The 243,793-nt window shown below is 43.2% G+C and overlaps 2 protein-coding genes and 1 long non-coding RNA gene across 11 annotated transcripts; 2 read left to right on the top strand and 1 right to left on the bottom strand.

The window, feature by feature from the left end:
• Positions 1 to 54,572: 54,572 nt before the first annotated feature.
• On the top strand, positions 54,573 to 215,202 carry RASGEF1C (RasGEF domain family member 1C). Of its 4 annotated transcripts, XM_053298751.1 has the most exons (17): positions 85,290 to 85,367; positions 144,907 to 145,092; positions 149,106 to 149,228; positions 153,205 to 153,342; positions 158,788 to 159,012; positions 160,419 to 160,631; positions 172,629 to 172,703; positions 180,388 to 180,483; positions 182,715 to 182,817; positions 182,929 to 183,008; positions 185,159 to 185,254; positions 192,232 to 192,327; positions 196,550 to 196,673; positions 199,253 to 199,325; positions 200,731 to 201,870; positions 204,902 to 209,288; positions 209,329 to 215,202. In XM_053298751.1, the coding sequence occupies exons 1-15, from the start codon at positions 85,365 to 85,367 to the stop codon at positions 200,753 to 200,755; spliced, it is 1,656 nt and encodes a 551-aa protein (XP_053154726.1). In that variant the 5' UTR covers positions 85,290 to 85,364; the 3' UTR covers positions 200,756 to 201,870; positions 204,902 to 209,288; positions 209,329 to 215,202. The 4 variants fall into 4 exon arrangements, with proteins under 4 accessions (XP_053154728.1, XP_053154729.1, XP_053154726.1 ...); XM_053298753.1 differs by lacking the exon at positions 85,290 to 85,367 and adding an exon at positions 54,573 to 54,961 and having other exon boundaries at positions 204,902 to 215,202; XM_053298752.1 differs by lacking the exon at positions 204,902 to 209,288 and having other exon boundaries at positions 212,068 to 215,202.
• LOC128345983 (uncharacterized) lies at positions 173,097 to 178,054 on the bottom strand. Its single transcript, XR_008316726.1, has 3 exons — positions 177,828 to 178,054; positions 174,191 to 174,326; positions 173,097 to 173,233 (listed from the first exon to the last, which is right to left on the bottom strand). It is a non-coding gene; the product is annotated as an uncharacterized LOC128345983 (long non-coding RNA).
• A 9,331-nt stretch (positions 215,203 to 224,533) lies between the features above and the next one.
• On the top strand, positions 224,534 to 243,227 carry LOC128346852 (dual specificity protein kinase CLK4). Of its 6 annotated transcripts, none has more exons than XM_053300591.1 (13): positions 224,552 to 224,716; positions 229,899 to 230,044; positions 232,285 to 232,504; positions 233,641 to 233,731; positions 234,094 to 234,160; positions 236,330 to 236,446; positions 236,539 to 236,705; positions 236,797 to 236,891; positions 237,792 to 237,921; positions 238,422 to 238,504; positions 239,003 to 239,082; positions 242,709 to 242,796; positions 242,876 to 243,227. In XM_053300591.1, exons 2-13 carry the CDS (start codon positions 229,899 to 229,901, stop codon positions 243,011 to 243,013), a joined length of 1,422 nt encoding a protein of 473 aa, XP_053156566.1. In that variant the 5' UTR covers positions 224,552 to 224,716; the 3' UTR covers positions 243,014 to 243,227. The 6 variants fall into 6 exon arrangements, with proteins under 6 accessions (XP_053156568.1, XP_053156566.1, XP_053156565.1 ...); XM_053300590.1 differs by having other exon boundaries at positions 224,553 to 224,854; XM_053300592.1 differs by having other exon boundaries at positions 224,555 to 224,854; positions 232,288 to 232,504.
• The last annotated feature ends 566 nt before the right edge of the window (positions 243,228 to 243,793 follow it).

Here is a 243,793-nt window from a genome sequence, read left to right on the forward strand (position 1 = left end):
CAGGGTGTTATCAGCATCCTGATGACATCCAAATCTTTTTCTCCATGTCAGCATCATCAGGAGAAGGCATAACCTCCCTAAATGCCTTCCTGGAAGCAGTGATGGGCTGGATGAGAGGTAACAAGCTGAGGCTGAATTCAAATAAGATGGAGGTACTTATTGTGCGGGGTCGGAACTCAGGAGATGATTTTGATCTGCCTGTTCTGGAGGCTGCTTTTGTACATAGTCCAGAAACTGCAGTTAGTCCAGAATGCGGCAGCCAGGTTGATCTCTGGGTCATCTCGGATAGACCATATCACTCCTATCTTAAAAGATCTACATTGGTTGTTGATAGGTTTCCAGGCATAATACAAGGTTTTGGTTATCCTCTCTAATAAAAGCCTTGGTGTCCGTCCGTGGACGGACACCAAGGGGTGCGTTCGTGCCTCCCTGGGCTGTTCTGGGAATGCGCAAAGCGCATGCCCAGAACAAAGAAAGGGAGACACGACCACGGCAAACAGGTGGCCATGATGGCCGAGAGAAGGCGAAGCGGCGGGCCAAGAAGAAGCGGCGGCCGCTGCCGCCGCCGGCCAGGGGGAGGAACAGCAGCAGACCGAGCGGCGGCCAGGAGCGGCAGCAGAGACCACGAGCGGCAGCAGAGGGCTCTTAAGCCCAGCCGCCAGGGGTACCGGAGCTGGACAAACGGCTCTGCGGGGTGGCTGTCTCGGGATGAGCAGCCGGCGGCAGCAGCAGCACCCAGACTCCAGAGGACGGGCAGGGAGGGAGGGAAAGATGGAGGAGAGAGCCTGCCGGGTGGGCGGGAAAGGAAGGCGAGTGCCAGAACTCTCCCCTACTAGCGCCCGTTATTTAAACGGGCTTAAAAATACTTGTAACCTATAAAACCCTAAACAGTTTGGGCTCTGGGTATTTAAGAGAACACCACACCGTGCATTGAGATCATCTGGAGAGGTTCGTCTGCAGTTGCCACCAGCTCGTCTGGTGGCTACTCAAGGATGGGCCCTCTCCGTTGCTGCCCCAAGGCTTTGGAACACACTTCCTGCTGAAATAAGAGCCTCCCCATCTCTTACAACTTTTAAAAAGGCAGTCAAGATGCATTTGTTCACCCAGGCTTGACTTGCATTTTGGGCAGCATACAAATGTGTTAGATAGATAGATAGATAGATAGATAGATAGATAGATAGATTTACATAATATGTAAATTAGGCACCCGGATTTGGAAAGCTAGAATATGGCAAACTTAGACATGTGGATTATGCTCCCACACGAGCTGCACTGTGCCTAGCAGCACGGTGTTCAGGAGGCTGTGGGAATGCAACCAGGCCTCCAGAAATCCTTCAATGCACCACACAAAGACTGTGGTGCATTGGGGAAGTCCCCAGCAAGCCGGGTACTCTAGGCACTTGGCTCTGTGTCTGCTTGAGCTGCCTGCGGCCCACAACTGGGAATTGAGGGAGAAGGGCACACTCCAACACAATCCCAGCACTTCACATGAGCAGCCCTACTCCAGTAGGGCTGAGCAAGCCTGTGTAGGGCTGCTCATGTGAAAAGCCTTATTCTCTCCCTTTGACTTGCTCACTGCTCATTCACCTTATTATACCTGATCACCTTCTCATTTGCTATAGTGGTAGGCTGCTTTGCCCTGAGCAAATGGGAGGACACTTCATTTCCTCAGGAAGAATTCAAGCATCAACAGCACAAGTATGGATGCGCAGAACGTTTTGCATGTTTCGAGCTTGAAAGAGAACACCCTTTCAATAAAGAGTCTGTTTCAAGCTCGGAGCAGAACAGCCCCTGTTTCGTTTGAAATGTTTTGAAATTCTGAGCGCCATTTTCGAGGTTGGTTTTCCCCTTGCTGACTAGTTTTCTAGCACTAGCTTCTGATTGGGTTGCAATCTCCTTGCTTCTTGGTTGGCTTGATATACAAATCAAGTGTTGTCATGGGCAACTGTGCCTCCATTGGCTGTGGGGATACAAAAGGAGGCAATTTCAAAATGTATTCAAAGGAACTGGGAGGCAGAGAGACTACAGCTCTTATAACTCTCGAGGAGGAAACATAGAGACAGAAGGAAAGTAGGTATGATTTTGTGATTTTCTTTTCTCAGCACTGAGTATAATATGCTGTGCTATTGCTGCTATAACTATCTGGTTTTGCTAGATCTCAGATTGACAAAGGCAGAACTGGGTTGCCAGCCTTGAACCTTCCTTGAGTTGTGGTTTGTTTTGTTTGTGAGATAGTGTTGTGATGAGAAATGTACAGTGGCAGGGGTGTGTGTGTGTGTGTGTGTGTGCATAATATTTCTTGGTGACTGCTGTGATAAGCTCCATGTCTGGCCTTGAGACTAACTTGTGCGTCTGCTCTACAATCAGCATTGCCCATTGTATTCAGTCAAAATGTGGCTGAAATTGTTCTAGTTGAGTTATGGCTATGCTTGCTGCTTAGGGACAGCAGCCATCAACTTGCATCAATATCTGCCTTATGCAATTTTCCTCCCTGCTCAGTTCTCTCCTTATGTCCCATTGAAATTCAGACAAATAATCATTACTAACTAAAGTTCCTTTACGGCAGAAAATACTAACTTGTCTAATTGATCTCAATGGTGCTTCATTTCATAGGCTACAACTTATTCTTTTTTTTTTTAAGCGCAAATTTTGTTGTTGTTTCTGTTGCAAGCATCCTGATAATGTGCCTGGGACCTAGGGAGCTTAACCAATTTAAGTCTGCATAACTCCTCCTGCCTTCCATTTTAAGATTATTTTATATGGCACACCTTTGTGCTCTGTCTTCTTCCACTCTAGTAGCATTCTTTCCCTCTACCTCTCATTTTTTTGCTTTGCTGTCTAGCATTATGAGGAGTTCTGGAGAACTAATAAACATGTGGCTCAAACCTTTGTGTCCTTTTGGTTGGTCCTAACAAAGGCATTACCAGACTCTGGTAATGTGGGCACAGTAACTTGTTATTAGTAAGATGTAGAGGCATTTTAAAAAGATGTTTGATAACAGTATGATGAAACTTGAAACATAATTATACACTATGAAATTAAGACCAACCCCTTAGGGCCTTACAAGCCAAAACATTATTGTGAAGCAAGGTGGGGCAGAGCTGTCAAATGCAAAAAATTCCACATTCTAAGGCTCATTTCATAATAGTTATGGCTTTCGTTCACATTGTGGAATGTTTTCTTCTTTCTACTTTATTGACATTTTACACCTGTAAAGTATGTAGAATGGAAATCAATTGGAGAAATGCAAAAAGGCTTTTCTTGGGGACGTACAGTATGTTCAACAAGAAATGTGTATCAAAGGTGGAACTCAAAAACATCTAGTCATTCATTTACCTCGAAGCCATCATGAAAAAAAGATAGGAAATCTGAAGCAGTAATTTACAGTTGATGTTCCTTTGTGGTAGCAACACTTGCCCAACTTGACAAACAGTGGATAGGTGAGAGAAGCACATGTCACCTGAAACCAAGATAAAGTGGTTTAGATCACTTGTGATTTTGGTCATCCATTGTGGAAATGAAGTCTGAATGTTATCAGCAATAAGAAAACAATTTTAGCTTGTGAATTATATAAATGGCCCAGACCAAACTGCAAAAGTAAAAATAACAAATAACACATCACTGTAAGAGTGTACTCTCTCTCTCTATATATACACACACACACACACACACACACACACGGTCTCTGGCAAGGCATTTCATTGCAATGCAGGGTCACTAAATATGCAATTTTTTTTAACCATTGAGCCATATTGTACATTCTGAAAGCATCAGACATGGTTCCAAACCACACGTGCATTCTTCTGGAAACCAGCTTGAGACTGTTCTCACACACAGGCAAAACTGGTTTAGGGAAGCCCAGCCCTGTTTCACCTGCATGTGAGAACCACCGGGAGCAGCACGGCTATTGGCAGCAGCGCAGCGGCAACCCCACAAGGGAGCCATAGCTGTAAGCCAAGGTTAAGGGCATAAACGCACCATTAGCCCAGGCTAACTGTTCGTATGTCAGTGCTGTGCAACTCCATGTGGCACCCACACACCAGCAGCCTCCTAACCAGCATCAACAAACTCCCATTGTACTTCCAAACAAACTGCATTTGCACGGTGCATTATGGGAGTTGTGGGGGCATCCCAGCCCCAAAACTCTCTGCAGCTTCAGAAGCCGGCAATGATCACCTGCCCAGCAATGAGGAGAGGATCATCTGCAGGGCAGGTAAGCTTTGGGGGGGTTTCCTTCCCTCGCCCCTTGGAGCCCTTCTCATGGATCATGAGAAAGGGCTCAATGTCTATTTCCACAATAGAAGACTTTACCCAAATGATCCCTTGGAACAGAGAAGGTCTGGAACAGAATCTGAGGCTGAAACTCACAGAACTGTCAGAAACTCACAGAGCTATCAGGTTAAAACTGACAGAAAGTACCAAATAATCTAAGAGAATCCCTAAGCAAGCTGGAGAGAATAAGAGAACACCAAGAAAGTGGCACAGAATAGCACATAAAAACCAAATGTCCAAAAATGATGCACACCAATGTTAAAACTACCCATTAAGTTGACTCCTGCAATTGTTTCCTCCCTGCTTTTTCTTTTAAATTAACATGGTCCAAGAAATGATCAGAAGATAGGGAGAAGCTTTTTAAAATTACTTTCCCTGCTGATCATTTTCAGCTTAAAAGGACACTCTTGGAGCTGCTTTGGACCCTAACCTTGTTTCAACAGAATTTAGAAAAAGAAGGGGGGGAAACACCTTGGGGAAGGGCAATTTTGAGCAAAACAAATGATGGGATAAGGATGTGTGAACCGGATCAAGGTTGAGCCTGTTTGCCATCAAACTGGGCCTGCTTGAGGGTTCACCTTGAGCCAGTCTGGGCCCAGTGCAGCTCGACCTTGAGCCAAACCCCCCAGGCCAGCTCGGAGCCAGTCCAGGGGTCGAAATGTTTTTTAAAAAAATTATAACTCACCACCAGGTCCGGGGTAATGTGGCCGCCTCTGGGGGGTGCTGCCATGGCCATGGGGAGGTAGTCTCTGAAGCTTCCCCCTCCCTCCACCAGCCTCCCCCCTTTTCAGGCCTTTCCAGCCCTCTCCCGTCTCTTTGCAGCCATTTTGAAGGCCACCGGGCATATGCGGCAGCCTTCAAAATGGCCACTGCAAGATGGGAGAGGGCAGAAAGGCCCGAAAATTGGCCAGACTGGCCTGGAAAAGACCAGGGGAGGCCGGCAGGGGAGAGGGAAGCTTCAGAGACACCCCAACGGCCACACACACCGTAGGATGCAAAATTACCCTGGGCCCAACAGTGAATTATTTCGAACCCCGGATCGGCTCGAACTCAAGCCGAACCAGGAGAAAGGTTTGGAGGTGCGCAAAACCGAACATGCCCAGTCCAGTTCGAATCCGGTCAGGCAAGCCAGTTTGTGCACATTCCTATGATGGGATGGAAAGGGTTAAGCAGCCTATCTCCAACTATCCTTCCTCCCTGCAGATTCAGCTTGGAGCTTCCATTTGGTTAAAACACTGAAGAAATAATCAAATATCTTCACATAATGTGTAGCATATGTAAGCAATGTTTTTGGATTATTTTGTACAGTACTGACATTTTAGTTTTGCTTATTCGATTTATTGCCAAATAAATACAATTTCCTATTCCATAACATGCACTTTGACCCTAATAAAATAACCTGAATTATGTACATAGTTTTGGCTTCTGAATCTAACTATTGCCAGGTCTTTAACAGACTCATTTTTCGTTTTAGTTGCATAATAATCTCTATCATGGTTTCCTCTTGCTCACTACAAAGTCCTGCTATGTTATGTCTAGACTCTTAAATGTAAGAGGCAATTATTTCCCCACTGCAATCCATTTCAAGTTCTACCAGTGGATAAAGTACACAGCAAAGATCATGTGAGTGCAAGAGAAAGTGATCCATAAACTATTTATACTTACTCTGTATATGCCACTCTCTCACTTTAGTAGTGACTTTGGAGTTAACAAAGCTCAAAGAGCAATTGTGCAGGTTGGAAAAATAAGTCACCCCACCAATCACTTGGAAAGTGTGATAATATAATGTGCTTAGTTTTGATTTCACACTCTGCACTGATTATCATCAGCTGTATTTGAGTTCTGTTTACAGTTTAACTATTTAACTGAGAAACCCAATTATTATTATACAACTGGAGTGATTTATTTCCGTCATAAATTTTCACTTAGGAGAAAGATATCCCTCCTAAAGTGGGGGGAAACCCAATGAGGGCAAATCCATATTAAGCTTGAGGAGGTGGTGACACTCATGCAGCATCTCCAAGGCGATGATAAAAAGAAGAAGAAGAAGTTAGGAGAGCGTTCCTAACCTCGTTTTGGAGGGAGGCTCCACAAGTGGGTTTGCCACCACAGTGCCACTGAGATCGGGCTCAATCCTGATGGTTTACACGGGTGTGCAAAACCGGACTGGGCTCCTTTAGCCGGGTTTTGCACGCACATGAGAATAGCCTCGTGGTGTACAGAGAGGCAAGTGCAGACTGTTTTGCAGTGCTCTTGCTGCTGGCTGTTCACCCAGGCCTATTCCAAGACTGCAATACAAGAAACTAAAGGCCCATTCAAAAGCCGGCCAGGATCAAGGAAATGATTAACCAAAAACACCACAGTGGGCAATGAAACCACTAGTGCAGCAGGCAAGATGGGAAATGCTGGCCCTCTTTGCTCTCCATTCAGAGTGAGAGCAATTGAGAGCTTAGTCTAGCCTCAATGACATCACCACATAGCTCATCTGATTTAAATAAATAGCATCACAATTCTTTCTTCTTCCTCCTGACAAACATTTCACACTCCTTTGGCAAAAGAAATCACCAAAAGGGGGAGCTTTTCAGCAGGCATGAAAACCTTTGATAAGCCTGCCTTTCATTTTGGTCATCCCAAATTTTGTTGCAAGCTCTTCCCACCAGCCTTGTTCAGTCGTCAAATGAAGGTGTTCTTGCAATCTCCAGAAACAAAATGGAGGTCAGTTCCCTTGCTTTCCTAACATGAAAGAAAAGAAAAACAGTGTGTGTTAATTAAATGTGTCTCATAATAGCGGTGCTTTAATTGCTTCTCTGTCTTTCTTGGTATTAATCCAATTCCCTTTGGTCTCCAAGTTTAGCCTCATACTAATTGGGTTACTGCCTCATGATGAACCAGTGGAGTAATTAATTTTATCACCTTTAAACCTTTTAACAGTCAGTTAGTGAATAAAACTTGGATACTCAGAGGAGCATAAGAGAATTTATGCTTCTGATTCTCAACATAGGCAGGTCCAAAACAATATTTCACTGGTCCAGGAAAAGTTCACTAGATGGACTGTGCTTATCCAAACTGTTAGATAGTAAATATAAATTGGGGAGGTGGGGTAGTAAATGGCAAAGAAGGCAAGCTTTATCTTCATACAACTTTATTGATTTGGAGACAAAATTGTAAACTGAGTCACCGACGATCACGCTATACAGGAAAATGGCACTATAAGATGCTGAAAGGCATCATCTCATAATGCATGGGAGATGGCAATGGTAAACGCCTCCTGTATTCTACCAAAGACGACCACAGGGCCCTGTGGTCACCAGGAGTCGACACCCACTCGACAGCACACTTTTGACAGCATACTGTTCTCCTGTATGTACTGCATTTTTCTATAATGCAAATTAGGGGAACAGTGAGATTTTACTCTGTCTTCTGGCCTAGTCAATCCATCTACTTAGGTATCCAAAAGAAAACTGCATGTCCCATAGTAATTATATTTGCCTATGGAGTCCCAGTTCATATTTCTGAGAAACATTGGTTCAACACAATTAGTTTAATTGTAAACTACCATGAGAAACTTGGTTTTGGCAGTATAAAAATGTAAATAAATAAATAAAGGGGATGGGGGTTAACTTGGCACATAATAAGCCTTTATCCAGAATTCTGATATTCATGATTTCCCCCCTTTATCAGACCATACAGGAAGCACACGTTTTTCCTCAGAGCTGAGACAATGATATCTGACAATGACAACTCACTTAGAACAAGGAAGTTGTCCCTGACCAAAGGACACATACAAGTGATAAGGTAGATGTTTCATACCAAAGGTAGAGGAGTAATACTGGACTAGAAGTTTCCCAGCTGGCAATGAATGCTTTCTCAGACGCGCATGTGTGTGTGTCTCAATCCTGTTCAAACAGCACTGCCAAGACATGCTTTGTACTCTTATTACCCATAAAACTTGCAATAAGCAATGGTGACAAAGGCTTATTTTGCTTCAAGCAGTTGTCAGATAAACTTGGCGTGCACCCTTAAATACCAGAGCTTTTGCTGTATCTTTGAAAAAGTCAATTTAGAGGCCACTTTAGGCACTGTTACATTTAAGAAGGCTGGCTGCAAAAGAATAATGTGTATTCTTTCTAAAGAATAGCTTTTTTCTGCAGTAAAGGCTCTTGATTTAGTCATTACTGCATGATTAGTGTATGTCCTTGGGTTTCAACATTTCAAGACCAAACTACAAGTTATGTGTGAGGCTCACGATTGGATCTCAATGTTTTCTTTTCTAATGAAATGTAGCCATGAGGGGAGGGGATGCTATGCAGATATCTGTATTTTCTCCCCATGGCAAACAGCAGCTAGGGGTTACTATTTTCGTTAGGAAAATGAAGTGGAGGTTAAGGGATAAACACTTCTTTCACTCTGCTGCTCCTATCAAACTGGCAGCCCTTTTTGGCTTCATTTCATTAAAAAAAAAGTCCAGCAATCCAATCACTGATCCCCCATGTAGTGTCGACATTGAATCTCAGTTTTCAAGATTTAAGGAAACCTGCTCCTTGAAATAATTAGAAGCCTGGGAAAGGGAAGGAAGAAATTTATGCTCTTATGTATGCCCAGGAGCGATGTGTTTTAATTGTGCTTTTTGTTCCTCTGCAGCTCATGTATTATTATTTGGGTTGGGGGGCGGAGGGCTGTAGCTATTGGGTGGAGCTTCTGCAGATCCCAAATATATCAATAAAGAGCAAATGTGTTTTGTATCAATAAAGAGCAAATAAAGAGCCTGTGGGTTCCCTCCATTTTTCCTGCTACCAACACAAAAATTCAATACCTCTTAAGGTGCCAAATCAAATAGAAGCTGCTCACTATAAAATGCAGATAGGAAATGAGAAAGTAGTTCCCAGCCAAGGGAGTGCAATTGTCAGGGACTAAATGAGGTGTGAGATGCATTTACAGAATCAAGCAGGGGCGTAGCAAGGTTGGAGTGGGCCCAGAGACAAGATTTTAAAATGGGCCACCTTCTCACTGCATATAAACACACACACACACACACACACACACATATATCCTATGTGCCACAACAGAACATCATCCTAAATTCTTTTTTAAATTTTTGTATCGTGGACAATGCAAGTCATTTAATAGTACTAGAGAAAGACATGCTGTTCTGGTAGCTCCAGGTCTTAACACTCACATCCATTTTGGAGGATGAATACAACTGAAGGAAGCCCAGGCGGGTGCGCGGCTGGGGGAGTCAGACTTGCCTGGGGGGGGGCAAGGCAGTGGGCCAGCAGACAACTATCTCCCAGTGCCCTATTATAGTTACGCCCCTGGAATCAAGTTTAGGAATGAAGCACATTGAAGTAGCAGGAAAAATTAGACCAAGTCCAGGCCACAGCCAAAGCAGCTGGGGTACATAAGGTCGAAGGCAGAGAGGAGAAGAGAGCTGCTGCACTGCTTGATCCCAAGGAATTCTGTCTGCCCAACTGCAGATCTGCCACACTGAAGGCAACAGTTCCTTCCCTACTGCAGAAGACAGTGTTGAGAAGCATCTGCAGCTTATTCTCATGTAAAGTCCCCAAAACAAGCGTTTATGGCCCATCATAAGAACATAAGAACAGCCCTGCTGGATCAGGCTCAAGGCCCATCTAGTCCAGCATCCTGTTTCGCACAGTGGCCCACCAGATGCCGCTGGAAGCCACAGGCAGGAGTTGAGGGCGTGCCCTCTCTCCTGCCATTACTCCCCTGCAACTGGTACTCAGAGGCACACCCTTGAGGCTGGAGGTGGCCCACAGCCCTCTGACTAGTAGGCATTGATAGACCTCTCCTCCATGAAGTCATCCAGACCCCATCTCTCCTCCATGAAGTCATCCAAACTCGTCACATTGTGCTAGTTAAGGGAAAGCCAATTAGAGGAGGAAGAAGAGGAGGAGAGATCCAGGCAAGGCCAAAAGGCTGATGATAAACATAATTTTTGCCAACTTTAAAAGGTTCAGCTGTGGTCAACCAGAATATAAATACGAGCAGGCACTAATTTAGCACACGTGCGCGCGCACACACATACAAGCCCCATTCAGATGTGTGTTTTTTAAGCCCTGCTGTAGCCCTGTGCAGCCAGTGAAGTAGCTGCAAATCCAGATGTGCAGGCACTCTCCATGACAGCCCCCATGGCCATGCCCACCCCAACAGCCAGAGAAGCCGAGAAGTACCAGCGCTCATCCCTGAGCGTCCCCCCTCCATTATATCCCTGACCATGGGACAAATGGGTCAGAAGTCCCAACCTGTCTATCATCGCTCCCTACTTCTCCCTACAGCAATGTTTGTGCAAACAGGGAAGTGCCCTCTCTGTGATGGTGGATGCTTCTGTGATTGCAGGGCTGGGGTAATCCAGTTTTGCAATCATGAGTGCCCACCATCACTTCCCTGTTCTCCTTATTGACAGGTTGGGGCAGGGCTTCTGAGCCATTTGTGGCTCTGTACACTGGCACTTTAAAACACACACACACACACATCTGAATGGGGCTACACTGTCAACATGCTTTGTATGTCAGTCACATGGGTTATTTTGCAACTGGGAAGAGTAATATATTCAGTCAGTCTTACAGGTTTATTTGATAACCCCTGCTAACTTGGCAAAGAGGCACCTTTTTACGTGGTGATTCTCTTCATTTAGCAGGGAGAGAGTAACTGGCCCTATCCAACCCCAGCACAGTATTTCCAGTGACTGTTGCTGGTGTCTATCTAGATTGTGAGCCCTTTGGGGACAGGGATCCATCTTATTTATTTACTATTTCTCTGTGTAAACTGCCCTGAGCCATTTTTGGAAGGGCGGTATAGAAATTGAATAAATAATATTTAATTAAAGCATTCTCTGTGATGTGCACATTCTTCTGCATTACAGTAGTGTGTTGACCTGAGAATTGAGCAAAGGAGAAAAGACCCTTTCCAGAATGATGCCATCATTGATGGCATGCAGATTGATTGATGAAGGAAGCTGGTCTTGTGGTAGCAAGCATGAATTATCCCCTTTGCTAAGCAGGGGCCACCCTGGTTTGTACAGGAATGACTACATGTATGAGCACTGTAAGATATTCCCCTTAGGGGATGGGAAGCAGAAGGCAATGCCTTCTGCTTGCATGCAAAAGGTTCCAAGTTCCCTCTCTGGCTTCTCCAAGATAGGGCTGATGAGAGAGATTCCTGCCTGAAACCTTGGTGAAGCCGCTGCCAGTCTGAGTAGACAATACTGAGCTAGATGAACCAATGGTCTGACTTGGTATAAGGCAGCTTCCTATGTTCCATCACTAGGCAGACTCCCATTCCTGTACAAGGATAATTCTTCTGTTAGGAAAATCAACTCACATCTCATTTGGCAAGGTTTCCATAACTTAGCGTTAAAAATTAATCTAACCAATTAAACTGTCCCATGTCAGAGTAATACACCTTGAATATCTTGCAAATGTTCCCACTTCAATAAAAATTCTACTTGTACTAGTAAATAAGGCTTGCATTCTATAAGCATAGAAACAAACTTGTAACTTCCCACAACCAAAAGCTACTTCATGGATGTGGTGAAATACTACACACTCCATTCTGTACACCACTAGCTTCCTCTGCCAATTCAACCCCTTCATCCAAGGTTTTCTGAGAAGTGTGAAGTTCCATATCCTGCAGTCCATAAAAGGCTTCTCTGTTGTCATGCTAGTAGCTATTAATTAGCAGCATTCACCATGATATTTAGGGATGAACATGTAACCAGTGTGTGGCCAGTTCAGTTTGAATTCCAACAGAATTCAAACCAGTCCAGTCTCACTGCCGAAATGGACTGAAACAGTTTGGGGCAATGCTTGTATCTGCTGAGGATTCTACTGAGGATTCCCTAAGCGTGTGTGTGCGGGGGGACTTACCTTCCCAGCAGTGGTGGGACAGCAGCAGGCTCCTCTAAACCCACCGCCAGCATATCCCTAATGCAATTCAGGAAGCATGCAAATAGCTGTTTTCTTTTTTCCTTTTTTTAATTAATTCTGTGCATCTAACTGCAAACAGTTCTGATGCTTCAGAGATTCCGTAAGTGAGGACCAAGCAATAAAACATATATAGCTTGTTCTTAAGTATTTTTTCATATAGCTGCAATTCTTATAGCATGAAATACAAGCAGCAAGTGGGGGATCCACAAGCTCCTCCCTGCCCACCTGCCTAGTTTTTTTCCTGGAGCAACCATACTGTTTGCACTTTTTTTTTCTTTACTGGGGTACCTCCCTTATGAACCCCATGCCAGTCTGACTCCTTTTTTTCAGCTGTGGCCAATGTGATAGTGCACCTTGCAATGCCCAACCAACACTTCCAAGTGTTGCCAAGAAGGGAAAGTCCAAGGAAGTCCATCGCTATATTGATGGAAGTCCATCAATGGCAGTTGTTTCATTGCCATTGCAAAACAACTGAGGAGAGAGAGAACCTCACAGTTCTAGTGTAGGTGCACTGACAGAAGCCTGTAGCCTTTTGCATAGGACAGTAGTGTCATCACAGCAGTACAGGCTGCAATAAGCTTCTGAACAAACAAACAAAACCTGCTGTACCTCTGCCACAAAGAGTGAGCCCAATTCCCTCTTCATTGCCAGTTGTGGCAAAGCACACCAGTTCTTCAGCTCCTGGTGAGCAGTGACAGACAGGCAATGCACACACAGTGGTGCACCTAGGTAAAACTGGCACCCAGACAGGCCCCACTGCAAGGCCCCCCCCCGCATTTTGGTGGAGGCCTCCTGCCGCCACCCCTCACCTGCCCCGCCACTGCCCCGCCGTGCCAAAATGTCAAAAATTTCCTTATAGCCACCAATGTGCAAGGTTGGGAAGTGGCAGGGGTGGTGTGCGGAGCGGTGGCTGGGCCAGCCTGTCTGACTCACTGGTCCTTGCAAACTGAAAGGCGCTCCAGTGCACCTGTACAGAAAGGAAAGCAAGTTGCAAGGACCGCTGGGCCAGACAGGCAGGCCCAGCAGTCGCTCCACCCACTGCCACTACTGCCAAGGGGAGGAGGGAGGCCAGCTTGGCTCACCACCACCCCACCCCACACCCTAGAGCATGTGTTTGGAGCAAAGAATTTGGCTTACGTGTCATCTCCAATTTGTCTTAAATATCCTTGAGGAGGCTCAAATTATTTATCCTTTAAAAAAAAAAAAGACTGACTCCATTCAGTTATCCCTGCTAACTTGGCAAAGAGGTACCTTTTTAACATGGTGATTCTCTTTAATTGGCAGAAGGAGAATAACTGGCCCTATCTACCCACAGAACAGTACCTCCACTTACTATTGCAGTGTCTATCTTACGTTTCATTTTAGATTGTGAGCCCTTTGGGGACAGGGATCCATCTTATTTATTTCTTATTTCTCTGTGTAAAGTGCCCTGAGCCATTTTTGGAAGGGCAGTATAGAAATCAAATGAATGAATAACAACAACAACAACTAGCTGGGCCAGGTGCAGAGCATCTGCACCTCTGATGGCCCGCCCAGACCACTTCTCTCCCACCCCACCGCTTCACCCGGCCATGGTTTCTGGCCAGCTTTCCAGCCAGCTTGTCCCCATCTCCTGCCCACTGCTTCCTCCTCATCCTGGCAGCCGGGCCAGGCCCACCACCAGCTCCTCATCCTGGCGGCCATTTTCTCTCCGTCTCCGTCACTAGTCCAGCAACTGCTCGTGAACGCTCGCAGGAGCTGCCACACATGGGATTAGTGATGGGTACATGTAGGAGAAATATATATAGAGATAATAGCCTGGACTTAAGAACAGCTCTGCTGGGATCAGGCCCAAGGCCCATCCAGTCCAGCATCCTGTTTTACACAATGGCCCACCAGATGCCTCTGAGAAGCCCATAGGCTAGAGGCATACCCTCTCTCCTGCTGTTATTCCCCTGAAACTAGTATTTAGGGATCCTCCCTCTGAGGCTGGAGGTAGACTATAGCCCTCAGACTAGTAGCCATTGATAGACCTGATATATAAGCCATTATAATAAGCCATTATAAGCCATTGAGAGACTTGCAGGAGCACAGTAATTGTTCATTGTATAAATTTTAAGGAGCCTTATTAACCTACACGGCAGAGCTGAAAGCACAGAAGGAAATAAAAATGAAGTACGTTTCCCAGAGGAACACAGGAGCTCAAGTTAGCGCTTTACTCTAGCCTAGATCAATGTAACGCCTTTTAAAGTTTGTGTGCTAGATGCTTATCTCAGTTCCAGGTATATAATTTCCTTTGTATTAAAGGCAGCTAAACATGACTGGGATCCCAATCTGGCCCCATAAAAAGAAGGGGGGCAATGCCCCCATTCTATAGATGAAATAACTCAAATGACTAATGAAGCAGGAGCCCTTCCCTGTGTACCTGCAAAGTACGCCTAGCAACTGGTCCAGCTTGTTCACATTTTCACCTTTTTCAGCAACATCAAAACTGTTCCAAGAAACATCCTCTTCAGGCCAGTGGGGTAGCCTGACAACTCTAATTAAACATGATGACAAAATAGGAGGCCTTCTGTGTAACTGCAGGAGCTACACCACCTGCTTGTAATTAAGCTGCCAAAACATTAGATATGAAATGACATAGAGATTAAAAAATATATATTAAGCCCTGCTCAGTCGGAGCCTGTCCATCCTCACATAATTAACATCAGCAAAAGGGCATACCATTGCATTTCTGACTGGTGTAACTATTTAACCTTGCAGCACTTGAACACGATACCAGGCTACGTCCTGGAACAGAAATGCCTGCCTGACAGAAATGTAGAGCAGAGCACTCTGATGCAGCATGCTGGTTAGCCAGTGTTCCAGAGCACAGGGAAGAAACACTGGGTACAGCGATTGCCTCTACAGATTGATGCTGTACCCCAAAACAGCCAGGGGATGTAGCTAAGGAGCACACTGGTGCAGAAAGCTCTATCCAGATCCCAGTCAGCACAATCCCAGTTGCCCTGTATCTGGGTAACTGTATGGAGTTTGAATAATATCTGAAGAATGGGCACTGTACGAACAAGATCCCAGAAAGTGACACTGTGCCCTAACTGGCTAAATATTCCCCAAAACCTAGCAGCTCACAATGACCTCTGACTAAGAGTTTTCTCTCTCGTGAAGATTCCATGGCTTAAAGTGCTACACACATATTATCCTGGCAGAAAAGCAATAGGATGAATACTGATTATTGGTCCTGCCTGTACTAATGCTTCCTGTTACCTGTCACTGAACGCTGGTAGCTGTAGCTCTGTCTCAGAAATCTCAGTGTCCGTTGTGGGCAGGACATCTATTTGCCTTGGAAGTTATATATGTTCTAATTCACCCTGGTTTGGGCATATAAGAGAAAACAAGAGCAAAGAGATTGCTTTCTGCAGTAATCATGAAGAGGGAGAGGAAGGCTTAAAATCCCATCTGACTCAGCTCTTGCAACCCTAGGAATCAATGAAGGGTGATTTTACTGAAGTAGCAGTGCTTATTAGAACACCTTTGGTCATAAGGGCACTTTCCAGCTTAGCCACTTAACAGCAGCCAAATGCTTCTGTCCAGGCAAATCGCATTCAAAATGCAAATAGCAAAGTGCCCAGTAGGGGGAACAGTCTCGCAAAAACTAACAACCCAAAAAAACCCAGCAACTTTTTTAGGCCAGATATACGATGTTATAGCACTATATAGCAGCGATTAAATTCAAAACAAGGCACTGGAAAAATGAACATCACCCTGCTGTCAGCGTAGGGACTGCAGTGTCGCAACATAGGAAGAGTGGAAACAGGTCAGCTCAGGAACCCCAGCAATGCTCATGTGTCATGTACCTCCTCACTGTAGTACCAGCAGGTATACACATCATTATACTTAATTCTCTTAGCCAGACACCAGCTATGAGTAGGGATGTGGCAAGGCTAGGTGTGCCGGCAAGGGAGGCACCTGATTGGCTGGGTGCCGGTTGGCTGCTGTTCGCCAGACTCATGGCAGTGAGGATGAGAAGCAGGTGAGGCGGTGGTGGGCCTGGCCACGGCGGCGAGGAGATGGCCGCAGTGGGCCTGGCCGCGGTGGGCCTGGCCGCAGCGGTGGGGAGATGGCCATGGTGGCAGGGAGATGGCAGCGGTGGCCTGGCCACGGTGGGGAGGCAGCGGCGGGGGCAGGCCTGGCCGCAGCAGGGAAGCAGCAGCAGTGGGCCGGCTGCCAGGGTGAGGAGGCCGCGGCAGAAGGAGAGGGGACAGGCTGGCTTGAAAGCCGGCCAGAAACGGGGAAGGGAGCGGGCCGGGCGCCCGGGGGAAGAGGGCACAGACATTCCGCGCCGAGTCTGCTAGTTTACTCAGATTTTACTATTGAAATGTTTCCTAAGCCTGTCACATTAGATAATCAGTTATCCCACCTAGCAGAATTCCATCTGAAACCTGGGACTCCAATTCCAAATTGGACCAGATCTGCCTATTTCCAGTAACCATAAAGGATTTGTGTAGGAGCGTTAGATCTCCACATTTGCTTCCTGTATCCATGAAGGATGATGTAAAAGAAGCAATCTCACACTGCTCAACTGCAGTAAAGAACAGGGCAATTGATTTTTCAGAACTCCTGTTGCTTTCTGGATTGCTGAGTAGTTAATGTGCACGTAATCTGTTAAACAAAATTAAAGCTGTAAAGGTCTGGATCTTCAGTAATCAAACTAGCCATGGCTGAGTTCAGATGTGAAGCTTTTGATCCAAGGAAATTAACAGCTCATTGAGCCAGGCTTTAAGCTGCTCGCCTGACAGACATCTGCTCTTCAGTTTCCCTTGCTGCCTTGAAAAGACGGGTAAAGATCTGACCAGTCTTTAGGCAAACTCTGCTCTTTGTCTTCATGAAAAGGGGTAACAGCATGCCCCTTTTGCTCCCCCTATTATAGCACTTACAGCAATAGCACTTACATTTATATACCACTTTACAGCCGGAGCTCTCTAAGCGGTTTACAATGATTTAGCATATTGCCCCCAACATTCTGGGTACTCATTTTACCGACCTCGGAAGGATGGAAGGCTGAGTCAACCTTGAGCCTCTGGTCAGGATCGAACTTGCAACCTTCTGGTTACAGGGCGGCAGTTTTACCACTGCACCACCAGGGGCTGTGGCAAAGAAACACCATTGTGTTTCTTTCTCTCTTCTCTAATGTAGCAGACCAAGATATAATGCTAGAGGAAATTCACTCTGAAAATAAACTGCCTTCTTCAAACTTAATAGTAATCTCTAAGCATCCCAGAACAGTTTTTCAATTTATCAGACACATTACTTCTCCCCAGCTCCCTTACTACAAATATTAATTCAGTTGTGTTATAAACTTTAATGGATTTTCTAAATAAAAGTCAAAGAGCTATGGTCTAGTGAAAGACAGGTGAAGAAAAAGAGGTTCCCCAGTGTCTTAGAAATTCTTCAGCAACAGTAGGTGGTAAAAGTTATAGAAAGCCTTGTTAACAGAGGTAACATAGGACAGAAGTGCTCTGAGAACAAGGAAATGTTGTGACCAAAATATGCAGATGAGCAATAGTTATATTCACACTATTAACTGCACAATATAAAGTCCTAATCAAAAACCTAAAATTTCTAGCCCCTACGTATAGTGGAGTCCATCCTTCCCCTTTAAGTTTCATTGCAGTCTTAAGATTAGCTGAGATTGCCTCATTAATTATGCTACCCATTCACCACATCTACCTGACAAAAGGTACATAGAAAGGAGTTCTCAGTGGCTGCCCCACAACTGCAGAAATACCTTTTCTTGAAGAGTCACCAGTATCAACATCAGATGGTCCAGCTAAAATGTCAATTGTTGCATCAGCATTTGCCCTGGTGTAATCCAGCTGGGTTCCAATGCTCTCAGCAGCAAGGTCTAAAGCCCATGTACTGTAGTGGTTAAAGCATTGGACTAGGACCATGAAAATCACTGGGTGACTGGGCCAGTCACTCATCTCTTAACCTAACCTATCTCCCAGGGTTGTTGCGAGGATAAACATAACCATGGACACCACTCTGAGCTCCTCCGAGGAAGAGTGGGATATAAATATAATAAATAAATCCAGTTGGGATCCAGTGCTTTCAGCAGCAAGGTCAAAAGCACAATAAGAGCATTAGAAAACGATAGTTGATATAGTAGCAATGACAACCAATCCCTCAGAGACTCTGGCAATAACTCTGTCACCCACTAATCAGAATGTTACTCAGCGATGATGCCACCACATTGGTCATATATTAAGCAATGTGCACCAACAATACAGAAATGTGGACAACATTTAATAATCCATTCCATATCTGCTCCCACCCAAAAGAGATAAGCAGCCTGCCAGGTTGAGGTTGTAGTGCCTCTGCCATAGCCAATTTGCATCTTGCAAATTAAACCTACATGCTTCCATGTAGGTTCCAGCTCTTTTTCCACCTGCCTGGTACTTTTTAAGAGCACAGGAGCCTTGGAAGGAAAAGGGTGGCAGATCTAGATATGAATAGTTGGCTTTGCAGTGGTTGCTGCTGCTGCACCTCATTTGTAGCCTGCTTGGTACTGGGTGGGGAATATTCTTGCCTTTGTGAAATGCTGGAGATACAAGAGAAACATGAGGAGAGAGTCACATAATAATAATAGTTCTTTTAATAATTAACATAATGTTGCTAGAGCAATACTCACCCATCCAGTGGACGAAGTAGCTGTAGAACAATTATTGCCATTCTGCTGCCCTGGCCTCTGGCTCTGATCCTGCAAGGAAGTCGGAAGTGTTTGGTCACCAGTGCCAATGGGTGGGGTGTTTGGTGTTCAACAGTGCTCTCCATTCTTTTCCCCAGTGCTTGAGAATTTGTTGGCAACATAAATCCTCTTCTAGATAGTGCTAACTTACCACGTGTCCTCTTTGTGAAAAGACTGTTTTTACTTGTGGAATGGAGGGAAGGCTGTTTTAGCCAACACACAATTCCCTCATATTCCATGAGAAGGGGAGCAGCCAACCCTGGATTAATGGGCATGTATCTATATTATTATTTCTCCAAGACGGGCTGGGCCATGCATGGCAACATGGTAGGAAGGAGGCAATTGGCTGTTCTCCAAGACGGGCCATGCGTGGCGACATGGTGGGAAGGAGGCGATTGGCTGAGTTTGCACGCAGAAGCACCTGATTGGGCAGTGGGGATTCCATATGCAGAGTATGCAAGTAGAAGCACCTGATTGGGCAGTGGGGATTCCATATGCAGATAGGGAGAAGGAGCCTGTGAGAGTAGAAGCACCATGGTGATTGGGCAGTGGGGATTCCCTATGCAGATAAGGAGGAGGGGCCTGTGATGGTTAAGGTCAGTTGGAATGCAGCTGTCACTGGTCTGAAGATGTTCTGGATATAAAAGGATAGCAGGCAGGGGTCTGCAAAAAGACAGGTCCTGAGGGAGGAAAGAGCCCCTTCAGGAGAAGGAGGCAGCTGTTGTGTAAATGAACAAAATCTGTTAACTCAGGGAGGAAGGAAGAAAAAACATGAAGGGAGGGGGAAGAAAGAGTGGAGAAGAGCTAGTGGAGGAGAGAGAAAGAGAAAAAGAAGGGAGAGGGAAAAGAGCACTGCCAACAACCCACATAACCCTACCTTGCTCCTCTGCAATGCCAGGTCAGTCCAAAATAAATCAGAACTCATCCGTAATTTGATCATGGATAAAGGGGCCGACCTGGTGTGTATTACTAAGACTTGGTGGGGGGAGGCTAGTGGCCCAGTCTGGTCCCAGCTTCTTCCTCCAGGATATTCTGTAGAGGAGCGGGTGAGGGGATGTGGTCGGGGAGGTGGAGTGGCTGTGGTCTATAAGGATAACATCTCCCTTACCAGGGTCCCTGTTAGGGTATCGGACCATATTGAAGGTGTGTGCTTGAGTAAGGGGACCAGGGATAGATTGGGACTTATGTTGGTGTACCGATCACCCCGCTGCGCAACGGAATCCCTTACTGAGCTCATGGACTTGGTCGTGGAACTTGCGTTGGAGTCTCACAGACTTTTGGTGCTGCAGGACTTCAATGTTCATTTAGGGACCAATTTGTCTGGGGCAGCTCAGGAGTTCATAGCGGCCATGACAACTATGGGCCTATCCCAAGTGGTCTCTGGACTGACGCACACTGCAGGTCACATGCTTGATCTGGTCTTTTACTCTGATCAGGGTGGTGTTCCGTGGGTGGGGACTCCTACGATCTCCCCGTTGTCATGGACAGACCACAATCTGGTTAAGGTCGGACTTACAGCCACTTCCCACCTCTGCAGGGGTGAGGGGCCTATTAGAATAGTCTGCCCGAAGAGGTTATTGGATCCGGTAGGATTCCAAGAAGCCTTGGAGGGATTTAATGTTGGCTCTGCCGGTGATCCTGTTGATGCTCTGGTGGAGAATTGGAACAACTTGCTCATCACAGCAGTAGACACGATTGCTCCTAAGCGTCCCCTCCAACTTGCTTCAAAATTGGCCCCTTGGTATACGGAAGATCTACGGGGGCTGAAGTGGCAAGGTAGGCAGCTGAAGCACAAGTGGGAAAAGACTCGACTTGAATCTGACAGATTATGTCATAGAGCACACTTAAAGATCTATGCTCAGGCAATACATGCGGCAAAGAAGCGGTTCTTTTCTCCCTGTATTGCTTCTGCGAACTCGCATCCAGCAGAGCTGTTCACGGTTGTGAGGGGACTAGTATCTGCCCCCACTCCCTTGAACCAGAATTTGGAGTCATCAGTTATCTGCTGTGATGTGTTTAAAAAATTTTTAGCAGATAAAATCTCTCAGATTTGGGCCGACTTAGATGGAGACCCCACAATTAATTTGATGTCTGAATTGGAGGTGTCCAACAACTCCTCTTATGTGGTTCGACTGGATCGGTTTCAGTTTGTGATGCCTGAGGATGTGGACGAGCTGCTTGGAGCAGTGAGGCCTACCACTTGTTCTCCTGACCCTTGTCCAACATGGCTTGTTCTATCTAGCAGGGAGGCTGGTGGAAATCATAAATGCTTCTCTGAGGGAAGTCAGGATGCCTCCTTGTCTCAAAGAGGCAATCATTAGACCCCTTTTAAAGAAGCCTACATTAGATCCCACAGAGTTGAACATCTATAAGCCTGTCTCCAACCTCCAGTAGCTGGGCATGGTAACTGAGAGGGTCGTGGCCTCTCAGCTCCAGGCGGTTTTGGAGGAAACTGATTATCTAGACTCATTTCAAACTGGCTTCCGGGTGGGCTATGGGGTGGAAACTGCCTTGGTCGGCCTGATGGATGATCTCCAGATGGGAATTGACAGAAGAAGTGTGACTCTGTTGGTCCTTTTGGACCTCTCGGCAGCTTTCAATACTATCAACCATAGTATCCTTCTGGAACATCTGAGGGGGTTGGGGGTGGGAGGCACTGTTTTACAGTGGTTTCTCTCCTACCTATCGGACAGATTCCAGAAGGTGTAGATCGGAGATTGTTGCTCTTCAAAATATGAGCTTAAGTATGGTGTCCCTCAAGGCTCCGTACTCTCTCCAATGCTTTTCAACATCTACATGAAACCGCTGGGAGAGATCATCAGGGGATTTGGAGCGAGATGTTATCAGTATGCTGATGACACCCAGATCTATTTCTCCATGTCAACTTCTTCAGGAGATGGCATATCTTCCCTAAATGCCTGCCTAGAGCCAGGAATGGGCTGGACGAGGGAGAATAAACTGAAGCTGAATCTAGATAAGACGGAGGTACTTATTGTGCAGGGTCAGAACTCCAGAGATGATTTTGACCTACCTGTTCTAGATGGGGTCACACTTCCCCAAAAGGATCAGGCCCACAGTCTGGGAGTACTTCTGGATCAACGTCTCTCCCTGGTTTCTCAGGTTGAGGCAGTGGCCAGGGGTGCTTTCTATCAGCTCCAGCTGATACGCCAGCTGCGCCTGTTTCTTGAGATCAACGACCTCAAAGCAGTGTTACATCTGTTGGTAACCTCCAGACTGGACTTCTGTAATGCGCTCTATGTGGGGCTACCTTTGTACATAGTCTGGAAACTTCAGTTGGTTCAGAATGCGGCAGCCAGGTTGGTCTCCAGGCCATCTCGGAGAGACCACATTACTCCTTTGTTGATGGAGTTACACTGGCTGCCAATAGGTTTCCAGGCAAAATACAAAGTGCTAGTTATAACTTATAAAGTCCTAAACGGCTTAGGCCCTGGGTATTTAAGAGAATGCCTTCTTCGTTATGTGCCCCACCGCCCATTGAGGTCACTTGAGGAGGTCCATCTCCAGTTACCGCCAGTTCGTCTGATGGCCACATGGAGACGGGCCTTCTCGATCGCTTCCCCGAGATTGTGGAATGTGCTCCCTGCTGAGATGCGATCCTCTCCATCCCTGACTATTTTTAAAAAACATCTGAAGACCCACCTCTTCACCCAAGCTTTTTCAGCTTTTTAAATTTGTAGTTTTAATTTTATACTGTTTTAATTTTATACTGTTTTTAAATTGTTAAACTGTTTTAACCTTTTATATTTGTTTTGTTTTTATGTTGTTAACCACCCAGAGATGGAAGTTTGGGTGGTATAAAAGTTACATAAACAAACAAACATACAAACAAATAAATATGCAACCAGGGCAGATCCTGCTTAGCTAAGGGGACAAGTTGTGCTTGCTGCCACAAGACCAGCTCTCCTCCTGAGTCACATCTGGAGTCCTGAGGCAAAGTACCTATAAGAGGTCTGGAAATATGCATTATCCATTTGAATTCCTCCTGATTTATGCAAAGTGCTCCCTTTGTGCTTTGTTGCAGGCAGCTCTTGTCAGGATCATGCTATAAATCACCATCCTTTTCTGATAATACCATAAGAGCCAGTTCTTCTAATAGTCAAGGACTGGTGCCTTTACACTTCAATAGCATACCTCTGAGACCATGGCCAATTTCTTTCCAGCTAAGTCCAACCTTATGTATTGTTTCTTCCAGTTTTCCTACTCAACCCAAACCACTATTATCCTAATTCCTGACATTAAAAAAAAAAGAATATTCCAAAATCTGTCCAAAAAGTTCCAAAACAGCTTAGAATGTATAAAAATGGATCTCTTTTGCATAATTTATTTCAACCACAGAAGTGGAACTTTCTAAACTATAAAACTGAGTATTGTGAAGTGTGAAATTACAGACCTGATCCCATCTGAAAACTAAATGGGCAACCCAAAGATCTGCAGATTTTTTTTAACTCCATCTGTCCAGTGTATTTGGAAGTTGTTTAAAAGTTTAAATGCATTCTAACAGCACTTTACTGAATTTCTTTATTATTATTTTTAAAAATGAGTGAGTCCAAGAATTAAACAAATAAGATCCTTAGTCAGAATTGGAGAAGTATTTGATCTGAGGAGGTTCAGTGTTTTCCCAAGACTAAAGTACACACTGCTGAGAATATTAAGTGGAGATTACATTTTCTTTGACCAACTGCTAATTATGACAAGGCACTCCCAACCTGTTTGGTTTTCCCTATACAAAAGATCCAAAGGTGCATTGATTAAGTCTTTCAGATTCAGCTGATAAGAGAAGGGGGGAAAGTCACGCTAATTCAAATATGCTTCATTTTCTATAAAAATGGTCACAACATTTTTATTACAGAAAATTATGATGGAATACAAATTACCAAGAGGAATATTACTACTACTAAGGATATTTATATATCACTCTTCAACCAAAGTTCACAAAGCAGTTTACATAGAAAAATAAATACATAAATAAGATGGCCCCCTATCCGCAAAGGGCTCACAGTCTAAAAAGAAACATAACGCAGATACCAGCAACAGCCACTGGAGGCATGCTGTGCTGGGGTTGGAGAGTTCCAGTTGCTCTCCCCCTGCTAAATATAAGAGAAACACCATTGTGAAGATGTCTCTTTGCTCAGTTAGTAGGGGTACAATTATTGTGAAAAATAATTCTTGAATGCATAATAGTGCATTCCAGAAGAAATAATAATTAACTAGCCGACCCCGCACAGAGCATCTGTGTGCTCTTTGGGGCCGGCGGTTACCCCTCCCCCACACCTTCTGCCCCAGTCTCTGCTTCCTAACCACAGCTGGCCCGTGCTGGGCCCAGCCGCCTCTGCTCCTCACCACCACTTCTGCCCTCCCCCCCCCTTTCTTTCCCTCCTCCTGGGCCTTGCCTCTGCAGCCGGGCTGGGCCTGCCGCTGCCTCTGGCCTCTGCGGCTGGCCCGCTGCCGCCACGGCAACCAATCCTCCTGGGTGTGCCTCAGCCAATCAGGCGCTTCCACGGCCCAGCCAATCAGCTCGGCGCTGGGATGCACATTCCAAAGCACACCCAGGAGAATTAATAATATAGATAAAGATTAACTGCTGCAAAAGGAATGAGAAGGGACTTCCCTGTCCTAAAAAGGCTCACAGTCAGAGGTAAACTGAGGGACTGGCTGTCATTGGCTGTCGGAAGCATGCAGTGCACACAGAAGCGATTACCCTTGTGCATTATGTCACACACAGCGGGGTGTGACCAGAGCCCTGGAGAGCCTGCACAAGTCTTCTAGAGCAGGGATTATCAACATTGGGTCTTCTAGAGCAGGGATTATCAACATTTTGGACTTCAACTCCCATAATCCCCAGCCCCAGGGGCCTTTGGTTGGGGATTCCGGGAGTTGAAGTCCAATAACATCTGAGAACCCAGTGTTGAGAATCCTTGCTCTAGAGCTCATTCTCACTCGAGGGGGAGAGAGGGAAATACGTGCACCCGGCTAGCAAATGTTGGCTGGGAATGAGCTCTGGAGGGTTCGCATTGCCTTTCTGGGACTCTGGCAGGCTTGGACTGGCCCACAGGGCAACAGGGCGTATTCCCAGTGCGTCCCAACCACGGGGTGCCGCTGCGCCCCAACTCCCACCCTTAATTACCCATTCTACTCAAAACCTGGCACCCTCCCCACATACATTCCACTGCCCTCTCAGTGCCTCCAGTCCAGCCCCTGGCTCTGGTCATGCTCCAAGAGGCGTGGCTGGAGCCCCAGAAGAGCTGTGCAAGCCCTCCGGAGCTCATTTCCCAGCTGGGTTCATTGCTGGGTGCACTTGTCCATTTCCCCCCTCATGGAGAGAACGAACGCTATTATAGCTCCTGCTCACAGTCTACAAGAAACACAAGGGAGACTCCAGCAATAGTCACTGGGAGGGACACAATGCTTGGGTAAACAGGAACAATTTCTCTCCCCCTGTTAAATATATAGGGGTAATTTCTCTCCCCCTTTAAAAGGTGCCACTTTGCCAGTCATATCTCGTCCTGGCTCCAAAGGAGGATGTGGCTGGGAGGCACTGACTGAAGATCAGATAGATGATGGTCAGAGGCAGCAGTGTGCTTAACATGGGCTGGGGTTTCTGGGCCCTGCTGACAAGCCCAGAATTCATTTCTGGAGCTTGAAACCCTCAGTAGTAGAAAAGGATTTGGTTAAAAACAAAAACAAAAACACCCGAGATTCTGAAGAATTTCACACATCTCTCCACCACTCCAAGGGTCCCTCCTACCTCTGTGGGTCCATGACTAAAGACTGTCCACAAGCCCATGGACACACACCCAGGCTGCTAAGCTAACCCTCTTAAGGTTTATGGATTGTCCCTATTTCAAAATCTCCAGCATAATTAGTACAATATTTTGGATGGAGGTTTTTGTTTTTGTTTTTAATCATGAATTATTTCCAACAACAAATGAAATAGAACAAACCAGAATTGTATTTTAAAAAGGCTTGTGAAGGCAGCAAAGATGGGAAAGACGCATTCAAAAGTAACAAACATTATTTGTTTTGATGAGATATAAGGTGTAGTGCTTTGTTTGTCATAGCCACTTACTGTGTAAGATGAAATAAAGCTATAATGACCCTTGGGCATCAGTGACCTGTTTCCCAGCTCCATGCTTATTAACCAAAGTTATGTAAATAAATACTTTTGGTTATAATGTGGTTCAAATGAAGTTAGCCCTTTGTGTCTCATTTTGTCCCAGACAAATGCACAGACATTACGGATGAGGTGGTTACACCAGAAAGTGGGTGGGCAGTCATGGATCAAACATATTCACACCTTTGCAGGGGCGAGGGGCCCATTAGAATAGTCCACCCGAAGAGGTTATTGGATCCAGTAAGATTCCAAGAAGCCTTGGAGGGATTCAGTGTTGGATTTGCTGGTGATCCTGTTGATGCCCTGGTTGAGAACTGGAACAATTTGCTCACTAGGGCAGTAGACACGATTGCTCCCAAGCGTCCCCTTCGACCCGCTTCATATTTAGCCCCTTGGTATACAGAAGGCCTACGGGGGCTGAAGCGGCAAGGTAGGCGACTGGAGCACAGGTGGAGGAAGACTCGACTCAAATCCAACAGATTGTGACATAGAGCACATCTAAAGATCTATGCTCAGGCAATACGTGAGGCAAAGAGGCGGTTCTTTTCTGCCCATATTGCCTCTGTGAGTTCACATCTAGTGGAGTTGTTCAGGGTTGTGAGGGAACTAGTATCTGCCCCACGCCCTTAAACCAGAATTTGGAGTCATCAGTTACCCGCTGTGATGTGTTTAAAGAGTTTTTCGCAGATAAAATCTCTCAGATTCGGGCGACTTAGATGGAGACCACAATTAATCTGATATCTGAACTGGAGGTGCCCAACAACTCCTCTTGTGTGATTCGACTGGATCGGTTTCAGTCTGTGACTCCTGAGGATGTGGACAAGATGCTTGGAGTGGTGAGGCTACCACTTGTTCTCTTGACCCTTGTCCAACATGGCTTGTTCGTTCTAGCAGGGAGGTTGTTGTAGACAGCCTGGTGGATATCATAAATGCTTCTCTGAGGGAGGGCAGGATGCCTCCCTCTTAATGAGGCAATCATTAGACCTCTTCTAAAGATGCCTGAATTAGATCCCTCAGAGATGAGCAATTATAGGCCTGTTTCCAACCTCCCATGGTGGGGCAAGGTAATTGAGAGCATGGTGGCCTCTCAGCTCCAGGCACTCTTGGAGGAAACTGATTATCTAGACCCATTTCAAACTGGTTTTCTGGCGGGCTATGGGGTGAAGACTGCCTTGGTCGGCCTGATGGATGATCTCCAATTGGCAATTGACACAGGAAGTGTGACTCTGTTGGTCCTTTTGGATTTCTTGGCGGCTTTTGATACTATCGACCATAGTACCCTTCTGGAACATCTGAGGGGGTTGGGGGTGGGAGGCACTGTTTTACAGTGGTTCCGCTCCTACCTCTCAGATAGATTCCAGATGGTGTCGATTTGGGACTGTTGCTCTTCAAAATCTGAGCTTAAGTGTGGTGTACCTCAAGGCTCCGTACTTTCTCCAATGCTTTTTAATATCTACATGAAACCGCTGGGAGAGATCATCAGGGGATTTGGAGCGGGGTGTTACCAGTACGCTGATGACACCCAGATCTACTTCTCCATATCAACTTCTTCAGGAGCTGGCATATCCTCCCTAAATGCCTGCCTGGGGAAGCAGTAATGGGCTGGATGAGGGAGAATAAACTGAAGCTGAATCCAGATAAGATGGAGGTCATTGTGCGGGGTCTAGAGACAATTTTGATCCGCCTGTTCTAGATGGGGTCACACTTCCCCAAAAGGAACAGGTTTGCAGTCTGGGAGTGCTTCTGGATTCACATCTCTCCCTGGTTCCTCAGGTTGAGGCGGTGGCCAGGGGTGCTTTCTATCAGCTCAGGCTGATACGCTAGCTGCGCCTGTTTCTTGAGATCAATGACCTCCAAACAGTGGTACATCTGTTGGTAACCTCCAGACTTGACTTTTGTAATGTGCTCTATGTGGGGCTGGCTTTGTACATAGTCTGGAAACTTCAGTTGGTTGAGAACGCGGCAGCCAGGCTGGTCTCTGGGTCATCTCGGAGAGACCATGTTACTCCTTTACTGATGGAGTTACACTGGCTGCCAATAGGTTTCTGGCCAAAATGCAAAGTGCTAGTTATAACTTATAAAGCCCTAAACGGCGTAGGCCCTGGGTATTTAAGAGAGTGTCTTCTTCACTATGAGCCCCACTGCCCATTGAGATCATCTGAGGAGGTCTGTCTCCAGATACCGCCAACTCGTTTGTTGGCTACACAGAGATGGGCCTTCTCAGCTGCTGACCCGAGATTGTGGAATGCACTCCCTATTGAGATACAATCCTCCCCATCTCTGGCAATTTTCAAAAAACACCTGAAAACCCATCTTTTCGCCCAAGCTTTCTCAGCTTCCTAATATTTTGGGGTTTTAATTTCTGGTTATTTTTAAATTGTTAAATTTTTTAAGCTTTTGTATATGTTTTAAACTGGTTTTATGTTATTGTAAACTGCCTAGAGACAGAAGTTTGGGGCGATATACAAATTTGATAAATAAATAAAATAAATAAATATGTTTAGGACACTAATGACTCCCATATTACAGATGAGCAAATTCTGGGCTCAGGGATGTCTCATGACTTTCATGCAGTCATTTAGCTCAGAACTGGTCCAATGGTCAGAAAGGTGATAATTAACTAAATTAAGAAAATAAACTGGTAATTTGTCCCCTCTATCTTTGGGCAGCATACAACAAGCATTTCTGCTGGAAAGACATAAGCATGTTTTGGGAACTGGCATTAAAGGTTGTTCGAAAGACATGTATCCCTGCTGCTTTCACAACTACCTACTCATGTCAGCACCTCACTCTATTACTAGAAAACCCAGCTGGTGGCCTGTGTGTGTTCTACATGAGTTATTTGTCTGGGCAAGCTGTTTTGCAATTAGTCACTAAGTCACAACTTCTGTTTCTGCACAAGTAATTTGTTTTGCCAGTTGTGGATGAACTTCATAATTAACTTGGCCAGCCAACTGACTGTCTGCACAATTAACCAAACATTTGTAGCTGAAGTTTGAGCCCAAGTTTAATAGCCTTAATAGTTTTAAAAGTGCAAGTAAAAGCTATTTAAAAAGAGTTACCTATGAGTCTGACTTTCTTTCTGCATCACCCATCTATGTCTAAGCTTGACTACCATGGCATTTCTTGCAAACGGTTTGTTTTTGTTTTTTTGCCCATCTTTTTGTCTCTTTCTAAAGTGGGATGAGCTGGTATTGCAAGGAAGCAGATTTTGGCTAGATATCAGGAGGAATTTCCTAACTATAAGGATTATTTATTTATTTATTCAATTTCTATACTGCCCTTCCAAAAATGGCTCAGGGTGGTTTACACAGAGAAATAATAAATATATAATATGGATCTTGTTTTACTTGTTTGGAAGTGTACAAACAGAGTCTGAATGGCATCCATAAGGGATACTGTACCAGATTTCTGTAATGGACAGGGAGTTGAACTAGAAGAGCTCTAAGGTCCCTTGCACTCTGAAGAATAACATTTGTACTTGGTGGTGGGCCTGCCTGAACAGGATATTTCACAATTTGGCACCACAACTGAAAAGGTTCTGTTGTTTGTGAATACCTGACACACCTCAGCTGAGGGGAGAATCTGGAGCAGAACCTCAGATATAGAAAAAAGCCTCTGATTTCTCACAAATTTTCATGCACAAATTATTTTCTGCACCCATATATGCCCATATGGGTGCAGATCCACATTCAAATTCAAAGGAATTATGTGCACAATGAGAAAACTGTGGATTGAAGCTGGTTTAGGGAGAAACTGGAAATAACCCAGTCATAATACATAATTACATGATTGACATAATATATGTTATTCTAGTAAATGCAGTTTCAGTTTTGCAAGTGTAAATGCATGTTCCTAGCTGCTAGCAAGCAGAGCCGCCTCAGAACATGGCGTCCTTGTGCCAACTCCCAAATGCCACAGGGGCTTACACCATGTGTGCCTGCCCTGACTCCCAGAGTAATTGGCAGCAACCAGGTGGGTGGACCACTTTGGCAGTAGATATAAGTTTGTTTTCTTATCACTGGCTCCTCTAGTGGCCATGAACCAGTAATAGCAATAACAGCATTCTAGCTCCTGCCTACCATATTTTCCCCACATAATGGTCCATGTAGTGTTGCACATCCTCACTTTATGAGCAATGCTATATGGGGAATTGTGGAAGAGGGGCAGAATAGGGCACATGGTAGCCAGCTAGAATGCTTTTGTGGTTATTATGTATATAACTATTACCTCTGAAAGAAAAGAAACCCATGTCCAGCACAACACCCACCACCAAAGTACTGGAAAGGGTGCTCACCCAGGTAGGAAAGGGACCATAAGAGGGCATCTTGCCAAGGATGCTTCAAACTGGGAGCCAGTCCTGCTAAGCCTGAATTAATGATGGAACTCTCACAGTTGAACATTCTTTCCCCCTGAGGAGCTTCACTTGTTCTGCTGGAATGTTGGCCTCTGTTATAAAGTCAGCCCCAGTGTCCTAATCTTGGGAATAATCTCTCCATACGCACAGTGTCTCTTCAGTGGACAGTGGAGGGATGAGTTTTGGAGAATGTCACAGCAGTGGCAGGGCTTCCAAGCACACTACAGTTTCCCCATTGTATTATGCCCAAAATAGGCTTATGAAGCCCCACATTTTGAGTGAGAGAGTTATACTGTGGTAGAATACCCGTTAGTAAACAGTGGTCTGGATTCTCCCATTGTATTGTAGTAATTAATTATAATTGGGATGGCAACATTTTGCACGAAGAGAGTTATCCTGTTTTACACCGATGTCATCAATCCCCAGGGTAGTATATTTGCTAATATGCTATATCTTTTGCCTCTATTCTTTGTCAACATGTCTGTTTTCCTTGAAACTGTGAACTTCCTAAGACAAGAAACAAGGTCTTTCTTTTCTGGAATGCATCTCACACATTTACTACCAAGCACATAATAGCACAGGCATTGGATTTATGATCACGTTGACATAGAATAATGTGCACTGAAAGGTTTGCATTTTTGTTGTTTGTCTTTCCTCTTTAATGCTCCTTTTCATTTAAGGCTTAACTAGATTCAATTTGGTGCTGTCCAGATGCCCCCTGACTTTTATGGTTTCCATTTAATGTTTGTATCTAATCAACTCTTGGTGTTTCATCATATCTAACTGGATACGGTATACTTTTTATGACTTAAAAGAGAAAAGCCCACTCTTGATCCCCAAATGTAGCTCAAGTTTGATTTCCACCAACAGTTTTCTCAAGTTTGCCAGAGAGGTTGAAAATTCTTTCATTTCTGGAACTTTTTGGTCTTTATATCCTTTGTATTTTATTGTTCGTGCTATTTCCCAATGCTCTTACTGTTTGGTGTAAAAGCAAATACTGAGTATGTTCCCCTCTCTCCACTTGCAGAATTCCTTGTATTTCTTTGCCTCAATAACAATATGTTATTGCTACTCTTTCTATCTCTCTAAGTATCTATAAATCCTAAAAAGTTTATCTTATTGTTGGTAGTTCATATCCATAGAAGGTTTTATTTTTCTCTCCCCCATCTTATCTTTTCCCAGCCCCATCTTATCTGTGCCTTTTCCTCTGGGCATGTCAGTAATACGTTGCCACTTAGAGACAGGATGATTTGTCAACACTGAATACTTCCACTCTGTCCCCTAACACCTCCAGCCCTTCAAAAATCTTCATGCCCACTAGTGGCCACTAATGTAATGATTTCAAAGGCCAAAGGGGGTCATGCACAGAACAATAAAATTTGTTAGCTCTCCAGAAGGAAAGGAAATGTTATGGAAATAGGAAACAAAATATATTGCTTTGTATGATAAGGAAAAGGACAGAATACCTTTAATACTTGGATTTGGGGGCAGGGGGCAACACAATGCACAGGGTCCTGACTCCTAGTGGACAGGTCCACATCATGCATCACCAAAAGATAACATGCAAAAAAGAGGGCATTAATCACCAAAAAGAGAACAAAAGAGGACACTAATTTACATAAAATCTGCATTCATTAATTTAGCCATATGGGTATACATTTAGAAATAAACGTTTTTGCTTGTATCTCCACAACTCTTTCTCTCCTCCATTTCTCCACACATAATTTTTCCACATACCTCAACCTTCCCTTTACCAGCTGCCTCTCCAGCCTTTTCATTTCACAATACCTATATTTTCCACCTTTCCCCCACTCTTCCTCTCCACCATTGCTCCCAAAATAATTCTCCCTCCCCTCTTAAACTGCTTTTCCAACTTCTCCCCCCATCTATTCTCCATCCCAATCCACCCATCCACCCAGCCCATCATAGCTCCACTCACATAGGGCACATGGTGCTTCCTATAGGCTGTGGGTGTGCTGGTGCTGGCTGAGGGAGAGAGCAGTCAAGCTCCATAGCCTGGGGCTGCCCGGCCCGGCTCCCACCAGATTCAACTGACTCAGGCAGCAGCAACTTAGCCCAGGGTCAGCAAGCCAGCTGGGCCTACTGAAGGACAGTACAATGTGGTAGTCTTCTAATTTTTTCTTGTGATCACTGCAATGTCCCTCAGGCTCACAAACACATTTCATCTTCTCTACTGCTGGCTACTTGCTGCATCCCTGTCTGATTTGAAGCATCAGCCAGCACCAGGTGAGCTCCTTGGCACTGAGGAGCTTCCCCTCCAGCTTCCCCATTGGATGATGTTGCTACTAGGTAGCCGGTAAGGGGATAACCAAAAGCTGCTCATAAAGTAGCAAGAGTGCCGCTGCCACTGTACATCACAATTACCAGCTTCCCTCAAATTCCAGACATAGATGCCCACTGGACAAATTCCAGACAGCACCTCAAAATAGAGGACTGACTGGTAAAATAGAGGACAACTGACAAATGGCTCTCTGGTGTTTCAGCCACACTAGGAAAACTTAGAAGAGATTAAAAGGGAAGCCTTAAGGAATGGCAAAATTGATGTGATTCCATAGGCAGGCAGACTGCAGTGTACTGTTCAGAATAGGGCACAACATACTGTATAGGCCAACTTCCTAACCAACACCAAGTGTGTGCAGTGAAAAGAAACATGCATGAAGTGAATGAACTCTCTTTTCGGAAGCATGGGTGTGTGCCCATCTCCCATTCCCCTGAAGTACTCTATGCAATGCACAAGTACATGCCTGAGGGCTACACAACTCTCAGGGACATAATTGCTCATTACAAAGAGCATCACACCACTGCAGTTGTGAAATTCTGGTGTTGATGCACCAGCACTCTTGTGCAACTGTGTGAACACTGCTCTTATGTGCATGCAGCAGCTGACAATACCCACTATACCCAGTGGTGCTGACAATACCCACAAGATGCTGCACAGTATGTCAGCTAATGTATGTTGAAACCTTGAACAGAGATGTTCTCTATCAAGATTTTCTGTGATGAAGGGTATGTTTCTTACACACATCTTTCCTCTCTCCTCCTTTTCTCTCTGCTCCACAGTCCTTGGCAAGGAAGGAAGAAAGGAAGGAAGGATATGTAGTGATGCAAGCATCATATCAGCTATCTGTAATGCAAATAAGCATATTTAACATGGTTTATTTTAAAACCACAATTTGGGTTTCTTTACCACTATACTGCAGGTTTTTTAATTGATTGATTGATTGATTGATTTGCTGAAAAGTGCACCAGTCACAGTCATAGATCATCTAACTTTCATCCACAGAGTGAAGAACTGCTCGTAGATACATAGAACATTTTGCTCCTGGTATTGACTAAAATTTAATACGGTGTACTCCTCTTATAATTGATGGCATAAGCATATACCTGTTCCATTGTATGCTGTCACCAACAGTTGCCAGTTTTTCACCAGTATCAGCAGCTGTCACCATGCAAGTAGCCTATTCTATATGAAAACTGAATGGCTGACAAAGCCTTTTGGTGGATGGGGTTGGGTGGGACAGGAAGAGTCACTTATCTGGAGGCCAGGCTGCCGGTGGAGAGCCAGTAATGTCCTAGGTTTAGCTCTGCTTTTGTTCTTGGCATGCTTAATATGAAATGTTCTTTCTTTGGCATCACTGAGGAAATAAGGCAAACCTTTGTGTTCCTCCTCTACAGAGCTTGTCCTTACAACATCTTAAAGTCTGAGTCGCTGCTTCCATATGGCTGCTTTCCATACTGTTTTGCCAATAAATATAACAGGGTTCTTCACACCTGAATGGATTATCTCCAAAGGAGAATTGACAGCGGCAGTGTGACTCTGTTGGTCCTTTTGGCTCTCTCAGTAGTTTTTGATATCATCGACCTTCTGGATCGCCTGTGAGGACTGGATGTAGGGGGCACTGCTTTGCAGTGGTTCCGCTCATACTTCCCGGGCAGATTTCAGAAGGTGTTACTTGTAGACTGCTGCTCTACGAAGCGAGAGCTTTTGTATGGTGTCCCTCAGTTGTCTCCAATGCTTTTTAATATCTTCATGAAACCACTGGGAAAGATCATCATGGGATTTGGTGCAGGTTGTTATCAGTACACTGACAACACTCAAATCTACTTCTCCATGTCAGCTTTATCAGGCAATGGCATAACTTCCTTAAATGCCTGCCTTCAGGCAGTAATAGGATGGATGAGGGATAACGAACTGTCTGAATCCAGACAAGATGGAAGTGCTCACTGTAGAAAGCTGCAGTTCAGGAAATGGGATAGATCTGCCTGTTCTGGATGGGGTTACACCACCCCAGAAGGAACAGATTTGCAGTTTGAGAGTACTTCTGGACCCAACCCTCTCTCTGATACCTCAGGTGGAGGCGGTGGCCAGGAGTGCTTTCTATCAGCTTCAGCTGGTTCACCAACTGCACCCTTTCCTGGAGATGAGTGGCCTTAAGACAGTGGTGCACATGCTGGTAACCTCCAGTCTTGACTACTGTAATGCTCTCTATGTGGGGCTGCCTTTGTACATAGTCCAACAACTGCAATTGGTGCAGAATGCTGCTGCCAGATTGGTCTCCGGGACATCCCATAGAGACCACATTACTCCAATTCTAAAAGATTTACACTGGCTATCAATAGGTTTCTGGGAAAAATACAAAGTGCTGGTTATCACCTATAAACCCCTTAATGGTTCGGACCCACAGTATTTAAGGAGAGGAGAGCTGGTCTTGTCGTAGCAAGCATGACTTGTCCCCTTAGCTAAGCAGGGTCCACCCTGGTTTCATTTGAATGGGAGACTAGAAGTGTGAGCACTGTAAGGTATTTCCTGCAGGGGATGGAGCCGCTCTGGGAAGAGCAGAAGGTTTCAAGTTCCCTCCCTGGCTTCTCCAAGATAGGGCTGAGCAAGATTACTGCCTGCAACCTTGGAGAAGCCACTGCCAGTCTGTGAAGACAATACTGAGCTACATAGACCAATGGTCTGACTCAGTATATGGCAGCTTCCCAGGGGCGTAGCAAGGTTGGAGTGGGCCCAGAGACAAGATTTTAAAATGGGCCCCCCCTGCTGTTCTAGTAGCTACAGGTCTTAACACTCAAATCAATTTCGGAGGATGAATACATCTGAAGGAAGCCTGGGTGGGTGTGCGGCTGGGGGAGTCAGTCATGTGACTTGCCTCTGGGCCCCCCCCCAAGGCAGTGGGCCCCCAGACAACTGTCTCCCCCTGCCCTATTATAGTTACGCCCCTGCAGCTTCCTATATTCCTATATTCCTAAAAGAACGCCTCATTCATTATGAACCCACCTCCTAGTAAGATCTTCACAGGAGTTTTGTCTGAGGGTGCCTCCAGCTTGTCTGGTGATGACTCAAAATGTGTATTCTCTGTGGTTGCCCTGGGACTTTGGAATGCACTTCCAGCTGAGATTAAAGGTGCTTCATCCCTGTTGACATTCAGGAAACAATTGCAGATATATCTCTTCAGCCAAGCTTTGGTTTTTATGGATATTTTAATCTAGTTTTATGCTTTAACTGTTAAATTCTTGGTTTGTTTTCATTCTTGGTTTGTTTTCTGCTGCAAACTGCCTAGAGACTTCAGTAGTGGGTGGTATACACATTTATTAAATGATGAATGAATGAATGAATGAATGAATTCTCCCTCATCTCAGGTATCATTCCAAGTGGTTCCACTATAAGCAGAGGTGCACAATAAGCAATTATTAAAGCCTCTCTTAATTTTGACTCCCTTAACTATGAACATGTGTCAGCAACAGAATCTGGGATCAAGACAGCAGCAACATAGGATAACCTGACATAGAAATCAAGCTAGGTGAAGTGTCAGAATTTTATTTGAACTGGACCTGCACTGTACTATACATGACGATCTGCTTGGATATACAAAGAATCTGGCAACTACAAACAGTGGTCAACATGATGCGCAACTGTCCCATCACCAGATGACTCTGCACCAGGGCTGCTGTAAACTCATAAGCAGCCCCGATGCTGGTGAGACTGAGTGGCTGTGCAAGTAGTGCTACCACAGTTTCCCCACAGTAAAATCTAGCAGTTAGAACACAAAGTTTTCCGGCAATGGGACAGCTGCACATCATGTTGGTGAGTGAACCTATATCAGTGATCTACAGATGAACACCAATCAATCAATCAATATTTATTACGGTCTTTGACCACCATGACGTAGATTACATTAGAACACCTGTTGTTCCACCAGTCACCCATATTCTCCTAGTGGGTAGGAACAAATTGATTTTAGTTGATTCACGAGGAGAGGAAACTTCTAGTAATGCACATACTGCTCACATATTTTCTGCAGTCTCCATCTCCCTTCCAGAATGGGCAGCATGCCATTCTGGAACTTTCATCAAATGAATGAGGAGGGAAAGGATTTGGCTTCTTGCCTCTGTTCATTGCCCTGGATTGGCCTATCAGCCTCTCTGGTTGCTGAGCACTGGCCAAGAAAGGAAACTTGTCAGATGTATAAGCATTCCACTGCTGTGTCTATACCTCGGAGTATTCTGCTACAGCAGACCCCTGTGTCTCTACATCCAACACCACTCACAGCAGAAAACCTTATTTCTCTTTGCATCTCTGTGCAGCAGCTCCTGGTTTTGTGCACTTTAAAAAAATTGACTTTGACGCTATCTGTTATATCAAATCATAAGTGTGAAATTAATGTTTATGTCATCTCAACCATTTCCCCCTTTGAATGGAATAGAGCCCACAATACTCAACATCACGCACACACCACTCCAGGATTCATGCCAACAAATCAAAATGTCAGGTTCTCTGGAGCTTGACTAACAAGGCATTCTTTCTTAGTGGCATATTAGTCATTCCCTTAGAATCCCAGGCACCCTTGAACTGCAGTTTACTGAACAGAATTTATACTTGTTTACTGTTAAATACTTTTGTGATCTCTCTCTTCCTATTCCATACAGCTTCTGGTTCTACTCTATAGTTATTTTTCTCCTTTCCACTGAAGATAAAACCATTGTAATGGGTTATTTACCTCGCTTTGGTTTCAGTGACCCACATGATGCATAGCATTGTGCCTTCTATAATGCTGCACCCTGAGCTGTTGCAGACTCCTAAGCAGTCCTGCCACTGGTGCTCTGAACAAGTGGTTGTGAAAGCCGTGCTGCTGCCATTCCCCACCCCAAAGTCACATATTATAGGGGCTTAACTATGTGCATCATGTGGGCCGACATGGCCTACATACATTGCCAGCCTCAGGGTTTGGCATGATTGGGAGCTGCCGTGGACTCTGGCCCCCCAGGTGGGCCCTGTTGACACCCCCCCCCAACAATGTCTGTGCCCATAAACTGTGTTTGGTAATGGTGTAATGACCCCTTTGGCTCATTATTATTCCATTGTTGCCATCTCTCCCATCCATTCTGCCAAGTTAAGCCTACCACAACCTTAGGGGGGGACCAGGTAGGAAGGGTACAGGAAGGGCAGGTAGCTAGAGTCCCTTGACACCTGGGCCCAGCCCTGCCTACATATGTCTATTGGAAGTATTTCCTGCATTCACAGGAAATATCCAAAGCCAATATCCAAAGCCAATATCCAAAAATATCCAAATATGTGGCCAATATCCAAATAAGTGGCCAATATCCAAAGCAACAAACCTCTGATGGAGCAAACAAATTTTATTTATTTACTTACTTACTTACTTATCAAATTTGTACACCACCCCAAACTTTCGTCTCTTTGTACTTATGCTAGAAGTTAAATTGCACTAAATATCGATATATCGGATTTGCAGAATTGCACTACAGCAGTAACAAACATCCCTATTAAAACAAATGAGGCATGCTGCAGCTGTGCAAATTTTCTACAACCACAAGGATGATTGCAGTAGCACAACAATAGTGCAATTGGAGTGCAAGCTCCAGACATAGCAAGAACAGTTTTGTGCTAGTGCAGCATCCTTCCGCTCGTTACTCTAGATGTCAACCATTGGCTGCAGGATAACAAGTTAAATGGATCTGAGATCATTCTTATTTAACTATTTATTTTTCTGTTCTAAATGGGAGATTTAAAACATGTCCTTCTGTCAGTGATGGATAATTAAAGGCAACAGAGTCTTTTTTAAAAAATGTACAACCATTCACTTCATGTAATTGATTATTTATTTCTAAGTAATCTTGGTTGCCTAGATTGTTAGCTTTGAAAAAAAAGGCTAGCTCTGTTAGCTTTTTAAGCTTCTGCCAAAGATGACTTCTGAGAAACATCCATGTTAGCACAATCTCACCAATATATAACTGCTAATAAAATATATCATCTTACTGACTTTTGATTTCTCATTCTGTGATAGGAATAATACTATACAACAACTGCCAAAGATTTGTGACTACTGAACTCCACCATACACTACTGCTAAATATTTATTTAGTGCTAAAACTGTGCTAAGAAAGAGATAAGTACTCTAATCTGGTGAGCCCTTCTGGGCATAGGGACTCATGGTACATAGCTTCAGTGTTGACAACAACATGACAATGACATGAGAGCCAGTGTGGTGTAGTGGTTAGAGTGCTGGACTAGGACTGGAGAGACCCGAGTTCAAATCCCCATTCAGCCATGATACTTGCTGGGTGACTCTGGGCCAGTCAAGTCTCTCTCAGCCTAACCTACTTCACAGGGTTGTTGTGAGGAGAAACCTAAGTATGTAGTACACCGCTCTGGGCTCCTTGGAGGAAGAGTGGGATATAAATGTAAATAATAATAATAATTTCCATTCACATCAGTGGGAAGAAGCTCCCAATGTTTTCTTCCCAATGTTATTTGTGGTTGGATTTGAGATTATGAAAACAATGGAAGCAACTGAATGAATAACATCCATTCATTGAAATGGGGGCTGTAATGTTGTATCTCTAATGGAATGCAAAGAATAAAGTGTTCAAATGTGGAAAGCCTCACCCTAAAAACATGCTCAGACATAATGCATGGGCCAGACACTATCTTTCAACTTATTTAATGGGACTATTGTGAGGATAAATTAGAGATGAATTGTAAAGGGCCTTCTCAGTTGCTGCCCCGAGATTGTGGAATGCACTCCCTACTGAAATATGATCCTCCCCATCTCTGACTTAAAAAAAAAAAAACCCATTTGAAAACCCTCTTGCCTTTTCAGCTTTTTTAATTTTTAGGTTTTAATCTGTCTTTGACTTTTAAATTGTTTAAATTGTTTTAAGTTTTGTGTATGTTTTTAACTTGTTTTATGTTATTGTTAACCTCCCAGAGATGAAAGTTTGGGGCGGTGTACAAATTAGATAGATAGATAGATAGATAGATAGATAGATAGAGCACTTGGTGTGTTAAAAAATGCTGTAAAAATGACCATGATGCCATTTCCCATTGAAACTGATGTCAGAAGTGCAGCATTAATACTGAATGAATTGTCCCCTATTATTCAGAATTGTCCCCTATAAGAAAGTTAGAAAAGTATCTTGGAACTTAGAGAAGAGACAATGCCTGTAAAAAAACCTGTTACACAGCATGTTGCCTTCAGTGAGACATGTTGTTTGTGAGAAAAGAATTGCATCTACTCAGCCTTTCCTTGACTTAGTAACTAATTCAGTTATTACAGCCACTTTGAGTTAGATCCAGCTGTACTAGGAAAGATTCTTCAACACTTGGATATTAATCATGCAATGTTGTTAGAACTTACCAACTGATATGGATTATATTGCTCTCATCACTCCCACATGATTAAGACACAGATTCCAGAATTTAACATCGAACCTGAGAAAGAGGTCTGTGAAACTTGAAAAGCTTGCTCACTGTTTTGTGGTTTTTAGTTAGTCCTAATACAGTGCTGTTGTCCTGTTTAGAATTAATCATGTTTGTCTTCATCTTTGCAGCCAAGGACAATCAGGGAATAGCTAGACAAGACAGCAGGAAATCATGTTTGGAGATCTCCCTATATACAGAAAGTGTGTGTGTGGCGGGGTGTAAATGCAGGTACAAAGGGAATTTGGACTGGGACCATGACAGTGTAAGCGTGTGTGTGTGTTGTGGCGGGGGAGGCATTAACCCTTTCCCCTTGATGATCTGGAAATTGACAGGGGCAGTGTACCTAATTTCTTGGATCTCTCAGTGGCTTTCGATACCATTGACCATTGTATCCTTTTGCATCGCCTAGGGGGTTGGGAGTGTGAGGCACTGCTTTGCAATGGTTCCACTTCTGTCTCTCAGATAGATTCCAGATGGTGTGGCTTATGGATTGTTTCTCCTTAAAATGGGAGCTACTGCATGGTGTACCTCAGCGGGGCTCCATTTTCTCTCCAGTGCTGTCTTAACATCTACATAAAACCATTGGGAGAAATACTCAGGAGATTTAGGGCAGGGTATTACCAGCATTACCAGACACCCAAATCCTTTTCTTCATGTCAGCTACATCAGAAAATGGCATAACTACCCCATATGCTTGCCTGCAGGCTGTAATGGGCTGGATATGGGACAGCAAATTGAACCTGAATCCTAACAAGATGGAGGTGCTTAATGTAAGAGATGGTAATTCTGGAGATGTGATAGATCTCTTTTCTGAATGGGATTACACTCCATTCAAAAGATCAAATCCATAGTTTGGAAGTACTTCTTGACCCACGCCTCTCCCTGGTTTTTCTATCCAGTATCTTTTATGTTTTGTTTAGAACTTTGTCCCACTGAGGATCCTATAGAGAGTTGTGGGGGTCAGGGGTGGAGTCAGAAAGAAAACAGGAGGGAAAGGAGAAGGAGAAAATTGAGTTGTTCTGAATAAACTCTTAGTTAAATCTATATAAGATCACTTTGTGTTTGTGAGGGAAGCAGCTATAAAATGGGAGGAGACCTGGTCTTGTTGTAGCAAGCATGATGTGTCCCCTTTGCTAAGCAGGGTCCACCCTGGTTTCATATGAATGGGAGACTAAATGTGTGAGCCCTGCAAGATATTCCCCTTAGGGGATAGAGCCACTCTGAGAAGAGCATCAAAGTTCCAAGTTCCTTCATAGGCATCTCCAAGAGAGATTCCTACCTGCAACCTTGGGAGAAGCTGCTGCCAGTCTATGTAGACCAGAGATTCTCAACGTTGGGTCCCCAGATGTTATTGGACCAGCTCCCATAATCCCCAGCCCCAGTGGCCTTTGGTTGGGGATTTTGGGAGTTGAAGTCCAATAATATCTGAGGACCCAACATTGAGAATCCCTGGTGTTCAGAATCCCACTGAATCCCACTGAGCTAGATGGACCAATGGTCTGACTCGGTTTGTTTGTTTGTTTGTTTGTTTGTTTGTTTGTTTGATTGATTGATTGATATACCACCCCTCCAAAAATGGCTCAGGGTGGTTTACAACAAATAAAAACAATATGGCAGCTTCCTATGTCTATGTTCCTAAGTATTTGGTGATGAGATTTTGAATCAGCTAAATGTGTGAGCCTCCAAAGCTTGCGAATGTGAATATAACTGCACCTTCAGTTCATTGCATTACTGGGCCTACATTCCTGAACTGCTTTCTACTCTTGTTGCTGCTGATTGTTTCTCCAGCTTCCTGAGCTGCATAACCCCTGAAGGTACTTTATCCTTATCAGTCCTGGACTCTGTTATTTACTGGATGCCCACTGCAGCATGCCTCAGATGCCACCACCACCTTTTTTCTTGTCCACCCCAGCATAACCTGCTCTTCCCTGGAAACAATGGAGGTCCTATCTCTGCAATTACGTCCTCACTATACAGACCGCAGATTTAATTCCAGCAAAGCAGAAGGCTATATTGCTTCATTGCCTGGAACTTGAAGTCCAAATAATATATAAACATTTGCCCTTTCCTGCCAACTTGGAAGGGGATGCCAATTCTTATGAAGCTGCTCTTCAAGCCTCATATGATCATTTCAACTCTACTTTGATCATATCAACCCTACTTTGAATGTGATTGCTGAACATTACAAGTTCTATTCTAGATCCCAACTGCCTGGTGAATCTATCAATCACTGAGCCGGATTTCATGATCAGTGAGACCCGGTTTAGAAGGGTGAGCGGGGAGAGCGGGCTAAGCCCGCTCTTCCTGCACACGAGCACAGAGGGAGCCCTGGGCAGCTGGATTGGCTGCCCACACGATTGCCGGCTCCGTGATGGAGCCAGTAGGGGCTGGGGGGAGCGGGGGCCAATCCCTGCACATGAGCACAGCAGGAGCCCTGGGCAGCCGGATTGGCTGCCCACACGATTGCCGGCTCCATGACGGAGCTGGCAGGTTCTGGGGGGAGCGGGGGCCATTCAGCCCCCGGAAGCTCCAGCATGCCCTGCATGAGCGCGCAGGGCATGCTGGCGAGAGCTCCAGAGCCGGGAGGCGGCTTTTCACCTCCCCTCCAGGGGTCTCCTCATGAGTAGCCATGGTGCGGAGCTGTGCCGTGGCTACTCACTATTTTTAAAAAAACGGGTTTGCAGAGCGCTTGCTCCACAAACCCGATTGGGGGCATACTTGAGTGGGTTACCCGCTCTAGAACCACCTGTCTCGCAGCTGGGCCCGGTGGTTCTCACGATTGCAGAAAATCGGGCTAGCAGAGGCTAGCCCGGTTTTCTGCAATCATGAGAATAGCCTCATTATGTTGCAGCATTGCATGCCTTAAGTGTAACCTGTGAGTTTGCCAACTTTACTGATCCAAACTGCATGAAAAACTGCTACTGGAAAAGAAACATACCTTGGATAAAGTTATAGAGATGGCTAGGATGGTGGAAAATACTCTTCACTGTGCCAAATCACTCTCTTTGGTACCCCAAACCCAGCCTCCTGAAATCCAGGCTGTTCAGTCTAAATCTTTCCAACCCCAGTCTTCTTGTATGGGACTGCCCCAGAAAGTTGCAGCAAAGGAAAAGAAGCACTACCAATGCTACCAATATGGATACTCTGCCTACAAAGCTGAATATGGTTTGGGTGCTGTCTTGACTCAGCAAAAAGGGGACAGGGAAGTTAGAGTTGTTTTTGCTTGCAGAGAGCTTATTGCATCCAAGAAGATGTATTCTGTCATTGAAAAAGAAGCTCTAGCATGTTTCTGGGCAGTGAGGCACATCAGGACTTACTTGGGGCAGAAAATTCACTTTAAGGTCAGACCGTAAACCCTTATCTGCTTTATTTACTACTCAGAGTGAGATCAAGTTGAGCAATCTCAAGAATAGCTAAATGGAACACTAGATTTATGGACTTTGATTTCCAGGTGGAATATCTTCCAGGCCTTTGGAATGCAACTGCAGATTGTTTATCTTGACTTCCACTTCCAGGCCAAGAGGAGATCCCAGACGAAAAGGATGAAAGTTTCATTCACTCATTGAGTGATCACATCTTTTGAATAGAAAGTGGCCCTCAGCGTTGACCAAGTGCTTACAGAACTTAAACTTTACATAACTAATGGCTAACCATGCAAAAACAAGGTACCTGAATATCTTCATCCTTACATGCACATAGTGAGTGAGCTACTGCTTCTCAATTAGCTGGTGCTCAGGATTGATCCGGTAGTGCCGGCTCCCTTACAAACAAAAGTGATCAAAATTGCCCACGAAGGTCACCTGGGCATAAGCTTGACTAAAAGGCAAATTAGATAACGTTTTTGGCCAGGTATGGACAAATATATTGAAGATATAATCAGGCACTGTATGGCTTGTGCTGCATCTGACAAATCACAAAAAGATTTTTGCCACTCTCTTGACTCCAGTAGAATATCCCAATGGTCCCTGGGGAAAACTTGCTCTGGATATAATAGATAACCAACCCACAAAACAAAGATTTGTTTTAGTGATGGTAGATTACTATTCCAAGTGGCCAGAAGTTTCATTTGCTAACAACATTACTACAAACAAGGTGATCCAGTTCATGGCTGCAGGTTTTATGAGATAAGGTCTTCCTAAAGAACTGGTGACTGACAATGGGACACAGCTTACCTCATTTGAAATGGAGCAATACTTGCATAACCATGGGATAAAACACAAGACTATTTCCTTGTACCATCCTTGAGGGACTGTCTTAGTGGAAAGAATGAACAGATTAGTGAAAGGAAGTTTACAACTGGCTTCTACACAACAACAACCCTGGAAAGAGGCAATCTGTGAAACCCTATTTGCTTACTGAGCATTCCACTACAGGAAAATCACCATTTGAACTGCTGAGAGAATGCAACGCTACCACCAAACTTACCCAGTGGCAACACCTGATAGGGCTCTCCATGCCATCTCACCCTGACATGGTGAGATGGCATGGAGGGACAGTGTCCCCCCTTAGGGGGACAGTGTTTCCTCTAACAGGGATTCCCAGATGTTGTTGATTACAACTCCCAGAATGCCCAGCTGCAATGGCTTTTGCTGGGGGATTTTGGGAGTTGTAGTCAACAGTATCTGGGAATCCCTGTTAGGGGACACTGGTGGGGGACTTTGTTCAAGTAAGATTGCCTTATAAAGTGAGAAAGGGATGTTCCTGATATTCTGGACCACAACAAATAATCAAAATCCAAGGAGATTCTGTCATATTGGATGATGGAAAGAAATTGAACAGTTTGAGACTTTCCAGCATGCATACTATGAGAAAAAAGGGAAGGGAGTCTGGTCTTGGGAGAGGGACTGGAGAGGACTTTGATCTTACCTCCAGTTTTGGCTTCACAAAGGAGGCTGATGAAAGTTACCTACCGGAAAGAAAATCACTAACAGCTTCTTTTCCACAGAATCCAAGCATTAGAAGAAGTGTGTGCGACAGGAGACCACCTAAAAGACTTCAAGACTTTGTTACTGGATTTTAAATCAATTTAATTCTGATTGTTATAAAGGAGAGGGATGTATTTTATTATATCCATTATCTTTTATGTTTTGGTTAGAAGTTTATCCCGATGGGGATCCTGTAGAGAATGTGGGGGTGGGGGGAGGCAGTGAGTCAGAGAGGGGAAGGGAGGGGAAGGAGAAAGAGAAAATGGAGTTGTTTTTGAATAAACTTCCCTCACAAACACAAAGTGATCTATATAAGATCACTTTGTGTTTGTGAGGGAAGCAACTACTGCCATGAATGCCTCCTATCAGCTCCAGCTGTGACAATTTCTGGGTTAAAATGACCTCAAAACAGTGGTGAATATGAACATGCTGGTCACCTCTAGGCTTGTCTACTGCAATGCACTCCATGTAGGACTCAGGGCTGCCTTTGTATGTAATCCAGAAACTTCAGTTAATACACAGTTCAGCAGCCAGGCTGATCTTGAAGAAGCCATGTTATACCAGTTCTAAAAATATTGCACTGGCTGTCAGTAAGATTCCAGGCAAAATACAAAGTGCTGATAATTATCTTAGACAGACAGACAGACAGATTACAGCCCTGAATGGCTTTCACTTGGAGCATTTAAGAGAGCACCTCCTTCTGTATAGATCCCACCTCTTGTTAAGATCATCTAAAGAAGTCTGTCTACAGATGCTGCCAGGTCAGTTAGTGGCTACCCATAGTCTGTCCTTTTTGATAGCTGCTCCTGAACTTTGGAATGCATTCACTGCCAAGATGAGAGGACTGATTTCTTTGCCTGTCTTCTGGAGAGCCCTGAAGACAAATTTATTTATCATCACATCTGGCTGTACTTAACTGATTGTTTAGATTTTGGTTGTGTTTTAAATTTATTAATTTAAAGGGTTTTTTAATCATAATTGCTTTTTATTTGGATACCACCTGGAGATAAAGTGTTGGCAATAGAGAAATGTAATAATAAATAAATGCTAATTGGACTCAGAATTTAAATGCAAAGCCAAATTTGATGTACTCATTTAGAATTTAATATTGTTTACCTCCAAGTACTTCATCACTGCTGCAAGAACATTTGCACCTGTCCAAAGAAGAATGGATGTTTGTACAGAACGTTTAATGATAGATGACTGCTTAACAGGCTGTCCAATTAACAGCTTCACTGAAGTTTCTTATCAGCAAATTAGATTACTAGTGTAAAAAAAAATCTCTTCTGCCTTATCACTGCCATTCAAACTGCAAAATGAGCTATACACTTGTTACTATCACCATGCAACTGTCTGCCTAGCAGAAAAGACAAAACTATCCATACTGGTATCCAGTGAAATGTGATTATTTCACAGATTTGTCCATTTTTATTCAAGCAGGAATAAATTCTTTCCTAGGGCAAATCTCACAATCAGTGGAGTTAATGTCAGCAAGGATGTGGTTCACCTCAGTGCTAATCTGCAGGGTTTCTTTAACTTTTAAAAATGGTAAACTTACCTACCACCTGCACCTGGCATCCTGTGTGCCTGGTGATGTTCAACCCACCATCTTGTGTGATGGGTGCCCTGCCCTTGCCACATGGATGTCGGGCACCCTCCCCACAGGATGCTGGGTTGGCTGCCACTGAGGCACATAGGGTGCTGGGTGCTGGAGGTGGGCATGTTTGCTGGTTTTTAAAGTGATATTCTGCCACCCTCATTCCCCACCCCCAGGTCAGGATTCACCAGTCGCTACTGCTTCATTGGGAGAGCCATTTCCCGCTTCCGCTGACTGCTGTGCTGTGCCTTTCTCAGTGGCTAATTGAGCTCCAGAACCATCTTGAAAGGTGCATATAAAGAGCTGGGAAGTGTAGTTCTTCCCAGTACTTTCTCTATAATTCTATTTGCTAAGCCCACTGACTCTGGGGAAAGTGCAGCACTGCACGGTAGGAACAGATATGATAAAGGTGTATACAATTATTCATGGAGTAGAGAGAGTAGACAGAGAGAAATTTTTCTTCCACAACATTAGAACCAGGGGTTGTCCCATGAAACTGAAGGCTGGGAATTTTAGGACCAACAAAAGGATCAACTTTTTCATACATCACATAATTAATCTATGGGGTTCTCTGCCATGGAATTCTCTGCCATGGGATGGGATGGCCACTAGCTTGGATGGCTTTAAAAGGGACAGACAAATTCACAGAGGACAGGTCTATCAATGACTACTAGTCAGCCTCAGAGGCAAGATACTTCTAAATACCAGTTGTAGGGGAGCAACAGCAAGAGAGAGAGCATGCCCTCATTTCTTGCCTGTGGGCTTCTCAGAGGCAGCTGGTGGGCCACTGTGTGAAACAGGATGCTGGACTGCATGGGTCTTGGGCCTGATCCAGCAGGACTCTTCTTGTGTTATGTGTTTGATTAATCTATCTTCCATTAATTTATTTAATATTTTTCAAAACCTGTTTATTATTATTATTATTCCATTTTTCCTGAGAATTATTTTGTCCAGTATAATGATACACTGTGTTTAAAAAGAAATCTCCTTTTATATCTGTTACTCATTAATTTCATTGGTCATTTCTTAATTATTCTATTTAAGCCTTTGCAGCTATTCCTAATTTTATCTACTTCCCAGTTCCCAAGCTGGATGTGCTCTGTCAAGCCAGAAGAACTAAAGCTTCATTTTGTATTATAATGTTCTATTTCAATGAAACACACCCCATACATTCCAGCGGGTGGTGATAATACAAATTCTTTCCACAGAAACATTGCTCTGGAGAGTAGGGCAATGAAAGCCCTTTAGGCTATGGTCTGTATTTCTTGTAACTATCCTGACTGAAGACTTTTGTTGAGTGGCCTGAGAAGCAGCTTGTTATTTTCATCTTTCTCAACTGTGCCAGTGTTCAAGTCCAAAAAGAAAATAGAAACGTCTCTGTGAAGATAAGATTCATCCTAGATAAGGAATCTTACTAGCAAGGATAAAAATAGTCAGCAATTTAAAAAGACAACAGTCTGTCTGGTGGTCTTGCTGTCAGCAACTTCTGCTTTTATTTGTGATGGGACCTTTTTTGTGAAACCCATCCTTGTTACATTATAGCAATATATTGTGTAATTGCTTGCACAATTTAGAATTTGGAAGTTCACCTTACACCTATAGATGTTCACACCTTTAGAAGTTCACACTTTGGCTGAAAACTGGCATTAAAGGCATTCTTCCTTGTAATTCCCCCCTCTAGTTTTTGTTCCTTTCTAGGCATGTTCTAGCACTTCCTCCTCAGTTTCTTAATCAAAACTAACCCTATTCATATATTACATTGTATGTGTGTACGGATATTTGTACTCATGTAGATGTTTTTTAATGAAAGACAAAAACATAATTAAACATAATTAAACATAATGCATTCATTTTACACATGAACCTGGGTACAGACCACCTCATATGCAGGATACAGAGAGGACGTATGTATGCTGTATGTGTGAATAACTGTATTCACATACAGATCTGTACATGTGTACACAGATTGTATGTGCATTAAACATAATGTGTGAATTGAGTAACTATTGCTTAGATTATCTGAACATTTTTCCTGATTGTGTTTATTCATCTAAATCAGGCCTGCTCAACTTCGGCCCTCCTGCAGATGTTGGCCTACAATTCCCATAATCCCTGGCTATTGGCTGCTGTGGCTGAGCCTAAGTTGAGCAGGCCTGATCTATTGAATTCATCAAAATACTAGATACTTTGGACATACTGAGGAATGATATACATATGGGGTTTTTTTCCCCTTTTTTTTAAAAAGGTATGATGACAGTAACAAAGTATATGAATATCTGAAATCAAATACAATTGCCTCCCTTCATAACCCAATCTGTATTCCTTCCCTCAGTCATCCAGTTTGCAATTCAGTGTTTTCCCCTCTTGGATCTCCTGTCAATTTGATGTTGTAGAAGAGACAGCAGAGTCTTTCAGGTGCTAGATTCATTAAACTAGTAATGTCAGTTTATTCCTTTTCTCTATGGGGACAGAGGCAGCAGTGCTGGGGGCAGCAGTGGCACATAATGCCAAGAGCCAGTACTCTAAGCACTGCACCATGAGCAGCAAAGAAGCAACATGCAGGAGAGTTAGCTAGGGAAGAGATGGTGGAGGGGAAGGCAGGGCTGGGCTGACGGAACCTTGTCACACACCTAGAGATGTAAGTATGTCAGCAATGTGGCATAGGAATTGGACTGGGTGGGTTCTGCCACTCCCTGCCACTTCATGTGATCGAGAGGTGTGGTTGTGCTTTTGGCCCCTTGAAGCAAGCACAGCAAGCTCCAACACTGGTTCTTAGTTTCCCTAGACTGAGCAGCCCTCCCTCCCACCCATTTCAGGGCAGGGAATCCGCTTGCCATGTGGGGGCCAAGTAGGAATTTTGAGGGTCACACCTGATTGGCCATGGTGTGGCCTTTTTTCACCAACTTCTCACTGAAGTTGGTTTAGGATGGTCACCTCTTGATTGGTCATTTGCCGATGAGTGTGGTTTAGTTTAAATGTATTAATCAGTATTTGACTGGAGGGCCATTTCAGGTGAGTAGGCAAGCCAAGGAACAGCCCAGGTCATCTCAAATGTCAATGTCACCCCAAGTATCCTGCTCATGGAAGTACTTGCCATCATGCTTACAGCCTTCACTGCTTCAGACAACGGCTGTAAACACTTCTAAGCATGAGTTTCTCTGGAGGGGGATAGAGGAAGGATGGTAGTCAGCCGAGGTGGGATGGGACTTCCCTCTTAGGATGGTGTACATGAGTACACTGTCCTTTCTAGTAATGTCTGAATAAGGCTATTGTGTTAAGGGAGATGGTATACGGACTAGCAGAACTGCAGAGCTCCCTTTCTATGTGCAGACTTAAGTCCCCCATTGAAATGAATGAGGGTACCTGCTCATGTCAAACGTGTGCATTGGGGCACACATTGGCAATAGACTGAGGCAACGGTATTAAAGTTTCATAAGGATCCTTCTAGGGAAAAGAAAAACCATTTCTCCAAACTACTCTAAGTGTAAACAAGGCAGTTGCAAGAAAAACATTAATTGCAGATGGATTTTCTCATTTGGCCATATCAACAATATAAGGCAATGCATACAGAATGCTTTTCTGGGAAAAACATAAGAAAATTTTCTGGATGAGCAAGTGGGCATAGCAAATACAATGGAAATTGTATATGTATTTAACAGTAAATCACACAAAAGCGGCGTGGGGGGATCTTCCACTGGTGGATTTGCTGTCAAAATCCTTGATGGAGAAGCATGCTGTTAAGAAGCCTTGCTTCACAGTTTGATGCCTGAATTGCAATTAGCACATCCTGCATCTCAAGATTCAGGAACTGCTTCTGTTCCCTCTAAATAGCTGTCTCCTTCCTTGATGCTGCTGAGCATGGCGACTTCCTTCCTTGCCACCCAGTTCAGAGGTAAATTCAAAGCCTATTGCCCAGCAAACTGATAAGGTAAAAAAGCCCATTTATACCTAAAGAACTGTACCCATGCCCACTTCAAGGATGAGTTCAAGCCAGCAATATTTGTAAGACATCTTAAGCCAGCTAGGGGAAAATATGTAGAAAACACAATGCTCTGTAGTGTCAGGGAAGAAGACAGCTATTTAGAGGAGAACAGAAATAAGTACCAGTGCTCTTGAGTCTTGTGATGCAGGAGATGCTAATTGCAATGCAGGCATCAAACAGTGAACCATTTTGACAGGCCTGTTTCAGACAAACACTGAGCAGCATGGAGGCCACATAAGACTGAATCCAAATGGTGATGCATGGTTTAAAACAGCACATCATGTGTATTGGATGCTGTCACATAGCTTTCCACACACTGTTGTAAACTATGAACAGGAATATTTTGCAGTGGTGTGAAGAAAACCATACTATGGCAGAGGCAGATTGCTGTAACAAGAGTCATGCGTGTCTGAATGGTTCTCTGTATGAAGCAGATCACAATTGTGTTTCCAAATGTGAAAACGTTTTTGAAGCATAGTATCTTATAATCACACACAGACACACACACCACATAAGCCTGGCATTATAATTGTGGCATTATTGTAGATAGTGTGATTAATATATTTGCCAACTAGATCTTAATGTATTCAGCTACAAACTTATGTATGAAAAAAGGAAGGGATATATTCCATCTAGTTGTCCCATTATATAATTATACAAATATATAATTTGGTATATATATATAATTTGCACCTAGCCATGAAGGATGACTGTCTCAAAGTAAATTAAAAACACAGGATGATAAATCTAGGCCAGATTTTAAACTGGCATATCAGAAAATGTTGAGATAGAATAATGAAGTTACTGCATGAATCTCAGAACTGAAATTAAGTACAGTACGTTCCTTTCAGGTGATGTGCTCTGTAAGAAACATAAATTATTGAAAAGTGGAATTGTTACATTTATATGATGAATATGAAGGTTGATATGGAAGTGGACAAAACAGGAAAGATTTTTAAAGTTCTGTTGCTCCTTTCCTTCTTCCTTCACTTTCCTTTTAAAAACATAAGAGATGCCCCAATTGATCACACCAGAATCCATGCAGTCTAGCATTCTGTTCCAATAGAGGACAATCAGATGGGTCTAGAAAGCTCTTAGGCAGGGCTTGAGACCAAAAGTCCTCCCTCAGTTTCTGTGTGTCCATCATCTGGCATTAGAAGAACACTGCCTTTGAATATTGAAATGCCATTTAGCTATCATGGCTAATGGCTATTGATAGACTTATCCTCCATTATATTGTCTAACCATTTTTACTGTCCATCATTACATCCTGTGGTAGTTAATTCCATAAGTTAATAATGAATTGTGTAAAGTACTTTATTTTGTTTGTTCTGACTCCTAATCCTACTGCTAATCAACTTGAGTAGCCCCGTTATTGTATAATGAACAAAAGAATGAAAAAAATCTGTATAAAACATATTTTAAAACATATCTGTAAAAATACAGATTTAAATAAAACATATTTATTATTTTTTTTAAAAGAGAGAGACGGTCTGTCTCCACTTTCCATAACTATAAACCTCTTTCATGTCCTGGCTTAGTTGAGCTTTCCCCCCCTGCAGTAAACTGGATAGGAGAGCTGGTCTTAGGAGAGGAGAGCTGGTCTTGTGGTAGCAAGCATGACTTGTCCCCATAGCTAAGCAGGGTCTGCCCTGGTAGCATCTGAATGGGAGACTTGATGTGTGAGCACTGCAAGATATTCCCCACAGGGGATGAAGCCACTCTGGGAAGAGCAGAAGGTTTCAAGTTCCCTCCCTGGCTTCTCCAAGATAGGGCTGAGAGAGATTCCTGCCTGCAACCTTGGAGAAGCCGCTGCCAGTCTGTGAAGACAATACTGAGCTAGATAGACCAATGGTCTGACTCAGTATATGGCAGTTTCCTATGTTCCTATCTTTCCTATGTTCCTAAACTGCACAAACTCCTTAGCTTTTCCTCACAGTAAAAATGCTCCAAACCCTTGATCATTTTAGTTACACTTCTCTGCACCTTTTCCAATGCTACAATTATTATTATTATTGGAGAGGGAACTGTATGCTCAGAACTGTACGATCAGCAGAATTCCAAATGCAGTTGCACCATACATTTATTGCAATTTTTGCTGCTATCAGTACATTTAATGACAGCTCTTTATCCGATTATTGCATTTTTCCTTTCATACATCTTAATAAAATAATGGTGCATGCTCCAGACATTACTAACAATGTTTTCTATTTCTTTCAATATTTTCCCAATACATTTTGATTGCTAAACAGGATAATCAAATACATTAAACACCAGCATTGTTCTCATGTCTCCAACATTTTCAGTTAAGTGTATACTTTTTCCTCTGCATATATGGTCCCCTATACAATTGATGACAAATTTTTTTAAAAAACATTTCCCTATAAATGTACACATAAAAGGAATGTGTACCTACAACAAAGGCTCAATAAAGACATTGAAGGTTTGGAGGATCCGGATGTGTATGCTCCCTCGTCTCCCTTTCCTACACACCAGTTTGCTCCTGCCTCTCCTGGTCTGCCTAACCATATTTTCGCAGTGATGTCCAAATCAGGCAAACTGTGGTTAGTGATATTCTTAGCACTAACTATAGTTTTCCTGATTCAGACATTGCAGCAAACTATAATTAGACAAACTAGGAAAGAAAGGAGGAAATTGGTATAATGGGAGAGGAGCCAGAATACTAATGTGATGTCTGAAGTGTATTTCTCCCCACTTTTAAAGGTTTTTAAGCTGCTATGGGGCTCTCTCTTGTTTTTGCTGCAACAGACTTACACAGTTGCCCATCTGTAACTTGAGCAATCTAGATCTTCTCTTTTTTTTTTCCAAATTAGAAGTCCCTAGTATCATCCTCTTGCCAAACACAATGATCCAGAGGGTGCAAATAAAGTTATATGACCAGGACCATCGCCACAGGCTCTTGTGGGGGAGATTGGCCTCTTCTTGGATATTCCAGCCACCTCCCTGGATTTTAAGTTCTTTTAGTTTTCTTTTCTTTTTTTAAAAAGAAAATGTCTGTAACGTTTTACTTATGAAGATGAATTGCTCAGTAAGAAGCAAACTTGCTCCCATGGCCACACATTCTGGCAATAAATGAAAAGGCACTAGGATAACTGACAAGCACTAAGCGCTTTTTTAAAGTGTTTCTAAAATTAAAAATTTTTTATTATTATTATTATTATTATTATTATTATTATTATTATTATTATTGGATTAATATAAAAATAATTTTCAATATAGTAGGCTATTTGTATTTAAGTTCTGGTTGTTCTGTATTGATTCTCTCTCTCTCTTTCACTCACACACACACACACTCATTCACTCCTTAGGTCTCCTTTCAACAAAATGTTTGGTGCCAGATCTCTATTTTCTGTCACCCATTTCCCAGGATGCCTTATTCATGCTCCTTCACTTTTCAGGTGCATTTCCTTGCCCCTTCCGTTGTTTCTTTTATTACGTGTATTTCTTCATAACCATGGGGAGTCAGTCCAGTCTAGTGAAGAACCTGGGCAACAGGGCTCTTTTCTGCTCTTCCTCCTTCCCCAAGGAAAGCAACCAGTAGCTGCACACACAGACCTCGAGCAAGATGGCTCTTCTCTCTCCTAATTGTGTACACGAAAGTCTGCGAGAGGCGTTTTAGGGAACCATCCAGTCAGTGCCCTAAAGGCAAGAGCTGGCTCAAATGCAGCCACCGTGTAAATGGGGCAAAGGGAGGGAGGAGGCGGCAGACTGCGATAGGAGAACAGGGACATCACTACTTTGTGCGGCTGCCGCTGCTGCACCTGCCTGCTCGGAGAGCGGCCTCCTCCCCTATTGGCTGCCTGCGGCTGCTGGGCTCCAACTCAACACGTGTCCTGAGCAAGCCGCGCGCTCCGTTTCGGTTCAGCTGAGGGGTGTTTTTTGTTTTTTTGTTTTAAGGCGGGAGGGGGCCATTCCGATCCTTCCCATATGCACGGCGCGTGCGCGCTGCCGCTAGGCGGCGCTGTGCGCTCCTTCGCGGTGCGCTCGGCTTAGAGCTTCTCAGCCTGGCGAGGTGCGGCACAAGTCGGGGAACACAGCCTCTTGCAGCAACGGCAATAGCGCGGATGCAAACTGGACGAGGCGGGGGGCGCTTGAGGAGAAGAACAGAGCTTCTGGGCACCTGGCGGGGCGGGAGAGCGGTATCTGAGGTGGATTGTGCGGCGCGCAGAGCTGCCAAGGATTTACCCCAGACCTGGGACTTATTCGCGAGCTCGGTGTGGCTTGGAACGGGGGAGTGATGAGTGCGTAGCTCTGGTGAGTACAGGCACGTTCTCGCCGCCTTGTCTAGCCTTTGACTTCTTCCAGCTTCTTATGCTGTAGCGTAGACCGGAGGTGGGTGACCCTAGGATGGGTGGTGTGTGCGCGCGCTTCTTAAAGCCGAAGGTGTGCTGCCAAGCGCGCACGCACGACGTCCCTGCCCTCCTCACGCGCTTCTTATTTATCATCATTATCATTCTAGGCAATGCCATTTTAAAACTGTTGCCAAACATCTGTATACTTTCCTGTTAGCGGCTCCCTCGTAAGGGATGTTTACTGAAGGGGTGTTGCGTTGGCTTCGCGGCTGGACTCCTTTTGGGATGGGCGGCAGAGCCACTTGCCTGGCTTCCGTAGCGGCGGCACCTTGCTTGCAGTGGCTGAACGAGGAGCCATTGGCGTGGGCAGAGATAGCCTGGGCAAGGGCTGGTGGCAGCCAATCAACGCTGGCGCCGAATTGCATCAGGACCCCGAGATGTGCTCCGCGAGGCGACAAGCGAGGGAGGGCGGGCGACCGCGAAGCGCCGGCCTCAGCGAGCCTCCCGCCTGCCTTGATTTCACGGCCAACTTTTAATTGAATGAATGCACTTGTCCATCGATTGGTGCTGCAGCCCGAAGTGGATTAGCAGAAGCGTGCCAACGAGGGGTGCTCTGCGTTTAGGGTTGGCTTGAGAGTGGTGATGGTGAGCAACCTGAGATTGATGAGCCTGACCTCCTGCGTTTTCTCAGGGAAAGGTGATGGGAACCCCCTTCGAACTGCATGGGACTGGAAAATCTGTAATGTTTATTGAATTAAGTTAAGCCAAAGGAGGAAATCAATCTCCAAGTTGCTGAACTAGGCTGCTACTCTTATTGCTGTGTAGAATTAAAAGTTGCAAATTGCCTTCCTCACCTCACCTCATGAAGGACTGTCATTTGTTTTTGAAGTACCGGCTTTTAATATAGTCTATCATTACGCTCATGTATTTCAAAATACCACAGTTCCATCCATCAGACCAGATAATCTTGCAGTCGCCTAGTGATCCTTAGTTCTGAAATGCTGGTCTGCCAAACCTTTAACTTGGTTCTGTGCTCTCTTACTTGGGAGTAGGTTTCACTATGTTCAGCATGGCTTGCTCCCAAGTAAGTGTGCATAGCCTTGTGGCCTTATTATGTTGTTTACTATCACATATTCATCTTTCTTTAATTCTCTAACACCAGTTTCTGTAATCGCGTAATGTGGAAGTAAGCACAATGAAGTCACAGGGACCTGCTTTCAGTTATGTGAGTCACAAGTGTTAGTAGTGAAATAGGCAAATCCAAGGGCTTGTGCTAGGAGGAAAATGAGGCCGCAACAAAAATGCAGATTAAATGACATTTTAAAGGATTACAACTGGGTATGGGCCACAGTGATATCTGCCTTGTTCATGTCTACAGGACCCTTTTTAATTGAAGCATCAGGAGAGCAACTAGTAACTTTGCCATGATTTCTGTTGTAAATCCTAATTGTAGCAGTTTATACTTCAGCTTTGAAACATTTGTTTCAAACTGATTCATGACATAATATCAGTTCAGGGTAGTCTTTGCGAAACAAAATCTGATGTAAATTGACCTAGCTGTTGTCAGGAAACACGAGACAGCAAAATATGTATTTCTAACAATGACATTTTGCAATACCTTAATCTAGATTATAGAGTACAGTCTACTCACAAATGACATTTTTGAGAGAATTTCTTCAAAATATCAGCACATCTGGATTCTGAAAACAAGTCCCTGGGGATGTGTTTACAAATTCTCTAGCCTTTGTTTATAAACTTAGTATGCATATCAATATGAATTATTTTTGTCCATAAATTCATAACTGAGTCAGATGGACTATGAATGCACAATTATCTGAGATAATCAATATGAACACATCCACAGCTATAGTAATTAACACCACAAAAGACCAATTGTTAGACATTATTCCAGCAGATTAGCTTAATTCTATGCTTTGCAGATACATCTAGGAATAAGATGTATGGTATGAAGGAACTAGCATTGCAGCAGAAATTTGTGTAGCAACAGAGGTGCTCAGATGCAGTGTCCCTGACCCTATTCTTCATCCTCTCTCTCTGTCTCTCTCTTATTAGCCTTTGTTAGCTTGAGCAATTTGTGCTAATGTTATACAGTTATTGCAGAATTATATGCAGATAAACATAAGCACAGAAGTCACTAACAATTTTATAAAGTTTTTTTTTTTAAAAAACTGAGCTTCCTATCTACCTACCTACCTACCTACCTACCTACCTACCATAAGAATATTTACATTTGGGGGCAGAAGTTTGCTCATATTGGACAGCACTTAGGCAATGCTGTCAGATGCATTAGGTTAAACCTTGCTTTCTGATGCCAATGTGAACTAATGGAGTTGATTTCTTTTAAAATACAATATGTTAAATATATTTACGTCCATGTCACTCCAAGTGTCATTTGACCCCTTATCCAGTGGCATAGCGAGGATGCCAGCAACTCTTGTTCAGGCTGCTGCTGGCGGCCCCCGCCTCCCCAGCCACGCCCCCGCATCTGACGTCAGACGTCCGACAGGTAGGCTGGGAGCTCAGTGCTGGCTGAAGCTGAAACCTTTCAGAAACAGAACTACGCGGTTCTGGTTTTGAGAGGTTTCAGCCAGCACTGAGCTCCCAGCCTGGCCAGGAATGCCTATCCCTGCCTTTGAAAGCAGGGAGAAGCCATCCCAGCCATCTGAGAGCCCAGTGCTTGGCAAATGTTACTTCAAAATGGGGGGCGCAGCCCCGTTTACTGTCATTGCCACACCCCCTGCATCTGGTGTCAGACGCAGGGGCATGGCTGGGTCACCAGGCATGGCCCCTAGGACGTGGCAGCCTGGGTTCTTCAAACCTGTTCACACAATGGACACTACACCCCTGCACTTATTGTTAAATTTTTATACTATTTACAGGTGAAACTCGGAAAATTAGAATATCGTGCAAAAGTCCATTAATTTCAGTAATGCAAATTAAAAGGTGAAACTGATATATGAGACAGACGCATTACATACAAAGCGAGATAAGTCAAGCCTTAATTTGTTATAATTGTGATGATCATGGCGTACAGCTCATGAAAACCCCAAATCCACAATCTCAGAAAATTAAAATATTACATGGAACCAATAAGACAAGGATTGAAGAATAGAACAATATCGGACCTCTGAAAAGTATACAGTGTACTGTGCTTGATTGGCCAGCAAACTCGCCTGACCTGACCCCATAGAGAATCTATGGGGCATTGCCAAGAGAAGGATGAGAGACATGAGACCAAACAATGCAGAATTGCTGAAGGCCGCTAATGAAGCATCCTGGTCTTCCATAATACCTCATCAGTGCCACAGGCTGATAGCATCCATGCCACGCCGCATTGAGGCAGTAATTGCTGCAAAAGGGGCCCAAACCAAGTACTGAATACATATGCATGCTTATACTTTTCAGAGGTCCGATATTGTTCTATTCTTCAATCCTTGTCTTCTTGGTTCCATGTAATATTCTAATTTTCTGAGACTGTGGATTTGGGGTTTTCATGAGCTGTACGCCATGATCATCACAATTATAACAAATTAAGGCTTGACTTATCTCACTTTGCATGTAATGCGTCTGTCTCATATATCAGTTTCACCTTTTAATTTGCATTACTGAAATTAATGGACTTTTGCACGAAATTCTAATTTTCCGAGTTTCACCTGTATACCATCTTTCATTAAAACAATCTCGAGGTGGTTAACAATGTTAAAACAATATAAAACTATAAAACAGTTACACAATAAAGATATTTAATTGGAATATAAAAATACAAATTTAATTAAAAGTTCAAAAAGCATACACAATAGAACCATAAAATGCAGAGCAGCAGCAACACAAACAACAATCCTAAAAAAGCCAGGTTTTCACTTGCTTTCTAAAAACTGTGATGGAGACTGAGGAGTGGACGCCCATCAGAGCATTCCAAAATGTGGGGGCCATGACTGAGAAGGCCCTATACTGCGTGCATGACAGCCAAGCCTCCCTCATTTTCAGTATGCAGAGCCCCCACTGATGACCTTGTCAAGCAGACAGAAACCCATGGGAGCAGGCAGTCCCTCAGGTATCCAGGGTCCAAACCTTTAAAACCCTTAAAGCTCAAAACAAGCATCTTGAATTGGACCCGGAAACAAATGGGAAGCCAATGTAGCTCTTTAAAATTGGGTGTAATCTGATGCCAGTGGGCAACTTCAGATAAAATCCTAGCTGCCGCATTTTGTACTAGCTGCAGTTTCTGAATATTCTTCAAGGGCAGCCCCATGTAGAGCATGTTACAGCAATCCTGCCATGATGTGACTAAGACATGGGTAACTGTGACCAGATCTGCCTTCTCGAGAAAGGGAGGCAGCTGGCACACTAGCTGAAATTGTGCAAAGGCACCCCTGACCACCGCCTCCACCTGAGCTTCCAAAAGCAGTGCCAGGTCCAGCAATACTACCAAGATGCTCACCTGTGCTTTCAGTGGGAGTGCAACTCCATTCAGAACTGGTTGAATCCCTTGATCCTGATTGACTCTCCTACTGACCAACATCACCTCCATCTTGCCCGGATTCAGTCTAGGTTTATTAGCCCACATCCAACCAATCACTGCCTCCAGCCCCCAATTCAGAACATCCACTGCCTCCCTATAATCAAGTGATAATGAGAGAGAGCTGAGTGTCATCTGCATATTGCTGACAACTCAGTCCAAGGCCCCAGTTGACCTCTCCCAGTAGTTTCATGTAGATGAAACAGCATGGGAGACAAAACCAAACCCTGCAGGACCACCCAGTACAATGGCCAAGGAGCTGAGCAATAGTCCTCCAGCACCATCTTCTGGACCCTCCCCACCAAGAAAGGACTGAAGTCACTCCAAAGGAGTACCTCCAATCCCTATACTCGAGAGGTGGTCCAAAAGGATACCATGATCAGTGGTACTGAATGCTGTTGAAAGGTCCAACCAGTGGTCCCTCTAATCTTTTTCATCACTGTGCAGAATGAATTTTATTCTGGGTGGCAGTATCAAGGCAGCGTTTGTGCACATGCATTCAGAGTGGAGCCTTCATGATTCAACCTGAGCAGGATCTAAAATGAACTGAGCGGACATCCAAAAACTTGTGAGGGCGCACACGTGCGCATGCCTTAGAAGGAACAGTGGGTCCAACAGGGGCACACTCCCCCTATCAAGCTCCTGGCGTAGGTCATCTGGTTACTTATGTTACCATAGCTGTATTTACAGGCTCTGTGATGACTTTACCATGAGAAATGCCCTACACTTCACATATCACCCAGTGATAGTTGGTTAGCTTAACTGTCTTTACTTAGAAAATAGAGAACCATTACTAATTCCAAGCATCCATTGAAACCCATGGTAAATGGTGGGTAGTCTGAATAATCCTGAGACACAGCGTGAGATTAAATACTTTGGCTCTCCCAGGACAGAAATTGCTGGTTCTGCATACTCCTTGTGGAATTTATCCACAGGTATTCCTCTGGATTCTCCACATGAGAATCTCATTTGTAGAACATAAAATACCTTGTCAATGTAGTCTTTTATGAAATGTGTGCATAATACAAAAAGGGTACAATCAAATGTGATCTACACGTAACTTGACAGCCTATACATTTATAAGAACCTGTGCAGGTAAGCATATATCTCTTTAGGATCTGCAAACACAAAAAAGCACTGTGGTGCTTACTGCAAGACAATTGAATAGTTCCCTAGATAAGGTGCAGGTAGAGTGAAAATGGTGCAAACAAGGCATAATTATTCCAGGAATAATAAAGGAAATGTATGGGTGAGTGCAACAGAAGAGAAACAACTGCCAGAGGAGTAAAAATCTAAAGAAATTACTCTCTTCCACCAGAGTGATTTCTTCAGATTATTAATCCATTGGAAGCTACTTCATATTTCATGTTATGTGTTTTACCTAATGTATAATCAGGGGCATAACTATAATAGGGCAAGGAGAGACAGTTGTCTGGGGGCCCACTGCCTTGGGGGCCCCCCAGAGGCAAGTCACATGACTGACTCCCCCAGCCACGCACCCGTCTGGGCTTCCTTCAGTTGTATTCATCCTCCGAAATTGATGTGAGTGTTAAGACCTGGAGCTACCAGAACAGCATGTCTTCCTCTAGTACCATTAAATGACTTGCATCGTCCACAATTTACAAAACCTTTGGTGGGCCACCTTTCCTGAAATCCATACCTGTTTTTTGTGTTAAAGGCAGGACTTGCCAAGAAGCATCTGAGGTGAGGTCTACTGCCATTGACTTTTGATGGGAGAGACTAAATGTTTGCCTCTCCCATCAGTCTCTAACTGATTGTAACTGTTCACAGTCCTGCTCTGGCTTGAAACTGCAGGTTTGGGGATAGCCATTTTCTGATTATGATTTCTGGACTTTGAAAATGTACAATATCTTCTGGCAAGTATAATGTAGTGCAGGTCCTGTCAAGGCTCCACCAATGACATAGATTTGGTCAGCTTGCTTAATCTTATTCTAATGCTGTCATTAATGTTTCTATATGTAGGTTTTCGTCTTTTAAACTAGACAATTTGTTGGCACTATTACGGTTCTGGCGCAATGCTGGAACCATGAGCGGCTAGAGAGGGGGTGAGTGACACACACTGCTGGGGTGGGACTGGCTACTGGTTTTTGGCACTGTAAGCAGGAGTGCTGCTTGGATTAATAACATGTGGAGAGAGCTAATATGCTTGCTTCTTGTGGACGAGTTAGTTTTCCACATATTTTAATCCTCAAATCGCATATTACCAACATGCTTTACAGCAGGTTTGAGAAGAAGGTATTGTCTTGGGGAATTTAAGAGACAAAGAATAGGTCTAAGCCCCTCAACTCCGAGTGACTACCTGGCTTGAACCCCTTCCATTTGGAATAGAGTACAGCCACATAGCCGTCCACTGAAGAGTCCTCTAGGTTACTTCTAATTATTGATTTTAGTTACTAGGTGTTTGGTACCACAACACAACTATGGTGAGGTAAAGGACAGCTCCTTAAGATCCGTACCTTGATTTGAGGTTGCCTTGCCTTCATAAAGAATCATTGCGTAAAGAAGGCAGTTACTAGGGTAGACAAACGGTACATCATGACCTTCCTCTCCCCAGCCCCTCTCCAGCCTGGCTTTTGTGTGTGCTTGTCAACTGGATTACCAAATGCCATGACGGTTATGTACTTGTCCATATCTGATGGTGCTAGTGGCCAGTGGGATGGACACACACCTGTTTCATAGACATTTTGCCTGGTGACATTGACAGTCAAATTTTAGGAAGATCATGATTTCAGTGCAGTAGCATTGAGATCCTGGTTACCTTCCCATATGTGTAAGCTGAGCTCCTCCTCTTTATCATGGCTGGATATGTGGTCCATAAAACAACCAGGAGGCATGAATGGTTCAATCTGCCAACTCTCTTTCCCTGCTGTAAGCATGCTGTTATTGTAATCTTTATTCTGATGCAGCTTTATTCCAGTTCTTCATTATGGGTTAGATATGCTACCAATGGGGCCCTAACTGATTCTATCCCCTCTACTCGAGGGGTCAGACAGGGCTGCGTCTTGGCCCTGACATTGCTTAATCTCTATATTAATGATTTGGCTCCATTTCTGGAGAGTGTGGATTCCCATGCCCTGAAGCTGGCTAACAAACGAGTGCCCATTTTACTCTATGCCGATGATGCAGCTGTGCTATCTCAGTCCAGATTAGGTCTGCAAAGACTCTTGCGCGCTTTTGCCGGCTACTGTAATGATAACAAACTAACAGTTAACTACAAAAAAACAAAGGTCCTGGTTTTCTCTAAATCCAGGAAATTATATAATTGGGTAATAAATCAGAACCACATTGAGCAGGTTTACAACTATAAATATTTAGGCATATTATTTCAATATAATCTAAATTGGAAAACCCACAGGCTGTCTTCAATTCATAAAGCCTGCAATACTCTTAGTGCCTTTTTGCGATTTTATTACTCTAAAGGGGGCCAGTTTGTTCCCATGGCACTCCAGGTATTTCGTGCTAAGACTGTGGCCCAACTACTTTTTGGAGTCCCGCTATGGATCCAGGGAGTAACAGCTGAACTGGAGAGAGTACAGTCTATTTTTCTAAGAGCAATCTTTGCAGTGCTTAGGTGCGTGCCTTATTCTGCTCTATGCTTGGAATCTGGGTCTTTCTCTATTGTCTGTAAAGCCTGGGAGCTTATTTTGCTAGATGGAGTAAACTCTGTTCAGAGATTCAGGAATTTTCTTTTTTCCAATATTTATGGGTGGATTCGTATCCCAACCCTTGGCTAACTTATGTAAATAATAAAATTATGCAACTGGGCCTTTCTCCTTCAGAACTCCTTACTTGGGAATATAATAAAGTGAAGGAAATATTTTTTCTCCGGTTGCACGATATTGAACGGCAGGACCTTATGTCTTCGGCCAATAGGACTTGCTTCCCTTTACATTTTGGGATTTTGCCACCTTGGAGAGATAGAGGTGCTATTTACTTAACAACGCTGCATTTTTCTAAATTTCGGGTTTCATTTGCTGCCCTCTTCTCTTTTGGAACGGAGGTTTGCTAAAGATCAACCTGCTACAGTTTTCTGCCCTTGTGGCGTTGGCCTCCTGGAAACTGTCACCCATGTATTGCTATATTGCTTTTTATATCGGGATGCTAGAGAAGAACTTATTTCCCCTCTGTTACTCAAATTTCCTGGAAGGTGTGAACTCTTTTATACATATTACTTTCTCGCGGATTCAAGCCCCAGGATTACAACAATTGTAGCTAAATTTTTCTACATTGTCATCAGGTTAAGGTCCCTATTAAGTGCTTAATTGCGAGAGCTGTTAATTGTTTTTAAGTAATTTATTATGAGTGATTGTATTCTGTTTTATTGTGTTTTAGCATTGTTTATTGATCGTTGTATTGAGTATATTTGTTACTCCTATTTCTGCTGGCTAATGGCCGTAATAAAATTGATGATGATGATAATTGATGATGGTAATCTTTATCCCCCCTTTTTCTTTTGCCACCTTTGGGTATAACAAATTGAGCAGCTTGTAGTCTTGTCTTTGCAGAAACTTTAGTAGTCTTCTCTGGGCCTTGACTTAGGAGGTTCCCTTGGAGAAACTAAGGATTTTGCTCTATTTAGTCCTTATCCCCAAGAATTTTGGCAGAAGAAGGTGTCATTTAGACCAGAATAATACTAACTGTCAAAATATGGTTGTGCATTATAATATTTATTAGCTGATCTGGAAAAAGAGAACCCTAAGACTCATATCTCCTTTTGAGTTTACACTAAGTGAGTTCACATGATTGCTACCAGGTCAGAAGGCTGGGAATCTCCAGTTCCTGGTGAACATGTACTCCTGACAGGCATGTAGTGTGAGCTGCCAACTACCAATTGCTGCACCAGGTTACTGAGATTCTACCAAGATTATCCACCCAATTTATAATCTTGGTTACAGAAGTCAGGTGAATCTCAGGTGAATCTCAGTAACCTAGTGCAGGAACCGGTGGTTGGTGGCTTATCACAAGATAAGCCTACTGGGAGTGTGTGCTTGCCAGAAACCAGAAGTTTCCAGTTTATATTGCCTTGGCAGTGATTATGCAAACCCATTGTGTGATGCAGGATGATCAGGTGTACTCTGGTTTATTAGTGATGTGATGTGGAGATTTTTAAAACACCATATTTTATTATTCCATAAAATGTGATTTCCTTAATGGTTGGCTGATGAAAAGGTTTTGAGTCATGCTGAATGAAATTCAGAAAATATAAATGTCCAGAGGGTTTTTTTAAAGGCCCTTAGGAATAATTAAACAGTCTTACTTAAAGTTTTGGGTCATTCACTCTGTTGATTGATATTCATTCTTTTCAGATCAATGGTTGTGCGTTCAGATTACAGAATTCCACAGATTCCATAATCTCACAGATTCCATAATCTGCACACACATTACATTACCAGCCGGTTGTTACCTCAGCTTTCACATGGCTGCACGACTCACACCAGTCATGTGGGCGGTAGGAAGCTTACAGTGTTGCTTCAAGAGAATGGTGAGAAGGATATTCAGTTTGGAGCTTATCTAGACACTGGCCACAAGAAAATCCAAAGGGAAGCTCTTGCATGGAGGGATTGTATGTGGAACCCTCAAGTAACTGTAACTCAGTACGGAGAGGAGAGCTGGTCTTGTGGTAGCAAGCATGGCTTGCCCCCTTAGCTAAGCAGGGTTCACCCTGGGTTGTTGTGAAAGAGAAACTCAAGTATGTAGTACACCGCTCTGGGCTCCTTGGAGGAAGAGCGGGATATAAATGTAATAATAATAATAATAATAATAATAATATGAATGGGAGACTTGATGTGTGAGCACTGTAAGATATTCCCCTTAGGGGATGGAGCCACTCTGGGAAGAGCAGAAGGTTCCAAGTTCCCTCTCTGGCATCTCCAAGATAGGGCTGAGAGAGATTCCTACCTGCAACCTTGGAGAAGCCACTACCAGTCTGTGTAGACAATACTGAGCTAGATGGGACAATGATCTGACTCTGTATATAGCAGCTTCCTATGTTCCTTCCTAAAGTGGGGGGAAGGACTCTGTGCAGCTGATTGCTAGATGCTCAGCCCTATAATTTAGGAGATTAAAAGGAGCAGGAAGAAGGGGCATACAGTGCAATTCTAAGCACCTGTGCACAGAAGCCCCACTGAATTCAATGAGATCTTCTCCCAGGTAAGTCTACATGGCATTACAGAAAATGCCTGGCTGGTAAGTTGAATCTCATTGTGGCAGCAGTAACCTATGCTGCCTCACTGATGATGAGGAGCATGAAAGTCAGAAGTAGGTTGCAGCTCTTGAAACAAGAGATCTGCTAACAGGGCAAAACTTGGTCTGAGTCTGCATCATAGCCCAGCAAGACACCTTGCACACATATGCTCTAATGAAGTTTTAAAAAGACAGGTGGAGAGGAGAAAAGAATGGCCTACCCCCAGCCAGACAATGAGGCTCTTCTCATGGTCATACAAAATTGGGCTAAGGGAGCCTAGCCCAATTTTGTATTTCTGTGAGATCCACCAGGCTTGCAGCTGAGCCCGGTCTCACCAAAGTGGGTGACCAGCTGGAATGCCCCTCCCCTTAGCTGAGGTTAGCGGATCGAGAACTCCACAAACCTGGGCTTTTTGATCATGTGTTGCAGCAGTGTGAGTGCGTGCCACAGCAACTCACGAGTAGACTGCTGACCGGGAGGCTTAAAAGCAGCCTCCTGCCTCAGGGGTCTCTCCAGCATGCCCTGCACACTCACGCAGAGCATGCTGGAGCTTCCGGGGTCCGTGTGGCCCCCGATCCCCCCCAACCCCCTGCGGCTCCATAACGGAGCCGGGAGTCATGCTGGTGGCCGATCCAGCTGCCCAGGGCAGCCTCCCTGCTCGCCTGCAAGGAGAGCAGGCTAAGCCCGCTCTCCCTGCTAACCCTCTCGAGGCAGGTCTCACTGATCATGAGACCTGCCTCAATGTTTTGTTTGTTTCTAGTTGGTTGACAATCCTAGCCTGAAGAGAAGCAGAAAGCCCAGACTCCAGATCCTTAAGAGTGAGCAAATTCTTCCCATCTAATCAGTTTAGTTGATAATTTGGACCCACCAATCCCTTTAAACTACATGAAGCCCACCTAGGCCTCTTTGGAAGGGCAGAGAGTGTGCTTCCCTTGGAAAAGGTAGAAAATTGCCTGGCACTATGTGTGCTGGTCAGTTTTCTAGGTCCCTGTGCCTGCCTCCCTCAGATATTTGAAAGGGCTGGACAGACAGGAGCCTTGGGAATTGATAAGAAGTTATTAGAAATGCTGGTTTGTTCGTCCTGGAAATCTGAAACCCAGAAAATGGAAATCTGAAACTGCCAACCAGGGATCTCTGGTTGGTGGTGTGCCATCCCAACATTCTCCTGAGTTTGACAACCCAAGTTCAAATCCAAGATTACTGATCTGGGTGAATGTCAGGTTGGTGTGCTGCCAACTACAAATGGCTGACTTTTTCCAGATTCTCATGTGCACACTGCTACAATCTTGGATTTCCAGTTACCCATTATTGCTTTGATTGTGAGAACTGACCCATAGTTTATTACTCAACTTTCTGATGAAGCACAGCACAGACAGAAAATATTTCAATTTAAAACAAAAACCAAAAAAACCCCCACCAATCTATATCTTAGAATGGGAAGGAACCACATTCCAACAGTCCAGCCTGCTCAGTGGCCCACCCTCCCACCTAAAGGTAGGACCATCTGCCTACCAGCATCCCTAGAGACCATATAATCCAGACCACACTTCATGTGACAAGCAGAAAGCAGAGGCATCAGTGGTTCATGGTACAGTCCTGTCTTCCATCCAGCAGATATTCCAGGCAGTGTCTCCAAACAGAGGGAGTCTATGGGCCAGCAGTCATCTGCCTCAGGACCCCACGTTCCCAAAATTAAATGCAAGTCCATAACCCAATCCAGGAAAGAGTAGCTTTTTGCTCACCTTAAATGCCTGCCTTTGCTCCATGAGACTCACAGTGTTCAAGTGAGTAACCTAAATCCACAGCTCTGTCATCTTATCAACTCTCCAGAAGAGAGAATGTACCCCTAAGTCATCCAGTAGTGCCTGAGTACAAAACCTCAGGCCTAGGCTCTCTAGCCCTCAGCTATGAGGGGTTTGGGTTCCTCTGACACTGCTGCAGTAATATCTTGAGAGATCTCATTGGGACCTCCCCCCATGCCTTCTGTCCATTGCTGGATGACTCTTTCTCTAGGTTATTGTCATTCAAAGTTTGTTCTGCATCCATAGACTCTCATTCCAACCGAAATAGAATATAGGGCCATCTGTTTGAGAAGAGGCAACCCACTCTTCCGTTTAAATGTTTAAAACCATGTGCATATGGTTGTACATCTAAAAGCATAAGCTTTTGGGGGGGGCGGGGGCAGGGTCTTGTAAGGTTCTAAGTAGGCATTTTCAAGTTTTCACGTGGTCCATGAGATGCCAGTCTGCTCCTCTCCACAAATAACTATACAGGGCCAGTTGTTACAGTATGACCTCCATGGGGGAAGCAAATGGAAAGCCAGTCCCATGTGCTGAGCAGCTCAGAGGTGCAGCTAGGTAATTTTTGACCCTGGGTTTAAGACCCTCCCCACCCCCAGCACTTCACCACAAACCCACAGATCTGGGCCAGAGTGCATTTGCAAATAAATAAATAGACTACACAAGCCCCAATGGATTCACATAGCTTCTTTACCATTCACAAATTAACTGGGACACAACATGCGTCCAAACACAAAACCATTTAGACATATAGTGCATTCGTAAGGGAAACAAATTTCCCTTACGAAAATGTGTTCCACAACACTGCAGACCTTTTGGTTGACAAACCAAATTGAGCATAGTGCATTTGTCTAAAAAATTATTTGTTTATGTAACAGTTAGTTCCACTTTCACTAGATGTGAAATACTTTATGGATAGAGATAACTCTTCCTGGCAGTTTTATTGCAGTAGGGGAAAATTCATTTTAAAAAATCACCGAATTGACCAATATCCTTGTAATAAAAAGTCCTGCCATCTTGGACCGCATGTGTACCCAGTTTCAGCACTCTGCGCCTAGCCATTCTGGAAATGCAAAGTTGGGACATGTTGCTTTTTTTATGAAGGCAAAGGCCAGATTCCTTCACATGGGGTGGAATGATGATCCAAGGAGGGCTTCCGTTCCAGCTCTTTTCATAATTTTCTGCCATGAAACAAGGCACTTAAAAGGACCTGAACTTTTTTGAATGGTTTTTAAAAATTCAAAAAATCATTAAAATACACAGAGTTCTGATAACCTGTTCTACATCTGTGCCAAATTTCATAACTGTAGACCAAGCCATTTTTGAAATATAAAAGGGACCCTCTTTTCCCTTGGAGAAAATCATGGGGCCCTTTAAGAGAGTAGGCACACAGTCCTGGGCCCCCAGGTCGGAGCCTAACAGTACCCCTGGAGCAGCTCTTCCCTATACCATGTCAAGCCCTCCAAGCAGAATCCTTTCAAGTGGCATCCCGTGTGGCAGAGTGCACGGGACCGTTGGGTTTGAGTGCAGGAGGAGTTTCATGTTTTAGCATGGAAGCTCTTCAAATGTTTTCCCATATGGTAGCTGTAATTTAGGAAAATGTCATAACCCTCAAAGCACACGCAAACCAGAATGGCAGTCTGCAATACAGCAAATTGCTGCTGTAAGGGAAAGCCAAAGCAAACAACCCAAACTCAAGATCTCCAGCTGTCAGACCAGCTCCTGCCAAGTAAGGAGGGTAGCGAAGCAAGGCAAAGAGCTGAGTGAGGCAAAGGAGGATCATCTGTGGCAAGAATCAAACTGCTGAGCCTTGGTTAATTGACCACAGACCTGGCTTGTAAGCTCTTATAGGGTTCAAGTCTTGTCACATGGCTAGGCTACGGCCTATTAATTGTTCAGGTAACTCTTGTGGGATTGGCTGATCTTTTCACCACTTCCTGCTTTGGAGCTGTATGGGCCATATCCCTGCCTGATAATATCCACAACATTCTGTGTTCAAGAGGACCTGGTGCTGATGTGAGTGCTCACCCTGCCCAAGTGGAACAGGGGAAAACTTCATTTCTAATGCCTGATGCAGTGATAACCAATTAGGCTCTTGAGCATCGAGAATATCCATTCACTGGAACTCCATGCTACCCATCGGCCCACTCATTGTGGCAGTTCCTGATCTTCTGGAAGAAAGGAATAATGCCTTCACATGAACAAGAGAATTTCCCTTATTTTACTTCTAGGAGCCTTTCAGCCAACCCTTCACTGTCATTTCATCAACATGAAGCCTGCTCTGTTGAGGCCAGAAACACTTTTACACCTGGATGTTTATGGACTAGACTACTCCTGGGACTTGGCTTGGGCAGCTTAACTATGTCAACGCTCAGTCTCAGTTTCCTCTTCTGGATAATGGGAGTGATGAAGGGTGTTCTGAAATCTGATTACTGTGCACAGCATTTTAAGGATCAAAAGCTTTGCATGTTAATTAATGGGAGGGGATTCCTCGTGCAAGCAGAGTTAATTGAAAATATTCGTGAAATACTCTTTTGGTTATAACTTGAAATACTGGTTCCTGCATCTGACTTCTTCCTGATGATTGGTGGGAGCTCTGATTTTGACTAGTTTTCATTAAATTATTTGTAGTTTTAACTACAAGTGTCTATGCTTTTGTTGCCTAATCTGAGAGTTCTAGGGACCAGGGGTGAAGCAAGGTTGGAACATAGGAACATAGGAAAATGCCATATACTGAGTCAGACCATTGGTCTATCTAGGTCAGTATTGTCTTCACAGACCGGCAGCGGCTTCTCCAAGGTTGTAGGCAGGAATCTCTCTCAGCCCTATCTTGGAGAAGCCAGGGAGGGAACTTGAAACCTTCTGCTCTTCCTCGAGCGGCTTCATCCCCTGAGGGGTATATCTTGCAGTGCTCACACATCAAGTCTCCCATTCAGATGCAACCAGGGCAGACCCTGCTTAGCTACGGGGACAAGTCATGCTTGCTACCACAAGACCAGCTCTCCTGAGGCAAAATGTGAAGATGGGCCTTTCCCCTTGCAACTTCTTCTTCAGAGAAGAGTGAGGGGGAGAGCAAAGAGCTTTTGTTGAAAAGGTACATAAATATCTGTCCGTTCTTCACACCAGCCAGTTTGTTCTGTCACTCAGCCAGCTACCCCCTCCCTCCTTCAAGGCTGCAGGGACATTTGATCCTCTTTGTTCAATTTTAGCTATGTCCCTAACAGGGACTGTGCAGCCTCATCATAGCAGAGGCAAATCCTTTGTCTCGAAGATTACTTTGTCCAATATTCTTAGTGCAATATGATGCACCGTTAAGAGTGGTTATATAGTACTGGGGCTTATCTTCTAGGACAGTAGTGGTCCTCAGAGTTTCTGAAAGAAGTAGGAACAGTTGCCTCAGGATACTGGAGTGCCTTCCTGGTCCCCCTCTTAGACTGTGTCTTCACTGTATCAGGCATCAGAGTGCTGGTGACCAATGAGGAAGCATTTATTTTTCCCCAGTGAAGTTACTGTCAATTGCTTTGCTTCAGTAACTGTGAAGTTACCTGCTGAAGACTTTGTCAAAGAATTGGAGGGGTAGGAAAAAGGGTTATGACAAAATTTGAGCATCTCATTATGCTGAAGAATTGCTGCTGCCATTATTTAAAACAAAATTCTGTTGCTGCAGATAAGTACATCTAGTTTTCTGTTAGGATAGGAAGAAGTACAGAAACTTCGGGACTAGGCTGAGATGAAAAGCTAATTCTCCCAGAGCATTAAGGGTGAAATTGGATGGGCAAATATGTTGGCCCAACCCCATGTTTTCCAACATAACAGGAATATGGGGGGTGGAAGCTTTTGCTGAAAGGGCAAGAAGGAAAGGTGTTTAATCTCTTGCACAACTTCTGCTAATGTATCCTGAGGCATTCGCCCCCCCCCCAAAAAAACCCAATTTGTATCTGATTTTGGAACCCAGCTGTGGGGGTGGGGCAGGACTTAACTGCTGGGGTGGAATCACTTGCTGGAAGAATTGGTGGGTATAGGAAGGACTAAGCACCATCTTATTAATTTATTATTGTTTTTCTATGTAAGCTGCTTTGGGAACTTTTGTTGAAAAGCAGTACGTAAATATTTGTTCGTTCTTCACATCAGCCAGTGTTCTTCACACCAACGTAACATTTCCCTCATAATATCCATTTCCATCCCAAGTCCACACTTTTAGACCCCTGTTCCCTATCTGGGACCCCTCCTACCATGTATTGTATTTTGTATTTTATAGTGTAAGTTGTTTGTTTTGTTTTGTGCATTTTAATTGGATATTTGCATTATTGTGAGCTAACCAGAAAACAATTTGTTATGGGGCAACTAAAAAGACCAAAATAATCCCAGTGGTAATTGGCGCCCTAGGTGCAATTCCAAAAAAACTTGAAGAGCACCTCAACACCATAGGGGGCACAGAAATCACCACCAGCCAATTACAAAAAGCAACTTTACTGGGAACAGCCTATATTCTGTGACGATATCTATAATAACAGCAACAACATTGATAATAAAATTCAGCCATCCCAGGTCCTTGGGAAGGACTCGATGTCTGGATAAAACAAACCAGTCAATAACACCTGTCTGTGTAAATAAAGAATAATAAAAATATTTTTTCTGCCACAACCTTACAATTTCAATTTGTAGATCTTTGTATTTTGTTGTTTTTTCTGTTTCTTTTTCTTCTATTCTGCTATCCCCTGGTATTGCTATGTCGATTATTTTGACTTGTTTTTCGTTCTTCTTGACTACAGTTATATCTGGTGTATTGTATGGCAGATGTTTGTCTATTCGTAGTTAGAAGTCCCATAATATTTTTTCATCTTCATTTTCTACCACTTTTTCAATTTTATGGTCCCACCAATCTTTGGCTACAGGTAGCTTGTATTTTTTGCAGATGTTCCAGTGTGTCATCCCTGCTACCTTGTCATGCCTTTGTTTGTAGTCAGTCTGTGCGATCTTTTTACAACAGCTGATTAGGTGGTCCACGATTTCATCTGCTTCTTTACAAAGGTGGCACTTGCTGTTTGTTGTTTTTTCCACTTTTGCTCTTATTGCATTTGTTCTTAGTACCTGTTCTTGTGCAGCCAGTATTAAACCCTCTGTTTCTTTCTTCAAGTTGCCATTCTTAAGCCATTGCCAGGTCTTGGTGACGTCTGATTTTCCACTTATATTGTGCAAATATTGACCATGCAGTGGCTTATTTTTCTATTTTTCTGCTCGGTTCTTGACTTGTTCTTTCTTGTAGGCCTGCTTGGTTTCATTGGTGTTGAATAGTTTCTCATTATTGACCATTTGAAGTGCATCTTCTTCACTGTCCTTGATATATTCTTCAAGGCCTCTTTTCTCCTCCTCTACTGTTCGATGGACTTGCAGCATTCCTCTTCCACCTGAGCTGCGAGGGAGGTATAGCCTATCGACATCACTGCGGGGGTGCAGAGCATGATTGATGGTCATTATTTTCCTGTTCTTATGATCTAGCGTCTCTAGCTCTGCCTGGATCCAGTCTATTATCCCTGCAGTGTATCTGATAATAGGTATAGCCCAGGTGTTGATGGCTTATATGGTGTTCCCGCCATTGAGTTTGGACTTGAGGATTTTTCTAACTCTCCTGATGTATTCACTTCCAATTTTTCTTTTAACTTCAGTGTGTCGTTGTTGTTGTTACATGTAGGCATTCTTCCTCTTTGAAGCAGAGTGGAGACCCACATTTGAGAATAGGTTTCTCTAAATATGATGAAAATCCCCATCCAAATTCCCTCCACTATCCATCTAAATTATTGTGAGACCGAGGGCCTAGCCCTCTTGGGTTCATCTTTTCACTGCGTGCAGCAATGGTCCCTCTAATTTTTTTCATCTCTGTGCAGGTTGAGTTTTGTTCTGGGTGGCAGTATCAAGGCACTGTGTACGCACTTGCATTCAGAGTGGGGCCTTCCTAATTCAACCTGAGCAGGATCTAAAATGAACTGAGCGGAAATAAGAAAACCTGTGAGCGCAAGCACGTGTGCATGCCTTAGAGGGAATAGTGGTATGCAGCCACTGCCAGTTTAAGCCACCCAATTCACTTGAAATGTAGCTGCATTGCACCTCTGTATTTTGCCTATCCCCTCCTTGCTCTTTTTCTAACTTACCTATTTCTCTGACTTTTTGTTTCCACATGTCTGTTAAGCCCCACATCTGTCTCAGAGACCATCCTCATGTAGCGTTGCCCTGTTAAGCAGCTAGTTTAACAGCAAGGAGATCTGCTAGCAGTAGCGTCTTTTAAACCCAATGGCCATTCCATTGATTTCATTGAACAATACTGAATGTACTGCTTTTCTGTGTTCTATACAGGTGAAACTCTGAAAATTAGAATATCGTGCAAAAGTCCATTAATTTCAGTAATGCAAATTAAAAGGTGAAACTGATATATGAGACAGATGCATTACATGCAAAGCGAGATAAGTCAAGCCTTAATTTGTTATAATTGTGATGATCATGGCGTACAGCTCATGAAAACCCCAAATCCACAATCTCAGAAAATTAGAATATTACATGGAACCAAGAAGACAAGGATTGAAGAATAGAACAATATCGGACCTCTGAAAAGTATAAGCATGCATATGTATTCAGTACTTGGTTTGGGCCCCTTTTGCAGCAATTACTGCCTCAGTGCGGCGTGGCATGGATGCTATCAGCCTGTGGCACTGATGAGGTGTTATGGAAGACCAGGATGCTTCATTAGCGGCCTTCAGCTCTTCTGCATTGTTTGGTCTCATGTCTCTCATCCTTCTCTTGGCAATGCCCCATAGATTCTCTATGGGGTCAGGTCAGGCGAGTTTGCTGGCCAATCAAGCACAGTACACTGTATACTTTTCAGAGGTCCGATATTGTTCTATTCTTCAATCCTTGTCTTCTTGGTTCCATGTAATATTCTAATTTTCTGAGATTGTGGATTTGGGGTTTTCATGAGCTGTACGCCATGATCATCACAATTATAACAAATTAAGGCTTGACATCTCGCTTTGCATGTAATGCGTCTGTCTCATATATCAGTTTCACCTTTTAATTTGCATTACTGAAATTAATGGACTTTTGCACGATATTCTAATTTTCCGAGTTTCACCTGTATGTAAGCAAGTTTAGTCTATTGCTAATTGGGATGGCATTTGGAGACTGTTTGCAAACTACAGCAGCTTTATTGTTAATACTGCTGGGAATGGTATGGAACATAACTCACCAGTATTGGAAGAGTTTTACTGGCTTCCAATTTGTTTCTAAGTGCTGGTTTGGTAAAATTTGCTGCTGGACTGAATCAGTTAATTGTTTTTATCTGTCATTGATTTTGTGCAGGTTTTACATAATATCTGTTAGCTTTAACAGCTATTTATGCCTCTTTGTACTTGACAGGCAGAATAGGCTCTTTTAATTCATTAAATCTTCCTGTCTCCCTGAATCACTGTCTCAGTGATTCTAGCCAGTGAAGATCAAGCCTCATCTTTCCAGTGCAGCTCCATCTTGGATTCTGTTTCTTGGACCTGTTGAGCCAAATGATACACTGAGACAGTTCTCATGAGCAGCCAAGCCCAGGCTTCAGCAGCCCCTAGGTTTGGCTGCCTGTGAGAACCGCCAAGATCCACACAGATCCCGGTGCTGCTGCAGTGCTAAACCTAGCACCTCAGCCTGGCTCATAGTTGAGGTTAAGGGCGCAAGTGCTCCCTGATCGTGTGTCAGCGTGAGCTGCTTTGTGTTAGGCACACAGTGACCGTGCTAAGCACTGATACAGAGACAGGCACCTAGAGCACCCGTCCCCTGGGGAAAATCCCCCAGTGCACTGTGCTCAGTGCACAGTCGTCTGTGGGATTCCCAGAGGCCGCCACAATGAGTCCCAGCCTCAGAGCAATCTGTGCTGTTCCACAATGCACAGAGTAGCAGGGATCGTGCCACCAGGCTAACAAGGATCATCTAGGGGGAAGGCAAGGTTTGGGAAACCTTCCCCCCCACACACACACACCACCACCATCTGCCCTGTAGGTGTGTGAATAGCCTCATCATATTGAATGCCTAATTTGAGCCTTTAAAAAAAGAAAATTAAATAGCAGCTGTGGTGAGGGCCCAAGCAAGATCAGGACTGCTGCTCCTGGGGAGAGGATAACTAACCCTCTCCCCATGGTCTCAACCAAAACCGTGCCCCTGAAGCTGCCATTGGGCTTGGGAGGGATGGCATCAATGGAAGCCTTCCTCCCAAGGCAAATAGCAGCTCCAGGGGCATTATTTGTGTAATACCATGGTGTGGCAGGAATTGATTAATTCTCCTCCCCCCACATACTTCATTCCTAATCAGACTCTCCATCAGCTGCTGCTTAACTTAAAACAAGTTAAATAGAGTTAAATTATGCTCTATTGGAGCATAATTTGGAGCCAAATTATGCATTTACTAGAATGTGTAGTTTGGCTCTTAGAGTGTGATGTAACCTTAGTAAGTGGCTTGTATAGAGACTGTTGCCAAATAACAAGAGCTGTTTTGCTATCCTGTTCCAAAGCAATAATGCCTGCATTAGTTCCATCTTTAATTTTGTAATTGCTTGCTTGGAGAAGTGTGCAAGTTCTGTTTACAGCTGTACAGAACTGACAGTGGGGCAGTCTTAGGAGCTATAAGATTCTGTGGCATGGCAATGGTTCTTTGTACTTCCACATTGCACCCATTAATTACTGACTGGCACTACGTCAAGACTCTTCTTTCCACCTTGCACTGGGGAACACAAGGCCATGAAGGCTAGCTGTGTGCAGCACTGTGCTTTTAGAGATGATGGTGCAGGTGACCCTCATGGCAGTGAAAGACTGTATTTAATGGATATTCACTCAGCCATATCTTCCCTCTGATCTCAACAGTGCCCTGAGGTGCTGCATTCTGTCCTTAGAAAGGTGTGTGGAAAATGGGAGGCACTGGAGCCGGCAGAATCTGTTCCCTGCAAAGGGGGGAATTGTTGTGTTGGGCTTCCTCCATTGGTTTAAGTCTAGCTGGCACTGACTAGCATTTGCACACAACTGTCATATATGTGTGTGTGTATATATATGCCCACACACTGATTAGGTATACCACAATGTGTGAGCCTAATTTGAATCTTAAAATTAGCTAGGAGACAAATCATAGTTGTTTCAAATTTCTGACATTTAAATGTCATTTGTGACTCAGATTCTTCCTTTCCTGCCTGGTTTTGTTTTGCTATGTTTCAGCACATGCCCAAGTGTTTATAAATAGAGATTGGCTACAATTTAAATGTAGAAATATTCACTGGGTAATTATCTTGCACTGCTTATATCTGCATTTAACAAAGCAAAACATGGCCTCCTGATAATCGTGAAAAGAGTGTGCTTGCTTTTTGGTCACTGGCAAAAGCAGCAACTGGGAGGTGGGGTGTCTGAGGGGAAAAAAAAAGGCTAGCAGGGAAGACTGAAGCAGTCCCCACACTTGCTGTCACTTGCTCCCAACTGCCACTGCTGTGCAGCTTTGGTAATCTCTTCTGGGCTATTACTCCTGATCACCTTGCTCATCTCCCAGTCTGCCATTTGGACTAGAAGGCCTTCTTGTGATGTCTAACAGTGCCTCCATACCTTGCAGGTGTCCAACATGCTAAATCTGAGTCTCTGATGCCTTGAAGCAGAGTTATACCCTCTGTACATTATTACTAAGGTGCTTAACGCATTGAGACCTGCTACCGTACTAGACAATAATCCTTCCCAATATGTTCTTCTAATTGACATGGAATATGCATGCCCACAAGTGCCTTTGCTGCATATTTCCTCTGGGAACAATCCATGGCAAAACGTTGAGATTATGAATTGTGACAGGAGCCAGGAGGAAGCTGATCTGTAGGATGAGAGTTGCTGTCACCACTGCATTTTGTGTTGTAAGGGGTGATAGTTATGGGCTGAATGCATTTCTGACCTATCTAAAAATACTCAGACTGTGACTTTCCAAAGAGTCTAATTTGACTTTTAAACCAAGATAATGCCTTTGTTGCCATTTACACATTTTATGGCTCATTTTCTTATCAAATAATCTATGGACTTGTCCTTGCTTATATGGCATCAAGTAGTATACAGTACAAGTGTATACACTTTCCACTTTTGAAAAATAACTTTCTAGTCCTCACAATTGCCAAGACAAATGTGAATACGTGATGGCCGCAAAGTTTTTGGTGTTACTTTATAAAATACCCTACTTTAATACATTTACTTTCATATAAAAATTATAGCGCTACACTGACTTATGCACTCATTATTTCAGATATCATGTTGATGCAAGAACAGTCATTCACAGATATGTTTGATGGTAAAAATGGTCACTCAGATGTTCCCTGATTGAAATAATGGTGAAGTCTAGTAATATTGGAGGAGAGAAGTCAGTCTTCCCACATAATGAGGCTGTTCTCACACACAGCCTAACGCAGGCTAGGGAAGCTCAGCCTGGGTTAGGCTGTGCATGAGGACCACTGTGATCAGACCCGATCCCGGCAGGGCAGTGCCACCTAGCTCTGCTTTGATACCCGGCTCTTAGCCAGGGTTAAGGCCTCAAGTGGGCCCTTAACCTGGGCTCCGGGATCGTGTGTTCGCTGGGGCTACATTCAGCCATACAAAGGGGGAATCTTGGGAGAATCCCCCAATGCATCACTCATGTTGTGTGGTGCATTGTGGGATATCTGGAGGCTGGGATGTGCCATTCTGGTCTCCGGAGCTTCACCCACCCACCACCCCACCTGGTTGTGTGATTGACCTCAATATTTAGCTATTTCTATACACAGGCAGAGAAAAATGCATATAGTTAAAATAATGTTAGATAGTTTGGAGTGAGGAGATGTTCTCTAATTAAAATAAAGTGTCAGTAAAATGACACTTGTTCTGAGATGCAGATGGTATTTGGAAGGTGACAAATAAATTCCATTTGAGTGCAAGTGGGAACATAACTGCTTTACAGTAAAATATAATGGAACATCTTGAACTTGTAAAATATTTTAGACACATATATATGTTTATAGAAATTATGAAACAGAACATCTAACGGTAACACACACATGCACATGTGAGATCATTCCCCAACAAACCACCATCTTTGAATCCATGTGGATAATGGGTTGAGACAGTTGAGGTAATCTTACAGTAAAGCTGCATAGTCCCTTCCTTAACATAACAAACAGAGGTCCCTTGCAAGATAGTAGCCATATATTGACAACAGGATTTGAAGAAAGATGGGAACATGAAATGTTGGGGAGGGGCAGAGAGGGAGAGAAGGCTTCAGAAAGTGCTGGGATTGGCTGGGGAATCTTGGCCAATGTCTAGCAGCTGTCGTGGAAGCTGTGAAGAATAGGTAAGGTGCTACCCTGCAGGACAGGACAGTGGAATTACCATCACTGACGGTTGAGAATAGAGCTGCAGAGATGGTTTAGTGATAATTATGAGATGTCCCACCACCAACATGACTGGAGATGAAGCCTGATGGTTCCTGCAACTGGCAGCTTTTACCTCTTCTCCAGTTGGAAGTGTGCCCTATACAGCTTGGAAAGGCCCTCCGCCAGGTAGCACTCTCAGCTGCTATCTTTTGAGCTATAGCCACTGGCTACACCCTACTTGAGCAGCTTGTAGAACTGCTGCCAGTACATAAAGTACTCTTTGTAAGCTCATGCCATCAGACAACATGGAAGTAATCTTTGGGTTGCTCATCCCTACCCTATGAACTCACTTTAATACACCTTTACAGGTCCATATGGAACCTTATTTGAGTTTCTTGTGTCACTTGAACTCTGCTGATTTGGTTTTTGCTGTATTGCCCTCAGCCATCTGCAGTGGTGGCACTACAAATAGCAGCTTCCTACTTGGTCATGCTGCCATTCACTGTGGCATGACCAGTAAGTAAGGCAGCTGGGCCCTACTTCTAGGACCCCTTGTTTGAGAGCCCTGGCTTCTTAATACAGCTTGTGGCCCAAATCTAACCCACCAGTTTTATATCATACATGCAAATAATGTGCTTATTCACTGAGCTGTGGCCCCTCCAACAATTAGAGGTAGAGGCAGATACCTCTACTCCCAAAGTACAATGTTATTTGAAGCAACAGCCAACTGTTCTGTAGTGAACTGCATTCAGTTCTGCCTTCTGCAGACAAGCAGAAAAACACATGGAGGTCTGGGGTATGGCCGGTAAACTCCACTGCCCATTGGTTTGTGGCTACTAGCTAGCATGCTCCCAGTTTCCCCTCTTTCCATGTTAATGGAACTCAGGGAGCTAACATTTGAAGAGAGCTCTTATTATCAGCCAGTTTCCAACATTCTATTCTTTTCTCCCAACATTCTATGCCACACAATTGTGTGACCACGAAATTGATCTCAAGGACAAGGCTATGCAAATGACATAAGGGATGGCTTGGTTTTCCCAGACAGTTTTATGAGGCAAGGTACAAGAACTGGAATTTGGAGCATGGTTGAGAGTAGGCAAAAACTTTGCACACCAGACCCTAGGATGATCTGATCAAGAGTAGTCCCAAATAGTGTCCCTGAGTGTATATCTTCAATTTTTGCTATGTAACAGAATAGCTGTACTCCATTCCTATGGTGGGGAAAAAATTAAGTTATGTACTTTATTCTACATTTCGATGGGAGCAAAACCTACCCAAGACCCTGAATGGCTTGGCCATCACAGAGAGGGGCCCCGTAATGGAGAGCAATGCCCCTCTTACTCTTTCCTGAAGGCTGCTTCAGAGTTGCAAGGAAGAAGCAGTAGGGTTCTGATTCTTCCCTTCTCTGCAGGAGGCTACACAACCTAACATTATCTCATCAGTGGTAACCGCTTTGCCCCTCTAGTAGCCACCCCTTCCTTCAATGCCCAGCTCAAAGATCCCCTCTCCCAAGTGGTCCACATTGTAGGGAGCTTGGAGGGGGGTGGTATCTCTCACCATGACAGTTGAAAGAGACCAATGCTGCCCTCCAAGTCCTCTGACGAGTGTTTGGCTGAGCTGGTAACTCCCATATGGACCTGTGCTGCCTTGCAGTGTCCTCCACTGAGAGGATCTGGCTGCCCTCCTCAGTAGTGGACATTGGTAACCTACTGAACCAACTCACAGGACATCACTGCCTGAATGTCTAGTGAGCTCAACTTTGCTACTGACAAAATTGACTATTGTCAAAAAATAGTTTGTCATGATCCATTCTTTGTTAAACTGGAAAATGCTTTTTTAAAAGGTTTGTCTTAGAAGCAAAAGCAGAAGGAATTTGGCTACAAATAATCTAGGATTCCTGTGACAATGTTTGCAGAGTGGCTACTTTGAGCTAAAAGAGGTACAGATGACAAAACACTTTGTTAATACACTTAATAACACCTACGTTGAGAATTACTTTCAGCTATTCATTCAACAGTTCCCCCAGACATTGTCTGGTGATCTTGTTGTAATGCTGGAGCCTTTTATCACTGCTGGCAGCTCCGCTCTGACTGCACATGTTATTTCAGTATGACATCCTGCTATGAAAAGAACTAAAATAATAAATTAATGCATAGAATGAGTTCTAAATGCAGCCTTGTGTGTGTTTGTATTCCAGAAAGGCCATACACTTTGTAGATATGCTGTGATTTTGAATAAACAGTGATTCTGAAATCGACAAAACTTAGCCTGTAACATATGAGGAGTCTGCAAGCCGGCTTGTTTTGATCTGCGCTCATCTGGTTCGGAGTTGACGTGGACTGGCCTTGGCTGGTCCAAATTCAAACTGAGCCGGTTCAGAACTCTAATGGTAAAGGCGAATCTGATGAGGATCCTCCTTTACCAGTAAAGGTGGCTGTCCTAAGGGTAGAGGGGGTGGGAAGGAAATAAATAGCTACTACAAGCGGGGTGGAGCCACTATTGTGTAAACGGGTTCAAAGAACCTGGGCTGCCGATGAAAAAGGATGCCGAAGCCCACAGGGGGCCATGGCTCAGGCATCTGGGAGAGTCTTGAGCAAACTCTTCCCCCACCCATGCCCAGGCTCTGGAGAGCTCCAAGCAAGCACTCTCCTGTTCATTTCAGGCAGCATTTGCTGCCTGACAGCCTTTATTTCCCTTTCTCACCCTCCAGCGAGGGAAAGAAAGAGAAATATATGCTGTCAGGCAGCAAGCACTGCCTGAAATGGATGGGAGAGAGCTTGCTCAGGCTATCTCTAGGCCAAGCCATACCCCCTTTGCGTTTGATGTTGCTGGAGGGAGAGAAAGGGAAATAAAGGTTGTCAGGCAGCAAATTCTGCCTGAAATGGATGGGGGGAGAGCTCACTCAGGCTCTCTGGAGCCATGCCCCTGTGCACGTGATGTCACGTGCATGGGTCCATCACTAGAGCAGCCGCCGGGCACTCTCTGTGTGTGCGAAGGTCACTAAAATGGCCTCCACATGTGTGCAGAGGCCCAAACAGGGCAGAGGAAGGCCTGCTCCAGGCCACTGGCAGACCTGCCTACTTGGGGGATGCCAGCAGGGGTGGGGAGAGCTGCCCCGTTGCTGAGGCAGCTGCTGGCAGCACTTGTAAGTAATTATTTACTTCCCTCCACTGCCTTTACACTTAGGACAGCCCCCCCCCATCCCTTTACTGGTAAAGGGGAATCCTTGCCAGATTCCCCTTTACCAGTAGAGCTCCAAGCTGGTCAAAGCAGCTCAGTTTGAACTTGAACTGGGTCTGACTTGACTGGGGCCAAAACCAAACTGGGTCAGGTCGGCCCTAATTTGGTCCAGATTTGAGCCAAGCCAACAAATCTGGTTTTGTGCACATCCCTATAATGTATTTGTATTAGCCCACATAGAGACTTAATTATCAAATCTGGGTCATGATGTTTCATCCAGAATAGTACATAAAATAGATTCATGCATTCTGTCATTTTTCACTGTGATAATTAACACAGAGTTATAACTTTGCTGTCTCTCCCTATCAGAGCAAAATCATGGGGTTTTTTTTTATAGGTAGGTACTGATAGTTCATTTCAGTGCAATTAATGTTTTGGAGCTGCATCAAATCTGTTATGTTGTATACCCACCACAAGTAAGTGTTGTTCAGCCCTGCACAGCACTGACATCCACCTGTCCCATAGAAGAATCTGATACAGTTTTGGTGCAGTGAGCCATATGAGCACAGTTGCAGGGGGAGGATCAACAAATGGTTTTGTCCTGTGTCCTACTATCCCAGGAATAATTTCTCATGCTTCCATTTCAGCAGAATTGTTCAAAGTGGCAAATATTTTGCAGCAAAAGCCTGCAAATCCTGAACTTGCTGCATTCATAAACTACTGTGAGACTTTATTTTACCCTTAGGATAACCTTAAATAAAGAGCATTCCTATGGTCCCAGAACCTCTGATGACTACACACACTGGTGTAACTTAGTCAAGATACAGTCCCAGAACAAGATGGAAGGAGAAAACAAGGGTATTAGAAACCCCTGGAAAGGTGCAACTTAACCACTTCAGCATCCATGGCAATTCTGCCAGTTGCAAGGTGTTATCTCATCAGTGCCATCCCCTGCCATGGGCCAAGCATGGAAAGAGCCAGTCTACTCCAGGCAATGAGAAGACATCAATTTATCACCACATCACACCAAACACACAGCCTGCCTGACACAAAGATACCATAGCACCTTCTATAGCATTGTTGTGTCAGATGAGCTGGGTGAGTAAGTTGGCATGACATGGCAGCAAGAGAGCTGACTCAGAAAGCTTCCAGACTCCACGACCCAGGGGTTCAAATCTCCCTTATACCATACTCACTCTCTCTCTCTCTCTCTCTCTCTCTCTCTCTCTCTCTCTCTCTCTCTCACACACACACACACACACACACACACACACACACACACACACACCCTACATTTTGCAGAACACAAAGAGGGAGATGCAGGCTAAGTCTGAATCCTGTCCTCCTTTGTGGCAGAGTTGGACAGGGGAGGTAAACAGGATGTGATGGAGTGTGTGGTGTTCTATATTGATTTCAGTGATTACCTTTTGACTTACACTGACTTCAGAGACATGTACTGTAACCTGAGGACATTGCTGTAGTCTGGAGTGAGTATAAGATTTAATGGACATCTGCTTTTCCCCATTCTGCCTAAGACATGCTGCCATCTCCATTCATTTTTGGCCTTTGCATTGGCTGGATTGCACTGATGTTAGAGCTACACCAGAGTAACTCTAGTACTCTGTTGTACTTTGCCCCAGTGTAACTCTGGAACTCTCAAAACACACTGGTGCAGGTTACAGCAGTGGTCTGCCTGGCTGGTCCAGACTACCTTTTATAAAGCAGAGCACTGAACCCTTAGCCTTGTCATTTATGAATCACATTAACAAGCCCTATCAGAAATATTCATGCTCCCCTTCCTTGGTGAAGAAAGACACCTTAAAAATGTGATTAGTATTAATATATCACTATCTTGTTGACACACGGGCGGTAAAACAGCCGTGTTTCACCCTTGTCTGAATGTTAAAATCTGTAATGCGGGCAATGCAATCTGCCTTCTTTTTCGTCTTAAGTATGGAGACAGAGGCCAAAGATCAGGGCCTGCACAGCCCGTGGAGCCACCCAAATCCTATTTAGTCTGTCCTGGGTAGTGTGGTTGCCCAGCGGAGCATGATGATGCTTAATTTGCAGGTTGGGGGGCCTCCAATGGCCTTTAGGTCCTCCTGGCTCCAAAATTACCTTGGTGCACCTCTGTATGGAAAGAAATCTGTGCGACAAACTTGGGTGGGTTATTACATTCCAAGACAATGCAAACTATTTCTCTGTCAATCTATCTGTGTTACTGAGTTCTACTATGAGCTCCTAAGCCTTCACTCATAAAATGGTTGGGGCTGCTAATGTAGAATATAACAAGGTAACGTCTTCCAAATTGGCAGTCCCAAACATTTTTATTGACTTATCCCAAACAGATAAATCGTACTTGCTATCCAGCCTGTTAAATGGATGTTGAGGCCTTTTAGATCTGAAGGAACCCTGTCCTAGGGTTGCTACATTTCCCCTATAAGAGTCTTTGTGCCTTTAACAGCTGCATGACAGTTGGCGATTCAGCAGGTGCAGCATTTCCCATCACTATGTGTCTCCATGCCAGGAAAAATGGTGGAGGGTTAATTTCATTAGTTCATGGAGCTATTAAATGCAAACGCTGGTAACCTTGCACTGGCAATGGAAAACTTACCATTGGCTATATCCAGGAACCCAGGCATGCACACTTTCTCAAACACAATCCTGGTCTACTGCCTAATTTAAAAGCCTTTTAAAACAATCCCTATTGATTCACTGAAGTGGGAAATCCCCCTTGGGCCAGATCATGCCTGTAGAAAAATTATAAATGATAGATGAAGTCTACAGGAGAGTCAGAAGAAACACAGGGCAACACCATGTTAACAAAGAGTTTAAGTGGATTGCAGGAGAATCGGCTGCAATGATGATTGACTCCTTTGAATGGCTTTCCAATGTGACTGTGACCTGACAGCAGGAGACCTGCCTGATAATGACTGGGTACACAGAAAGAAAGAAGCTTCTGGTGCCTGGACAGCCAAACAGCCCCCTGCTCTGCTTTTAAAGCCAGGGCCAGCAGCTCCCTGGGAACATTACCTACCTGTGAAGGAGCCATCCATGGGTGCCAGAGCACAGTGGAGGCTGGAGATGGGCCTCCTACCCTTGCCTTCCTCTTCCCCGCCTAGAAGAGGAGGAAGGGTGGGAATGGGAGGAAGGACTGCTGGTAGCCAGGCTGAAGTAGAGAAAAGGCATCCTGGGCAGCAGCCCAAGGGGACCAAGGAGGAGTCTGCTGACGTTCCCTGTGAAGTGAACAGAGAATGGTGAGGCATTTTCCTAATGGTGTGAGGGAACATCTGAAGGGTGCCAATCAGATGCAGCTGAAGAAGCGAAAAAGGATCCAGTCCTTAAAGGGATGGAGTCCCAGAGCAGGGAGGCAAAGTAACCACCCTGTGGGACTGTACATTTCAACAAATGTTTAAAAGTATCTGCATATACAGTACCTGGTGTTTGTCTTTTTGCTGCCATGTGCTCCCAGCCAACATCTCAAGCCTGTTTGAGACCCCTTGAGAGGTGGGACTCAGATACCACAGTGAACTTACCCCAAACCTAGGTTCCAATCAATGTAACGTATTTCAAAAACCTTTTTGTATCTTCATTGTTCTAGCAATAATGCTGAATGTTACTTGTTAACTCAGGTTAACTCAGAGCTCCCCCTTGGAGCATTTGCTGAACTGTGTTTGTTGTTCCCTGATGGGCTATGGATTATACTGCATCCAACCACTCGGATATGCTAGGAAAAACCAGTCAAGAAACACACGTTAAGAAGAGGATCCTAACTGCCCCCTCCTTTCAGGCTATCTCAAGTTACAAGTTAGAGAGAAATAGCAAATATCCAAAACTTCTGGTAAAATGAGTCAACTGAGTATTATTTAGGGGATTGCATAGAGAATGCTTCAATGTCTCTCCTGAATTCTTAATTTTTTGTTTTTGTTGACCAAGAGAGGACTTATGTTGGTCTTACCATCAAGTCTCAAGAAGGTGGTATCTTGCCCTCCCTTAAAGGAGGCATCCAGCCTGATCCTCCCTAGCAGATCTTATTAACCATGAAGGGCAAGGGTCTAGAGCATATGATGTCACCCTCATGCTACCCAGGATCTTGTCCATTTCCTCAGGCTTAACTAACTGAAGCAAATCCATCACAACTGGACTGGCAGCTGGTGCTTAAGGCAAGGCTTCTGGTACTGCCAAAGCCCTGGAGTTCACGTCAACAGTGATGTGAATGATTCTGTCTACAAAGTGGCATGCACCCTAGCCACATGGGCAGTTGATGGTTCCTGCCCCTGGGGAGGGGGGGGGATGCATGAAGCAATGAATTTGCCACAGGCAACTGCTCTGCTGGCCTGCACTGAGCAGATGCTATGGAGGTGGAGAAAAACAGGTTCTTCATTGCCAGCACTACCACATAGTGCTGTGGTAAATAATATGGGATCTAGCCTATAAAATGGGCTCTAGCCAGTTTTCAGATTCTTCATGAGTCTAGCTCTCATCAGAATTGTTTCATTGCCTTAAACTTCAAGGAAAATTGGGACATGAATGAGCTCCACCAAGTCTGAGAGGGCATTTTGGAGTGACTGTATCAATAGCCCAGGCTGTCACCACATTCTAGAACAGGGCTCCACAACTTTGGCCCTCCAGCTGCTGGACTACAGTTCCCATCATCACTGAGTATTGGTCCTTGTGACTGAGGATGATGGGAGTTGTAGTCTAGCAACAGCTGAATGGCTGAAGTTGTGGAGCTTTGTTCTAGAAATTCACCAGAGCCTACATAGTTGCCAGTTCTGCACATTGGAAGCTCTTCAAAGACTGTCTGGAAACTGAGTAGAACCGTAAGCCTCAGAGGGTGGACAATTCTAATTGGTCCACCATCTCTATAGAGCCTGGCTGAAGCAGGAAAACTAAACCCTACCAGATGATGATCTGTCCTATCTTGAAGGCCACCTTCAGGGACAACTACTCAAAATTTTGAGAATGCCTAACTGGACATCTGGAAAGGGGAATGGATTCATGATGACCCAACTCCCCCTCCAGGCTAGATAATTACAGGCCTGTTTCAACCTCCCCTTTTAAAACAAGGTGATTGAGCATGTGGTGGCTATGGAGAACTGTGCATGATATGGATTTAGACCCTTTTCAATCTCGCTTCCATCCTGGGTTTGGGACTGAAACCGCCTTGGTCACCCTGGTAGATGATCTACCCTAGTAACTAGATTGGGGAGTTCTACTGTATCTCAGCAACATTCAATACTATCAACCATAGTATCCTTCTGGACTGCCTCTTGGGTATGGGGACTGGGGCCACTGTTTTGGAGTGGCTGCAGCCCTTTCTTGGAGGGACCAGAAAGTAGTGCTTGGGTACTTCAGGTCAACCCCTTATGGCTTATAGAGTCCCAAAGGGTTCAGTTTTGTTTCCCATGCATTTTAACTACATGATCCTTCTAGGTGAGGTTGTCAGAAGATTTGGACTGAAGTGTCATTAATATGTGGATGACTTTCAGCTCTTCCCACATTGTCATCCTAGGGAAGTAGTGGCTGTTCTGAACCAAGGGCTGAAGGCAGAGGAGATGGGTTGGATGTGGGCTAGTAAACTGAGATTGAATCTAGACAAGACAGAGGTGCTTTTGGTCAGTAGGGGAGCCAATCAGGATGAGAAGATTTAACCAGCTCTTGATGGAGTTGCACTCACCTTGGAAGATCAGATGAGAAGTCTGTGAGTACCCAGCTCTGCTTTTGGGTGCCTGAGTAGAGATGGTGGCCTGACATGCCTTTGCACAGCTTCAGCAAATGTGCCAGCTGTGACCCTTTCTAGAGAGAGAGCACTGCCCTGGCTGCCTGTTTGTTTCCAGATCCAGTTCAAGGTGCTGGTTATCAGCTTTAAAGGCCTTAAACAGTTTAGGGTCTGAATACCTGAAGGATCACCTGTTTCTGAATGGTTCTGCCCACCCAAGAAGGCCATCAGAGAGGGCTCTGCTCCATGTACTGACGTTCAGAGAAGCACAATGGACATGTATATGGAACAGGGCCTTCTCTGTTATTGTCCCCAGACTTTGGAATGCTCTCCTGGTGCATGCCTGTTCCCTGACTTATCTTGCTGCTTTTAAGAAGCAAGTAAAGACCTTGCTGTTTGTTCAGGTCTTTGCCTCTTAAAGGGCAAAAACGTTCTTTGTTTACCCAAGGGGCACATAGAATTACAACTGTGCTGGCTAGATTCTATTTTTTCAAGGGAATTTAATATCCCCTGCTAACTGGGAATATTAGTTAGCAGGGGAGTTAGCATCCCCTGCTAACTGGGCAAAGAGGCACCTTTTACAGTGGTGATTCTCTTTATTTAGCAGGGGGAGAGTAACTGGCCCTATCCACCCCCAGCACAGTACTTCCAGGGACTGTTGCTGGTGTGTGTCTTAAGTTTCTTTTTAGAATGTGAGCCCTTTGGAGACAGGGAGCCATCTTATTTATTTATTATTTCTCTGTGTAAACCTCCCTGAGCCATTTTGGAAGGGTGGTATAGAAATCGAATTAATAATAATAATAATATGTACCTGCAGCAGTGAAAGTTTTCCAGTGTAAGTAACAACTCAATTGATATATGGTGCCCAAATCTGTATACATCCTAATTTTCTGGAGGTGGTAGAGTCCAAGTTTCTTAGCCCCATTCTTGATGTTCCAGAGTTGAAACTGGGTTAATTCCAATGGAAGACCACATTTGGTTGCTTATTTTGAATTATTGGCTTAAATTTACAACCCTTCTTGTCGGGCTGTTCTCACTTTAACAGATAGCCTCTCCTCCAGATGGGAAAATGCAGTGGAGAAGAAATTTGGGTGTTATGGCCTCCTGCTTTCAGATTTGGCTCATTTAGGCCTTTTTAAGGCCGAAGAATTAATTTGCAAGCACTTTTGGGATATCACGCTTCAAAAGGACAGAGTGAAAATTACACACTGCATGATTGTAGGAAATTCTAGACCAATCTTATTCCCGGCTAATTATCTGTAGAAACTTACTTCCCCTAGGTTCTTACATCCATTTAGTCTGGCCCGTTTTAAACGTGCTACCTTTGGTGGGAAGATTGCACCATATTTTAATTTATACATACATACATACATACATACATATACATACATATATATTCCACGCTTCCTCCAAGTCACCCAGAGCGGTGTACCCCACAACAACCCTGTGAGGTAGGTTAGGCTGAGAGATATGTGACTAGCCCAGAGCCACCCTGTAAGTTTCATGGCTGAATGGGGGTTTGAATTCAGGGTCCTAGTCCAACACTTTCTGGTCCTAGTCCAACACTCTAACCACTATGCCACACTGGTTCTCTTCCCAACGGCTCTGCTCCTGCAATTCAGGCATGATTGAGTCAGTGGAGCATGTATTACTTTACTGTGTATTTTATAAAGATATATGTTCTCTTCTTATTGGTCCAATTTTGTTACACTATCCAGGCAGGCTAGTTGACTTTTATGTAAAATCTCCTTCTTTCTGATTCTGATGCTGAGATTACCTATTGTGTGGCTAAATTCTGTGCTATTGCCTGCAATATTAGGAAACAAGTGGTTAACCCTTATGTCATGTAAGGTATATGTGTTATTGTGGTGGTGAGTTGGTAGTCCTAGTATTATTAAGTATTATTCATTATTATTTAGTATTGGAGTAATTCAACAGTTACAGGGAGTACAACTTAATTGTAATTGCTGGCTGATTGTGGACCATAATAGATGATGATGATGATGATGATCTCTGCTCTTTTGCTGCTCTGTCTCTGTATTTTTTTTGTTTGTACTGTTGATTTGCTGCCACTTAATGGTGCATTGGGGAAGTAACTTGCCTAGGGAGCAAGAGGTTGCTGGTTTGAATCCCCGCTGATATGTTTCCCAGACTATGGGAAACACCTATATCAGGCAGCAGGGATAAATGAAGATGCTGAATGTCATCATCTCATACTATGTGGGAGATGGCGATGGTAAACCCCTCCTGTATTCTACCAAAAGAAAACCACAGGGCTCTGTGGTTGCCAGGAGTTGACACCAACTCGACAACATGTGATTTCATGGATTTTACTGTTGTATTTTAATCTTCTAAATTGCCTTGGGATAAATTTATGAAGATAATATAGAAATCTAACGAAACATAAATAAAATATCCAGTATCAGATCTAATATTAAAATATGGAGTTGTTTGCCATGGATATCCATTGACTTCTACTTAAAATCAAGGTGTACTCTGTATTCAGAGTATATTGTTTCTAACTGCAATGGATTATTTGCGATAAGATCTAGTTTAGCTTGGGAAGCCTTTGCTGCAGTCAGACCTTCACATTTCTGCCGTTTGATGTGAACTCCTACGTGATGAAAAACTAAAGTAGCTTGTTTCCATGTGTTTCCCTCACTGCTGTTAGAGTAGCTTCAGATTAATCATCAGATGGCTAGTCTGTAAAGTCACTGCCCAATCAAGAGAGAGCAAAGCTCTGATGTTAATAAGGTATAAGCATTGTTCCTTCTATAATTATCTAGATAACTATGCTAATGTTGAAGTCATGTCACTCATTTTTGCCCCTTGGCTTCCATTAATAGTTTCCAGGTCACTCCCACTTTCCTCATTTTCTGCTAAATAATGCTGCTTCTTTGTCGTGGTCTCTGTGCCCTACACAAATGGGTTTTGTGCCTGCCCCGAAACCACACTGGGAATTCTCCAAGCCTCTCCTTCCCTCAAGGTTTGTTTTTTTTTTGTCGGGAGCCCCTCCCCTTCGATGGTATGTGGATGTATCAGCTTTTTCTCTTTCAGTTTTTCTTTGTCCACTGACAGATTGACTTTACTGGAAACACTCTGAGCTTCAACAAACAGAGAGAAAAGAAAAAGGGTTTCCCCTCTTTACTTCCCTTTTTATTCACCTCTCTCACTTTCCACTATCTTTTGTTGGTCCTCTTTCTTCCTTTCCAATTTTGCTTTTTGATTTCTTTCACACATACACCCCATCCCAGACAGAGAGGATGGGGAAATCTTCCTTTTTTTGGCCTAAGGCCAGTAAAGTCACATTTGATAAGTGTTCCAGGTGTGGGGCCAGACTCCCAACGACAACTGACATAGCCACTTCCTTTTGCCTTGGTGAGGCCCACAAGGTCGACACATGCACTCACGGTTTAAAGTTCACCAAACAGATGTGCAAAAACAGAACCTCTCACTTATGCTCCTGGTTGTGGGAGCAAGCCCTAGAATCCTCTCAAGCATGCTCTGTACCTGCTGCCATGCAATGCTCAGTGGAGGAAACTTCTGGGCACCCTCAGTCCTCAGCTTCAGATTCTCTCTCTCCACACTGATCATTGTCTTCACCTCAGACACCCTGTTCCTGGGCCCGTCCCATGAACCTATTGCTCCACTTGATTCCACATCAGTACCGCATGCCTTGGTACCAATGGCTCATGCCACAGCACAAAAGAGGAAGTTACAGGAGGCTTCAGTCCTGACTGCCCCAGCAGCTGTTATTAAGAAAAAGAAGAAGAGGATACCATGCCCCAGTACCTCAGAAACTAACCAACCAGGCAACTCCCACAGGCACTAACGTCCTCAAAATCTCCAAAAAGCAACTGGAGTCAGATGAACCCATGGCTCCACCTAAGCCTAAGAAAAAGAAGAAGCCCATAGGCTCCACTAAACAACCTCCTTAGCTTGTCACCCACACATTGCTTCCACTAGCAATGACCTCTAGCAAGACCTAGGAAACTACCCCTTTGACCTGTAGTGGCCTACTTTGGTACACTCTATCCCAGACTTACATTTGGACATGGAGGCACCCATTTAAGATCCTGAACAACCACATACAGAACCTCAGGAACCATACTACCCACCTTCGGATGTGGAAGGAGTGCACTCTGATCCTGAAAGCCACTCTGAAACTGAGGAGCTCCCTCTCGAAGAACCCCACTCTGAAAATTAGGATCTCCACTCAGACAAGGACAGTTAGCACTCCAGAACCGAGGAACCCTATTCGGAACTGAAGCGTCACTTCTACTAATGACCCTCTAGACCTTACCGCCTGGATATAGTTGTAGGGCAGGGCTACTATCGAGACCAATACTACTCCAATTGGGACAGATGCCCAATCTTGGAAGGTTTACATGACAAGGATTTGTACCAACACTCATACAAACCCGATTGGTACAACTGAGACTGACACCGACCTATGGACCCCTACAGGACATCAAGAGCAGACTCTACAGAGTGGTACCAAGACACTGTTCCACATTGACATCTTCATTCTGACCCATGGAGCGATCCATACCGACAGTCGTCTCGCTCCCGCTCTCTGGACGTACATCACCATCCTCGGTCGTCCCTCAAACGACTAAAAGACAAGCTCCTAAAAAACCTCCTCAGGAGCCTCCAAGGGACTTGTCCCTCCCGCACAAATGCACAAGAAGAGCATCCAGATGTGTGCAGGCTGCACACACAGATGTGTGCAGCATCCAGATGTGTCCAACCAGATGTGTGCAGGCTGCGCCTCACAGCGTGAAGGATATGGACTCCTTTCTGCAGGAACTCCAACAGTTCTTCACAGCGGCCCAAACAGTGAAACAGTGAAATCAAAATGGAAACGCTTTCTTGCCTTCCTGAGAACACAGAAAATAGACATCCTAGCTTTGACCTTCAAGGACCTATGTGCTTAGGTTCTGTACCTGAAGAAATCGTGCCTAAAGATTCTTCACTGAAAGTTTACCTAGCAGCCATTGTGGCTCATTCCCCAACTGGTGACCTTTGTGATTTCAGCATCCCACCATTAAGTGATTTTCTAAAGGGGTAACACACCTTATACCCAGAAGCCCCAGTCATGGTGCCAACATGGGACCTCTCCTTGGTCCTTTCCTGTTTGATGCCCCCCCACCCTTGACCCCCTAGTAACCACTGCTGACAACCTGTTGTCTTGAAAAGTAGTCTTCTTGGTCACCATTACTACAGTGTATAGAATCAGTGAACTCAAGAGCACCCAGGGTAGACCCCCCCCATCTCATTTTCTACAAAGACAAGGTGATCCTACACTCAGAGGTTGCCTTCCTTCTTAAGGTGGTATCCTCTTTCCACCATTCTCAACCACTCACCTTACCGGTGTTTGTTTATTTTCATTTAACATATACCGCGTAAAACGTATGTCTCTGGACAACAATAGCCCACATGTTTCTGAGATTGTTTAGGAACAAACTTCCTTAGCACAGAATGTATATGTCACTTTAACTTTAACTTCAGCATCTTACTGTTATGTTAAAAGTTAAATACTAGAATGTGTGTACCATATTTACCTGATTAAAAGACAACTCCAAAAGGACAGGGACTCTGAATGTAACATGACCCCCTAATTTCTACCATCAAAGAACTTGGGTGTGGGGACTAATCAGGTAAAGAAGGTGAACTCAGAAAGAAGGAAGCTCATTCATAACTTCATTGCTGGAAAGGACTTGAAGGACCCAAACAGGAACTGGGTAGGGCAATAATCCGAATATTGACTTGGTGCAAGGTCCAAGTAATATAGGAACACAACAACTTCATAGCTAAGAGATCTCAGTGCTGTTTTGGAATATATCTTTTATAAAATATATTTAAATCTTTTTGGCTCTGATCATATGGGCCTCTCGTCTGCAGGGGCGTAGCAAGGTTGGAGTGGGCCCAGAGACAAGATTTTAAAATGCCCCCCCCTCACTGAAGCTCAGCTCATGAGGTAAAGAAATCTTAAATGAGGCTGAACAGTGGTAACAAAAAGCATAGCGTTATATATATACTATTTTAAAAGGTTTTGTAAATTGTGGATGATGCAAGTCATTGAATGGTCCTAGAGAAAGACATGCTGTTCTGGTAGCTCCAGGTCTCAACACTCACATCCATTTCAGAGGATGAATACAACTGAAGGAAGCCCAGGTGGGTGCGTGGCTGAGAGAGTCAGTCATGTGATTTGTCTCTGGGGGGGGCCCCCAAGGCAGTGGGCCCCCAGAAAACTGTCTCCCCTTGCCCTATTATAGTTACGCCCCTGCTCGTCTGTATGAGTTCTTTGATGCAAGAACTTTCAAAACTAGACTGGCTGACCATAATAAAAACATCCATTTAACTTTTGACCTACTATTACTGAACCAATCAGAGTTTGTCATCAATGTATGGTAGCCCACCAGAATCTTGATAAGCCATCTTTTTTGTTACCTCCTGGGCAACAAGGAGATTGTCAAGCACCTGGCAGTTCATAATGTGACTAGTGAGCAGCATTCAGAGTGGTAAGTCTAAAGTTATGCAGGCCTGATGTTACATCATAATTTGAGAAAGCTTAAATTCCTTTTCATAGTTTTCAGCTTGAACATTCTCTGAAATGTCTTCCTTTGATCCTGAGCTGGCAATTATATTAGCACTATAGCAGTAGAAAGAACAATCTGGAGAAGTTTGTCCTGCACATGTATTGGCTTGCTGAACGCCTCAGAAAACTAATTTTAACTTCCTATGTATTAACATGCACAGCAGGTAATAAACTTTCTTTCCCCACCCAAAAAGTCCTGTAATTATTCCCCAAATATCACATCTATTAAAGGTACCATTTCCGTTTAATGGACTCTTGAGATTCTCTGACACAGCACATAAAAATTATATTTACTATCTGTAGATTGTGTTTTTGGAGGCAAAAACTATGTTTTCCTTCAACTCTGTCTTTTGTGCTTAGGCACTAGTGCTTGAGGCAGAGCATTTCATGAAAGATTTATGTAAAGCCAGGGCTGTCCTCTGAGGCGGGGAGAGAAAGTTGTGCTGCAGCATGCTAATGTAGACTGGAGGTGAAGGGTTTTGTTCAACATGCATACTATAGCACAGGTTGGCACAGGCCAAGATTTCATTTCAGAGGAGAAAACCTATGCCACCCCCTCCACTGGCATGTCATAATCATAAAGACATTCACATTCTGTATTACAGATCAGGATTAAAAATGCCTGCAACATTTGTGCATTCCTAAATATGAGGACTCCGTTGTATGCTAGCAGATACTGAAACACAAAAATGCATCGGATGCAACAATTCACAATAAAAAAAGTGTGTGTGTGTGTGTGTGAGAGAGAGAAAGAGAGAAAGAGAGAGAGAGAGAGAGAGAGAGAGAGAGAGAGAGAGAGAGAGAGAGAGAGAGGGAGAGACTGTCTGTGCAAAATGGATCCAGATACTAATCTGGATCCTGAGAAGGTGTGTACTAAATGGTACTCAGCATCCTTCAAACAGTTATATTTGAATGATAATGACTTGTTGGGTGGGGGGAAGTTTCAGCTTTCTCAAATAAAAGTATTCTCTTCCCTTTTGGTGGCTACATGGTGTCCATGGCTCCATTCTTGGTGGAACTGCCTTTTTCTTTCTGTTAACTCATGTCCCAACTAAATGTGACAGCTATGACTGGATCTCCCATGTGTTTTAAGAAACTGAATAGCAGTCCCAAGAATAAGAAGGTGGTTAGGATCCACAACACTGGGAAAGGATGACAGCCCTTTCCTCATGCCCATAAAAATCACTCACATACACACACTATTCCAAACCAGGTCATCCATTCCCCTGCTTTGGATTTTTCCAGCTTGGGTTGCAGTCCAAACCAGAGAAGAACTCTCCTCTCCCATCCACTGATTTAACTGGCTGTGGCTGCTGCAGCTGTGGTGGTGGTAGTGGGAGGGAAGGGGAATATCTCTCTTGTCCCCCTTCCTTGAACTACAGTGATTCTACAGCAGCATTCTGGCACCAGGTGCACTGAGAAATGTAGTTCTTGGAGGTGCCTGGTAAGCACTCTGGGGAAATTATGGGCTGGTTCACGTTATTGTTTGGAGGGCTGCAGGGCCCCAGCCATGATTGAGATTGTGGTGGAGCACACAATCCCTGTTGCCCCTGGGGCCCATAACTGTTCCTCTCCCCACAATCAGATTCTTTGGCAGCTCTGTCTGGCTGCTGCAGACCACCCACCATTCTAGCTGCATCCACCCCTTGTGCCAGAGTGGACAGCCACAGCAGCTCCAAGTGCACTCAGCCACACTTGGCAGCCCCTGGAATGCTTTGGAGCTGCTTGGACCACCCAGGGGGGAGTAGAGGAGCTGCCAAAACAAGTGGTGGCTTCACTAACCCCTTCTCTGTCATGGGGTGATCACCCAGATTGTGACCCAGCTGACCCCCAGATCACTCCAGCAGGCACACTGAAAGGGGCCATCATGGACAGGCAGGCTGTCTAGTTGTTGGACAGCCCTGTCTGAACCCTAGGCTTGAGTTAGGCAAATCCATGGACCCCAGAGCATCCTGGACAACACCATCTACAGTGTCTGCTGCCATGCCAGGGGCACTACCAGCATCCAGGATGGGCAGGCATGCCCTGGGAGGTGAGGGCATGGAACGACTATTCCATGCAGCTTGCCAATGTTGTGAGTTAGACTGTTGCACGGAGTCAAGGGGACAGCATCTCCCTTGGGGACCCAATGCTCTCTGGCTGGGTTAGCAAGAAGGAGCATGCCCACACTTATTTTTCTTCCACTTTATTGGTGCCATGCCCGGCACTGTGGCAAGGAGGACACTTTTTGAAAGGTGAAGACATCTTCTAATGGTGAATAATAGTACTAAAAGGGGGGGGGACCCCTTCAGACCAAGAGTACTTTTGGGGAAAGGGTGTCCAGGAGCCTCCAGTGCAACTCTTCCCATCCCCATCTCTCCCACTTTCCATGTTGCACAAGTGCGCACACACACACATCCCCCTTGTCCCCCCAAATGGGCATCAGCATCCCACACCACTGGTCCCCCAGACAATAGAGCTGGCTGATGTCACATGAGAGACCAGGTCTCCCTGTCAGTAGCTGTCAATGGATTGTAGGGTTGCTGGGTATGGTATGCTGTGCTATAGCTTGAAGGGGTGGGAGTGTGGGCAGTGAGACAGGAGTAGGTGGGCATTCCAGGTGAGTGTGATGTATGCTGCCAGGCAGAGTGTGGTCAGGGCAGCATGCTGGCATCCACTCTGTCCACTCTTGTGGTAGCAAGCATCAATTGTCCCCTTTGCTAAGCAAAGTCCACCCTGGTTTGCATCTGAATGGTAGACATGTGTGAGCACTGTAAGATATTCCCCTCACGGGATGGGGCCACGTTGGGAAGAACATCTGCTGCAGAAGGTTCCAAGTTCACTCCCTGGTAACTCCAAGATAGGGCTGAGAGAGACTCCTGCCTGCAGGCTTTGAGAAGCTGCTGCCAGTCTGTGTAGACAGTACTGAGCTAGATGGACCAATGGTCTGACTTGGTATAAGACAGCTTTCTATGTTCCTAGGGATGTCTATGGTGGTCATGCAGGTAACCAGGATAGGTAAAAGGCATAGGTTCACATGATCAGTGGATCATGGTTTGAGACATCTCAAGATCCTCACCCTGCTTCAGATCCTAAATGACCATGCTGGGATAACCAAAATTCAGGCACAATCCCTATGATTGTGAGAACCTACCCTATATTTCCCCACAGTCAGGAAAACCGTTCTAAAATTGCCATCCTGGTCCAAATACCAGGATGACGGAGGTAGAAGAAAATAAGAGGGAAAGAGAGAGGACAAGGGACCTCCTTCGTTCCCTGGTATTACTGATGTTGCTATTGAAGCAGCCACTGTCACCAATGCTTCTGTGCAGTGAAGTAGGAAGATGGGGAGGGGGGTTCATATGGTTGTGGGCTCACAGAGGTTTGGGGGAAAGGATTCAGATCCTTTTGTGTTACCAGTGACACTGTCATGGGCACAATGAGGTCTCAAGTGGAATTAACCAAGCTATTTCCCAATTTTCTAGAAACTAGCTTGACTTACTGAGCCTAGTTCTAAAATGAATTGGGGGATGGGTCACCCCCTTAGTAGTGGAAAGATATAAGGGACACATAGAACATCTGTGTAAATGTGAGTGCTGATCCATATTTTTACACAAACCTTAAAATATTAAAATGTATGGAGAATGGAAACTAGATATGAATAGCAAGGGATTCCATGTAATAGTCTGTAGTTTCAATGGGGATTCTACTCTGAAGAGAATTTGGGCTTTATGGGAGAAACTCAGCCAAGCCAGAAACAGTTTGCTTAAGAGATATAGCAGAATTCTCTTAAAACTGTAATTCTTCTCTACAAAGAGGGAAATACCTACTTCAGCCCTTTGTCAGCATCAGATAGCCACAGGGGTCTCAGAGCTGTCACTGCTTCTTCAGCAGTGAGCGTGGGCTGCAGTCAGTTATGATGTACTATGGGTGATTCATCAACAAGGAGCAGGGGCAAGTTCTGATAAACACAACCACCAAGCCAATGCCTGGAGCTCATGGTTTAGCCATGTTAAGTCAATGTTTTCCAGCAGCTTCAAACGACAAAAAATACCAAGGGTCTCGGGTATGGATCCAAACTGGCCTGAGCGGCTCAGCTGTGCTTTATCCGGCATATTTTTTTTATTTAATTAATTTCTATAACGCCTGGCTCCAAAGGCTCTAGGCAGTTCACAAAAATAAATACAATAAAGACAAAATAAAACAAACTGTTAAAACAACTATTTAAAACATTCAAAGATTACAAAAAGTCAGACTTTAAAAATGTGCCTTAAGGATTCTTTTAAAGGCTGGTAAAGATGTTAAAACACAAACGTCTGCATTTAGGATACTGTTATATGATACTATATTTATGATACTATGTATTTATAATACTGTTTTGAGGAAATTAGATTGAGAAATATCGAGCATTTTCTAAGTACTTCAGTACGATGTATTACTCCACATGTTTTATAGGGCTATCTGGGTTAACCAAGATGCCTGTTAAAGTAAACAAATAAAGTTCAGCAACTGAAGGCCAAGGGATACTGTCTGCCCTGCTCCCAGTTGCCCACTGAAAGGTAACAACATGTATAGGAAAGTGTAGCAATGGGTGGGTGGGGGGATTTGGGCCTTGAGCCTCGATCCTAACTGCATTCACGAAGTGACTCTCCATGAGACCTAGTTCTAAGCAGGGGCAGAAACCCTAGTGGGAGGAATTGTTCTGAGCAAGGGAGTTAACATTAAATTTCATATACAATATTTACTTGCCTATCCATATAAGAATTCATTCGTCCCCATGGAATCCGGCTGTCATATGTCCCTGTATCGCTGAGGCAGACTATTGGTAGCCCATCAACATATAAAGTTGTCAAAAGCTGAATTTAAGAGCCTCCTATGCCATTAACAATATGGTGGCTGGGAAATGTGGCAACTGTTCCCCGAGTTAATCACTGTGATAGCCATCCAATCAATGTGTTTCTTCTACAGCTTTTGAAGGCATAGGAACTTCTGTTGGGCTAGGAAGTGTCAGATCTGCTTGGTATCTGCACTGCAGCCTGTTCTCTTGTGTGCTAAATCAAAAGGTCAAACCACACACCAGGAGGAGCCCATCTTATTTATTTATTTTTTAAATAAAATTCCAGGTGTGCATGGAGGGGGAGGTTTAAAACGAAGACACAGTCCTGATAAAAATTACTCCCCTCCTCCACATCCTAGGGTCCTATTGATCCTGGGAAGAAAGTCCCCAAAGGCATTTCTGTCACTTGTGGTTTCATCTGAAGTCACATCAACATTTTAGTACGGTGTGATGTAAGTTACTGAATGTGAAATCAAGATGACTTATCTTGACTGGTCCAGCAGATCACTCCACAGCTTTCTGAAAGTGCTTAACCACTGTGGTGAACCAGTGATATACCTGCTGGCATAGGAAATTGATTCTTTGCCTATCAAAGATGTGGCTATAGGCAAGTGACATATTAAAGAAGCTAGAACGGAAACTGCCGGCATGTACTACTGAGGCATTAGTGTTGTATAGGCATGGGAATATAATGTAATAAATAATTTATAAATGTAAAATTCCTTTTTAAAAATATTTGCATTGGTTTTGCTCAATGCACAAGGGTTATGGTTACTTCTCTAGCACACTTTTTAACAGAGCTATTAGACTGGAGGCTGAAACCCAATTCACTTAATCTATATCAATCTGTAAGCTATAAATCAGATGTGCTTCATATTTTGTACACTCACTTGTTGAACAATAATGAAAGCAAATGCACCCAAGTGTGACAGAAGTCAATGAAGTCTAAATCAATACACCTGGAGCAACCAAATGTTTAACAAAAGAATGTAAACAACCTAGCCCTTTTTGAAGAGTCTGTTATTGTCACATATAGCTTGCCAGGAGTACTGTACTCCAGATCCAGGTTGTGGGTAGGAATGATCACAAGTACCAGGTTCTTTCAGAATCTGATTTAGACAGCTCCGTGCAGAAGGCAAAACAATAGCAAGTCCAGAGTTATTGGTACAGAAAGCAGCTAAACAGGCAAGGCCGAGAAGTAGCATTCAGGCTAAATATACCAGGTTCAGTGTAAGGAAAGAGTCTGTGAGTAGGTCATGGATTAGATTTTGGGAAATTTGGAGGGCTTTGGGGACCCAGGAATGGCAGGTGTGCAGCAGTACTCTAACCCCTGTGCCAGTCACAGTCTCTAGAGGATTATTTCATAATGGGATATGAGAGTGCCTTTAATGGTTGTGTTCTCATCATGCTGCCCTTTGGGATCACTTAAAAGGCAAACATTTGCCACCTTAAATTGAAGTCCTGGGAAGTTCCTGTTCAGCAGACCCATCTGACCCTTTCCAACATCCTTGCAGCCCCAAGAATGCAACCCAGTGACTCCATAACCTCCCATCAGGGCTCCAAATCAGACACACCCTAAAATGGGATACCTCTTGGAGCAGTCCCCTGCTCCCAGCAAGGGCTATATCGCTGGCGTGCCTCTCCAGCTGCAGCTCTGAGCAGATCTTTTATGAGGTCAGAGCAGGAAGGCCTGCTGAGAGCTGAAGGGTTTATTCATGCCTATCATGGCCATGGCCCGGTAAGGAAAGTTTTAATTAATGTATTTTGCTCCTCGGAGCTGGATGGGAGTGCCAGAAGCACTGTTTACCTGCGTGTGCAGCACAGGGAGTTTTCCATGCATGGAAGCCTTCACATCTAGAGTAATAGAATGGGTAAGGTTTTGGACAGTGCCCAAGATTTTTATTATGTGAAACTATGGCTCTAGGACTATGGATTTAATGAAACTATTTTCTTCCAATTAAGCAATTCATTTACTATGCAACTCTAAACTCATTCTGACATGTTTTGGTGGTTGCCGTTAGGGAGAAAATATTTTTAAATGTTTTCCACATTAGCTTGCATTATTAGAGTATCCAAGTAATACCACTGGTATCTCTGCAAATTTGTAAAACACCAATATTTTCTAAAGAAGAAAATAAGAATTTCAGTTGTTTATGCTTGAAGGCCACATTCTTAATAAATTGCATAATCCTTACAAAGCAGAATTATCTCACTGGAAGGATTCAAAGATACAGCATAGCCAATATAGCATAAATGTATTTCATCAGTTGTCTGAATGTGTGAAGCAATGTGTGAAGCAAGCGCTGATAGGCCAGGCCTTCAGAATAGCTAACAAATGCCATATTGGCTTGCCAGGTTGAGCATATTTACACATTTCATATTCAAAGAATGTCTGGCAGTCATGTGTACTAGGGAAGTGCAATAAGGATGTGCAAACCGGCTTGACCTGGAAGCCCAACCGGGCCTGGTTCGATTCAGCTTGACCTTGACTGAACCCCGCAGGCCGACTAAATAAAAAAATTTTTACAGGCAACTTATGGTCTGGCAGCCTCCATGGAGGGGTGCTGCCACAGCTGCTGGCGGGGTCTCCAATGGATCCCGCTCCCCCTGCCAGCCTCCCCCTTTCTATTTTTATGGCCATTTGGGGGCCATTTTCAGGCCTTTTCGGCCCTCTCCCTGCTCACAGTGGCCATTTTGAAGGGAGACGTGCATATGCACTGGTCATTTGCGTACCTGGGTCATGATGGGTAGTCCCCTAGTGTGCATAGAACCAGTTTAGGCAGTTCAGTTTGAATTAGAAAAGAATTTGAACCAAACCGCCAGTTCGCGAGCTGTTCAGTTGAACTGGCGAGCAGTCTGGTCCCTTCAGTAGTACTGGTTCAACCCGGTGTGAGGGGCTCTTCTTGTAAAGGGGAATCCTGCCACTAAAAGGGTTCTAAAGGAGGCCAGGGGGATGGGTCAGAGGGCACCTTACTGGCTTAGCAGCGGCAGCACAGTGGCAGCTCCCTTAATCTAGCAGGGTTTCCATCCCCCCAAGCATAGTGGTGATGATGTCATCCATCCCAATTCATAGTGGTGATGATGTCATCCATCCCACCCCACATGAATGCTTGAGGCACAAGTGGGAGCCGATTTGAATTAAATTTGCTACAGCTGTAGGGACACATAGGGACATCTCAACAGCATAGTTTATGATGATGTCATCCACCCCAGTTCAAAATGGCAGACGTGCATGTTTACAGATGGAGTGGGCTAACTTGTGAGGATGGTAATTATAAATTAAGATTATAGTGAAATGAAAGTAGGTGGATTAGTTCTTACCAGAACAACTTGTCTCTCTTTAGGATGACCATGTTTAAAGAAGTCCAGGGGCTGCTTATTTTGAGCAGTGTATCTGAGAGGGGATTTTGACAGGGGCTAGGTATGTGCACAGAACGGGTGGGGCTGGTTCAAAGGCAGGAGGGTCAGACCTTAAGGGCGGGGGAAGGTGCACTTAACCCTCCCTCTGCTTTTCCCTCGCTGACACTCAGTTTTTGTAAAGTCCTTTAGGGTGGCAGCATACCTCCCTGCTGCCCCATCCCCTCTTCGGCCAGAAATGGCCAGAAGTACCTGGCGAGCGTGCACGCCTGGCGCGCGTGCGCGCACACACACACATACACCAGGTACTGAAGCAGCAAGTTTGCACTTTCGGGAATTGTTCTGGATCTAGATCTATTCAGGTAGCAGCCATGCCCATGCGTTATTTTTACCAACTTTGTCTTACTGCAACCTTCCTGGGGAAACCGCACCCTTTCCTGGAGAAGTAGGTAAGAAGCTGGCTTCAAGTATCCATGTTTTTGTAACTTCCAGAATAGATTACTGTAGTACTGCCCTTGAAAACTCACTGGAAGCTTCTGTTGGTTCAGAATGCAGTTACGAGGATTTTGACTGGAGCCATTTGATCAGGTAATATTACATGGATCCTCTTCCACCATCACTGATTACCACTCTTTCTAGGCTCAGTTAAGGGAGCTGTGTTTGACCTTAAAGTCCTGTACTAGCTGAGACAGAATATCTCAAGGATCACTTCACGCCATAGGAGTCCATAGAAGTGTTCCTTCTAAGGCATGTGCATGTGTGTGCACACACAGGTCTTTTGATGTCTGCTCAGTTGATTTTAGATCCCACTCAGGTTAAATCAGGAAGGCCCCATTCTGCATGCACGTGCACACATGCTGCCTTGATAATGCTGCCCAGAACAAAACTTCTGTGCACTGATGAAAAGAATTAGAGGGAACGCTGTAGGCGTCTGCCTGAATACTCTGTTCCACATCAGAAGACCTCCTTTGGGTCTTTCCGCAATTGGATATAGGGTGGATGAGTGGGTGGATATGGAGGAGAGGGCCTTTTTAGTCATCCAATAAAGATCTGGAACATTCTCCCAATTTATCCCTTCATTGCCTGCTTTAGCTGGTCAGGGAGCTTCCTCAGACCTGTCATTGACCAAGATCTTTTAAAAAAATACTGCTGGTGGTTTGATTATTTTAATCTGCTGATTGTTGTTGTTGGTTTTGTTATTGTTATATATAGCATAACAGTCATACAGTATAGGGATGGTCCAGTTTGGTTAGAATCTGGACCGTACCTGGACTGGACTGGGCCAGTTTAGTTCGGAATCCCAAACCGGTTCGGTTTGGTCTTAGGGGTGGGGGGGTTCACAAACATTTTAAACAATAAAATAAAATAAAATAAATTTACTTGCCCCCTCCGGGGAAGTTGTTGGAGGCAGTGGAGGGGGTGTCCACGGAGGTTCCCCCTCCCCCCGCTGGCCTCCCTTGATGCCCATGCCGGCGCTGGGGGCCTTCCCCTTCCAGCGCGGTGGCCATTTTGTAGTCTGCCATGCCTGTGCAATTAGCTTCTGCATGACCCAAGCGACACAGAGGCCAACTGTGCCGGCGTGGTGGCTTCCAAAACAGCCGCTGCACCGGGGGGGGGGAGGCTCGAATGGACCAAAGGGCAAACCGGCCGGTATGGGCATCAAGGGAGGCTGATGCGGGGACCTCCACAGACCCCCTGCCATGTCCAACAACTCTCCCGGAGGGGGCAAGCAATTTTTTTAAAAAATATATGCAAACGCCCCAAACAGTCGGGGGGTGTTCGGTCTGGGGTCGGACCAAACTGGATGGTTTGCTTCGTCCCTGAACAGTGGAACCGGTCCGCACATCCCTAATGCAATATCTGTTACTGTTACAGTAATATAACAGTAACTAATATAGTATTATTGGTCTTAAGATATATTATTGTTTTATATCATTTATTGGTATTATGATATTATTAAGTTTGCAAATGCAAGCTGCTCTGAATACTTCTATAGAAAAGTGGGGTACAATTTAATTAGTATTAATGTTTATGCTCAATTCTGGGATATATTTTGGGGCAAACAAAGCCTGTACAACAGGGACAGGCTACACTTGAACCAAGATGGAACCAGACTGCTGCTGCTTAAAATCAAAAAGGCCGCAGAGCAGCTTTTAAAATGATACCTGAGGAATAGCCAACAGGAGTTGGGCAGTATCTGGTTCAGCAAATGCCATGTCAGAAACCTCCGAGCCAAGATGGGCGAGCTGGAGTGCTTGATTGTTAATGAAGAAATAAACATAGTGGGCATAACAGAAACATGGTAGAACAGTGAGAACCAGTGGGATACTGTTATCTCCGGATATAAACTCTATAGAAAGGACAGGGAGGAACACCATGGAGGTGGAGTAGCACCGTATGTTAAAGAAGGGATAGAATCTAACAAGCTAGAAAACCTAGGAGGACCGGAGAGAAACCCTGTGGGGGGTTACAAGGACTGAAAGGAAATATGCTGCTGAAGATGTGCTATCGCTCTCCAGATCAAAACGCTGACAGTGACTGGGAGTTGCAGCAGGAAATCAGGGAGGTGTCAAGGAGAGGCAAGGCAGTAATAATGGGTGACTTCAATTATCCACACATAGACTGGGTAAATTCCCAATCAGGTAATGACAAAGAGGTCAGATTTCTAGATACGCTGAACGACTGTGCCCTAGAACAGTTGGTCATGGAACCAACCAGAGAGAAGGCAACCTTGGACTTAATCCTGAGTGGTACCCAGGATCTGGTGTGTGATGTCAGTGTCATCGACCCTTTCGGGAACAGTGACCATAGTGCAATCAAATTCAGCATATATGAAGTCACACAGACACTTTGAATTTCAGAAGAGGAAATGTCTCTAAAATGAGGAGTTTGGTGAAAAGAAAACTGAAAGGGAAAACCAGGAGTCACTTCACTCCAGAATTCATGGAGTTTATTTAAAACCACAATACTAAAAGCCCAGTTAGATTGTATACCCCAAAGGAGGAAAGGTACCACTAAGTCCAGGAGGATGCCAGCATGGCTAACAGGTAAAGTCAAGGAAGTTATAAAGGGGAAGAAGACTTATTTCAGAAATTGGAAGGACTGCCCAAATGAAGAGAACAGAAAGGAACACAAACTCTGACAAAAGAAATACAAGGTGACAATAAGGGAGGCGAAAAGAGAGTTTGAGGAACATTAAGCTAAAAGCATTAAGGGGATTAACAAAATGTTCTTTAAATACATTAGAAGCAGGAAATCTGCCAGGGAGGTGGTTGGACTGTTAGACAATGAGGGAGTGGAAGGGGTTATTGAGGTTATAGAAGTTGCAGAGAAGCTAAATGCGTCCATCTTCATGGCAGAGGATACTGAGCGTATACCTGTTCCTGAACCAGGCTTTTCAGAGATGGAGGCTAAAGAACTGAGTCAGATAGCAGTGACAAGAGATGATGTTCTAAACTGTCTGAAAAAATTAAAAACTAGCAAATCGCCAGGGCCAGATGGCATCCATTCAAGAGTCCTCAAAGAACTCAAATGTGAAATTGCCGGCCTCCTTGCTAAAATATATAACTTATCCCTGCAATCAGTCTATGTACCAAAGGACTGGAAAGTGGCCAATGTAACACCAGTTTTCAAAAAGGGATCCAGGGGCAATCTGGGAAATTACAGGCCAGTTAGCTTAACGTCCGTTCCAGGTAAATTGATGGAAAGCATCCTCAAGGATAAAATTGTAAAGCACATAGAAGAACAGACCCTGCTGGGAGAGAACTAGTGTGGCTTCTGCAAAGGTAAACCTTGCCTCACGAATTTTTTTGAGTTCTGCCAGGGAGGTGGTCAACAAGTCAACAAGAGTGTCAACAAGTGTGTGGATAAAGATGATGCAGTTGACATAGTATACTTGGACTTCCAAAAAGCTTTGACAAAGTTCCTCATCAAAGACTCTTGAGGAAACTTAGCAGTCATGGGATAAGGGGACAAGTACATGTGTGGATTGCTAACTGGTTGAAGGACAGGAAACAGAGGGTAGGTATAAACTGAGAGTTTTCACAATGGAGGGAAGTAAGAAGTGAGGTCCTCCAGGGATCTGTACTGGGATCGGTGCTTTTTAATTTATTCATAAATGATCTAGAAGTTGGGGTAGGCCGTGAGTGGCCAAATTTGCAGATGACCACGAATTCTTTCTGGTAGTGAAATACAAAACAGATTGTGAGGAGCTCCAAAAAGGATCTCTCCAAACTGGGTGAGTGGATGACAAAATGGCAAATGCAGTTCAATGTTGGCAAGTGTAAAGTGATGCATATTGAGACAAAAAGCCCCAACTTCACATATACGTTGATGGGATCCGAGTTGTCGGTAACTGACCAGGGCGGACATCTTGGGGTCATGGTGGAGAACTCGTTGAAAGTGTCAACTCAATGTGCAGCAGCTGTGAAAAAGGCCAATTCCATGCTAGGGATCATTAGGAAGGGGATTGAAAATAAACCTGCTAATACAAAACTATGGTGTGGCCACACTTGGAGTACTGCATACAATTCTGGTCCTAAGGAAGGAAATTGTTGAACTGGAAAAGGTGCAAAAGAGGGCAACCAAGATGATCAGGGACCTAGAGCACCTTCTTTATGAGGCAAGGCTACAATACATGGGGCTTTTTAGTTTAGTCTCCCTTCTGTAACTGTCATAAATAGACTTACTGCTGGTACAGTTGTACTCTGATATTTGTATCTATCTATCTATCTATCTATTTATATACCACTTTTCCAAAATGGCTCAGTGAAGGCCATTACTTCAGGAAGCCTTTTGCGCGTGCACGCAACGTGCACATGCGCAAAAGGCTTCCTGAAGCCTTTTGCAGCTGAGTGGGGGAAGGAGCAGCAGGGAGGGATCCTGCCGCCCCAGTTGCTGACTAAAATATGTGTGCCGGAGGGGGGAAAGTGGCAGGAGGGGTAATTACACCTTTCCCCCACCCTTAAAGGAACCCTCACCCCAGTCCGCCCAAACCCCAAACCGCCCATGTCCAGACTGGTCTGGAGGCCTGTAGAATGGCCTCCGGACCTGTCCGTGCACATCACTAGTGCGATACAGGGCTGCATTCAGTAAGAGGTGAACCCCAGAACATCATCCTTCCACAGATATTGCTGGGGCCTGCCTTGAGCTTTTTTTTAAGACAGTGAGCCTTTTGAGGACAGGGTACATTTTTCTTCTTCTCCTCCTTTTCTTATGTCAACTGCTTTGATAACTTTGTTGTTGCTGCTGCTGCTGTAAAACATTATAAACACTTCTAATAGTAGTAAGGTGTCAAGACAAATAACTTGGGTCAAGGCAGCCTCCATCAACGTATCTTGCTCCTTGGGAAATCTCCAGGGAGCCCAGAATTAGCAAAGATGAGACTTGAGTAACTACTGAAGTGGCCCCTCAGTTGCTCCCGGAAGAGGCAGGCCAGGGAGGCACCTAGGAGCCAAGCACAAAAGGACTGACTGTTGCTTAGCACCAGTCTTCTCAAGCAGGAGGAGGTGGGAAGCTCCATGGCTCTTGCTGGACAGCTCCCTGTGTCCATCTGCAATCTCTCAGTATCCATTCCAGGTAACTGGGAAGCTTTACCTTACCAGACCTGCACAACATAAGGCCCGGGGGCTGGATTTGGCCCACAGGAACTGTTTTACTGGCCCTCAGGTATCCTGAAGCAACACAGGAGCTGGAAACTGCTTTATAGCACCATCCTATGCATGTTTTCCCAGAAATATGTCCCAGGGTGTACCCAGTGAAGCTTACTCCCATGTAAGCATGCCTAGGATTGCAACCTGAAAGCAATGACAATTTAGGGAGAGGGAGGACTTGGCATTTGTTTGGGGCTGGCATGCACTCCAGGGGACCCACTGATTGAGCAGGAACAGGACCCATTTTCTGGCCACTGTCCTTTTTTAAAACTATGAGTCCATTGACAGGGGGAATAGATCCACAAGTAACTAATAATATTTTAAATTTTAATGTAATAATGGGCTAAAAATTTACCTCGGCCCCTGCTCACCAAGTTGTGGGTGGTTCTGGCCCACTAGGGTATTTGTGTTGTGCAGCCTTGGCCGCTTATTCCCTTTTAGCCCCTGTGACTTCTGTATCTTGCGAGAGACCCAACAATACTCTGTATTGTCTGCCTGGAACTACTCCCATTGTACCATCTCATGGAAAGATGCCAACAGCCCTGCATGCTGCTTATTTCATATCCCCGCCCTCCCAGAATTACTGTCTAGGAGATCCAAGCCTGAAAAAAGCAAAAAACCTCCAGGTTGTAGTTATGTGCTTAGCAGGGCTGTATTCTATGAGCACTGTGCTATATGATCTTCCTTTCAGCCCTGAAGTGTTTGGCTGAGAAGGATGCTATCACATGCCACTTCCAGAATGTAGTGTTCTCCCTGCCATCTGCACACCGGCTGGATTATGAATACGAGACTGCTAGGTCCTGCTCTAGAGATGGAACCTGTGTAGGGGAAGAATGGCAGTTCCTTCCTCAAATAGCAGAGCAAAACCAGTTTGGTGAGAAAGCAGCAAAGCAGGAGGTCTTGAGACAGTTCTTTAGTATTGAAGAACTACAAGGATCTATGTAAAGAAAATGTTACAAACAAATGTGGAAAAGCCTGCAGGTTAATTTCGGCTGTAGGTCATGGCTAAAGAGAGAGACCAAAACAAACAGCCATCTCTGGAGACAAAATGGAGGCTAACCTTGGAAAAACAAGTGGGGGGGAGAGTTCAGCACTTTTATCTATGACCCTAACCCCCCCCCCCACCCTCACAGTGCTCAATATGAGACATTGCAGCTGAGAGCTGATACTGCCAGGATCCTAACTCCAACACTCCATCTCATCGGCTCATGCTGCTGTCTATAATCCCCAACTTCTCTCTCAAGGTTTTGAAACAATCCCTAGGCAACAGCTTAAGTTAGTACATCTGCTACCATTTGTACACTTGTACAGTACATCAATTTTACTAGTCCCTTTTCTTGTGCATCCCACACATAATGATATTTTGTTTCAGTGTGTTTTGTTCTAAATTTAATTTTCTTCATTTGTGAGATCTGGATGCAGCTTTGATTATCTTTGAACATCTCAGTGGGTTTTGGTTCGTCGATGTTGAAATCTGATATTAGCTTGTGCAGCCACACCACCTCTTGACATTTTTGAGTGGCAGATACATGTTCTGCCTCAGTAGATGAGAGAGAAACTATTGATTGCTTGCAGCTATGTGAGCTGACTGCTCCACCACCATAAAAGAATACATAACCACTGGTTGACTTCCAGTCTGTTTGATCCTTAGCCCAGTCTGCATCCATATAACCTACTAATTTGGGTCCACTACTAGCAGACAACTTTAATTTTAGATGGACTGTCCCTTTTTGGTACCTGCCTAGTCCCTTTACCACAGTCCAGTCATCTTTGTGGGGTGTGCTTATTTTCCTACTCAAGATTTCCACAGATGCAACTATATCCAGTCTTGTTATCATAGCTACATATAAAAGTTTTTCGATCACTATCCTGTACTCACTGTTATCTGGTAGAAGTTAACTCTCCTCCTTGTGTTTTAGGTAACCTGTTTCCATAGATATTATTCGTTTCTTTGGCCTCTGTAAGTCCCAAATACTCTAGTAAATCATTTATTTTCTGTTTTTGGTTAAGCAAATAGCTTCCATCCTTTTCTCTGTCTATGTGTATCCCAAGATAGTATGAAATAGGCCCAAGTTCTTTTACTCCTATCTCACTATTCAGATGCTTTATTATTTCAAGACTATCCTCTCTATTTTCATAACATATTATCAGATCATCAACACAAGTAAGTATATAGGTCTATCTGTTGTCTTTGAGCCTCGAGTACAAGCAAGGGTCAGCCTTTTCTTGGATAAATCCCTCACTGACTAGCAACTGGTTTAATTTGACATTCCAGGCTCTTGCAGCCTGCTTTAGTCCATGAATACTTTTCTGCAGCTTACATACAAGTTTTTCTTTACCAGGTTCCTGGAGGCTGCTCCATATAAATATCTTCTTTGATGTCTCCATGAAGAAATGCAGTTTTCATTTCTATGTGATCCATTTCCATTTTCTTTGCTGCTGTAATGCTTAGGAGTGTCCTTACTGAAGTGTGTTTTACAACAAGCAAAGAGCTCGTCATAACCTTCCCCATATATTTGCAAGGATTCCTTTGCCACCAGTCTCACTTTGTAATGCTGCACATCTCCTTCTGCATTTTGCTTAATTTTAAAAATCCATTTGCACCCCACAGTCTTTCTTCCCTCTGGTAGCTCTGTGAGTGTCCATGTGTTATTTTTGTTCAATGATTCCATTTCTTTTTTCGCAGCTTCCTTCCAGTTTTGTGCTTCAGTTGCAGGTAAGTTACCAATTTCTTTCCTCATGCTTGGTTTTTGAAACTTTTCTCCCTTTGCAATGTAGGTATGTTTCTTAGGTGAAACTCCTTTATTTTGTCATGTTGAATGCTGCACCCTTTGTTCATTATCAGCATCCTGTTCTGCTGAATCACTGCCAGTCACCGTAAAACTCACAGTGATCCTTCCTTTTGGCCACACTGCCTTGATTCTTTCTCCAACTGAAAATTGAGCTCTAAGTTTGGTAATTCACTAGTGGTTGGTTTTTCATTTTCACTGAAGTATGTTACATTGCATATTTTAATTGTTTCTGTGGCAAGGTCTAAAATCCTATATCCTTTACATCCTATGGAATAGTCAACAAATATTCCTTCTTCAGTTCTACAATTGAGTTTGGTTCTTTTGGCTTTGGGTATATAGGTGTATGCCTTAGATCTAAACACTCTTATATGACTCAAAGTGGGCTTGTTGCCATGCCATAAGCATGCATCTCATCATTTCCATAAGAGAACGGTTCTTTCTTTCTGCCACTCCATTTTGCTCCGGAGTATAAGGAACAGTCTTTTGGTATTCAATGCCGTCCTCCTTTAGGAATCTTATGACATCACTAGTATTTTTAAGCCCGTTATGATAACGGGCGCTAGCTTTCTCTCACGCCTTTTAGGGTTGTTGTTGTTTTTTAAACTTTTCTGAGGCTGGGACCGAGGGTGGAGCGGAGGCCTTAGAAAGCCTTTTAAAAAATGCAGCCGCAGCTGACGCCGCTGACCTACCACCCTCCCTCCCAACTGCCGAGTCCACCTTACCCTGGCCCGTGTCAGTCGGGCGAAGATAATCCTTAATTTCAGAGGCAGAGAGGAGCTTACAAATAGAGCTCCTCTCTGTGCAAAGGCTGTGCCGGAACTGGCAGCATGGACGTAAAGGACGCAGTAGGCGTCCTTTGCGCCCCAAACGCCATTTCGGGAAGAGGCTTTGCACAGAGAGGAGCTCTGCTTGCAAGCTCCTCTCTGCCTCTGAATTTAAGGTCTATCTGCGACCAACTGACACGGGCCGGGGTAAGGTGGGCTCGGCAGTTGGGAGGGAGAGTGGTAGGTTGGTGGCGTTGGCCGCGGCAGCATTTTTTCCTCCCTCCCGCCCGGCTCCGACGGTGGCGCCAGGCCTCGGCGGCGGCTCTGCCACCACCTCGGCCGGCTTCCCCCGCCGCCTCTTCCCCCCGCCCAGCTTCGGCGGTGCATCCAGGCCTCGGCCGCACCGCATCCTCTGGGCGAGGCGGCAGCTCCGCCACCACCTCGTCCGGCTTCCCCGTCCTCTCTTTTGTTTTCTGGAGGCCGCCATTGCCCTTGGCTTTTCCGGGGCGACCACCTCTGGGCGTCTCGTCCTGCCTCGGCCAGTCTCCCCCTCCCCCGCATTCCCGGCTTCTTCGGGGCAGCCGTTTCTGGCCGCCCAAGATGGTCGCCGTGTCCTGCTGTTTGTGCCTCCCTTGCTTTGTTCTGGGCATGCACTGCGTGCATGCCCAGAACAGGCAGGCACAAACGCGCGCTTGGTGTCCGTCCACGGACGGACACAAAGCGTTTTATTAGAGAGGATTCCCAGTGTATTTGCCACCATTGTCAGTGCAGAGGATCTGTGGCTTTCTCCAAAACTTGTTACTCACTCTTGCAACATATTCTTTTAGTCTTTCTAGTACTTGTTCCTTTTCACTTAACAGGTAATGTATATGTGCATCTAGAATAGTCATAAATGAAAGTAATAACATATTAACTTGTGTAGGTCCACAAACATCACTGTGACTCAGATCCAAAGGATGCTGTGTTTCTCTTTCTTTGAGTGGATGAAAAGCAGGCCATATTGTCTTTGCTCTTATAAAGCATGTATACTTTGATTCAGTGCTGCAGGGTGCTATTTTTAGACCCTTTACCAAATCCATCTTTTCAGCCTGACATATCATTTTGGCATCTCTATGGCCTAACCTTCTGTGCCACAAATTCAGACATCCTTTGTGTGTGCATTCTTTCACAGTTTTGGCCTTTTCAGTCACACATTCTACTTCAAACAATCCATTTTCTTGTAAAACTGCTTTCATAAACAAATCCTGTTTATGAGTAATGAAACAGTCTCTTCCTTTAAATTTTACTTCGTAGGTCCTTTCTGTAGCATATTTTACAGACATCAGACTTATTTGTAGAATAGGCACATACAAAGCTTCTTCAATGGTTTCTCCTTTCTCCGGTTTGCAGAGCAACTATGCAGATCCTTTACTTTTTGCATACATCAGTTTTCCATTTGCCAAGTTTGTTTGTTTGTTTGTTTAATACATTTCTATACCTTCCAAAATGCAAGTTCTCTGGGTGGTTTACAAAACAATAAAAACAGCCAATAAAAGATTAAAACATTTCAACAATTAAAATTAAAAAGTTAAAACTATTAAAACACAATTAAAACACTATCTAATTAAAAGCCTGGGTGAACAAATGCATCTTGACTGCCCTTGTAAGAGATGGGGAGGCTCTTATTTCACCATGAGGAGTCTCTTATTTCAGCAGGAAGTGTGTTCCAAAACCTTGAGGTAGCAATGGAGAAGGCCCAAAATATAGGGATTTTGCAACTTGTATCCAGACTGTGCCTAGTAAATATAGATTTGTAGTCACCTGTATCGGTCAGCAGCAATATAGGAAAGTGCTGGAGGCAGATGCTCACTTCGGTGAGCAACGGCAAAAGGCATCAGCTCATACTGCATGGGAGGAAGGCACTGGTAAACCACTCTTGTATTCTACCAAGAAAACCACATGGCTCTGTGGTCACCAGGAGTCGACACCAACTCAATGGCACAGTCTTTCCCTTCCTTTATCTAGGTCTATAAATCTTAATACCCACCAGTGGTCATTATGAGATATTGCAGCTGAGAGCTGATGCTGCCAGGATCCTAGCGTCAACAGCCTGCATCTTTAAATGCTCGAAGACAATGAGCAAATAGCACATACTGGTCCTTTTACCTACTTTATCTACTGCTGCTTCTATGTGTTTTTACTTATTTATAGTTTTTATGCTTGTATTTTATAGTTTTTAAATTAGATTTTTTTTTTTAGCTTAATATTTTAATTGTCATTTTTGTTGTATGTTTTTAATTTTTGTAAACTGCCTTGGGGTTGTTTTTAATGAAAGGCGGTATAGAAATTCAACAATAAATACATAAATAAATAAAAAGAGGGAACCCAACTTATAGCCTCTGAAATGCAGCCCTATTCATCAGTTGTTTTTCTGTGGAAAACTTTGGCAGATACTTAATCCTCCTTTCTTGATGTATTAAGAAATACTTTGGAAACTTAGCAGTTGCTCATCTGTGGCGTAGTATTTTCCAGAAAACCAAAGATTTAACAGATTTATAAAGTAGGACTTAAAAGTGAAGCTAGTTGATAATTTGTTTTGCTTATGACAACTGCATATCACAAACAGTACCAGTTCCTTTAAGGAACACAGAGAGGTGGAGAAAAGCCAGCCAGTTGTACCCAGGATTCTATGGGCTATTAAGAGAATCTCTGGTAACAGTTAAATCCTAGATTCCTGCAGCTTGCACACTCCCACTTTCCGACCGTGTGAACATGGGGAAAGTGGGCAATGTCAGGCTGGCACTGCGCCAACCCAACATCTACCCAGGACCAGCGGCCGGAGTTCAGATCTAAGATTCACTATCCCAGATAGAAAGGGATGTGCCCAAACCGATTCAGCCCCTCCTTGGGGAAGCTCCGAACCAGCTCAATTGCCTGCATCTGAACACGTTTGGCAGAGTGGTTGCTTTAAAAAGCGGGTAAGCAGGTCCTTTGCTGCTTCTCTGCCAGCCCACTGCATTTCTGGGCATGGCACTCGCATTTTAAAAGGCCACGCTCCAAAAGGCCCAACATCTACCAAGGATCAGCAACCAAAGTTCAGCTCTAACATTCACTAGCGCATGCGCAGTGGCCATGTGTGTGCCGATGCTGTGCTCAGGCTTCTGGGAGCAGCACTGCAGCCCTGTGTGGCCTTTTGAAATGTGAGCACCATGTCCAGAAAAGTGGTGGAGTGGCAGAGAAGCAGGTAAGGACCTGCTTACCTGCTTTTTAAAGGAACTGGCCCCCGCCCCACATATGACTGCCTGAACCAGTTTGGGCACATCCCTACTGGTAGATGTCAGGTTGGCACTACACTAACCCGCCATCACTGATTTTCCTGATTTTCACATGACTGGAAATCAGGAGCACGTGTGCCACAATATTTGACAGTTACTGGAGATGCTTTCAGTTTGGTGAACGTTAATCCACCAATGCAGTGGTACCATTTAAGGAAGAGGGCAGTCTGCTCAACCCAGTGTGCTGAATATGCATCCCCAAAGCCCCAATCCCTTCAATTCAAAAGTAATGGGCAATCACTAACATTGGTAAAGCTATTATGAGGCATAGCAAGAAAAATAATTTCCATGTCTGCTCTTAAAATACACTGTTTCTCTGCAATATAACACTGATTACACCCAAGAAAGGGTCTTTTCCCTTACTGAGCCTTGTGTCTTCCCCAGCTGAAATCCCTACTGTACTCTGAAAAGATGTCTCAATCTCCTGCCAACCCTGTTTTAGTGTGGCCAGAACCTAAGGGGTATACTCGTGAGTCAAATGGGCTGTAACCCAAAATTTGGCTTTTAAAAAGCCAAATCTGGCAACAGCCAGGCTGTTAGCCTTGTACCCAGTGCCACTAATAGTGCTTTCAGGTTTTCAAAGACAAATGCCTGACTACAAGACTCTTTGGGAAGGAAAGTTTTCCATCCAGTCTGGAAGCATGTATAAATGGCCTTTTGAATTCTTCTAACTCTATAATTCTGTAATTCTACAACAAACCATAAAATATGAAAAGAACAACTAACACTAAGACTTGGCAGAATCTCCAGTGAGCAGCATTGACTTGCAAGTGATAAGGCAACAAAGCTACTTAAAATTCACATCTGTTCTTTTAAAGTTTCAGCTTCAGTGATTTGAAATGAGTATAGCTGTAGGCTTACCATACAAAATTTCTCAAGCTCTTATTTAAAATTTAAATTTAAAGTCACGCTGCATTTGTCAGGTTTGTAAGAAGTTGCCACTGTTTTCCATTTGTGTATATACTTTGATCTGTCTGTAATCCAGTGGTTTCTGAATTCTTTAAAAGCTGTGTCACAATCTCATAGGGTTAGGGGATGCTTAAAACTATGTTTGTGCTCAAATGGCTATAGGCCAAATGACAATGAGGCTGTTCACATGAGCAGCCCTACCTGGGTAGCCCTGAATAGGGCTGCTCGTGTGAAGCACCGGAATCGCGGCTGATACTGGTGCTTCCTTCCCAGGTAGCACAGGATTTTTATCTGCCCCCTTACCCAGATGCAGGGTTGTGTGTATGCTCAGGCTGCACACTGCCCGGGCAGACATAGAGCTGAGTGCCCAGAGCACCCAGCTAGAGGAGGAATCCCTCATAGCACTGCGCTCCTTGCACTGTGCATTTAGGGATACCTGGAGGCCAGGCTTCATTTTCCCAACCTCCGGAGATCTGCACTGCTCAAAGCAGCATGGATACTGTGGGCACTTGTGCCACACAGAGGATGACTGATTGGCTGGTGGCGAAGGTAGGTTCAACACTACCTTCTCCTCCGCTCACCCTCCCCACCCCAGTAGTGGTTGTGAGAATGACCTTAATGACCCTTACTACTTTTCTTTTTTCTTTTTTCTTTAAAAAAAATGTAGTTCTATCTTGATAGCAGAATAATAACTGATCCTGTGAATGTTTCGGGCATGGTGGGGGAGTGGTCAAGTCATTCCAGTTCTATTTAAAATTTATAATTTCTGTTTTGGTTTTCTTTAGAGACTGAAGACATCTTTTTTGGTATTAGCAAAGTCATTATGACTTTGTAACCCTAGAATAAGGATTGGCAACCTGTAGCTGAGGCTCCCTCTCTCCAGCTGCTACTTCCATTGTTTCTTGCTTACATGATTCTTGAACCAGTGTAGGAGAAGCAGAAAACAGGGCACCAATTTTCAGTGTCCCAAATTGGTCAAACATCTTTAGGAATATTCAAAATGGCTTGTTTCGAGTTTGAAACATTTCGCCAGAGGTGTATCTAGGGAAAATAGCGCCTAGGGCAAGCACTGAAATTGCACCCCCCGTCCAAACATCTGACACCCATCTTTCAGATACCTTTACCATAATATCAGCTCAAAAATACAAGTCAAGCTCGTTAATCTTTTAATATTTCAAAAACTATTTAGCAGTGGATGTAGCCAGACCAAAAAATGCTGGAAAACTACAAATTTCAGTATGCTGGGACTCATGAAATACCCAAATACTATGTGAGGTGTACTTGGGAAACTAAACAGAAATGCCTGTCTAATTCTCTACTATCATGCATTGTAGCATCACCATTACATAAGTTTTAAAAATAAATGGAGAATTTGGCTTTTCCCAGATACTCTGAAAATAATTAAAAGATATGCAGAGTAAACTGTGTCACTGCTTGGAATATATTCTAGTATTTCAGAAAGACAGTTAAAATGAGAGAAAGAGAGCAAGCAACTTCCTGTGGGCCTTAATACTAAGGAGTTCATACTGATTCAAAGACAAACTCATCATTAATAGCCATATTATTAAGACATCACATTTAACTCACATCACAAGAAGCAAAGTAAGAGCAAATGAATACAATCCTAGCTCATAAGCTTCAGCTCAGTATCCATAAGCCAATTCTCTGAACATAGTGTCAAATTAAATATGCGTACAGTGACTTATATTAATTTTTTAAAATTACCTGTAGCCCCTTTGGGGGGCATCCTAAAGGCTGTGGGGGGAGGGTCTGCACAGGTTCCCCCTCCCCCCGCCGGCCTCTTAATTCACTGCCGCAGCCCATCCCAGGCTGATTTTTGGGCTGTTTGGGCCTGCAAAGATCAGCGTGGTGGCCATTTGGGAGGCTGCCACACATGCTCAAATGGCCTCTGTGAGCCTGGCAAGGCCTAGGGCCTTGCAGGAACCATATGAGCATGTAAGGCGGCCATTTTTAAAAATAATTATGTTTTCAAAAATGGTTGCCAAAAACAAAATGGCCACTGCACATGCTCAAATGGCTTCTGTGAGGCCTGGCATGGCCTAGGGCCTCATAGAGGCCATTTAAGCATGCATGGTGGCCATTTTGTTTTCGGTGGCCTTTTAAAAAATGTCTTTCATTTTAAAAAATGGCGCCCCGCTTCAAGTGGCGCCCAGGGCACGTGCCCTGCCTGCCCCATCCTAGATACACCCCTGCATTTTGCACATCCCTAATGTGGAGTAAGGCCTGCAAAAGTGACCTAAGTGGTCAGGCAGGATCATGTGGGAGAAGGCAGGACTTTGAAACACGTCCCATGTTACTATTGTTAGCCATTTAGGAGCTTTCCTTTGAAAATCAAAAGGTAGCCCTCTGTCCATGTGTTTTTATGTTTCATCATGGTTTTCCTCAGGAAAACCATTTCACGCCACCTCCTGTGGCCTAAACTATATGCTCTGTGGTATCGAACCGCCAGCTTGGACAGCTTAGGGCTTGATCTCATACATTATCTCATTAGGGTAATGCATGTATCAACCTGCTATGGTACAGATTACCAAGGTGTTCTTTCCATTTTAAGACATCCACAGAAGTCCTTTCTGTTTCTTCATTTACACGTGAAAGTATTTTTGCCTATTATCATACACTCATCTGTTCAGATCTCTTATAAATCAATTTCATAGAATTTGTTATCACCGCTGTGCATTTTAAAGTGTTTCTGCTCTGATTAGATGATACTTAATATTATTAATGTGGTTCAATTAACTATAGTGGCAAGTTGATTGGCTGCCTCTGGCTGTGCTTGTGCTGCTGTTGATTGGTTATAAATATTTATACATTATAAAAGATGCATTATCTCCTTCCACCTATACCTTTATTTATTAACTGAAACCCCTTTGGCATTTATGCAAACTGCTATGCCTTTTCCCAAAAACATTTTAGCATCTGTTGAGTGTGTCCTCGCATATGCATGTATACACAGCGTTCTCAGTAGTGGTTTGTGCGTTGACATGAATTCCAGATTAGTGCAGGCGATTTATTATTTCTTAAGACTCTCTGACAGATATGATGAAGGCAGTTTCCAAATACCTGCTCTGTTCTTTGACATGGAGACAGGTAACAGGAGGTGCTAATAAATGGAAGAGCTTGTGAGTGAAGTATTGTGACATGCAGCTTTCTGCACAAGCTGCAGAATGGTGACAGTATCGTGAAACTGTGAAAAGTAATCAACAGGGACTGAAAGTTGCACACCCCGATTGTTTGGTATAGGGTCTCTCTTTTTCTTCTCTGCCCAAATAAATTGTGGAAATGTTTGCTTGGCCAATGAGGATTTGATGTTAGTCTTATCAGGGCTATGTTTAATCCAAGATGACAGGAGTGTGAGGTCTCAAGCTGCATTCCCCCCCACCCCCCGCCGTTCAGTTTATTCAATGGCAATCATAATTCCAAAATCATCTTGTGGACTTGGCCTTTATTCAGATAAGCACTGACATGTCAGGATTAATACCAAGCTGGCAAGGCAGTAGTTGTGATTTCACCATGCTGTTCTGATGCTGTTGGAATTCCACTTCTTTCAGTGAATTTTCTTCTGACTGGCCAATATATTGGCCACTACAACTGCCACTATATTTCTGGCAGTTACCAGTCTTTTTAAAAAGGTTTGGGTTGAAAGAGGGCCTCACCGTCTTCAAGATACAGACCAAGATGAAGACTGCAGTCATAAGCATACTTTGTTAGCCCCCCGCCCCCAGCATGTAATTTCTAGTGACATTAGTGGGATTCTACAGTTCAGGTCTGGCAAAAATGTAGGCTTTCTATTTTCTTTGGACATGTTCTCATGCTCAGTTCAATGTGAGTTGAAGGAGGGATCTAGGATCCCCAAACTGCATGTGCTCCTGCAGCACATGTCATAAAAACCTGGTGTTTTTTGGGGGGGAAACATCTGGATCTGCCATGGTGGCAGATTCAGACCCCTGGTAAAATTCCAGGTCCTCGCAACACATGCCATGAAAGCGCATGTGGCTTGGAGATCCCAGATTCCCGTCTCAGCTCACACCATCATGATCATGAGAATGTACCCTTAGCAGAGGCACACTTATCACCAGACTTTGGGTCCTCTGCAGCGGGGGGAGCCTCCAAACATCCCCCCTGGGGGCCTGTCCTCCATGGCAGTGTGTCATGTGTGCTGCCACCTCTCCAGAACTGTGTGGCCTGCTTGCTCCGGCACGGTGCAACTCAAGTTGAGCAACCATGTGCTCACGGGGCCCTCCAGCCACCCAACAACTGGAGTAGAGCTGGCAGGGGGCCTCTGGCAGTGGCAACTCAGCGGGGGCTTCTGGTGGCAGCCATGTGCTGGGTGGGGGGCCCTCCAGAACAGCACTCAACAATGTGCTTGAGTGGGGGGCCTTCCACGGCATGGTGGCCATGTGCTTGTAGGAGCCTCCAGCAGCGATGGCCATAATGTGCTGGAGGGGGGGCGTGTTCCGGCAGCAGCAACTCAAGCAAGCTCCAGCTTGCGGCAGCCATGTGCTTGGGGGGGGTCAGCGGGGGGGCCCCTCCGTGGCATGTTTTAAGTTCACCCTGAGAAGGCTGCCTTACTCTAGCCTGCCCTCCTGCCTGCCCCATGTCTGTCTCTTTTTGGGTGGGGGTGGGGCTGCTTTCCTGCCTGCTAGCCTCCCAGCCGAGCTCCAATCAAAGCTGCTCTACTTGACCGGCACAGACAATCTGCGCCCAACAGACACAGACCACGAGGAAGGCAGGCGAGAAGGAGTGCTGTGCTGTGCAGGGGAGGCCTGGAGACCGGCTGGACTCTGGAGCTGCTGCTGCTGCGGCATACATGCAGTCTCTCTGCTATGATCTGCTGGCTGGCTTGGTTTGAGTTGATTGAGTAGTGGCACATACAGAGGCTGCACAAGCACAGCAGCAGGTAGAGGCTCCCCTCCCTTACTTCCAGAGACCACAGTGGGCAGCAACGAGAGAGACCAGTGACTGAGCCCAAGCGGTAAAATCTTTGAGTCCCCTCCCCTCTATTATTCTCCCCTCTTCTCTCCTGCTTGTCTGTTATGCTGTGTGGGCTGCAGTCTTGGAGTTTTTACACACACACACACACACACACACACACACACACACACACACCGTGAGGGGGGGTGAACTGAGAGAGATTAGGAGCCCAGTGAGTTTTGTGTCTGAATGGGGATTTGAACTTGGGTCTTCCCTTCCTGGTCCTAGTCCAACAGCTAGTAAAATCATCGAGTCTCTCCACTTCATCTATGTTATCCTCAACTCTCCTGCTGTTGTCTGTTTTGCTGTGGTGGCTGTGTGAGTTGGGGTCTTTTACAACCCCACCCCTGTGGGGTTGGGCTGAGAGAGATTTCATGGTGAAATCTCACTGGTGAAGCCCAGTGAGTTTCATGGCTGAATGGGGATTTGAACTTAGGTCTTCCCTTCCTGGTCCTAGTCCAACAGCCAGTAAAATCATTGAATCTTTTCTAGTGTTCCCTCTAACAGGGATTCCCAGATGTTGTTCACTACAACTCCCAGCATCCCCAGCTGCAATGGTCTTTGGCTGGGGATTATGGGAGTTTTAGTCAACAACATCTGGGAGTTCCTGTTAGAGGGAACACTGGTCTCTCCATTCCATCTACATTATCTTCAACTCTTCTGTTGTCTGTTATGCTATGGTGGCTGTGTGGACTGGGGTCTTGGAGTTTTTACACTGAATAATGTGTTATTAATCGGATTTTTAAAAGCCACAATATTCTAATGAGCTGAATGTGCAAGCAGAGGAAAGTGGTCATATCACCTCTGAGAAGAAGCCCAGAGGTTTCATGGCTGTTTTTATCCTCACAGGGGTTCGGCTGAGAGAGATTATAGGAGCCCAGTGACTTTCATGGTGGAATGGGGATTTGAACATGGGTCTTCCTGGTCCTAGTCCAACACTCCCCAATATACTCCAAGGTATTACATGTATTCTAGAGGATAATATTACCTATTGGTCACAGAGGAGCTTTTGTATTCAGCTCTGTAAGGGCTTCTGGAGCGATCCTTTCCATTATAACATTATAACTTGTACATCTTTACATTCATGCAAATCTAGTTGCTTAAATATTGGATCCTTTAGAGAGGAGGGGAGTGGGGAAAGAAACATGTGGGATGGAATATATTAAGTTGCATGTTGACATGTTTCTGTTAATTCATATTTACATAAATATACTTTTTGTATTCTTACATTTTTGTGAGTTCAGTTGCTGTTTGTGCCCTCAAGAATCCACTCGTTTAAAAATACTGTGTGTGACATGGCGCGTGTGTGTGTGTGTATGTGTGTGTGTAGGATGATGATTAACTTGCAGCAGTGGGGCTCCAAAGGTCCTTAGGTGATGATGCTTAACTTGTGGTGGAGGAACCTCCAAAGGCCTTTAGGTTCAGGCTCCAAAATCACTTAGTTGTGCCCCTGACCCTTAGGTTTCACTTCTGGTCTTTCAGGCTCTGGAGAAAGGAGAACTGAACTGCTTCCCTTATCCCTCCCATGGGGACAGGCCCTTACATGTGGAGCACGTGATCCTCCAGATATCTTGGTCCCAAGCTGAAGAGCCTTCAAGGGCAGCCTCAAATACAGTGTGTTATAGTAATCCAAACAAGATGTAACGAGGTCACAGCTGCCACCTGAATTTCCACGTACAAAGCCAGTTCCAGATGTTCTATTATTTCTCCTGGCCTTCAACAAGGGGAGGATCATGTATGGACTGGGGTGCTGGTGGTAGGATCTCAAAGTGGTGCACCTAACAGACAGGCTCCAACAGCTTACATCCTGTGCCACCAGTGCTCCTTTTTTTCTGCAAGCCTTGAAGGCTGAGCTTTGAGATTCAAGTTGCTCTTCTCCTCCTCAAGGGGGTACATATAAGAGAAACCCATGTCTTCAACCCCCCCCCCCATGTAGGAAAGCAGCTTGTGGATGACAGTGAGGTGATTCTCACGACTGTGGGAAAGCGGGCTAAGGGAACGGAGTGGCTCCTGACAGCGTGGCTCCTGACAGCAAGCCTTGGTAAGTACCCCCCCCCCTTTAAACGAGGCTAGAAGAGTGGGCACTCAGCTAACCCTGTCTAGTTGATGGTGAGGAGGAGGCTACAACAAGCTTCCTGGCCTTGGCGGTCTCCCTGGGATGCCCTGCGCACTGGGTGGCCCCTGATCCCCGCCACCCCTACCAGTTCCGTGACGGAGCTGGTGATCGTGTGGGTGGCTGATCTGGCCTCCCAGGGATGGCTCCCTGCTTGTGTGTGGGGTCACGCACTCCCTGCTCACCACCTCGAGGCGCTTCACTTTGCTCGTGTGAAGCGCCTCAGTGATTTTGAGTGGACAAATGGCTGGCAAATGAGGTTTAGGCAGCATCTTCCCCTCATTGATCCTCCACACTCTCAAACTTTCAGCTAAACTTTCCCAGCCTCCAGAACTATCTGTGGCTGCTTTTCGTTGAAAAAATGATGGGAAATAGAATAATATGTAACCATGTACTCTGGCCCTAAGGCTTCCTACTAACAAAGCTGGCTTTGAAAGTGTTGGGGCCTGAGCAAGTGCAACTAGATTGGTCTCACAAGCAAGAGGCCATGATAAAACTTAATTTGGGTTATCATGATGTTGCTTCACAAGGATTGCCTTCCATGCATCCAAATTCTAATCAGTAGCAGCATTTTAAGATCAAACAATCTGGCCACCCTACTTCTTATACAAGGAAGCTGTTCACACGAGCAGCCCTATACAGGCTTGGGCAGTCCTGTCTGGGTAGGGATGCTCATGTGAAGCGCCAGGATCCAGGCCAATCCTGGTGCTGCTTCCCCAGCTAGCCTGAGATTTTTACCTGGCCTTTTACCCAGGTCGCCAATGGTGTGTCTGCTCGGGCTGCAAGCACCTGACATGAGGGGAAATCCCTCAATGCGCTATGCTCCTCGTGTGGTGCATTTAGGGATATCTGAAGTCCCGGCTAAACTTTCCCAGCATCCAGAACTCTGCACTCCTGGGACAGCAATGATTGTGTGGGCGTGAAAGCTGCACTTCCCACACATGGATCATATTCGTCTGTGGGAAAGGTAAGCTCGATCTTGCCTCCTCCCCCCACCCCAAACCCTCCTCCCTGCCAGCCGAAAATGGTCATGAGAACAACCTTAAGATGTTTTATTATTGCTGGTGTTAACAGAACTTTATTTTCTTTATGTTTAAAATGTCGGGATAATAGTTTAAAGGCCCAGAAGAAGTGTTGCCTGGATGGAATCTTAATTGAATTGGCCATAAAGCTTCCTGTTTCTGATTTATATTCTGCTTATGAGTCTCTCTCAAGTTCATGCTAATCAGTAATTCATTTTTCCCTATCAAACAAAACTTACAGACAGGAGTATTAAAAAAAGCATTCTGCCAGGAAGGTGACCTTGCTCTCACAAACAGCATGTTGGTAATTGATTTTAATGGAACAGTGTTATCTATGCATTGGGCGTCTTTCAGGGCATAAAGATTGGCAGATTTTTAAAAAATTATTGAGTAGTCAGCAAGTGTTTTGATCATTAAATATTTCTGAAAAACTACAAGTATTATTATTTTATTGCATTCTTACTGAAGATAATGTACAGTACTCAGCTAGAAATAATATATATCTGTTAAGACTCAGTTAAAGTAATCTAGAAGTGCCCATTTAATTTAAATCATTTGACCTGACCTTGGTTCAGAAATGAACCGATAATAAAATTCTAGTGCATTTTATATCCTAATGTAAAAGGTCTGTAGGACAACTAGATGCAATAGGATTTCTGTAACTTTGAAATTGGTTGTAAAATAAAAGCAATTTTTGGCAGGTGCAGCTTTTCATGTTATAGTGTTATAAGAGTAAGAAGAACAGCACCTGTTTCTTTGACACAATTGCAAGACCTATAGGAGACTAGTTAGGGTGGACAATTATTGAATAATAAAATTCTGGTCCCTGAGCCTAGGAATCGAACTTGGTTGGGAACAAGGAGGGTCAAAAGGTAGAAGTCTGTCTATTTTTTGACAGAGCCCACCGAAAACTGATGTTCATCTAAAGTGTATCACTGTTCCGCATACTCACAGTTACCCTGACAGCTAGCAATTCATTCTAATGCAATGCAGATTTCAACTGTGATGACCCCGGATCAGCCCACCCACCCCCGCTGCCAACTGGAGGATGAGGTGGATATTCAGGGAATAAGACAGGGTGGGAAGGCTCTGTGACCTAAATTGCGGGTGTCCCACACCCCGGGACATGCCACACCAAGAAAACCAGGGGAGGATATGCCTAAAAGAATGGAGAATAAAAATTTCTTTAAATACATTAGAAGCAGGAAGCCTGCCAGGGAGGTATTTCGACCATTAAATGACAAGGGAGCAAAAGGGATGCTTTAGAAGAATATGGGAATTACAGAGAATTTGAATGAATTCTTTGCATAAGTCTTCACTACAAAGGATACAGAGCATATACCCATTCCTGAATTGAGGAGGGAGTCTGAGGAACTTCGTCAAATATTGATGACAAGATATTATGTTCCAAGACATATTGAAAAAGTAACAAATAACTGATGTTGGACAGCATCCAGCCAAGAGTGTTTAAATTTTTAAAAATCAAATGTGAAAATGCTGATCATCTAGCAGAACATTCCCCTAAAATCAGGCCCTGTGCTAGAAAGTTGCCAGTGTAGCACCATTCTTAAAGAAGGGATGCAAGGGAATTGCAGAAAATTACAGGCTGGTTAGCTTTCCAGCCTGGTAAATTGATGGAAAGCATAATTAAATTTTTAAACATGTAGAAGAACAAGCCTTGCTGAAGGAGAATCAGCATGGCTTCTGCAAAGGAAGTCTTGCCTCACTGACCTTTTAGACTTCTTTAGTGTGTCAACAGGCATGTGGATAGAGGTGATCCAACTGACGTAGTTTACTTAAACTTACAAAAAGCTTTTGTCAAAGTCCCTCATCACAGGCTATTGAGTAAACATAGCAGTCATGGAACAGAGAGACAGGTCCACCTGTTAGAGTTGTGCAGTTGACAGATATAAACTGACAGAGTTGTGCAGTCCAGATACCTGGTCTGACAGATACCTGTTGGGCATTTTTGGTGAGAGTTTTGCCGTGACAAGGAGCCTCCCAACAGTTAAAACCTTTAGGCAAACCCCTGCTGTCATGTCAGAATTCTGTGGACATCCAACATGTCTGACAATGCCTTGCCATCTTCTCTACCTTCCTTTACATGGGACTCAGTGAGGGCAGAAGACAGTGTGCATGGCAACCTCTTCACTCTATAGGGAGCACTCAGGCAGTTGTCTTCCCTTCTGCAGCTTTGGTTTGAAAGGCATCTTCCCCCAGCCTCTAAATTCATTTTTAGGTCTCCAAGTGGCATGGGTGTCTCTTGAATTCATATCTGAAGCTGCAGACATGGTCTTGGGGAAAAGACAAATCCCAGGGCCACCCATGCCACTCAGGGACCTAAAAAGGAATTAGGAGGAGGCATGGTGCTCCCTATGGAGTGAAGAGGATATTGTACAGTCTGAGTACTGCCCCCACATAGTCCAGGTAAAGGAGGGAGAGGAGGGAGAGAGGACAGGGTATGGGGAAGGGAGGGTTCCAACAGTCATGTTGATTCTCTTACTAATTCCGACACAGGACACAGCATTGGGAGAGCCCAACATGGCCCCTCCCAGTAGTCTCATTGCTGGCATGGTCGGCATCCAACATTCTGGATCACGCATATGCCTACCATTTATGGATTGGTTACTGGTTAAAGAGCAGGAAATGGGGTAGGAACAAATGAACAATTTACACAATAGAGAGAAGTGGGCTCCCCCAAGGATCTGTACTGAGAATAGTGCCTTTTAATTTGTTCTTAAATGTTCTAGAAATTGGGATAAGCAGGTGACCAAATGTGCAGATGAGACTAAACTGTTCAGCATGTTCAGATTCAAAACTGGTTGTATGGAGCTGCAAAAGAATCTTTCCAAGCTTGGGCTGTGGATAACAAAATGGTAAATCCAACTCCCGGCAGTCTTGAATGAAACTGATTATCTAGACCCATTTCAGACTGGTTTTCGGCGTGGGTGGGGTCGGGGGTGGAGACTGCCCTGGTCGGCCTAATGGATTATCTCCAATTGGGAATTGACAGAGGAAGTGTGACTCTGTTGATCCTTTTGGACCTCTTGGTGGCTTTCAATACTATTGACCATAGTATCCTTCTGGAGTGTCTGAGGGAGTTGTGGGTGGGAGGCACTGCTTTGCAGTAGTTCCAATCTTACCTCTCGGGCAGATTCCAGATGGTGTTTCTCAGGGACTGTTGTTCTTCAAAATCTAAACTTTTGTATGCTGTCCCTCAGGGCTCCGTATTGTCTCTGATGTTGCTTAACATCTACATGAAACTGTTGGGAGAGATCAGGAGATTTTGGTGCAGGGTGCTATCAGTATGCTGATAACACCCAAATCTATTTCTCCATGTCAACATCATTGGGAGAAGGCATAACCTCCCTAGATGCCTGCCTGGAGACAGTGATGGGCTGGATGATAGGTAACAGGCTGAGGCTGAATTCAAATAAGACGGAGGTTCTTATTGTGTGGGGTCAGAACTCAGGAGATGATTTTGATCTGCCAGTTCTGGATGGGGTCAGACTTCCCCAGAAGGAACAGTTACACAGTCTGGGGGTGCTTCTGGACACAAACCTCTCCCTGGTGTCCCAGGTTGAGGCAGTGGCCAGAAGTGCCTTTTATCAGCTTCGGCTGATATGCCAGCTGTGTCCATTTCTTGAGATAGACGACCTCAAAACAGTGGTACATATGCTGGTGACCTCTAGGCTGGATTACTGCAAAGCACTCTGTGTGGGGCTGCCTTTGTATGTAGTCCAGAAACTGCAGTTGGTCCAGAATGCGTAGGCAGGTTGGTCTCTGGGTCATCTCGGAGAGACCATATCACTCCTATCTTAAAAGATCTACACTGGTTGCCAGTAAGTTTCTGGGCAAAGTTCAAGGTTTGGGTTATAACCTATAAAGCCCTAAACAGCTTGGGCTCTGGGTATTGAAGAGAACGTCTTCTTTGCTATGAACCACACCGCCCATTGAGATCATCAGAAGAGGTTTGTCTGCAGTTGCCACTGGCTCGTGTGGTGGCTACTTAGGGACGAGCCTTCCCCATTGCTTCCCCGAGGCTTTGGAACACGCTCCCTGTTGAAATAAGAGCCTCCCTATATCTTACAACTTTTAATAAGGCAGTCAAGACACATTTGTTCACCCAGGCTTTTAATTAGATACTGTTTTAATTATGTTTTAAATAGTTCTAACGTTTTAAATTTTAAATTGTTGTAATGTTTTAATCTTTGTATCTGTTGTTTTTATTGTTTTGTTGTAAACCGCCCAGAGTTTTGGGCAGTATACAAATGTGTTAAATAAAAATAAATAACAGGGGTGCCTTTGCACGGCTTCGGCTAGTGTGCCAGCTGCATCCCTTTCTCGAGAAGGCAGATCTGGCCACAGTTACCTATGCCCAGGGGCGTATCTAGGGGTAGGGCAGGCAGGGCACGTGCCCCGGACGCCACTTGAAGGGGGGGCGCCATTTTGTAAAAAAATTTTTACAAAAAAATGGCTGCCAAAAACAAAATGGCCACAGTGAATGCTCAAATGGCCTCTGTGAGGCTCTAGGTCATGCCAGGCGTTGCAGAGGCCATTTGAGCATGCACGGTGGCCATTTTGTTTTCAGTGGCCTTTTTTTTAAAAAAAAGATTATTTTTAAAAACGACCACTGCACTTGCTCAAATGGTCCCTGCGAGGCCCTAGAGGCCAGCGGGGTGAGGGGGAATCTTTGCAAAAAAAACCACCCCAGCCTTTAGGAAGCCCCCCAAAGGGGCTACGGGTAAAAATAATAATAATAAAAATATAATATAAGACACTGTACACATATTCAGATTGGCACTATGTACAGAGAATCAGGGCTTGTGAATACTGAGCTGACGCTTAAGAGCTAGGATTGTATTCATTTGCTCTTACTTTGCTTCTTGTGATAAGTGAGTTAAATGTGATGTCTTGCTAATATGGCTATTAATGGTGAGTTTGTCTTTGAATCAGTGTGAAACCCTTAACATTAAGGCCCACTGGGAGTTTCTTGCTCTCTTTCTCTCATTTTAACTGTCTTTCTGAAAGACTAGAATATATTCCAAGCAGTGACACAGTTTACTCTGCATATCCTTTAATTATTTACAGAGTATCTGGGAAAAGTCAGATTTTCCATTGATTTTTAAAACTTATGTAATAGTGGTGCTACAATGCATAGTAGAGAATTAGACAGGCACTTCCATTTAGTTTTCCAAGTACACCTCCACATAGTATTTGGATATTTCATTAGCTCCAGCATACTGAAATTTGTAGTTTTCCAGCATTTTTTGGTCTGGCTACATCCACTGCTAAATAGTTCTTGAAATATTAAAAGTTTAACGAGTTTGGCTTGTATTCTTGAGCTGATATTATGGTAAAGTTATCTGAAAGATGGGTGTCAGATGCTTGGACAGGGGGCGCAATTTCAGTGTTTGCCCTAGGCGCTATTTTCCCTAGATACGCCTCTGCCTATGCCCTAGTCACGTCACGGATGGATTACTACAATGTGCTCTACGTGGGGCTGCCCTTAAAGAATATCTGGAAACTGCAGCTTGTACAAAATGCGGCAGCTAGGGTTCTATCTGGAGTTGCCCAGTGTGATCACATCACACCTCTTTTGAAAGAGCTGCACTGGTTACCAGTGTGTTTCTGGGTCCAATTCAAGGTGCTGGTTTTGACCTTTAAAGCCCTTAACGCTTTGGGCCCGAGGGACCTGAGGGACCGCCTGCTCCCAAGGGTTTCTGCCCGCTTGATGAGATCATCTGAGGGGGCTCTGCTCCGGATGCCAACAATGAGGGAGACTCGGTTGTCATGCACGCGGGACAGGGCCTTCTCTGTTGCTGTCCTCAGGCTTTGGAATGCTCTCCCAGTGGCCATTCGCTCCTCAGAATCCACCACAATTTTTAGAAAGCTGGTTAAATCTTGGCTTTTTATCCAGGCCTTTACATGATTGTTTTATTGCTGCTTCTGTGTGTTTTTATCCATGTATAGTTTAATATAGTTTTAGTTTTAATATAGTTTTTATATAGTTTTTATATAGTTTTAATATAGTTTTATATAGTTTTAATATAGTTTTAATATAGTTTTATATAGTATAAAAATATCTAATCAATGTACAGCCGCTGTTAAAAATGCAAATTCCTAATAATAGGGATTATTAGATTATTATTAAGATAATAGGGATTTCTAATAATCCTTAATAATAGGGATTATTAGAAAGTGGGTTGAAACCAGCTAGTATTATAATGCCATTGTACAAGTGTGTGGTATTTGAATTTGAAATACTGGCCAATATTCAGCACAGTATAATGCTGGTGTTAAGGACCTGTTCTGCATGTGGAAGGCAGCCGCATTGGTACTGTGCAAGAGCACTCTTCTGCAAATACTTAAAACAGCCTGTATGCAATGGAAACAGTGGAAGTAGTGCTGCTCTGCTGAGCATGGACTGGTTTAAGTACTTGCACAAGAGTGCTACTGCACAACATTGCCAGGGCTGCTTATCATGGGCACAGCAGTCATAGCAAGTCCCTAACATTGGTTTTATGCTGTGCTGAATGTCAACTGCTGTGTACAGTTCTGGTCGCCACATCTCAAAAAGAATATTATAGATAAGTGGTACAGAAAAGGACAACCAAAATGAACAGGGTTTATGATGAAAGGCTACAGTGTTTAGGGCCTTTAGTTTATATTAAAAAAGGTGGCTAAGCAGAGACATGATACAAGTTTATAAAACTATGCATGGTGTAGAGAGATAGAGAGGTTTTTCTCCCTCTTTCACAAGGTTAAAACCAGGGATCATCCAATGAAACTGATTAGGAGAAAATTTAGGATAGACAAAAGTGCATCATTAATCTATAGAATTTGTTGCCACAGGATGTGGTAATAGCGGTGGTTCTCTGGCAGCTAGCCCACCTAAAAAACCCTTCCAGTAACCCAGGTTAGCAGAGTGAGCACTCCACTAACCCGAGTTTTCAGGTTAGTGGAGTGCTCACTCAACTAACAGGGGTTACTGGGAGGGTTTTTGGGTTGTGAGTTTTCGGGTCTCCCCAGCATGCCCCGTGCACTCGTGTGGGACATGCTGGGACTTCTGGAACCCAGGCGGCCCCTGATCCCTTCCACCCCTACCGGCTCTGTGACGGAGCCGGTAAGTCATGTGGGTGGGCAATCCGGCCGCCCAGGTGAGCACTCTGCTCGTGTGCATGTGTAGCCTGCTATTAAAGAATGGACATTTAGAAGGCTTTCTAGAAAACATTAACCTTTTTAAATATTGTGAGCCCATCTGGGACAGGAAAGTATGTTATGAAACCTTCTGCATGCAGAACCTTTTTTTGTTGAAAAACTGTATAGAAATCTTTCAATAACTAGCCAAAGGATGTTTGAAATGATGGCAGAATGACAGGGAGCAGGTGTTTTTTTTTATTGTGTCCCCTTTCTTCCTCTGTGTGTGTTTTTAGTCTCCTCCTCCCCCGTCTTTCTCTCTCCTTGTACCTGGAGAAGTCTTTTCCTCTTCTAGACCTCATCCATTCCCTCTTTTCCTTCTTCACAATATCTCCCTGCTTCTCCCTCCTTCTCCCCAGCCCTCTGTATCTTCCAGAGTTTTCTTACAATTCCTTCTGCTGTTCTTTCCAGCCCCTCTTTCCCAGCACTTCTTGCTCACCTGCATTCTCTTTGCATTGCCCTCCATCGCACTGCCCCACTCCTTTGTCTCTTCTCTTTCTCCATACTGTTGTTCAGCCCTCAGCCCTCTCCTCTTCCCCTTCTCCAGGTACCTTTTCTGCCCAAACACAGAACATTTGCCATGAGTACATTCCGAGAGCTATTGCTCTACTGAAAACAATGGCACTTTATTTAAGATGCTCATTGAGACTGAGATGCTCATTGGCATGGAATGCCTGCCAGTTCTGAATTGTCTAAATTCTTCAATGTCCTGGTCAAAGCTGAGAATCTCTACTCCAAAATAGTGGGCCAGTGGTGAAGAATGCAAACTGCATGCAAATCCTCCCTGTGATATGGATTGCTGGGTCACCCTAACTCTCATGACAGAAAAGATCTCTCCATAAGTACAGCATTTGTCTCTGCAGACAAACACTGTAACTGTGGGGAGCAGCAATGGGGGAGGGTTTCAGAGTGTGCCAATGTGGGGTTGGGGCTTGCAGATACACTCTCGGGGATGCTGTATACAAGTACAGCCCCCACCCACCCAACCGGGCCAAGATTCCATAATGCCTGAACAGGACTCTAGTCTCAAAGCAAACTGGTAAAAATGGCCACTGGAAAGCTGTGAGGAATAAGCAGGAAGAAGTCCCTCTGTTCACAGAGTATTACTGAAAAGTATGTTTTTATCCCTTTGTTCACCTTCCTTTGTGATTCATATGCATTAATACATTGTGTATTTTGATTATGATGCTTGTTTAAGCATCTTATGGTTTTCATTGCGATTGACAGGATGATGTTTGTACAATCTGACAACTTCAGAGGCTGTAAATTGGATGTTTTATGGCCTGTTGGAAAGGTGAAAAGAAAGCAACATCTGTCACCAGCATCAAATACATAATAATTTTCTAAACACTATCCGCACATGCTGGAAAGCCATTTATAGCAACCGCTCTGACAAGCTGCAAGAGTATGGATGACATAGCTTAGTCGTTTTTGTTTCCAAAAATATTGGTAAACATTCTTTCCATAAGAAGAAAGCAAGAAAGAAATCAGAATTTTAAAACTGATTGCCTTTAGAATGCTCCTTGCAAAAATTAGTAGTTTAAAATGCAGGAAACATGTGTGTGAAGTACATTTTGTAGAAAACAGCCTATAACATTGCAAACCCATTGCAGCTGTCTGAACTGCAATAATTATCTTATTTGTAGTTTCTGGTTCTCTAGTTACTCCTAAATATGCATGTCCCATTAATATTGGCATTAATATTAGTTCTGAACTTAGGCATTCGAGATCTAAGCACCCGAGTTGGGTTGTGGTCCCTTTTTGCTGCTGCAGCCACCGCCAAAGTAGTATCTCATACAAAGCAAGTTAAATTTTTTGCACCAATAGTGGGCTCCACATAGATGCCAAATTCTCACCATTCTTCTTCCTTAAAAAGGGAGATAATCTGGCATCCAGGTGCAACACCCACACGATGTGGGATGTTACCTCCATGGAGGAGGGGAGTGTGCCTGCTTCTCTGTTGAACATCAACTCTTACCAGCAGATAAGTTACTGAACTGGGCCTTAGATTGCCAGGGTCATTCCATGAAACTTAATGCTGGGACATTTATTCCTTTTTCTGGTCCTACTTTTTCACACAGTGCATATTTAATGTATGGAATTCTCTTCCATGGCGTGTGGTGTTGGCCACTAGCATGGATGGCTTTAAAAGGGGCTTAGAAAAATTCGTGGAGGACAGGTCTATCAATGGCTACTAATCTGGTGGCTATAGGCCACCTCCAGCCTCAGATAAAAGATGGTTCTGAATACCAGTTGCAGGGGAGCAACAGCAAGAGAGAGATCATGCCCTCACCTCTTGCCTGTGGGCTTCTCAGAAGCATCTGGTGGGCCACTGTGTGAAACAGGATGCTGGACTAGATATACCTTGGGCCTGATCCAGCAGGGCTGTTCTTATGTTCTTAAGACTATTTATTCCCATTAAAATTGGTGTAAATAATTGTGCTTTAGTTCTGCCATGTGCAAGTGTTTCTTGTCATTGTAAAATATGAGATTTCAGCAGTGGTCACAGACATGGCAATTACACTGAAAAGATCCACAAAAATGGAACATGACCACTTATTTCTCATTCGTACAGCTGAAAGGAGGGTTCACACAGTAGCACTTGCTTTCAATTTTCCTAGCCAAGTATCAGCCTAGATTATTTCTTATTGTAGATGTTACGACTGCCTGATGCTCTTAAATTCCATATGCAGATAAGGTATTTACGCCATCATAGTTGGGCTTTCATTCATGCTTCAACTGCAAATAATCTGACAGCAATTAATCACTGACTGTATCAGATATCTTAGATAGGCAAATTGATTTTTAAAAATAGAAGAGGCTTCATATTCATGCTCTTCCAAACTGTTCTGCAAATTGTTGTATGAGACATCAGTAACACAGTATACAAATAAACAGAAGCAGCTGTTTTGCTCTTAGCAATAATTCACTGTAAGTTTAGAGTAAAAGGACACATGTTTTGGGGAAATGGAATGAAAGACACAAAAAAGAGTGCTAGCAGGGACCAAGAAGTCACAATTCAAGGAAGGAACGGATGAAAAAAAAGAAATGTATTTATATATTTTATTGTTAAATTTGTATACTGCCTTTCATTAAAACAATCCCAAGGTGGTTCACAAAGAAAAATTAAAACAAGACTATAAAAATTACACAATTAAAATATTAAGCTAGAATATAAAAACAGATCTGACTAAAAAGATTTTAAATACAAGTACAATATAACCATACAAAATAAAAAGCAGAAGCAGTAGAGACAATCATATAAAAGCCTGGGTAAAAAGCCAAGATTTCTCACGAAATGATGGGAAAGAAATCACATGCCATTACAATTATGCCAGGATGAGTTTAAGCCAGGAAATGTCAGCAGTGAAATGAGTTCTTTTCACTCTGGGTCACCTTCAAAAGGTTATTATGTCAAATTGTAACAGCACCATCACTGTGACCTGAGTGCAGTACTTGGATAGTAACATTTTTTGCTCTAACCTGACCATAAACTGTAAAATAATTCCATCATTCAAACAATCCTGGGTCATGAGAGGATAATGAAAACTATTCACATTTGTTCAGCTGTTTGATATCACCACCAAATAATGTATTTACAATGAATGTATATCATCTTGGCACATGTTTGTATTGTCAGACTCTTTATGGACTTCAGAATTAAGAACATCTTAGGGCTAAATATTGCTCAATGGCCTGGTCTCTTCTAGATTACATAATGATGCCACTTACTCCAAACATTAATTTAGTACAACGTCTGTGTTCTCGTGGGGAAATCCTTCTTCGTTATGTTCATGCTCTTCTATCAAAAGCAGCTTGGATGCCAAAAACGTGTGTCTCCAAAAATAAGATTGGAATACAGAGTTAGTTCTATGTTGCCTCTGAAGCATAAAATAGGGGAAGGTTTCTTTATTCTTTTGTCTTGTTAAACTAGACAAAACTTGAGTCAGAAACTGCCAAGACCAAAAGTTATCTCACAAATGATTGCTTCAAATGCATTTTTATTACAGTGTATTTTAGATGGCAGGTTCTCCCCCCACCCACCCCCTGCTACTGATATTCATGTGAGGAAGAATTGCAAGTCACACCTCATCTGATAATCTGGCACTATTTGTTCTCGCTGTGGGTTTTATGCACAGGCTTGTACCTTATTAAAGGGATACAAGCTTTTGCATGACTGATATGAAGAAGAATCTCATGCTACCCCTTCTCCTGGCTGATGTCCAGCTCTCCACCTTCATTATTTGAGCTTCTTTCTTCTCTTTTCTTTCAGTAGTGAACTTACTGCGTATTTGCTTTCTTCAACTCACCTTCACAATAAATGTGTATCACCCAAACATACTGGGCTTGTAAATGGTATGGAGATATTACAATGTATTCATGGGCCTCCAGAGAATTACTCTCATTCAGAGATCTTTGCTCTGAAGTATATAGAACAGGCAGATTCATATGAAAGAAGACAGCCATTTAAGTCAGGGTTTGATAACCCTGCCAAGGAGCCATGGCAACTAAAAACGATGCCTAGATGGGATATACAGAGGTAGAATTATTTAATAACATCTTTTTGTCCTAGGCAGCTCTGTTTCTGTTCTATGTTCCTTGTACAGAGGATAAAGAGTAGCCTATTTACCCTCCCCCAATAATGTCTGTCACCAAGTCTGGTAATTTTGTCAAGTGCCCATTGTGTGGCTCCTACATTTTGAGGCTGGCTCCTAGATCTAAAGAAAATTTGTCAAGGTCACCTGGTTCAGGACTATTTAAGGTTTTAAAGGCCAAAACCAGCACTTTGAATTGTTCTGAAAAACAAACTGGAAGCCAGTGTAAATCCTTTAAAACTGACTAGATATGAACAAGCTTCCATTTTGTGAAGTAGCTGAAGTTTCCAAAAAGTACTACATACAGGGTATTAAAGCAACCTAATGTGGATATTGCCAGGGAATTGACAACTGGCCAGGCTATGCCTACCTAAGAAGGGCCACAGCCCCCTAGCCTAAGCTGTTGTTTTTAAACAGGTTTTATGCTAAACGTTAAAAACAAAACAATTTAAAAGCATCATAAAATCATTAACAATTAAAACATTTAAAACAGTTTGAAAACCCTGGAAGACCAGGCCAAACAGATAGGTTTTAAGGGCTCTCCTGAAAGCCAACAATGAACTCAAACTAGGTAGCAATGCAAGGGGAAGGGGAGAAGAGTCTAATAACTTCTTCCCCATGCCAGGGCCCAGTTCCAGATTCCCCCAAGCTGATATTGACCAAAATTGTGCCCAAAGGTTCTTCGCTCCACAACTAATACCAACTTTGGAAGCTGATTTAAGTTTTAGAATCAACAAGGGACCAATGGGCGAATCCCTGTCTCTAGGCTCTTTGGCCCACCTGAGTTTGGGGTGCAGGGAGATGTTGGGAGTTTTAGTAATGGAACTCCAAGATCATGTCTAATTTGGTCCCCTCTTATCTACTCCATTATCCCATCCTGTTATCCAACAGTACCAGGCATTCATTTAATACAACTGACTCAAGACAGTTACTTCCTCAGGCTACACAGTCATCTTAATGGCTGAGCAGAGATGCCAGACTCAAGTCCCCCTAATCTAAGCCCAAGATTCTGTGTGTTCACTACCCTACAGTGATTGTCCTTACATAAATTAAAAACCAACAAGACCAACCACTTGTTGAACTGGAAAAGATAACACGTAAACATTAATACTCATACCTCTCCATTTCTGCCCCGGGCACGATTATTTTCTAGCCCTAGCTTGAAATGCTGGGGCTTAAGCCCCAGATCTTTCATTTGCACCTTACCACTGAGCTATGGCCTTCTGCTTCCAAATGACTGAAATAATGATTTGGACTTTTGTAAGTCTAAGTCCAATGTTACAATCCTAATCCTTCTTCTATGCAAATACATTCTTTTCGGCAGGAAAATAAAATTTACTTCCAATACAATAAGTTTTGGGTACCCAGAAATGAATGTGTTCTGTTTGTGGTAGCAGGAGCAGGCTATAACCCACGCTCTCCCTTTTAACAGGAATTATTGTTATTGACAAAAGAAAAAAGAAAAAGGATGTCAGTTTGTTCCATATTAGGTAGTGATGTATTGGAACTCATATTGGAGGTGGGTGTACCACATCTTCAAAATTTCTCAGAATAATTTAATAAAAGCTGGTGATAGTGGACATGGTACTATCATTTTGCCATCTTAAGTTGTGTTTATTATTTATTATTATTTCTTGATTTTTAAACCACCTCTAGACAGTTCACATTTTTTTAAAAAAACCCTATTAAAACTATTAAAATTAAAACCATTTTAAAATCACTAAATGCCAGGTTAAAAAATATATTTTAGGGACTATTATAAAGACTGGTAAAGACCTTAAGCATCGAATATCTATAGAGAGCACATTCCACAGCCCAGGAGCAGCTACTGAGACAAATCTAGATGCCACTAGATAAGCTGACAACAGCCAGATTCAGACCTCTCTCAAAGACCTTAATGTTTGGTGGTTGTACTGAAGAAGGTACTCTCCCAGGTAACCCAGTCCTAAGCTATTTAGAGTTTTAAAGGTAATTAGCAGCACTTTGTATTTTGCAGGAAACATATCCTGCAGCCAGTGCAACTGGTTTAAAACAGGCATAATATGTTCTTTTCAAGAAACCTCTGAGACCAATCTGGCTGCTGCATTTTGGACTAACTGAAGTTTCTGAACCCCATACAAAGTCAGCCCCTTGTAGAGCAAATTGCAGTAGTCAAGCCTAGAAGTTACCAATGAGTGCACCACAGTTTTGAGATGATTACCTCCAAGAAATGGACGCAGCTGTTTTATCAACTGAAGTTGATAGAAAGCATTCCTGGCCATATGCTCAACTTGAGACGTTAAAGTGAGACCTGAGTCCAGAAGCACTTCTAAACTATGTACTCGTTCCTAAGTGGGGAGTGCAACCCCATCCAGAAAGGAAATTCTATCACATCCCTCAAATTATGACCCCTTACCACACGTACTGCCATCTTGTTTAGATTCAGCTTCAATTTATTATCCCTCATCCATCCCATTACTGCCTGTAAGCAGGAATTTATGGGAACTATGCCATTTCCTGATGATGATGTCATGGGAAAATAGATTTGGTTGTCATCAGCATATTGATAACATCCTCTCCAAATCCCCTGATGATCTTGCACAGTGGTTTCATGAGGATGGAGCCCTGAGGGACACCATACAATAGCTCTTATTTCAAAGAGCAACTGCCTCTGAGTGATATCATCTGGAATCTACACAAGAGATAGTAATGGAACCACTGCAAGGCAATACTATCTATTCCCAAATCCCTCAGGTGATCTAGAAGGATACCATGGGCTCTTCTGGAGCCCGAGCCACGCCCCCATGCACATGACATCACATGCATGGGACGTTGCTAGAGGGGCCTCCAGGTGGGGCTGGACCCAGGTCACCATCCGGCTGGCTCCGCGCCTGTGTGAATGATCTCTGTGTTTTTCAGGTTTTCGTTTAGATGTACATGTGTAGCAAAATTATCTCACAGCAGAGCTCTGTTTAAGACAAGTTTTGGTATTACTGGTATTGATATTACTCATGGGCTCTTGAAGAGAGAAGAGCTGTCTTGTGAAGAACAGCTGTCAGGAAGAACAGAAAAGAATAAGAAGTGTAGATATTTATATATTTATATATACTGACCCCCCCCCTTTTTTTTTTAATGAGTACAAGTAAAAACAACACTTCTAGTCCCGTATTGTTTTCACAAACAGGAAAATATGGGATCTTGTTTTCTAATACAATCAGGATAATCTGTCCTTCCAGGTAACAGCTATTTCTCTGCTATGTGTATTTTAGTAGGATAAAGTCTGACATTACTGTATCTCATTACCAGGGAAATATTAGCAAAACATGCACTGCATCCCTCAAAACATGTCGCAATCCATTCAATAACAGGCAATTCTTCCGTGGCTAGTAGGGGCAACTTTGAAAAATATAGATTTTCAAATGTTATGAAGTTATTAATATTCTTGGTGTGGTGTAGTGCATAGTATGTTGGATTTGGAACACCTAGGTCTAGACCTCTCCTCACTCATGACACTGACTGGATAACCTTGGAAAAGATACTGATCAACATCCAAATAACATTGCCGCTGATGGAACAGCATTTTCCATCAAACAAAAAAGGTGTAACTTTTGTTAAGGGGTGTGAGGAGAAAAATTAAAATCCTCACACAGCAGAGTACTCTCTGGTGGTAAAGAAGTTTAGCCCAAGAGATTATCTGGAGACAGTAGGTTGAGTTCAAGAAAACAAATAAAGATTTATTAAGAAACTAAAACTGCACATAATGAGAGACAGCCATTAAACAACATCCACAATCAGTCACTAGCCTTCAGAAACAACTGAACAGTTCTAACTGACCAAGACAGTCCTATTAATTTTTCATCATGCCTCTAGTATTGTGAGCCACTCAGAGAACAATTTGTTATGGGGTGGCTAATAATAATAATAATAATTTTTTAAATTATTTTATTATTCTAGTGGCCAGAAGAGGTTACTGTGGTTCTAAGAATTGATGCTGTAGACTTTTCAGTTCTAACCAATTTCAACTATTCCACCCGCAGCCACTTATGCTTCTCAAATGTACCCCTGGAGGTCCCCACAACCTAGGACATATATTTTTGGGAGGCACAGGCAACTGAGGGGTGAAGTGGGGGCATCAAATTGCTCTTCCTCTCGATTGCATAATGGGGCCAGAATAACGGAAAACCCTCTTCTGATAGAAATATGCTATTTTACACGTAGGTTCCAGACATACTATCCGAAAAATCAAAAATCCTGGAAAAATTGATTAATTTGCCAAAAATTCAGAAAACACTCACTTTGGAAAACAATGGGGAATGATCCCTTCAAACCAGGGATGTGAAAATTGTTTTGAGGTTGAGTCAAGTCAAGTGATTCAACCTTGAAACAAATCTGCCCTGGCAGGCACCCCTGGCCAAAATAGAACTCAAATTGAATCTCCCCAGATTCTATTCAGATTGATTCAAGATTCGCGTTTCTGTTAGTCATCATGTCCCTCTGAGCTTCTCTGGTGGGGCACTTGGGTGAGGAATATTCGGGAGCTAACCCATGTCCCCTGTGTCTGACATCAGACGTGGGGAGCATGTTGGGGCAGCGGCCTGAAGTCTTTGAATTTGGTCACCCAATGGTGGCTGCGCCCCTCTCAGTGACAAAGTCTTAAAGTCTTTTAGGTGGTCTCCCGTCACGCACACTACTCCTGGGTTCTCTGGCACAGGAGCTGTTTGTAATTTTTCTTCTGGTACTGAAGATTGTCCATCACTTTAATCTGCCTCATCTGTAAGTTCAAAACTGGAGGCAAGATCTAATTCCTCTCCAGTTCCTCTCTTGAGATCATACTTTACTTCCTTCTCACTTGTCTCATACTATGCATGCTTGAAAGTCTTGAACTGTTCCATTTCTTTCCATCATCCAGTATGGCAGAATCTCCTCAGATTTTGATTATTTGTTTTGGTCCAGAATGTCAGAAAAGTCCCCTTCTCACTTTATAAGGCAACCATACTCGAACAAAAAAACCCACTTGAAAAGTTTGCTGTTTCGCAACCCGCTTTTGATCACGGGCTTTGGGTGCAGGGTGTGCACTCATTTGGGAGGGAGGAGGGGAGCTGACAGGAGCCCTCCCTCACCGTTCATTCAGGAAAGCTGCAGGCAGCTGCTTATGGTAAAACGGATGGCATGGGGGAACTTCGTCCCCCACCGCAACCCTCCCAGGCCAGTTCTCTCCATTCCTGGTGGCATTTTAATATAAAAGGGGGGACTTGCCTCTCGTCTCCCCTCCCCTCAGCAGCCGCTGTGCGTGTGGCCGTGCCTGCCCCCCATCCCACCGGTCAGCGGCATTTATAAGTAAAAAGGGGGGCTTCATCCTCACCACCCCTACCTCGCTGCTATGGTGGGAGTGGAAAATCCTTGGTTGCCTACAGGTGGCAAAAAGGTTAATCTGCCCCTGAGGGCAAGGGGTGGTTAGGGTCCAGAGAGGAGGCAAAACAGCAATCAAAAGCTGTGCCCCAAACTCTGACTCCAGAAGACAAGAGGCAGAGAAATAAAGAAGGAAAAACTGTTAGGAGACAACAGTGACACCAGAAATAGTAAGGACCAAAAAGCAAAACAAAACAAGTAAAAAGAGAAATGAGCAGGGAGATGAAGAGGAGGAGGAGGAAAGGGACAAGGAGAAAGAGAAAGCAAAGGGGGCTGAGCAGGAGGTGAGAGAGAGACCTCAGGGCAGCTGCTCAGCTTCAGTCTACTGCAGTTGCTGCCTCGTGCCCGCCCTCCCTTGCCTCAGACGTGTGTGTGTGTGTGTGTGTGTGTGTGTGTGTGTGTATGTGTCCTGCGTGGCGACGACTCACGTGTGCAAGTGAACACATGGCACAGGTGCAGTGTGAATGGTGGGCAGAAGCAGCTGTCTACTTGGCAGCCTTTTCATCCGTGCCACCCGCACCGAGCCTGGGCTGGATTGGGTGGCAGGTGGACAGGCGGCAGCAGGCAGCCCTCACCTCCTCCTTTGTCGCTTGGGAGTGATACTTGCAGCGGCAAGGGAAGAGATGGCATTGGGGAAGGGGCAACTGAAGCAGCCATCCCAGGGCACGGAAAGACTGTGCGGCCGCTGAAATTGGCTGAGCGGGGAGCCACAACTTGGTGTGAGCTTAGAGCCCCAACCCAGAAGTTCAGGACAGCAGCGAGACCCAAGCTGCTGCCTCTCTGCCTGCTGCTCCACAGTGAGTGATTGCAGCAGAGAGGAGCAGCACAGCAGCAAGCAGGGGCAGACTGCTCAGACTCTGAGCCTCTCAGACACCCAGAATCGCGGCCATTGGGTGCCTGTACTCTTCCACTGCAGGGCTCGGGGCAAATGACCCGATCACCCTGCCCTAAGGATGGCCCTGCCTGCCGGTGCACTCCTGTTGTCAGGAAAGCCCTGCCAGTGCACTCCTATTGGCTTTGTAACTGTGTACAGTGTGCGTCACTGCATGAGGGAACTTCCCATGATCGTTATTTGGGTAAGAGAAGCATCCTACCCAGGTTTGGGAGCTGTGTGCACTCCTGTTTTGTGATTGTGTGCTTGTAAAAAGCAGGGGAAATGGGGAAGAGATGGGGGAAGTGATCATCTCCTTCCTACCTCATTAAACAGTTGGATTCAGCTGCTGGGTAGGAAGCCTCGCAGGCGATCACTTCCTCTGCCTCGTACCTTGTTTCTTAAGAGCAGACAACTGCAAAATGGGAGCGTGCACAGCTCCCGAACTTGGGTAGGATACTTGTCCTACCCTATTGCTGGTGGTGAGAACCAGCCTATAATGTCTTAAAAGAGCTTTTGAGACTGGAGAAAACCTTAACATGTACCCTCACTCCCTTTAAAAAAAGGATATTACTATGACTTCTATCCTTGGCAGATAAACATAAATTAAATAAATTAAATTGCTATTGACAAGCATTCTCTGCTTTGACATTAAAAACAAGCCTGCCTGAGGTCTGTGTTGTTGTTTCTTAAAAAACAACAGGTTTTGTTAAAAAAAAAAAAAAAAACAGGAAGAAGGGTTTCTTAAAAAAAAAAAAAAGTAATCCATGAGGTAGCCAACACTGACAATTATCATTTGCAACTCCTTTGGAAACCAACACAATAGTGACATAGACCAAACTGCACATACTTTTAGTAGTGGCCTCCCTTCCTGTTGAATGATGATGAGGGAATGAGAATGTTGCTGACGGAGCCTGAACTCCCACAGAGTTTGAGTTCAGAGCAATGACATCTTCATACAAGACCAAGTGAAATAATCTCTTTTATTTTGTTCATGGTGAAAACTGTGGTCTGTGACCTGGCAAATGTTAGTCAATGGCCTAAACCTAAGGGAATGTTAGGGCTATTGCCGTTTACTAAATGCCAGCATTGTGCCTCAGAATGGCTGATCCTTTGTATATAAACTTGCTTTCCCACTGCATTGAGTTGCATGTATTGACACTACAGTGATTGGATCTGGAGACTACAAACGGTGTATGAATGAAGCAGTAAGGATTGCATGAAAGGAAAGTGTAAAAGAAAATATGCAATACATTGGGGCTATTTCCACGATCAGCAAAAATCGGGCTAGCCTCCGCTAGCCCAGTTTTTGCTGATCGTGAGAACCACCAGGCTCAGCTGCAAGCCTGGTGGTTCTAGAGTGGGTAACCCGCTCAAGTACCCCTCCCCTTAGCCCGGGTTTGCGGAGCGAGCGCTCCGCAAACCCGGGCTATCTGATCGTGAGTAGCCACAGCGCAGCTCCATGCTGCAGCTACTCGTGAGTAGACCCCCAGAGGGGAGGCAAAAAGCCACCTCCCAGCTCCGGGGGTCTCCCCAGTATGCCCTGCACACTCGTGCAGGGCATACTGGGGCTTCCAGGGGCTCCCCAGCCCCTGCCAGCTCCGTCACGGAACCGGCAATCATGTGGGCACCCAATCCGGTCACCCAGGGCTCCCTCGAAGAGGGGTAAGAATTTGCTACACTTAATAGCCTTCTTAATTATTTTTTAATCTTCAGAATGATGTTCTAAATTCAGACAGCAAAATGCATATAGCAGTGAGAACCACAACCTCTCAAGTGAATCCTGTGACATTTGTCAATACAAATCTTTCCTTTGCCTCATTAACTGTCTAGCAATTGTTTTAGTTGCCAGTCAGTGTTTCAGTCAAGGCTCTAACCAAACCATGCCAGCAAATGTGGAGAATGACACAGTGGCCAACAGTTTGGAAGAAGTCAGTCTACATACGCATACCCAAGAAAGGAGACTTAACAGATTGTGCAAAACCAGCGCACAATATCCTTAATTTCACATGCTAGCAAAATAATGTTCAGGATCATCCAATGCAGGTTAGAGCCCTACGTGGAAAGGGAAATGCTGGATGTTCACGCTGGTTTCAGAAAAGGCCGAGGAACAAGAAACATCGTTGCTGATGCACGCTGGATAATTGAAAAAGCCAAAGAATACCAAAAAGAAGTCAATATGTGCTACCATGGAAAGCCAGGAAAACAAACAAATGGATCATAGAACAAATCAATTCAGAATTTTCACTCGAGGCACAAATGATCAGGCTCAAACTATCATACTTCAGACACATTATGCGAAGACCCAGCTCCCTTGAAAAGTCCATAATGCTGGGAAATATTGAAAGAAAGAGAAGAAGAGGATGCCCAGCAGCAAGATGGATGGACTTAATTACAACAGCAATGAATGCACCACTGAGAGACCTTAAAGGCCAAGTTGAAGACAGATCATCCTGGAGATTATCTATGTAGTCACTAAGAGATAGCACCGACTTGATGGCACTCAATCAATCAATCAATCAATGTTTCAGTTTATTTCTTTATTATTTTATTTATTTATTTATTTAACATATTTTTATTTTATGGCTATAACTTGGATTGGTCTTTTCTACTTTGGACTTTGAGAACTTTTGTTGAAAAGGTACATAAATATATTTTTAATTTGTCTGCTTTTTCTTCTCTATTACAGGAAGGCATGCCCCAAACACTGAGCTCTACCAGCATGTTTACCCCCTGTGGCTTCAGCCCTCATCATCTCCATCCAACCAAACAAAGTGATGAAGGAGAGCTGATCTTTCAAGATGGAAACCTTACCTCAGCATCTCTTGATGCTTTAATCCAACATCTTATACCTACAGCTGATTACTACCCTGAAGTAAGTACTTTGTAAATGTGAGCTACTGGATCATCTTGATAAACCAGCACATTGCTTTCTGCAAAGTCTGCACTATTTTCTTTATTTTTAATTAAGAAGGATTACAGGAGAATGTCATATTCATTCATAGCTCTAAGTGCCGTTGTCCTCTGACTAAGTTTTGGTAAGAGAGTGATTCTTCTGCTTTTAAAACAGATCACAGGACACAGAGTTCTGTCGTGGTGACAAACCAGTGATTTTGCCATGCCTGGGTCACTTTAAAAATAGTGCCATGTCCTCAGAAGCCTAGAACTAGAGTGAAGAAAGAAACTGCCGAGACTGAGCAGGCAGTATATTAGCTGAACTTCAGCAGCTTCTTCAGACTTGGGGTGCAAGACATTCCTCACTGAAAGTGGAATCCCAGTTTGTGACATGATATATGAGCTGCAGAATATAGCGTGTGTGTGTGCTGGAAGAATATAGCTTGTTCATTGCTTCATAATTCAGAAAACGTCCAGACTTTCTGTCACAAAAGGTACTTGAGAAATCTGCCACAGTTTGTCAGAAGGTATTATTCCCCATTGTTTTCCAATGGGAGAGCTTTTCTGGCAGATGAGCCCATACAGATGATCAGGTGATCCACTTTCACCCTGTAGGTTGCTCATCCATTAAAATCCTTCCACATGGAATGGTGAATGTTACCACATTGACGGGTGTAGCTGTTTTGGTAAGATATGGGGTGAAATGTGTGGCAAATGCTTTCCTTAGGTACAGTTTATAATTATTCAATCTAGACCAAAAATAGCCTTGCTGACTAAATAAAGGGCATGTTGTTATTGCTGGCTATTGTTTCCTAAAGCTGGCTGCAACTGAACTCATAGTTTGGGGTTCTTAAGTTCAGTTAGTCTTCTGCATGTATAACTGAGGGCTCAATTAATGCCACTGTTAACTTGGTTTGTGTTGTCTCATCTAGTGGATTTAAGTGTGTGAGCTGAGTTTCTGCAGCCTTCAAACATAAACACTTTTTCTGGGAGTGGGTGGGGAAGACGTCATTTATTTTAAAGGCACATACTTTGAAGTAAGCGAGCATTCAAGATTACAGCCTCTAACCCATGAAAGATGGATGCCATCATGCCTCAAGGAGGCGGTGGTAAGACCACTATTAAAAAAGCCCCCCCTTGATCCCTCCAACCTGGATAACTATAGACCTGTGTCTAACCTTCCCTTTTGGGGCAAGATGATGGAGCGTGTGGTGGCGTCCCAGCTGCAGAGGGTCTTGGATGATATGGATTATCTGGACCCTTTTCAATCTGGCTTCCGCTCCGGGTATGGGACTGAGACTGCCTTGGTTGCTCTAGTGGATGACCTATGTCGGGAACTAGACAGGGGGAACCTGTTGGTTCTGCTGGACCTCTCGGCGGCATTCGATACTATCAACCATGGTATCCTTCTGGGCCGCCTCTCGAGTATGGGAATCGGAGGCACTGTGTTGCAGTGGTTCCAGTCCTTTCTTGGGGGGAGTGTCCAGAAGGTGGTGCTGGGGGACTACTGCTCGGCCCCATGGCCGTTGGCCTGTGGGGTCCCGCAGGGATCAGTCTTGTCCCCCATACTGTTTAACATCTACATGAAGCTGCTGGGAGAGGTCATCCAGGGACTTGGACTGAGTTGTCAGCAATATGCGGATGACACTCAGCTCTATCTCTCCTTGTCATCTGATCCTAGGGAGGCAGTGGATGTCCTGAATCGGGGGCTGGAGGCCGTGATGGGTTGGATGTGGGCTAATAAACTGAAATTGAATCCGGATAAGACAGAGGTACTGTTGGTCAATAGGAGAGCCAATCGGGATGAGGAGATTTTACCGGTTCTGGATGGGGTTGCAATCCCCTTGAAGGAGCAAGTCTGTAGCTTGGGGGTACTGCTGGACCCGGCTCTGCTTTTGGAAGCTCAGGTGGAGGCGGTGGCCAGGGGTGCCTTTGCATGGCTTCGGCTAGTGCGCCAGCTGCGTTCCTTTCTCGAGAAGGCAGATCTGGCCACGGTTACCCATGCCTTAGTCACATCGCGGCTGGATTACTGTAACGTGCTCTACGTGGGGCTGCCCTTGAAGAATATCCGGAAACTGCAGCTAGTGCAAAACGCAGCATCTAGGGTTTTATCCGGAGCTGCCCGTTGGGAGCACATCACCCCCATTCTGAAAGAGTTGCACTGGCTGCCGGTTCATTTCTGGGTCCAATTCAAGGTGCTGGTTTCGACCTTTAAAGCCCTTAACGGTTTGGGCCCTGGGTATTTGAGGGACTGCCTGCTCCCAAGGGTGCAGGACGAGGACATCTGAAGGGGCCCTTCTCCGGGTGCCGACAATGAGAGAGGCCTGGCTGTCATGCACTCGGGACAGGGCCTTCTCTGTTGCTGCCCCCAGACTTTGGAATGCTCTCCTAGTGGCCATTCGCTCCTCGGACTCCATCACGGCTTTTAGATAGCTTGTTAAAACTTGGCTTTTTACCCAGGCTTTTACATAATCGTTTTTACTGCTGCTTCTGTGTGTTTTTACCTGTTGTATTGTTTTTATGCTTGTATTTTATAGATTTTAAATTTGGTTTGTTTTTATATTTTTAGCTTAATATTTTTATTGTCTTTTTATTGTATGTTTTAACTTTTGTAAACCGCCTTGGGGTTGTTTTTTACGAAAGGCGGTATATAAATGCAACAATAAAATAAATAAATAAAGTGGTGTGGTGTTTTGTTTTTTTGTTTTTTGTTTTTTTGTTTAAAAACCCTACATAGTACAGACTGGAGAGAAATACGCTACCCAGGCTAATGCCTCAGAGCCAGTAAATGCAAAATTCAGCAAATCCTGACAACTTCAGTCACCTGCATAGACATGTACAACTTATATATCTTGAATATAATGGGGCTATTCACATGACCACATTTGCGTGTAGTTGGGCGAGGTGGGGGGAAGGCAGGGTCCAACCTACTTTCCCCCAGACAACTGCTCCAAGCCCCTGGGGCAGACAAGCTACACATCCACACAAGCAGCACTACTGGAAGCAGTGCAGATGACTCTCCATGCTGCTCCCAGCAGCAAGGGTAAACAAAGGCCGGGACTCATTGTCCCAGCTTCCCATGAATTCCTCAGTGCACTGCATGCTGAGCACAGTGCACTGGGAAAGGATACCCCTATGGGACAGGTGCTCTAGGTGCCCATCTCTAAGCCCGCTCTCTCCGCTCACGAGCAGGCAGGGAGCCCTGGGCAGCCGGATCAACCGCCCACACGATGGCCGGCTCCGAAACAGAGCCGGTGGGGGGAGCGGGGGCCACGCAGCCCCTGCAAGCCCCAGTATGCCCTGCGCAAGTGCGCAGGGCATACTGGGGAGACCCCTGAGCTGGGAGGCTGCTTTTAAGCCTCCTGTCCGGGGGTCTACTCATGAGTAGGCACGGTGTGAAGGTGCGCCGTGGCTACTCACGATTGCATAAAGCAGGTTTGCAGGAGCCCTCGCTGCGAGCCCGGTGGTTCTGACGACCAACAAAAATCGGGCTAGCCTCTGCTAGCCTGATTTTTGTTGGTCGTGAGAATAGCCCCATTGTTTAATTTCCACTTTAAATGAAATACAAAAAAATTGGCAACTACAGATATGAAAAATATATAACCTTTTTGCTTTGTCTGATGGTTATGAAGTAGATGTTTGTTCTTAATGTTATAGTATATTTTCTTCAAGTGACACAGCAAGGCCATAATAGTGTAAGTATGCTGGAAGTGATAACAGCTGTTCATGTTACAATTTTGCATGGGTGCAATTCCATTGACTGCAGTGATGCTGGCTTTATCCTCACAGGCATAATTACGTGCTTGTCAAAAGTTCTATGTAAGTTGATGGGCACATGCCCCATGGACAGGAGTGTGTGTCTGTCAGTGTAACCTCCAGCTCCTTTCAATAGAAATAATGGGGAAATTCTTGTCCTTGCACAGTATAGCTAATTATCTGGCACATTTCATATTCCATTCCTGTCCAAATAAATTTGCTTTTTCCTTTTCCCAGAAGGCCTACATCTTTACATTCCTGCTGAGCTCAAGACTCTTCATTGAACCTCACGAACTTCTCTCCCGTGTCTGTCACAAGTGCATCGAGCAGCAACAACTGGATGACCCAGTACTAGATAAAGTTAGTACTGTTGAAGTTAGGGAAGCATCCGGGAGCGTTTGCAAAGAACTGATGGTGCCAGAGTATACTGGAGAAATGTTACTCTGAATAGCTCATCCGTTTTGATTCCTTGCTGTCTGTGTATCCATTCCTCTGGGAGGTTTTGCTGACACTGTGTAACTAGCCCACTCGCATTCCAATAAAACAACAGTGCCCCAGAGCAAAGCTCCAGGCACCAGGCATAGCAGTCACTTCCAATTCCCTTCTACCTTCCTTTTCCAGTCTGTCTCATTTTTCCCAGGTGACTTCCCTTTCATTTTTGAAGGCTTTGCTGAAGCCTTCAGGGTGCCAGGAGCTAGGATTTAAACAATACACTGTCAAAAGCCAATGTCACTGCAGCACTCTATCGCTCCGTTTTGCTTAATGCACTTCACCTTTGCCTGGGGTTCCATTTGTAATGGATCTTTCCAGGCTTACCTGTCACTGTCACCTCACCTCCTCATTGCACAGAGCAGTTGCCAGTTACCTGCCTTGTGCTTGTACCGACTAAACACTTCTATGCCTGTGCTTGAAAGCACTACTCTCTATCTAGCACATAAGCAACTACAGTCAGAATTGTGTGATAATTGGACTATGATTAACTAATGGAATGCAAAAAGATCATTTTGCTATGGTCTTATTTGCTGTCTCTTGTGGAACCTTAACACTGGAGTACACACAGTTGTGGTTTTCAGCAATACCTATTGCTCCACTCTGTTGAATTCTGTAGGGCACAAAATGGATCCCCCAAATTACTTCTCTTCACATCTTCAGCTTTTGCAAGTACCAATGGAGAGTCTTGTTTGAAAACATAGCTACAAACACATTCTGGAAACTGGGTTAGAATAGATATTAGCCCACTCACTAATGCCACAACTTCCATTTAGAATGTCAGCACTGCACAGATACCACACTCCACCTTCAAGCTGAGTCTGGCAGAAGGGAGAAGATTATACCCCGCCCCATCTAGCAATTCCATCACTAACAATAAAGACTGAAGTTAAGAGTGATCATTTGCAGTTCAGCCTCAGCTTTCAAATCTTGTAAAAAATAGTCTGTATTTAGGCTCAGCAAGATACTGAAGTCTTATAGAAATGCTCAGCCTGCCAGCTTATCTCCCATGACCAGCAGCAGATTCTTGATTTAATTCTTGATTTAGCTACTGTTTACACATAAGAAAAGCCCTACTGTGTCATGCCCAAAGCCTATCTAGTCCAGCATCCTGTTTCACACAATGGCCCACCAGATGCCTCTGCGAAGCCTACAGGCAAGAGGTGAGGGCATGCCTTCTGTCCTGCTGTTGCTCCCCTGCAACTGGTATTTAAAGGCATCTTGCTTCTGAGGCTGGAGGTGGTTTATAGCCATCAAACTAGTAGCCATTGGCAGACTCAGTCAGATTTTCAGAAGAACCCCTTCAAGTCACCTACTGGAACATACATGGCCAGTTCCCAACATTTTGTCACACTCTAGTGTGACCAAGAGCTATGTAGACAGGAGACAGCTTGATTCTCAACACCTGGGGTGTCCAGGTGCAGAAAGCAGGTTTCGCTTCCATTTCAGCAAGGCTCAGCAAGTCTGAACTTTCAGAAAAATATGAAATCTACTAACTTGTCTTCTCATACATGATTGGTAAAGTAAAATACTGCATTTAGGGAAACTATTGCCATGAAAATAAAACTGCCTGACATTGGATGGCCTGGCTTTCACTATGCACTGTGCTTTATCGTTTAATATGGCTCTGTATATAGAGAAGCACTCAGATGTACCACATTTTCTCAGGGGTCTGTGCAATAAACAAGCCTACGCTCTGTCCTAGTGATCTCTGCTGTTTTTCAGCTGGGGGACAGTTTGCAAAAACCCTTCAGTGTGAGAGCCACTTTCCACAGCTCTGACCTTCAAACATGTGCTGTGCATTTCCCACACCGGGCGATAGTTTAAGAGAAATGGAACCCTCTTGAGCCCCAGCGCCATCTAGGAGGCACACACAGAGCACAGGTGGAGGTGGGGAATGGTGTAATCCATAGAGCTCTATTGGAAAAGCACTGGGAAGTTCCAGACTTCCCAGCACTTTGTGCATGCCTTACAAGAATGGTGCTGGGGCTTGAGGGGGTGCAGTTTCTCTTAAACACCCCCTCCCACACACACAGAGAGAGCACTGTGGGATGAGAACAGTCACTTCTGTGCAGTGCCTAGGGGTCTGTGCAGAGTATCTAGTTTCAGCTGAAGTTCCTCACAGGCCTTATAGTCAGGGAGCTGCACTTAGGGTAAATGGAAGCCTCCACTGGCTCCCAGGACTTAGATGGAAGATCATTGCTCTATGTACTCCACCCATCAGTAAGGACAGGCATTTTACTAGTATGTGACAGCTAGTTCCCAATAAATGCACCAATTCTGTCCTATTCAGAGTGTGACGAAGAAATGGAAGGAAGTCAAAAATGCTTCCATCATCTAGGGCAGGGATTCTCAAACTTGGGTCCTCAGGTGTTATTGGACTTCAACTCCCATAATCCCCAGCCTCAGTGGTCTTTGGTTGGGGATTATGGGAGTTGAAGTACAATAACACCTGAGGACCCAAGTTTGAGAATCACTGATCTAGGGCCTAGCTTTTGGGAGCTGGGTAAGTGTTTTTCCAGTTCTCCCTTCTCAAACCATGGCCCTGTCTAGGAACATGGGAAGCTGTCATATACTGAATCGGACCATTGGTCTACCTAGCTCAGTATTGTCTTCGCAGGCTGGCAGCAGCTTCTCCAAGGTTGCAGTCAGGAATCTCTCTCAGCCTTATCTTGGAGAAACCATGGAAGGAACTTGGAACCTTCTGCTCTTCCAAGAGCAACGCCATCCTCTGAGGGGAATAACTTACATTGCTCGCACATCAAGTCTCCCATTCAGGGTGGACCCTGAGGGGACAAGCCATGCTTGCTACCACAAGACCAGCTCTCCTCTCTGTCTACAAATGTGGGGAGTTAAAGTCCTGAGTGGGCAATGATGTAGAGCAGTGGGTCCCAACCTGGGGTCTCCCAGATGTTGCTGAACTAATCCCATTGTTATGCTAGAAGTTTAACCCTGACAGTTTCAATTGTTCTTGGAATAACATGTTAATCGTTGTTGTTGACTGCCTAGAGTCTTTGGAGGAGGCAGTATATAAGAACACTTTAATTAATTAATAAATAATCACTATTGTATTATTAATTTGCATGATGAATTGTAGCTGGGGATGCTGGGAGTTGTAGTTCAGCAACATCTGGAGGACCAGGTTGGGAACCACTGGTGTAAAAGAAGGGAAATTGTAATGGGGGGAAGGGCCTTGATAGCACCCTGCCAGGCCCTGCAATACCACTCATGGAATCTCATAGGCTTTTTATTGTACTATCATATTTCCTAATACTGCATTGTCCTTAAACCTGTTGTTGACCAAATGGTTTAATAGGCATTTTGACCAGTTTTGTTGAAAAAGCAGGGAACTTAAATACACTCAGTATAATTTTACTTGCTTAGAAAGTGACTTTAATCCAATCTACAACAAGGAACTTCTCTGTTCTAATCCAGGATTTGTATTAATGTCTATTAATATGATGAATATTTTTTTAAAGCTGTTTGCTTTGTTTGCTCTTTAAACATATAAGAACTGGTATATTTTGAGATAATACACAGTACACAATTTATGCAAGAGTATCAGAAGCAGTGAACAGGAAAAAATGAAAGTGGTTTACTGTGGCAATGGTTTGTTGCATACAAAAATATCTTCAGAATAGATTATTCCTGTACAGATCATTAGAATGTGCATAGGAATATCTGAGGCTACCTATGGTACGCATTAAACTCATTATACATGTAGGAGCTTTACTGGTGCAATTCAAGGGTCATCACTGAAAATTCAGATTTAGTTAAATCCACTTACTGTTTCTCTGCTTGCTGACTATTCCAAATTTTTCATCCATCTCCCCTACCCCCATTTCAGGCACGGATTAGAAAATTTGGGCCCAAAATTCTTCAGTTATTGACAGAATGGACGGAGACATTCCCTTATGATTTTAAGGAAGAGAGAATGATTGGCTGCTTGAAAGACATCATCCATCGGATAGCGCCGTGTGATGAGGTGAGGGTGGCAGCACTTAGAGATTTTCTGGGAATTTGCAAGAGTTGCTCACTAACTGTTTGTCATTAAAAATTCCCTTTATTGAAAGAGACTGTAAGAACCCAAGTTACTTTTTAAAAAAGAAAGAAAAGCCAACTGCAATGTTAATTATAGAAACCTGTATAGAGGTCATAATGTTCCCTTTTATTTCCACCAGATGATGTTTTGTTTTATCTGCTAGTTCGCATGCAAAAATCCAGTTGCCTTGGCACACTTAGCAACTAAAAGGTTTGCCTGGGTGACCCAAGTTATTTGTTGGAGAGTTTAAACAAATGATAATGGAAATTTTCATTTAAAAAAAACCTTGCTGAACCATATATAATTTTGGATTCTGGAAAGTACATTTCAAGCACGCATCTTAAGCAGTGAATGTCAATTATTGCTGATGTGGCTCATGTCCATTGAAAATCTCACTTTATAGACATTTTCAATTTGTCTCATCTGATTTTATAAGAAAATCATTTTTTATTCAAAGTACAGAAATAAAGTTCATTCTGGAGAAGGCATTTTATGCTCCCCAGATGCTTTTTCAGTTGGCCTGATCTTCATATGCAGTAGAATAATGTGGTTGGATACTGACATGATAAAGTGGACCATACCACTTTAGGCTGCAGGTGAGAGAGACGTTTTTTAATCCTTCCCCACGTAAAAAAAACATGCAGCAAGCAAAAACCTAGCATCTCAGAGCGAGAGGAGTGAAGTCGGCCTTCCTGCTTACTCACTGCTATACTAGTGAGGAAGCACTCAAAAAACATGATTCTCCATGTGCAAGTATGAAGTAGTACAAATCCTTCTTCCACATAATTCATACCTCATACTTCTGCACGTGGACACCAAGCCATGCTGTTTTGTGAGTTCTGTTGCTTTCTTCATATCTCCTCCCCTTTATCCTCTTGACATCTTGCTTAGCAAAGCCAGACCTCACTGTTGAGCCAATTAATATTTACAGTATGACAATTACAAAACTGGAGATCTTGGCAGAAAAAAGATACAGAACATCTAATTCAGACTGACTAATATCCTTGTGTTTTTCATGAAAGATTACAAAACCAATGGTTCCAAACATTAGCTCATTTTGTGGCCTGTTTAGGCTATAAACAGTTAAAGCAAACATGAAACTGTCGGAGGCTGGAGTCATTTTAGATTTTGCTTAATCAGTCAGCTAGCAAGTACTGAAAATGAAGCTGTACAGCTTTCAAGGGAAGAACTTTAAGACAGTTCAGATGGGAACCATGTTCAAATTGGGCTGTTTTTGACCAAGACCTTGAGCTGATTCTCACAACCAGTCCTACTCAGGTAGGGCAGTGCTGGCCTAGGTAAGGCTGGTCATGAGGAGCACTGGGATCGCTCCTGATCCCGCCCCTCCATCACTGGGTAGCTAGGGTTTAAAACCCGGCTAAAAATCAGGTAGGAGGGTTTGTGCATGCCTCCTACCTCACTGCTTAATTGTGTGGGCAAGCAGGCTGCCGGCAGCCATACTTATCATAAGAGCTACTGCAAATTCTTAATATGGTAGACTCCTATGGACTTCGTATATAGCGTTTTTTGACATTGCAAAGCATATTGCTATTTTAGTGCATTTCACCTCACAACAAGAGTGCTGCAAAGTAAGTAATTTTTATTTCAATTTTACATATGGGGAGCAAAAACTGAAAGAGAGCAGCCTAAAACCACAGAATGAGTCCATAACAGAGATGGGATTTGAACCTGGCTCACCTCCAGCTGCCTTTACACACTTGTGTACACTGGCTCTCCCTGACTCCTCTTTCCATTACCACCTCTGTTCTCACAGGGTAAAGAGAGGCAGTTCCTCTCCTGTAAGCACATTAAGCTCTAGGTTTCTCCCATCTTGGTAAATAGAGTATCTACACATACTCCTCAGTGACGTCGTTTGAGGAGTATAGTCCTATTCAGGCTAAATAACTGAGGAGGGCCTTCACTTACACTCCAGACCAGCTTTTTTCTTCATTGTAGTAATATGTACTTTCCTCCCTTATTTGCTACATGGGATCAAAGTAGAATAACTTTGATATTGCTTATTTTTTTTCAAGGAAAACACATTCCTTTCCTTATGGTGCCATTTCTATTGCTTTGTAGAATGTGATGATGCAAATACCATCAGCCTCTACTGAATAGTGTATAATATGGTATCACTAGTAATGAATAGCAGAATTCCTCTCCCTAATACATTGTGATCATTTTAAAAACAATGGTTGATATGATACGAAGTGTCATGGAGCTGTAATGCTGCACCCCAGGGCTGCTGTGGACTTCAAAGGCAGCCCAGACACTGATAAGAAACAGTGGTTGTGTAAGCAGCATTTCCACAGGTTTCCATATTCAGGACAATTCTTGTGTCTTATCTCTAAACTCATTCCATGGAAGTCACACCTACTGAAATCAGTAAGACTTGAGAACAATTACATTTGCATGACACATCTTAATTTTGAAACCAGTAGATTCTTATGGCTTCCTGGGAATTAGGAAGGCCTCGGGAACTCTGGCAATGTGTAAGACCTCAGGGACTCTGGCATTGGGGCCCTGGACCTTTCCCCACTGAGGAATTAGTAGACAGAGGGGACAGCTAAAAACAAAAAACTGGGATATACATGATTCACATGCCAGAAGTTATTTTTATATTATCTACAGTTCTAGAAGGGCAAATGTAATGCTGGCTCCCTGAAAACCATGATTTGCAAATCAGGAACCAGCCCTAAGGAATGCATGTTCTCCTTCCCAACTTCCATCTCCAGCTTGAATCCCACCCTCACTAATTCTCTTTTTAAATTTGGTTTAATCATGTTTTTTAATCATGCATATACACAAATCATAGTTAGAACTAACCAGGATCCCTTGTAAACCAGAAACTAAAACTTCAGTTTGAACCTGCTGTGGAACTGGAAATCATGTTTAAATCTTGGTTATTTGCACTGGTGAGCATGTAGTGTGAAATCTTATTTATGAAAAACAGGTGAAGGAAAAGAGCAATTTGAGCCAAAAAGGGAGGAGAAAAGAAAGCATGTTCCCATCTCCCACTGTAAAACCATTCTTATCTTGCCGGGCGGGGGGGGGGGGTGTTTGTGGCCAAAAGGCCTTTAGGTCCAGGTTTCAAAATTACCTAGGTGCACCTCTGTGTTTTGCAAGAGTTCTGCACAAAGTGTACATCTCTATTTTTTTTCCAGATATTGGCATGAGTTGTAATTATAAGCAATTCTCCCTGATCTAAATCAGTAATTAATAGCAGGAGTAACTCCTAAGGTCCTATAAACACAATTATCTTTTGAAAAGGGAACAAAAAACAGCCACTGTGTAGGACTTGTGCTTGTTTGAAGAAAAAAGCGGAGAATCAGAATCAAATATGTAAAAGAATCCTAGGGTCGTCTAATCCATTATCTTTCTCTCACTGAGACTAGTGTGGATCATACCTTACAGCAATATAATGTTCTTCTTTGTCCTGTCCAATTTCTCAAGGTTCCTTGCAGTGCAAAGAAAAGAATGCATACTGAGAAGCTTTTTTTTCTTTTTTTTTTGGCCTAGAGTTGTGGTTTGCATTTTGAAAGAGGTTTAATTAAAATCTGAATTCTGATGCCACCTGCTGAGGCTTACTATCTTCCTGCATACATTTCTGCTTGTGAATTAAATGTTTTGTTTAAATTAAATTAAACCATAATAATATTTCATTTCTAAACTAGAGATTTAAAAAGAAATGGGATTCAATGTGACTTTCAGGTAGGTAGGTAGGTATCAGAAGACCGCCCCCCACCCTCCAATAAATAAATGCTGGACTGGTTTGGATGAAACACCGGCCGCGACATACAGTCAGGACAGGGTCATGCCAAGAGATGTCACAGAAGGTGTCCCAACACTCAGGGCATCCCCTAATGCCATGAGGGGGCTGGTGTGCCCCTCTACATGCATCCCCCATACCTGTTTAAATATCCTGCCATGATAGAATGCCTTTATCAGCATTAATTTAGGATGGTAATTTAGGATGGTAACTATCTTCACAACTTTCAAGATTTTGGCTTCCAATGTAAGCAAGCAGGAAGCAGTGTGTTAATGTAATGTGTTGCAGAAGGATGGAGAAAAACAACATGAAGATAGATCAGGGTCATTCCTTTTGAGAAAACGGTAAATGCGTGTGGTGCAGTTGGAAACAGTGTGTGTGCATCTCTTGATATGTGTTATGATGGAGGTTTAGGATGGTTCCAAGTCACAAATGCATTTACTGATTTAGTTTATCAAGAAAACTATTAGCATTAAACTTCCTCAAAATGCAAGAAATCATTCTAATATATATTTAATCTGTAGTCATTCAATCTATTGAAAGCAGTTTATCTGTTCAACTCCTACACTTTGATCCTCAATACATCTAGTAAGGCATATTGATTTAATTAGCTTGCTTTCAATCAAGTGTGTTTAGGACCACAGTAAGTTTGCTGCTTCAGGAAATAAGTATTTAGGAAAGAATTTACCAACTGCTGCACTAGACAGCACCACAAAACATTACAGTAACCCTATATATACTTTATATACTATATATTTACATTAGTATGTGTAACACTCTTTGGAATATGATAGGTCCCTGCCCCAGCTTGCAATCTAAGATCTGACAAAGATGACAAAGGAAAGAAAGAAAAATGAACACAGAGATAGACAGGGAAAGAATGTGTGATTATTTCAGTCCTACGAATTTAGGCTTGTATGCAGTACATTTGGGACACTAGAGAGTTGTGCCAAAAGCTTCATGGACAAAGCGGGTTTAGAAGTGGGATCTGAAGGACATAAGAGACAGGCATCACATAGGTATTGTAGGACACTATTCCAAGCATAAGGGATTTACATGATTAAAACCATATTGCTAGTGGTATTTTTCTTCATGGTTTATGAATACACTTGCATATCAATAACTAAGGGCAGCTTTAACTCCTACCTAACATGCAGTAGTAAGATTAATTATATGCTGTGAGTGGTATATCACCAATGATAACTGGAGGAATCCAATAAGGATTAATTCCACAGAGTAATGATGCTTCTATATTATGGTGCCATTCCCTTTCTACCGGAAGCATTGAATTCAGTGATGCATTATATCTGTTAAAACAATGCCTAGCTACATTTTCCAGATGTCCATGGCAAGCAGCATAGTCAAAAGGTGACCATTGAGCCAACACAGCAGAAAACATATAACAGTGCAGATATTTGAAACTGGAATATTGAGGCCCTCAGAAAGATCTGTAGTATTAACCATTACAATCCGTTTTTAAGAAGCACAGGATTTGGGGTTGGTTTGTTATTTCCAGTTATCTAGTTCACACGAAGGACAGCGGTGTTAACCTGACAGTTCTTGTGCACGATACTCATTTTCTGTGTACAAAATCTGAACTTTTGTGTGGTGTCCCTCAGGGCTCCGTATTGTCTCCGATGTTGTTTAACATCTACATGAAACTGCTGGGAGAGATCATCAGGAGATTTGGTGCAGGGTGCTATCAGTATGCTGATGACACCCAGATTTACTTCTCCATGTCAACATCATCAGGAGGGGGCATAACCTCCCTAAATGCCTGCCTGGAGGTGGTAATGAGCTGGATGAGGGATAACAAACTGAGACTGAATCCAGATAAGATGGAGGTACTCATTGTGTGGGATCAAAACTCAGGAGATTATTTTGATCTGCCGGTTCTGGATGGGGTCACATTTCCCTGGAAGGTGCAATCTGGGGGTGCTTCTGGATCCGAGCCTCTCCTTGGTCTCCCAAGGCAGTGGCCAGAAGTGCCTTCTATCAGCTTCAGCTGATACGCCAGCTGCATCCGTTTCTTGAGCTAAACGACCGTAGAAAAGTGGTACATCTGCTGGTAGCCTCAAGACTAGATTACTGCAATGTGCTCTATGTGGGGCTGCCTTTGTGTGTAGTCTGGAAACTACAGCTGGTTCAGAATGCGGCAGCCAGGTTGGTCTCTGGGTCATCTCAGAGAGACCATATCACTTCCATATTGAAAGATCTATACTGGCTGCCAATAAGTTTCCGGGCAAAATACAAGGTGATGTTTATAACCTATAAAGCCCTAAATGGCTTGGGCCCTGGGTATTTAAGAGAACGTCTTCTTCACTATGAACCCCACCACCCATTGAGATCATCAGGAGAGGTCCATCTGCAGGTACCACCGGCTCATTTGGTGGCTGTTCGGGGATGGGCCTTCTCTGCTGCTGCCCCAAAGCTTTGGAATGCGCTCCCTGCTAAAATAATAATAATAATATTTCAGCTCCCTGCTGAAATAATAATAATAACCACCCCGAGACAAAAGTTTGGGGTGGTATACACATTTGATTGAGTGATTGATAAATAAAGGAATAATAAGAAAATAAGAGCCTCCCCATCTCTGACAACTTTTAAAAAGACTTTAGACACACCTATTCACCCAGGCTTTTAATTAAATATTATTTTAACAGTTTTATCATCATTTTAAAATCTTGTTTTAAAATTTAAATTGTAATGTTTTAACTTTTACTATGTCATCTATTTTGTTTTAACTACTGGTTAAGTTTTTTTGTTGCATTTATTTTAACTAATGTTTTAACTTTTTGTTTGCTTGTTGTAAACTACCCAGAGACGTGAGTTTTGGTTGGTATAGAAGTGTATTAAATAAGTAAATAAAAGGAAGGTGATACCTCACAGCAGAGCAAAAACCAAAGTGCCTCAAAACAGAAGGGCAAAGTCAACTGGTAGTGTTAGTTTCCCCCACTCTAGCCTCTGTGTTGACACATCTGGAACTTGCATTGTGGCTGAGCTGGCATGTAACAGATTTGCTTATATGTCTGGCTGGGTACCAGTCTTCTAGTAAAGAGTCATAAGATAGAATTGTAATTAAGCTGACTGGACATTTTAGAATAGTTTGAAAATAAGATTCTAGCTCCCTACTGGCTTATTTGTATTTCTTGAATAGGAAAACTCATTCAAAACTATTATTTTCCACTACTTATGGCTTATAATGTTTAGCTTTTCTTTCCTCTGTGTTTTTCACTCTTCCTCACTTCAGACCTACTGGAAAAAGATGAATCAGCTCTTGCAGGCTCTGAATCAGAAGCTTGCAACTCTTAACCATGGGCAAGAAGGGATAGTGAAGATCAGTGCAACTGTGTCGGACAAGGTGGTTGCTTTTAAAAGTAAACCTCCATCCATTCAAAAAGAAATGTTGAGTGTCTGCAGCGATCCCTACACCTTGGCCCAGCAACTAACACACGTGGAACTGGTAAGTGGAAAATGACTTTATTTTTGCATTCATTCTTAATTGCATAAAAAGTCATGTTAGAAAAATCCCATTGAGATTTAAAAACCTTGCAAACAGAGATAAATCAAGCATAACCAAACCTCCATTTCTTGAAATGTGGGGAGGGGGACTACATATCAGAATGGAACCCCTAGGAGCATGAAACCATTTCTCTAGGGTGAGATCTCACACTGCTGTGTTATAGTAAGTGTCATGTGGCCTTCCATCCATTTGGGTCCTTCCATTCAGGCATTGCCCAGCTGGGAAAGAATAATATATCCCATCACTAATAAAAAGAGATGGCTGTGTATTACTTTACTTGCCTCTGTAAATTGATCTGTATGAGTTGAACTTTAAAGGGGAAAACATGAGCTAAAGGCTGAAAACCAAACAAGACACGTGCTTTTTCAAGCTGGGTCCATCTTTTACTTTTTGTTTTTACTCAGTGAAAATAAGGACATTTCATTTTTACTTTCATGAAAATAAGGGCATTGTTGTGGGACTGAATAAGGACATACCTAGCCAGTCATTTTCTGTCTCCCATGAAGAATGCTGCTGCTAGGGTCTCCTGGAGGGCTTCCCTAAGCCTATAACCTAACATAGAAGTAGGAAAGGCAGAAATCTCAGCCACTAATGCATATGCATATTTTAATACATATGCAGCAGGTAGGCTGAAATTTGTTATTTTTGTGAAAGAGCTAATAATCTGTGATTATCAAACAGATAATAGTAACAATCCTGGGACAGAGATTGGATAATACCTTTAAAGTGATTGTGTGCTTAAGCCCAACAGAAAGCATATTAAGTAGTCATGTCTAGATGTTACCAGCATATGCACCATTGTTTTAAGGTTGTTAATCTCCAGAAATGGATGTAAGTGGTGTATCAGCCGAATCTGATAGAAAGCCCCCTGGCCACTGCCTCAACCTGAGAAACCAGGGAGAAGATTGGGTCCAGAAGTACTCTCAGACTACATACCTGTTCTTTCTGGGGGCAGGCAACCCCATCCAGAACAGACAGATCTAAGCCACTTCCTAAGTTCCAACCTTCCACAATAAGTACCTCTGTCTTGCTTGGATTCAACCTCAGTTTATTCTCCCTCAGCCAGCCCATTATCACCTCTAGGCAGGCATTTAGGGACGTTAGACCACTTCTTGATGAAGCTGACATGGAGAAATGGGTTTGGATGTCATATTGATAACACCCTGCACCAAATCCCCTGATGATCACTCCCAGTAGTTTCATGTAGATGTTAAAAAGCACTGGAGAGAGAATGAAGCCCTGCAGGACCCCATACAATAGTTCTTATTTTGAAGAGATGTAGGAGCAGAGCCACTGCAAAGCAGTGCCTCCCACTCCCAACCCCTTCAAGCGCTCCAGGAGGATACCATGGTCAAAGATATTGAAAGCCACCGAGAGATCCAAAAGATCCAACAGAGTCACACTGCCCCTGTCAGTTCCTAATTGGAGATCATCCAACAGACCAACCAAGGTGTTCTCTACCCCCATAGTGCCCAAAACCAGTTTGAAATAGGTCCAGATAATCTACTTCCTCCAAAACTGCATGGAGCTGGGAGGCTGCCACCCTCTCAATCACCTTGCCCAACCATGGAGGTTGGAGACAGGCCTATAATTGCCTAATTCTGAGGGATCCAATGCCGATTTCTTCAGCAGTAGTCTAATAATTGCCTCTTCGAGACAAGGAGGCATCTTGCTCTCCTTCAGAAAGTAATTAATGATCTTAACAAGACCCTCTCCAATGACCTCACTGTTAGATTGTACAGGTGGTCCTCATTATTCATGGGGGTTCCATTCCAGCTTACAACCACAGGTAAGGAAACCATGAATAAAGAGACCTTGAGTCTATGGGAATTGGGGGGGATTAGGTTCTGGAGCCCTGGAAAATGGCCCAAAAAATAACAAACGACCAGGAAAAAAAGAAATAGGGACAGAGCACAGCACTGTACCTTGGCTACCTCAGTTCTCCCACTCTGCCACTCTCCAGGTGCTCCAGCAGTAGTCTCCAGCTCATCGAGTTATGTATAATAGTGAAGTTTCCCCACACCACAACTGAAGTCCAACACTTAGCAGCACAAACCCTTGGCCTGACTGGTTGGTAGGTTGGCCAAAGAGGCAGCACATTTCAAGTAAACAGACAAAGGGGTGTTGCTTCACTCCACTGGTCCATTGCTTGAGAGCATTCCATCTCTCTCTCCAGTCTCTGGCCTGCTGCAGCAAAAATCAAGTTTTAAAAGCAGTGGAGTTTCTTCACTCCACTGCTGGAGTTTTCTGCACTCCATATCTCTCTCTCCAGCCTGCAGCAGCAGAAATCAAGTTGAAAAAGTGGTGGTGTTCCTTCACTCCACTGCTGGAATTTGCAGCACTCCATCTCAAGACTTCTGCTTGGATCACACATCAGGTAGCAGAAGCAGGCCCTGCAGGGGCAGACCTGCTGCTGACATCATTATTGTCATCATCCTCTTCCTCCTTGAAGCTGTGGAAAGTGCAGATGTTGTTTTCCGATTATGGCCACTCTGCAGTTGAGGTGGTGGGTGTAGCTACCTTTCCATAGTAGCTGGAGATAGTCATCTGCTTCCCCTTGCTTTGCAAAGCCCAGTAGGTGTCCTTATAGAGTTGCAAGCAGTCTCCAACTGCTTTTTGAACTTTATGCTGCACTCCATCAGGGAATCAGTGTTAAACACTTTGTCCTCCAAGGGAGTCCCCAGCTGCAGAACCTCGGGCAGCCCCTTTGTAGTGAGAGGCTTAGGAAGCATCTCTTCCTCTTTCTCCTCTGCTCCCACAATCTCAGGAGCTGCCTGGATGATGTCCTCCAATTCTTCCTCTTTCAACTCCTCCTGATGTCAGCTCATCCTGATGGGATTGGAGGAGTTCCTCCACCTCATGTGGCTCGATGTCTTCCAGGCTCTCTCCACCAATGGTGTGTGCAAGGTTGGTGATCCGCTCTACTTCATCAACTACTGAGGGAACAGCTACAACAGATGAAGAGGTGATTGCCCCAAGCCACAACCTCTTCCAGACTGTGTTCTATGTTTGGGATTTGATCTCTGCAAGAGATGCTGCAATGTTCCCAATGCAATCTGCAATACTGTAGCTCCTCCAGCAATTGTTGACTGTCAGAGAGGGATCAGCTTCCATGAGATCCAGCATCCTCCTGAAAGTGCGGCGAGGGTAATAGGACTTTAAAATCATAATCAGACCATCAGTTGGATCAAGGAGGTGGTGTTGGGTAGCAAGAAGGCGATCTCCAGGTTGGGGGGTGTGAACAGCAGGGGGTCTCAGAATGGCCAGGGGTACTGTCGAGCACCAGGAGGACTCTGAAGGCCAGGTTCTTGAAGGCCAAATCCAAATCTATCTCTGTACATCATTCAGAAAGCAGCTGCTCACCCAGTCAGAGAAAACCACTACAATCATTCATGCTCTCCTCTTGGCTCTCCAGAAGACAGGAAGCTGGCTTTTATTCTTCCCTTTCAGGGCACAATGGTTCTGTGCTTGGTACAGGAGCGTGGGCTTGTTCACATAACCCCCTGAAGCATTGTCACTCACCAGCAGAGTGAGATGGTCCTTGGCTGCCTTAAAACCTGGAGCAATTCTTTCTTCCTTGCTGATGAATGAGCAGGATGCCATCCACTTCCAGAACAGGCCTGTCTCATCAGCAATGGAGACCTGCTTGGGCCTGTACCTTCCAGACTCATTCAGCCATTGGAACTCCACTCAAAAATTTTGTGCTGCCTTGTCTGCTGATGCTGCTTCCCCTGCCAACTTGACATTGTGGAGGCTATAGTGGTGCTTGAATCTTTTTAACCAGCCCTTGCTCACCTGGTAGCCACACTCAGTGCCTTCGGATGTTCCCACTGCTTGACCACTTCCTGCCACAAACTACTTGTAGAGCTGCAGTGCTTTCTCATGGATAACAGGTCCACTCAGTGGCACGTTCCTCTGGGTTTGGTCCTGTATAGATAGTTTATAGATAGAGGGCCTTTTCCATCTGTTCCATGTGGGGATCATGTGAGTGGAATGCCACCTCCAGACTCCGAGATGTACCAGACACCTTCCAGATGTGCCAGATACCTTGCTTTTCTTTATGGAGTAGACAATGGACTCATTGATGTCATAATGGCATTCTACAAATGCCATCCTTTCCCCATGAGCCAACATATCCAGCAGCTTGAACTTCTTGCTCAATTGCAACATTTTGTGATACCTTTTGCCACTCCCCTCAGCAGAGCTCTCTGCTGTGTGCTTGCTCACTTTGATATGTTGGGCAAGGGTCAAGAGGACAGGTAGTAAGATGAAATATCCCAAGCAGCTTGTCTACATCCTCAGGAGTCTCAAACTGAAATTCATGCTGTTGCACACCTCCGCTAGGGGTGTGCACAAAACTGGCTGGCCTGGTTTGGGCCCTGAACCTTCGAACTGAACTAGTTCAATGTCAAACCAGTTTGGCATCAAACCAGTTTGCACATCCCTACTCCACACTAGACTCTGCAGTTACTGTAGAGTCTAGTTCAGCTCGAACACGAGACATTTTATCTCCAAAAAATTCATTTAAAACATCACAACAGGTAACGGATGGATCCAAATTCTCGTTCAAGGGAGGAGGGGCATATACTAGTCCTCTCACAACCCTAGACAACTCCACTGGACGTGAACTTGCAGAATCAGTGCAGGGAGAAAAGAACTGCTTTGTTGCACGCATTGCCAGAGCATAGATCTTTAAATGTGCTCTGTGTCGAATCTCTGTCAGATTTGAGCCGAGTCTTTCTCCACTTGTGCTCTAGCTGTCTACTATGCCATTTCAGCTCCTGTAGTTCTTCCGTATACCAAGGGGCTAATTTAGAAGTGCATTGGAGAGGGCACTTAGGAGCAATCATGTCTACCACCCTAGTAAGTTCATTATTCCAAGTCTAAACCAGGGCATCAACAGAATCACTGGCAGAACCAACCTTAAAGCTTTCCAAGGCTTCTTGGAATCTTATTGGATCCAATAGCCTTTTAGGGTGGACCATCCTAATAGGTCCTTAACCTCTGCAGAGGAGGTTTATGGCTGTGAGTCCAAACTTAACCAGATGGTGGCCCGTCTATGACAACGGGGAAATCACAGGAGTCCACACTCATGGAACACTATCCTGATCAAAGCAAAAAACCAAATCAAGTGTGTAACCAACAACATGCAATGGTCCCGAGACCATTTGGGATAAGCCCATAGTTGTCTTGGCCGCTATGAATTCCTGAACTGATCCTGACAAATTGGTTCCAAAGTGAACATTAAAGTCTCCCAGAATTATCAGTATGGGAGACTTCAATGCTACTCTGCAACCACATCAGTCAGCTCAGTTAGGAAATCTGTTGGGCATCAGGGTGAACAGCACACCAACATAAATCCCAGTCTGACCTGGCATTACACAGAAGCAAGGTGACATTCTATGGGAGGTTGGTACTGCTCTCCAAGATCAAAGAGCTGGCAGTGGGGGGGGGGCCTGGAAGAGTAACATCTATTACATTTCTGATCTCCCTTCTCCTGTAATGGTCTGATACCCTGCCAATGCCACATCTTTCTCTGTTCCCCACCTCTACTGGAATAGCCCCTGGGACAATTGATAGCATTTTTAAAAAAACAACCTAGGGATAGTATGTCCCAGTAAGGCCCATAATAGCGCTAATCAAAGCAGTTCAACATTTATCAATTCATAAAAGAAATAACTTTCTCTCCTTCCCTTTTGAAAGGAACCCTAGTTAAGACTCTTATCCTAGCACAAACCTTTTGTCTATGGGGAGTATGGAATGGAATAGAATCTTTATTTCGGTCATTGACCAGACAAAAATACAACACAAGGAGCGCCTTGTGAGCACAGTGTGAAGCACCATAAGAGGGTTTGCAGGGAGAGAGGGCTTTACCTCCTCTCCCTGCACACAGGCAGGCAGCTCATCCTGGGTGGCCAGGTCAGCTGCCCACACAATTACCGGCTCTGTCATGGGGCTAGTTGGGGCAGCAGGGATCAGGGGCCTCCCGGCCCCCAGAAGTACCAGAATGCCCTGTGCAAGTGTGCGGGGTATTCTGGGGAGCCCCCTGTTGGGGGTCTACTCAGTTGCTGCACCGTGGAGCCATGCCGTAGTGACACACAACCAGGAAAATGGGGTTAGCAGAGCACGCGCTCCACTAACCTTGTTTAACGGGGGGCATGTAAGAGGACTGGCTGCCAGGAGCCGCATAGCTTTCATTGCAGCACATGACCAGCCGAAATCAGGCTGGGCTCCCTTAGCCCAGTTTTGGTTGGTTGTGAGAATAGCCTCAATAGAGAAGTAGTAACCTCCAGCAATTTGCCAGTACTTTCTGCCAGTACTTTCTTACAAAACACCATTTACAATATAACTATATATAGTACAATTGACACTCATGGTTTTACCAATTGCTTCCTTACACAACTTGCAATGTAGTAAAATTTTGCCACCTTGGTGAAAATATTAATATCACTGTCAGACAAAAGGAGAGACACATAAAAGATTGATGGCCTACTTGGGAATCTAGACAAAATAGGTGACAAAAGTGCTCACCAAATATTTCTATAAAATCGCTATAAAATAAACAGTGAAGAAACACATGATCAGTTGTCTCAACCGCTCCTGACTGACACAGGCATAACCGTTGGGCAAAAGGAATACCAAGATAGCAACTGTCTAGGAGAGCTGAGGGCAGTGCATTCAAGCATGCCAAGACAAATGCCTTTCTCAATTTGGCAAGAACAAGCTCATCTAAATAGTTAGCTGGTCTATGAGGGTGAGTTGCATTACCTAAGAAAGGTAAATGTCAGATTCAGGCCCTGTCTTCCCGAGTCACTTTGTCCCAAATCTGATGCCTAATTATCTCCTTGGCTTTAAAGATCCCTAAGGAGACCAACGTGGGTATACTTAGCCCATAACTTTCTAATTTCCTCTCCACTCCCTCTTTCCATGCAGATGCAAAGTTGTCCTTCAGGACAATGGGAAGTAGACAAAGCAGAGCTCTCTTTATAGGCCAAGCCTAGAAACCCTAGAATATTTTGAATGCAGCCAGCCCCTTACAGATGCTGCTCACTGAGTATACTCCTAGCAACTAGCTATAGGAATGAAAGGGGGAGTCGCCACACATTCTGGTAATAATAATAATTATTATTATTATTATTATTATTATTATTATTATTATTATTATTATTACATTTATATCCCACTCTTCCTCCAAGGAGCCCAGAGCGGTGTACTACATACTTGAGTTTCTCTTTCACAACAACCCTGTGAAGTAGGTTAGGCTGAGAGAGAAGTGACTGGCCCAGAGTCACCCAGCTAGTTTCATGGCTGAATGGGGATTTGAACTCGGGTCTCCCCGGTCCTAGTCCAGCACTCTAACCATTGGAAGCATGCTTGTATTCTTTTTAGTACTGATTTAGTATTTGTGTTGTTCATATGGAAATTTCATATAAAATAATGAATTATTTGAGGGGGGGTGCTGTAATAGATTATAGTACTTAATGATAGTACTTAATGGTCGACATCCTGCTTTAGGCAGTGGCAGCTTCCTAGGAAGACATTCTCATGCTGCGGAGAGCTTTCTTAGTGCAGAGATGGGGTAAAATATTTGCCAGTCTCTGTTTCCTCCAGAAATACATTGTGCCCTCTGAAAATATGTCCCTGAGGGTCACACAGCCTTCAGGAACATATATTCTGAGGGTGCAGGGCAATTCTAGGGGAAGCAGAGATTAACAAAAATAGCCCCCACATGTACACACCCAGTGTGTTCCACATTGCAGAGATCTGGAAGCCTTCTGTAGTACAGGTTATCTTCCTGGCATGCTGCTGTTGTCTTAGGATGTCAGTCACTTTCCCCCCATTTACCAAAAAAAAGTAGTTTAGCTTTGTAGTTTGAACTACGTTTTATAAAATGTGTTATTTATATTCACTTTCTATACCACCTTTCATAAAACTATCCCAAGGTGGTTTGCAAAAGTTAAAATACAACAAAAAAATCCATATAAGTTGTAATTACCATTAAACTACATGAAAGGTAGTGTTACAAGTAGTTAATGTCTTTTCCATCACTGATACAAACTAGACTCAGTTGAAAATGCATTTGTGGCAGTGCCAGCACCAGGTGTGTTTGTGCCCCTTGCCAAATGCCATTGTGGGCCCCTATTGCTGGCATGGTGTGGCAGTTGTACTGGCATCCACCACCTTTCTATGCCAGTAATACAATGTGCTGGTCCCTATAGGTTTGTCTGGGGGAATGGGAGGAGTGTATTACATTATAGGTAAACAAAGATGGGAGGCACAATTAGCACTGCTTCTAAAGGGTGATCCAGGTGATTGCTGAGGAAAGCCACCAGAGCGGCTTGGGAGAGGCTTACCTAAGTGGCGGTGATTGTGCTCTAGACCACTTTTTGGCAGCTGTGCTGCTAGAGTTGGCCATTTTTGTCAGTAATGCCATGTCCTAGTCGCTATTATTATTATTATTATTATTATTATTATTATTATTATTATTTCTTGTTTACACAGTCAGACAGGTGTTATTGACTGGATAAAACAAACCAGTCAATAACACCTGTCTGACTGTGTAAACAAGAAATAATAATAACAATAATATGACTCCGTCTCATGATGCAATGGCAGGGACAAACACATTGCAGCTGTGGTTCTTGTCCAGTCCTACCCAGGAGCAAGTAATACCAGCTTGCGAGGCTTTGGGGAGGAGTGCAGGTTTGATTGAGAAGACGGAAAGGAAAGAAAGGGTTAAACACCTGATCTTCAAGTAGACTTTTAGGACTGTTAATCAGTAACAGGCACAGAATTGTTGATCTCCCTTACCATGTCTACTTTAACCCTTAATTGTCGTCTGGAATATCTTCCTTGCTTCTGTGCTATCAATTGTGTTCATGACTTAAAGCAGAAGGACCTAATCAACTAACCAGCAGTTTACAAGTCTTTTAAAAAATGTCTCCCCTTTCCCTGTGCTTTTTTTCCTAATGAAAATCTCATCCTTACACGTTTCTGTTTGGCTGGTTAGAGACAACTTACTTGTAACTTCAGGTTATAGTATTGTCAACTAATATCCTCTCATTTCACTGTCTTCTAAAATAATTTTAAATTACCATAAGTCTCCCTCTTTGTTACAGTTGACTATTATTGTATTTGATAATTCACCATTGTATTTGTTACTTCATTTTGTTCGGTTGAACACCCAAGCCTAAGGGATCTAAACAGGAGATTTGGAGCTGGGCGTTACCAGTATGCTGATGAGGTGGGTCTCACGATCAGTGAGACCCACTTTTGCCGGTTTCCCCGCAGATGAGCAGGGCGGGAGCCCTGGGTGGCCGGATCGCCCACACATGCCCACACGATGGCTGGGGAGTTTGGGGGCCACGTGGCCCCCAGAAGCTCCAGTATGCCCTGCACGAACACTTTTCAGCCTCCCGCCGGGAGTCTACTCGTGAGTAGCCACAGCGCTGAGCTGCACCGCGGCTACTCACAATCCCAAAAACTGGGTTTGTGGAGTGCTCGAGGCTCAAGAACCACCAGGCTCGCAGCCAAGCCCAGTGGTTCACACAATTGTAGGAAATCTACAATTAGATGTAGGATTTTCTACAATTGTGTGAATAGCCTCAATGACACCCAGATCTACTTGTGCATGTCAACTTCTTCAGGAGCTAGCATATCCTCCCTAAATCCCTGCCTGGAAGCAGTAATGGGCTGGATGAGGGAGAACAAACTGAAGCTGAATCCAGATAAGATGGAGGTACTTATTGTGCGGGGTCAGAACTCTAGAGACGATTTTGATCTGCTTGTTCTAGATGTCACACTTCCCCAAAAGGAACAGGTTCGCAGTCTGGGAGTACTTCTGGATTCACACCTCTCCCTGGTTTCTCAGGTTGAGGCAGTGGCCAGGGGTGCTTTCTATCAGCTCCGGCTGATATGCCAGCTGCGCCCGTTTCTTGAGATCAATGACAAAACAGTGGTACATTTGTTGGTAACCTCCAGACTGGACTTCTGTAATGTGCTCTACATGGGGCTGCCTTTGTACGTAGTCCGGAAACTTCAGCTGGCTCAGAATGCGGCAGCCAGGTTGGTCTCTGGGTCATGTCAGAGAGACCACGTTACTCCTTTACTGATGGAACTACACTGGCTGTCAATAGGTTTCTGGACAAAATACAAAGTGCTAGTTATAACTTATAAAGCCCTAAATGGCGTAGGCCCTGGGTATTTAAGAGAGTGTCTTCTTCACTATGAGCCCCACTGCCTATTGAGGTCATCTGAGGAGGTCCGTCTCCAGTTACCGCCAACTCGTTTGGTGGCTACACAGAGATGGGCTTCCTCGGTCGCTGCCCCAAGATTGTGGAATGCGCTCTCTGCTGAGATATGATCCTCCCCATCTCTGGCAATTTTTAAAAAACACTTGAAAACCCATCTTCTCACCCAAGCTTTCTCAGCTTCCTAAATTTTTAGGTTTTAATTTCTGGTTTATTTTTAAATTGTTAAATTGTTTTTCGTTTTTGTATATGTTTTTAACTTGTTTTATGCTATTGTTAACTGCCCAGAGACGAAGGTTTGGGGCGGTGTACAAATTAGATAGATAGATAGATAGATAGATAGATAGATAGATAGATAGACAGACCTTGATTTTAATATTACTTTAGAGTATGTATATTTTGAAAAAGATACATTCGTTGTTAGATGCTCAGTACTTTAGTAGTCCATGTATTGGTTACATCCAGACTTGATAGCTGTAATAGGTTCCAGATGGGGCTGTCCTAAAAAATGGCCTGGAAACTCCAGGAGGTTTTTCAACCCGGCTTTTAGTTTGCATCTCCTCTGCGAGCTATCAGGGAGTACTTCACACACAATTCAGGTTTTTATCATCATGCATTAGAGTGTAGCCTGGTTTATATCTGGGGTTAAAAATCCACTTTTTGCATTGTTTTTTGGTGAGCACCTTCGAATTTGCAGTAAAGCCTTGCAGAAAACCCACAGTAAAGCCTGCTGACAGAGAAGAGAGCTGGACTTCTGGTAGCAAGCATGACTTGTCCCCATAGCTAAGCAGGGTCTGCCCTGGTTGCATATGAATGGGAGACTTGATGTGTGCGCACTGCAAGATATTCCCCTCAGGGGATGAAGCTGCTCTGGGAAGAGCAGATGGTTTTAAGTTCCCTCCCTGGCTTCTCCAAGATAGGGCTGAGAGAGATTCCTGCCTGCAACCTTGGAGAAGCCGCTGCCAGACTGTGAAGACAATACTGAGCTAGATAGACCAATGGTCTGACTCAGTATATGGCAGTTTCCTATGTTCCTTTGTTCCTGTGACGGGGAAAGCTCCAGCTGGTGCAAAATATGGCAGCCAGGCCACTGACAGGTGTGAGTCACTCACATCACACCTATCTAACAATTACACTGGTTGCCAATTTCTTTTCAGATCCACTTCAAGGTGCTGATTTAACCTTGAAAGTTCTGTACAGTTTAAGTTTTTTTTAAGGACTACATGTGCCCATTTGAACTTACCTGGGCCTTAAGATCATAATCTCAGGCCTTGCTGCCAGTCAAATTTATTCATTAACCCAAATTTGACTGGTGACCTCCAGGGACAGCATTTTCTGTGGTGGCACCACCTCCCTACTCACTGTGACCCAGCAGGCCCCTACACTCTCAATACCTTTTAATTTTAGTTGTCTTTTTAGCTGATTTTATAATTTATATACAACTAGCTTTTATCTTGCTGCCATATTGCCTTGTTGCCTTTTCTTTTAATATGGATTTCTTTTTCATATTGAAAACTGCTTTGTGTAATATTATTTTTTAAAGCTATAAAAATATAAAAAGTATCGAAATATTTAAGTAAATCAATCTGAATCTGTAATATTTCAAGCGTTATGAAGTGAATAACATTCATACATGAATCTTGGCCCATCAGAAAACACCGTTTTCTCACTTTGTTTCTTGCAAAAGGAAAGACTGAGTCACATTGGCCCTGAAGAATTTGTTCAAGCATTTGTCCATAAAGATCCTTTGGAAAGCACAAAGGTATGATTAGTAATAATTTACAATTTCCAAGTTACATGATGTATTCTAGATAAGCAAATCAAAGAGCAGAATGTGTGGTAGTTTTGTTTGGGCCAGTCAATGGGCACTGAACACCTGAGTGCATTTATTTACAGAGATTCCCATAGGAAATGGGTTTCCATTTCCAACCCATTTGGTTTACATATGCTTAAAGCATTGGTGCATCTTTGTGGTATCAAGATCATTGTGATTATGCACTAAATGTGAAGCTGAAATGAGCCCATGTAGCTACCTCGTACCTGATTATCTTACAGGATTTCAAGTGTTCCCCATGATGACCACCTTTGATAGCAAAACTGTGTATCCATAAACTCTGGGATATATGGAAAAAGCATGCTTTTATAATGGTAATTGGCAATATAATTTAATAATTAGTTAATTTGGCAAAATTCTAGTATGAGGGAAATTAGGTTCTGCCTTGGAGAAGTACAAGCAGTCTGTGCACTCAGTTCCAGTCTCGTTAACCTCAAGGCCAGCATCCTCATTAGCATCTGTGGAGTGAAAATGGGAGGAACTATTGTTCTATCTATTGGTGCACAAATCATTTTTCAGAAGAAGCATTTAACATATTACTTGTAAGAGCAAGTAAGTAGAATTGAAATATTTCAAATAGGTTTGAAATAGAAACATGGGGTGCATTGGCTCATTATCCAACTGGGACTGTATAACAGTGCTTAGTTTCTGCATTTTTTGTTGTGGCTGTAGGAGAAGATTACAGTCATCCCTGGCCAACCGCGAGGGTTCCGTTCCTGGAAAACCTCATGGTTGGCAAATTTGTGGTTGACAAGGCATTCAGCTAATGGGAAACGGGGTTAGGGGAATCACAGTCACAAAAAGACCAAAAAACCCAGTTAAAAATAGGAAAAAAGCCCCTGACCCCCGGAAATTGCCACGAACCCCCCAAATGCCCCTGGAAATCCCCCAACCACCAAATTTCCCCCAGAGCCCCGGAAATTGCCACGAACCCCCCAAATGCCCCTGGAAATCCCCCAACCCCCAAATTTCCCCCTGACCCCTGGAAATGACCCCCAGAAATGACCTCCTGACCCCTAAAATCCCCCCAAAAACCCAAATTTCCAAAAAATCTTGCCAAACCATGGATATGCAGGTCACAGTTGGCAATACCTGCCACAATTTCCCAGTTGCAGATACTGAAATCTGCAAGTGGGAAACCCATGGTTGGCGAGGGACAACTGTACATTTTTACCTTTGAATTCCAAGCAACAGTTGGGTTTATCTTTGTAGGTTATTAGGGCTGCCAAGTTGCAACCTAGGGATCAGTAAAGGTAAAGTGTGCCGTCAAGTTGATGTCAACTCCTGGTGACCCCAGAGCCCTGAGGTTGTCTTTGGTAGAATACAGGAGAGGTTTACCATTGCCTTCTCCCACGCAGTGTGAGATTATGCCTTTCAGCATCTTCCTATTTCACTGTTGCCTGATATAGCTGTACCTTTAAATGCCTTGACACTCATTCTGTCTCTTTGCTTTTTCTGTTATCTGCCCCTCTCAGTATAGCAGACGCATCTGGGGGCAGACAATAGGACTGAGGGAGTAATAAGCAGGCGGTTTCCCAGACTGGGGTTTTACTGTAGGAGAAAGTGGTGTAAGAACTACAGGTGAAACTCGGAAAATTAGACTATCGTGCAAAAGTCCATTAATTTCAGTAATGCAAATTAAAAGGTGAAACTGATATATGAGACAGACGCATTACATGCAAAGCGAGATAAGTCAAGCCTTAATTTGTTATAATTGTGATGATCATGGCATACAGCTCATGAAAACCCCAAATCCACAATCTCAGAAAACTAGAATATTACATGGAACCAAGAAGACAAGGATTGAAGAATAGAACAATATCGGACCTCTGAAAAGTATAAGCATGCATATGTATTCAGTACTTGGTTTGGGCCCCTTTTGCAGCAATTACTGCCTCAATGCGGCGTGGCATGGATGCTATCAGCCTGTGGCACTGATGAGGTATTATGGAAGACCAGGATGCTTCATTAGCGGCCTTCAGCAATTCTGCATTGTTTGTTCTTATGTCTCTCATCCTTCCCTTGGCAATGCCCCATAGATTCTCTATGGGGTCAGGTCAGGCGAGTTTGCTGGCCAGTCAAGCACAGTACACTGTATACTTTTCAGAGGTCCGATATTGTTCTATTCTTCAATCCTTGTCTTATTGGTTCCATGTAATATTCTAATTTTCTGAGATTGTGGATTTGGGGTTTTCATGAGCTGTATGCCATGATCATCACAATTATAACAAATTAAGGCTTGACTTATCTTGCTTTGCATGTAATGTGTCTGTCTCATATATCAGTTTCACCTTTTAATTTGCATTACTGAAATTAATGGACTTTTGCACGACATTCTAATTTTCCGAGTTTCACCTGTAGAGTATATAAAGCACATATAAGTGCATAAAAGCATAAATAAGCATAAATCAAACTAAATTGGGGCCATTCACATTGCTGGTTTTTATTACAGCTGATTATGTTTCATTACAATTTTTCAAACATAGATTTATTCACACAACCAGCTTCCCCTTGATCCCTCCTTCCCAGCAGTGTTCTTGTGCAAGTACACCAGAACACTAGAGCAACTGGAAGGTATACTACATCCCTGCCTCACTGGAAAGGATATCTTATGGAACAGCAGGGTACCGGGCAGGTCTCCTCCCCAGACACCACAGAACAGTTATTACTTCTTTCTCTGTTTTTGAAAAGAAATTCAAACATTGCTGGGTTACTCTGATATATTGGTGGTGCTGTACAAGAGCATGGGGCAGGTGTGTGTGTGTGGGGTGTGTGTGTGTGTGTGTGTGTGTAGATAGATAGATAGATAGATACTCTATGGAGCAGAACAGCGGCTTCCCAATCCCCTTCAACTCTACTTTTTCTGTGTACCAGGAATATAATCTGCCCCATCTCTCACATCCCTCCACAACAGAGATTGAAACCTGCTATGGATTTTGCAGTAGCTGAACCTTCCCATTGCTCTAGTGTACTTCTGTTTGAGTGCTAGAACACTGCGGGGTGGCAGCCGGTGGGGTGGTGGTGGTAGTTAAGTATTAGATGGAGTTCTGGACCAGAAATAGACTGCAAGACTCAGAAAACAAGTCTGCCCAGGAGTGGAATTCAAAGGGATGGCAGGTGGAGCCAGCACTCCCCAAAGTCACTCTCAGACAGGTAGGCACACCTCCATCTCACACTTTATCTGGAGGGGTTTCTCCATATAGAGGGGTCTCTCAATATGACTCCATAAAAATGCTGGAGTATCAAACGCAACAGTTTTCAGCACTCCCCCAAAGTGCAACTTTTTAAAATACGTGTATGTTATGCATTAGGGATGTGCAAAAAATTTCGGGCACAGAACGATCTGTGCCCGAAACGAACAATTTCGGGTGATTTGGGGCTGAACCGAATCACCCCCGATGTCCCCCGATATTTTTCGGGCACGAGCCGAATCACCCGAATTTCGGGCATGAAAAATTCGGGTGATTCGATTCACGGTTGATTTTTGGTGAATTTTTAAAGTTTTGGTGACTTTGGGGCAGTTCGGGGGCATAGCATGGGATCTGGGCAAAAGGAGTGGGGTGGGTGGTAGTGCCTAATGGGTGCAGGCTACCACCCCAATTTCAGGGGGATTGGGCAAAGGGCTGATTTTTGGTAAATTTCTGAAAATTTCATGTCTTTGGGGCAGATTGGGGCATATTGGGGCAGAAAGTGGGGCCTGGGGCAGAATAGTGGGGTGGGGTGGTAGTGCCTAATGGGTGGAGGCTACCACCCCAATTTCAGGGGGTTTGGACAAAGGGCTGATTTTTTGAGAATTTTTGAAGTTTTAGTGACTTTGGGGCAGTTTGGGGGCAGAAAGTGGATCTGCCCCAAAATAGTGGGGTGGGGTGGTAGTGCCTAATGGTTGGAGGCTACCACCCCAATTTCAGGGGGATTGGGCAGAGGGCTGATTTTTTGAGAATTTTTGAAGTTTGGGTGTCTTTGGGGCAGATTGGGGGCAGAAAGTGGATCTGCCCCAAAGGAGTGGGGTGGGCTGGTAAATAGTGCCTAATGGGTGGAGGCTACCACCCATCCCCAGTTTAAGAGTGATTGGGCAGAGGGGTGAATTATGGTGAATTTATTTGTATGAGGTTTGTCTTCATAAGGTGAAGTGTGCTAAATTGATTACTTCCTCATATTATTCATAGTAAAGGAAAGTGTGAAAAAGTGGAAGTGGGGTCATGAGAGTTGTTTAATTGAAAAAAATCTCGGCTCAGGGGATTGCTTACATTTTAAAGCAACCCCTGCTTCATGTGCTTCTCCCAATCATACAAATCCCTATATCTCTCTTCAAAATCCTTAGCTTTGGGATATATTTTCTACGACACAAGTATTATATGCCAGGTTCAAACCCTGGCATCTTGAAGTAGGACAGAAAAAGTCACATCTGAAGCCCTGGGCAGCTACTATCAATCAGTATAATCAATAATGAGTAGAAGGACCAATATAGAGCTTCCTGTGCTGCTCTATGCTAGATATATTTTCAAACATTGTAAGCAGCAGATCCCTGCAAAATATTCTTTTCCGTATTATTCCAGTCAGGAGAGCCCCATTTCCCCAACTTCCACTTAATTCAAATCCCCCTTTACCCATCCATAAACCCTTAATTGGAAATTATCACATTAATGAAGAAAAAATAAAATGCGTGGTTTGCAGCTCGTAGAAAGTGTCGATTTAATGTGCGGCAGCTGTGGAAAAGACTAGTTCCATGCTTGGAATCATTCAGAAGAAGCTTGAAAATAAAACTGCTAATATTGTAATGCCTTTATACAAAACGATGGTGCGGGCACATTTGTATTACTGCATGCAGGTCTTGTCACCATTAGGGATGTGTGAACCAGCTTGAGGTTGAAGTGGTTTACCATCAAACTGGGCCAGCTCGAGGGCTCACCCTCCAGCTGGACTGGGCCTGGTTCAGCTGGACCTCGAGCCAAACCCCACAGGCCGGCTTGGAGCCAGTTTGGGGATTCCGAGGTATTTATTTATTTATTTATTTATTTATTTATTTATTTATTTATTTATTCAATGACTCACTGCCAGGTCCAGGGGTGCTGCTGCAGGGGGATCTCTGCCATCTCCCCCTCCCCCCAGTGGCCTTCCCCCGTTCTTCAAAGAGCCTCCAGGGCAAATGTGCGGCGACCTCCAAAATGGCCATCACCACTGGAGGAAGGGCTGGAACAGCCCCAGAATGGGCTTGAATGCCCCTTTGAAGAGCAGGGGAAGCCCGGCAGCAGGAGGGGAGATGGCAGAGACCCGGTAGCGGAAACACCCCCAGACCTGGCAGTGAGTCCTAAAAAAACCCCAACAATTTATTTAAACCATAGAAACCCTAAACTGGCTCAAATTCGAGCTGAGCACAGGGTCTATTCGGGGGACATATACTTAAAATGCCCAGTTCAGTTCGAATCAGGTCCAGACTCAAACCAAACCAGGCAAAATGGTTTTGTGAACACCCCTAGTCACCATATCTTAAGAAGGACATTGTAGAACTGGAAAAGGTGCAGAAGAGGGCAACCAAGATGATCAGGGGCCCAGAGCACCTTTCTTATGAGGCAAGGCTATAACACCTGGGGTGGGGTTAGTTTTTGAAAAAAGACAAGTGATGGGAGACATGATTGAGATCTATAAAATCATGCATAGTGTGGAGAAAGTTGATAGACAGAAATGTTTCTCCCTCTCACATAACACTAGAATCAGGGGTCACCCCATGAAACTGATTGCCAAGAAATTTAGGACCAACAAAAGGAATTATTTTTTCACACAATGTATAATCAACCTATGGAATTCTCTGCCACAAGATGTGGTGACAGCCAACAACTTGGATGGCTTTAAGAGGGGGTTGGATAAATTTGTGGAGGGCAGGTCTATCAATGGCTACTAGTCGGAGGGCTATAGGCCACCTCCAGCCTGCCTCAGAGGCAAGATGCCTCTAAATACCAGTAGCAGGGGAATAGCAGTAGGAGAGAGGGAGCAGGTGAGTAGCAGTAGCAGGGGGTAGCAGTAAGAGGGAGTAGCAGTAGGAGAGAGGTCAAGCTGAAACCCTCAGGCTGACTTGGAGCTGGTTCAGGGGATCTACAGTTGGGGGGAAATGATTTAATTCACCACTTGGTTCGGTGGCCTTGTGGGTGCTGCCATGGCAACGGGGGGCCTCTGGAAGTTCAGCCTCCCCCTGGTCTACAAAGGGCCATTTCGGCTCTTTCTGAGGTGGCAGTGGCCATTTTAGAGACCATCGCAAATGACCAGTGTGCATGCATGGTGGCCTCCAAAATGGCTGCCACCACCTCAGAAAGGGCTGAAACGGCCCTTTGGAGACCAGGGGTAGGAGGAATTGCCAGAGGCCCACCAGCAGCTTCAGGTATCGCCTGAAGCTGCCAAACCCAGCAATGAGTTTAAAAAAAAATTTCATCTGTAGAACCCCAAACTGGCTGGAATTTGAACCGAGCCAGGCCCATCATTCAGGGTGACAAAACCAAACATGCCCTGTCCAGTTCGAATCCAGTTTGGGCTCAAACCGAACTGGGCAAACCAGTTTTGTGTGCACCCCTAGCATCTGGTGGGCCACAGTGTAAAGCAGAATGCTGGGCTAGATGAGTGTTGGGCCTGATCCAGCAGAGCTGTTCTTATGTTCTTATGTACCCTTTAGTAACTGTAAACTGATTAAAAAAGAAAAAATCAAAGAAATTCAGCTGTGATCCCTCTCCGGAAGACTATCATAAGGTGAAGTTGTTTTATTTACTTAAAGAATTTAGTCACCATTTACAGACGGAGTTGAGAGCATTCACTCTTAGGCAGTCTTCTAATGGCTACTGTCTAAAGAATTTGTGTCCTAAGAATGACATTTTCTGATGAATTTTGCCATGTGAGTGACTTGTTTCACAGCAACCAATGATACAGAAATAGGTCAGAGAAAACGAGATCTGTAGTGAAGATATTCTCTCAAAGGCAAGAGAATGTGAAAGAAATAATATTTTGAGGCAAATAATATTCAGTGCTGTAACTGCGTCATCTTTTGCATTGATATCTTTCTCCCTAACCTAATCAGAAATTTTGTTTCATGCAAGACAGCACCGTGGGCAATTGCATTTGCTGAACTGTGGGAACTCCTGGAGTCAAAAGCATAAACGAAATACATATTACACAGAAAGGCGTGCTTGTCTGATTTTATTTTCTCCAAATTCTCGTTGCTCTTCACATACTGCAATATCCTGGCTGTTAATATCCTAGTGAGCATGGATTGGAATAAATTGCCTCGTGAGCAATTGCTCTAGGCAAAGTGGGACTGTTCATCATGCACTGATTTGATTTGTAGAACACGTCACACTCTGTTGAGTCCAACACATCTGCTGCTACCCACCCATTGACATTTAAAGTTCAGTCCCACATGCACTGTCCATCGTGTGTGTGTGTGTGTGTGTGTGTGTGTGTGTGTGGTGTGTGTCTGTGTGTGGTGTGTGTGTGTGTGTTTACATAAGCACATGTTGTTGTTGATACAGTCACAATTTATACTTGCTGTACCCCCCCCCCCTTTTTTTTTCCTTTAAAGAAGCTAAGCAGAATCTAGTTATATGTATCATTTCAGGTTTTTGTTTTCCAGCCTTGTTTCAGTGAACAGAAGAAGACTAGTAACCTTGAGGCCTATGTAAAATGGTTCAATAGACTCTGCTATCTTGTAGCAACAGAAATTTGCATGGTAAGTGAAATATGTGCAGCCATCATTTTCCTTCTGCCTGATAGTGCCACTCAGATTTATTTTTTTCTTAAACTAATCACATTGCTCAGATTGGATTTTTTAAAATTAAAAATCAGAAAACCTATCAGCTTTTGCAGAAGCACTGGAGTAAATAGCACACATATGGGAAATGGGGAAACAGAATATTGATCTAATTAGACACTGGCATAGAATTTGGAATGATTTTGCATAGAACTTTGAACAGTTTAATCCCATGCAGGGGCTCCATAGTATGAAAAACGATGGCCTGTTTTGCTGACACCAAAACTCAATATAGACAACAGCCTATCACATTCTGTTTAGAGATGTGCATGGGCTGGTGGGGCGGGGAGTGGTTCCCTTCAGGAGTCAGTAAGGAGCTTCTTACCTGCTCCTCCCCACCCTCGACGGGGTGGGGAGCAGTTCCCTTAAGGAGCTCCTTGCCTGCTCCTCCCCACCCCACTGCTTTTCCGGGCATAGTGCCTGGTCCCCCGTTGGCCGTGCAGGGCTGACACCACACAGAAGCTGCAGGGAACAGCACCGCAGCCCCCTGTGGCTGGTTGGGAACTGGGTCCAGTGCCCAGAAAAGCAGCGGGGTGAGGAGGAGCAGGTAAAGAGCTCCTTACCAGCTCCTTAAGGGAACCGCTCCCCACCCCATTAAGCCAGCTCAAACACCCATGCCCAAGCCAGTTTGGCGCTGCCCATAAGAGGCGCCAAATTGGCTCATGCAAACCTCTGATTCTGTTCAGGGCTCCAAATACCAGTGTAAGCAGAGTGCTCCCCACTAGCCTGCATAGGCTGAAATATGCTCTTAAATTACAATTCCTATAATAGAAATGAGGGTCTATTAGCATATTCAGAGGGTTTGGGATGGAGATAAACATTGCATTTTTAGAGCAGTGGGTGACATTTTGGAAGCAGCCTAATTGAATCCAGTCCAAATGTAACTGTTGTTTCTCCAGGGCAGGGCTGGATGGGGGCATGATTCTGAAAGCAGGAAGCTGTGGTGTACTGATTGCCTAGAGCCTGTGTTTTTGCCAAGAAATCCCCTCTTTCTCCCTCCCCCAGCTATTTGAGCAGTTTTTTTCTTTTTTGAGAAAAATGTTTCCTTGTTATCATAAGGAAACAGAGGAACAAATAATAAACGTACCTGTGATGTTTTAAATAAAATATTGGCAGCCTCTGAAGTGCAGAGAGAGGGACAAGACTGCCGGCTGAAACAGCAGTTGATTTTCTGATATGTATATCTGTCCTTCATATTTTAAAGTTGGAAGAAATTGATCGCACAGTTTGACTTCTGTTTTTATAGTATGTCTGTTTATGGAATATTTTAACAAGAGTTCAGGACTAAATAATGGAAATTAGATAATTATTTTAAAAACCCACACCATTTCTATTATTGCTCTTAAGGGAAGGCCAGACAGTTATATATTTTAAAGAAAACATTGTGCTGAAAAGAAAGCTCCTCTCTACCAGAATTTGCCAAAAATATACTCTAGTACAGCCCTGTTCTTAAGCTCAGACAGTGCAGTGTGGACATCCTCTTGCCAAGGGTATCTGATTTTGCTGCTAAAGTCTTCTAGAGTACCCGGAACTTATCAGTGTCCAAGGCAGAAAACTCGGTAGTTTGACAGTCAATACAACCCAGTAGGGGTTAATGCATCTATTTCCAACTAAGTCTCTTTCATTCTGATATAAAACAAAATGTCATCACTGCCTAGATAACCATGTCTGGTTCCTTTGTTATCATACTTAAGGGATGGCTATTGAGAAATGCAACTGATGCAAAAGAACACCCTCCAGTAATTTACAGGTGGCTTTAAGATGTTTGTCTTTACCGTCTTCCCCTTGAGATCAAGTCCAGAGTTACAGTAATTGACATTTTATTGATAGCTAGTTGGACAGTATATCCCTGAAAATTAATAGTCTAGGTTTATATCCAGGTTATGTGTCAGTGTTGGGCCAGTGTTTGAATATGTTTTTAAAGTATTATAGATTTTGAACACTTGCTATAATGGAAGCTTAGATTCTGTAAGCTGCCAGCAGTAAGTGTTATTAATCAAACACCTTGGATGAAGTTTTGTAGCTGCACATGTTCTGAAATCAATGGGTTGAGCTATAGAACAGGATGTCTCCAGTGTAGAGGCCTGACATTTCACACGATCCTTTACACTTGTCTTCCATTGCTGTTTTCTCTGTCTCTTTGATTGCAGCCTGCCAAAAAGAAGCAGCGAGCACAAGTCATTGAGTTCTTCATTGATGTTGCTCGAGAGTGCTTTAACATAGGAAATTTTAACTCGCTGATGGCAATCATATGTAAGTTTTCTAAAAGGAGTGATATAAATTTCCATTTCCATATGAAATTATAGATGTGTAAAGTGTTTCTGATAACTAACAAACTTCCACGTTCTTCTTCTTTTCCTCCAGCTGGGATGAACATGAGTCCTGTCTCTAGGTTAAAGAAGACCTGGTCAAAAGTGAAAACAGCCAAATTCTTTATTCTTGAGGTAAAATAGCAAGAATATTTGCTGCTGCTATTTTTTGTGAATTTAAGTCAAATATGCATAGTCTAGCCAAATGATAAATTTGGCCTCACATATCATGCCAAATTTTGGATGTAGTAAAAGGTGGTAAGTAGAAAATGTTTGACCCTCAGAAGAGTGCAAACTTATTCCTGACACAGTTCAAGACTCTTCTATTTAGTTCAGGCACTGGAGAATAACATTTATAACTGTAGCGGAACTGTGTTCTACCACTAGTGGTGTGCACGGAACCACAGAGGTGTGGTTCGATGCTGGGGGTGGGTCTTTAAGGACGCACTTCCCCCACCACGACTTGGTTTCTGGCAAGGCTTTTGGGGCAGCAGCATACCTGCCTGCCTCCTCTGCCCCCGTTCCTGGCCAGAAGTACCATCTGTGCATGTGCCAGGCACACGTGATGTGCATGCAACGTGCGTGCACTGGACACGACATGCACACATACAGACGGTACTTCTGGCCACTTCCAGCCAAGAGCAGGGGCAGGGGCGGCAGGCAGGTATGCTGCCGCCCCAAAAACCTTGCCAGAAACCGAGCACCGGCGGAGATAGTGTGGCAGTGGGGGGGGGGAGTGCACCCTCCCCCGCCCTTAAAGAGCCAACCTCCCAGCATCGAACCTTTGAGCTGGTGCCACATTTGAACTGGTTCGGAGGCCTCTACATTGGAACTCTACAATGGGCCTCTACAATAGACTACCACTATTTTGACTACAATAACGTTCATTGCAATACTGGGGATCAAAACAGCAGATTATTTGAAATAGGTACCATTTTCTAGGCAACTGAAGGATCTGAATTCTACCAATAGAGAAAACAGCACATCAGAATATCCACCCACATTTGGAAAATGTACAGATTTACTTGGAATAAAATGTCAAGGCTCTCTGTTGACATTCCCTATAATAATGCTTGCCAGGCAGCCCATTTCCCCTTAGGCTACTCCCAGAGGATCATTTCCAAGAGCTACAATCACCAGGGCTGCAATGCAACTATTTGTCTCACTTCACTACTAGTTTGTTTATATGATACGAGTCATGTCGCCACTTCCATTTTCCTTGCCAGTACACATTTTTGCATGCTTTGATACAAGTGGGCTCTCTTGAAAACTGTATGGATCGTACCTCTCTCCATACATATCTCTAGCATGAGAGAGAGAGAGAGAGAGAGAGAGAGAGAGAGAGAGAGAGAGAGAGAGAGAGAGAATCTCATATATAGATATATATGATATACTCTTGGCAGATCAGCCCTATGATGAACTGACACCAAAGTACAAGGATGCATCTTAAAACATGCATATATGTACACAAGTGTTCAGTGTAATTATACGATAAAACCATTTCATACGTTTGGAATTCCAGTCTTGCTGAAACTATAGTGGTAGAAGGGTTCTATTAGTGACGAGTCAGGCCTTGGCCTGGCTTTGAGCCAGGTTACAGCTAGGGGGATCCTACAGCAAACAAAGGGACCAGAGGCAGCAGACATGGTCAAGTCAGACTCAGACTAAGACCAAGGACCAGCTCAGGTAGACAAGCATCAAAAGGGCCAGAAGCAGGAAGCACAGTCAGGGCTGGAATGGGGTCAAATATTGAAAGAGACAAATAAAGGCTGGGCAAGATGAGACAGAACTGTTGCACTGTTGAGTGATGTTGCTCAGACTGAGGTACCACGCTTGGAGCAATTCTTATATGGGGGCCCCTATTGGTTCCTCAGGGCACCTGGGCTGAATGGGTGGTGCCACTCTGCAGCAGAGAACTGGCTGATAAAATTGGTCCATATATTGGTGTGGACATGTACTGTATAGGCAAGAAGTCACAAAAATGAGGCAATATAGACAACTACTGGATTTGAAGCATTTCATACTACATGTGAAGTGATATTTATTGCCTCCCACGAAGTACAGGTTAAACCAGATTAAATGCATCAGATTAAACCAGGCAATTGACATTTATTGGGTGAGCTACGAGTGTTCTGTGTGATTCAACCACTGCCTAGCAATTACTAAAAAGGTGGTGAGCGAGCATCAGCAAAACAAGTATCATCTGGAAACCTTCTTAGAGGTATCCTTAGAGTGATCTCCAGATAAATACAATGGACTGATGTACTGTTGTTTTTTACTTGCAGCATCAAATGGACCCTACTGGTAATTTTTATAACTACAGAACTGCACTGCGGGGAGCTGCCCATCGGTCCCTAACAGCACACAGCAATAGGGAAAAGGTGAGCAGTCGAAGCAGCAATGTCACATTCTTAGGGAATACTTTTTTTCACCAGCAGGTAAACTGTTGATTCATCTGGGCAGGGGCAAGTAACTGGCCTAGGGGTGCTGAAAATATTAGCATATATGTTATTAATATATTTAGCATCCCTGGGCCAGCTACTTGCCCCAGACCAACTTTAATAATGAGTAATAATGACCTAATATTAATAACCAATCTATTATTAATAATTATAATAAACAACCATTTATTGACAGTAATTATAACATCACAGTATGAAGCGCAGTGGTTATAACAACTGTGGATATGGGAGTGTTTTCATAATCACATGCCAGGAGTGGTGTCACATCATGTCATGTACTTGTATATTTTGGCATGTAGTGTCATTTTATATGTAGAGAGCCAAGTTGTGGAAGGAATAAAACCAGAAAATGTTGTTTGCAGTTTTTAGGGTGGTCCCTTGACTCTTGTATAATATATTTGACCCATGTGATTTGGCAGAACTAAGAACACATCAAGATGGTTACCATTCTACTAGGACCTGTGGAAGAAAGATGCATTTGACTTTGTGCTTCATTCTGGAACTTTGTAGCAAAGTCACCATAATACATTTTCAAGCTACATTTATTTATTTATTTATTTATTTAGATTTATATGTCACCCTACTCCCATAGGACTCAGGGCAGCTTACAAACAATAACATAAACAGCAACACAATTCTATAAAATACGTCTTACATAATGTCATAACCCCAACCCCATACAGTACTCATTCCACATGACATAGTAACCATGGATTACAAGATCACTCTACGACCTGCTATCTCAGCGACCGACCGAATTAGTTACTTATTGTCCAGCGGCTGTGTCCTACCCACCAGGAAGTGGCTGTGCTTTGCAATTCCTTCTACTGCAGACGCAGATGGTGGGTTGAGGGAGTAAAAATATCAACTTTTTGTGAGCCCCTGAAAACTAAGTGGGGTTCTGAAACAAATTGAAACCATCCAAATAAGTCCCTCAATTAATGACGCAAGCAAAATGACTGAAATACGGACAACAAAAAGCAATGGGAATCTGAAACAATATATTTTTATATGCACAATATATTTTTATATGCTGTTCCTTTATTATGTACTAGTGACAGTGGCAATAGACAAAGCACCATGAGCTTTTGTCATGTCTGATTCGTTTTAAGAAGATTGTATTGTAATCGCTAAACAATCTCTAGAATGTTATTGCAGGGTGTGCTGGCTTGTACTTGCTTACTCTTTCTGTCGGGATTATTCTAAATTTATTTGTAGTAGAAAGAGAGTCTCCCATTGGCTGCTTCAGTTGTAATGAAAACACCCAGAGGAATCTGTTCACCTTGAACAGAGAACTTCTGCTGTATGGCGAGATGATGAATAGCATAATAAAGAAGAGCTGAGAAATTCATATAAGAAGCCAACAAACTCTGGGAACAAGGAACTGATATTTTTAAGATGCTTGTGCAGTTTGTCCCTCTGGTGTAGCTATGCAAGCCTGCAGCTCTGTGACTTGATCTCATTTCCTGTAGAAGTCATTTATGCTGGTTAGATGGAACAGAAAAGTATCGCTTTAAAACCAAGGGCAACAGAAGGTTAATATTCAAATAGAAGAATATATTTTTCAAGGGATAAAGGCTATTTTCTACTTGTAACTGAATGCATAACATGATAGCTGCTAGAGAAAGTATGTATACATCCAGGCTAGAATCTAGTCATTGTTGGGGGCTTTCATATCCCATAGCCACTACAGCTAATAATTCCAAGTCTTAGTTTCACTACTTCCTAAAAATAACAATATGTTAATTTTGCTCACACTAGAAAAAAACCCAATGAAATGGGATCACTGCTCATTTAGAAGACAATATTATCTACTGGTAGTCCACTGTAGCAAATCTTGTTCTTTTGAAATGGGCTTGTTTACAGCTGAATAAAGAGCAAAGGATTATATTTTCCATATTCATGTATTAAGTTGGTAGGTGATTTGAACATCATTTTTTTAAAGTTAAAGAACTCAGCTTTGTAAATCATTACAGAAAGTACCCCCTTCTAACCACCTCAGTGTCAACTGTTTGAACAGAAGTATATAATATTACATCATGGAGTGGATTTTTTTCCAGGCAAGTAAAGAGATGAATATCTTCAGACCTTAATTGACTATCTGATTTGACTTGCAAATTCTCAGCACATTCAAGCAGCCATAGTGACTGCTGCTCACAGTACACTACACACTCAATGTGTCATGCATGCCAATGTACTGTTATCAAAAAGTAACTGTGCAGAGAATTTAATTTAGGGTAGTGCAGAAGAACAGAACAGGGAAACCAACATAACACCTTAGTGGTGTTTATTACCGGTCTCTATTGGCCAGGTTACATTCCTCCACAGTTTTATTATTTACTAATTGTATATACCACTTTATATCCAAGAAATTATTTCAAAGCAGTTTGAAATAGAATAAAATGAAAACAATTTTTAAAAAGAACTAAAACCAAAAATTGACAAACACACCAGCAAACAAGCAATAGCCAAACAACTAACAACACAAAACTCAATGGAACAAAAACTTGATTTGCTTTCAGAACACCAGGGACAGAACCAAATGTATTGTCTGTGGAAGGGTGTCTCAATTTTATTTTTATGGTATTTATTTTAAGGTGGATTCCTCACTTTTCCTTAAGAAAAAAAGCCCACAGCAGTCATACACAAATATAATCTATAATATGCTATATCTTTAAGATGTCTTGAGACAAATACAGCAATTTAAAAAAACACCCCAGAAATCTAATGGGCAAGACCCATGACTACATCCCATTGAAATTAATGGTTCTTAAGTTAGTCATGGCCAGCTTATCTCATCTATGTCAGTGGTGCTTAGTCCTGACTGACTTAGTGTGGATCCTGCCCAGTGAGGTTTTGATTATTTTCTGAGGCACAATCCTGTGTATGTACTCAGAAGCAAAGCCCACTGTGTTCAGTGGAGCTTCTCCCAGCTAATTGTGCTTGAACTGTAGGCACAATGACCAAAGTGACCAGTAGCCCCCAGTGCAGGTAATGGCTCCCTTCTGGGCCAAACAGCAGGCACAGAAACACACAATCCAGCTGAGACTGTGGCAAAGGGCTAAAGCCCTCCCCGGCAATGCCATGATCCTGTAATCTGCCCTATTCCCTGCAGCTGCTATTTACATTTTTTAAAAGCCCCTCACAGGACCAAATGTCTCATCTAGCTTGGGCACCTGTTGAGTCATCCTTAGACATGCTGAACCCAAGCTATATAGGGATTTGAAGAAATTAACCAACTGTTTTGTGAGCCTCTCAGAGAATAATTTGTTATGGGGTGGCTAACAAATAAAGAGTGATGTTATTACTACTACCATTACCACTACCACTACCACTCCTCCTTCTCCTCCAGAAGCTTATAGGCTGCTAGTATGGCCAACCAGCACATTTTATATGCTTCTAGTGGCTTTTCCCCCATCAGAGGTAACAATTGCCTGCAATCTTGTTTTATGCCTCCTGAAGCTTCTGTATACATTCAAGCATAGCCTCACATAGATCACATTGCCTTATTCAATCCTTGAGGTTGTCAAATGCATGACAGTTGTTAGATCCTTATTGTCTAGGAAGGGAAAGAGTCAGAAAATGGGGTATAAGTAGAAAGCACTCCTGTTCATTGCTGCCAGTTGATGTCCTAGTACCAGAACGACGTCCAGGATTACAGTTATGCCAGGCTGTGAACTTCTTGTTAATTGAGTTTGAAACTGCACATAAATTCACCTCCCCTAGATCACAGGGACCCCTTGAATATCATCTTCTCTGTCATCAGTTTCTTAGCCAATTCCTTATATCTCAGACACTGATTCAGGGCTTACACTACATCAGTCTGCTGTACATGAAAAACAGAGCTGGGTGTCTTCAGCACATTGATTATACCACACTGCCCACTCTCTTCCATAGTATAATGTAAATGTTAACCAAGACTGGTGACAAGAAGGAACCCGTAGGCAAGCACTAATTGCCAAGTGCAGCTGCCTGGTAAGGAAGGATTTGAACTACTCTAAGATATCTTGAAACCCCACCAAAAACCATAAATGCCCTGTAAGATTCAGTAGTTAATGATGTCATAAGATGCTATGGGCCGAACTAGCTGTTACAGCTGTATAAACCTGAGTCTGCTGCAATTACAGAGAAAACAGGAGGCGGGGTCCACTTGAAGTAGCAAAGGGGATATGTATGTGAAGAGTGCACTGGCATATTCCCTGAAGCTGCTGGTTCTAGGCACTATTCTAGCTAGGACTCTGATACTGGAAGTGAATCTGACTAATAAAGAAGCAATTGGAGAAAGGAATCCAAAAGAACTAACAGGAACATACTGTCCCCAGAGGCACTCTTACCCCTGGACTTCCAGGCCGAAGTCCAGGGCCTTCACAGCCCCTGGGGGCCCCCAAATCCTCTTTAGTCTGTCCTGGGTGGTGTGATCACCTGGCCGAGCATGATGATGCTTAATTTGCAAGGGAGGGGGCCCTCCAAAGGTCTTTAGGTCCAGGCTCCAAAATTACCTAGGTGCACCTCTGACTTTCCCTGGCCATTTCTAGATTCAGACTCTTCACCAGTCTCCATTGCAAAGCTGCTGATCTCTATAACATGTGTGTTGGAAGACATGAAATGGCTTATACACATGTAGCAAAATAACAATTCACAAGACTTCCACATGTAACTGCATGTGAACATGCAGTTCACATGCAGTTTCACACATGCAGTGTGAAACATGCAGTTTCACATGTAACTGGCAGTGCTGCAACACCAAACCTCGCACCTAAGCCCAGCTCATAGCGGAGATTAAGGATGCAACTGGGTCAAACTGATGTCTTCACATGTGGCTCCATGCATCCATTTAGGTGGGTGCTACTATATATGACCAGCTTCTCTGATGTGTTTACATCTTGGTTACATCATTGTTAGTCTTCTTGTATTTTGTAAGTATGATGAAAGCACAGAGAAGTCTTGTTGCAGCTCACATTTTGACTAGGTATTTTAGGGTTTGTTTGTTCTTAATGTTAAGCTTGAGCTTATGAAGGGAGTGGTGGTGAAGGGAGAAGCACCTACACCATCCCTCTTATGTTACGTTATGTTATGGCCAGTGGTTATAACAATAAACTTACTACTGCACCTTCCTTTTATCCTACTTCTCTCACTGTTGCAAGGCCCTCCTGAGCATCCCCCCCCCCCTTTCTTTTTTAACACATAGCCTGCTGCTCAACACACAACTATCAAAAATAATTTGAGGTCATTTGTTACTAAACCAAATGACTATTTTATTGGCACTCTTTCCCAAAGCTGTACCATTTTGCAAGGCTATTATACTCTAGTGTGTCCTTAACAAGTAATAGCTCTGTTCATTTTCAAAAAGTTTAGGGGATATATTTGAAAGTTATCTCATCTGACATGTTCATTCTCCCCTAAATGGAACTATAGCTCCTGTAGTGACAACAACTCACTATCCAGGTGAGTTTCGACCTTCATCAGAGAGTTTAATACATTGTTTTATAGGTGAAGATGAACTTGTTGTAGAGGACCTCTGCAAGCAACAGTGCAGGGGAAGCTACTTTGCGATGATTAGATTGTTATTGCTTCTGTGCATAGTTTGCCAGACTTTCCTACCTGCCTACATTACCTTACCTATCTTTGTACTGTTCTAAAAACGGACTACAACAAAATTTAGTTTACAAAGGAATCCAAGAAGATAGCTTGGTGGGAGGAGGGGAGAACAGAAATCTGCATTATATGTATTGATGAGTGTGACAGCTGAAAGAAGGTAAATTGAATTTTTGTATTTATTCAGACAAGCATTTCATATAAAGCAGAGATGTTTTGGGTGGAGTTGAGGCTTGCCAAAAGGTCTTGCTTTCTGAGATGGAGCGCAAAATTTTCTCCTCCCCTAGCAGGATACTCCTTGTCTTCTCCCAGAAGATTATAAATTGGGTTAGTTGGAAATAAGCAATGCTTCAGGACACCAGATGAAATTGCATTTTTTGCAGCTAGTTTGCAAAGCAACAATTTAAATTGCAAATGTTTTACCTTTTTCCCCTAGTAGAAAAGGCATTCTGCAAACCTAATTTGGAACTGGAAGCCTTTGTTCTATTACTGTATGTCCGGCTTTGCATGGAGCTACTCAAACCACATTCTCAGCATGCCAAATTCTACATTTAATTGGACCTCAATGCTGGTAGACATAACATTACAGTTCTCAATCCAAAGAAGCAGTAGAGTAGATACAACATGATATAAGATAAATACCCAGCCTAAATCCACATTGCTTGTTGGATGCCTGTGGAGTTCAACCAGAAGGGGATCAAGTACTGTGTAAAACATCAAATGCATAAATACTAGTTCTGCAACATAAATAATCCTCTTTCATTCACATCAATGGAGTGTATATTATCTAAATTGGAATATTAGATATGCTCAGTGACAAACGACTATTATTCCATATATTTGCTTGTTTGAATTTATTTGTTAATGTTCACCATGTGGTAGCCCACATTTCATTTTATTATTTTGTTCTTTCTTCTCTTTCTTAGACTGTTGAAAGTTAATTAGTTGTCTTATTAAAATGTTCTTGTTCACAAAAGGATTTTATATTTGCTTTGAAAGACTGATACTACTGTAATATTAATAGGATTAAAAAACCTGAAACATCAGAATATGTCCTCTTTCCAGAATTATTGTGCCAGAGTACACAGAGAAATTCTGCTCAGTGCTGTAGTTATCCTATGAGTTGTTAATGCTATCTCTTGTATCTGTTCTCCTCTAGGCCTAGTTAGTATTCATATTGCTTCATTACAGTATTGTACATTGAAAAGTTAATCTCTCTTTTCTTCTTGTGAATGAGCTGTTCTTTCATGCAGAAAAAAACAGAACCGCAAAGATAATAAATAATGTCATTCTCTTCACAGATTGTGATTCCGTTCTTCAGCCTGCTGATCAAAGATATTTACTTTTTGAATGAAGGATGTGCTAACCGCCTCCCAAATGGACATGTCAACTTTGAAGTAAGCAGGCAAATCTCTTTATAAAACTCATTGTTAATAAGTCTCTGTGAATCCTTCTACTATGTTTCAGTGTAACAAAGACTGTAACTAAACAAAAAAGGAACATCTCTTGTGATTTCCTTAGAAGTCATACAATCCCAGCACACCTCTTAATAACATAAATCAGCTATAAGGTTATGCATTAAATGGTCTGTCTTGGAGAGCGGGATCCAAAAGATCCATGCTTAATTTGCATGTTACTATTTCCCTGTGAGTTGGGTGAAAATACTGTGTCAGAAATAATGATCAGTACAGCTACAGGTACAGCTGATAGGTATTAGTGAAGATGAATTCTACAAAGAGTAAGGACCAGTTCATAGGAAGCTGCCTTATACTGAAGTATACTGCCTTATACTTCATAGGAAGCTGCCTTATACTGAGTCAAACCATTGGTCCATCTAGATCAGTATTGTCAGCACTGAATTGGAAGCAGCTCTCCCAATTTAAGACAGGAGCCTTTCCCAGTCCTACCTGGAGATGAGGACTCTACCCAGGGTCCTTTGTGAGAAGAAAGACTCTGGGGGGCTATTTAAGGGAAAGGCTGCAGCAGGCGGCACAGCTGGCGGCATGACCAGCCTGCAGGCGGCCGCTGAAGCCAGCCGCCAAAGGATGCCGGCCTTTGGTGTAGGGCTGAGAGTTGGGCTGCACTCTGTTCAGCTTGGCTGTTTGAGGAGTTGCAGCAGTAAGTGTGCCAGCTTTGTTACTGAGATTGGGTAATGTGTTTGGGTCTGCCTGGAGATGGAGAGACAGGGGGTGTCTTCATTGAATGTGGGGCAGCTATTCCAGTGGTGGTGGGGAATAGAAGAAGTAACGTTGGCAGGTCGGCAGGCCATTCCAGGGGAAGTGTAGTCAGAAACCTAATAGCTGTCTCCCCTTCCGGCTGTCCTGCCAGCTCTTTGAACTCAGGGAGCATTGCTAACAACCAACATAGCCTTACCTTGCTCCTCTGCAATGCCAGGTTGGTCCAAAATAAGCCAGAGCTCATCCGAGATTTGATTATGGATGAAGGGGCTGACCTGGTATGTATTACTGAGACTTGGTTGGGGGAAGCTAGTGGTCCAGTTTGATCCCAGCTTCTCCCTCCATGATATTCTGTAGAGGAGCAGGTGAGGGGACATGGGCGGGGAGGTGGAGTGGCTGTGGTCTATAAGGATGACATTTCCCTTACCAGGGTCCCAGTTAGGGTATCGGACCATATTGAAGGTGTGTACTTAAGTTTGGGGACCAGGGATAGATTGGGACTTCTGTTGGTGTACCGACCACCGCGCTGCCCAACTGAGCTCATGGACTTGGTCACAGAACTTGCGTTGGAGTCTCCCAGACTCTTGGTGCTGGGGGACTTCAATGTTCATTTCAGGACTAATTTGTCCAGGGCAGCTCAGGAGTTCATAGCGGCCATGACAACTATGGGCCTATCCCAAGTGGTCTCTGGACTGACGAACAGTGCAGGTCACATGCTTGATCTGGTCTTTTACTCTGATCAGGGTGGAGTTCTGTGGTGGGGACTCCTGTGATTTCCCCATTGTCATGGACGGACCACCATCTGGTTAAGTTTGGGATTACAACCACTTCCCACCTCCACAGGGGCGAGGGGCCTATAAGAATGGTCCACCTGAAGAGGTTAATGGATTCAGTAGGATTCCAAGAAGCCTTGGAAGGATTTATTGTTGGTTTTGCCGGTGATCCTGTTGATGCCCTGGTGGGCAGTAGACATGATTGCTCCTAATCGTCCCCTCCAACCCGCTTCAAAATTGGCCCCTTGGTATACGGAAGAGCTATGGGGGCTGAAGTGGCAAGGTAGGCGACTGGAGCGCAAGTGCCCATGCCTTCTCAGTTGCTGCCCCAAGATTTTGGAATGTGCACCCTGCTGAGTTATGATCCTCCCCATCTCTGGCAATTTTTAAAAAACATTTGAAAACCCTTTTTTTTAACCCAAGCTTTCTCAGGTTTTTAATAAAAAGTATTGTTTAATTTTATGGTTTTTAAATTATTGTACTGTTTTAACTTTATATGTGTTTTGTGTTTGTTGTTGTTGTTGTTGTTGTTATTAATTCGATTTCTATACCGCTCTTCCAAAAATGGCTCAGGGCGGTTTACATAAATAAATAAGATGGCTCCCTGTCCCCAAAGGGCTCACATTCTAAACACAAGATACACACCAGCAACAGTCACTGGAGGTACTGTGCTGGGGGTGGATAGGGCCAGTTACTCTCCCCCTGCTAAATAAAGAGAATCACCACGGTAAAAGGTGCCTCTTTGCCCAGTTAGCAAGGGTTTTAACTTTTATATGTGTTAATTGTTGTTGGCTGCCCAGATATGTAAGTTTGGGCAGTGTATAAATTTGATAAATAAATAAATAAATGACAGATGCTCTACCACTAGGTTATAGTCCCATTCACACAGGGTACTCTGTAGGGGTGTGCACAAAACTGGTTTGCCCAGTTCAGTTCAAGTACAGATGGGACTCGAACTGAACCGGGCATGTTTGGTCCTCCCCCTCGAACAGACACACACACACCCAACTCAGCCCAAATTTGAGCCGGTTTGCGGGTTGTACTGTTAAACATTTTTAACAACTTACTGCCTCCAGGGGGTGCTACCACAGCCATTGTGGGGTGTCTCTGGTGGGTCCCCCTCCCTCTGCCAGCCTCCCTGCAAATGGCCAGGGTGCATGCATGGCAGCCTCCAAAATGGCCACCGCCATTTTGTGGCCCTCTGGCCACATCAGAAAGGGCCAGAGGGCCAAAAATGGGGGAGGCCAGCAGGGGAAGGGGGAGCCACCGGAGACCCCTCCACAACCACAGCAGCACCCCCTGGAGGCAGTGAGGAGTTGTTGTTTTTAAAATTTAAACTAGAAACCCTGAACGGCCCCGAGCCGTCCCAGGGGGTACGACTCAACCTTGAGGGTGAGCCCTTAAGCCAGACCAGTTCAATGATGAACCAGCTCGAGGTTGAGCTTGTTTGCACATCCCTAGTACTCTGAACAGCCCCTTGCATATAAATCCAATAAATAAATAACCTCCAGAAGCTAATACTTCTGTCAGTTGTGTCAGTCATCCACAGAGCTCTGTCTCCTGTATCTTGACAGCAACCACTCTTTACCTACATCCTTGGCAGCACCAGAATGCTTTCAAGATGGGTTTAAATGCTAGGCACCTTTTTCAGTTTAATCACATCAGAACAATAACAAAACCTTTGTATTATGTGCAACATATCAATTTCATATTCGAGATCCAGAGAATGTTATTATGAACTGCAAAGTAATTTATCCCTTCCAGCCTTCATTTCCTTCTGGTGTTCTACAGGAAAAATGCTGTATTTAAAAATATATCCCAAGAAAAATTGCACTCAAGGGAGTGAAAAAACCCACACACATTCTACCATCTGAATCATGTGTCCGACACATTCACCAGTACTTTTGAGGCATTTTAGACTCGTGGATGATAAAGAGGCAGTGCTGGTAACTCTCTTCCATTTAGCAGGGAGGAAGCAACTATCCTTATTCAGCCCACCACAGCTCTAGTGGTTCCTCTCTGGGTAGGATAATTGCGACCGCTTTGGAGATAGGATGTAATCCTATCCACCCCCAGCACAGGACCTCCAGTGACTGTTGCTGGTGTGTATCTTGTGTTTTTTTTAGAATGTGAGCCCTTTGGGGACAGGGAGCAATCTTATTTATTTATTATTTCTCTATGTAAACTGCCCTGGGCCAATTTTGGAAGGGCAGTATAAAAATCAAAATAATAATAATAATAATAATAATAATAATAATAATAATAATAATAATAAATCACCTTAATTAATTAATTAATTAATTAAGAGCACCTCAACACCATAGGGGCCACAGAAATCACCACCAGCCAATTACAAAAAGCAGCTTTACTGAGAACAGCCTATATTCTGCGACGATATCTATAACAATTGACAATAAAATCCAGCCATCCCAGATCCTTGGGAAGGACTCGATGTCTGGATAAAACAAACCAGTCAATAACACCTGTCTGACTGTGTAAACAAGATAATAATAATTTTAAAATATTTTATCTATGTAAACTACTTTGAGAACTTTTTTTGTTGAAAAGTGGCATAGTACTATTTTTAATAATAGAGCCACAGTGGCCATCTTGATGATATGCAATGTCTTTGTACCTGGATGTCTTTTGTTTTGTTTTAATCTTTATAGAAATTCCTGGAGCTGGCTAAACAAGTAGGGGAATTTATAACATGGAAACAAGTAGAATGTCCATTTGAACGAGATGATAATATTATCCACTATTTACATACAGCACCAATTTTTACTGAAGATGGTAAGATATTCCTATATATATTTCAGGGGTCTAGTGTGGTACATACAAGTATTATCCCATAACTCTGGATAAAATGTGATGTCTCTGAATCTGTCTTCACACAGTTCCATTGTCTATAGCAGGCTGCTATAAGAATGATTCTCTGGGCCTTTATCTTTCCCATAACTTTTCACACAGGCATCTTGCTTGTAACAAATCATCTCTCTAGTACTCACAGAGGATTAGGCCTTGTAACCATTGCATGAGGCACTGTCATGAATGTCAGTCATGCTTTGGCTGAAAATGTTCTGAAACTGAGCTACTGTTTCCTGTAAGTCAACAAGCTCATCTCTCTCCAAATGAAGTTTGTCATGACTGCAGGCAGTAAAACCAGCACCCAGCTCCCAATAGAGCAATATTTACCTTTTAAAATGTGCTCAAAAGCAGGAGGGGGGACCCTTTCACTGTACTTCTTTTGTCATGCAATTAATCATTCCCATTTGCAAATTAGTTTCTGTCTGACTCCTCTTTCTACCTATCCAATTTATCATGTTACTCTGTGTCATTTCATAATGGGTTAATTCAGTCACATCCCATTATCATGTCAGATATAAAGACTGAATTTGTTGGCATTGCCTATGCATGCCCATAGGCTTGGCTGACTTTGGATTTATTTTGAACTTTTGATTTTTAAGGAGCAGCCTTTAAAACTCATCCACATTAATCATATCAGGCAGCTGGGACTTCATTGGCCACACATGAAGTTGTTATGTAGCAACAAAAATTATGTTCAAGATGCATAAGGAACTCCTATCAAATCTAAAAACAACTGAAGCAATTTTAATGAGCCCTATAATGATGGGACATGAACAGGGCAACCTGGTAGTGCTCAGAAGCTTCTGGAACAGTAAAGGGTATTTCAGAATTTGTACTATCAGACTCCAAGATGTGAATAGGTAATTTAAGCCTTTTTCTGCCCTCCAATTGATTCCTGACCCTTCCCCTAACCCAGGGATTGTCAAATTCGAGTCCCCAGATGTTGTTGGACTGCAACTCCCATCATCCCCAGTCCCAATGGCATGATGGACAATGACTCAAGTTTGAGAATCTCTGCCTAATTGAAGGCTACTTCACTCATTGAAGCTCTTCCTATGAACAAGTGGGAGGGGCTGCCCTGTTTTGCGGGGAGGAAGCCTGAAAGTTCTTACCTCCCCACAGATTTATTTTATTTATTTATATTATTTATTTATTTTTATTTGTATACTGCCCTTCCAAAATGGCTGAGGGCGGTTTACAATTAAAACACACCACTAAAACAGTAAAGAGCTAAAACAAATTAAAAAAACAATATAACAATTAACAATTTAAAAACATTTTAAAACAACAATTAAACAATTACAGTGATTAAAAACCTCGAAATCGGATTTTGAATTTTAAAATAAACCAGAAATTAAAACCCCCACAATTTAGGAATCTGAGAAAGCTTGGGTGAAAAGAAGGATTTTATGATGGGCGCCTTCTCCCTGGGTGGGCAGATTGCTTGCCCAGATGAGCGGCGGCTTCACTCCGGCACCCACACCCGGCCACAGCTTGCTCTAGTGCTCCGGGGGTCAGGTGAAGGGAAGCGCCACCATGTGGCGCCCTGGCCCCCCAGAGCGCCAGTAATGTACCACGCGAGTGTCCAGTGCATTTCCGGGATCTCCCCTCCACAAGGTGCCCACTGCGGCTGCAAGCAGCCATGAGACACACGACCAGGAGAACGGGGTTAATGGAGCACTTGCTCCATTAACCTCATTTAAGGGGGAGAGTATATAGGCAGGCTTGCCGCCAAGCCACCGCTGGGAACCATGCGGCTATCAGCGGTTTTCACACGCAGCAAAAACCCGGCTGAGCTTCCATAGCCCAAGTTTCGCTGCATGTGAAAATAGCCTCATTATTTTTCTTCATGGGGAAAAACTGCATCTAGACAACATGTGTGCATTAATCACTTGTGACAAGATACACATGGGCACTGGCCCAGCTGTAGTTATATACAACAACTAGTGAATCCCAAAAAACGTATATCATCATCTGTATTAAAAGATGCATGCAGCCAATTCACTAGAGTTTGAATTGGCATGAAAATATAGGACATACGTCTGTACACTGAGATCTGTATTAGCTGTGTAAATAGAAACTGGCTTCTTCATGCAAATCTCTCTTGTAATGGTATACAGTCTTGTTTCTACCTGTAACTTCTGTCCCATTTAAAAAAAAATAATCACACATCACAATTTATTGTTGCTAGAAGAGTGCTACAATAACTAAAGCACACAGCAGAGCAACAATTCACAAAAGTGGTGTGTGTGTGTGTGTGTGTGTGTGTGTGTGTGTGTGTGTGTGTGTATAAAATCAAACAAGGCCAAAAGCAAGTTGTCATACATAACCAACCTAGGCATTACATGTAAGCACTAATGCTTCATTAGTCTGCATGTCAACCATTATGTATTTATATTTACTTTTGTAAACTGCCTTTTGTCAATTGACATCAAGTGATTACTTGCACTAACTGGGCTACTGATATCATTTCAATAATCTGAATTGCTGCTTTTTTTTAAAAGGTTTGTATCTGGCTTCCTATGAAAGTGAAAGTCCAGAAAACCAAACTGAAAAAGAAAGGTGGAAAACCTTGAGGTATGGTTTCCCATAGTGAAAAGTGGTTTTATATATTGTGTTATATATATGTGTGTATAGAATAACACTGCAAAGTGTTACGTGCCATTTTAAGCACCAAATGATACTGCACAGGCAACAATGTAATAGTAGTATAACAGCTCTTTTTTAGCTGGAAAAGCAACTTCAGAAAGGGGGAGATTGGGACTGGAGGAAGGTGAGTGTGCTGTCATTGCACACATTTGTGTGTGTGGTTTGGCCCAAAGGCAGTTACAGTATAACAAAGTAATTTTATAATTTTAAAAGCACACTCTTGGCCCAATACAAATCAGGCCAATTGAATTCAGAGCTTCTGGAATCAAGACACAGCAGGAAGTAGTTGCATGTTAGTCTCCACAAACTAGTAATCATCCTGGTTTGTGATATTGCTTAGATCACTGCCGTTGCTGAGTTACCTTCATACACGTGCTTGGAAGGAGCCGTAAAAGCAGAATGGCAGAACAGAATGCAAGAAGGGGACAATTCATGTTCAGATTCCATGCTGGGAAAGGGACTTCACATGGAGCTTGGCTTTCTCGCGAGAATTTGAAGCATGTGTGGAACCAACCACCTGCTGCAGTGAACTGATACTAGAATTAGAAACTGCTAATTACATTGAGGAGTAGGGGTTTATCGCCTTTAAGCTTCATAAAATCACTATTTCATAAAATCACTTCACTATTAATTGGCTAGGACATGTGTCCTACCCAAGTTCAGGAGCTGTGAGCACTTCTGTTTTGTGACCGCGTGAGGGTAAAAAGTAAGGTAGGAGGCGGGGAAGGTGATCATGTGCACGGCAGGCACTGGGTAGGCAGGCTTTTCCCTCCTACCTCATTAAACAGCTGGGTTCAGCCGCTGGGTAGGACAGAGCCCTCTTTTCCAGCATGAGCCTCGCAAACAGTCACTTCCTTGCTTTTTACTCACACACGATCGCAAACAGGAGTGCACACAGCTCCTGAACTTGGATAAATTAATGATCATGTGAACTAGCCTAGAGGTTTTAAGGCAGAGGGAAAGCACTCCCTTTATTATTTATGACCACTTTTCACATTATTCTTTCCTACATCTGTTCAAGTCTTTGCACTTAGAAACTCTCTGATGCATACTTTAGCCACAAGAATATGTATAAGAAAAAAATAATATGAAAAATGACAGATTTTATTTTAAGGCTTGGTTAACAAAGCTTTTTTGTTTAGCTTTCCCTAGTGTGTCTTCTCTTGACCCCCTCCTAAAGTTAGGGCCATACCTTCTCCTGTTCCTGTGCTGGGCAGCAGCCAGATACCGTATCTGCCAGGGCAGTAACAGTGTGTGACCAAAGGGATTCTAGGAAACTCTTCTGCCACACATGTTCTCTCTCTTTTACTATTCCTGTGTTTCTGCTTTTCAGATCAACTATCTTAGGAAAAACTTGAAGATAAAGATCTGTAACTGCAGTAGGATAAGCTAAATCCACAAAAGTACTTTGCACTACTGATTCCAAAGATGCCTATTTGGGATTGATGAGATTTTATTCTATTATTTTTTGGACTATTTGGAGTGGTTAACTGGATTCCACAAGACTCAGCAGAGGTATCTTTTTTTTTTTTTTAAATGCACGCACAATGATCTTTTCTAGCTACTCTAGAACAAGGACAAGGAGAGCCATGGTGCTGCAAACACAAAGTCTCCACTGGAAAGGTACAGGGTGTGTATCTCAAAAGCAGGGTGCTTCGGACAATAACTCTCCAAGAGCTGTCAAAAGTAAATTTTGTCAAGTGCAGCATTAATCTGGTTATATGCTACATAAAAAAGAACTTCGTTTTCCCTCCACAAACTTCAGCCTCATTGAACAATATTTAGCAGCAAGAAAGAAAGGACAAATACAAAACCACACCAGTATGGAAAACTCATGCAAACTCCACCCATTTTTAAATATGGACTTGTTTGAGCTACAAACATCTGTTAGTTCTCCTTCTGTCTGGCTGCAAATCACAACATGTTTTTTCTAATAATATATAATGCCATCAACTTCTAAACTGTTTTGATGAAGTACATGGCTCTTAGTCTGAGTTACCTCTATATGAAGCATGTAGCATATTCTCTAGTTTTGTTGGCTGATGGTTGCAAGAATCATCTTCAAGGGGCCTTACTTCACTGACAATTGATAAAATATGAACCCATTAAGGGCTCTAGCAAGTTAAAATGGCTTTTCTTTCTTTCTTCTAGTCAGAAGCAAAGGATATTTGATGAGGGAATGACTAGACATTAGGGCTCTTTTTCTAGTGAATCCAAGATAAAGTGGACAGTTGTGAATCTATGAAATGTTGCACTATGCTAAAGAATTTTCAACACGTTCCTAAGATGGGTATCTTCTTACTTTCTAATTATTCTTCTTATGTATCAATCATGCTCACTGCATTCCTTCTGTGGGAACAGTAAGCCATTTCTCCTGGCTATCGTGGTTTTTGATGGAGATCAGGGATTGCTTCATCATCATCATCATCATAACTGCATACTTAGTTATGCATACATTTAATGTGAAACATAGGTAAGTTTAAAAAAAAAGATACATGCAACAGAATGAAGCCAAAGGCATAGCTCTTATTGCTTGCCTTACAAAAGAATTTAGCATTATTAGGTATTAGGAACAAACCTTGACTTTAATCACTGGGGCTTTGTTTCATAACAAGGGTGAAAATAATAACAATATGGTTTCAGGGCCAGTTCAGAAGTTGAAAACTGCAGTAATATCTTACATGCAGTGTTCTTGCCTCAGAATCACATGTGCTTGTCACTATTGTAGAAAGATGTGTGACACTATGAGGCTGTCCTCACAAGCAGCCTAGCCTCCTGGCTTTGGCTAGGCTGCTCATGTGGAGTGCTGGGATCCACACGAATCCCGGCACTCTCACCCAGTCTAAGCCTGCTCCCAAGCCTGGCTCTTAGCTGAGGATAAGGGAGCAAGTGCTCCCTTAACCCAGCTGCCAGGATCATGTGTCTCCTTGGGCTGTACACAGGCGCCTAGAGCACCTGTGTGACGGGGGATCTTGTCTATACACCGTGCTCATGCTGCAGTGCATTGTGGGATATCTGGAGGCCAGGGTGCGTTGTCCCGGCCTCCGGAGCTCCGTGCTGCATGGCACAGCGCAGATAGTCTGGGAGCACAGTATGCACCACCAGCAACATTTCTGAGATCATCTGGGGGGAAGGTGAGTTGGAGCAGTCGACCCCTAACACACACACCCCACCTAGTCATGTGAATGCCCCTATGTATATACATATATAGGTAGCCATGACTGGCCAAACTTCCATTATCTTTTCAGTTTCACAGATGGCCAGAAGGAAAATGCAAATTAGGTCAGTCATGTGAACAATTTATGTCATATATTACTCCTCAAATATAGTGGTGGACTCATCCAATCCACCCCTGTCTCCCACCATATGTATTATTTTACTGCAATGTTTAGTTTCTGAACTGGCCCTCAGTTGATCAACAAAGCAATCCTCAGATACCAGTTTGTGTTTGAATAGTAATTGAACTGGATTGTTGACTTCCACTTCTGAGAATATAAGCAATGAAGTCTCATAAGATTCCCCCATGGACTGCTCAGAAGCTGACAGTGGTGCTTTCTTTAAATGAGGCCGTATTAGCCTCTGGAATGCAACTCAGTTATTGAATCTATAAGTAAAGTTGTGTGGTTGAGTCGGTGTCGATTCCTGGTGACCACAGAGCCCTGTGGTTGTCTTTGGTAGAATACAAGAGGGGTTGACCATTGCCATCTCCCATGCAGTATGAGATGATGCCTTTCAGCATCTTCCTGTATCGCTGCTGCCTGATATGTTTCCCATAGTCTCGGAAACATACCAGTGGGGATTCGAACTGGCAACCTCTTGCTCACTGGGCAAGTCACTTCCCCACTGTGCCATTAGGTGACTTTTATTTTATCTACTGGGGCCTGTATTTTCACTGCTTGAAAAAGCTGCTCACACATTCTGCAGTGACATCTTCACAGCTAAAGCTGGAATGAAAACTTTGTCAGCCTTGCACATACAATCACAAAGATTTCAAAGCAAATGTATACTAGCCTGCCTGCCTACATATACCTATGTTAGTTATTTGTATCCTAAAAGGATCAAAGCAAAGAAAATATTTTGTAAACTTCCCTGCCTGGTTGCTTAAAGGGAATTCTTACTTGTCAGAGCCTGCTTCATGTGATCAGCCCCAACTATTTATAACCGTTGCAGTTTCTGCACTGAGTGCCACAGTGTGGAAGCATTTTAAAATTACAAATTGGCCACACTGAACTGGATGCACATTACAGGGCAATGAGAAACTGGATGACTACATTCTTTCTCCTTAGTAAAGAACCCCGAGCTTAACAGAACTTTGTCAGTGAATGAGCTGCTAGACTTTAGATACCTTGTCTTTGGATAATTGCTCTTCAAGCTCAAGGGAATACAGGAGATTACTTAATAACAGGACCAGTGCTGATTTATGTTGTTCATAGGCAGTTTGCTATTAACATTTGAATATGTGCTGATGAAAATAGGTTCCCTTATCTTAATAGACAGTGATATGACACCATTCCCAAAATCATTTATGTGTAAGCTCACTAGATTCCAGCCAGCTCTAGAAAAATAATGATAAATGTATTCATGAGTAACAATCAGAGGCTTATGTATAAATCTCTGAATGGCCATTTCCTTAAATATGTGCATCTTTTAAACTGCCTGTGTATGACTTGAATTGTCTGTATTATATTGTGTGGAAACGGATGCTCACATTTTAAAGGAGAAAATACTCATTTGTTTTCAGGAGTCCATAGCAAATACGGTGTCTATGGGAGGTAAAGCCCAATTCCCTTTTCCCACCCATGTCAGCATTACAGCATTCTAAAATGATGACGTGTTCTGATCCAAAGTATGTATGCTGGCATATCTGCCCAAGGTACTGGTGCAATGTCATGCTTCTGACATTTATTAGGCATAGCTCTTGGTATGTTTGATCCCAAGTACTTGCATACTGGTGCAGCAAGTCCTAGAATTGTATTAAGTCCATATTTTAAAATATTCAATTATATTTGGTTTATAAGATTGTAAAAAAAATGAACTCTGTTAACTCCAGCTGGATTTGACATTAGGACACTGGGAAGTTTTAATTGTGAAAGATAGACCCAAAGTTCTGGGTGTTAAATTAGGCAAAGCCATATAGTTCAATCTGAGTGTGGCCTTATTTCTCAAGCGTGATGAGTACCTTTTTCTTACAAAACTGAAGGCAGCTGAAAATTTATATGAGGCTCACATACAATTTGTAAAAGTTTTTATCTTCAGCTATCCTACTTACTGAGAAGGAACTTTTCCTGAAAATCTAAGCTTTCAGAGATTTTTAAACCAAGTTCAGCTGTCATAGTTGTACATCTGTATTTGAGACAGTGGATATATAGTAAAAAAGAGTGGGCCAAGATTGTGTGCCTTGTGCGGCTACCTGACCCTCCTTCAATGTTAGATACGCGTGCTTTTTTTTGTTTTGTTTTCTACTGTTGTTTTAAAAGACACCCCTGTCTTCCTTCTATCCACAGTCTTAATTCTCCACATCACTCCTTGCCTCTCCCCCAAAATATTCAAGAACTGAAGAAGAACCAAAAATAAAGAGACATGTAGACAAAACATATTTATGTAAAACTAGCAAATTTGCATACACTGGTTGACATCCTGACTAAACTACTCAATGAGTAGTTGACTTCCATTGAGTAATATAGTCAAGATGGCAGCTACTGTTGAAATGCACAGTTAATTTTAATAAATAATTTTAATTCTTTAAGCGTAGTGTTTGGATGGGATGAAACTGTAATACCATTATTTCTATTCTCATGTCTACCAAATAACTGACAAGTATGAAAGATCCTCCAAGGGCTGTACATAAAGCAATTTTCAGTGCAATGCTAAGTATGTTTACTCACTTATCTCACTGTGGCTTACTCCCTGGCAAGTGTGTTTAGGATTGCAGCCTAAAACATGAAAATAGTAGCAAGCAAAGCCCACATTAGATTACGTGTCTCACAGCATAATGCAGGTGGTGCAGACCTGCCCATTCCACTGCGGGGCTCTAAATTACCTAGCAATGCTTCTGCACAAGAGGGCAGTATTGGCACTGCTAGCTCTTATGCAATCACACATCATGTGATTAAGAGTAACTCCTCATGTGGTTATGCTGGGTCAGTTTCAATTTGTGACTCCTGATGGTGTAGACAAGCTGCTTGGAGCAGTGCAACCTACCACCTGTTCTCTTGTCTGACATGGCTCATACTATCTGGGGTTGTTATAGAGGGCCTGGTAGAGATTATAAATGCTTCTCTGAGGGAGGGAAGGATGCCCTCCTGTCTTAAGGAGGCAATTATTAGACCTTTTCTGAATAAGCCTGCATTGGATCCCTCAAAGTTAAGCAACTATATCCAGAGTTAAGCCTGTATCCAAGCTTCCATTGTTAGGCAAGGCAATTGAGAGGGTGGTGGCCTCCCAGCTCCAGACAATCTTGGAGGAAACTGATTATCTAGATCCATTTCAAAATGGTATTCACGTGGGCTATGGGGTGGAGACTGTCTTGCTCAGCTTGATGGATGATCTCCAATGGGGAATTAACAGAGCGAGTGTGACTCTGTTGGTCCTTTTGGATCTCTTGGTGGCTTTCGATACTATCAACCACAGTATCCTTCTGGACTGTCTGAGAGGGATGAGAGTGAGAGGCACTGATTTGCAGTGGTTCCGTTCCTACCTCTCTGGCAGATTCCAGATGGTGTTGCTTGGAGACTGTTCTTCAAAATGTGGACTTTTATATGGCATCCCTCAGGGCTCCATACTGTCTCCATCTCAGATGCTTTTTAATATCTACATGAAACTACTGAGAGAAATCACCAGGAGATTTGGTGCAAGGTGTTAGTAATATGCTGATGACACCCAAATCTATTTCTCCATGTTAACATCATCAGGAGAAGGCATAACTTCCCTAAATGCCTGCCTGGAGGCAGTGTGGACCGGATAGCAAACTTAGGCTGAATCCTAATAAGACAGAGGTACTTATTGTATGGGGTCGGAGACTATTTTGATCTGCCAGTTCCAGATGGGGTCACACTTCTCCAGAAGGAACAGGTATGCAGTCTGGGGTTGCTTCTGGATCCAAATTTCTCCCTAGTGTCTCAGATTGAGGCAGTGGCCCGAGGTGCTTTCCATCAGCTTTGGCTGATAGACCAGTTGCGTCCGTCTCTTGAAATAAATAACCTCAGAACAGTAGTACATATGCTGGTAACCTCCAGGCTTGACTACTACAACACACTCTATGTGGGGCTGCCTTTGTACACAGCCCAGAAACTGTGCAGTTGGTACAGAATGTGGCAGCCAGGTTGGTCTCTGAGTCATCTTGAAGAAAACATATTACTCCTATATTAAAAGAACTGCACTGGCTTCCAGTTTCCGGGCAAAATACAAAGTGATGGTTATAACCTATAAAGCCCTAAACAGCTTAGACCCAGGGTATTTAAGAGAAATTTTTCTTCATTATGAGCCCCATCACCAATTGAGATCATCTGGAGAGGTTCGTCTGCAGTTGCCACCAGCTCAACTGGTGGCTACACAGAGATAGGCCTTCTCTGTTGCCACCCCAAGACTCTGGAATGCACTGCCTGCTGAAATAAGAGCTTCTCCATCTCTGACAACTTTATAAAAGTCTTTAAAGACACATTTGTTCACCCAAGCTTTTTAACTAGACTGGCAGTTTTAAATTGTTTTAAAGTATTAATTTCAGTTTTAATTTGTTTTATTTTGCTGTAAGCCTCCCAGAGATGGAAGTTTGGGGTAGTGTACAAATATAATTAATAAATGCATAAACCAATGTGCTACTTTCATTATTCTCCATGGAAATAGTGTGTGGTGTGCAACTGTGCAAGAATCAGCAATTCCAGTCCTGTCCTCTTGTGCAGCAGCATTGGCAGGTTATTTAGAGCCCTGTAGTGGCATGGATAGGTCTGCCCCACCCACAATCCGGGGAGGGACATGTGAGCCAGTGAGGCTGTTCTCATGAGCAGGCTAGGCTGCTCATGTGGAGTGCAAGGATCTATGCAGATCCCAGGGCTCCCACCCAGCTTAACCCCACTCCCAAGCCCAGCTCTTAGCCAAGGTTAAGGGGGAAAGCACTCCCTTAACCCAGCTGCAAAAGTCATGTGTCTCCTTGGCTCCATGGAACTGAGGCACCAGTCTGATGGGGGAATCCCTCAAGGCACTATGTTCATCACATGGTGCCTTCTGGGATATGTGGAGGACAAGGAAAGAAGTCCCGGCTTTTATTGCTCCATGCTGCTCCCAGCAGTGCAGGTCATGTTGGTGCACGCCTTGCATGCTCAAAGGATCCAGCGTGATCACCTGGAGGAAGGTTGGTTGAACCCTGCCTTGCCTCTCCCCCAACCCACCCACCCTGCCATCCCCACAGTTGTGCGAATGGGCTCAGTATCTTAGTCACAGGAGTAGCGTTTAGCAATGTGAATGTTGCAGCTCTATGGTAACTGAGCAGCCAGATGTCTTCAATAATTGTGTCCTGTCATAACTGACCTGGAAAACCGACTTCAACAGAACCGCTGAAACATTTTCCATACTACAGAAAATGATATATACCGAAGTTCTAAAACATCCCATAACCCCAGGTAAAGTTTAAAACGCCATGGTGCTGATCTATTTTAAAGTTTGCAGTGGCTGACCTAACCTCTCACCAGTTAGCTGATAATAGCTGTAGACTTTCTAATTCCATTATTTTCCAAATGGATGTGCATTTATGACAACTACTTATGCAGATGCTATGTGTGAGAAACAACGCAAATATATTTTCCAGAAATATAATAGGAATATATTATACAAATTCTTCCAGAAAGCATTAACATAAAGTGTTCTGTAAATAGCACATAGGAGTATTCAGAAAAAAGTATTCCAAATAATTCACCTAGATCTAATCAGAAGCAATTATAATAGAGTTTCTATTTTAATAATACAGTCCAAATTTCAGTTATGAACCAAATGGCACGGATTCAGTTAGTTTTGCTGGTAGAAGGTGTTGCATGTGACTATTAATGTTGGAAAGTAGATAATGTCCTTTCATAACAACATGGAATCCACATAACAATGTGCCTGTCATCCGGCTGCTCAGTCATTGCAGTTGCACATCTGATAGGTATCCACATCATGATACAGATCTGCATGGGGTGTGAATTTCCTTTGGTGGGCTGAAGCTAAATAGAATGTCTACTACTTTCTACTGAAGTCAGAGGGGTTCCGTTTACATACAGAATATTGAAGAAAAAGTGATTACTATGCCACTCAATCACTTTAGTTTTGAAAACACCATGATGTAGTGGAGAGGTTCAATTGCTCAGTCACAATTTACAAGCAAATTAAAGGTTGGATGTATTTTTCTTACTGAAACATCTTTTGAAAGATTGCTATTGCTTATGGAGAATTTTCATCTTCTGCAGAAACCAAGAAAATGGCCCAATTTTTTACTAGCTTTTTAGCACTTATATTTTAATTTGTATATATATTGAATGTCTGATTTAAAACATTGGCTTATTTATTATTGTGAACACAATTTGAAGTGGATTCAGTAATTAATATTTATTTTAACAGAAAGAGACAATGCATCTCTGTCAACAGTGATTTCAGTAGCATTGCTATTCATATAATTATAAAAAGACAAATCGGGGGTTAATATAATTGCCTACCTTAGAATTCTTGGGGATGAAGTGCAACCTTGGAACAAAGCTTGCATGTACCTCATTAAAACTGCAGTAGCTTTTGTTAATATGCAGTGTGACCCAGTGAGCATCCATTTCATGCGTTTAAAATGTAGCGGGGTGTGTGTGTTTGTGTGTGTGTGTAAGCCCAAACAAGGCTTTTTAAAATTACGATATGAACTGAAGCTCATTCTAGGTACTCACAAGCCCTGTACCTAGAATGAAGCTCATTCTAGGTACAGGGCTCTTCACACAATCAGTTTTATGGGAATCTGAGTGTCCACCACACACATTTCCACAGAGTGTACTATGTGAACCCAGGCTTTTTCAGTGATCTCCAGTTGGCAATGCACCAACCTGACATGAAGTCAAGATCTGTAATCTAGGATCAGAAATCAGCTTGTTGATCTCTGCTTCATGTTGAGTTGGCATGTTGTCAACTGTACATTGCTGGAAAAGCCTCATACAACATGCTCCACTGGAGCATGCATGCAGCAGGGATCTCTGGTTCCTTTTGAACTGACATTACATTGATCATTTTAAGAGCCTCTTTGGTCAGTTTACATGCAACAGCATTTGTGGTATGGTGCTATGGAAACAAGCACTGTATTCATGTACAACATTCTCTTCTTGGGCTTTGTGCCTGTGCTTAGTTAGTTGGTTCCTTGTTTGCAGGAAACCATAGTTCATCATTACAGCCAAACTGCAAACTATGGTTTGTACTTCCCCTGCAAATCATGACAAACCAGGATCAAACCCACACTATCAATCCTGGTTTTTCAATATGGATGTAACAGTAAACTATGATTTGCTGCAAATCTGGAAATAACAAATGAAGTGAGGGGAGGCGGGATGATCTGGAAATAACTAATGAAGTGAGGGGAGGTGGGAGGGAACATGTGAGCATAAGTCCTGTCCCTGTCATGCCAAACCATGGTTTGGCTTCATGTGTGAACCAATCCTACTGGCTGTGAGATAAAGAATGGAGAATGAATGCACACAGAACTTCTTTGAGGAAATTATGTGTGTTCAAAACATGGGAAGCTTTAGAGAAGAAAGTCTTTTCCTTAAACCTCCGTTTTCCTTAAACCTCATTGGGCTGGTTCTCATGATTAGAAGTTAGTTGGAAGAACTTCCACCTAGGTTCCAGCAGCCATGATTACTCCAGAAAATGAATTGGGTAGACAGGAAAAAAAGAAAAACCCGGTTGGAGGACCAAAAAGTAATCATGTGGGTGAAGCAATCCTGATTGGCTGGTGCAGGCAGCCAACATTGGTCATCTTGGATTTGGTCTACAGTGAAGACAGTCCACTGTCTGTGCTGACCAATCAGGAGTGCTCCTCCCACACGATTATTTCCTGGTCCTCTGACCAGGTTTTTTGCCACCCACATGATCAGTTTTTGGGAGTGTACACAGCTGCTGTGTACACCTCCTCCAACCGACTTCCGTGAGAACCAGTCCATATTATGAACCAAGAGCTATTTGACACAACCCTTAGTATGTATCCAGTTGTTTGTTTCTATCCAGAATTCAGTCTGTCACGTCTTCTAAGCTTAGAAGAGTCTATGGACTTCTTTCACATAACTCACTACACAAGCACTCAACTCACGCTGAGATGACCAAATATCTATTTGAACTTTTAAGGAATTTAAATTTTGGGCTGCAATCCTAGTAAGTTCTGTGTGTATGCTGCAGGGAAATGCATAGGCAGAAATGTCTTTGAAGCTTCTACTACAGCCACTTGTACAACAACTGGCAAGCCATATTTCAGCTAAAAAATCAGCTTGTCTACTCAGCTGAGCAAGCAGCTGCAGGAGAGATTTCAAAGAAACCTCCTGCCTTACTTGAGGTTTTCTTACACTCACACACACAGGCTATTCACACGATGGGAGAAAATCGGGCTAGCAGAGGCTTGCCCGATTATCTCCCATCGTGAGAACCACCGGGCTTGGCTTCCAGCCTGGTGGTTCCTAAGCGGGTAACCCGCATAAGTAGCCCTGCCTTTAAACTAGGTTTGCGGAGCAAGCACTCCGCAAACCCATTTTTTTGAATCGTGTGTTGGTGTGACGCAGCTCCGCGCCGCGGCAACTCATGAGTATACTTTTATTTTTAAGATGTGCATTAACATTCAGATTTACTTTACTGGTAGCTTACAATTCCCACTATGTTGCATTGCTCTGGAAGATTAGGATTGGTAGTCTGGATAAAGGGCTACATTTCATTTCAGTGTATGCATTAAAGTTAACAGCAACTAGACTTCCAGAGAACATGTATTAACAAAACTAGACAATCTGGATCGCTTGCTTCTATTGTGCATGATAAAAGCACCCACCTTTTAAATGCTTACTTGTTCAAGGTTTGCTTTTTTAAATTATTTTTTAAGGAGCTAAAAATAATATATGAAAGCTGGTTGATATTTAAAGTAAAGGTAAAATTGTTCCGTCAAGTCAGTTACGACTCCTGGCAACGACAGAGCCATGTGGTTGTCTTTGGTAGAAAACAGAAGGGGTTTACCATTGTCATCTCCCGTACAGTATGAGATGATGCCTTTCAGCATCTTCCTATATCACTGCTGCCCAATATAAGTGTCTCCCATTGTCTGAGAAACATACCAGCGGGAATTTGAACCAGAAACCTCCTGCTCCCTAGGCAAGTTACTTCCCCACTGTGACATTAGGTGGCTGGGTTGTAATTTGGGCAAGTAAAATCAATACAAACAAATCTGGCCTGATGTATTCCACTATATTGTTCTATAGCAAAAGAAAAAAAGTGGGGGGGAAGCACCTTCCTCCAGCATTTATATTGGGTCTACTTTGTGAAATGCCAGTGAACTACTGAATAAGCTAAAGCCTTGATGTAGAGAATAATACACTTTGCATTGCAGCTTGAACCTGTACAGTATAAGCACTATACTGTACTAGCCTAGCCAGCCATTATCTATGGCCACCATCACCAATCTCCTCTCTTTCCTCAGATCCTTTTCTGGCACACTGGCAGCGGACTTAGGAGAGAAGCGGGTTGTCTGTCATTTGCAGTGGGATATGGAGATGGTAAGAAACCATGGGAACCCTCTCCTACTGCTCAGAAAGGACTATTTCTGTTTCTTACCTATTCAAAAATGGCAGTGGAAATGAGACCTCTGGTGAGGAGAACTTGTGGTGCTGGGTTACCTGCTCACCAGAGGGCTGGGGGCACTGGGCACTGAAGAGCTGCAAGTGGATTTATATATGCCTGAGTATAAACTTATCCTAAAGGGGAATAATGTTTTTGAATAATTGGGTTTATTTGGAAGTAACTTCGTGAAAAGAAATGATGTCCTCTTTGTTCCTCCTTTTTATGTCCAGCTTGATTCACAACTGGAGGCACAACTTGTGAAATCAGCCCTATTCCACCTATTATCACACACTCCCCCTCCTGTTCTTACATGCTCCTCATGTGGAAACTACTGATACCATAGATGTGAGTGTCTACTGTTGAAGCGGTAGCACCAACCATTCGGATAGTCAGTCACAAGCTCTTTTTAAAGACAGGAGATCCAGGACCTATTTTCCCCAGCTGGAACTCCAGTGCAACACTTCTCTAACTTGGGCAACAATTCTATTTAGCTTATAGCCTAAATTAGATAGACTTCCAATTTAACTGCAGTTAGGATTGGGGTGTAAAACTAATGTTTGAGAAATGCTAATACAACAATGCAGAGTAGAAGATATGATTTTGCAGGAGAAGTGTGCAAGCTCCCATTTGGGATTTGTACATTTCTAAGGACGATTTTGTTAAGCAATGGCTTGACTCTAACAGGAAAAAGTTAATACCTATGTTACAACTTCTAGGCATGGAATTGTTTTCCACGAGAAGTGGATACATTTGAAATCTCAGTTACAAGTGTCTTAACATATTGCTTCCCTATGAACCAACCAAGTTTCATTACCTGAATATGGAAAAATCATGTCACAGACATAAAGTATATTATATCTTTATGAAGAGTGAGGCACAGAATTCACTTGCAGAATGTAAAGCATAAGATCTGAGCTGGCCCTATTAAAACATACTGGCTCATGTCAGACACATTGCAATCAGCATTTCGAAAACCCCAAGATCTAAATAGAGTTCAGCTTGTTCACTGGGGCTTTTCTGCCTACCTTTCCTACTTCTACTCGTTGTGCTGCCCAAAACACCTGCTTCAGAATTGCTTAAGACTCAGGAGATGCTTCAGAGCAGCACTGAATATGGCATGACACACTGTGGTTAAAAAGGCAAACAACCCCCTTCTACACACATGCAGAAGCACTTTGCACTTGAATACAGGGCTCCTTGAATCCCTGCCATTATTCTTACAGATATGCTATTACTAACTTCCCTGAAGCAAAGACTTAAAACAGAAGCAGAATTGCTGCATATAAAGGCTGTGTGTGACAATATAAAACACCATCTGCATTTCAGCATGCTGGGTTTTATGCCTTGGCTTTTCAAATATATGTGGCTGCTGTACACATTCTGCTTTGAGAGAGTAGTTGCACAAATCTGCTGCAAATTTTGATGAGTTCATGCATATATTGGCATCATGTTGTAAAGCTTTACCGTGACTATACCATGGGAAAGGAATGGGAAGTCAATGTTCGTATTCTCCCCCATGTAGACATCTTGTACAAATAAACTAGTTTGTTGAGAAGTTTAGCTTTGCCTTCACCCAGTCATGGATTTTTTTTTCTATGCACATTAGTAATTTTTGTGAAGAAGTATTCATGATACACACACCACCCACCCACTCCCCATTCAGGAAAAGCTTTCTCTCAGTTTTGCTTATTGTGTAACCTGGCTGACATCCTAACTAAGCGCATGCTCTTTGCAAAACTGCAGAATCATGTCAGGAGTCCTTGTGCAACTCCCTCAGACCGCCCCCCCCCCATGCACACTGTTGTGCCAGACCCCTTAGGAGCGCTGCCCACACTCCAGAAGTGCAGCACTGCAACAAACTTCAGCAATGTGTTTCCAATGTCTTACAGAGCACTTTTGAAGTGCATGCAATGCTCCTAACTCTTTTTGGGGACTGAGGGTATTGTGAGGGGGTTCCCAGCATGTCTCTTGAAGTGTCTGCACTTCGTTAGTCCAGATGCTGGCTCCTGTTCCTCATGCTACAACCCAGAACATTCCACAGTTTATACTGGCCAGGATTCAAAGATCTCCTATGAGTATGCCCATTAGACACAGCCAATGGGATTTCTGAGCTTTTTCCCCCCTTCCAATAACAGACTGACCCAACCAACTACTTATGAAAGTAGTTCCATTTCAAAGATTGTTTGTTATGCAGCATGGTAAGCTGCTGTTCAAGAAATACAAATCCCAAGAACCCTTTGATATGTGGAACTAGTTGGGAAGGTATTTAGACCCCTCTAATTACAACCAACATTATGGCTGATAACCTCTTTAAATGCTCTTATAAAAATGGGAAACATGTTGTGACTATCTTTTTTAAGACCAAGAACAAACAGGCACTGGAGAAAAATAAAATTATACTCTATGAACACCTTCAGTTTCCTGTATATATAAGCACTAAAAATGTGTGACTGCTTTTCCCTCCCTTTAAATTTGTGTTTTTAAAACCAGGTCTCTTCATATTGTGACTTACCCTTTCAGATCAAACTGGAATCAATGCGTATCACTGATAATGTAGCTTTGCTATTTAAAGTTCTCAAATTATTACTAATTCTTTGACCACAAAACAGTAAGGTATTGGGAGTGGGAAGAACCAATGTCAAGGTTTTGTGACTGTACATATCTTACAGAATGTTAATGATGATATGCTGACCCTACCTTCCATTAACACTGCAAAAAGGCATGGTCCTAAGTAGATGATAGTTAGTGATAAAAACATCCCATACTGTATTCATGTTTCATTTCATTTCCAAGCTTTTTTTTAATACTGCTGTGGTGAGATTGTTATGAAACTCTTTCGTCAGTCATATAAAAGCTAATTTACCTATGTACAGAATTTGTATGACAAGCCTAATTATTTATACTGTGTTTTAACAGTTTGCCTGAACTGTCTATGATTTCTAAATTTTGTAATGTGTGTGTAAAATTAAAAATATTGACATGTGGTTGTTCCAGACTTTGAGCCTCTATATACCCTTTTCTTAAGGATTTTAGATGTGTACTGGACTCCTGGATTATATCCTTGAGAGAAAGAAGGCCTGATTTGTTCCTGTTCTCAGTCTGTGGTTTAACTTGAAAATACATGAGGGACAGCAAAGCATGGGGCCAGTGCTGCTACTCTCCATGTCAGTCTGTTGTGCCCCATTGAGGCTGCTAGACCTGAGCAACCAATGTATGGCCAGAGGTTGCCCCACCACACTCTTCTTTCCACAGTAGACCTGACTGATTATTTCAAATTATTAATGCCTACATCACCACTCATTTCACTCTTCCCTTGTAGCTTCCAGGTCCAGACACTGAGGGGGCTCTTATACCTTTATCAGTTGCAATTTAGGTGCAGCTTTTCCTATCACAGTTCTGCAGTGGTACCTGGTAGCATAGTTTGATCTACAGTTCGGTCCTGTATATGCACATTTTTCAGCCCCCACCTTTTCATTCTTCCCTTTCCCTCCAACTCCACACCAGGGGTGGAGCAAGGTTGGAGTGGGCCCAGAGACAAGATTTTAAAGTGCCCCCCCCCAGCCACCTCACTGAAGCTCAGCTCATGAAGTAAAGAAATCTTAAATGAGGCTGAATAGTGCTAACAAAAAGCATTGTAATATATATATACTAGCGGATCCGCACAGAGCATCTGTGCGCTTTCGGTCCGGCTGTTTCCCCCTCCTGCCCAGGTCTCTCCTCTCTCCCCCTCCCTCCAGCCCTGCGCTCTCTTGTGCTCCTCACTTCCGTTCCCCCCCCCCCGGAGCCACACCAGGCGGCGGGCAGCCAAAAAGAGCCCCACCGCTGCCCTTACCGCATGTTGCCCACTCACCCCTGCCAGCAGCGCTTCCCGCTGCCTCCCAGCCCAGGCTGTGGCAGTCGCAACCGCAGCCGGCCGCCACCACCTCACAGCGGCTGGGCTGCCCCTGGCCACTCCAAGCGGCAGGCAGCCAAAAAAGGCCCCGCCACCACCATTACTGTCCATTCCCCATACTCCTGGCAGCCCGCCAGGGCCAGTCTGTTCTACTGCCTCCCGCCTACTCCCAGCCCAGGCCGCGGACGCGACGGTCGCAACCGCGGCTGGGCTAGGCTGGCAGCAGTCGCTGCCGCCTCCTCACAGCGACCGAGCACGGCGGGAGCTAACGTGCGGCTGGAGCTGCTGCCGCCATTTCCCCCCGCAACTGCATCTCAGCTTGTGTTGCGAGCTGCCTCCGCCCAGCCAATCTCAACGGCTCCCGCCTCCCAGCCAATCCAGCGCTTCACCTGGGTTGCTGCCGGGACGCATCCCCACAGGCACGTCTACGAGAATTAAATATATGGATAACCTATGTGCCACAATAGAACATCATCTTAAATTATTTTTTTTAAGGTTTTGTAAATTGTGGACAATGCAAGTCATTTAATGGTACTAGAGAAAGACATGCTGAGGTCATTCACACAATCAAAATCTGTGTTCTACCCGGGTTTGGGAACTGTGTGTACTCCCAATTTTTGATTGTGTGGAAGCAAGGTTAGAGGAAAACCTGGGTAGCAGTGATTGTGTGGAAGCAAGGTAGGAGAAAAAGCTACCCAGGTTTTCTTCTAACCTTGCTTCCACACAATCACTTCTGCCCAGGTTTTGCTCTAACCTTGCTTCCACACAATCAAAAATTGGGAGTACACACATTTCCCAAACCTGGGTAGAACACAGTTTTCGAATGTGTGAATGACCTCGCTGTTCTGGTAGCTCCAGGTCTTAACACTCACATAAATTTCGGAGGATAAATACAACTGAAGGAAGGGTGCACAGCTGAGGGAGTCAGTCATGTGACTTGCCTCAGGGGCCCCCCCAGGCAGTGGGCCCCCAGACAACTGTCTCCCCTTGCCCTATTATAGTTATGCCCCTGCTTCACACCTTCTACTTGCCCACACAGTGTGCTATCTAGAGGTTTAAAATTGGTAGAAAGGACACAAGAACACTTTGGTCTAATTGTTTTCTTTTAAAAGTCAAAGTTGTATTTGACTCTGAATCTCTTAAGAAAATTAAAATAATGCACAGAACTATAAAAGGATTTACCATTTTTTGTATACACATGGATATATTCAGTCATCCAAAAACCTTTGGTTTGAGATGAGAGTTAAAATGCTTTACATTTTCACTCGTGCTCTAAAAAGAATGGAGTTGGCAAGGTACCCATCTTAACTTCTGCACCATATAAGCTACAGTATAAAGACTTTGTACAGTCTGGTATTTGAAGATGGCTTTAGAAATGAGGCTCCATGCACCCACACTTCGCCTTGATCAGAGGCACAAGGCAGAAATTCATCAGGAACATCTTTAGGAAGTGAAATGCGGGTGCAAAGTTGTTACAGCTTATATGGTGCAGAAGTTAAGATGGGTACCTTAACTTGCCATCTCCATTCTTTTTAGAGCACGAGTGAAAATGTAAAGCATCTTAACTCTCATCTTAAACCAAATGTTTTTCAATTACTGAATTTCCAGGTGTTTTTAAAAGGAAAATCTGATTAGACACTATGGGGAAGAGCTTACCCAAACCACAAGGCAGAACTTCCAAAAGGTAGAGCACAAGGTAGAACACCAAAATCTTTGTAAGACCTTTGACTAAGCTAAAGTCACACTGCCCGCCCCTCACCTGAAAAAAAATAATTAAATCAAATAGGAAGATTCAGTAATAGTGACAGTATGATCCCACCTCATGATTATTCAGTGGTGAAAAGGGACACAAGGAGAAGCAGGTAATTTGTGTTCACTTCAAATCTATACTTCTTCTTTTTTTTCTTAAACACACACACAATGATAATTAAAAATGACAAATGTTTAACAACCATGTCCAATATTACAGATTATCTTCCCAGAAATTTCCCATAAACCTCACAGATCTCCTGCTTGATTTTATTTCCTTCAGAATGGTGTTATTAGCAAAACAGTGTAAAGGTTGTACCCAAGTTATGTAGCCCCCCCCCCGTGCACACACACTGCAGACAAACACACATTCTGTCTCCAGCCACACACACACACGCATTGTAGCTATCTCCCCCACAAACACACACACTACAGCTTAGAGGAGCCCTTTGCAGCCTAGCTAAACAGGGTGTGTCTCCTTCCCCCTGCCTCCTGCTCACAGCTGGCTGAACAGAGCAGTGTGCTGGTTTTGGTTGAAGGTCGAGATGAAACACACATGGTTTTGGAGAACTGACAACCATCACACACACACACATGCTCACACATTGCAGCCATCCCACCACACACACAACTCTAGCCATCCTCCACACATAGACACTACAGACACACACACTCACACACTGCAGCCTAGAGGAACCTAGAGGAGTCCTTCACAGCCTAGCTAAACAGAGCAGTGTGCCAGTTTTGGCTGGAAGTTGGGATGAAACTCACGTGGTTTTGAAGAACCAATGACCATGGAGTAATCAGTGATCAAATTGAAAAGTGTTTTTTTTTAAGGCTAAGGAGCAGTATTAAAAGGTATAGCTGCAGTAGTGGGGGAAGGAAAGAAGGCGGCAGGGAAGGAAACTGAAGGGCTGTGCTCCCAAGGCTTGGACAGGAAAGGAGCTGACCACCATACTGGTTGTGGACAACACTGTGGGAACTGCAGCTTTAAAAGCCCTACCGCACAGATTCTTAGCAGTAAAGATGCATTTTTTAGCCTCTTAAAATGCAATGTTAAGAATAAATTGTGAAATAACCATTGACTGGGTCCCAGAGGGATATACAAAAGGCACTTTTCTGGCATACACTCTAAAGGATGAAACTATGCAAATGGACTACAAAGTCATTTAAATACCTCTTCCTCAGTCCGAAAGAACATCAGCAACCCTTTAAACCACTGTTCAAAAGATAAAAACTTTAAATGGCTCTATCGAAGCCATTTTTCAATGGATCTTCACCAAATTTGCAGGGGATGTGTCTCTTGTCTCCTAGTATATGAGTGGCCATCTCCTGATGGCCAGGCAGATTGGACAAGTGGTTTTAATTGTACAAGCAATAGAATGTTCAGGACTTATTTATTTATATACCACCTGGCTCCAAAGCCTCCAGGCATTTCACAAAAACATAGACAAACAAAACCAACGATTAAAACAGGACTTAAAACATTTAAAACATCCAGAAATTACAGCAATTAAAAAATCTAAAAAGCAATTAAAACTTTAAAACATTCAGAGATTACTAAAAGTCTGGCTTTAAAAAATGTGTCTTAAGGACTCTTTTAAAGGCTGGTAAAGATGTTAAACCCCAAATGTCTATAGGGAGCGTATTCCACAGCCCAGGAGCAACTACAGAGAAGGCCCGCTCCCGAATCACTGCCAGATGAGCCAGCAGCATACAGAGACAGACCTCTCTTGATGATCTTAATGTGCAGTGGGGATCATGCAGAAGGAGGCACTCTCGCAGTAACCCAGTCCTAAGCCATTTAGGGCTTTAAAGGTAATTACTTTTGCACTTTGTATTTCCCCCAGAAACCTATAGGCAGCCAATGCAGTTTCTTTAAAGCAGGCATAATATGGTCTGACCGAGACACCCTAGAGACCAATCTAGCCACTGCATTTTGAACCAACTGAAGTGTCTGAACTACATACAAAGACAGCCCCACATAGAGCGCATTGCAGTATTCAAACCTAGAGAGAAATTTGGCTGTCATCAGCATATTGTTAAGACCCTGCTCCAAATCTCCTGATGATCTCACCCAGCAGTTTCATGTAGATGTTAAAAAATAGGACGGACCCCTGAGGGATACCATACAATAGCTCTCGTTTCAACTATCTCTGAGCGACACCATCTGGAATTTACCTGAGAGACAGGAACAGAACCACTGCAAAGCAGTGGCACCTATCCCCAAATCCCCCAACGATTCAGAAGGATACATGGTGAATAATATTGAAAGCCACAGAAAGGTCCAAAAGAACTGAGTCACACTCCCTCTGTCCATTCCTTGGTAGAGATCATCCATCAGACCGACCAAGGCTGTCTCCACCCTCATAGCCTGCTCTAAAGCCAGTTTGAAAGACACTGAGATAATCAGTTTCATCCAAAATTGCCTTATAATGGTGGAATGTTGAAGCTACTTTCCATCTTAACAATACTGGCATGACTTGTATGGCAGTACAACCATCCAGTTCTATTCCCCACTGCAAAATAAAATCTGTTTTTTGTTGAAAGCAGATCATGATCGGGTACAAGTCCTCTTCTGTAATATAAATAGAAATATTAGAGTCATTGGTTTGCAGACTGCAGCAGGATTCTTTTAAAGCCCCCAATGTTTAATGTTTCCTTATAGGCAAGGTATATAAGGAAATCATCAGTTATTTTTGTTGCCCCTTTCTAGCTCTGTCACATACTACTATTAGGTTTGTCTGGTTTTTAACTTCTGTTCTAAGTAGCTCGTGTGATAGATTTTGCTTTATAAATAAATCCTTCCCCCAAGTGGTAGCTATTTTGCCTCTCTCATTCCAAGACAAATGTGGTGACAAGCTTGATCTAAAACTGTTCTTTTGCTATACATTGCCAGTTTTTCTGCACTGTCAATGTGGCTTTTGCTGGCTTTGTACCTATTATACTTCCTAAAAATTAATCTTCAGCTTTACAGTACAAGAACAACTACATTTTTGTTTACTTCTGGAAAAGAAATACACAAGCTCTGCCTTTTATTTCCTAGATAACAATGCTTCCAAGAATTACGACTAGTGAAAGGGATATTTTGGTCATGGAGCTGTGTAACTCATTCATGGCCAGGGAGAAAATACTCTGGAAGGTAGATTTCTTTGCTGGAAGGCACTCACAGTGTCTGCAGCCTATAGCTGTACCACTATTGCCACCTGCTGAACAGACAGAAAATTAGTAATTTATTTAAAACTATAGCAACCTTTATATTATCCTCTTCATCTCTTTCCTTCAACTTTTCCCAGCATTATGGACTTCTCAAGGAGTTGGGTCTTTGCATAATGTGTCCGAAGTATGATAGTTTCAGCCTGGTCATTTGTGCCTCGAGTGAAAATTCTGGATTGATTCGTTCTATGATGCATTTGTTTGTTTTCCTGGCTGTCCATGGTATCCTCAAAAGTCTTCTCCAGCACCAAAGTTCAAAATAGGGATGTGCACGGAACTGGGTGGGGGACATTTGAAGGCAGGGGTGTTAACTTTAAGGGTGAGGGAGAGTGCACTTACCCCTCCCTCTGCTTTCCCCCCGCCAGCACTCCATTAGTAAAAGATCCATTGGGGCGGCAGTATACCTCCCTGCCGTCCCGTTCCCTCTTTGGCCCACACGTGCCCAGCATACTTCCTGGTATTTCTGGCCAAAGAGGGAATGGGGCGGCAGGGAGGTATGCTGCTGCCCTGATGGAATCTTTACTAAAGGAGTGTTGGCGAGGTGAAGTACACCCTCCCCTTAAAGTTATCCCCCCTGCCTTCGAACTACCCGGTGTTCGAACCTGTTCGAAGGCCCGTAAAACAGTTCAGAGCCATTTAAAACCAAGTAAAAACAATTTTAAAACCTTTGAAGGCCAGGCCAAACAAGTAAGTGTTAAGGGCTCTCTTGAAGACCAACTATGGGCCCACACTATGGACACCTGCCAGGGGTGCTTTTCATAGGCCAGGAGCAGCTACAGAAAAGTCCTGGTTCCAAGTTGACTCATGGTTATCTCCTGATGACCTCACCCAGCGGTTTCATGTAGATGTTTAAAAGCATTGGTGAAAGAATGAAGCCCTGAGGAACTCCATATAATAGCTCCTGTTTTGAAAAGCAACCGTCACCAATCTCTACCATCTGGAATCTGACTGAGAGATAGCAGCAGAACCACTGCAAAGCAGTGCCTCCTGTCCCCAACTCCCCCAGCCAATACCATGGTCAATGGTATCGAACACTGCTGAGAGATCCAAATGAACCAGTAGAGTTACACTCCCTCTGTCGATTCCCTGCCACAAGTCATCCATCAGGCTGACCAAGGCAGACTCAACCCCAAAGCCCGCTCTATGTCCTCCATGTCCTCAGGCATCACAAATTCAAATTGATCCAATCTAATATGGCAAAAGGGATTGCTGGACACCACCTTAATAGATTCTGCAAGAACAGTGGAGTCCAAGTCGGCCCGAATATATTTTGTCCACAAAGAACCCATTAACGGCATTACAGCATAAGACAGTCTCCGAGGACTGGTTTGAACTGGAAGGAACCTGAATCAAATTCCTGACAATCCAGGACAACTCTGCCGAATGCAAACCTGCAGAACCAATGAGCGCAGACTAAACTTCTTTTTGCTGTACACACCACTTCCGTATAAACCTTCAAACGAGCTCCATGCTGTGTCCTGTCAAATTTGAGCCAAGTTCTCCTCTACCTGTTTTCAAGTTGCTTACCGTGATGCATCAGAACTCGTAACTCCACTGTATATCAAGGGGCCACTTTTAAAGCAGGTCAGAAGGGACACTTAGGAGCGATTGTGTCTACTGCCCTGATTGTGTCTCCTGCCCTATTCCCAGTTCCCACCAGGGCATCAAATGAATCACTGGCAGCAACAACACTGAAGCCTTCCAAGGCCTTTTGGAAATCTACTGGGTCCAGCAGCCTTCTTGGACTGACCATTTTAATAGGTCTACCACCCCTGCAGGGCTAGGTTGTGGCTGTGAAACAAAACTTAACCAGGTGGTGGTCCGTCCATGACAATGGGGAAACCACAAGTTACCCTACTCATGAAACACGTCTCTGATCTGAACAAAAGACCAGATCAAGTGTGTGACCAGCAACATGAGTTGGTCCTGAAACTAATTGAGATAGGCCCATAGTTGTCATGGCTGCTATGAACTCCTAAGCCGCACTAGATAAGTCAGCCTCAAAATCCCCCAGCACTAAAAGTCTGGGTGACTCCAACACCAACTCCATCAGCTCAGTTAGGGAGTCAGTTGGGCAGCGGGATGGATAGTACACCAACAGAATCCCCAATCTATCCCTAGATCCCAGCCACAAAAATACACACTCAATATAAGTCAACTGTCGCACAGGGCCCTGGTAAAGGAAATGGTATTCTTATTACCACAACCCATCTATTATTATTATTATTATTATTATTATTATTATTATTATTATTATTATTACGTGCACACGCACAAAGCATTACTGGGAGCTTTGCAGAGCCGCAGTGGGGAAGGGGCGGCAGGGAGATATCCTGCCGCCCCAATTACTCTACTAATTATGGCGCCACGGCGGAAAGCGGCGGGAGGGGTAAGTACACCCTCCCGCTGCTCTTAAAGTGACCCCCCACCCCCAATCCAGACCACCCAGGTCCGGACCGGTCCGGGCCCATCCCTACCTTTGTCTCCCCTCCACCGTCGCCCGTTCTCCCCGCTTGCCCATGTCCCCCCGTTCGTCAGATGCCCATTCTTCCCTTCTCCCACTCACAAGTCGCCCATTCTGCCCTCCCCCACTTGTCGGTCACCCATTACGCTGCCCTCACTCACCTTTCTCCCACTTTCCCCTGCCGCTGCTCCCCCCACCCGCCGGCCTTATCTTCGCTGCTGCCGCTTTCCTCTCCCCCTCCCAGAAGCTTGCTCACGAACTCTCACAAGAGCTGCTACACATGGGATTCGTCATGGGTACATCTTAGTGAATTATATATAGAGAAGATAGATCGATGTCACCACGGACACCGATAACGCTAGTTACCAGGAAAATACGCCACCCCACCCACCCCCACCTGTTGGCTTTATTTGCCTGAAAGCAAATTAATTGTGCTGTAAATTTCCAGTGGTTTTTTTAATCATTACAATTCTCTCGCATTGGCCTATATCTGACTCATTAATGCTAGCAACAAATTGCACAGCTTTAAGACCCAATTTCTTATTAATTCTGTCAACAAACCCTTTTCAACTCCCCCCTCCAGAAATCAATTCCCCATCAGAGCATTATTTTCCAAAAGATTGTTTGTTCTTCATCCATATCTTCCCTTCCAAAATGTCCCTTCCGACCAAAATTCTTCCCTTTAATTTTGCTATTCCCGCCATCCTAAAAAACTCTGGTAAAGGAGGAAAGTATTTTGTTCACTAAAACTGTTACTGGGGCTGGGTGTTCGCACGTGTGTGGGGTGTGTGTATGTGGAGTGGCAAATGGAAGAACCCCAAGTCTGCAGCTTGTAATCGTCCCACGGAAGTCGATGAGGCTCACTTTGGAGTGAAGTGAACATGCAAAGGATCAGCTGGTAGCATACAAAAAGGAGAAGCTTGCTAGTCGTGATGTCATGATTTCTCCAACCAACCCAGAAGCTCCTGCTGCTGAGTGCGGCAGCGAGGGGATTGGGGAACTATCACCGGTTCTTCTTTTCCTTTCTTTTCCTCGGGCATTGGCAAGGGGGTGGAGCTCGGCCCTCTTGACGGCAGTGGGCTCGTGACGTCATCCCGCAATTCTTCTTGACTGGGGGCGGGAGAGGGAACCGCCATTTTGTTTGTTGGCGGCGGGCGAGGACGGGGCTCTTCATTTTCATCGTTGGCTGTAAGTGACGGAGGGGGACTGGCCACGTCTCTTCTCTCCGACTCGGTCGTTAGGTCGTAGGGAAGTGGGAGAGTAGGTCCGAAACAGCGAGCCCCTTCCTTTGCTCCGCAACGGGAGTCGGGGGATGGGATACGAAAGGTGAGAAAGGGAGGCAGGCTGCGTGGGGAGGGGAGTTCGTGTGGGCCTCTGATGCGAATGCCGAACACTGTGAGGCTGCTGCTGCTGCCGCCGCATAGTCGCCCGCGCTTCAGACAGAGGTCTTCGTCATCTTCTACACCAGGGAATGGATGCCAACGTTGTTACTGCACTTCTGCTCCCATAATCCCCGGCCCCAGTGGCCTCTGGTTGGGGATTATGGGAGTTGAAGTCCAACAGCCCCTGAGGACCCAAGGTTGACTCTTAATTGGGGTGGTAAGAAGCGAAGGAGGGGCTTTCTGCATGCAAAACCTGGGACCTGCTCCCTGAGCGATGGCCCGCCCCAAACAGCTGCTGTTTTTAAAGCCCTTCCTCTCCCCACCCTCTTCTGTATATGCAGTCTCATAGTCTTTCTTCTGAGAAACGTTAGGTATGCTCCTGGTATTTTTATTTATTTATCACTTGTATATACCACCCAAACTTTCATCTCTAGGTGGTTAACATAAAACAAAACACATATAAAAAGTTAAAACAATTCAACAATTTAAAATCAATCACAAAATTAAAACCAACAAATTTTAAAAGGCTGAGAAAATTTGGTTTAAAAGATGGGTTTTCAGATGTTTTTAAAAAATAGCCAGAGATGGGGAGGATCGTATCTTAATAGGGAGTGCATTCCACAATCTCATGGATTGTACACCCATAGATGGAGGTGGAACAGGGGCAATGGCTTCTGTATGAGAGGGCATAATCATGATTTTCAGACGATAGTGAGATTCAGCAGTTCCCATTTAAAAGCTGCCATATATAGTATGGCAGGCCTTTTTAAAGGAAAAAAAAATGCAAGATCCAGCCCAAACATTTAGGAACCAGACAGTGGACAGTTGACAAAATTACTGGACTTAGTGAAGAACATTGTGGAGGAAAAGGGTAAATTGGCTTCTCTTTGACCCCTTTATACATAATTTACTTGGAACAGAAACAGGACAGCCTGTGACAAAGGTTTTATTAAATAACTCTACTTCTGACTATTCTAGTCTTGGCACCATGGTTAAATTTCTAGGTGCTGTGACTCCCTGGCATCTGGAATCTGTCAAGCCCTGTGGTATGAATAGTATCAATACGACTAATATTTATGTACTGCTTTTCAACAAAAGTTCCAAAGAGGTTTACATAGATATAAATAAATAAGTCCTTGATGTCATGCTTTCTTTTTGTAAGAACACAACACACCTCTTGCAACAAATCAAGATGCCCAGTCTACCAAAACTTTTAAAATGTCAAACCAGCATTGTATTCTGGTTGCCATCATTTTGCAGCTTTCTCAAAAACAAAACAATTTCTTCTCCTAAAATGGGAATAACTTATTATTTAAGACACATGGACAAAGGTAACGGATAAATATGAGACAAAATCACCAAAGCTTAGCTTTATAACTTATTTTCAGTACCATGATTCAGTCCTGGAATTATGAAGTATATTTTTTAAAGCCTGTGCACAGTATCTCTCATCATTGAATAATAGCAGGCAGTTTTCATATGTTTGGGATTAGTGATAACATCATCTAAATTGGGAGGGTGAATGCCTTACATTGGGTGGCAGTGTGAGACTTCACAGTCATTGACTGCCTCTCCAGTAGACCCGTGAGTTGAGGTAATAGTGAGGTGAAAAGTCAGTAGGTTACTTGCCACCACTGAGAACCCAAACCATACTTCTAGTACAGCTGCCTACCTCATATTGAGTCTCCTACAATGTTTAAAAATGTTTAAGTAATCTGGAAAGAAAGCTAATCCCTAGTGAAACTCAGTGCAAGCTGATATGTTCGCTGAGACATCTTATTTAAATAAGGAAGACTAATGTACGGAAACATAGAAGCAAAATAAAACTTTCTCAATACAAGTGGGACTGGGCTGTTCAAGTGCCTTCAAAACAGAGCATGGGAAGTGAGAGAAAACAGCCCTGCACTGTGGGAAGGACTTCTTTGGCTCCATTCCAAAAATAGATGAGAAAGCACAAGTCATTACATGAATTGCTGTGTAAGTTTCCCTGGAGGCTGACTACTGGTTTAAACTTGTTTGGAATACACAAACAAACAAACAATAAGATTCTTCCCCCTCTTCTTTGACTTTGTAAAAACAGAGCTACCACTGCTTGCTTGATAATTGACTTTACTGGGTATAGTTGGACAATCCAAAATAATATCTGCCAACTGTCTATGAGCATGCCTTATTTCACAGCAGGGTTGCCACCACATAGAAAATGGCATTCTTCTAGCTTCAGTGTATGCCATGGATATTCCTTAATTATCTAGAAGTATTTCTGTCTATCTGTTTATTTAAGGATTATATCCCATGCCTTCACAAAAAGTCTCAGAGCAAAAGCTCCAATTAATAATAAAACAAAAAAACCCTAACAACATATATATCTAAAATCCTGCCTAAAGAAAATCATCTTGACCAGCGATCTAAAACAGGAGAGAGGGAACCAATGAACCTTCTTTGAGAGAGCATTCCAAAGAGAGGTGGCCACAACATAAAAGGTCCAGCCCCATGTGGCCACTAAGCAAATCTCAGCTGTAAGCAGCATATGCAGGTGGCCCTCTTTGTCAGATCTTATAGGGCAGGCAGATTCATGCAGGAAAAGACAATTCTAACAACCCTAGTCTCAAACCATGATGGTTATCTTATGCTGGACAAAATATATTATTTTTATATCTACTGGCAGCTCTCTAATGCCCTTTGATAGAGATTGTATCATTGTGCTGATCCTGGAGAGCTGGAATTTTTTGATAACTATGTTTGGTTTGTGACCATAACTGTTTTCTAAAGTCTCGAGCTGCCTATATGGCAGAAGATTAGTAGAATGCCATTAACAATCCAGATAGTGACATAAAACTAGGAAATTAAAAAGATGATTGATAGGTGCATAGGAAGTAGAAGGGCAGATAATTTTGGAGGCTGCAAAGTGAACAGCAGCTGCAGGGAAAAGAGCTTGTAAGCACATTTTTTATTATCTTGGGAAGGTTTTTTCTCTTTGAAAATAGCAAATTCAGTCCTGAGCTTTTATATGGAATTACATTTTATTTGACAGGAATACTTTGTTAACCAGACAGAGTATCTGTTACCCTTATAACATCCCTGTCATATGAGCTTATGCTACTGAGAGCTTATAGATGCGGAAATGAAAATAAGATGAAGTTTGATGGGGCAGATTTAGAACGATGCAGTTCAGCATATGTCCACCAGAGCACACAGTTGTTAAGAACATACATTCTTAGGTACTAATTAGCTTGTAAAAATACTCCTCTCTCTGTTATTTGTCCCATAAATAGTAGTTTCATCTGTCCATCAGGTTTAACAGCAGATGGAGGTGAGAGCATGCAACTTGTATTATCATACTCTTTCTCTTAGATTCTCTGTACATGTGTGATATGGAGCTCAGCTTTCTAAAATGTTATATAGGCCTTTCTTTAAATAAGTTTTGTGTTTTTCACTACAAAGTTTGAAATGTCCTTTCAGTATTTGGTAAAAATCGTAAAACTAAAATTATTAGGCTGGTTTCTGAGAAAAGGGAGAACTTTTGCTTCCTGTCCCAAGTAAACAGCTCTTGTTCCTTATCCTTCTCATTGAATTGCCACACAAAATATTATAGATTATCTAAAAACCTGAATATTATAAATTAATAGTGTGAAAGTGGGGAGTGTTTTCTGTTTAACTTTCTTCCAAAGGAGAAAAACCTGATTGCTAAATACTATTCTATTCTTTAAATATGCCTTAGTAGAAATATTTTATACTGATATAGTTGTGAATATATGATAGGTATGTGTTACATATAATATACATACAGATTATATATAAAATATTTGTAATCTAGATTGTTTCCTGTCTTGGAGCTTTTGGGTGTAAATCAAATGGTTATTGGGGGTGGGGGTGGTTTACAAGAGTAATGGATGGGGATCTATCTCCACTCCGCCTTGAAAATTATTCTGTGTCTGATTATTAGTTAAAGTGTCTCTGTCTGTAAACAACTTTCACTGAAAAAGGCAATATACATTTCAGTCCTTTGCATTTTAATTTACAAGTAGTTTCCATTGATTTCATTGGGGCTTGCTCTACATTAAAAGATTGTTGCCTCTATCTGTCATCTTCAATATATCATTGCTTTAAATTGTTTTTAAATTGTTGTAAAGGGTTTTTAATGTTGTAGCCAGGATTTTTAAATTGTTTTCATTGTTAATTGTTTTATGGTGTTCTTATAATCTCTGTTACAATTTTTAATTGATTTTAACTGTTTTGTTTTAATTGTAAACTGCCCTGAGCCATTTTGGAAGGGCAGTATAGAAATTTAATAAATAGTAATTGACTTGACTACTGCAGTGCACTCTATGTGGGGCTGCCTTTGTCTGTAGTCTGGAAACTGCAGTTGGTCCAGAATGCGGAGCCAGGTTGGTCTGGGTCATCTTGGAGAGACCATATAACTCCTATCTTAAAAGATCTACACTGGCTGCCGATAAGTTTCCGGCCAAAGTACAAGGTTTTGGTTACAACCTATAAAGCCCTAAACAGCTTGGGCCCTGGGTATTTAAGAGAACATCTTCTTTGCTATAAACCACACCACCCATTGAGATCATCTGGAGAGGTTTATCTGCAGTTGCCACCAGCTCATCTGGTGGCTATTTGGGGATGGGCCTTCTCCATTGCTGCCCCGAGGCTTTGGAGCACACTTCCTGCTGAAATAAGAGCCTCCCCATCTCTTACAACTTTTAAAAAGGCAGTCAAGACACATTTGTTCACCCAGGCTTTTAATTAGATATTGCTTTAATTGTGTTTTATTCATTTTAATATTTTAAATTTTAATTGTTGAAATGTTTTAATCTTTTTAATGGCTGTTTTTATTTTTTTTGTTGTAAACCTCCCAGAGAACTTGCGTTCTGGGCAGTATAAAAATGTGTTAAATAAAATAAATAAATACACACATATATACACATACTTTTTTATTTGTTTGTTTATTTGTTACACTTTTGCTGTTCTATATTTTCCTATGATAGATGAAGCACTCAAAGCGAGCCCATTGCTCTGATATGGATGATAGAAAGAAAGAAGAAAAGAGCATAAACAGCCAAAAACGCAAAAGGAGGTCTCACAGCAGTGAAAGAGATTACAAACATCATAAATCCCATAAAACTGCAGACAGGTAAATGATTCATGACTTGACTTAATGATGATCTTCTAATTATAACTAAATAGAACCTAAAATTGTCCATTGATTTTACATTTGCCACTTTAAAGCTGTAATTTTATAGTATTACTATAGTCTAAGTTGCTTAATATAGTTCACTTAAAATGAATAATACATACTCTGGTGTTATGAAGACCACATTTGTAATATGCATCCATTTCTTCATTTTGAGAGCATGGGAAGGTGGAAACACTTTCTTAAAAGCACTTAAAGTAACTGTAGGGTAGACTGCTGTAGTATTCTGTACATATCTCCACTTGATTCATTTGAAAATATCTTTGCTATAATCCTCCTTCCACCCCAAGTAGGGATTGCTAAAGAAAGTTATCCTTACTCTGATAATCTCTAGGTCAGACTATTACAGTATTTAGGGCTAGCTTTTAAGACTTTTTGGAAACAACTGCTAGGTTACTAACTAGAACTGGTAATTGGGAGCACATCGTAAAGAGTGACACTGACTACTAGTCTGTTTCTGAGTGCAATTAAAGTGCTAGTGCTTACCTTTTTGAAGTCCTGTTTGCAACCTGGGAGCTCGGTACTTGAATGAATGAATGTACAGTATGTCTGATTTTGCCTGTGCGTTATGATCTTCATTGGAGACCCTTCTTTAGATACCTCTGCCATATGAGATGGATTGTGACTAGGAAAAGGGTTTTCTCTGTGGTGGTACTGCCACTGTGAAACATGCTCCCCCCCAGCGACTTGCCTTTCACTAGCTTTAATATATTGTTGTTATTAGCAGATATCCTTTTGTTTTCCTAAGCTCTTAATATCTGCTTTCTTGAGTATCCTGTTGTGGTATCCTGTTGACTGGCTTAAAAAAATTTTTTTCATTGTATGCAAATTATTTTGTGTATGTGTTTGTGAACTGCCATGAAAACATTATATTGAAAGTTATATAAAAATGGCTTAGATAGTATCTACAGTATCTGTCTAAGTTCAAACCTAATTCTCAAGGGATGGTGCATTTTTCAAATCTGCAAATATATGTCCTATGAAGAGCATTTGTTTTTCCTTTTTGCCTTGGTTGGAGATGGATGAGAACTCTTGTCCTCAACCTTTCTCTTTTAATTGATGGGTAATAGCATAGCTGTCTTTCACAACTGGAAGGCAAGATATCTTGCCTTTCAGTGTACAGATGTTCTTCGGGCAGCTTATAGGATGAAATCAAGAACACCTTTAAGAAAACAATAAGAGAAAAATAAATAATAAACAGCACCATTTTCCATTAAGATTAAAAGCCTGTGAAAATATAAAAGTCTTCGTCTGGTGCCAAAGGGACATCACAATAGGTACCAAGAGAGTATTCTGTAAGCAGGGTTGAGTTGTACCACAACTCAGAAGGCCCTCTATTTAGTCACCTGCCTCTTCAGTTCAGACAGTGAATGCTTCTGAAAATAATTTCAGTGGCACGTTTATGTTGGTATATGATCCTTCAGTTATCTAGATTCCAAGCTGTGTGGGACTTTAAAGTAATTTTTATCATTATCAACAACAAATAATATTTATATATGTAATTATAATCATTATATTTGTAATATTTATAAAAGTAATTATTTACCAAAAGGGGAATTAAAATATAAGATGAACAATTAATTTCTTTATACTTTGAGTGTATTATTGAGACTATATGTGAAGTATTTGCATAGGATTATTTAAGAAACTGGAGCTAGTATGATGTACCAAAAAAAATTGGGCAGATCACTACCCTGGTAGTGATTAAACTGGTAGCTAGTTTGTTGCAGAGTACAGTTCAAGTCTTCACATGCAATCTTGTACTTTATTGTTAACCTTGTGGGGTGTCTGCTTCAGGAGCTTTGGAGTTCTCTAAGTGAGATGGAGTGAAATCTCGTGAGTAGGGACTGTCCCTGAATTTTGAGTGAACAGTCATTGCCTTCAACAGTAGAGATAGTTCATTGATTGTGGCATGCTTGGGAGTTGGGGAGGCTGGACCTGATGACAATTATGCCTGATCAGGATCTCGGGATCTCTCCACCCTTGTGGTTTATACTCATACTGTTATAGTGTACATAAGAGACCTTCATTCTCCCTTGTGTGAACAATTATTGTTGCGATGGGCTCTCTATGAACTGAGCTTATTTAGATTTACCATGTTTATGTTTGGTGATCAACGAGACTTGCATTTTAAACAAGTGTGTTTAAAAGTTGGAAAAATAATATAAATGTATTTTCAGTAGCAGTTTGGATGATAGATCCATACATGACAGAGACCGTCATGACCGGAGATATGTTGAGGAATACAGAAATGACTTCTCTGATGTAGATGACCACAAGCATTGTCACAGAGATAATGAAAAGAATCACCGCCATCATGATAGCAAATCTGCTCGAAGCAGGAAAAGTAGTCATAAAAGAAAGCATAAGAAACATGGCCACAGTTACAGCTCGCATTCGGTATGCGTACTTCTAAACTTTATTTTAAAATATATTTAGTGGCATTGCATTTTTTATTAGAGTATTACATTCTCTGAGTATAAAAGGGAAATTTTTCAAACAAACCTGAGCTCCCATAATCTTGTATGTATATATGCATCCTTTGTGCATCATATATTTGAGAATCTTTATATAGTGAATAGTGCCAAGCACATGAGTGTTCACTATCTAATTTGCTTTGGAAATTCAGATGATTACTTAGTCAGTCAGCTTCTTAAATTATAGCTGGTAAAGAAAGAGCAAGGTTCTGTTATCATTTGAATTAGTTTTACAGCATGGTGAAGCAATTTCTTCCATCCTACCTCTAAAGACATAGAAGATATTTATTTAAATGAAATTAGGATATGAGGAATGTCATGGTGTCTGTTGTGAATTCAAAATGCTTGTGTTTAGCTTAGTTTCCATCAAATTGTGGTCATTCATTGAATGATTTTAGAACTGTTAGAGAAACTTTCACTCTACTAATTGGCAAGGAAAGCAGTGTGGATTTTCCATAAAAGTATGACGCTGCTGCTAACATACATATACAATCTTAAAATTATTGTTAAATTATAAGAGTGTTTTTTTACTTAATCTATACAGGCATTAGATTATGTATTTCAGGAATTCTAAATATTATTTTCTTCTTTAGAAAATAAGTAAATTGTTTAGAAGGTTTGCTATTGATGTTAATAGTTGATAGTTATTATTTTAATATATTAGAGATTCAAGGACCATTGACCTATTAGGACTTTATAAAAGTAGACATGCAAATGACAAAAATAAGTTTTCAAATAGCAAAAGTAAATATTTACATTACTATCTTAGTTACAGTCTTCAATTAATCCAGTATTTGAGAGACAAAATTGTATTGTGCTTCTATTGTCTGATTACTTTAAGTATTTATCTGAAAATCTGTTCCTTGCCATGTTTTTCTTCTGTAACATAAACTGTGCCCTGTGAATTTCTGGGGACTGAATTTGAAATTGCTCCTGCCAACCGTTCGTGGTCTGGTGCGTAACTGAATGCCTGAATATCCCCGCTGAATGAATTGCGTATTCTACCCTGAATTCACTCTGATATATTGATTGGCTGGACGATCTTGGTGCCGTTTCCAGAAGAGTCACCGAAGGAAAAGATCCAGGAGTGTAGAGGATGATGAGGAGGGTCACCTGATCTGTCAAAGTGGAGACGTGCTAAGAGCAAGATGTATAGAATATTTTTCAACACTTTTTATTTTTAAAAAAACCTTTTCAGCAAAAAAATTGTCTAGTATAGTACATTAGAAGAGGATTGGGGGTGTGGGTTAAGAGCCCTTCATTTCTCTTTTTCTTTTTTGTCTTTGTATTCTTTTGCATTTTCTTTTCTGTATAGTTAAATATTACTATTCAGATATCACAATACTGTGTAAAGATTAAGGTTAGGTTAATAGTTAGGTAGCTTGTTCAATAAAATAACACATTCAAAGGCAGGTTAAGTTAATGTATTTATCCTGACATGTTTAATAGAATTTATTTTTGTTAAGTAGTTCAGTAATAGCTGTAATGTGTTTCTTTTCTCCCTCTCTTTAGATGAAATTATTGCTACTTTAGGAGAAGGTGCCTTTGGAAAAGTGGTAGAATGCATTGATCACCACATGTATGTATGCCATCTGCAGAAGCGTTTCTAAAACAAATTCCTTTATTTAAAGATCAAAATCCCAATACAAATCCTGTTAATTCCACACAAAACAAGAATAAAATGTGGGTGTAGATCAAGAGAACCTTCAATCCCTGGCATCTCCAAGGTGGACTGGGAAAGACTCGTACCTGAAACCTTGCCACTGCTAGTCAATGTGGACCAGGGCAGCACAGTTTTGGCCCTCTAGCTGTTGTTGGACTGTAACTTGCATCATCCCTGATCATTGGTCACTGTGGCTGAGGATGATGGGAGCGGCCAGAAAGCTGAAGTTGTGCAGCTCTGGTGGAGTTAATACAGAGCTAGATGAACCAGTGGTCTGACTCTGTGTCAGGCATCATGGTTTCTAGCCATGATTGAAAGGAGAAAATGCATTGGTGCTGCTCTGTGAACTCTTGCACAAGTACTGGTGGAAAACTAGCTGTATTGGAGGTGGCATTACGGTACAACTAGCATGAATAAGGATGATATATGAAAAGTGTGTCATAGAACTTGGGCAAACAGAAAAGCTCTGGATTTGGGGTTCATTTTCTCACACAGCTTCTGCTAGGTCAGAACTAGGGATGTGCAAAAAATTTCGGGCACAGATCGATCCGTGCCCTAAATGAGCAATTTTGGGTGATTTGGGGCCGAACCGAATCACCCCCGATGTCCCCCGATATTTTTCAGGGCCGAGCCAAATCACCCGAATTTCGGGGCCGAAAAATTCGGGTGAGTCGGCTCATGGCCGATTTTGGGGGATTTTTTGAAGTTTTAGTGACTTTGGGGCAGTTTGGGGGCATAGAATGGGATCTGGGCAAAAAGAGTGGGGTGGGGTGGTAGTGCCTAATGGGTGCAGGCTACCACCCCAATTTCAGGGAGATTGGGCACAGGGGTGATTTTTGGGGAATTTCTGAAGTTTTCGTGTCTTTGGGGCAGATTGGGGCAGAAGGTGGGGCCTGGGGCAGAAGAGTGGGGTGGGGTGGTAGTGCCTAATGGGTGGAGGCTACCACCCCAATTTAAGGGGGATTGGACAAAGGGGTGATTTTTTGGGAATTTTTGGTTTTTGTGTCTTTGGGGCAGTTTGGGGGCAGAAAGTGGATCTGCCCCAAAAGAGTGGGGTGGGCTGGTAGATAGTGCCTAATGGGTGGAGGCTACCACCCATCCCCAATTTCAGAGTGATTGACCAGAGGGCTGGATTTTGTTGATTTTCTGAGGTTTTTCTTCATAAAGTGCTTTGTGGTAGATTGATTCATTCATCATATTCAATTCACACCTCAGAAAATAAGGGAATAACATCCCTTCAGAAAAACTTCTGAGGTGTGAATTCTCATTCAATGATAGCAAATGAGATTTTTTTCAATTAAAGAACTCTCATGACCCCACTTTCACTTTTTCACACTCTCATTTACTATGAATTTTGAATGAACGTTTGCTAAGCAAAATGCTCTTAAAGGACTACAGATATTGTGATACAAAGGAACAGATTACACAAGTGTAAAGGAGCTTTGTTTATCTTTTTGACTGCTGGGGATTCCACAATGAAAGGGAAGCCACTGCCCAATCTTTAAAAACAATTTGACCCTTGGGTGTGGGTTGCTATAGCAGTGTCCATAAAGAGAGCATTGGTTGCTTACATGTGTGAAAGTACAGCCAAAGTTGCGGTATCTTGAGAGACAATTGTTGTCATTCTTTTACTATGTACTATTTTTCCCATATTCTCCTGCAAGTTGGCAGGAAAGTACTTGAAACTGTTTTACTTTTCCTTGCAATGGAAGATTGGGTTCTTACAGTTCCTTTTTTCTTAATCTGTACATCACTGGTATTGTAGGCAGTCATATGAACCAGTTGATGCAATCATCCTTGATGGCTACTGCAGTAGAAACACATGTACAAAATCAGACAACAGCATAGGCAAGCTCATGTGCTGCAACCCATATGCATGTGGCTGCTATCTGGACTATATGTCAGTGACATACAAATGCTGGACTGGCATCAGCTGCATAAATACAGTTTTGGCAAGTCTTAGCCCTGAAACTGTCCCAAACTATGATCTACTGATGACAGCAGAGTGCAGTAGAATGTTTGAAATTTGCTTGAGGATGGATGCAGATAATTCACAATATTTTAATTTTATCTTTTATCCTCTAGGAGAGGGATCCACGTAGCAATAAAAGTAGTGAAAAGTGTTGGTAGATACCGTGAAGCAGCTCGCTCAGAAATTCAGGTACTGGAGCATTTAAACTCCTTGGATCCCAGCAGCACATTGTAAGTATAATCTAGAATAAGAACACTCTGTTGCAGTATTACAAGAGTGACTGTTTTATACATTATTCTTCTGGTTGATTTCTTTTCCCTAGCCGTTGTGTACAGATGTTGGAATGGTTTGATCATTGTGGTCACGTTTGCATTGTGTTTGAGCTACTGGGACTCAGTACCTATGACTTCATTAAGGAAAATAGCTTTTTGCCTTTTCCTATTGAACTTATTAGGAAGATGGCTTATCAGATTTGCCAATCTATAAATTGTAAGTAAATTTAGTTTTTACATATGTTTGCATACTTAAAATTTTAGGCATTATTCTGTGTGTTGAGTTCCCCCCTTTTTTCTTTTTACAGTCTTGCATCACAATAAGTTGACTCATACAGATCTGAAACCTGAAAATATTTTATTTGTAGAATCTGATTATGTAGTAAAGTACAATTCTAAAATGGTAAGTTCACTTGCAGACTACTTCCTCTGTGCTATTTTTACACCATCTTTTGCTCACATCTAGCTTGGTAATCACAAGTGCTCTGTAGTGTGGAATTTGTTTGTAGCTATTAGAAGCCAAATTCATTGAATAAGCAAAGGTGTGAGCAAGAAAATCAGTTATTTGCTTCTTTACCACTCTAAAGAAGTCTATTAGAAGATGCTGAAGATGTGATGTTGATTTTTTTTTTAAAAAAGTGGTCATCTGGCTTGCTAGATCATCATTCTAATGACTACTGGAAATCGATATTTCTGTGAAGTCACACGTCATGTATAGTTAAGGGATTGTGAAGCTTTCCTTTTGGATTATTATATGTAAGAATTCATTTAGATTAACAGTTGTATCATTGTGCTTATTATAAATTGATGTGCTCCAAATTAAGCTTACCTCAAACAAGTCTAATGATCACCTAGTTTATGGTTCCCATTAAAATCAGATAGGACAAAGGTACAGAACTTTGCAGCTTCTTTATGAACAGTAAAGGAGTAGGACAGATTTAATCTACCAAAGACTTGGGGTTGTGTCCTAACTACATGCAGTATACATGGAAGAGGTTTCGTTAGTGCAGGAGGAGGGCTGTCCCCCACCTTTCAGCAATCTGGCCTTCTTACTGCAATGCCACATGCCATTTTGCTCCAGAGAAGAGCAGAAACCCCCCCCCCATCAGATTTGGGGCCTGAAGAGGAAAAAGACTGCAAAATTGCCCTCTCCCTTACATGAGCACTTAGGATACTACCTTTTGTTTTGTTTAATCTTTGCGTTAAGAGCAGATGGATATTAAAAAAAGATGTTTCATTTGTGGATCAAGATTCTAGATTTTATTTTTTTTTAAAGTGACTTGCATTTTGATTTTTATTACAGAGGCGAGATGAACGCACACTGAAAAACTCAGATATTAAAGTTGTAGATTTTGGAAGTGCAACATATGATAATGAGCATCATAGCACTTTAGTGTCTACAAGACATTACAGAGCACCTGAAGTTATATTAGGTTAGTAGAGACTTTCAAAATTATTGTAGCCTCAATCAATCACCTTTATTTCAGTCTTAGATCAGCATAAGAGCAATGAAAACATAAGTGACAAACTAAAAGCCTAGAGGTGAGTGACACAATGCAGACATAAGGAGAAATGAAACTGTTATGGAACTATAAAAACCAGAAGTAAAATTTAAGATAAGACTGACTGTCTAATACAACAAGCAGGACAGCAAGCTAAGTAATCAGTGGCCCAAAAGGGCATTATTGTAGCCTTTAAAAATTCCACTGGAAAATGTGACAATTTAAGAAAATCTCTCTTTAAGTTACCAGGTTTTTAAAATGTGTTCAAGTATAGTATTTCTGCATTGCTATGTTTTATAAAGGTTTAGGGAAATGATATATAAGATGAATGGTTTAGGAACTAAAGTGCATGTTCAGGGGAAGATGGTTCAAGGAATTCTAATGTGAGCTAAATTGTCAAATTAATTGAATTTTTGTGAATTATGTTGTAGCGCTTGGGTGGTCCCAGCCTTGTGATGTCTGGAGTATAGGATGCATTATAATTGAATATTACCTTGGCTTTACAGTATTTCAGGTAAGTGCCTGTCATTTTATTTAGGACTTTTCACTTAAAATGTAATCTGAATCCATTTAAGTATGAGTTAGTGTGTTGATTTGATTTGTGGCATTTTTACAAGGATATAATTAAAATTACGATGTGTTTATATATTGATAATGTTAAATGTACGCTAGATTCCTAAATATTTTGTAACATACTAACATTTAAAGGTTGTGGATGCAGTTGTTTGGAGAAGCAATTTAAGTCGTTCTGTTAAATTTGTGGAAAGAGTTTATGTTGAATAAGCTGTATAGATAAACAACATTTTTAGTCCCAGGGTTGTTGACAGGTGTTTTGACAAGGGAACTTACTTTTGAAAGACATTCCCCCTTGAAACTCAAACTGCAATACTACTGTGTCATTAGCGTTTTTTTAAAATAGTTTATATGGGCAAAGTGTAATTTGATTCTGATACTGTGACTTGGTATGTGGATAGAATAAATATTGTATGTATACTCCTTTCTTTCTTTCCAGACACATGATAGTAAGGAACATCTGGCAATGATGGAGAGGATACTAGGGCCTCTACCAATGCACATGATTAAAAAATCAAGGTAAGTTTTTTTAAATTATTTTTAGAGTGTAAATCATGTAAATCATTTAGAAATGTAAATCATTTCCTATAAAGGTTACTTAAAACACAGGCTTGGAAAAATATCAAAGTGTGCCACATCTTCTAGTAAGAATGAAGCTCTGTTAACATGGGGTTAAACAAAACCTGAGGCATTGGACCCTGCTCTAAATTCAGCAGTAGTGACAAAGTATGCTGTCTTCTTTTCTATGTCTGAGTGGTTTGAATGGCTGATTCATAATTTTAAGGAATTTTTTCTTGCTTTAATCCCACTTCTGTAAACTGTATTAAGAACATAAGAACAGCCTTGCTGGATCAGGCCCAAGGCCCATCTAGTCCAGCATCCTGTTTTACACAGTGGCCCACCAGATGCCTCTGGGAGACTCATAGGCAAGAGCTGAGGGCAGGCCTTCTCACCTGCTGTTACTCCCCTACAACTGGTATTGAGAGGCATCTGGCCTGTGAGGCTTGAAGTGGCCTATAACCCTCAGACATAAGACATATTCAAGCAGGAAATGGTACCACTTACCCATACAGCAGTTGAGACATACACTAAGGAAAATCTTCCATATGGTTTGCTGTTCGAATTCTGTTGTGTCCGGGGCACGGACCCTTTCTGGTGCCAGTATGGAGAAACACATAGAGAAGATAAATGGCATTTTAATAAAAGAAAGAGAGATGAAGCTTACGTTCCTCGAAACGCACACTACTGAGGACCCCGGTGCAATAGGGGATGTGCGAGACTCATAGCCCCTGTGCACTGATCCATGATGAGATCCAGCATTCTAAGGAAAGCTTGTCGCTTTATACAGGACTTTAGATTTACATAATACAGTTTCTTGGCTTACATAGCAGTACATAATGAGCAAAGAAGCAGGTGCTTAATAAGAAGCATCTCGGTGCTTAGAGAAGTTCTGATAAGCAGCCTACAGCTACTGATAAAAAGCAAAGCTTGCTAAAATTGATCCACTGATGAACTTCTCAGACAGTAGAACTTTCCATTCCTTGGGATACAGTGGTCTTCCGATAGAAAACTGTCCCTGTCAGTACAAATCCTTATACCCCTATTATATCAAAATGTATAGGGATCAACAGATAATCTACCTTGGCATGTAATGAGCTACCTTGACATATTAAGGGTCAAGAAAGGCAGGTTTATCTTATTAGATCTGTGGAAAGCACCCAGACTAATTAGTCATGACTAAGCACAACTGAAATGAGACAAGTTAGTCATTAACTTGCATCCTATTAATTTCAGTGGGACATTGTTATGGTGACTAACTTAGTCTGGATACCAACCTGTGTCTCTCATCGCATTGAGCTAGTGTGCACATAGTGGATCTGATCTGTTTAGAGACGGGTAGCCAGCCATGAGATCACACTCGCCTTCCGTATAATCCCTCCCCTACTGACAGTTTATGTCTTTTAAAGTCTTCTCTCTACTATACTGCCCTTTTATGACTTCATAGAAAGAAAAACGGAAATAGTTGTGTGTCCCATAATCTCCAAACAGATTTCTGTTAAACAAGGCTATGTTTTGGAGGCCATATATGAAGCATCTGTCTATCACACTTATGTACTACCTGGTATGTGTATCTCTAGGTGGGTGGTGTACACAACTTAAAACACAGCCAATATAAACAGAATAAAACAATTAAAACAATTTCACAGGATAAAAGTAATTAAACAGTTTAGAATTAATTTCAGTTAAAAGCCTGAGAAAATAGGTGGGTCTTCCTAAAAGCAATCAGAGATGGAGATGCTCTTATTCTGACAGGAAGCATATTCCAAAGCCCCAGGGCAACCACAGAGAAGGCCTGGTCCCAAGTCGATAAATCCTCCCCACATGATCTAAATAGGCAGCAGGTTCATGACAAAAAAAGGTGTTCTCTTGACCCAAGCCATTAAAGGCTTTATAGGTAGTCAGTACCTCCATCTTATTTGGATTCAACGTTAGTTTGCTATCCTTCATCCAGTGTATTAGCGCCTCTGGGCAGGCATTTAGAGAAGTTATGCTCTTTCCTGATGAGATATTTTTCCAGATATGTGGAAAAATAGATCTGAGTGTCTTTGGCATATTGATAACACCCTGCACCAAACCTCCTGATGATCTCTCCCAGTGATTTCATGTAGATGTTAAAAAGCATTGGAGATGGTATAGATAGAGCCTTGTGGAACTCCATACTTTCGTTCTCACTTTGCAGAGCAGCAGTTTCCAAGCGACACCATCTGGAATCTACCAGAGAGGTAGGAACAGAGCCACCCAATCCCACTTCTCCCAGGCAACCCAGAAGGATATTAAGTAGGGGTGTGTGCAGACCAAGTTTTGTAGTACGGTTCGAATTCTGACTGAATTCAAACCAAACTGCCACACTATAGATTCCAGCGCAGACCCCTGTCATCTTTATTCTTGAAGGGTGTGAGTCAGACTAATCCTTGTAGACTTAAAAGTATGGTCTTGGTTTGAAAAAGGAAACACAGCCTTGATTATAGAACTAAGGTTTGAACTTAAGTAAGGGACAGCCTTGCATGCAGCTTGGGGGAGAGGTGTCTTCCTACAAGCCTGACTGATCCTGGATCTAACTCTAGAAAAAAGATAAACTCACATGAGGTGTTCTTTCTGATGTTCACCCACCACCACCAACATATACAGAGCTTCCCTACTCTGTGGCCATTCATTGCAAATGCACTTATCTCTTTTTGGCACTCAAGCTGGCTTCTCTCGATTATTGGAAATTCATGACATTCATTGATTTCAGTGTGTTTAGCATTGCATAACCTAATATGGCAGGCAAACTGTTATTTTTCCTTATGTGTGTGTGCGTGCTGACTAGAGCCTTCTCTTAATCACCTTCCACTGCTGTTCTGCAGTGAATTGCTGGAGATTAAAAAGGAAGGAAGAGTGCCCTGCACTGTGGGCAAGCTGACCCTTCCTACTTTAAGACTATAGTCCTATGCAGACTCACTAAGCAGTAAGTCATATAAGCTCAGTAGGATTTACTTCCAAGTAAAAAAGGATATGGCCACAACAGTTGCCATCAGTGCTCTACTGTGAAAAGCAGGGAATGTACAGCATTGCTGGCAGCTATCTCCTTTTTTCTCAGAAGGGGGAAGAATGGTGGTAGAGCTCTGAACTTTTGCAAGGGAAGTGTCCTTGAAGAGCAAGCAGGGTGGGTTGGAAAAATGCTTGAGGACAAAAAGGGGAGTCCAAGGACCTTTGGTGCAAAAAGCAGTGGAAGGCTCAGATCCTATCCACACTTAATGCAAGTAAATTCATGAGACCCACTTCTGAGTACTGTAAATGTCTATATGATTTGACTGCAAAGGTCACAAAAGCTGGCAGAAGCAAATGAGAGACTTGGATTAAGTTGGAAACAAATTACTATTTAGAACAGACCAAATGAAGGGCCATCAGAATGCATGAAAGATGGACCAAAACTGAAGATTGACAGAGATAGCAAGGAAAAATAATCTAAGTAGTAGTTGGGTTTGAAGGAAATTGGTATTGGACTATTCCAAGGAGAAGGGTAAAATGGTTAAGAAGAAAAGATACATCAGACCTAGAGCAAAAGGAGTTGTAAAATTCTTTTTCATCCTTTTTGTATGCAGGAAACATTACTTTCAACATAACCAATTGGACTGGGATGAACATAGTTCTTCAGGTCGCTATGTTAGGAAACGCTGTAAACCATTGAAGGTAAGAGGATATAATTTTCTTCCTGTACTTGATTCTGAGATCCAAAGACATGTCCCTAAATTTATGTTCTCTTTTTCAGGAATTCATGCAGTGCCATGATAAAGACCATCAGAATCTTTTTGACCTTATTCGCAGGATGTTGGAGTATGATCCAGCCAAGAGAATTACTCTAGATGAAGCTTTGGAGCATTGTTTTTTTGATGACCTAAAAGATTAAATAATCTGTTATCTCCTTCTCCTCCAAGGAGATTTATACAGACTGTATCAGTCAACAGCTGCTGTGGGATTTTGTAACCATAAATTATTTTGTACAGTTGATTCTGTAAATATAACCATACATTTTTGAACTGGAACTCTGTCTTATTGAATGGTTATAGTCTTGGTCATGGGTACATTGAGGTAAACATTAAAAGGATTTTCATTTTCTAAAAGTGATTGTATTTTTCTAACTTACGCAACTACTGATATATTGCAGATGAATATGGTTTAAAACTGTGTAACCATTGTAAAAACTGATATCAATAATTTTTGAGATTAAACTCAGTGTTAAGAAAAGCTATTTGGTTCAAGCTTGGGATTAGGTACTTTCCCCACTACAACAAATACTTATATACCACTTTTCAACAAAAGTTTCCAAAGCGGTTTGCATAGAGAAATAATAAATAAATAAAACTCTTGTTTAGAGAGATTTAAAATTATATAATTTTAAAATATTACAATATTTGTCACAAGATGCAGTTTGACTGTTTTTAACCTAGTAATTTAGATTGCTAGATAGGATACTGATGGCCTGGACCTCCAAAGTAGCATTCTCAGAAATACATGTTCCACATGTAGGAACAACTAGACAGGTAGTTGAGGGATCTCTATGTAGAGATTAGTTGATGGTGGAGGAAGGATTTGGAAAGTTGTTTGTGGTTATATATTTATTTATATATTGCTTTTAAACTAAAAAGTTATCAGAACAGTTTGAGATGGAGAATCACCAATTGTTGGG

Source organism: Hemicordylus capensis, chromosome 2 (assembly GCF_027244095.1).
Source record: "Hemicordylus capensis ecotype Gifberg chromosome 2, rHemCap1.1.pri, whole genome shotgun sequence".
Classification (NCBI taxonomy): domain Eukaryota; kingdom Metazoa; phylum Chordata; class Lepidosauria; order Squamata; family Cordylidae; genus Hemicordylus; species Hemicordylus capensis.

Bases quoted from the DNA above. Each gene is read 5' to 3' on its own strand.
- RASGEF1C (XM_053298751.1), top strand. The intron at 159,013-160,418 runs GTACTCATTGTG...TCCTCACTTCAG, and splicing joins TGAATCCAGATAAGATGGAG to ACCTACTGGAAAAAGATGAA. The intron at 180,484-182,714 runs GTAAGTGAAATA...CTTTGATTGCAG, and splicing joins TAGCAACAGAAATTTGCATG to CCTGCCAAAAAGAAGCAGCG.
- LOC128346852 (XM_053300591.1), top strand. From the start codon at position 229,899: ATGAAGCACTCAAAGCGAGCCCATTGCTCTGATATGGATGATAGAAAG. The intron at 236,447-236,538 runs GTAAGTATAATC...TCTTTTCCCTAG, and splicing joins TTGGATCCCAGCAGCACATT to CCGTTGTGTACAGATGTTGG. The intron at 236,706-236,796 runs GTAAGTAAATTT...TTCTTTTTACAG, and splicing joins GATTTGCCAATCTATAAATT to TCTTGCATCACAATAAGTTG.